General features: G+C 39.2%; 6 protein-coding genes and 2 long non-coding RNA genes across 23 annotated transcripts in view; 5 read left to right on the top strand and 3 right to left on the bottom strand.

The window, feature by feature from the left end:
- Window positions 1–8,599: 8,599 nt before the first annotated feature.
- LOC110362032 (uncharacterized) lies at window positions 8,600–16,683 on the top strand. The gene is made up of 3 exons (XR_010471941.1): window positions 8,600–8,766; window positions 10,389–10,487; window positions 15,817–16,683. It is a non-coding gene; the product is annotated as an uncharacterized LOC110362032 (long non-coding RNA).
- A 41,565-nt stretch (window positions 16,684–58,248) lies between these two features.
- Window positions 58,249–67,428, top strand: LOC135578975 (uncharacterized). The gene is made up of 2 exons (XR_010471101.1): window positions 58,249–59,589; window positions 63,978–67,428. It is a non-coding gene; the product is annotated as an uncharacterized LOC135578975 (long non-coding RNA).
- A 7,812-nt stretch (window positions 67,429–75,240) lies between these two features.
- On the bottom strand, window positions 75,241–87,992 carry RAD51AP2 (RAD51 associated protein 2). Of its 2 annotated transcripts, XM_065055853.1 has the most exons (4): window positions 86,945–87,992; window positions 81,765–85,807; window positions 79,600–79,701; window positions 75,241–76,118 (listed from the first exon to the last, which is right to left on the bottom strand). In XM_065055853.1, the coding sequence occupies exons 2-4, from the start codon at window positions 85,768–85,770 to the stop codon at window positions 76,000–76,002; spliced, it is 4,227 nt and encodes a 1,408-aa protein (XP_064911925.1). In that variant the 5' UTR covers window positions 85,771–85,807; window positions 86,945–87,992; the 3' UTR covers window positions 75,241–75,999. The 2 variants fall into 2 exon arrangements, with proteins under 2 accessions (XP_064911925.1, XP_064911926.1); XM_065055854.1 differs by having other exon boundaries at window positions 81,765–87,992.
- Window positions 87,993–108,291: 20,299 nt separating this feature from the next.
- On the top strand, window positions 108,292–202,646 carry VSNL1 (visinin like 1). Of its 6 annotated transcripts, none has more exons than XM_065055850.1 (5): window positions 108,307–108,480; window positions 109,013–109,145; window positions 148,631–148,793; window positions 199,487–199,702; window positions 200,921–201,895. In XM_065055850.1, exons 3-5 carry the CDS (start codon window positions 148,632–148,634, stop codon window positions 201,116–201,118), a joined length of 576 nt encoding a protein of 191 aa, XP_064911922.1. In that variant the 5' UTR covers window positions 108,307–108,480; window positions 109,013–109,145; window position 148,631; the 3' UTR covers window positions 201,119–201,895. The 6 variants fall into 6 exon arrangements, with proteins under 6 accessions (XP_064911924.1, XP_064911922.1, XP_064911920.1 ...); XM_065055848.1 differs by having other exon boundaries at window positions 148,627–148,793; XM_065055849.1 differs by having other exon boundaries at window positions 108,370–108,480; window positions 109,016–109,145; window positions 148,627–148,793.
- A 684-nt stretch (window positions 202,647–203,330) lies between these two features.
- SMC6 (structural maintenance of chromosomes 6) lies at window positions 203,331–239,858 on the bottom strand. Of its 4 annotated transcripts, XM_065055838.1 has the most exons (29): window positions 239,636–239,845; window positions 236,955–237,107; window positions 234,483–234,631; window positions 233,517–233,634; window positions 232,535–232,640; window positions 230,296–230,432; window positions 229,693–229,754; window positions 228,927–229,007; window positions 227,462–227,563; window positions 227,165–227,284; window positions 226,961–227,059; window positions 225,133–225,279; window positions 224,656–224,744; window positions 224,024–224,188; window positions 223,249–223,427; window positions 222,001–222,202; window positions 221,758–221,872; window positions 219,914–220,074; window positions 218,071–218,206; window positions 217,074–217,154; window positions 215,076–215,246; window positions 213,813–213,950; window positions 212,817–212,962; window positions 212,014–212,139; window positions 210,648–210,753; window positions 209,304–209,456; window positions 207,484–207,581; window positions 206,126–206,244; window positions 203,331–205,117 (listed from the first exon to the last, which is right to left on the bottom strand). In XM_065055838.1, exons 3-28 carry the CDS (start codon window positions 234,624–234,626, stop codon window positions 206,136–206,138), a joined length of 3,291 nt encoding a protein of 1,096 aa, XP_064911910.1. In that variant the 5' UTR covers window positions 234,627–234,631; window positions 236,955–237,107; window positions 239,636–239,845; the 3' UTR covers window positions 203,331–205,117; window positions 206,126–206,135. The 4 variants fall into 4 exon arrangements, with proteins under 4 accessions (XP_064911910.1, XP_064911909.1, XP_013223875.2 ...); XM_065055837.1 differs by lacking the exon at window positions 203,331–205,117 and having other exon boundaries at window positions 205,800–206,244; XM_013368421.3 differs by lacking the exons at window positions 203,331–205,117; window positions 239,636–239,845 and adding an exon at window positions 239,195–239,304 and having other exon boundaries at window positions 205,800–206,244.
- GEN1 (GEN1 Holliday junction 5' flap endonuclease) lies at window positions 239,752–258,871 on the top strand. Of its 7 annotated transcripts, none has more exons than XM_065055844.1 (15): window positions 239,847–239,975; window positions 240,557–240,746; window positions 243,637–243,834; window positions 245,597–245,783; window positions 246,776–246,952; window positions 247,805–247,915; window positions 249,823–249,896; window positions 250,421–250,512; window positions 251,306–251,456; window positions 251,574–251,610; window positions 251,716–251,796; window positions 252,958–253,088; window positions 254,833–254,894; window positions 255,449–255,592; window positions 255,795–258,871. In XM_065055844.1, the coding sequence occupies exons 3-15, from the start codon at window positions 243,674–243,676 to the stop codon at window positions 257,234–257,236; spliced, it is 2,850 nt and encodes a 949-aa protein (XP_064911916.1). In that variant the 5' UTR covers window positions 239,847–239,975; window positions 240,557–240,746; window positions 243,637–243,673; the 3' UTR covers window positions 257,237–258,871. The 7 variants fall into 7 exon arrangements, with proteins under 7 accessions (XP_064911913.1, XP_064911912.1, XP_064911916.1 ...); XM_065055846.1 differs by having other exon boundaries at window positions 239,852–239,882; XM_065055842.1 differs by lacking the exon at window positions 240,557–240,746 and adding an exon at window positions 241,984–242,103 and having other exon boundaries at window positions 239,865–239,975.
- Window positions 258,872–275,774: 16,903 nt separating this feature from the next.
- MSGN1 (mesogenin 1) lies at window positions 275,775–276,975 on the top strand. Its single transcript, XM_005506913.2, has one exon. It carries the CDS (start codon window positions 276,283–276,285, stop codon window positions 276,793–276,795), a length of 513 nt encoding a protein of 170 aa, XP_005506970.2. The 5' UTR covers window positions 275,775–276,282; the 3' UTR covers window positions 276,796–276,975.
- Window positions 276,976–284,913: 7,938 nt separating this feature from the next.
- Window positions 284,914–288,358, bottom strand: part of ZPAX (uncharacterized) — a 12,651-nt gene continuing 9,206 nt past the window's right edge. Inside the window, exons 16-22 of the mRNA XM_021293619.2 lie at window positions 288,073–288,146; window positions 287,868–287,995; window positions 286,877–287,066; window positions 286,326–286,467; window positions 285,955–286,054; window positions 285,737–285,812; window positions 284,914–285,643 (exon numbers count right to left, since the gene is read on the bottom strand). Of these exons, the coding sequence (XP_021149294.2) occupies window positions 285,742–285,812; window positions 285,955–286,054; window positions 286,326–286,467; window positions 286,877–287,066; window positions 287,868–287,995; window positions 288,073–288,146 (705 nt within the window). The 3' untranslated portion in view covers window positions 284,914–285,643; window positions 285,737–285,741. The remainder of the gene's footprint in view (window positions 285,644–285,736; window positions 285,813–285,954; window positions 286,055–286,325; window positions 286,468–286,876; window positions 287,067–287,867; window positions 287,996–288,072; window positions 288,147–288,358) is intronic.

The raw sequence follows: 288,358 nt of genomic DNA, 5'->3' as shown, positions 1-288,358 counted from the left end.
CTCACATTATGCACTGTCATAACAACATGCCTGTTCTTATAGAACAACTCCTTCAGAAATAAATTCTTCATTTTTGTTTTGATCTTCTTCTGTCATCAAGCTGTACAGTTTTCATTTTATTGCTGATAAAATTATATAAAATCAAAGAGAACATAATTTGACTTTTGCTGCTTTGTGCTGTATCTACTCTCTATGGGGTTATCCAGTCACTGTGGGGATCCAGTGACTGCTGGGTTATCAGACCACATAACTGATGAGGGATTAAATCTTTGTGTTGCTTTCATATGTTATTGACTTTGTTTTGAAATTAGTCAACATTTGAAAACTCTTCCCAAACTGAAAACCAGGAATTAAGGACAAAATCCATTCCCTTCATCTAATAAAGATGCTCTCTTTCATTTCCAAACTGGCCTTGACACTTGAGGACCTGAGTTCCATATCTACAGAAACACACATTTCTTTACAAGCACTGAGTGGGAATCTGTACAGCAGTCACTGCTCTAGACATCCAAGGGTTTCATGCAGATAATGTCTACTGAATTCAGTGGGAGGCTGATGGTTTAAATACTTACAATATCTGGCCTTCTTTCTTTTTATCCTCACTATCCAAGATTTCAATTGCGTACCTGTAAAATCTTGCTAATCCACAGATCAGCTTAGGAGATGAGAGCTCTGAAAGAATAACACCTTCTCACACTTCGGTCTTTAATCTTGTTCTTTTTCACAAGCCTGCACCTGATAAATGTGTGTTCTGACCAAGAAGTGACAAATTAACACCTTGCAAATAAAGCGTACAGGCTAAGCTGAGAATGGATAAAAGCTTCCTGAACGTAACAGCCAACAAATCTGAAGAAGCAGAGGTCTTCACACAACAGACAACTTCGTTGCTATCAGATTCTGAATACGATTTCTTTTTTAAATCAAGAAGTAAAGCTTAAGCAAAGATAGGTGGAGATGGAAAGGATAAAGCTGGGCAATTAAAGAACAGCAATTATGAGCCAGGAACTTCTTTTTTTCTAACAAAATGAAAATGGGAAGAGGTGAATATTTTTTAGCATTTTTATTCATTCAAAGTCATATAAATTTCACTTCAAAGTAAGCCTTTTTTTTTTTTTTTTTAAATTCAGAGAGGAAAAAAGAAGCTAAAATATCTTATAGATTTTGGACGAGATATTTGGCTGCTTTCCACTCCTGAGAAAGCCTTAGGCTCTCAGAATGAGATCTCCTGATCCCTGCGAGGTTTGCTGCTTTGCAAGCACGGGGAAGCAAGCATGCTGCTTACATGTCCAAAGGTATTTTGTGGATCTTTTTTCTGATTCCTGTTACAGCTTACCAGGAACAGACCCCTAAAGCAGAAAGCAAAGATAGGTTGGACAACTGCAATTTAAGAAATGTTTTATCAGAATTGTTGCTTAGCAGTTTTTCTGCTATTACAAGTACGACATCACCCATTGAAAGCAAGAAGGAACTCACAGAAAAATACTGACATGCAGAACGCCACATATTGTCTGCCTTGTGCTTCCCAGGAGTATTCTTGAGCATGTGTGATTTATGTTCATGGCTGTATTTAAAGCGTTTGGCAGAGCTACCTACAGTGCAAAGCTCTCCTTAATCACTTGCCAGCCTATGCAGCTCTGTAAGTAATAACACTGCAGTCCCTAAGGACATTGAGACTCTCTAGTCTATTACTTTTTAGGAGTTCCACGTCAGATGGGGGTCTAAAGAATATCATAAACAGTTGTCTGAGAGAAGGAAATTGTTAACAGTTTAAGAACTGCTACCAGCAAAGAGGAAAGCTACTGGCCTTTTCAGACATCTAGTCTGCATTTCTTACATTGGTCAAGACATCTTTGTCTCTTTCATCAATTTTTTTCCATTTGAAGTTGGGGATGCCTCCCACGTCTAGCAAAATGAGGCTGAATTGTTCAACATTACCCACAGGAGCACCGGGGAAACTGCAAACTAGGCAGAAAAGGGTATTGTGCTGGGAAGGCAATTTGCTTCAGAGTTTATTTATTTGAGAATTTTCATCCATGAGTAGAGCAGGATAGAGTGTAACTCTTTACTTCCATTCCCTATGAGACTACTCAATGTAAAGTGATCAAATAAAATCCCTGGCTAGTGTAAGACCATAGTCTGTAAACAGGTATTTTCTGGGTTCACCTTTTGCCTTTCATGAAGCGTTAACTGCTCATCAGTTCACTCTACGTCCCGCCATTGAAGAGGTTGTTCCTCTGCCATCTCTTGACATGACTGCTTATGCTAATGCTACTTTATAGAGTGCCGGTAGGAGCCAAGAGCTTTGTGTTTCTAGCCCAGATCTTTCTCACAAACTACAACTACCAAAAGATTTGAAATGACAAAAATCAAAGGGGAAAAAGGGCAAAGGAAGCAAAAAACTCTTATGTTCTTCATCTGAAACCAGACGGGCTTGTCTGACCACAAAAAACACCATGTCCCATGAGCATTACATAGATAAATTAATCTTGAAGCAAGAAAAATTGACAATTTGTTACCTTTGTCAGTTTACTTCTACAGATTGGCTATTACCGATTTTCTGCTCCAGCCACATGGCAAAATTAATTGGAAAAGTTGGCATACACTTTTCAGTGTGATATCTGAGACTTTTCTTGATGGGACTTAAACCACATCTCAAAACAGTGATTTATGATTGTGATTGTGCTGGTGACCACTGGATACTGGTGCCAATAGGTTCCTGGAGGGAGATCAAGACCATACGCACGTAGCTGTATGACCACACACTTTACCTGCCCCAAGGCTTTCATTAGGCTGTGTCAGATCTGCACCAGATCCATCATAGCTCAGGTGAAATGATGCTAACTGGCCATGCAATGCAATGCTAAGATTATCAGAATAATATCAATTAAAAAAAAACTAGCGGAGTCCAAACCCCGAACTTTCCCAAATGGATAATTTTCTTAGATTTTTAAGAACAAAACCACAATTTTTACTTTCATATCACACACTCTCAGTTTTCTCAGGCACTTCATGATCACTCATTCTGTATTTTTGTCACTGTATTTGTTGTGTTAAAATAATACTTTCAGAGATTAATATCAACCAAAACACATATGTTAACTGTACATTTTCAACACAATGGCTAACATTGCATGCAAAAAGGTCATGATATGAGATGACTCCAGTAATAAAGGTGTGTAGTGCGATTTGTTGACAGGTGACATTTCTGCAACCTTTCTTGCACTGGCATATTGTCACTTGCCCTGTGCCATAAAGTTCTTAGTGCTACAATTCATCATTCCAGCAGGTCAATGTGGCTTCTGACATTTGGAGCTACCTCCCTTTATCCCACAGGTTCATTGATCTGTTAGCTCTCTTCTAACCTCAGAAAACCATCCTTCCCTCTTCTGTACATCTTCATTTCTCCCACTTTCATTGTGTTCCTCCTTTGATATTTTAATTCCATAATATGCTTAGAAATAATTTTTATACAAAAGACAATAAAAGCAAGAATAAATAATTACTCTGTTGTATTTTTCTAATTTTTTACTAGACCATCAGTCTTGTTCCACTGGTAGACACCAATGTTATTATGTTATTCTGTGTACAACCTGCACCAGCTAATGCATAATGTTAAAATCCTAAGAGTGGAAAACTAGTCCTCATCTGATTCATATCATCAGGTAATCAGCATAAAGCTGGCATCTGAGACAAGGCAGGATTAGAGATAGTTGGGTCAAACTGCATAGACAATACTCCCAAAGAACATGGACATTTTAGGAGCAATAAGTAGTCTGTGAAAGATCAGAAATAGATGGGTTATGAGATGTAGTTCTGGGGTTAACTCGGATTATCCTTACTTACATAATTCACACAGATGCTGAATCACAGGTAACCTGCTATTATGCACCTAAAAATACTGCAATTTATTAAATCTGGTTACTCAGAAGGCACTGCAAAGATAGCACTGGAAATAATTAAGGCCTTGTGGCAGATGGCAACCCCCCTCCCTCTTTTAATATGGCACATTTTACCCCTTTCTCTGCTATTTGAGGCTAACAGCTTCTTTTGTTTGGCCCAGAGCACCCTGGCTCCTGGGACATTAGCAGAAGGGAGTGCCAAGGCACACTGGGCCGCGCCCAGTGTGGGGGATGTTTGAGGGCTTCAGGGGCACCCACACTCAGTGTGGGGGGTGCAGAGAAGCTTATACAATGCCTACAGTCAGGTCTGATCAGATAACAAAACGGGACTCTCGTCGAGACTCCGCCCATTGCCGCGGGTCTCTTGGAGCACGAGCTTAGCCACTGCCGCCACGAGAGCCCCCCTCCCCGGGATGGAGACTCCTCTTGCCTCGCCGCCACGGTGTAAGTAAAACTTCTCGCAGGATTGCGAGTATATTTTCTTTCCGTGCACACTTGCACAAGTACTTTATTTCCTCGCACAATCGCGAGTGGCCGCCGAGAGCCCCTCGCACAATCGCGAGTATATTTTCCTCCCGTGCTTCCACATAAGCACGTGTAGGATTCCGTGCACATTGCACGTGTAAAATAACTCTCGCAGGACTGCGAGCGTATTATAAATTTACTCTCGCGACATCGCGAGTGCACACTTTCCGTACTCACTGCGAGTACGTGTATCTCTATAAAATAATCCCACACCGTGCTTGGGCAAGTGTGTACTCCTCCGGGACTCGGGGACGGCTCCGGCACTGTTTTGGTGAAGCCACGTGCATGCACTCTGTGGACCTCCTGTTGTATTAGTGGCTGCCCCTCTCAATAATTTCCTCCACTGATATCCGAACCTGTATTTAAGTCACATTCGGAGTGCTAAAACCCTGTGCCTCGCTGGTCTAATAAAAGTTGGTTTTGGACCTTGTGGTCCCTAAAATTGACCTGTGGGTTGCTCTGTGACAGGCCTGATGCCACGAGATTTTGAGCAGAGGTTGCTAAAACTTTTCCATCAAATAGCAGGTCTTTTCCAACCAACCTTTTCATGAAAAGAGAAGAAATTAATTTTTTATTTTAGAAATGAAAAATGTGATGAAAAATGAATGAGGTTAGCTGTAACGTTGCTATGGTACATCTGTGCAGTTTAGCTCAGTCTCATTCCTGTTTTATCCCCTTCCACGTAGCCTGGCTCAGTGTGGGGGATGAAGCTGCCACCACGTGCAGTTTCTGCACCTCACCAGAGCTGGTCAGGGAGCAACTTAGTGCACCTTGGAGTAAGTAACCTCTGAAGAGGTCAACAATGACGCCTACAAACTCTTTGAAACATCACTGAAACATTTCAAAAAGCAAATATTTAAAGTTTGAGGGCAGAAACAGGAGATTCCTTCCCTCTGCAAACCTTAATGGGAAACTGAGGCACAGGAAAAAAGAATTAAGCATTTTCTTAAACTACTCTCACACTAATTGTCCTCAGCTTTCTCCAAAGACAGTGAAAGCTCACTATTCAGCTCTCCTTGCAGGAAATGCCCCAAATACTGATAGATATTAGGCCTTCAATACTGTGATGAATTTCTAGCCTCTGCATATACAGAGTTGTTCATCTGCCTGGGTATCATCTAGGCATGTGGAGTGAAAACTGCAACAAGTTACGATTTTTTACTACCTGACATTTTTTCCACCCAATTAACCACATACTCGGAAGCATGCTGCCCACCATATTCAAAGGTTTTATAATATATGCACAGACACGTCTCTCAGTTTCAGATGAACTAATCATCACGCTCAAACATATAATAAGAACTTTGCCTGCGAATGACAATATAATGAAGGATTAAATTTAGAATTATTCCAATCTTTTCCAACAAAGTCAGTCAATTGTTTACCTTTGGATTCGGTAACAATAGAAGAAGAACTGCACCTCACAAGTACACTTTGCATTTTGATGTATATAAGCAGAGAATGAGAATTAATGGGCCATAACATCATGCTCATTCCAAAGAACTTGCCAGATAAATAATCCTCCATTCTTTTAATAGAAACCTGCTTTAAGGCTGCCCCAATATAAGGCACCAAGCAGTGAGGTTGAACCTGCTACCATCAAAAATGTGCCAAGGAACAAACAGTTCAATGAGACAAGTGCCTTCCTCAAGTCCTGTCCTCAGAGCAGCAGCCTCATGTGCCCTCAGCTCCTTGGTTACAGTCACATTTAGCAGCCCAATGACAGCACCTGAACAAACCAATCAAAGTTGTATTAGATTTCTTCCTTGCTGTAAAAAATAAAATTTCTGTCTCTCTGTTTTGGGAAAATAAGTATTTTACAGAATGAGCTCAGAGTGAGGTGGTGAACCCTCCCAAGAACTGGAGAGAACATTATATGTTCGTTCACATGGTTTAATCCTGAAGTCACTTCTGCACAGTCTTGGCAATTTCTAGTGCATCTGTCTTGATGCTGCCTCAACTTCTGACTCTTTTTAGAAATACTATTAATAGGTTGCTAATGATGCTGCCCCATCACTGTTGTACTCCACTTTCTCCTTCCCTGCATTTTCCTGTTCTATAATAAACCATGGCAGGAGGCATTGAGAAGCCAAATCTTAGCCATTTGAGGTAATAATAACTAATTACACTATAATGGTATTTGATTACTTGCCATTTGGATAGCAGCCATCATCTCCAAGGGTATTTTACAAACAAACCACAGGAGGAATAACCTTTTCAGTGCTGAGGGTCACACAAGAGGTTTGGGCTGCAGCCGGCCCCAACCTGCCACAAGTTGCTCTCCAGGTTCCCCAGGCCCTTGTCCCTCACAGGCAGGTGTCACCATCCTGTAGCCAAACTCCCCTGGAGTTCCCCACTAGACTGTAGTTCCCTCTACAGTCAGTAGAGAGAAGTGTGTGCATCCACGCAGCAATTAGAGCTCCCAAATTAGAAAACTAACTGCTTCCAAATTTAGGTATCCTGATTTGCCTTCCAGAGACCTCTCTTGACCATATGGGTAGCTTCAGCTTCCACCTTAATATCCTCTGTATTTAGATATTTGGTATTGCATGTTTCATGAACTTACTGGTTGGATGTGAGGAAAAAAAAGTTCAGAAGCAAAAAAAGGACATAGATAAACTTTGGTTACTTCTGTCCACAGTTGTGATCCAGAAAACACCTGCTCAGTTCTTGCATTATTTAGAATGGATTTAAATTCACCAGGTGCAATCCAGTCTAACCTGAAATGCCCCTCAGTATCAATTGTTTCAGTCCTGTTCATGTCTTGCACTACTAAAATCAGCAAGATAAAAAATGAAGCACTCTGAAGAAAGCAATGTAACACATGGAATAAGCACTGTTTATGGCACTTGAGGATTTCCAATAATGTTATTGCAGCTGAATTGTTTTTTCCAACGAGTCCATAGCAGATACCTATTCTTCTCATGTAACATTTGAATGCATGCAGCAGACAACCAAGACATAGAGCGAGATTTGTACTCCGTCCTTAAAGAAATGAGATTCACATGCAGTCTCCAAGCAACTGCCCTAACCACTAAGTTTCTGCCTTGTTGGCTACCATCCCTCCCTTCTTGTTTTGTTTTGTTTTTAAATTTTAATAATAAAAAATATATATATATTAACTGCTCTTTTTTTTTTTTCCAAGGTATCTTACCTCCAGTTAGTATCTATGAAATAATAGCTTCTCATAGACACGATGTGAAGGAATCTCTTCAGTAATAATTGCAAGGAAACAAGCTATTATATGTATTTAATAAAGTGAACTGAAATTTCAGGCATACTGTCTTCTATTGATTTGTACTTGCATGTGAGCTTCCTCAAGGAAATTTTATTCTTCAAGAAGCAGCTCTGAATTAATGTATTTGCATTTGATTGGGGGAAGAATTTTCTCTAGAAAAATCTGAACTAAGAAGTATGAGTTGACAGTGAGGTAGATTTTTACATTGTTTTTGTGGGTTTTTTTAATGAGTACAGATATTTTCCAGAACTGATATAAACACGAGATCGTCAAGAATAAAAAGGGTCATATAGGGACATACATAGGAATCCCATGAATTCTGAGTTCCATGTGGCTAGAAGCAAAATGTTTGTTGCTCATATTTTGCATCTCTGCCCATCTGCTTTCTGAAGGAGCTAGAGATGAAAATGTTGCTACACAAATATATTAACAACAAATCATCAGTTATTATTAAAGTTATTAACAACGTACCTTTACATATTAGCAAATTAAATAGATATTCAAATTTTCATGTACTAATGCTGCCATTTGAAGAATGAGATATTACAATTATATAATAAATATTCACTCAGGTGTCACTTAAGTATTTTCCTAAATATTTAAACTTCTTTGAGAGCAAAATAAGCTTTCTTTTGTCTGAAAACCTTTTATTTCACTGACTTTTTAGTCCCATTTAAAACAGAATTTCAGTTCCTGCTTCTCCCTCCAAGGAGTGAGAAGACACTTGAGAAAAAGGATTTCGTTTAAAAAAAAGTGGAAACTGACCTTAAAGTTACTGGTAGAGGGTTTCCTATCACAAGGGCAAAAGCAATTACAACTCTGCTCTATATGCATTAACAAATTGAATATTCAGCCCATGAATACACAAAAGAACATCCCTTGGAGGTGCTTATTCAATTACAGTTGACAGCAGCCAGTATTTGAAACCAAACCACTGACAGAGATGTGTCCCCGTAATCAGTGTGATCACAAAAAGCCACGTACAGCTCTTTGAGCAAAGAACCAGGAGCAGCAGCAACCAGCCGGCTCTGCCTGTGCTCCTGTCACCTCTACTAAGAAAAATCCAATCACATTACAAAACCAGCAAACATCAGCAACGCAACGGTAAGAACATACTATAAAACTACATACAAAGAGATGGTATTGCAGCTCAGTGCTACTTCTGTAGAATTACATCAAAGAGACTCTAACCTTGGTAAATGAATTTTGCAGAAGTGCCACTAGCAGTCCAGATTTCAGTTTTCTCTGAAATAGTATTAATGAGATATTGAAATTCTACTGACATTTAAAATACCAACAGATTTCCTTGTTAACACCAGATTGGACGGTTTCTGTGTTCCTGGAAAGAGGACATAGATTAATCATGATAAATAGAAGGAAATTGCAGTCTAGTGGTGTTTAATTTGAATTTACACTTGTTAATCTTCATTATTTTGCCTATCTCAAGGACTCTTTTGAAAAGGTTTACTTTGTATTATAGGCTAAAAAGGATTCTTCAGTTTCAAAAGATCTAAGCTCAATAATTGTTCACCTTTTATAGATATTTACAATAAATATAGAATTTTTTATAATTCCATATAAGACTCTCACTTTTACATGGTTTTCACGTATGATGTCCTGAGGCAGGATTCTTCATCTCGTTTTGGAAATAATTTGCTTTTTCTTTTGTTCTGCTTACCCACAGTTCAGTATTTTTCTTCTGAAAGTCCTCTAGAGAAATACACGAGATGGGGTTCCCTCTGGCCATTTCTTACAATTCCAGATACAATATCTTCCTAGCATTCTCCCTAAAGATAGTATCACCTGGTAGTCAATTAAGAAAAACTGTCATTTTGTAATAGAGGAAGATTCTCTTGCTTAAGTTTAGATGATACTGATGAGACTTTCCCTGTCTACATAAGAAAGTGAGGTGCTTCAGAAGGATTAGTTCACCAGGCATAAAAGAATTAGGAATAAATGAGGTGCTTTAGTGAAGTAGTCTGAAGCCCACCATATTAAAAAGAGTGACTGGCGTAACTTTTCACTACTCCTTGATCTCTGTATCAAATGCAGATATAACAAGAAACGCCTTTGGTTTTCCTTGTATAAGAAATTAAAGAGAAATTTTAATATAGTAGAAATCAAACAGCATTGAGGAAGCTAAAGTACATTTATGTCTAATGTAATGTGGGCACTTTCCCAATAAACTCTGTAAAAGGTGCTATTTATATTTCCCTGGAAACACTGCAGGAAGTCAGGATAGTGAGCAGCTAACAAGTGCTAGGGAGAAGATCCGTAGCACACAGGGGAAGAAAGCCTAAATATTTCAGTGTTTTCCAGCAGCTCCTTTTTCTGTGTTAGCAGAAAATTACTTTGTGTTTCTCTTCCTCCCAGTAAAAAGCTGGGAGGAAGAAAACTAACAGCCCCTTTCTCTGAACTATAGTACTGTCCATAATGCATGTTGTACTGAAGAAAACATATTTTAGTTCTGGTAAAGAGAATAAAAGTACAAGAAGCGAGCACTCACAAAGACATATAACTAGCTCAAGACATGGTTTGGAGATTTGCCAAGATATTTCAGTTCATTGAAATGTTTGCAGTGTGCTCGTCCTGCAGTCATGTTCGGATAAATCTCTGCCTGCTGCTTGACCAGCCGCAATGACGCATGGGCTGTGCATGGCCCCACTGTGGCAGCTGGGGATGGCCCTGTGGGAGCGCAGATATTGCAAGTCAAACAATTTTTCAAGCTTTTCAGGATTTCCACAAATGGTATTGGAGAGGCAGATCTGGATCTAGGATTCTGGCAGTGCCACAAGGGAGACAGAAGGACACCAGTTCTTTTGCAGGTAAGTAAAAAAAACACACAAGTAGATCTAAAAAGAAATGCAGGGATAAAGACATGGCTAATGATTATAAGGAGGAAGAAATAGCTATCTTACCTGCTCCCAGAAATTAAGAGCTAGCTTCTGAGATTTTTATTTCCCGGGAAAGCAATGAGTGGAAGCTTAATGGCTGGAGTTCTATTCTGTGACCTTTGCACATTCCCCATAGACATCCATCCACGTAAATACTCCTCTAGCTCAGCATCTTCCTATTTCAGGAGATTCAGCTGAAGTCCCAAGGAGTCTAGTGAGTCCATAGCCATAGGACAATCTAGGTAAGATTTGTCCTATAATACGTTTCTTTTGAAAGAAATAAAAGAAATTTTAAAGAAATATCAGGCAAACAAAAACTCAAGCAAGAATTGTCCTCTGAAAGAGAGAACTACCAGATACAGCCAGATACTCACTAAAATCAGCTGCTGCCAGAATTAAAAAAAAATCAAGATGCTTAAATGGACAACAGTAAAAATTCTCAAAGAAGAATAATAATAAACTCTTTCCTCCTGGCTCTGTCATGGTCCCATTTCTGACCAACAGAATAATAGAGTTCAGTTACCCACAAAGATGGGGACTGGTTTTCCTCTGTAAAGGCCATGCCATGCATCCACACAAGTTACCCATACAGCACATTTTTAATTATTGAATAGATCTGTATACTATAACTTCTCCTTTCTTCAACATACCCCTGGAACTGAGTGGGTGCAGTGTGGGTGAACAAAATGGTAAAGCCAAAAAACACCAGTGGTAGCAAAGATAATCAAAGTTGCCTTTAGGTTTGATATTGCTAATTTATTTTCCATTCAAAATCTAGAACCCATGGCTGACTTTGATATCTTAGTCACTCCAGGCACAGAGCTGAATGGAGTCTGAAGTTAAAAGGGAGAGATGTGTAAAAATCAAATTGTTACCAACTGCTGAAATTACTTGGGGTGATATACGGGGCTACAATTACCATGAAAGGAAAGTGTAGGCTGTCTATTAGGAAACAGGCTGAGAAGTGTAAAGTCACTTACATTCTTACATTCTACCCTCAACCAGATTGGAAAACCCTGGAGAACACACTGCACATAATGCTAACATTAGAAAGACTCTTTTGTGCGTATGAGTAGACATGTTATGTCTCTCACAGCACAAGCACCTGGGTCCCTATCAGGAGATCTCAAGAGACATCAAAGTGTTCATTTCCAGAACTGGCTTTACAGACTGGAGCACCGAGGCTTAAACTAAAAGACTTGTACAGGTAGAGCAAATGAATGATTTGTACTCAAAAACAAGCAAGCACAAATATTATTTTTAAATATGATTTTTTCAAAGCCAGCTGTAATTGTTTTGAGTGCTGATTCACCAATGTGAGGACATGGGGTTGGCAGTGCAGTGTAAGCAATTGTGCTGGGAGGGCGATTGCCGCTAACAAGCTGGTAAAATCCATCGTTACAAGGAAAAACTGTTCGTGTCACCTGCCTCCCTGGGCAGAGGAAACTAGTGAAGCAGACAGCAGATTAAAGTCAAGAAGAGGATCCAGAGTGCTCAGACTACAGCATTATCCATTTTTACAGAAGCTAAAAATGATACATAGTTGCTGATGGTTTAAAGAGTTAAATTATTTGAATAGTCGTGTTTAATCATAGATAACTGCAAGCTGCACGTAGACTTTTCAGTTAGACAACAGATGGTTAGAGGTGATTGAATTTTTTCCAAATTTGATGTTTAATAAAAATTTTCCTGGACATTTTAATGGAGATAAAGTTCCACAGAAAATATTTCCAATATAGGCAGTTATTTTTGTTAATTTTAATTTCATCTCAGTTTCTATAGATCTGTAAATCTGAGCTTATATCAACTAGCTGCTGAAACAATTGTATAGAACATTATATTTTTTTCTTCATGATATTTCTCACCAGTGGGTCTTTCACCCACCAGCTTCCTGTTATATAAATAGGTCTGCACTGTATTTTGTTACGGACTCAGGCAGCTCATCAGTCTCAATGGATAAAAATGATTTTTTCTACTTATCCAATACTTGTCTTTATCGGATAAGATCTCAGTCCCTAAATGCATACAGATGGTTACAATGAACAAACATACTTTCCCTTTCCTCAACAGAAAGGTCTGAATTTCATTTGCAACTTATGATGGTGCTAAGAGTAATTAAGAAGTGGAACAGATTAATGTATCCAGTTATGGAACACTATCATGTTTAATTTTTAAGTAGAGTTTTGATAAACATCTAGTGAGAACAGCTTTAGTACTCCTTCATCCTGGAGACTGGAGTACATGATCTCATGGGGTCTGTGATAGCCTCCAAAATGTAAAGTACTATTTGCTGTCAGTTATTACCAAAAACCAACCAAACAAAAACAAGTAAACAAACAAACAAAACCACAGACAAACAAAAACCTAAACAAACAAACAAACAAGTCTCAGAATAGAATTACTGGAAGTAAAGAGAATTGTTGTCTGTTTTCACATTTTGTTACACTCCAGAGTGCTTCCTGTATACCTAAGGTCATTTATACCACTGAAACAAACTTCTGTTGATGTGGGAGATCTTTCACCCCAGGAAGAGGGAAAGGGACATTTCTAAAGCAAGAGATTAGTTTTAAAGTGACTGAAAAATAGAAGTTGTTTTCAGGAAGTAGAACAGTAGTAACAGATACTTTGATTTCACTGTTTGCAAATTATTAGTCTTCACTTTGAAGTCACTCATTGAGAATGTTTCAAAATGCTTGCATGGACTATTGTGTTTGCTTCTCCTTTTTGTAGAGAAAATGTCCAGACATGAAAGGCAAAATACTCTATGGCAAATATTTAGCTTCTTCATTCTTAAAGGAATTCTTAAAGCTGGAGAGAAGTTTCCCTAGCTAACCAACTGCATAATCAAAATATAAGAAGAAAAAGCTGCTTCCGCACAGTACTAACTGAAAATAACCATTCATATCAACTTGTTTACTGTGTTTTTCAATGTTAAAGGAGAGTAATATAGGGTAAAAAAATGATAGAACTTTAGACTAAATATATGTTTAACAAAAATAAAATATATTTTAGACCCGTAATAACTTTTCTGATGTTTTCAATGAATGAATTTCAACAGTTGTATTTCATCTCATAACATCAGAACACTTTAGTGAGGACTCAATTCTTCTAGTTTTAGCTTTATTAAAGTTAAACATGTAGTCAAAGTTAACCATGATGGGCACATATTTGTCTACCCCACTTTTAGATAATGTGAGCTTGAAGAAAACTTATAGTGTGGGTTTGAACATCCAAAAAAGTTACCCAAGGTTAACATTATAGCTCCTGGTGTGGAAATAAATACTCTCAAAATAAGATCAATCTCCATTCATACAATAATGAAAGAGTTTATTTCCAAAATCAGAAGTTTGCAGAACTTCTGTTACATGTTAAAAATGTCTAAAACTAAGGCATTTGCTCAATGCCAAAAAGTGACGTTTGTTGTTGTTTTGTAAATATCAATTTTACCTTGGGTATATGAATTAACTTTTAAAACTGGCTCTGGTACAGTCTACCAGGTGTTTAATAAATTTTATCATGCTCATATATTCTCCTTACATTCTTCAGCCCTTTCATAATCAACTTGCTCTCATTATACTGCATGAGAATTCAGCTTTGAGAGAATGAAGTAATATTCTTGTTTTCTTATAAAATGCAACATACACACAGGGCTGCATGGATGGAATGAGAGAAGAAGACCCAGACTAAGAAACTGCTAAGGTTTAAGGTCAAGCTTCATGTAGTTTTTTGACACTGCCAAGAATAGGTAGCCACTGTAAATGGGGTTTAAAGACTAAATAGGGTTTAAATGTTCTGCACAGTTGTTTAAAGTAGCAGTTTGGGCTGGATAAACAAAGGAACTTCTGCTCCTTGGGTCCCACATCCTTATTTACAGCAAAGACTCCAAAAGCCGTAGATTTTAAAGTTCAAAGACCATAGGTTTCCCATTTCCCTTTGAAGAAGGTTGTTAATTCAGCTCTGTAGTTTAGTCAGGCTGCATCAATGAAGATTGGGGATAAATAATGTATTACATTCATCTGACAATCAATGGCTAATTTCCCTTCAAAATAATGAAATAAGTTGTGTTTTATCAGTCTCAATTACTGCATCCATTTCACTACAAATACTACAGTATGTAAAACACACACCTTTTTTTTGGAAGTTTCCAGCAAGAAAAAGCCAGAAGGAAAATCAATAACATTTTCTATTTTCAAAATACCAAATATAATAAATATGCTTCCAGTAGACACACCTGTAAACCCTATTCTGCTCCCTTGCTCCTCATTTCAGTGTCTGTACAGACATTCTGTCAGATTCAAAGACATAACCCATTGTGATAGACACTCTACATCAACTGATTATTCCACTCTAAAGGCCTAGAAAATGAAAAATCTAAACAAGGAAACAAGATAATTCAGTCTTCATTTTACAAATGGAAAACTGAGTCAGAGAGAAATATTAAAAGATTGTTCAGAAACCTCACAATAGATTTAGGAATTGAATCCATGTTTCTTGAATTGAGCCCTATTATTCATAATACTATATACACTCCCAAGAAAATGCCAACTTCTTCTGCAACTGGGGGCAAATATATATATTTTTACTTTTTTAAAAAAATAGCATTTTTTTCTTAATTATATGCATACATAAATAGGTAGAAATAGACATAGTAGTTTATTTAAAAATACTAGCATCCTTTTAAATTATGTACATAAAAATTGGAATCAGAGCAAAATATAATTTGTAAAAACACAAAATGGGGGTATGCCAAAAGTAGATAATTGCAATACCCTACTTTGGGTCATGAAAGAGGTTTGGCAAATGTGAGCAAATGGCTCTAAAGGTTGTGCCTATTATGTTCAAATTAATTTTCAATAATAAAATTAAGTCAATGAAAAAGGCATCTTGGGAAGCAGAGTAGGAGAGCCAAAAACCATATCAACTGCACAACAGCACAACTCTAGCAATAGCTGAGTGGCTGCCAACTCGTATGCCAGTGTGAAGTACAACAGAAATGTGTGAACAACAGATTTGGAAAGAAAGGTAGAATAAAAAGACACCTGTGATTATCATTCTAGCAGGAAGATAACAGCACAAGATATATGGAAAGACCTTGGTTGACATATTTCATCATGTATGGAACACAGTTTTAATGATACCCGAAGGCTTTGTGAAACAAGGAAGGATTTCTCCCCATTTCAGGAAAAAAAAAAAAAAACAGCAAGTTTTGGAACTGAGAACTAAGCAGATATCCTTTTATTTTATTTTCTTCTTTTGGCAGCAAATCCTGTCCCTTTCACAGTAAACCAGCAAGGATCTCGTAATCTCTCTGTTGCAACTGAGACTAATTTAACACACCAGAGAAAGTACCAGAGAAAGAAACTTTATCTAGAAATCAAAGAGAATTTACCATGGAACTTTTCCAGTGCTCAGATGTCCTTGCTCCTGCGCCCCAAAGCACACAGATCCTGTGGGTCCAGCAGTCCCATCCCAACACTCTGAATGCTGTTGAATAAGAGAGGTTTGTATCCCTCTAATTTCAACTGGGGGAGATTCATCCTTTCTTCACTCCTTTCCCTTATCCGTATCAGTGCTTGACAAATAACATGATTTCTTCCACTGTACTGTTACTGGCTAACACCAAGTGGGAATGTGCTGGTTTGGCTGAAAATGAGTTAATTTTCTTCCTGCAGTTAGAAACCTTCCTTTTTCATAGCTAGCACAGTCATTATTTGGACTTAGTTTGAGAACAAGAGATAACTCCCCAGCAAAGTTAACGTTTTTAATTGCTCTGGTCTGAGAACCAAGGATGCTTTGAGCTCTGCACACAGGTATGAGGCATTGAGGGAGGGGGGAATAGATAGGGCAGAGCTTGACTGACATCCAGGCTGATCAATAAGAGTATTCTGTCCCATTAGCATAATGCTTCATTTTTAAGAAGAGTCGGGATCTTTCAGTCTCGCCTGCTCTCTCTCTTGCGTTCTTCTTTGCTCTTTTTGTTGGAGTCAGGGGAGTTCTGTCTGGGACATTTAATTCAGTCTTTTGCCATCCTGCCATTTTGCAGAAGCCTCTGGGCCTTTCTGCCTTTTTCCCTTTTTTCTCTTTCCGGGATCAGCTGTTGAGGACTGGATGCTGCTTCCTGGAATTGACAGCTTGATGTGGATGGAGTTTTTGAGGAATTCCATTGAGTATCTTTTATTTTATATTCTATTTCTATTTTATATATATATATATATACATATATATTTACTAGTAGTGTATTAGTATTATGTTATTTTATTAAACTCTGTTTATCTCAATCCAAGTTTCTCCCTTCCCTTTCAAATCTCTCCCCTGTTTGGAAGGAGTGGGAAGGGGGTGAATGAGCGGCTATCATGGTTGTATTGCTAGCTCAGGTTAAACCACAACAGAGAAATACATTTCAATTGCTGCACAAAGGAAATAGTTTTGCTGTGGGTGGTACTAAGCCACTGGCCTCAGGAGAACATCAAGTTGAGGTCAAATTGATACTGGTATGCTTTAGGCCAGTCTCTCTTGTGGATTTCAGTGCTGTCTGTCAAGGCATGGAAGCACAATAACAACCACATTTGTTTCTGTGACTGAAAAACAGGGTGCTGGAGATGGTTCAGGTGCTGGCAGCAGTGTATCTCGTTATTTACCTGCCTTCCAGACAGACAGCATCACTGAATGGTATCTGAGCAAGGTCATTCAAAGTGAGGTCCACTGTAGCTTTGTGGCAGTGCAGTAGTGACAAATACAAATAGCTAGACTGGAACCATCTACTATATGCATTAGAGTACAGCACAAGGACAAGCAAACAAGAAGTGTGAAAACTGTAATTAAGATACACAGTTTATTACAGATGTGCTATATTCTGCATGTAATACACAGTCAAGTGGAAGGCCAGGTCAAAAGAATTGCATGAGGTTCAACAAAGAGAAATGTAAAGTCCTATATCTGGGACAGAATAATCCCCAGACGGGATTACTGGGCTGGGGTCTGACTGTTTGGGGAGCAGCTCTCCACAAAAAGCCCTCAGGGTCCCAGGTGACAGCAAACTCAACATGAATCACCTGTGTGCCCTGGCAGCAGCAGTGAAGGCAAACTGTGTCCTGGACTGCATCACCAAAAGTACAGTCAACAGATCAAGGGATGTGATTCTCACTCTACTCAGCACTTGCCAGACCATACCGTTGGTCTCCCTAGTTCCAAAACAGCACAGAAAAACTGGAGAGAGTCAGGGGAAGACTATGAAAATGACCAGGGGGTTGGAGCACTTGATACATGAACAATGGTGAATGAATAGGGTTGCTCAGCATGGAGAAGACAAGACTCGGTGTGATCTAATCATAGTCTGCCAGAATAAAAGAATAAAGAGAAGGCTCTTCAAATGGCTGCACAGTGAGAGGACACCAGGCAATCAGCACAAGTTGCTTCAGGGGACATTCTGCCTAGATATAGGAATGAAAACTTTCATTAATCCAGAGTTATCAGCTTCTCTGGGAGTCAACATACTCCTCACTTGTGTGACAGAAACTCCCCTAGACCAAGCCCTGCCTCTGCCACTGTCCTGCTGGCATTTCCCTCCCTCTGACTCAGTTTTTCATGTCCAGATTTCCTCTCTATGAGAGGAACGCAGACTAAAGTGTTACCATCCTGTGCAAAGCGCTTTGAGATCCGGAGATGAAAAACTACTGTGCTGGAAGTAGGTATGGGGTTTTTTACTATTTATTATTAATGAAAAATTTATTAATACATTTAAAATTTTAATATTTCTATCCTCAATCAATATCTGTTCAAGATGTGAGTCACTAAATGCATATGTTGTGATAACAACCATTGTGGGTAGAAAGTGAATTTGTTATGACCACGAAACAGCTGGCACCCTTTCCTAGTGCTTTGGTACTACTGGCACCGGGAAACTTCACAGAACATGCGACATGTATGTAAAAATGCCAAATATGTATTTATGTCTCTTTAACTATTGAAAAACACACAAAAAAATACCTATGAACTGGAAAGTGGGAAGGCACCAGTACAGTTTAGGTTAATATTTCTGAAAAAAGTGTATTATTATGTCTAGAGGTTTGAGTTTAATTAAACACTCACATAGTTGTTTTTTTTTTCATAATTTTGCAACTTTTTGCTTAATTTCTGTTAGCTTAAACATGAGAGGGATCTAAGATCCCCAAATGACTATGTAAAGTGAGAACAGGGAAGAACTGAAGCAGCTGTTGATTTGCTGAGGGCTAAATAACATCTGTGGAAAAGGTTCCTGCAATGTAAATTCCACCCCATTTTTCTCTAACTACAGTCCTTGTTTCAAAGCTCAGCAAAAGTTGTGTCATTCCTCTGTAAACTTCATCCATTGCATTTGTAGTGAAGATCTCTTTTTTCAAGCAGATCTGTTTGAAGCCCAGTTTTGCCACTCTACTAAAACATTTTGCCCTTACCGAATTATTATATTTTTATACTAAGGAAATTGTTTTCTAATATTTTAGTATTTTTGATCTTGTTTCTGAATTAGTTCTTTAAAACATGGTTAGTTTCTTCTGACTTTCGGGTTCACTCAGCCTTAGTGAACATTAACAAATTCCATTATATTCCCATAGCTAAATCTCTGCTGTTTCTTCCAATTGACTACAAAATCAGAAAACTTTCCACTCTGCCCTCTGCACATCATCCCTGTACTTCAGAGCAGAGGCCCAGATTCAACGAGACAGATGGAGAACATTCATAGTGCAACTTATCTTAGAGCCCTATAGCTTTGCTTATAGCTATATGTAGGGCACCGTTTTTATTTTTCAAAATACAAATGTGAGTTTGAATCGTTTGAAGTTGAGACCTAAAACCCAGTTTCCGTATTTCTTGGGCTGGAGCTTTAGCCCCTGTGAAGTGCAGTAGAGAGACAGGCTTTCAGAAACACTTCTCATTTTTTCATTTACTGTTTGCAGGCTTAAATATCCTCCTGCTCTACAGTTGTGTATCCCGGCCCAGGGCACCCAGATAAATTTATTTTTCATACATGAATTTTAGGCATTCAACATGAATATTTGAATTTCCAGCCTGGTGCAGGGAAGTGTCTGGTAACTCCAAGTATTGGCATACTTAGTCCTAGATGCATAAAAGCATAAAATACCCCTTAACCCACACGCGACCTCTCCAGTAGAGCAGAAGAATCAGCCCCGTGTAGTAACTCAGCAAAGGCTACCTTTACCTCCTTTTCACTCTTTTCTCTATAGACATGCTCAAACTTTAGTATGAGCCATAACTGAAGTCCTCGTCATTGCTATTTGTTGGGAAAAACAAAAGGAAGAAAAATTGACACAAATTTCAGATCTGAGGTGGCAGGCTGAATAAGCAAAGAGCAATCATTTTTCCTTCCATTTTGATCACTGTTAAACAGCAAACTAGCGCAAAGAGAATGACATTTAATATCATCAGATTGATGCATCTTCATGAATGGTAATATGCCACTACTTAGCAGTCTAGCTTTGCCACAGCATTGCAAATACATTTTTATGCTCATATAATATCATAAATGTTTTCCATTCTAGTTGATCTTTCTATACATTTGTTTAGTCATGAAGGTCCACTTAGCTGAACCTTTTTCAATAGCTGCTGATAACTGTGGCTATATTTTGTACTATGTAATGCTGATATATGATAAATAATATTTTTTAATGAAATTTCACAGCAAAAATTATAATTGCTTCCTTTTTTGTTTTTCAGTACAGCAGATCAAGAGTTGTTATGGGGCATAAAAATAATAGTAATTATATCTGTGGATACTAGCCATTAATGTAAAATTTAGTTTTAGAAAACATCAATCTTTTAGAAATTTTAATTATTTACAGATTCCCCATAAAAATTACCTTCAGGGGGTGTTTCATATACTTTATATCCTGTCTTGAATGCTCTGGTTCAGATCGCAGCTTCCAGTATTGGTAAATTAGCTATCCATATAGATATTCGTCTTTGCTTCAGCGACAAAGGCTTGATATCTAACGTGAAAGAATAAGAGTAATTCGTAAAAACGTAAGTGTCACTACAGCAAGTCTACAGCAAAGGAAAATAATCAGAAGCAGGTAAAAATTGCTGCTCTAATCTCTATATTTATCTAAAAAATATTCCTGCCAGTACTGTGACAGAAGTATCTATTCAGTGTGATCCTGGGGAAATGCAGAAACCTTTTCTCCTGTAGCCCGTGTCACTGCAAGGACACGAAGGAGGATGCAGAGGCAGCGGATGCAGATGCTGCTTCCACACACCCAGCGGCTGCACCGTGATTGTTGCTGCAGGGGTGTCCATGTCCTGTGGATGCTCCGCCTGCAGCTGCTGGTGGAATCCGCAGAGACCTGCAGAAAAGCAAATGTAGAAAAATCTGCCAGTGGTTCAAAACCACTGGCACGCAACTGAGAAAAGAGGGCTGTTGTACAAGCATTGACCCCCCAAGTTGGAGGTTTTGTACCAACGGATCGCTCTCATCTGTACTAGGATGTATGATTCTTGTCTGGAATCATCTGGCTTCTGCTAATTGCACAGATTTTGCAGAAAAGAGAAGAATGCAGGAGTAATAACTACGTTGAGTCCTACAAAGAAAGAGTTGTGTGTAATTTCCATCAGAGTGAATAGGAATCTTTTCCATATGGTTCTCTGCAGCATTTTGAAGAACTTCTGTTTCTGTTTGTTTCATTAAACACATTTTTTTCTAGGTATGCTTGTACTGCACAGTTCTGATAGGATTCACTTTCCTGTAAATCTAAAGCTGGCAGACAGTTTTAAGCTGCATGTCAGCCCTTCTCTTTTCCCCTCTTCCACTTTCCTCCAGCATCTTCATTTCCCTGCTTTGCTGCCCAGCACAGCCCATGAGCTGCAGCTAACAGAGCCCATTTGTCTGCACTGTACCTGTACTCAGTGCTGGTCCTTAGCACAGTTCCTCCCTAAAGTGTTAACACTTCTGTCATGTATAAAAGCTCACATTTTTCATGTTCAGCATCTCGAGTCTTTGCTTTCATCAACTGCCATTGGCCATGGCTCTCTGGGAATGCGTAAGAAAGAATATCAAGTGTTAGTCAAGTCCTGTAAACACTACTAGGAAGTATTTACATACTGCAGGGCCGAAGCACAACATAGGAACCTGTATAGACCAGGTAAAGCATGGACACATATTCATCCACAGCAGCAGAAGTATGCATTTCATCCTCCACATACAAGGCCAAAGCACCTGTTTATTCTCACACCATCCACGCAATCGTCATTACAGATGGTGATGAGATGACACATGGAGTTTCTCATAGAAGACTTGTGTGTACTGCAAATACCATAAATATTTTGGAGCTGGTTAAAACTTTGGGATAAATATTGCACATTAAAAAGCACTAATTGCATAATATACATTTTAAATACATTGTAATTTTAAAATAGCTTAGTTATTAGCATATCTAAATTATGCACTCTAAGTAGATAATATGAATTTTAATTAGGGCACTTTTTTCTGTAATAAAACAGAAAAGACTTTTAAAAGTACATAACTTTTTACTAATTTGTTTCCTTCATTCTGATTTCTCAACTAAATAATGAACTATATTAGCAAAATGCTTTATTACATGTTTGCCCAAGAGACCTGAATGGTTCAATAGGAACTGCTTGTTCTTTAAAAGTATAACCAAGTCAAGTTAATCAAATTTCAGGCTAAACTAGCTCATCCAAGTCAACTTCAGGTGAATTTCTTTTCGGAAGAGAAAGTTCATTGACTCTACTAATTCATCAATAATTTCCCATAAATATCATTACTTCCGCAATGACACTATTCTGTTCCTTAAAAGTGCTATGAAGACTATGAATGATAAGAGTGAATTGAACATTAAGCAGAAGATAATGTATAAAGAAAATTATTATGGTCCATCTGACAGGTCCCACTGCTTGATCTGGTCCAACTCAACTTCATGCCAACTGTGAAAAAAAAATAGGTATAAACTCATAAGTTGTCTCCATTATGCAAGTGGGCAGAGCAGAGAAAAGCTTCTGGGAGGCTGAAAGGAAATAAACAGGGACTCAAGCTCTGGTCTCACACTAGGTGAGAGCAACATCATTTAGCACAGATGATCTTCCACTCCTTTTGATTACTTCCTGGGAAATAATGATTATTGGAACTCCTGACTGCCCGGTTCACAAATAATAGTCTTTCAGAAATATGTTAAATATACAGCATATGACAGTTCAAAGAACTGTATGTCAGGATGCAAATAACTCCAAAATGGCTGTGCCCAAACTCTGAAATATTCCCATTCCTATGATTGCTGGGGTAAGTCTTGACTACCAATTCCTGTAACATCCTTTCCTTTCTCCTCCTTACACCCTGGGAAGAAATCTCACTCTGTTAGTCAGAGGGAGTTTATTCAGGAAGGATGCAGCTGGATGAGAAGATATTCAGGACTCCAGGTAAGACAATATAAATGCACAAACCTGCAGCACTGTGCAGCCAATTGTGTTTAAGCCAATGTTTAAAGCTTTTTTGAACAAGGCTTCTTAAATTTGATGAGAAGCATTGCTAAGAAGTAAAGTCATTCTCTATCTTCAAACTAACTTACTAAAAGACAGATTCACAAAAACACAACTGGTCTATGGTGATGAAGGATCTCTTCCTGCAAAATCTCACTTCATACAGCAAAAAGCGAGTTCTCATACCCAAAATGAGGATGAATAACATTACAAAGTCAGTATTCTTCATGTTTGAGAAGTCCTGGCAGTCTCGTGGAGTTCCCACTGACTGAAAAAGAGGAAACATAACCCCCATTATTTTAAAAAGGAAAAAGGAAGACCTGGGGAGCTACAGGCCAGTCAGTCCCACTTCTGTGCCTGGCAAGATCATGGAACAGATCCTCCTGGAAAGAGTGCTAAGGCACAGACGATTTGTCGCAGCCACCATGGCTTCACTAAGGGCAAATTGAGCCTGACAAATCTGGTGGCCTTTTATGACAGGTTGACAGCATTGGTGGATAAGAGAAGAGGAACTGTATCATCTACCTGGACTTGTGTGAAGCATTTGACTCTGACCTACATGACATCCTTTTCTCTAAATGGAAGAGACATGGATTTGATGTATAGACCAATCAGTAGATAAGGAATTAGCTGGATGCTCACACTCAAAGAGTTGCAGTCAACACCTCAATGTCCAAGGCGAGATCAGTGACAAGGTGAGGAGTGACATTCCTCAGCAGTCAGTATTGGGACAGGCACTGCTACACATCTTTGTCAGTGATACGGACAGTGGCACTGGGGCACTCTCAGCAAGTTTGCCGATGACACCAAGCTGTGTGGTGTGGTCGACACGCTGGAGGGAAGGAATGCCATTCAGAGGGACCTTGACAGGCTTAAGAGGTGGGCCCATGTGACCTCACAAAGTTCAACAAGGCCAAGTGCAAGGTCCTGCAAATGGGTTGGGGCAATCCCACGCAGAAATACAGGCTGGGCAGGGAACAGATTGAAAGCAGCCCTGAGAAGAAAGACTTGGGGATGCTGGCTGATGATAAGCCTAGCATGCCCCAGCAATGTGCACTTGCAGTCCAGAAAACCAATTGTATCCTGGGTTGCATCAAAAGAAGCGTGAACAGTAGGTAGAGGGAGGTACTACTCTGCTCTCAGGAGACCCCACCTGGAGTACTGTATTCAGTTCTGGGGTCCCCTGCATAAAAAGGACATGGACCTGTTTGAACAAGTCCAGAGGAGGGACACGAAGATGATCAGAGGTTTGGAGCACCTCTCCTATAAGGACAGGCTGAGAGAGTTGGAGTTGTTCAGCCTGGAGAAGGCTCCAGGAAGACCTTATAGCAAGAAAGCTGGAGAGGGACTTTTTACAAGGGCATGTAGCAATAGGACAAGGAGTAATGGTTTTAAACTGAAAAAGGGAAGATTTTGATTGAATATAAGGAAGAAATTCTTCACCATGAGGGTGGTGAGACACAGAAACAGGCTGCCCAGAGAAGCTGTGGATGCCCTAATCCTGGAAGTGTTCAAGGTCAGGCTGGATGAGACTTCAAGCAAGCTGGTCTGGTGGAAGATGTCCCTGCCTACGGCAGAGGTTTAGAACTAGACAATCTTTAAGATCCCTTGAAACCTAAACCATTTTATGATTCTGTGATTCTATGAAAAATAAACCTAATGATCAGGATGTCATTGGAGGTTTTAAGGAACTAGTCCTATGAAAGAGGGACTTCCAAAATCCTACCCCTTGTTTTACCACTTCTGATTTCTGAGCAATACATTTCTATCCTTCTGCATCATTATTGTGATATAAATATCTCTTGAGTCAACCTGGGACATTTCCTGCTGTGAGGACATATGTCTTTTAGTACAAGCGTGAATGTTTTGACCAGACTTAGGCAAAAATAAAACAAAACAAAACGACGCTTTGGATTTTGCCTTTACTATTTAAACTCAGGATCTAGGACAATATTCTACATCAATGACAAAGCCCCTATTATTTTCTATCATGAAGAATCAAAGTGTTAAATTGAAGAAATTGTGTTAAGAATAGGGTAGAAAAACCACTGTGTGTTAGGACATGGTCAACATGAGACATACCAGTCAATGCATCTCTCTAAGTCAGATGCTGTAGCGTTTTTATCTTTTCAAAGTCTAAAACACACAATTCCTAAGTTAATTTTGGCCTGAAAAATCTTGCAGGAGACAAGTACAGTATTCTGAGCAGAACAATGGTAAAAAACTGTGTATGAAGACCAAATATTTTTAGACCCCATATTACTGTCTTCTGATGAGTGAATCAAAAATACCATCCATCTAATCTGATGTTACTACTAACCCATCTCCGCCTGAAGTCTCCCTGAGTTATTTTTTATAGACTTCATGCTTTTATTACTACTGTATCCTGTAGGTTCAATTATTTTTTGTTTTCTCACACCAGAAATAATATTGGCCAGCTCTTGCAGGCTGATAAATGTAACTTCTTACCTCATAATCATGCCATTAAGTGAACAGTGTTGATTATTATTATATTGCCTAGATAAGATTCTATATGAGATCATTAGATATTCCTATTGTTTAAAATAAAGTAAGCAAACTTTATTTTTTAATTAAAATGGGATGAGATAAGAATTAATCCTTGATTAATCCAAAGGGAGAAATGCAATTGGATTAAGTCATAGTTCTATATAAAACATTGCTCTTAAACCATATTTTTTTCTAAAAGTAGTTGTGTCCTCAAACATCTACTAATGCATCCTATTCTCAGAGAGTGATCAGTTATTGACACACAACTTACATAATTTGACAAAACAGTCTGGAGAAGGTGCATGGCCAGTTAGATCAATCTTTTTCCCTCTTAGCCATGCAGTCAAATCTCAGTCATAAACTGCTGGAAAATTTCAATTGTGATACTACTTTCAATTTAATAAGTTACTAGACTCATTCCTAGCAAAACTTGCCATTGATCTTCTCATTCACCTGTGTTGGTACGCCTTCATTTACTACATCCTCATGCTGAGCACTGTTTTATTGTTGGCTTGATCCATGGCCTCATGGATTTCTGGATGAGATTCTCAAAGCAGTTCCACTGAATTCAGCAGGAAATACTGCAGGATATCAGTAGGAGCCAGGATATCAGAACTAGGCCACAGAAAGAATAACAGTGAAATTAGCAGAACTAGGGATAAAAGTAACTCCTTAGAAATTAAAACAATTAGAGCTATGGTCTCAGGCTGTAATGTCTCTACAGAGAGTTGCAAGAAATTATTTCTCCAGCTTGGTAACATGATATGTTATCCTATAAGGTGTGTGTTCACCATGTTCCTTGAAGGGCACTATTTTTAGAAGATGATGGCACACGTTGTACAAGGACCACCCTGAGCAGCAAGCGATAGCTGGCAGCCAGTGAGGCTCATGCTTAGAAAAGCCATCTGTTCCTGTAACCTGCATCAGCACTCACCAAGCAGCATCCTTCTGACTCTGCAGGCAAAAGCCTGTGAGGTCCAACCCTTCACTGACACATCTCTCCATGGAGAAGCTGTGAATGCCTTACCACCCACTTGCTTAATGGTATCAGATTGCTCTTCCAAATTCACCAATGTTTCATTGTTCTTTTAGTTCTCTGAAGGATGAAAATAGACCAAAGGTGGTTTAGTTCAGGAAGGAAAAACCTGTTGGTAAAAAAACTGATGCAACTTCACCAAAATAAGTTAATTCAATATTGATATTAATTCTTTACTCAAGAAGTAACTTTCATTGAGGATTCATTTCAAAAATAGCTGCAAAATAGAAATGAGGTGATGAGAAAGGATAATGAACATTTATGCTATCTCTGATATCAAAGTGGTATAAGAGATCATATCTACATGTCAGGTCATGCCTTGGAAAATGTGACTTGTGACTTGGTTTCATCTATTATCTATCAGTAAAAACAATTGTATACAACAGTCATAAGCATCCTAATTGAAACTAATTACTTAAACTCAGGAATGTTTGAAGAGCTCATGTTCACCAGTTATCAAGATAATTTAAGATAAAAGGAGTCCTGTACATGACTGATTCTTTTAAGAAGGTATGTTTAATTAAATTTGATTCATGGACTAATTAGCAAACATGCACAATCTCTAAAAACCTATTGTGTTCAAAGAATAAGGGCAGTAATTTGGAGGATATTACTACACCCTACATGGATGAAAAAGACACTGCATCTTGCTCTAGTATAAAAAAACGGAGGAACCCTGTGTATGGAGAAGTCACCGTAATAATAAGAACGTCACAGGGATTGCATAACATTTGTTTAAGAGGCATCTGGACAATGCCCCTAATAACATCTTTAATTTGGTCAGCCCTGGATAGGTCAGGCAGTTGGACTAGATGATTGTTGTAGGTCCCTTCCAACTGAAACAGTCTATTCTATTCCAGTGTAGTGTAATCTAGACTAGACTAGTCTATTCGATCTGATAAATAGATGTGTGTTGCAATCCAACAGCATTGCAATCACTGGAAGACAGCAAAGCTGTTGCTTCATATTGCTTGATCATTTTGAAGACCTGGAGCTGGTAGTGTGTTTATCTTCCCTCCCTCCCCCCACCCCGCCCCCTGTAAAAAGCACATGAAAATCACCATGGCTACATCATATTCCCGTCTCTGTGCTGTATCACATACATCAAGCAAGAAATTTGAAGTTTACCAAGGACACTAGTCTGAGCCAAGATATAAAAATTGGATTTTATCATACAGGCATGAACCACAGAAAATCATATCATATAGCTTTAGGGAGTGCAACATTTACAAGGTCTTAAAGTGACAGGTCTCATAATCTGTGTGGAGCAACAGCTTAAGTAAGACAACAGAACAGTGAGGAACAGAAAGGAGGACACTGAGAAGAAAACAGATACTGTATAAAACTTTGGGACACCCCTACCTTGATTATGGTATGTAGTTCTGGTTTGTCCATCTCAAGAAAGTCAGAGCAGAGTTAACGGAACTACAGAGGAGGGCATCTGAAACGATTAACAGGATGAAGTAGCTGCCTTATGAGCAGAGACAAGAAATATTAAAACTTCACTTTAGCAAATGGCAGACTGTAGAATGATATGGTCAGGATTTACAAAACCCCTGAATAATACAATAATTTAGGCAGGAAGATCTAATCTGCAGAAGACCTAAGGAGGTCATGTTATTACTTCAGGAGGTCATCTAGGCCTATGTCCTATTCAAAGCAAGGCAACTTCAAATTTAGAAGGTTGTAGATTAGGTGAATATGAAACTGGCATTCACCAACTCTGGTAATATTGCAAATAAGGAGAACTGAACTGATTGGCAAGAAGTTTAAAACAGATAAAAGAAAGTCCTTTTTTAGATAGAGAGTAATAAGAATTTCCATTAAGATAGGTTATGGAGGCTGATTTAAACATGTTCAAAAAGCTGTGAGACAAATTCATGGAGAAAAGGTGCACAGTAAGATTCCAAAAGCAATATGTAGGGGTGGACCGTGTAACATCCCTAATCTAATTTTGGGAGACAGCAGGTGTGATGGCCTGTAGAGAGTGGGGATGCTCATGTTCCTGTCTTAAACAGCATCTTTAAAACCCACTCTTGGGAACAAGGTAGATGGAGCATAGGAGTCACGTTATACATACTTCTTCATGTTCCTGTGCTCTCTGGAACAGCTGAACAGCTTTGCTGAAGAGCTTATGTGCAAAACAGAGTCAGAACTTTTTCTTTGTTTTGCCTGCCATGCCCTATATATGTCTGAATCACTGTTTATCCTAGAAGTTTAGAAACAAAACATGCTCGCATGTGACTGTATCATCGTAGATCTGCATCCTTGCCCTGTATTGTTCAGGGCAGCAAACACCACGAGGCTGACATGATGTAATACTGTGCTCTCAGCTGCAGGATGTGCAATGTCTCCCTCTCTTATGTAAGCCATGAAAGGACAGTGGATTCATCCCAGCCTTGCTATTTCTGTAATATGCTGAAGTACCTGGCAGATTCTAATCTTAAATGAAAAGTGAATGACTCTGCTGCAAAGATTGCCATTTTCTGTTATTTCCAAAATAATTTCTTGAAAATGAGTTTTCCAGAGGATTCAGTGAATATTTCTTAATACTGTGAGATCTGATCATTTCAATTTACATCTATAAACCAGATCTGCTCCTTTTGGATACAGCCTAATCCACATATCAAATGCTTTTTGGATATGCATTGACTTTCATCTTGATCATTAAGATTAAAGTCAGTTTCTTGCCATCTTGAAGAAAAATATTTTAAAAGCTGTGATAAATGCTTTGTGTCTCAAACTAAAAATTATCTCTCTCCTACATGTGGATAAACAATTTCCTAGGCAACTCACAAAAAAAGATTACACACAGAGATGTTACTGAAGGCTTTTAATTTCTTTAGGACTTTTGTTCTGTTTTTCTTTTAAGTAGTGAAAAATTTTTCCATTACATATGGAGGAGAAAAACAATTAAAGGATAAATCTTGCAGAGATTCTCAATACTGCAATGGAATTTTTAATGTAGTTCTTTTCGCAAATAATGTTGGATGAATTGAAGTCCACAGTACTTTGTGGGTGTCAGAAAGTATTACTTAGTATCTTATTAATATAATCATTACAGTTAAAATAGATATCTAATTACTAATAAATATTTTTGTGATGAGAAGCTAAGTTGAATTACTGGCTAATAGAACAGAGTTTGTGTGTTTGACTAGGGGAACTTGTACCTACTGCTTAGCAATCTCTTGATGCATATCTTCAAAAGTATTGCTGGACACATATACTCTTCAGAACACAAAATATATAGGCATTCCCTGAATATCAGAATCTCTCCCTTTTCTTTCCTTCATCGTTCTGCCTGTCTCGCTGGAGGAAAGAAGCCTGCTCCGGTTGCTTACATTAGTTTGCATTTGGGTTGCTGGTGACCTACTTTCAACAGATGGAGAGAGAACAGACCATCCTTATCCTGGTGGTTAGCGTGCTCCACTCTGAAATAAGCACTTTGCATTTAAATCCTGCAAGTTCCCTATCTCAGACAAGCCTAAAATGACATCTCACATTCCGGTAAGTGCTTTCAATAGCAGGCTGCAGAACCCCCAGGTGGTTGTCACCACCTTACAGGTATCTGTGGAAGTTCAAGCTGTGCATCCCACTTTCACGTAAGCACCTGCTGCTGGTCCATGCCTGAGCCTGGCAGACAGCCGGGTGTCTGGCCACCGTCCTCAGTCCTGCAATGCCTGTCAGCTGTTTTAGCTTTGGTACCTAACTCAGCAGTATGAATTCTGCTCCCAGAGCTCTTAGCTATCAAACTTGCAGACTTTGCTACAGTAATGTCTACACCTCTTTTTGAATATAGCCCATGGACACTGGTAGCTTATGTTCCCTTCTAAAAGACAACAATAACATTAGGTTCCTATCACTTAGTTAGCAACACTAAAGATAGTGAGAAATGCAGTCATTCTAGTCGATTCTTGCATGGCAATGCACATCATCAGGATGGCTAGACTGTCTGTCCATTCCCTTTTTGTGCAAAGGAGCTAGCCTACCGAAAAAAAACCTTAATTCATCTAGACAGTGAGGCATAATCAGCCACTTCAGTGAAAGAAAGAGGAGCCCATTTTCTGTGGGAAACCCTGTCACAGACTGAGGAAGAGGATGTGTGTTCCTCAGTGCTCAGCCAGCCTGCTCCAGCTTGCTTTTAGCAAGCCCTGTGCTGCTGAAGGTGCCCTCTGGAATTCTGTCATGGTTTAAATCCTGTTTCACATGCTGCTTAGTGATAGTCTTTTTGGGTCAGCATAATGCTGTGGGGTTTTTTTACCCCTATGATATCTGTATGTTGAGTCCTCTTTTTGCTCTTTTGGTTCAGCCTTACAAAGCCATAGCGTGTACTCTTATAGCTGTGCAGATTCCACTTGATCTAATCTCCTCTTCTGTCTCCTGTGCTGCAGTTTCTACTTTGACCAACTGTTTTTATTCAGCAATGTGTATCCCACAGCCCTATGAAGTGCAAGCTGAACAAAACCAAAGTAGTAGTTGTTCAGTGAGTGATGCTTCAATGGTGGTCTTTACCATCTACTTGAGGAAGCATGAATAAGCTTCTCACAACTTACTGAAACTGTCATCTGAGAACTGGTTGACGTTTATTTATTTGTTTTTTTAATGTTCTAGTGGATCAAGGAGGCATATTTTGGCCAACACTGGCTGCAATCCCCTTTGATTTTTCTTCTCTTTGATCTCAGTCCCATCACGAAAGGTCACTCATTAAATATTAGAACTACTGAAGGTTTTTTTTTTTCTCTTGAGGACGCTGTGGTTTTTACCATATCACAGATGGTTTTTTCATCTAGAAGCTCTGGTTAGACTCCTGATATTTCTAGTCTGTAACTATTTATTCTGCAAAGATTTCTGTGAATTACAGTGGAAACAATTCTGGAGTTTGGTACCAACTAACATGAGGATAGACAGCACAGTTCTCCATTTTAAGGACAGCTCTCAGGAAAAGTCCTGAGACAGCTCTTATTTATTGAACTACCTAAAACAACCAAGGCAGCTACACAGCAGGATTAGCACCTTCCCCACGTTTTAGCCAGTTTGTGTAACAGATGAAAATATAAAACAAAAGCAGCCTTTTCTCCTTTCTCCCACATGCCACATTTTTATGTTTCTGCAAGCACAGCAGTTGATGTACCAGAGCTGAGATGTGTTCCTCAGGAGGCCAACACAGCCCATGCAAACCCTCCTGGGCATGCCCATGTACCCGCTTCTCCCACTGACTGGAGATGGAGAGAAGACCTCTACAGACTAGGCCCCTGGGGGCCTAAAATTAAGTGAATTCATGCCTCAGAGTTAAGAAAGATTTTTCAAAGTGCTTTCAAATGCAGCCTTAATTTGCAATTCAGGGGCTACATTCACTCACAAGCGTGTGAATGAAATTTACTCAGCAGATAATTCTACTTGAACAACCTACATTTCATAGCAGACGTAAGGAAAGGAAAAAATCTTTTCCTCTGCACAGGCTGTCTTTAGGAAAAAATAAACTAACATCTTTTCAAAAGAGGTTTATAAAAGCATAAAATGTTTACTGATGTATTGCAAAATCAACGTTTGTTGCGTTAGCCACAAAAGTGGTGTTAGAAATAATTCTGAAAAGAAAGCCACAGAACAATGAAAGGAAACATGAAAAAAGATTTAAGAAAGTCCAGTTGCTACTTGTATATTGCTTCCTCAAGACCCTGCCATTAATTAACACTAGATATGAAACAGTCTCTGCAAATAAGGTCCTGCAGAGTTTTAAAGTGATTAATAGCTTCTGCGCTGGGGCAGGCTATGAATTCTGCTTATAGAAACATCAGCTGATTTTAAAGCCTTTCTGAATTATCACTGGATTATCTCTCATGACCAAAGCCATATGTTACAAAGGGATAAAAAATTACTATACTGTGTCTCTGCCACAGTCAGCTCCTGCCAGTCTGAGCAGCTGGTTTGCCTCCAAGGATGTCAGTGCCCACTGGTGTAGCTTATAGCACATCTGACAGCAGCCCAAAGGCTATGGGGAGTTACTGCAGGGCTCAGAGAACAACTTCAGCTCAGAAAGATGCAGACAGAGGGTGTATGAGAGACCCTGTGCTTCCACCCGCAAGAAACTGAGAGTCTGGGTGTGGGCATGGAGAGGGGAGAAGGAGTGGAAGGTGTTTCTTCAAACTGTCCATTAGCTCTGCTGCAAAAGAGTGTAAGAAGATAATTAATCATTGTAAAACAACTGGGTAACGAGAATCTTATTCTTTGTTCAGTGGAGTAAAATTTAGGACCCCGGAGGCAAATGAGCAAGTTAACATCTGTCTTCTTCAGAAGCTTCAATTTCTGCAGCCAGGAAAAAGCACTCCACAGCTCTCTAGCCTGGGGAGTCTGGACATTCAAACCAGCCAGAGCTTGGAAAGGATTTGCTGTTCTCTTTAAGGGAACACACCAAAAATACCAAGAACTGTATGAATTGCTAGGTCATGATTTATGACTTTTTAAAGAGAGAAAAACAAAGTGGGACAGAATAAAATTAAAAAAAAAAATAAAAAAATCAAATAAATCTCTTCCCTGCCTGCTGTGTACTTGAAAGTTGTGTCTGTTTCTCCAGTCTTATTTTAAGTCCAGTAATTTTTGGAGGTTTCCTCAACTGCAACAAAATTGACACAGTCCTTTCTGCAGCCTTTGGAAACCCTGTGGTCCCTCCCATATCTTCTCAGAAGTTCTCTGATCTCTGTTTGTGCTTCAGTCTATTTTCCCCTGTGGTGCACCCACCTTCCCACCCCACACTCAACATCTGAAGTTATTTGTTCCCTCTCTGGAACAGAGATCCGAACCTTTGTTCAACAAGGACATGCCTGACACTGCAAAAGCTGGCAATCTGTTCCCATTTTTTCTCAGGATCTCTGTCTTCTCACCTCATGCTCTACAAGCTTTCCCACACAGATGTCCAGGTTCATTCTACCTAATCAAAATGCACATGCAGCAAAGAGAGATTTCCAAAGTTAGAAGATCATACATGGTGTGAAATGTCATCTTGAAGTGGTTTTTCCTTCCTGTTGACTATAGGGGGAGACACAGATAACTACACAAGTAGTGCATTGCTGTGTCTAACATTAGATGAGATTAATTTGGACCATATTATTTAAATATTCCAGAAAGACATCTCAGCATGAACATTAGTTGCATTATGTACCACAGTGATTACCCATCCTTAACCAGTTGTTATTTTCAGAGGTGGGGAGATCCTTCTGCATACATTTCTCTCTAAAGGATTTAACTATAGGCGTGGAACAACCTATCTGTTCCTTTTTTGCAGCATATGGCTTTGATTTGCACATCTTACACATATCTTTGAGAAATCCTGTCTAAGCTTGAATAGTGAGGTGTGAGGAATGTGGTAATTTAAGGGTACATATGCAAGAATAGCAAACTGTGGTGGCACCTGTCGCTTCTTCTGACCCATGTTACAAGAGTTAGTCATCAAATCATAGAAGCGTAGAATCATTTAGGTTGGAAAAGACCTTTAAGATCATTGAGTCCAGCCAAAGTACTACACACATAACATTACAGGTCCATCAGAAATACAAGTACTTACTTCCGTCTGATGGGTACTGCTAGTGATAGAAATTGTGTCTACCTCCTCATCAAGTAGATTCACTCGCCCTCAGGAATAAAAGTGCCTTTTAAACTAGAGCCCAATGTTATCAGAGGATTCTCCAGTAAGGCAGGCTTTTTTAAGCTGGTAACATACACCTGTAGGATAACCAGTATTAATCTCAAAAGGTTAAGTTCAGTAAGAGTTTTAGGCATAAATCTGACATAGGAATAAAAAGTACTTCCAGCATTTACACCCCAGTGTAATCTTCAACTTGCAATTTCCCCAAGTCCTGCTAGTGCCCATGTCTATGTTATAACCGTGGAAACAATTAGTCATTCTGGATTCTCCCTGCCCCACTCTCATGTGAAGCCAGGTCAATTGGATTTTAAAATATTCCTCAGATTAAATTTTCTGCTTAAAAGATCATGATGATCGACCTCACAGGATCACATCTGTGTCCATTTTACCCTAATGCTAGAGCACTTACCTGGCAGGTAGGTTTTTTATTCCTTTTCTCCCTGCTGGTTTCAAAGCAGAGACTTGGCCAAGCACACCAGAACAGGTTTCTAATTCTTCAAATTCTTGTGTTTGTGTTTTGGAGGGTTTTTATTTGCTTATTTTTTTCTGAGAAAATTACCATGCATCATTTTGCCACTCTTTCACTTAATTTCTTTAATTACTGACAAAGCCAGAGAGAAAGGTTGACTTTTTAGGTTCTTGGTCTAGGAGTACTGTAAGTACTGAGACAAAGGAATCAGATTAAAGTCCTTGTTCCTGGGATTAATTACTCAAAGTAAAGCAATTTCCATAGAGTTATTGAGAGCTGTGCATCACTGCACTTCCAACTCTTCCTCACATGTACTCTTTTCAGCTATCCATTAAATCTGGTCATAATATGCAGAAGTCTCTTACCATCCCAAATGAACTCCTTAAACATTAGCTGTATACAGATTTTTCTTGGGGAAAGGTTTGTTTTCGTAAGTTCTGTTGTTTTAGCTTTTTTTCCCTGCTTTGAACACTGAACTGCAGAAGAATTTTAAACAGCATCACTAAGCAATTCTGGCAAATTTTCACTCCTTTTGTTGCTTTTATTTTGCCTTGATTTTTCCCTTTAGATATCAGACATTGGATGCTATACACTGAGGTTTCCACAGGCAGAGCACTCAAGGGTTAAGCATTTCAGCACTGAGCTTTGCAATGCTGAAGTTCCTTTGCAGATTTATCTTCAGGCACACTGTGAACTTGAGCCCCCTACAGCCTTTTATAAAAGACTATAAAGGAAATCCGGTTTGTGAGATTCTGATAAACAAGGAAAGTTGTGTAATAAAATCTGAGCCATGTTGAAATCTGAGCCTGTGGGAATACCATTAAAAAATAAATGTAAGACAAAACCCAAACAGTTCTATAACTCTTAGGTATATCTTCTCTTAACACAAATAAAACTTCTTTTTAAAAATTATGAATGTGTTATTCTCTTGGTCATGGTCCTCTGTTACGTAAATATGGAAATATCACCAAAATTGGCTGATCTCTGATGAGCCAGAAGTGTACAGATATTGGTACACTGTTCTAGACAGTGGTGCCTTTAAATATACTTCCTTTGACAATTCTTTAGAGATAACAATAAACAAAAAAAAATTCTAGCAAGCTGTGGGATGAGATATAACAGATGGGACTGCATAACAATTTTAGCTGACGCTACACAAAAGCGCTTCTCCCTGCTTCTTCTGAGCAATGAGCCCATGCTGCCACGCAGCTTTGCTGATTTGGCTTCCAGGTGGAAGCAAGGAAATGTTCCTTCCTCGGAAGAAATCCCAGCCCTTATCATTTCAAAGCAAAGCACTCATTAGTAAGCAGAAAAATGAAAATGTCTGTGCACTGAGTTTTGGTGGCTTTCCAAAAGAAATTCTCAAAATTTTGGGCATTTCCTTGTTTGCTGCTCTAAACAAAAAGGTAATATATTTTACTTTCGGACAGCACTGGACAGACAATGTACAAGCCAATGTACAGCCAAAATCGCTTTTCAAAGCATTTAGCAGATGTCCCTCCGACCCTGCTCGGCTTTTATCAGCACGATAGCTCTGGGGAAACACATTCTGTTCAGATACAAAGGAGAGGTAGAAAGAGGGCTCGTGATCTGTAGGCATCCTCCTACCCTGCCTGTGCACTGATTCAGCCCTGCACAGATCTCTATTCTGTCCATGATTGTTCCTATAAAAGAGACGAATCAAACTAAAATCTTTCCAGCTTGCCTCCCTCCCTCTAATTGCTCGGATTCCAGATTTTTATATATTTTTAAAACATATCATCTGATGAAATCTTTCTGATGTGATTTTTCATTCAAGCTATACCTCGGTTTTTAATGCATTAAAAGCTATACTATAGAACTTGAAAGAAAATGCTTTGAACTAAAATGGAGGATTGAAAGTGAGTATTCCAGTGCTTGCTTCTCCTTCCCTTTCCTTTGATGTGATCCAGGAATAAATCAAGGTGAATGGAGCTGCATTTTACCAAAGTTAGCATGAAAAAGGTCAGAGTCAGAAGATCTGAAATGAATATATTGGTGCTTAATGTAGCTAGCAGAAAATGTTCAGTGGATTCAGGCTATAGCAGAAGCAGAAAGGCTTGTGATGACTGTAGATTTTTTTTGCAATAGAGAAGCTATCAGAAGTTTGTGTCATATGCTTTAAAAGTGTCAGTCCCTTCTTAGCCTCATCTTCTCCTTCAGCTGCTTCTCCAATCACACAAGTGTCCTGATCACAGCACACTTGGTAGCCAGACACAATCACTCACCACAAACACTGGGGCCAAACCCTGGGCTGCAAGTGGGATGTTCTGGTCATAATGTCAGATGTGATAAAATACATCACAGCCGCAAGGCAGGGGGACACAGGGGCTTCAAACCCTTCAAAACAAACCAAACTGTATAATGCCCATGAGCTGAACTTAAAGAAAACAACTCTTAATGGAATAATAACTTCCATATATCTCCAATTTGTAAGGTGATAATGCGTTTTCTTTAACAAAAGCCTGATTCTTCAGATTTTTACCGGCATAAATACAAGAGAACAAAGGTAGAAGCTGACCTTTAGATATTGACTGAGGTGACAGTGTAGGAATGGGCTGTGAAGAGACATTAATGAGGATCTTCATTATTTCTTGTGCTACACAGGGTAGGGCAGACATGCAGAAATCATTCTGCAAAACATTGATTGCTGATGACATTGAACAAGCTCATACATATCCAGGATAATTCTGATATCCCAGATGAAGCATTTCTTAATGGCTGTTATAAAGACCTTGAGGGTTTCATGGTGTGTTTTTTTTTAATATGCTACGTAACTTCTCTTGAGAGACAATAAACATGAACTCGGTAGAGCCAGTTACCTAGCTGGGATTGTATTCTTAATTACAGTGAAGTCTTTTCACACTGATGCAATAAGATGCGGGTATCATAACTGCCTTAAGTTCCTCTATACAGCGAAATGTATTAAAGGCACCACAGAGCTATGTGAATCCACCCTTTTGGTTTTTTTTAATCAGTGCATTCCTTCTCACAGAACCTATATAACCTATATATTTGAGACAACCGACACACTTCACTATGCTTGCCTCTCTAAATGCTCTCCTTTTCCCTTTCACTTGTAAACTTCTTAAACGCACTATAAATACCTGATGCCTTTTTTTTTTTTCTTTCTGTTTCATCTCAGCATCTCCCCAATTCATCTTATTCCAATAACATGTAAATCAAATTATGGTTGTCAATAGAAGCTGGATAAATATCTGTTTCTGAGGGAAGGTATGAGGTAGGTGTCTAACCTTCCATTAGAGAAAGTGAATTGAATTAGTACAGTCAGTGGAGCCTAGAGAGAAATTCAGCTGACAAGAAACTTCATTCAGTTGACTAAAACATAGGTACTGAGTGCTATTTTAGATGCTCTAAGAAACCTGAGACACATTGTTATTAGGCTGTCAGATATGACAAAGTATCTACAAGACACCACTTTTATCCTTGAGCAAAAACTTAAGACCAGTTAAGATACCACAGAGCATCTCAGATAGCCCTAGATGCCAACATCTAGGCACCTGTATCTTGCCCTGGATGCCTGTTTCACAGTGAAATGTGTTCTTTAAGCTGTATTTAAAAGAATGATGCAGCTTCCTTATTTTGTTTTAGAAAAATAATGCTATGTCTCTGTTATCCAAGTTTAATTTCTATCTTACAAATTTTTAAACTAGGAAGCCCCTCAGATTAGTAACGTTGAGAGTTGACTGAAGGGGGAAGGAAGAAAATACTTTGCCAGGAAAAAACTAGAGTCAGTTGTCTTGCATAAGTTATTCAGAAGAAAATGGAGGAGAAAAGCTTAATGTTGGAGATCAAATGCAAACTCTGGTCAAATCTATTCTGGCTAACATAGGACTGTGGAGAACAGAACCAGTCAATATCTCTTCTGCTTAACAAAACTTCACCAGGACACATTCCCTGGTCATTTACCTCACTGGCATAGCAAAATCATACACATACATCATCTTACCATTTATAGCAGTGTAACTGCATCCAAACTGTGGATAATAGTTCCTGTCCTGTGTTCTTTCCCAAATGGTCCCCAAAATTGTGGGACTCACCAGTTGCCTGACTGTCAAAACTGATCAGACAGTATTCTAACTGTTTAAACATGATCAGGTTCCTTTGTTTAACTGAATAGTGCTGACATCCAAGGCTTCAAAGGAACACTCAAAGATGACAAAACATTGCACAGAAACTTTTTTTTTTTCATCAGTTTTTGCTGTAGCAGAAATCAGGTGGATCCCATGTGAGAACCCTTGTGAGGGATGGAGGGACTGAGCAGTGATTTTCACTGAAATTGAAAGAAAAGAGGAGGTGAATATGGTACAAGTAGACCAAATGAACTCCAATCACCCAAACCAAAGAGAATTCATCAAAATATTCAAAAATACCTGAAGGATGGAATAGCTGAACTCTCAATAGCAATGCTGACACCTCTCACTGAGAACTTCTTTAACACCTGAAGAATGGAGGCAAGCAAACACAATGCCAGTCTTCAGAATAGCTTCCTGAGAAGGTCAGGGGAACTTACATGCATATGGAATGAGAGATTAACAAGGAAAAGCAGTACAAGCTATAATAAAACAGATGTGAAAAATAAGCTCTGAGAAGAGTCACTTGTAAAGGGGACACTTGCCTTGCAAACCTCTTGCAGTTCTCCAAATGAGCCAACTGGCATTTCAATAAAGATGAATTATCTTATTTCAGTACTCACAACAGAATATTTGCTAGCAGAAGAGAAAAAGTGCTACCTATTTAATATGGCTAAATAATAGGAAAAAATACAAGAAATACGTAAGGTTTTCTAACACTGGAGACAGGTCAACAGCGAGAAAGGGCTGTGCTGTTTCAGAGTTTTATCAAAAAACTGGAGAAGTGATCTGTGTCCTCAAAAAGTTTCATTATATTACAAAGTTATTCATGGTAGGAAGAAGAGGATCTAATTCTGAAGAATTGCATAGACCTTCACAAGATTCAGTACCTACGCAATTAAACAGCAAATGAAATTGAGTGTACATAAATGAAAAGCAATGTACATGGGGAAAAACAACCCTAGTTTCACATATAAATGATGCAGTCTGAGCTGAGCATCACCACTCAGCCACGAGACCTTGGGACTGTGATAGATAGCTCCTTGAAAACAGCAGATCAGTACTCAGCAACAGTAATAAATAAACAGATAAATAAATGAAACCACATACACACAAAAGAAAAACACCTCCAATTGCCAAGAATTATTAGTAGAACAATAAAAAAATAAGACAACAAATACCACTATGTCATAATAAAAATCCATTTTCCACTCACCCAGGAACACTGTGTGCATTTCTGGTTTGTTTGTCTAAAGAAGGGCATATTCAAGCTAGAAAAGATTTAGGAAAAGAAAAGGATGATCAGTGGTATGGAAGAGTTTCCATATGTGGAATGAATGAGTAGGCTGGGGGTCTTCGAACCTGAAGAAGAGATCACCTAGAAGAGTACAACAGAGATGTACAAACCATACGTGGCACAGACATAATGGAGATGAATTGGCTGTTGTATGTGCTTATTTCCAGAAGGAACTCACTCTTTTGGACTGAAAAATTATACAGTTAAATCAGACTAAAGAGTTAATCAATGTAAAAAGGGCTGCTTAATATTCTTGATTTATTTTGCCTTTTTAGTTCTCCATTTTGAAATACTTAGAATAGGTCCATTTTACTTTTGTGGAGAGATAAAATGGACATATCGATCTTTGCATATTTCTTTTTATATAAAGTTCAATATTTGGGCAATAGGGATCATAAAACGTGCTACATTAAGCTTATATTATGCAGTATCCTTTTCTATGATGAAGCCACACTGAATTATACAGGAAACTGGAAATGATGAAGGATTACTACTAATATATATATAATATTCTTCTTCAACTTTCCATATATCTGAAATAATACTAAAAGGAGAAATAAACCACAAAGGAACACTATATTTGAGAAAGAAAAATACTGAAAAATATCTGTCATAACTAAAGAGAAAATGAAAGTGAGTGTACATGCCCGCATTTGTGGGTAGCTATAGCTATGTTGTAGAGGATCTGTTGCTCTATCTGTGATGCTCCAGGGTAAAACAAATATTATAGGAAGAGCTAATTGTTTTTATTAGACCAATAGATATGCTTAGAAAAAGCAGAAAAGCACACAAGCCCTACAGATATGAAACAAGCAGACAGAAGTCTGCTTCCAAATGCTTTAGTAAAGCTTTGACTTCCTACAAGCTCTGCCCATTCAGTCTAGACTTGAGCCAGAGCTTCTGGAGCCCAGCAGATGCACACAAATGCTCTGGGGAACAAATGATAAGTGTGGCTACCCCAAAGGCAGGTGAAAATGTGGAGATAAAAAGAATGATGGTTTAATGGAATGGTAGGAGAATGGGAAAAAATGTTTCCTGAAGTTCTCCCATCCTAAAATTATCCCATCCATACTCTTTTTTTTCCAGCAAAACATATCCAGCACTTTCCCATTAACCCTTCTGCAATTGTCCTGAAGATTAAAGACACTCACTCTGTTCTTTCAAATATGACTGTGCTGGAGAGCACAAAAGAAACATGTCTTAAAAAAAAATTGCAGGGGGATACAAACCCAAAAATGCAGACAGGGAAAGAAGACAAAATAAAATGTACTTGTGCTCAATACAAGCTGTACAGCAGTTTCCTTAGACAGACAGATGTAGCTGAGGATTTATGACTCACAAGCAGATACTGTGAAATTTTTTCAGAAAGGAACATCACTTGGTCATGTTTATGGCCATAGAACTTAATTCTGCCACAGAATTATCTTTTTGCTACCAAGAGTAAATACAATATTCACATTTCTAAAGTTTGTCCTTTGATTTGGCATCAATTTTATGAATGCAAATTGTATACAAAAGCAAACAAAACAAAAACACTCCATTCAAATAACCATGAGAAGTAATCAAGAAGATAATTTTAATACATTTTTTCAGCATAATTCTTTTTCATAGGTTTGCAGGTGGGACGATGCATTATGCCACATTGATGGAAAGGGAAAAGCATCACACCTGACTTGAGAAACATACTGTAGGCATCATGTTTTCCCTTTAGAGCAGTTGTTACACTTTTCAGAGCATTAAACTGTTTAAATTAACCTTTGGAATTTCTTTGCACATATTTGTCCATGAACTGTTCAAGCTCCTACAGCTCAGTGCAAAAGCAAAAGGCAGAACAGCAAACAACATATTTACTGTCAGCATTTCCACTCCATCTAATCCTCATCCATGTGAATTAAAAAGATTTAGCCCTTTCAGAATTACACTATTTTGTATAATAAAAGCCATGTAATAAAAAACAGCCACAGTTCTTTATTGTTTTATGCTTTCTTTTGAAGTGCAGGATTTTCATCATTCCAGATCAATAAATTCTAGTGCCAAAACACAAGCCTGAGCAGCCCTATTCTTCATATTTTGCACCTGCTTTCTTGACTTATGTAGATTAAGATAAGACCTTTCCATAAGCATCAGAATACGTCTCACTCTCCTGCATCCTCTGTCTAATATGATAGTCCACTCTCAGAACATGATACACTCCCAAAAAAGGAAATTTGGGGAAAATCTCTTTATTTTTGCCATCAGTTGCCCTGGCTGCCTATTATGACAGAGTTAAGCAGAAGTGGTTCCCACCTCTCCAACTGCATGGTCCCATGCAATAAGGGATTTCCTTACTTCAGAAACATACTCATTAAAAACATATGGTACTTTTTGCTGTACTTCCCATATGTTTTTAAGATGAGACACAGGGTGTAAGGCTGAAATAGGGGTCATTCCCTTGCCACCTGTTCCTTTCCTAGCTCTGTTGTGGAGTCTTCTCCTCTTGAGACATTCAAACCCCATCTGGACACATTCCTGTGTGATCTGCTCCGGGTGAACCTGCTTTAGCAGGTGTGTTGGACTAGATGATCTCCAGAGATCCCTTCCAACCTCAACCATTCTGTGAGTGTGTTCCTTACAAGCCCAGAAATGTCTCTTGGGCATCAACAGCAGTGAGAGAAGGATAGATGGCCATCACCCTTCCCTTCTCCGTGTGGAACCAGACCCACTCTCCTGGCAGAGATACTAAAAGAAAACCAGTGATCTGGGGGAGTAAGTCTCACCACAGTTCAGTTGCTGGTCAAAGTCTGGCGTGGTCTGTCTGTCAGCATTATAAACTCCTTTTGTGAATTGCTGCAGGGATCCTGACCTGTTATTATGATGGATGCATTTGTGCAAGATGCTGCCCTACCACACAGAGGTCAATAGGTCAGTAGTACTGTAAATGAAGACAGACTTCAAATAGGTCAGTCATTACGGAAAAGAAAGAACGTGCATACCATTTTTGATAAAAATTGAAACTCAAAAGCTTTAAATAACTTCTCTGAGGTCAGATTGAACTGAATTATGAAATAAGGCTAGTGAAATGTCAACCCTAATTAGAGGTTGTCATTAAAATAATAGCACCACAGATGAAAAAGATGAATTCAAAGACTTCAGTGATAAATGCTAACCAGGGGAAACGTATTTGGATGCTATGATATTTTGATGATGCTATTTAGAGATGAGACTTGAAGAACAGCTGCTTTCAGAATAATTTTCTTTGACAATTAAGATAATTTTATTTAAGTCTCACTAATGCCACAATAAAAGATGACACAGAAGATTAAGGGGCTTCTTGCTACGAGGAATCTACAGACTAAGTGCTAAAATTAATTTCTAAGCCTCTATTTTTCAATTCTGAAAAAAGTAATATGGTCAGTAAGAAAGGGCACTGTGTCGCAGTAGTTTAAAAGCATTTTATTTTACCTTGCATCTAACCAATTAACAAAATATTGCAAAGAAAACTCAAATGGCATTTTGTGTTGTTCTGTAAATGTATGCTTTCATATTTCATTTTAATTTAGAGTTATTTTTAAGGGCCACAACTAAAATAATTTAATTACATGGTCTTTAATTCTATGGTATATTCTCTTCCTGGTTTTACAACTGAAGATTTGTGCATATGTCTCAGGAATACTTTTGTGAAAACTGAACCTAAAATATCTATATTGATGCCACGGAATAGCTGATAACCAAACTGCTTCCTTAGGTGTCACATCTTCCTGAAAGCTTCTTCTACATTGATGTATTCTTTCATTCATTTGTTCGTTCAAAAGATCAATCTTTTTTCTCAAGGAGATGAGTAAAGAGATGAACACGGCTCTTGGCAGCCCTATGAGTGCTGCCACTCTTGCTCATTTCTATACAAATACAGGTAACACCTTGTTCACCTATGTCGGTATTATAGACACATCAACCCAGAAGTTTCCTTTGTTAAAATATTTTTAATTCTATATATTCATAGAGAACAGAGGGGGGCCATAGAAATAAGTTTTGCTTCTGGTTTACACCAATCTATGGTGTAAGAACAAGCAGATTAGAGCTAGGCTGAGAATGAGACTGCAATTTCATGAGAGGCTCACATGAAGTCTGACCCTCGTATGAAAAAAAGATTGATTCTTCTGGCATTTAAAGATTTTCATATTCAAGGTTCTCTCTTCCCACTATATTAAATTAAAAGCATTCAAAGCATATTTAGGTGGCTTTTTAATTGAATTTGTTTCTCTCAGTTTAAAAGGAGGAAATAACGTATTAGTTATGACTGTTGTCTTGTTTCTTTTTTATTTACTTATTAAGAGTCATTTATGTCTATCAGTATAAAAGACAGTGTTCACTTTTCATATTAATCCCAAAATCTTTCCTGTATAAATGGGAATTACCTGATTTCAGCAGCCTCATCTTAGATACGTTTTAAAATAAGTATGAACAGGGATTTCTGGAGGGATATTGTATTTCTCTCTTAACCTGGCCAGACCAGGTGTGCACACCTTTCCAATTACCTATAGCGAACCATAGAAATAAATCTGGCTTTTGAGCTCACTGGAAAAATTTGGTAGTAGAGGTATCCTCAACCATGTACTTTGAAATACAGCTACAAACTCTGAGGGTAATTGGGTGTGAAAAGGCAGCCAAGTCTGGTTGGGGCTTGGGTCACTTTGGGATGTCACACTCTAGCACAGAGCTGGAGTGCTGGGTTAGTGAGCACTGACAGTTGTTACTTAACAACCAGGGTTGCATAATCTACAAAGGAAAAAACAAAACACATGCACCATGTGTCAGTGTTAGATTATATAAAAGAGACTCTCTAACCTCCAGTAGCCACGTGTTCCTAGCCCATTTGATGCAATGGCTTTAACCTTTGCTAAAACGCGAAATGATTTGGTCCATATTAATTAAATCACGAATGACCCGCTAATGTGCTAAACTCCTCACACACTTCACTGTGTTAAATCTCACCAGACAACACCACCCTGACAACACATGAGGTTCCTCTGCCTCACTGCAGAGCAGTGACACCTCTCACAGAACCACAGGTGAGCTTCTGCTAATGAAAGGAACAGGCTGGGACCTCGTTACCTGTGCTGTTAAACTGCTGGGCTGCTCCCTGACCATCCTGGGCACTGTGCAGGACTTTGCAGAGGCTGGGCAGCACTTCCAACACACAGTCTTCATGTTTTTAAGTGTAAAAGGATTGAGTTGTACAGGCACAGGCTATTCTGTGCTACACGATGGTCCTGAGCTTGTTTAATTTCCCAATACGTAGCCACAAGTTCTACCTCTCTCTTTCCCCTCCAGAGCCAGCTAGTGGGTTATTGCATTTTCCTTTCCAAACCCTCCTGTCAAAACTTCTGAAAGTTGTCAAAATGAGTCTTATCTGTTTAAACAGGCTTGAAACCCAGATTTATCACACTGTGGTGAGATTTCTTGAAACAGTGGAATGAGCATGAACCTGATAGAAATTTGAGCTCAACTGCTGTCTTCACTAAGGATTCTATTTGAGACACTGAACAAAATAATTAGATTGTGGGTAAACCTTGTGTAGACTCAGATAGATCTGAAAATAGATTATATTCTTTGTATGTTTCTCTTGAATGAAATACAACATATTATCAGTACCCATTGACAGCATTAATAATACCAATGTATTTTTGTATTCTGATATTAAGCAATCTCTAATATTTTTAATTATTTTTTCTAATTAATTATTATCTGGACATTACAATGTATAACATACAGCCAAAAAAAGTATTTTTATTTTTATAACAGTTTAAATGGTTGTATGAGTGAGTTTCATGGGACAAAAAAAGATCAGTTATCTCCATCATAAGAGGAGCAGTAGGACTTCATAGATCTAAACTCTATTTTGCTTTTAAACCTTTTAAAAAAGAAACAACTTACATTGCTGGTGAAATATAATTCAAGACTTAGCAGATGGTCCTAGTTGTGATGCATGTATTTTTCTAAACCTGAATTTCTCCACCTAAAATTTCACCATCAGAGGAATTTGTCTTTATTTTGTGTATATTCCACACACTCTAATTAAAATATTTAAGTAATTAAAGCAAAATTTGCTTGTACTCATTTTAGTCTCCAAGATGTAAATGCAAAGAATAAAAATCCAGTTGCATGGGTTCCCATTGTCACTAACAAGGCCTGCACCTGCAACCCAAATAGGTGAGCTGAAACTTTGAGACAAGAGGAAAGAAACTTCATTTATTTCTAAATTAATTCCTCCACTAGAGGCATAGTACGGCCTGTACACTGTACTCGTGCCATGCATCTGTTTGTAAGGTACCCAACTGTCCTTGGTATTTCTGATTTCTTATCATTCATTGACTTTTTGCTCACACATACAAAGGGAAGAACAAGCAAAACAGGTTTTATGTTACCTTTGTATTTTTCAGGTGATGCAAAACAACTGCAGTACAATGGTTAATCTACTCCAAAATATATTATTTGTCGATGTACTGTGATGATACCCTGCAATATCAACTCAGACTACCTTCACAATTATCAAGTGTCTGAGCCAGACCACTAATCAGTTCGGGAAATGGCAAATAATAATAAATACATTAAAAAAGCATGTTTGGACTCTGCTCAGACACATAGCAAGGACATCACAGTAATTACTCACCAGCAATTTCACCTGCAACTCTATGCAAAAGGATTGTGTTTGGTCAGGTATCATAGGAGTTCCGGGAAAGGAGTGAGACACCTTGGGAGCCCATGTGTGGGACTGTCAGAGCTGTTCAATGGATAAACAGTGGATTTCATTTTCCAGTGCCTAGCAATCTCAGATCATCCACAAACACAGATACTGCTTTTAAGGATAAAAACACTGAATTATTTAAATCAAAGAAACTGGCTGTCAATTCTGCATATTAATTGCTTGTCAATAATAGTTTCATTTATATACATTACTTTTACAGTGGATAACTGGCAGCTACCTCACTCTCACTGCTAATGCCTCCACTAATTCTCTGTGAAGTTTGTTCTGTAATTCCAGATTGTCCAGGTGAGCTGATAAGCAACTGAAAGCCCAACAGCTACAGTGAGATTCCTGAGTCATTCTCTTGTGTTAATAATCAAGAAAACAATCCAGAAGGCTCACAAATTCTTACAGTAAACATGGGGGGGGGGGGGGGGGGGGGGGTACATTCTCTTTTACTAGAAATAAAACTTAATTTTAGGATGCTAATATTGGAATTAGAGTATGATCTCACTAGAGATAAAAATCTTGCTACTGATTGCATCCCTGAAATGTCAAATGACAAAAGAATTTTTTGTAGCCAGGTACAAATTTTCTCCAGTTCCTTTCTCTGAAAGTTTGAAAAGTCTATTAATAGAATCATAAAACTTATAGAATTATAGAGTTTTTTGAAATGTCAAGATTTTACAAGACAGTTTTCCACTGAGAACAATAAGCAACATGAAAAGTATGTAAGAGGAAACTAATAGTAGTATGAAAACACACACATCAGTATGGGGAATATTTATATCAGGGGAAGATAAGTTTCTCATTCCCTTCACCCATGCAGTATGTTTATTGTCCATTGAGGATATTAAGCGAATAGGGAATTTATCATTTTTTGCTGAATCCACAGATATTTCCCTTTTTTAGTGAAGATTTTAAAACTACAATAAGAAAAAAAGCTTCAGAGTTGGAGTCTAATTTTATGTATATTCACAGTAAAGTGGAGAACACCATATACTTTCCTCTTCAGGCAGACAAATACCGAACAGATATTTCCTATAGCTTTGTGGCAGAGAAGATTTGCGCTACAACATGGAAGCTGTTTGCACCAGGACTGTAGTTTCATTATTTCAGTATCCACATTATTAGAAATGTTTCCAGAAGAACTTCAACCAAGAACTATTTTTTTTTCCATTTTTAGGTTTCTAAAATTCAAGTGATTATAGATAGACATAGATACAGAGTACAGAGAGACAACTAAATAATTAATTGACTAACTTTTTGTGCAACCGTGCTGCCTCACTATGCAAATTATATGAATAACTAAACCAAATGGGACAATACGGGTTTATTTTGGACTCAGTTTTCATCCTAACAACATCAGTATATATCTTTTCTGTGCATTTTATTTACTGAATTAGATGAACAATTACCATGTAATGGTTATTTGGTTATACATACAATAGTTTCCCCAACACCAATGCCCAGATCCCGGTTATCATTTGATTTCTTTGCATAGATGTAACTTCTGGGTCCAAATAATTCTCAGGATCTCTGTTGACCATGAAAATAAAATCCCAGCGGATGAATGTCCAATGCCAATGGGTGGTCTTTGACAGTCAATATTACTTTTATTTAGAACAGTTCTCCTCCAGAACCCTAAAGGGTAAACAGAATAGAATAGAAACCAATTTGAACAGAAACTGGGAGAGGAAACAGCCAGAAGACTTCTGCCACCTATGCACATATTAACTTTGTTACAACTTTCACCTGACTCACTGACATTTGACACGTCTTTTCTTGTATTCCAGGATTCCTTTATTGGATGGAAATGCGTGTTAGAAAAGTTCTTAGAAACAAAGGTTCAGCAGAAGTACTGCTTTTACTTCTCTGTCCCATAAGCACCTCATTCAATGCTCACTTGATTACATTACACGTTAGCATGGTTTGTCCTTTCTTTCAGATGAGTCAGTATGTTTTTGTTGTTCAGAGAGAAACAGGTTGTTCTTATATTCAAAAGGAAAAAAAAAATATCTAGAACACTTACTACTTTGCACCCTCTTCACAAATTACCTGATAAAATCATCAGGTTATGACAGATGTGCCTTTCACTTTTTTGTTAAAGTAATGTTCATTCATCCCTTTGCAATTTTCCAGCAGTCCAAAGAGTGCAATGTACAAGAAAATGAAGGATAGCAGCAAGGATCACAGCTAATGTAATCTGAAAAAGAAAGCAGCGCATGCTTCGGAATTTTCCTTTTGTTACAGGCATTTGGATTCCATTTATCCACAAACACAAGAAGATGGACTTGCCACCTTCTTTCATTTCCAAGAACAAAAGCAAAAGTAAGGGCTTCTTCATTTAGAAATAGGTTTATAGTGATATCCCCACCTACCTCTGGTGACATTTTAAGGTAATTTAATTTTGAATCCTGTCAGCCAGGAAGTGCTGTGCTGTACAATCACTAACTGGACATTCTGGGTGGTTTTTTTTTGTCACCTGAGGCATCAGAGCTTTTCTAGGAAGATAGGATTGCCATTTACCTTTTCTTTGCTGACCAATTGGATGTTTTCTCATGTAATTTTCAAGTTACCCTTCCAGAATACATTTTTAGAAATAAAAGCTTGTTTGTGTGTCTGAAACCAGAGCATTCAGAACTAAAAACAAAAAAACAAACAAACAATGAACAAACAACCAATTTCTCAAAAGCAAAAATTATTCATGTTCTAGTGAAGAATCTACTTTTGAAGTAATTCCTTTAATACCAGTGATTCCTTGTTTTGTATCAAATTAAGGATAAAAGTTTATGTACAGATACCAAGGGGATCAATGCAAAATGAGAGGGCTTAATTGTTGCAACTTAGCGAAACTGCATAACGTGAAGACACAAATTTAATGGTTAGAGAGTTAATCCCTTCCCATCTCAGCATTTAGACATTCCCATTCTTAAAAAGCAATCCTTTGACCTATTTGCTTAATCCTTGCCTCTAACTTCATTTAGCATCCCATTGTATCAGCTGCCTTTCTCTACAGAACCTCTCTCGCTCTTTTCTCTTTGACCCATTTTTCTCTCTAGTTTATGGCAGTAGCCCTGCAGTTTTTATTTTCTAGTTGCCTCTTCTGCCCCTGACTCCTTCCATGCTGTGCTCTGTTTCTGAGGATAATGATTGCTGGGAGTGAGACCAGCTCTCCAAACCCTAGAAATAAAATTTCATCTATAGCAAAGCTTGCCAAACCCTAATTCATATGAAAGTCCCCTCATCATTCATGAAGTTTTCAACTATACCCTATAAATCTTCTCCCTGACAGTGTATCTACTGTTTGATTTAGGCAATGAATCTATATGTGTGCCCAGCATGTTATTTAGCACACGACCATTGCCTGAGAAATCCAAATACCTGATAACATGTATGAATTAGATCCTATTAATATATTCATGTCAACTGACAATAGGTACTTAAAGTGTTTCAGTTAGGACTTCGATTGCTTTACGTATCTACTCAAGTCAACAGGGAAAGATGGACATCACTGGAAGCAAATCAACTCAACAACATTTTGAATTGTCCTCTGGAGACCCATTCCTGATTTAATGCCTAAATAAGGCAGGATGAATCTGGGTTTATGAGACTAAGCAAGAAGCACAATTAAAAAAAAATAAATAAATAAAAAAGCACGAATTAGCAGCTAATTGTTGTGACAAATAACCCGCAAGGACATAACACTGAATTATTTATACAAATGAGCTATATAATTTCATTATAGGACTGCTAATTCTAGAGACAGAAATAGTTTATATGCCTAGAAATTTCAATGGGGAAGTAAAATTTCTAATATATTTAGCATTCAAAATACATGGTATTTAATTGGAATGTTTTATCAGACTTAGTCAGCTGCAGCCTATCCCAAAAAGAAACAAAACATACTAGTCATCTCCCTTCTTTGTCAGAGTTATTTACTGTTCTACTGCACATACCCAGAACCAGCAAGTCCCGTTTCCCACCCAGGGCTGATTCAGTATCTGATTCCGCTCTGCTTCAGTGCAGTAGACAAGATGATGTCTTGTTCAGAGAATATGTAACATATGCTCAACACTTGAGGTCTCAAAAAAATGCAGGTATGGCCACTTTTTTTTTTGTAATAACATCATCGTATTTGGAGCACTCATGCAAGATAAACTCAGTTGCCACCTCATCCTAGAAATATGACCTTCTCACACAGCTCAGGCTCTGCTGATTTCTGAAGTCAAGAATGTGACACTATGCAGAAAAGTCTGAACCAGAAAGAGAGTGTGTAAGCAGCAATATCATAGCAGTCATAACACAGAGTGTGATTTGGCTCTGTGCCCAAATTAGGATAGATATCTCAAGTGAGCTCATAATTTCCCAGCTGAGACTAGGTGGGTTTTTTTGTTTTGTTTTTCTGCTCTGTTAAAGTTCAATTAGATTAATTTAAAATCACAGTGGTTTCAGCAGAGAAGCAGCATCAACAGCTGTCCTTTTCAACACAGCTTGTTCTGCAAACATGTCTTTGTTCTAGTGGTATATCATGGTTTAACTCCAGCTGACAACTAAGCACCATGAAGCCGCTTACTCCCTCTGGTGGGATGGGGTAGAGAATCAGAAGGGTAAAAGTGAGAAAACTCATGGCTTGAGATAAAGGAAGTTTAGTAGGTAAGGCAAAAACTGTGCACACAAGCAAAGTGAGGAATTAATTAACTACTCCCCATCTGCAGGCAGGAGTTCAACCTTAGCTTTATATACTGAGCATGATGTCATTATGGTATGGGATATCCCTTTGGTCAGTTGGGGTCAGCTGTCCCAGCTGGGTCTCCTCCCAGCCTCTCATGCATCCCGAACCCTTTCACTAGCAGGGTTGTCTGAGGCCTTGACTCTATGTAAACACTGCTCAGCAACAGCTGAAACATCCCTATGTTATCAACACTGGTTCCAGCACAAACCCAAAACATAGTCCCATACTAGCTACTGTGAAGAAAATTAACTTTATCCCAGCCAATAGCAGCACATTGTATAAAGTCAAAGAGGCTTCAGCTTTAGAAGAGAGAGGAGGAGAAACCCAGCTAGGAGGTCTCTCCTAAAAGGCAAGAGGACTCATCTTTGTTGCCACTGCTCAGCTGATACTGGTGTGTGGCAGTATAAATACTCTTCCTCCTCTGTGCTAGTGCACACTAAACAGATTAGTATAAACCAGCTAGTTGAAGCCATAACAAAATAAAACAAAAGTCCAGCACTGATTCCAGCTATATCCAGTTAAGGTTTCAACACCCTGCCTATAAAAGGACACCATTGTGAAATCTTAGGATGGTATCTGTGTAAATGCATGACACCTTATATCATCTTACTTGAATCCAGGGAAATGTACAGTGTTAAGTGTCCCTTGGGATTATTGGCTTGCAGCTAGAAGGTTGTGCTGTGCACTCAAAAATGTTTATATAGTTTACACATATGTCAATAGAAAGATAAATTGTCCTGAGGCAACAAAGCTCTCTATTGGTTCTATCACAAACAACACTGTGTATTGTAAAGGCACTTATAAAATCCAATGGAGAGTGATGACATGATTGAATTCAGATGAAAGAGTTTGATGGATGAAGTTGCAGTTTAGAACTAAAGATTCCCTAATGTGGAAGAACTGAGCACACCTGAGAGCAATTAATCCTTCTGAGCCAACTTTAATGTCAAAATGAATGCATACCTTGATATTTACTATTCCAACACCTAAGCATGTCCCTGATGGCAAGATAGCATTTCCAGTTACCATAAAACAAAGTTTAATGACTCTAAACACTTTTGAGAAGTTACATGGGTCAGCTAAAAAATTGAATCTATCTGTGATACGTATCATTAGGAGACTCAAAAAAACACTCGCTACATCTTTACGACCCATATATAACACAGAAGGCAGGAAGGGATGAATTCAAGGTCTTTCCTTGTTGTCACAGCAACAAGGAGAGCAACCACCAGCTTTTCTCCCTCCCCACAAGTTCATTAATCTTCATTTGTAACTTCCTACATGAGAAGGAAAGTACTATCTTCACTGTATTCTTGTATATGAAGCGTTATGCTCCATTCCAAAGCCCCAACTCAAAGATAACCCCTGTTGGAAAGGGTCCAGAGGAGGACCATGAAAACGATCAGAAGGCTGGAACACCTCTCCTGTGAGGAAATGCTGAAACAGTTGGGGTGGCTGAGAGTGGAAAAAAATAAGGCTCCAGAGAGACTTTATTGCAGCTTTTCAATATGCAAAGGGGGCTTACAAGAAAAACAGAGATATTTTACCTGTCTCTGCGGTAACAAGACAAGAGGTAAAGGTTTTAAACTGAAAGAGGGTAGGTTCAGATTGGACATAAGGAAGAAATGTTTTATGATGAGAGTGCTGAGACACCACAACAGGTTGCCCAGAGAAGTTGTGGATGTCCCATCACTGGAAGCATTCATGGTCAGGCTGGACTTCAGGCAACCTGATCTCCTGAAAGATACCCATGCCCATGGCAAGGTATTTGGACTAGATGATCTTGAAATGGCTTTTTCAATCCAAACCATTCTGTGATTCTATGAAAGATCACTAATGCTGATGTAAATTATGCTTCTGGCTTTAGCAATCTCTGTGTTCACTCTTCCTCATGACCTGGGGCATTGCCCTCTCACAGAGACAGGAGCTTGCAACACTCCCTCAAATACTGTCCTCTGTGCCCTCTATAGGCAGGACACCTAATCTAACAAGGAGAAGAAACAGTTTTTTAGGAAAGGAGTTTGTCCTCTGCTCCTCACGCTAAAACCATACCTTGTGTAGTGAAGATACTGAAGACAACACACACTTCCAGTGGATCCACAGACTTGGTGCTTCTCTCTCCTAGAGAAACTTCCTCAAAGGCTATGAGCACTATTCATTTAAATATTTTTTGAAACTTGATCTTTCTAGAAGGACAAAGTCACTGTTAACTGCTAGGTATCACAGTGGGTTTTAGTCCTTTTATTACAGAAGAAACAGCCTCTTACTTCTGCCCAATTTATACCTCTAATGAATTCCCACCTGTAACTGCTCAAGTCTTTCTCTGATGACTTACACCTGGTTGGAATTTGACATGTGCTAACAGCTTCTTTTTTATCAGGCAATGAAATGTGTGGCTCACTGGAGAATTAAATTTAAAAAAATCCTGCATGTAGATCCTGGCAAAGGGTTGTCATTGCTCTCTCCTGGAGCCAGCAGCCTGGCACTAAGTGAAAGGTTCACCAGTCTCCACCACAGCCCCTCTTTCAGATTTACCTCAAGAAATACTCCAAACAAAGTAAAGGAGCAGCAGTCACTGCTTATACAAATCTTTTGCATTTACAAAGTGGCAGAGGAATTTTTAGTTATAGTAACTAAATTAACAAATTTTCTTCTGGTCAGATGGGGAAAATGAGGCATTACTGCTCTTATTTTAGACCAGTACAGAAAAGGAGTAATGTCATTCCACTTATCTTTTTGGCACCAGCGAAGTAGTGATACAAAGACTGAGCCCAATGAAGTCAGCAGTGATCCTAGCAGCTATTCAGTCTATCGATTTAAAGTGGGCTTAAAATACCTTTTCAAAAGGGCCCTCTGGATCACTTCTTAAGCACAGCCAAACTGTAGATGCCAGCTAGTGGTATTATTTGCAGCAGCCTTGAAGTTTAGTGCCAGGCATTTCAAGTTTAACAGTTAAATAACATAATGTTTGCCTGAAACATATAACTGAATTTATACAGGATGCCAAATAATTTGTGATCTTCAGCATTAGCTGAGAGCCATAGTTCCAAAATGCCCACCTCAGTCAGAATATTAATTATAAAATCAATCTGAAGTTTTACAGGGTAGATGACACGAATCTCTGAATTTGCAGAAACAACCACTTAGTAAAATGGGAGTAGTTTCCTTTTTTACTTTCAATTTTCAGTTAGCATATGGCCAGAAGGATTTCTGCGTGCCTGTCTGTATTCATCAAATAGATGGGTCTGAATTGCCCTACATTTCCATAAAGTCATTTGCATTTGTTCTTGGCTTGGATTTGAAGTCAGAATCAAACTCCATCAGATAGATATCCTAATTCCTGAAAGATCAGAAATATTCAGTTAAACTTCCTGTACTAAGCAGAGTTTTGCTACTGCATGTTAGTCTTTCTTATTATTTTGGAGAGTAACCAAAATGTGTAAGAACGGCAATAGCTTATGGGCAGGAAGTCACACTATTTCATGTGTGATCTTACATAAAGTACGAGAGATCCCAGTAAATCTGCAGTGAAAGCATAAAGTAACAGGGAATCTTTTGCTTAGATGCTTTGACAGATATGAAGATGTTATTTGCCTGGCTTGAGGAGTGAAGTTTCTGACTCGTTTTGAGACAATGAACAAAATTTATATACCTTAATCATACCAGACATAAGGTTAGATCTCTGAAGAATCATGGTAGTTCCTAGCTTCATCTGGAGGTCTCCAGCCCATAAGTAATCAATGGAAGTCTCAAAAATATAAAATAATATAAAAGCTCCACTGGGAAGAGGTGGGAGCTACCAGTCATAGCTCCCAAGTCAGCAGTAGTAGACCAAGGTATTGATCTGATTTTTAATTGCTTATCCTTCCAGATTTGTCAGCAGTGACAGCATCCAAATGATGAGAAGTAAGATAGGTTTATCTGAGTTCTATCACCTGTAGGCAACTCTACCACTCCAGTGCAGCTTACATCTGATTTTCCTTACCACAGTGTTACCTAGAACCTTCTTTGCACCATGGCTCCATCTCTGTGTCAGGGTTTCTGGGAATTCAATACTTGTGGATTCCTAGATATGACATGGATTCTTAATAACAATATTAATAAGTGCTGGGACTATAGGAGAAGTACGTTAGCTCAGCCTCTCTTCTTTCATGTCAGGAATATGTCACAATAAGTGTGCAGATTCCATTTAAAAAGCGTACCTTGAATTCCATACATCATAAAACACATGTATGTTCTCCAAATGCATTTACGATTATTTATATACTAACCACTTCATGATCTCAAAATATGCAGATGTTCCACTTTGAATTCTGAGATCAATAAAAATGTTTGGTGTCACTATAGCCTAGAAACTTTTGAGACATTATGTTCATTAAAAAAGGAAGTCAGAAGTTTACTGAAGGAAGTTTATTAAAACTGTTATATGTTACTAATGTAACTTGCTTATCCACTTTTCACCAAGCTTTTAATTTTCTAGAACAAAAAAATACGTCAGAAAGATCAATTTTGTTTTGACCATTTAAAATGGCAAGATTAAAAACCAGGCTCAAGCGGAAATTATTCACAACTTTAACTACAGAGGGTGTATCATTAGAATGTCCTCTGGGCAAAAGATTCTGTCTTATATCAACATGATGTATGATGCTAAATCATTGGATTTCAGTTCACAGGGGAAGGTATTCCTCACTGTAGCGATAGGCCCTGAGACAAATGTAGGTTTAGTACGTGTTTCATTTTTAATTCTCCCTAGCAAGAAAGTGAAACAGATAAAATAAAACTCTATTATGACTGGTAGAGTGCAATCTTCATTTTAAATGACCCCTTAATAGATTAGCTGGAGGAGAAACAAGATAACTTGATGACTTCATGTAGAAGCACTTGCTACTGTCCAAAGCCTGTCTAATAGCAGCTTGTTCCTATGTCACTGTTGTTCCTGCAATTGCACTTAGGTCACTGTTATCTGCTACAAGTTAAAAAATGCTTAATCTCTGAGGGACAGCTTTGGCCTACATGGGGTTTATGTTTTGGTTTGTTTTGGTTTGTTGGGGTCTTTTGGGGTTTTGTTTGGTTTTTTGTTTGTTTGTTTTTTAAATCTGCATTCAGGCCTCAGTGTACAATGTTCACTATTGCCAGTTTGTTCACATTCCTCTGTTTTTCTGACTGTCTTTAAATGCCTGCCCCTGTATCCTCTGCATTGCAGGCAGCTGCTGTGAATTGTATTGATTTTAACTGATGCTGGTGGATTGGTTTTCTTTAGTTCGCAGTATAAATTACAGAAATGCCATCCACACCCTGTAAAATATTTGGTGTAACATCTCTACATACAGGAAGAACAGGTTTTATATAAGCAGGAATATCAGAAAATACACTTTTTATTTATCGTAACTGCCTCAGTTTTCACTATCCTTATCCGGTTTCACACGAAAGTGTTTCTTAATATGATAAGCCAAGCCTAGTGGTGAAACAGTCTGCATTTTAATAGGTTTAATTAAAAAGGTTAACGACTTCAGCCTTTTGGGGTGATTTGCCTAGTTTTAGCAATTCTCTTGGGATTCTTCTGAAGCTGGTCATATCTTCTATTAGGGAAACCACTGGTAGCAGCTATAGCAAAGTATCTTCTAAAAACTCAGTGAATTTCATTTATAAGGTAGAGGTGTTACATAAACCTGTGCTGGACACTTGCTTTACCTTGAATTAAACTTGAAAAGAACAGTTTCCTTTTTCCACAGTCTTCATTTTAGAGGTTGTTTATCCTTGAAGAAACTAACAACATGGGAAATGTGCTACCTCTCAGTATGTGAGACCGAATCACACTGATCAGCCTAATTTTATAATTCTTTCCGTAAGTGCAGACACATACATTTTAATTTTCTTTTCCAGTAGACCATGCAGAATGCATTATTTTTCTTCAGATACATCTAACACTTCAGTGACCACAAAATCTCTAGCACACTCAATGTAAGTAGCACCTGACTCATGTCAGATATATGGAGCAGAATGCAGGTTTTAAAATCCACTTTAAGCGGCTAGTTAAACCTAATCTCTCTAGCTGTTTGGGGGATTTTTTTAAGTTTAAAGTGCTAAAAAAGTACCTTTGTGCATGACAAGCTGCTGTACTGTAAATGGATATCAACTCAAGCCCAAGGTCCAGAGGAACAAAAACCTCCCTGAGATCCCCCTGGTGATCTCCAAAGGTTCTCAGACCACATCAGATGCTGACAGAAACAGACACCTTGCAGGACACCTTTGTGACAGCACTATACACCTTTTACCCAGCCATTTTTGTAGTAGGATGAATTCTCTTTTCAGCTTTACAAGGTCAAACTTTCATCTTCTAACCACAATAGGTAGCTATTCTTGAAGGTAAAATGAGGATGGAGGAATTATGTCCCACTCCTTCCCACTGAAATGGTCTCACCACAAGAAACCAGCTCAAATTTCTTTAGACCACAGTGTCAATAACATTAAGTAAAATTATGATTAGAGGATTCACTTGAGAGCAGAGAGTTGTGTCCTGGTCTACATCCAGAAAACTATTTGTGCATTTTTCTATTAAATATAAAAGCAATTATAGGAACAGGAACTAGACCCCAAACCATTGATGAGTCCCTTTCAGGTGAGTGCCTACTGATCAAATTACATATATATAAAGAAAAACATTCCTTTTAAACTCTTCCTTTCTGGCCCAGTGAGCTCTGTGAGGGACCTGTCCTCCAACATATATAGATGGCCTCAGTGTTCAGGTACTTTCAAGTGAAACAGGAAAAGTTTGTTTAAATCTAAAGCAAAAGAACAAATTGAAATGTTGAAATTATCTGAGTTCTGTATTTGTGTAAGAGTACATAAGCAAAGGTGTCACCCCATTGAGATGTACATTCACTGAGCTGGGAGGGAGGTAGGAGTTGGTCTCTAGGATCCTGTCAGCAAATCACATCAGCGGCCACAAGCGGCACCTTTCCTCGTTCAGCCCTGCTGACTACCTTCTTGTAGATTAAATATTTCCTGTGTGTATACTTCCAGGAATAAACTGTGATCGCCTCTTCCCAGGCTGTGGAGCAAGAAGGGCAAAGATGGTAACACATGAGCGATACCTGAGACCAAAAAAGAGGACCAAGACCTAAGAGGTGCCCTTGTCAGCTTTTTCTCACCAGCTCTAGGCAGCTTTGCTCAGTATGATAAGTGGTTTGGGTCTGTTCTTATGTAACATTTGATAGGAAATTAGAAATAAATTTTATTTGAAAGAAAGATTAAATAAGTCTCTTTTGGGGAGAGTGTTAACATTTGACCAGAGATTTTGCAAGGCCAAAAAACAGTTTTGAAAAAAGAATGGGGTGGTTCTCTGTAACTGCTAAGTTGTAAAAACTTTTACTCATCTGCCCTAAATTTCTTTCATTATGATCTATAGAGGGAGAATGGATTCAGTGGCACCCAGTGTCACTGTGGCACAGTGAGATTTCAGGATTTCAGGCAAGTACAGTCAGGCAGCTCCTGGGAACTGACTAGTTTGGTTCTCATTTTCATGACATTTACAGAAAAAGAGTAATTCTGAATAAGCTGATTTGTGAGCCTCTGGTCAGCCAGTCTTACAGAATTGCCTCTTATTTTCCTTAAGGTGATCACCAAACACATTAGGGAGCTCTTAATCTCAGGTGTTGTTTGATCTGAATGAAAACTAACACAAAATCAATTTTTAGGTGTAGGACACAGCTCTGCTCAGTGAAACTGATTAAAATAGAAGAAAATTTTCTCTTGATTTTTTTCATCTTTCTTAACCTTGTTTTCTGTGTATTTGGCATGAAAAAGCTCTGTGCAAGTCTCCTTGCCATCACCTTGAAGCCTGGTAATGTACCTGCTCCTCTAAGGAATCTCACAGCTTCTCCTGCAGCAGAATTGCTCTCAGTGTTGTTTCTGCCTCTTCCTCCCTCAGCTCCAGAAATTTCTCCTATGAATGCTTAGTATCTCCCACAGGAAAGAGCAATCTCACCTCTGTCTAGGGAGCTCCTCCTGAGGGCAAGTGCTACAGAAAGGTAAGTTGGGGGCTTCCTTACAGGCCTGACACTGCCACGATGACAGACCAGATCATATACTAAAACCAGGATAAAATACCAACAAAAAATGAAAAACTATCAATTGCTCTTGGGTTGCAATAGTGATCACAGAATCATAGAATGTCGTGAGTTGGAAGGGACCCACAAGGATCATCAAATCCAGCTTCTGTCCCTGCATAGGACAACCCTAAAATTCGTACCGAAGAGTGTTGTCCAATCGCTTCATTAATACTGTCAGGCTTGGGGCTGTGAGACCTCTTTGAGGAACCTATTCCAGTGCTCCATCACCCTCTGGGTCAAGAACCTTTTCCTCATGTCCAACCTAAACCTGCCCTGGCACATCTTCCTGCCATTCCCTCGGGTTCTGTCATTGGTCACCAAAGAGAAGAGTTAGGCGCCTGCCCCTTCTTCTCCCCTTGTGAAGAAGCTGTAACCGCCACGAGGTCTCCCCTCAGTCTCCTCTTCTCCAGGCTGAACAAACCAAGTGACTTTAGCCGCTCCTCATCATCTTCCCCTGCAAACCCTTCACCAACTTTGTAGCCCTCTTCTGGACACTCTCCAGTACCTTTATATCTTTTTTATGCTGTGGCACCCAGACCTGCACACAGTGCTCCAGGTGAGGCCGCACTGGTGCAGAGCAGAGCGGGACAATCCCCTCCCTGCCCAGCTGGTGATACTGTGCTGGATGCACCGAGGACACGGTTGGCCTCTTGGCTGCCAGGGACATTGTTGGCTCATGTTCAACTTGCTGTCGACCAGAACCCCCAGACCCTTCTCCACAGAGCTGCTCTCCAGCACCTCATCCCCCAGTCTGTGTGTACAGCCAGGGTTGCTGTGTCCCAAGTGCAAAATCCAGCACTTGCCACTGTTGAACTTCATGCAGCTGGTGGTTGCTCAGTTCTCCAATTTGCCCACATCCCTCTGCAGGGCCTCTCTGTCAACAGCTCCTCCCAACTTCATGTCGTCGGTGAACTTGCTTACTGTTCCATCAAGTCCCACCTACAAGTCATTTAGTCTTTATGAAGACGTTAAAGAGCACGGGCCCTAAAATGGATGGTGATGATACACCAGCCTGAGTTAGCAACATAAATTCAATCTGTAATTGATCCATAGGGTTAAGCTTGAACTTTTAAGGTAAGTTTATAACCAACTAGCTGTTCATAATAAATAACAATTTACTATTAATCTGAGCCTGAGTTGAGGCCATTTCTTTTTTATACAACGCTGACATGCCCTTTACGTTCAGAGGTTTTACTTTTTGGCTGAAATGTTAAGTCAGCTCACTTCTCTTCCTTAATGCTCTTCCATCCCTTAATGTTCATTCACTAATTCCTTAATGCTCAAGTACTACTTCTTTAAAAGTAGAGGGTTTTGCCGCAGCGTCCTGGCCGAACACCAATTTGGCACTTGGAAAATTTTGCCTAACTCAACTGGAGTTCCTGTGTGATATGATGTGATTACTTGCTGTCTCAAACTGCTGTATGGTGTTCACAGACAGCTGCTCTGTAATTCCACACACCACTGTAAATTCACAACACTATTGCGAACCTTACAGAACCTATATTAGTGGACACCTGAGACTGCATCTGGAATATTGTGTCTAGTTCTGGGCCCTTCAGTTCCGGAAGGACAGGGAACTGCTGGAGAGAGTCCAGAGCAGAGCAACAAAGATGATGAAGGGAGTGGAGCATCTCCCTTATGAGGAAAGGCTGAGGGAGCTGAGTGTCTTTAGTTTGGAGAAGAGGAGACTGAGGCGTGACTTCATTAATGTTTACAGATATATAAAGGGTGAGTGTCACGAGGATGGAGCCAGGCTCTTCTCGGTGACAACCAATGATAGGACAAGGGGTAATGGGTTCAAACTGGAACACAAAGGGTTCCACTTAAATTTGAGAAGAAACTTCTTCTCAGTGAGGGTGACAGACACTGGAACAGGCTGCCCAGGGGGGTTGTGGAGTCTCCTTCTCTGGAGACATTCAAAACCCACCTGGACGCCTTCCTGTGTAACCTCATCTAGGTGTTCCTGCTCCGGCAGGGGGATTGGACTAGATGATTGTTTGAGGTCCCTTCCAATCCCTAACATTCTGTGATTCTGTGATTCTGTGATTCTGTACGTGTGTCTGGAGGAGATACAATATCTAAAAAGTTGTCTTGGAGTAAAAGAGATCTAATAGAGCCAGTAAGTCCCATTTCCAATAGTTTCACAGAAGAAGAAGAAGAAAAAAACTTGGTTTAAAATGTACAGAAAGTTCCAGGGAAAGGCAATCAGTCCTCACACAATTTCCTTTTGGCTGACCTTTGCTAGATTTTAGTGAAGGAATATTAATGAATCTCCAGCACTAAAGTAATTTAATGAGAAAAAGGTACTTAACACAGTATTTCGGCCAGTGGAAAGCTACTTCCTAGTTGCCTAATAAACCTATTTGCTAAATGTTAGAGGAAAAACACAAATGTAAATTTAATGTTAATATAATATAATGGAATTTTTGTAACAGATCATGTGAAATTGGGCACTTCAAATTGATACATGCTTTTTTCTAAGAGGTATTCAAATTATTTCATTCAAATCACAATTAGACATGGTTTGGTTTAGAAATATTGTTTCCTGTGATCTTCATAGTTTCTAATATCAGTTTCATTTTCTCACTCATAAACCCAAAATCATAATACCCCTAAACACAGGGCATTTCCAAAAGATAGACCTAGTTTCAAAGATATGGTGATTTCAAATTTTGTCCATCTTTTTGAAACATCCTGCAATTTTTCCTTTCAATGTATTATTAGTTGATTTTGTGTTAATGTTATTTAAGTAGGAAATGTCATTAATATTTTCGTTATATATTCTTTATGTTTTAACTACCAGAAAAACTTAGAGTTCACAGTTTAATCCCATCCAGTGCTGGTTACACTGTTAGAAAATCAGTGGCAGTGAAGGGCAGTCTAGAAGAACATATCAGTTATTCTGATTGCATGTTGGGCCTGATCCAAAGTTCACAGACTAAATTATTGATGTCCTACTTCAAGAGGCTTTGAATCAGACCCTTTGAGAAGACAACCAATAACATCAATAACAACTGGAAATGAACAGTTAAATCAGTTGGTAAATCAAGAAATAGCATTAAAAATTATTTAGATGGTTACAGAAAAGTTGAACAATATCACGGAATGTGGTAAATTAACATTGTGATGAGTCATGCTACTGTGCTGACAAAAGCATTCTGATCGTTTGATTTTGTTCATTTTAGAAAAAATCTGCAAAATTAGAATTAAATTTCCCATGCCACATAAAGTGTAGTATTTGAAAGCCTTTTTACAAGAAATGTGTTGAAATTGCAGTGGGATTTAAAACAGTGGAGAGATGTTAGTTGCAGAACAGTGGGTTTGCAGAGGAAATAATGAATTATATTGACTGTACTAATAACATCCTTTTTCTGGCATTCCTTTATTTCTGTATCCTCATCTCCTCTCACAATTTCAGGTTCTCAACCTGCTTATTACTTGGCAGGATCAAAACCAAATATATTCTTATCAAATAAATTGTATTAAAGTATTACAACTGAAAAGAAAATCAGGATTTTTAATCTACTGTAAAATAACATATAAGCCACCCATGAATCTATATGAAATTGAAAAGAAAAGATACTTTCATCATAAATTTAGGAATAGTTTATTACAGCTAACAAGTCCTTCATCTCAGGTGAAACTTAATTTTGGTAAAATAAGCTGCTGGATAATACCAGCTACCTTTATCTGTTAAATACTGTTATTTTCTTATTTAAAAAATGTGGGTTTATGTGGCTGACTTCTGTGAAATTACAGATCTATGACCAGATGAATAATTACAGAATATTCCTCTGTTTTACTGGGTTTCGGTTTTATGTAAAAAAAGTTCCAAACAGCATAAGCAGTATGCAGAGCTGCCTCTGCTCAGAAATTGCAGCCTGTTGGTTGGATAGCACAATACAACACTTCACTGCTCTTTTTGCCAAAGTTATACATTCACAAAAAGTACACATTTTTCAGAAGTCTCTGCAAATATGTTGAGTTTTACTCTTCTGGAAAGATTAATACAAGCCAATCTTTTGAAATCTAATTTGTCTGTTATTTGTTTTGCCCCTTTCCTTTTTGTAATTTGGATTGCTTGTAAAATTCCCAGATCTACATTGTATAATCTTATCATCTTATTACTCATATTTTTACACAATGTAATTCATTACAGCAATCCTGTAGCTCATATGAGGAACCAGATAATAATACAGGGAATTCAGCAGCTTGAGAAAACACGTTTGAGTGTATTGTGTACCTTGGTGTGGTTCCTGTGATAATGTTAACAATAAAAAATAAGGTTTAAAATCGTATTTTCTCAGGCTTCTCCCCAAGGAAGGATGATCATCATTCAGAACGGGGCCTTGGAAGGTGCCAGTGCTGCCAGCGCAGGTTCAGGAGCATCATCTCTCTCAGACAACTTCAACGAGAGAGACTGAGGATACCAGTAGAGATAATCTATTGTCAATCATTTGGAGACCATTAAATGGACACCATGAATTTCTTGTTTTTAAAAGGAAAGAACATTTTCTGCTGAAGTGTCTTAGATTCCACCCAGACAAATAATCAGGAAAAAGAGTACTAGTGTATGCTCTGTATGACAAATAGATGAGAAAATAACTAAACCAGTCCATCTCCTCGATTTTCTAAGGCAGATGCAAAAGGATCTAGACTCTGCAAGTCTTATATAGGCACGTTTGTGTGGCTGGAAAGTGCTGCAGAACCTGCAGGTGCTGCCCCTGTCACTTGGTTTGTAATCTGGCCGCTTTCCTAGAACTGGTTTACTATACTGAGAAAATAACAGAGAAGGTTACTGGTGGCTGATAAGATTGACAGCAGGGAGCATGACAATCAAATCAGTTTAATCCCAGTCTTCATAATCAAAAGAATGATCTGAGGCATGACGTTCTAACTGATAATAAACAAATTATAATACTTGCCACATTTTTCACAAGTCCAGTACAAATTCAAGACAGCATTCAACTGTGGATACAAAAGCATTTGATAAAGGCAAAGGAATGAAAAAGTAAACAAATCTTGCAATAAACGTGAAATGAAAAAATAACATCCTTGTGGACAAAGATGATAATGTGAAGTAGAAAACACAAGGATGGGAGAAAAGAAGTTGAAGCTGTTTTTCTAAATTATTTCAATATTAAGGCAGTGTGAGGGAGAAGGCTTCTAATAGGCTCAGTATGATTTCATAGAGAGCTGTAATCCCAAATGCTGCAGTTTATCTCCTGATATTGCTGGATTAAATATTTTCAGAAAGAATACCTTTACTCCTCTAGACATCTCAGCTCATGAGAGGGGGAGCATAAGGGAGAACTGCACTTCTGCTTCAAAACACTCCTTGACTAGAGGACTTGCCTTTCAATGCTGATTTTTTTCTGTTAATGAAAGACAATAATAATGCTTCATAATGGTATTTGCTCATATGACCATTAGTCATCTTACTCTAACCATTTAGATGGGTGTGATGGTGCTGGAAGAAACTCATAGTTTGAACAGTGAACAAGCATTGCCCACACCTATGGGTCAGACCCAGACTTATCCCACAGTGGGGGTTGACAGGAGGAGTTTGGCCAAATGCCTGCAAAGCAACAAAGTTCTTCACCTCATGTGAAGAAATAGGGTGGCTCAGAAGGCCATTTCCAGTTTAGTTATACCTAAGCTTAACAGCTTTTCTTCATTTTTGAACTATCAGACTGAAACAAGGAGAAAGTTTTGGAGACTGTCTGCTAGGTAAGAATAGTGTTTTGAGACCAAACTCATATCTTTTCTAGGTATACTTGGATTTGATTTCTCTGTGGAGTAGATTTCAATGGAACTGAGACTGAGTACTTAGTCTTGCATACTCCAAAATTTATAGTAGTCTAGGAACTGAAGTGATGACACAGTCAGTAAGAAGTCAATTTGTTCTTCAAGAATCACAACTCATTACTAATATTATCATCCCAGAGACTTCAAGAACTGATACTAACCTGAGACCGAAATGGCAAACAAATTCTTTTGGTACATGCATGGCTCCTGCTCCAAGAGTCACTGCACTCTTGCAGAGTTCAGAGCTCCGCAACATAGGAATATGATTTTTTTTTTAAGTACAATCAAAACCATTGGCATTACATTCAACAAGGCCACAACAACAGCATTTATTACAGTGTGCATTTAAGAGCAGAGATCTCAGAACACTATCTCGGAAGAGAGTATATGACCACTGCAGTGACTGCAAGGCATTCTAGCAGAAGTTGTTCCAATTCCTTCTTCTTCTGAAGCTCTTTCATCTTGTACAAATACTTAAATATTAATGAGGAGGAGATGAGAATGATGCAACAGGTTAAATGCTCATGCATTTATTGAGAAGGTGGAACAGGCAGCCATCAGTTCCTGATAAATAATTACACAAAGCAGAACATCTGATGTTGAATGTCTGAGTAAAGGTACATCCACGTGCTATGACACCTAGAACATGCACCAGGTAGGCAGACGGTAAAAAAGTGAGGTTTCTTAGGGAGGATTTGAACTTCAGTCTCCCATACATTGTACAAGTGTCCTGACTACTCACTGAGGGCAATGAGGGTAACTGGTACTTAGAACTTAGTGCTGTATTTCTGTTGTTTACTTTCATTAGAAGTATCTACACTGGAAACCAAATACTATGTTTGATATTGAACTAAATATTTCCTTGATTCAGAATGAATATTTTCAGCCATTCATTACTATGAGAAAAAATTCAAAAAAAGTCTTCTCCAAAAAGAATATATTAAAAAAAAATAAATAAAATAAAACTCCAATTCAGGTATTATTTTTCATGTTTGGCTCAGCCACCAAACAAAAATAATCTCTTGCACAGTATTAAGCGAGATCACCCTTCTTATAAGGAAGCAGCGTGACATAAATTGTCAGTAACTCGCAGGAACACAGTAAGAACTGCCACAATTTAGAGTGGGACAAGTATGGCAACAACAGATGCAGTATCTTGTGGTGGATACAAAGTCAGTACCACAATAGAAAGCCACACAGTGTCAACAGGCTATTGCAGGGTCAGTTTGAGAAGCCATTAGCAACCCAGCGTCAACAGCAGGAAGCACAGCAATGATAGATGAGTGAGCAAGAGACAGAAGAAAATAGTATTTTAAAATTCTAAAAACTGGAGTTTTCTCCAGAACAGTAAAGCCAGGAGACAGAGAGTCGCAGGCTAACATGGGAATCGAGAGGGATATTTGTAACGTCATCACCTCCCTGAATGTCAGATGGTTCAGTACCAATCAAACTATATCAATTTTTATCAAATTGGGAAGCCCAATATCTCCTCTTTGAAACACAGCAAGTGCATTTGGTAGTCCAGAATAACGGATTATAGGAAATCTCTGATATCATATTTTTGGACTATCCTGGATGAGTTTTTAGTATTTCTGGCAGATTTCTACCCTGGTATTGTCCAAAAGTGTCCATCTGCAGTTACAGAGATATTCCTGAGCTCCTTGGAAAAGACTGCCAAGGGCAAAGCTGTAAGTGACTGTGTATGTAGATATTAAGTGCAAAGACGGACAGACTTCTACTGCTCCTCCTTGTGGTTGCCCAGGAACCTCCCTGTCCTATGCACGAGTATCTCAAGGAATCCTTAAGGACCGTCCCTAGGAATCAGGCTTAATTAGAATTTTTTCCAATATTTTGTTTGCAAGAGAAAAAAAGGTTGATGCAAAAAAAAAAAACCCTACAGGAATCGACTCTAAGAACATCTGGCGATTGTCAAACAACTTCACATTTGACCTTACAACAATAAAAAAAAAAAAAGGATATGAAAAAAGGACTTATTTCTCTCTCTTTATTTCCCCTCTTGTTCCTTGGAAGCCTCAGAGAAAAGGAGCTTTAACAGGGTAAGTGGGACTGCATGAAATATTGCTGTACTTTGGATTATTTTGTGCCATTAATGACATAGTTCATGCAGGTGAAGATTCATTCTAGAAATAAAAGCAATTACAAATACAATTCCATGTTCAATAATATTAGTTCAGCATTTTAGTAAACGTTAACGTTCACTTAATGAGTCCTAACATTGAACTATTTTTATTCCCTATAAAATCTAATTTCATTAACTTATCCAGGAAATGCAGGAAATTTCTTTGTTATTGAATATGAAAATGCATTCAGCAGTGTGCAGCTGGAAACTTGTTTGCACATATTCCTGGGGCAAAATGAAAAGTGGGTGGAGAATGAGTGTAATGAAAGACTTGGTACAAGCTTGGACTGCTGATTTTTTTAATGGAAATTTTTTTAATAGAAGAGCACAAACATGTATTTTTAAAAGCTGGATGAACAAACAAGAATAGCTCTGGGCAGATCTAATCTGCACGGCTAGCACTTACATTATGCATTAAAGAATTCAAGCTGACATTGACCTTGGCAGCACTTACAAAGGAAGAATTTTCACAAGGATGAACACGTCCTGCGCTGTGTCTTCAATTTTGTGAAGTCTTGTGTTCTTAATTCAGTATTAACTATACTTATTTCTCATACCTCCATTCTTTGTACCCTATAATTATTTTTAAGCAATAACATACTAAATACATGGGATAAAAGGGTAGTATAGTGTAGTATACAAGCATAATTCAAGCCTTCATCATCTTTTTAAAAAGATCCTCTCTGAAAATATGTCAAAACATTTCTTCTACGGCTTTCCACCAAACTAAAAGTTTTTTTTAAAGATATATTGCTAATGACAGGGTTAATATATATATGCATATAAAATAGAAAGCTACATAAAAAATGATCATAGGACTACCCACAAGTACTTCTTTCATAGGGAGCAAAAGAAGAGTTACCTTTTAATTCTCATGGTACTCTCCTTATGGTATTTGCTCCAATATCAACACCACATTCAGGTGCCCTTGACCATCACACTCCATAGGTTCCTGGAAACTGAAGATTTCTAACACTACTGTTTTTTTACAACATGCTAATCATTCTGAAGCTGGGCAACTCAGAACTACCAATGTTAATGCAGGCTTAGAGAAATGTGGTCAAAGAGGCACATTGACACAATTCAACACCTGTCCATTCCAGAAGAACCTCTCGTACAGTGAAAATATTGGACAAGATCAGTAGTTCACCCCATTTGGTCAGCTATGGTGTATTTCTGAGGCATAAGCATAGAACACCTTTTCCATAAACATGGAGTGTTTTTCTTATGAGGAGAGACTGAGAGAGCTGGGTCTGTTCAGCCTGCAGAAGAGAGGCTGAGAGGAGATCTTATCAATATTTATAAATATCTGAAGAGTGGGTGTCAAGAGGATGGAGCAGACTCCTTTTAGTGGTGCCCAACAATAGGGTGAGGGGCAATGGGCACAGACTCAAGCACAGGAAGTTCCATCTGAATATGAGGAGAAACTTCTTTCCTTTGAGGGTGACAGAACACTGGAACAGGCTGCCCAGAGAGGTTGTGGAGCCTCCTTCTCTGGAGACATTCAAGACCCACTTGGACACATTCCTGTGTGATCTGCTCTGGGTGAACCTGCTTTAGCAGATGATCTCTGGAGGTCCCTTCCAACCCCAACCATTCTGTGTTTCTGTGATTCTGTAATAGGTGAACTTTGGCAAGCCCAAGCAGGTAAGTGTGCTGCAGCAAGGCTGATCATAAGAAAGTCCAGCTCTTGTTGCTTCCCACCCTGCCGCCAGAACCTCAGCAAAATCTGGGATAAAACCAGCTATGAGAGGGAAGAAAGTGCAACAGCAAGAAGGAGTTGATACATAGGGTAAGGCACACGAGGAGCTGTCTCCAAAGCCTAAAAAAAATCTGCTTCAGAAAGAGTGGGAATGTTTGGAATTGTTGAGAAAAGCAAAACTCAAAATCCATCTTCAGACTAATCTATAGGACATTACCTTTCCCATGGTCAGCTCCCTGCCTGTTGCATACATATAAACCATGTCTTCATTTATGCATCCATCAACATACTCCTTCAAATAAACAAAATAATTTAAAAATTCTAAAGATTCCTTTATCTACAGTGTAAAAGTAAATTGAAGATTACTCTTTTTGAAAAGTTTGCTTTTCTTTTTGGCATTTTGCCTTCATTAAATGTCAGAGCAATAAACAATGAATAAACTAAAGGTACATTGACAGACTGAAAAAACTAATTGTAAGAAAGATCTTTGGGACAGGACCAAATCTTTGTTGCAAGATTTTGCAGTAAACAGTGAGTTTGGGACGAGAGGTCCTCAATGTTGTTGGAATACAAACCTTAGAATAATACTACTTCAGTGCTGGAAAACACTTTAAGCAGCTACTTATTTCACCCTTAGCTGCAAATTATAAATAACAAAGATTGTTCAGCTCCTACAGTCCATTGAAAACACTGACTCTGGAACATGTTTTCCCTAAGTTTCTTCACTAACCAATGGCAAGAGACAGTTCTGTCCCAAAGGTAGTTCAGATCACCTTCAAGCCCACCTCACTGTCTTCTCTGGGCTTTCCCAAGTCAATTCAATCCATTTCTCATTTCTCCATGTGTAGCCATAACCTCTGTTCAAAATTGTGAAATATGTCATTGCCAACAAGTTGCATTAGAGGATCCACAATTTCATAGTTAATGGAAATACATTTTGATTATACTTTAAAACATGGTGGGTCTTACATGTACATATATATATATATATATATATATATATATATATGCATGCTGACGCACTTATTTTTCACCTTTCTTTGGTAAGTTTTGCATATTTTTGCATACTTACAGTTTGTCAGAATGTATCTTAATGCAGAATTAGTCCAGGCATCTTTTTAGTGCATACACTGAATATCATTTGTATTGAATTTTCATTATGACTCCTGACTAAAAATACTTCAATAATTCAAGGGGCCTCGTGGAGGAAAGATGTTAAATGATGAAATGGAACATGCACTTCTTTTTAAGCTATCAACACTTAGTGTCTTCTTCAGATCAAATATCAAATGGTAGCATATATGTTATAAGATTTCTGTTTTCTCTGGTTAACTCACCAACTCATGATGGAGTAATTTTGCTTATGAAATTGATCATAACTTGTAAATGTTAAATTGCTGCATTTCATATAGACAGCTGTCAGCCTTTCATTTATCATCCGTACCATCAATGGACAAATGTTAAGACCAGTGTCCTTATCTTCATTTTCACCTAAGTCATACTTAACAGAAGCGATTTTGAACAAAATTAACTATGATTCTATCATTCTATCAATCCTTCTATGAAATTCTAATTTTCCAAGGTATTTTTTAAAATGCATTCTGAGTTTACCTGACAGTCTGTCTAGAAATGCTCTGCTGATGGCTCAGCAAGAACACAGGAGGTAGTTGCCTCGGCAGCTTGGCCAGGGGACAAGGCAGGAGCAACATGGTGGGACGTCCATGTTGGGAGCAGAGCATTACAATCAAAATGGGATGTGAATTCTAAGAGCAAATGTTGAGCTCATCCTGAATCACACAAAGCTTCTTGGTAAGGTGTGTTCACACAAAGCCCTGATACCATTTTGCTCGATGAAGAACCTTTTACTATACACAGGCATTCCAGCCATTTCTCAGACATGTTCCCTCAAAAGTTTGTTATCTGTTCTTGTTTGAGAAATGGCTTCCAACAGGAGAAGAAGTAACAAGCTTCATCACCTGTTTCAATTCAATTCCCTGACAGAGACAATAGCAGTACTTCTACTATAGAGGTGCTGTTATTAAGATGGATTTTAACCATCTCGCATTTGTTCACTTGTTAATCACCCACATTTATCCAAAATACACTGAGAAGGGCAATGTTAGCTTTGCATCCAGCCATTCGAAAGCCAGACAAAAACTATACATTGAATTACTATTTATTAAAAATTCACATATATTTGTCCGTATAACAGAATTCAAGGCTTTCAGTAGGCTATAATTGAATCCTTTTGTATTAATGAGCCATAACTATATCTATTGTTCTACCAGCTGATAAAAATTATTCAGAAATTATATTTAAGCTTTTCTGCATAATTATTAAAGTATAATGGCACTTAACATTTGTATTTCTCTTAGAGTCAGCATTACTAAGCTTAGTTAATTCAAAAAATAACACCAGATACTATGTCTGGAATGAAAGCATTCAAAATCTGTTCCTGCTCCAGCAGGGGGATTGGACTAGATGATCTTTTGACATCCCTTCCAATCCCAAACATACTGTGATACTGGGTGATACTGTGATTTTTTTGAGAAAATACGCCAAGACATATGGCAGGATCTTTGCTTGGCATATACACACACAACTCCAAAAATCATAGAATCATAGAATCATTTTGGTTGGAAGAGACCCTCAGGATCATTGAGTCCAACCATAACCTAACTCTAGCACTAAACCATGTTCCTAAGAACCTTAACTAAAAGCCTTTTGGTTTTTATCCGTCTCAGAATACACCCATCCAGGCCATGAGCTGCCAGCTTCTCCAGGAGAATGCTGTGGGATACGGCAACATAGGCTTTACTGAACAACATCCACAGCCTTTCCCTCATCTACTGGATGGGTCACTGTGTCGTAGTAGATCAGGTTGGTCAAACAGGACCCGCCTTTCACAAATCCATGTTGACTGGACCTGATCACTTGGTTTTCTTGTATGTGCTGTGTGATGTTAGTCGGGATGATTTGCTCCATGACCTTCCCTGGCACTGAGGCCAGACTGACAGGTCTGTGGTTCCCTGGATCCTCTTTCCAGTCCTTCTTGTAGATGGGCATCACGTTTGCCAACTTCCAGTCAACTGGGACCTCCCCAGCTAGCCAGGATTTATGATAGATAATGGAAAGTGGTTCAGTGATCACCTCAGCACCCTCGGGTGGATCCCATCTGGCCCCATAGACTTGTGCGTGTCCAAGTGGTGTAGCAGGTCACTAACCATTTCCACTTGGATTATTGAGGCTTCATTCTACTCCCCATCCCTGTCTTCTGGCTCAGGGGGCTGCGTACCTGGAGCTCGACTGTTCTGCCTATTAAAGACTGAGGTGAAGAAGGCATTTAGTACCTCAGCCTTTGCCTCATCTTCTGCAACAGAGCAAAGCCAATTCATATCACTGATTTACCCAGCTGAATGCTCATGTTCTTCTCTATGCTGTAAGAAGATACCTGAGCTGTTCCAGCTGGTGGTGGCTGGGGAGTGGAGGCTGGCAGAAGGCCAGCTGAGCATTGCCAGTGCCAACCCCCGCTCTGTTATTTAAGAGGAGGGCATGCTGTTAGCAGCTATCTCCAGCTGAAAGATCAGTCAGCTATCTCCAGCTGAAAGATCAGTGAAGCATAAAGTTTACATAATACCTCAGCTGGACTATTCTTTCTACTTGTCTGCGTGGCCTGAGTTTTGTTCTGTTACTTGATTGATTGTCTGGGCATTTGTGGCCAATGCAGGTGGAGGATATGGGAAAATGGCTCAGTGGAGTAAACATATATTTTCCCACCCAAGGTGTAGGATGAGGAATGACACAGGGAGAGGCTTTCCCAAAGAGATCAGAGAACATGTTGTAAATACAGAAGTATCATTCCCAAGTTGTACGAATCCTCCTATTACAGAATCACAGAATGGCTGGGATTGGAAGGGACCTCCGGAGATCACCTAGTCCAACCCACCTGCTAAAGCAAGTTCACCAGAGCAGATCACACAGGAATGTGTCCAGGTGGGTTTCAATGTCTCCAGAGAAGGAGGCTTCACAACCTCTCTGGGCAGCCTGTTCCAGTGCTCCGGCACCCTCAAAGGAAAGAAGTTTCTCCTCACATTCAGATGGAACCTCCTGTGCTTCAGTCTGTGCCCATTGCCCCTCATCCTATCACTGGGCACCACTGAAAGGAGTCTGGTCCCATCCTCTTGACACCCACCCTTGAGATATTTATAAGCATTGATATGATCCCCTCTCAGCTTCTCTTCTCCAGGCTGAAAAGACCCAGCTCTTTCAGTTTCTTCTCAAAGGAAAGATGCTCCATTCTGCTAATCATCTTCATAGATCTCCACCGGACTCCCTCCAGTAATTTCTTGTCCTTCTTAAACTGTGGAGCCCAGAACTGGACACAGTATTCCAGATACGACCTCACCGGAGTGGAGTAGAGTGGCTAACCTTTACAAATCTGAGCTAGAGAAGCTATTGGTAAGAAGTCACTCCTGAAAGCTAATTCATATTGGGCAGCACTCAAAGAGCTGTTCATCCAGCTGTGAGGACAGTGCTCCAGGGGAGACATTCAGGTACCTACAGACCAGCTCTCCTTGCTCTGTGCTGGGTACACAATAAAGAACACTTTGCTAAAGAATTGTGATCCATTGGTACTTACTGGTATCCAGAGAAACTTGAGCTGGTACTTCTTACAGAGCCCTGAGAAACCAGCATCCTTTTACTGCCTATTCACAACTAAAAAATCCTCAAGTTCTCACATGAGGGCTAAAATGAAGTACAAAGAAGACAAAGCAGTGACCTTCCATTGTCATTTAGGCGTTGCTACCAGCCACGAGTCCACAAGCTCCTCCACATTGTCACCCTGGTCTATAATGCCCGGTCATCCTCTCTGAGACAGTGACATCTGCTGCTCACGGTGCAGGTGCTACCTAGTTCAGTCCATGACACAGCCGTCCAGCTGCCTGACTGGGCTCCTCAGGCTCACTGGCACATTCCCAAGGGAGCTGGTCAATGCTCCAGCCTTAGGATCTGCTTCTGAATTGCTTTGGAATTTGTTTTCTAGTTGCCCATTTCCTTAGACCTTTTACACTTCTCCAAGGATTGGGACTACTGATAAAGGAAGAATAACTTCTTGTGCTGTGACCTCCAGAAATATGTTTTCCATTAGCATGAACAGATTTATACTTGCCTCCACAAATTATTAATGGGTAAGCTAGTAAGTTTTACTGTTTAAAATTATTGTTAGACTAGGTGCCTAGCACCTACTACACCTTTTGGACAACATATGGTCCACATATAAGTTTAGAAACTCTTATTTTAGAACCAGCTGTTCTTAGAAACAAATGTTCATTTGACATTTTTACTATTTCATGTGAGAATAACGGAAATCATAAACCAAATTATAACTATTTTCTTAGATCTTATTGTCTTATTTATTTCTATCAACGTTGTGTACTGATTTTCCTTTTCTTATTTAGAGACGCATACTGATATATTTACTATTACGTATGACATATTCTGAAGGTTGCTGCTAAAGAGGCTAAACTGTGTAGTGATTTAATCTTTGCACTGTTGCTAGAGATTCTATGGAATAACTTATCTATCGATGTATTTTCCTATCAATTCATATTGCTCAGCTTTCCTTCTGTCAGCTGCAACCACGTACTATGCACCGGAGTTTACCATCACTATTCTGTAATGCTTGTTATACTGAAATTCTCATACACTGCAATGTAAAATACAGTCTTTCTAAAAAAAAACTTTGTTCAGCTGCGTAAAGAGGGTTAAAAGATTTTTTTCCTGATATCTGTTATTGGATCACTCTTGTTCTGACACTTTTGTGATTTTTTTCAGACTACACCCATATTTGTTTATTGCTGTGCTCTAATTCAGTTGAAACTGTTGCTCTTCTTTACTAGATAACAACAATATAAATATATTCATAATTATTAACAGATGTACCCAAACAATATCTGTATGCTTCAGATCAGCCCAAGTTTCCCCATTTCTTGGGACAGAATTTCTGTACTGGTATTTTGCCTCCATGTTGTATGCAATGGAATCAGCACCATCAGAATAAGACATTCTGTCTGTAATATTTACGTTGTTTCTGCTTCCCAGCTCCACACTGAAATTCAAGAGTTATCTTTCTCTAAAGGGACAGGTGCAGGGAACTCAAAGAAAACCCTTCCTGCATGACAAATGACTTCTGAAGCCTAAAAGACAATCTCCCTAGTTAGTAATTTAAATTTAGCTTCCTGAAATTCTCCTGTACACCTCTCTAACCATTTGTAACAAATTTTAATAAATCCTCTTAAAAATACTAATTGAGTTTTTAAAAATATATAAACACACAGAGAATTCTAAGAATGTCTGAGTAAGCCAAAAAATTTCAACAGTTTGTTTTAATAGATGAGAAATACATGTCAGATTTTATTAATATTACATAAACTTTTAAAGGGCCTCATCTTTCCATTAACATTTCTACTAGTAAACATTCATTATAATTCCCTTTGCTATCAAATATTCACAGGAGTATTCCTAAATAAATAACTAGCAAATACTGCAATATTAATATCTTAAAAAAAAAATAGACCACAAATATCAAACTACCAACATAAAAACTTAACATAAAAACATTTCAACAGTTTTCAGGCAGAGTGATTCCATTTGAAGACTAGTAAAGAAATCCAGCAAGTCATTTCAGATAAGGATGAAGCTGTTTGGGCCGAGCTTTTCTTGACAGCCCAATCCTGATGGGGCCCTTGCATGTTTTAAGAGGCTGCACTCTCATAACTTCATGGGACAGAAAGTATCCTACATTTAAAAAAAAAAAAAAAAAAGAAATAAAAAGTGAAAGTAAAAACAGAATGATACATAACATACACCAGAACTACGTACTACCAAAATATGTACATTAGATGAAAGTTAATTACAGCTTCTCAGTCCTTTACTACATCCTGTCCCATTTCCATTTCTTTCAGGTGTCGAGCTTCTAAAATATTCTTTTTGGTTGGTTGAAGTTGTAATGCTAACAGCTGGGTCACTACTTAGATTCCTTCTAATTAGGATTTTCAACCTAACATTACAGAACTTTCCTGAGACACTGGCAAAGGCACATAGTTCAATACAAATTACCATTCTGGGACAGAGGCAACATGCTAAGGGGAGTGTGCTTCAATACTTGCCACTAGTCTGAGGGGTTTAGATGCAAAAATCCAAATTATAGAGCCCACCATCGTTATTAGTGGTAACAATCACGATGCCTTGTCTTGTGCCCCTCATTTTACAGCAAGCAGAACTTGTATGAACAAGTTGAACAAGTATGCGGACTTTCTGATCCGTAGTCTGTTAGGTAAGGTATACACCATCTAGCAATCTGGACCATGATTCAGTCATCCTTTAGAAGTTTTTTGTTTTGCACAAAATAATATACTCACTGGGGAAAAACAGAAATCCATGGCCTAGTAAACTAGAGATTAGGACAATGAGTTATCTGGAAGAAGTAATAAACACATAAGAAGGTGTCAGGTTTCTCAAGATCCTTTCCAGTTCTCTTTTCCATTATTCTATAATGAGGTACTAGAGAGAGTGAAGAAGAGGCAACGAGGCTGGTGAGGGGCCTGGAACACAAGTCTTATGAGAAGTGGTTGATGGAACTGGGGCTGTTTAACCTGGAGAAAAGGAGGCTGAGGGGAGACCTTATGGCTGTCTACAGCTACCTGAAAGGAGGTTGTAGCATGGAGGGTATCAGTCTCTTCTCTCAAGTAGCAAGTGATACGACAAGAGGAAATTGCAACAAGCTGCTCCAGGAAAGGTTTAGATTGGATATTAGGAAAAAATTCTTCCTGGAAAGGGTTGTCAGGTATTGGAACATGCTGCCCATGGTAGTGATGGAGTCACCATCCCTGGAGGTGTTTAAAAGGCGTATAGACAAGGTTCTTAGGGACATGGTTTAGTGCTAGAGTTAGGTTATGGTCAGACTCGATGATCCTGAGTGTCTCTTCCAACCGAAATGATTCTATGATTCTATAAAACTATGAAACACTGAGCGATTAGCTAGGATATCAAATAGTGAGCCCATCAGAGCCTTAAGCACTCTTTTGGAATCCTACTAAAGAGAGAGAAAAAAAAAACCTCTAAGCCTTTCACAAGAATTTTAAATTATAGGATGAGAAAAAACCCAAAGCTTCATTAAGTCAATGATGAGATAGTTGTGCTGCTATGTGTTTTACAAGACTCGTAAGAGTCAGTTGGCAGAGGAACTTGCATGCACCAAAAGTAAATCAAGTGTTAAGGGTCTATATGCAGCCAGTAAATCATGGTGGTTAGTCATGCAGCGTTGTAAAACTGCTGAAGTGTAAATCTTCTTGTCCGACCTAGGGATCCAACACAGCCACAGTTTCTGAGGTAACAGTCACTTCATGTGACCAAACAGTGAAATGTAAAACAAAGAACTCATTGATATCAGCAAGTATAAAAGCTGTACCTCCTAATTTTATAACTATGGGAGCAATATGCTGGATTAAGCCACAGGGTTTTGGCAACAAAACTGGCTAAATTAACAGGCTTTGATTCCGCAGCAGAAACAGAGTGATCATATCCAAGATACATAAGCAACCCAAATCATTTAAGAGCATACGTGATGGCTCAGAATCCTACTGAAAAATGGAGGGAGACAGTCACATAGTAGCAAAACTTCAAACCTTAACTCCTATCGGTAGAGTAAATATAGTATTCCCCCTGGCAAAACCAGTTATATTCCTTGCTCCAGAATGATCTCTAAGGCAATGTGCAGTGTAAATGGAATAAAACTGTCTCTGCCAACCACAGATTACAGCATAGCAGCAATATACCTACTCAAGGAAAGAAGATACCCTGCAGTTCCCTATTTGCTATCAACAAAGAATGATGATGAGGGGAATATTTTTTCTCATGTCTTCTACTGGAAGAATATCAGGTGTCTGTTCATTCTGACAAAGGTCTGGAAAATAGGTGAAGAATGTCTCAAAAATCTGCTATTGCCCCAGAAATTTGCCCTAAAAACCTGCCATTTCGCTAGAAATCTGCGTGATTTCTCAGCAACTGTGGGGAACAAAAGAAGCCACTCATTGCTCAGGTTTTCTTTCAAATATTTTTGGAGAAGCTCAGATGGGAACTTAAAAAAGACTAGGAAGCAGTGTAAAGGGAATATTACTGCTAATGGCAATGGAGAAAATGTTTGGTTCTCTTTGCCATTGTCACTGTGGCACAAAACAACAGGGAAAGAAGAAAGGGAAGATGATCCAGGTTCAGCCATATTCTGATCTTCTGCAGGATCCCTAATGGTCCACCTAGCAAGCTTCAACCCCATCCGAACAAAACTTCCAACATGTTAGTATCAACCACTGTTAGCATCAATCACTGTTACACACAATAAGCATTCTGGGATTTTAATTTTCCCTGAGCAATAATAACACCTACTATAAAAGTCAGAAACAAGAACCTACCTGCCACAAACAAACAAACAAACAAACAAACAAACAAAAACAACAAAAAAGTGTAAGAAATACATCAAAAGCTGACATATCTTCAATAGGTGAAAAGAACACCACAGGTAATCTGTAGATGTTCAGGATTTTCAGTCTCATTATTTCACAGAATGGCCTGAATGAAGGAAATGACTTTGTGAATTCTGAGAACAGCAAAGTGTGCACCAGTTTTAGAATGTGCAATGGGGAATAAAAGCGAGTGAAAATATCTGTACATTATTTGACTTAATGAAACAGAAGATATCTGTAGCCTTTTACTCACAATGTTTTAGTATTTCACTTCAGAGTAAACCAATAGCCTCATTTTACTAATTGTTTCCAAATGTTAGAAAAAGTGCAAAAGCATGCTTTTTGAAATCTTGAAGAATCAATTGGCAACATCCTTCTGAATTTCCTTCCACAATGTGTCCTAAACTACAGCTCTTCCAAGAAAAGTACATAAAATAATGTTTTCTTCATAGTACATCTTGGCTATGTCACAATGTTTGAAGGTCCAAAGGTGTTTGTTCCAAACAGCTCCAAAACAAGCAGAAAAGGAAACCCCACATTGTTAGAGTTCTTTGCTTCTATCCAAAGAACAAAAAGGCTCATCTGCATGACTTGCTCAGTGACCCAAGCCAAAGACAGGACAGCTTTCTAGCAACCTACGATTAAATAAAATGTGATTGCTATAGAGTGAAAACTAAAAGGGGAAGAAAGAAATACAAAAATTTAATAAATAAGTTTATTAGCACTCATATTTGTGGTACATATAATATTACTCTTACCTGCCTCTTTCTGTAAATTATACTTTTGTTCCTTAGGAAGCATGCAGGATAAAAAAGCAGGGTTCCACATGTATGGTTTATCATAAGCTGCATCAAAATAACCTTAAAAAAGAGGCATAAATACATTTAATATATTAGCTCATTTCTATAAATAAATAAGTGTATTTCATCTAGTTATCAATTTGCAGTTCTTGTTGTGACTAAAACAGATACGTGTATGTTACAGGAAATATTAATGAAGCTACAAAGTCCAACTCTCAGAGGCTTGTCAGGAGCTATCTATACACCTCATGGATTTCTCCTTTTTACTGATGCAATTACGCAGTTTTTTAATTCTCTGATGACATATTATTTTCTCCAACTGGATCTTCTTATTCCAGACTTAGGCAGAAAAGTGATCACTTAGTGAGCAATTTATCCAGTATCTGCTAGGTTTGCACCTCTGGGGCAAGGCACGCAGGTGTAACTTGCAGCACATTACACTGTTAAAACTCCACCGAACTGAATCTCCTCTGGAACTTTTCCATGACACTTTTCTAATTGCTTCACAAACACTAATTACATTCACAAAACCCCTGCAATCTTCACTTCATAAGTTTAGAGCCAACTCTCCAAGAAATTGATTTCAGATGCTAAATTTGAGATGGCTGCATTTTTATCAGAGAATTCAGCAAATATGACCAGAGTATATCTATTATTGACTTTATTTGCAGCTGTGAGAACTCATTATTTCTGCAAACTGAATTTCAGATACAAAATCTGATAAACATGTTGTTTGAAAAGTGGCTGAATAATTTACTTATCACACAGGAGTTATTTGTAAAAAAGGTACAGCATTCAACTGCTTTTCTTCCCAGTGTCCTTCCTTTACTCATTAAACATCTCTTCATTCTGCAGCAAATGGGGTAGGAGTGATAGAGTTTACAAAGCGGAGTTCCTGGATGTTGTTTGAAGCAGGGAATTCTGTTTCTTTAAGAAAAAAATATATATTTTTTTTTAAAGGCAGCATCTAAACTTTAAAGAAACATAACTGTAGTACTGACCAAGTTTTGTGAGGGCATGGTCTGGAAGCCAGAACTGTGAGGTATGTATGCTCCCTTTATGGTGGATGGAAAAAACAGGATTATATACAAGCAAAGAGACAGGCAAGAACTGCTTAGGGCAATGCCATGCGAAAGATTAAGTGCAGGATACGTTTAGAAACCTCTTGCTGCTTTCCGAGCTTGAGAAATTTAGTGTAGCAAACTTCCTTCACCTACTTGGAATCTATGGCCCAGAATCAACTTCTGAGAACAGATAATGAACACACACTTTAGAGAAATATACAAATATCACACATGACAAGTAGTGCCTGCCACTCATGAACATACTCATGTTATCTTTATTAATCTGTTACCCAGACTTGCATTAAACTACTTATTTTCCCTAAGTAATGCTCTTTAAGCAGAAGATATTAGTATCCGTTTCAGAGGCAAACACATATAAATGCTGCAAGACTGGCTGATGCGTTCACCTCCAGGTCTTAAAGAAATCAGAGAGATTTAACAGGTGACTGTCACCACTGATCACCTAACTGCAAAATTATTTTTTGTGACTATTTGACTCCTCATTAATACTGCCTCCCAGAGAAAACAGACCTCTGAATACTATGCAAAATCCATTTTGAAAACATGAAGTTCATCTTCACGACCCTTCAAAAGCTTTCAGTAGAACACACCAGATGTAAGGAAACAGTTGTCTCCTTTCTGAATATTGTATTGTGTATTTATTGAGCCTGTTCTCTCTGTAAATGTGCATCTTACTGAGTTTTTAACTCTTTGCAGGATTTTAAGGCTTATTATGATGAAGTCCAAGACAAAAGAAATAATCTGTGCTAGAATTTGCATTAAGACAGGTAGGAGCGAGCCTGAAATTGGCTGACTGTATTCTGCACTACAATTGCTACAGCACAGTGTGCAAACAGCAGTAGCAGTGCAGTTGTTTTGCATTTGGCTACTCAAAGGCAGGTACCTTTTGTCCCACAAACCTTGTACAATTCAATGAAAACTCAGAAATTGTTACAGAATTACCTGAGTTGAGAAATATACCTTCACAGCAAACCAAATATTTGCCTAAAATTTTATATTTGCTTATTAACATAACAGCCAACAATTCCATGTGCTTACCTTCTGCAATAGGTGAATGCAGCAAATCTTCACTTGACAGTCTTGAAATACAATATTCCTTAGACAGGTTTTCGTCTTCACTGTCATTTGATTTTTTTTCAGCTAATGAAATTTCATTACTGTCAGTTATGTTTTGCCCTTCTACAGTACCACAGACTGAAGAAGAAATGCACACTTTCTTTTGAGAAACACTTGTCACATCTTCAGCTACACCCTCAGAATTATTTAATTCACAATAACTGTGTGAGTTTGTTTCCAAACTAGATAAGTTGTTTTCATTTCCCTTGCTAATTTCATGAAACATATGTAGCTCTTCTAGCACTAAATCAAATTTTCTCTTCAGTTCAAATTCACATGTGATTTTGTTTTCTAGAGGTAAATACGTATCTTTCACCACTTCAAGACATTCATTGTTCATCACAGATAAATGCATTTTTAATTTCTCTTCTGCAGCAATGAATGTTTTACATTCATCTTCTGAATATGACATAATCAAGTCTTTCATTACAGTCTCACATTGACTTTCATTAGTCACATGCATTTGTTCATCACTTATCTCCTCCTGTTCTTTTACATATGCAGGATGTCGTTTCAAAGCTGCTGGCTCTAAACTAATGGCCTCATTTGTCTGTGTGTGCCCTTGTGAAAAAAACTGCACGGTTTCCTTAGCCTGTAATTCCAAGTGTGTATCTGTCATGGCAGGTCTTCCTTTGGATGGATGTTGTGTCATGGCATTCATTTCTTCGCTTTGTTTTTGTATATCCACACTTGAGGAATCCCTGCAGTGTCCATCTTCACTTACTGCTTCATCTTTATGGACAAAAGATCTGCTGTCTAGTGGCAAAGGCACAGACTGATAAACACTTGAGGAACCAGGAAATACGTTTTCAAAATTAAAATATGTATTTTGATATTCTAGATTTTCACTTGCTAAATGTGGGCTATATGCATTGATTTTTTTGCAGCATTCAGGTTGGTTTGTTTGGCTATCTTGTAACAAAAGAGAATTACATTTTTCTGTAGTTGGCTTTGACTGCTCAGGCAGTATTAAGACCTCATTTGATTCAATAGGAAAATTATGAACCTCTTTTGAACTAGTGACTTCATTTTCTTCAGACAACTTTTTTTTGACAGAATTGTCTTGGCTTACAACTGGGATCTGGTCAAAGTCTTCAGAATCAGTAGTAAGAGGAATTTTTTCATATATGTCAAAAATAGAAAAATATTTTTTAGAAAGAAAATTATCAGAATTTATTTGCAACTTTTCTGACTTAGGAAATTCTTTTTGATCAGCATTTATAAAACTGGAAGTACCCAAGTATTTTTTCACGGTATATGTGGTTTCATCTCTGACTTCATTTGTAGACTTTATGTAATTTCTGCACCCTGTTGTTTCAGCTTTTTTATTTTCATAAAAAACAAAAGGCAAAGCTTTTAAACTTTTCCCATGAAAAGAACTATTAAACATTTTACTTGGTTTCTTCTTCTCCTTCTTTACTGTATTTACGGATATTTCCAGATTCGCACCTTTACTATTTAGCTGTTCAAATTTCAGTTTTGAATGGGCAGGAAAGTAATTCCAAAATCTAACTTGTGCTCCAATCAGATACTGTATTTTTGTGATATTGCAGCAATCCATCTCGTCTACTGAAGAACAATCAAAAGTGCCCTGCAGCAAGATCAGGCATTTAGCAACTAAAATCTGTCTTTTCATACTGGTTTTGTGACTGACTGACCCCAAACAGGCGCTAAACCCTCCACTCCGTCTGGGTAAGAGGTGGTGCTTTCTGACATGTCTCCCCTGACATAATCCACTTTTTTGGTGATGAAAGAGGGTTTGTCTTTTTAGGAAAATGGACTCTTCTTCACCTAAAGATCTAGAAAAATGTCTTCTCTGGTATTCACTCTGTAATTCAAAACCAATTTGTTCTAAAAATTTAGAACTTACAAAGCAGGGATACATTTCATGTTTTTTATGAAATGCTGTGTTTTGCCTCAAAGCAATATCTCTGCAAGAGCTTAACTGAACTTGCATTCTGCCACATAAAGGATGTTTCTCCACTCGTGTAGACTTTCCTTCAGCTGGCAATGAAGTACTCCTGCTATTGAAAAAGGAGGCAAGAATTGTCTTTAGTACTTCCACCTTCAGATGCTTTGAAATAATAGCCAGCGAACAAATACATATTTCATTGTTCTTTCTCATATTTATATTGCTCTTTACTAACTCTTTAGTATCACACTGCCCGTTTAATGTTTCACAAAAATGAAATCGATGTGTAATACCATCACCCGGACACATGGGCATGTCTTTATACAAAGTTTCATTCCATGTCCTGACCCTTTGTAACAATGTATTTTGAAATGAAAACTTTAATTGGAACATTTCCTTTCCCTTAAATAGATTGAAACTCACATCTGTATCTGGGAAATTCTGCACAATAATGTGAGGACAACTGCTTTCAAATAAAGTGTTTTTAGTGAAACATCTTTTGAAATCAAGTATTTCTTTTGTAGAGAGTTTTGATTCTGCTTCATACAAGCTAAGGTCACTGTTGGAATTGTGCACACCACAGTGTGTATCTAACTCGTTTTTCCCCAATGCCTCTGTTGTTACTGGAACACTTGTCTGTATATGAAAAGCTGCCACACTCTCATTAGAATTAGTGCTTTCCCTTCCCGTTCTCTTCAAAAGATCATTATTGCTAACACATTTATCCTTCTGAACGTTTTTAGCGCTAATGTAAATGAGAATCCTTGACTTATGGTCATCATCACATTCTGAATTCTCCACCATTTTGCATTTCAAATAATTTTCAGCAAATATTTGATTACATTCTATGTCAGCGCTGTTGCCTCTGGAATAAGTTACAGATACTGTTCCTCGTTCTGCTAAAGGACTGCACTCTTGTTTGCTACTTGATAGGTAATTCTTTTCTTTAAATTCAGAATCAACAATGGAAGATTTTACCCTGCTTTCATCATTTTTCAATTTTTGTTTCCCTGTCTCAGATACTTTTTGTACACCATTTATCTGTTTAGATTGAAGCAAAGATGGTTGGTCTTTAAAATTCTTCCAATTCATCTCCTCCAAGTTAGCTGGTGGTATTTTACTATTAATTTTATTTGAAATGCTAGAAAATTGAAAATTTGGGATTTGCATTAGTTGTAATCTTTTAAAAGGCTTTAATGTTGGAACGATAGATGATGAAATATCTTTTTCTTTATTATCTCTTTCTGTAGTAGTTTCACTATCACTGCTGGAGTAATCTTTATTTTCTGCATTACATACTTTTGTCAGGAAATTATTTTTCTCATTTTCTATGTGTGAAAACACAGAACTGGTGCCACAAAAAAATGGAATTTGCAAAAGCTGGTATTGTTTCCACTTTTTATCAGAGACAGACCTATGATTTAACAATTCCATCTGAAACAAGTCTCTGTTGAAAGGTGTAACTGAAGAATTTTGATCGAGTTCATTATCACCATTTCTTTTATTACTGTATTCTATATTGTCGCTATGCTGCACTTGGGGTGTATTTAGTACCTGTAGGTTTTCATATGTGTTACCAGCATTCCACACATTGCATACTTCTGTTTCAGAAGGCTGTCCATGCACATTCAATGAAATACCGTCTTCCATAGTAATTTGGTTTTCATTTTCAGGACTCCATTTTTTGTTGGGCAGTTTAGTTTCTGATACTCTACCAGAAAATCTTTCACTGCTACAAGTTGGAAAATGGAAAAACTCTCTCATGCAAGTTTTTCTTGCAGTATCACAACTTTTCTTTTCTACTGCCCAGCTGTTTTGTTTTTCTGATAAACCTGTAGGCTCATGTGGTGATGTTTGGTATCTGTCCATATAGTGTATGCTTTGTTCTAACTTCTGCTGCTCCTCTTTCTCTATGTTTTTTGGATCACTTTCTATTTTAATTCTCTTTGGATATAGGAACCATTCAACTTCATCTGACGACACAGATGAAAATCTTTCAGAACATGTATTTTCCATGCTCACAAAAATAAGTTCTATACTTGCTGAAACAGTCCTGAAAGATAAAGAAATATTCAAGTATTAGGCATAAACGATCTTTTAATGGTTTCCAAAACATACAGGACACAAACCCAGTAATTCTATCATCTACCTGTGTTACCACATTGATATTTGTTCTGCATACATTATGTGCCTGAGATAAAGGCAGGATCACTGAACAACATTTAAAACCAAGATGTAGCATTTAAAATAGAAGTTATTTACTGAAGTAAAAATGCAGACATATGCAAAATTAAAATGGGTGATAATTTCACTGTGCCAACAAGTTACAGAGATTAATTACATTCTTCATGTATTTGTCACACTGTATTTTTGCCAAAAATGAATACTGAGAACAAATATCAAGAAAATAATGTCCACTGATGAACTTGGCTGAATCTGGGGAGTGGACTCTTTAAAACTGTTAAAAACTGAAAAAAAATTCCAGTCTTGTCTTCACTGTGTGTTGTCATGTGGAACTGCAGGCAAGTTTATAAAAAGTCCTCAGGTTTGATGAAACACTGTATCAGGTTGTAGCTTCATATACAAAAACCACTGGTGTCACAGGCACAAATCCAGGTTGTTAGATGTACTGGTGCCCGTGGCATTTAAGTGCACAACTCCTCAAGTTAAGTGCACACAGCAGGTTTGTTTTAGAAGCGATCTACCTAGTGTGTGGAACATAATTTGAGCGAAATGAAATTTCCTATGTTGATTGAGGGGATTTATTATGCTTGTGACAGACTGGTTCACCAGTATCTCTGAGCAACCCAGTCCCCATGCAGAGCTGGCCTCAGAGAGCATACAGGAAGAGGTTCAAAATGTTTCATGAAGTGTATAATTAAGTTCTGGTTTGGTTTGTTTTTGTTTTTTAACCAGGACTACATGATTCAAGAATCAAGTAGCATTCCTAGTTGGACAGGTTTGATTCTGTAACGACACAGGTTTTTGGCAAGGAACGCTGCTGTGACTGCAGGACACGCCTGTGGAACGCACAGTTAAAAATCAAGCCTGTGGCTCCTTCCCCTTCCCCGCAGGGCTACTCGCCTCCCACCATGGGGTCTCCCCCTCGCTGAAGGTGACAGGTCCCCCCTGTTCTGTCCCTGAGGTGCTTTCCCCCTCTAGACACCCTACACTTTGCACCAAGTTTTACCGTGAGGGAAGCCGGCTTTCCCTCCCAGTTCGTACAACCTTTTGTCCCGACGCCGCCCGGCGGTGCCTCCCCTCACAGTGGCGAGGGGACACCCCTCAATCCCCCTCAACCCACTCGCCGCGCCCCGGCAGCCCTCCTCGGTGCGGGGCAGGCCTCTGGCTGCCGAGCACCCTGCTGCTCTCTGAGCAGGGAACACGGGGCCGCCTCAGCTGGAAACCTGGAGAACGGCAGCACAGCCCCGAGGGGCGACCCGCCGGAGAAGGAGCCACCGCCCCCGCCCGCTCCAGGCGCCACGGCGGGGACAGCCCGCGGAGGCGGGAAAAATCACTCCGCCCAATGCCGCAGCACCGCGCCGTTTGGGGGACACTGCTTCCCTCAGCGTCTCCCTCCGCCAGCAAGGAAAGACGCCGTTGGCTTCTCTTCTCCCCCGGGCTCCCAACGGGAGAGACGAGTTGGGATTAATACACCGAAGGCCACCAAGATGCTGTAGAAACTGCGGTTTAGTTGGAAAGTCCTTACTTCAGTGCCTGAGCAAAGAGGTGTCACTGACTAGAGCCAAGCAACCTGCTGCCAATTATTTTTACGAGCGGGATATATTTTTCTTAATTGCCTAATTCCTAAAGCATGAGATCCTATATGTACAAATGCTCGTGTCCATGGCCCTTTTCCATGTTCCTTCTCTGATTAACACACAGGAGAAGATGCTTCTTTTTTTTTTTTTTTTTTTTTTTACAGTAGGAAGAGTTGATTCAGCCAAAGACTTTATTCCAAAAATAACAAGTATTCATACAGCTTCACGCTTTTGAAACAGGTGTTTCCTCTTTGACTGCTGAAATTTCATTTCTAAAAGGTTATTTTTTAAAGTTTGTGCTAAATTGGTTGCTTTAAAACCGTCAAGGGTGGGCAATAAAAATAGAAACATCCTTAGGGCCTGTTGCTGCAAATATTTTTTTTAAGGATTATCATCCATACTACAGTGAACAAATCCACTGAAGCCCAACAGATCCATTATTCCTGGTAGTAAACATTATAACAGGAATTTTATAAAGCTGAGCCTTAAAATAGCTGTGCTTTTGTGAATAAATCTGGCTAATAAATGCTTTCTAATACTTAAGAAATAATATTAATTGAATCAATCTTTAGTTAACAAGATATGTTTCCTGTTTATTTTAAGCAACAAATAGTCTGACTGCAATAAATTGGATTACATTCACATTTTTAAATACATACAATACCATATGTGGTGAAGGCCACAATTAAAATTAGAAATAGGATTTTAAGGCATGTAAGAGAGCAGCATATTCACCACAGTACTGACATTTGCTACTTCTCTGCATTGGAAAAACATTCCTGGGAAACAAATTATTGTGTTTTTCTGAAGTGGAATTGCTGTAGTGTTCACAATTGTTCATAACATCTTCTGAATAACATATTCCCCCACTTCCCTGACAGGGAGAAGTCCCTCAGTATGCAGGGCAGGCTGCAAGTAAATAGGAGTCACTTTAAAATAACTGATGTCTTTGAACAGTGGAACAAGGCAAACAACCAGAATCACATGAAAAAGAAGAATGATTTTTCTTGCATCTACACAGCTATAAATCAAGATTATTTATTAAACTGCATCCACTCATTTCACGTCTACAGCTCACTTTGTTGTATATAACTTAGATACGTAGCAGAAGCTAACAGACTTCCACTGAAGCACATCCTGCATGCTTTGCACTTTTCAATTTGCAACTCATGGAAAAGAATTTTCATACTACTTGTTTGCTGATATTACAAATTGAATATAGCATATACAAATTGAATATAGCATATTTCTACTAATGGTGTGGAAAAAGACATAATTGCTTTCCCTGCTACTCAGTTCAGTAATATTTTAGTAGGATGTAAACACCACATTTTTGTTGTAGAATTTTGATAATTTCAAATTTTCACTTTCTGTCAATTGCTTACATCTCCATCAGGCGTACCATACATATAATTATTATTATACTATGTTTGCAAGTTGACAAAGAGGGTTGTAGGTCAGCTTCTTGATGAAGTCGTCAAAGAAGTTTCGGGTTCTGATGCAGCAATCAAATCTCAGAAATATTCCTTCACTTCAAACTATCATTTAAAACTCTTACAAAAGGTTTTGTAACTCTCACTCTCTTTTTTTGGTGTTTTTTTTGGTTGGTTGGTTGGTTTTGTGTGTGTGTGTGTGTTTGTTTTTTGTTTTGTTGAAAACTAGAAAAGAAAAACATTGCAAAATATTAAAAAAGAAAGGTCAGGAACAAATATTAGGACATTAAGTTAAATATCATCAAAGACATCACCAAAATAATTATGCTATAAAGATCAGGAAGACAACCCAAATTTTACAACCTTAATTTGTCAAGTGAAGCAGTGTCATTTGGCTCAAGTGCTTTATCTTAATTTAGCTGTGCTTGCTAACTGATTGCAGCCTTGTCCTTACAATCCATTGTAAGTAAACTGCCATTTTAGAACATGAAATTTCATGAACTGTAATGCTAAAAAATTCCACTCTGAAAGTAGCTCACCTTGTAACACTGACTGATCAAAGGTCATAATTAAGATTCCAAAGGAAATGTACTGCTTTACTAGGAAAAAGTTCATTTTGATACTTGTCTTATAAAGGGGAAATTGGTCATTAACATTCTTAAAACTGTATTGTAAAAATTATGCTTTTTTAACAGCTTACTGTCACATGTCACACAATCACTTTATCTTTTAAAGTATTAATAAAAAGAAGTTTGATGTATGAAAATACTTTCTATACTTTCTGTCACAAGTGCTGCATCTGCAGCCATAGATAACAATTGCAATAGTTTAAATAAAAGCTTCAGTCCTTCTCTTTGTTCCAGGGTAATCCTCAATGACTAAAGGTTAAGCTTGCTTAACATTCTTTGTTATAATAAAGATAGTATCACAACTTTACTCAATGTACTTTCAATCATAAGGAAGCTAATGTCTGTCTGTATGCATTGCATGTATTAATTCCATATTCTGAGCAGAGTGTCCATACTGACTAACAAAGAAAAAGCACCACACTGGGGGTACACTATGTTACTCTCGGCTCCTCTGTGTATGTGGACAACAGTCCTAGGGCAATCAGCAATATGTTAGTCCTTCAAAGCTGGATATGGAATAAAATCATTGCGAAAATCAGAGACTCCCTGAAAAGTTATTTAGCAAAAATTTGCTAATTGTTCAGCAGCATTTCTTGAGATTGTATTATTTTTATAGAATCACAGATTCACAGAGTCATAGAATAATTTGGGTTGGAAGGGACCTTCAGAGCTCATCTAGTCCAAGCCCCTGCCATGAGCAGGGACATCTTCACCCAGATCAGGTTGTTCAGAGCCCCGTCCAGCCTGGCCTGGGATGTCTCCAGGGATGGGGCTAAGATGGTTTGGTGCTCTAATTTCCTCTGGTAATAGACTCTTCTGTCTCTTTCAAAGGCAGTTCTTTTACATCTTGAGGGATATGAAAAGAACATGCTTAAGAGGCGTTTAAGAACTTAAACCAGCCCTGTTTAACTGTAGAGTGAATCATATCCCTCTGTGACCCCTTTATTTTGTCCACTGCAATGAAGTCGCTGCTCGAGTGCCTCACGTCCTATGCATTTGACAGCTGTCACTTTGAATAAAAACTGTCATTTATTGGACTTGATATTTTGGACACATTCTGTTCCTATCACCTGGTACACTGCTTGATCATACCGCTCCGTTGCTGAGACCATATCATTCTCTATTATATTAACTCCCTGTACAATCCCAAAGATGTTCTCATTTTCCAGCTGAAATACCTTGTTTACAGCTTTATGCCAAAACAGAAGTAGCAAAAAAATGCATTCTGAATACAGAGCACTAAACACAGAGATACAAAGGATCTTCATCCAATTTTAGCTGCCACTATCCATCTTCTTCATAAAGGGCAGAGAAAATAGTTCTGCCTGCTAGACAGTTCAAACCTCTTTGCTGAAAGTCTGCAGTGCTGCTGAATCCAGGTCACACACGTCCAACGGCACTTGGAATGCAGCGTTCTTCTTTTCATGCTAGCAGGGCAATTAACTCAGCCCATATGATCCCTAAGCCTGATTGACTTTTGCTCAAGATACTGCATAGAACATACAGGCTTGTTCATAGAGCCATAGAAAAATTGAGGCTGGAAGGGACCTCTGAAGATCATCTGGACCACTCTGCTCAGAGCAGAGTCAGCTTTCCAGTTGCATCCAACTTCAGTCCTTGATCAGGCTGCTGTGGGCTTTTCCAGTCAAGCTCTGAGTATCTCTAAGATTGGAGATTCCCCGGTGCCTCTGGAGTGCTTGCTACAAAAAAGCTAGTTGTAGCACTAAATTTTAAGCAGCCCATCTTCCCTGTTTCAGTGTAGCTGTCTTCTTTTAGTCTCTATCATGTACAGACTAACTAAACCATGTGTAACACGAGTTATATGCATAGTGATTCACTTTAATCTTATAGTAGTATCTATTTCTGATAAAAAGCTAGTTAGAGAATAACAGATCACATTTACATGGCAAAGCTTAGTCTTAGCCACATCTGCTTATCAGCTGTCTTTGATGTCCTTGGAATTAAGTCTGGTTAACAACAAACACAGCATCCCTTCAGCCATCGCTAACTGGGTATCTTGTAAAAGTTGAAGGGTTTAGCTGCTCAGGCAGCTTCTCACACAAGCAGAGCCAGGTAAGTGATAAAGTATCACAGAAACTTGAGGGAAACAGAGTCTGTGTTGGGAAGTCCACAGTGGAAAAGCCACGTGTGAGCTGCACCCACACAACCTTCTGCCCAAGCATGTAATCAAAGTGTGAAACATCCACGGGGCAACTGAGAAGTTTCATATGATTGTTTTCCTTATATTGATTGCACCTCAGTTCCTGTATATGGAAAAAGACAAATAAAATAGGTATTCTGCTGTTTTATGGCAGTAAGAGCAGTGCCAATTACTGATTTTGGTTCCTGGACTTTCACAAAGAGGTATTTGACAAAGTGCATGATGTTTCATTTTGTGATAGTTTGGGGACGTATCAGAGGCAGGAAAACACTAAACACTTCTAGTTCTCCTATCAGGGGAATTCTGAAGTCTTGTTCATCCCCTTCTCATCTAGCTCCTTAAAATTAGGCAGATTATAATGCCTTTTTTATTGGCAAGAACAGACAAAAATTAAGTGTGCAAGATGAAAGTGCCTTTTGAAGCGGAAAATCAAAAACTGAAGTGCACTTTTCAGTAGAGTGTATTTAGTCTCTACCTATGGCCATCAAACTTCACATGAAAACAAACTGATGGGCTTCACAAAGCCTTTGTTTATTCTCTTTTTATTTCTGAAAAACTGTGCAGTTCAACATACTCATAAATTATCTGGAAAACTGTGTAAGACAGATCAGAGTTATTGGAGGTACTCAAAGCTATAGCTGATTGTGAAGAATCCCAGAAACATCCTGCAATACTAAATGACTGCATAATAAAACCATAGATAAATTCCATTATTGATAAATGAGAGCTAATATGTAGAAGAAAAATAACCTTAACAGTACATGTACATTTAGTCTATACTTACACACTACTGCTACTCAAGAAAAAAGTATTGAGGAATCTGCAGAGAATCTCTGAAAACAGTAATTCAACATTCACCCATTCACCAGCAGTGAGAAAAGAAATTATCAGGAAGACACTACTGATATCTCTATAATCCACAGTATGTAGAAATCTTTAATAGTGAGTGGTACTCTGGTCATCCCACCCCCAAAAAATAAATGAACTGGAAAGTGTAGAAAAACCAATAGTGATGATCAATATGAAACAATTTTCATACAAGAAAAAAAGAACAAATACACTGGGGCTTTTAACTGAAGAAAGGGGATGATTAATGGAGAACAAGATATGATCCTGTAAGTAATTGGTAATATAAAACAGGAAAAAAGAAAAGGAATATTAAGAGAAACTGAAGTGTGGCTGTATTGGATCATACTCAGGTCAGTCTAGCCCAGTGTTCTATCTGACAGCAACTAAAAGCTCAGGCATGTTGTCAAGAGAATAAGATTGGGATAAAACATGTGTGTTTACTAAGAAGTCTCAGACTGCAACTATTTCTAGTTTGGTCACTGTCTACACGTGCAGGATTTCCACGTTTTGTTTTGTTTTGTTTTCTGATCTCCCTTTAATTCCATGTGAACTTTTAGCACCCACAAAATTTGGGAACAAAGAATCTCACATCTTACCCTCAATAATTTAAAGAACAATGCCTTTTCATTTATTTGGAACCAGTGCTCTGCTTTGACGGCTCCCCTTCTTGTGTTGAAAGACACAGTGAACACTTAATCTAGATATACACCTGCCATGCTATTCATGTTTTTCAGACCTCTATCACATCCTGATCAGATGTCTATTTTCCCAGATCAAAGAAGAGTTTTGTTTGGTTGACCCCACTACAGCAGCAATTCCATACATCTGATCATCCTTGGTGCCCTTCTCTGAACCTTTTTTAATTCTACAATATCCTCCATAAAATGAGGGATCTGAAGTGTTTACAGTGTTCAAGTTGCAGGAGCTGCACATATTTATTCAGAGGCACACTAACATGCTGTGGTTTGTTTTTTGTTTCTTTCCTAATAATTCTTAACATTCAGCTTGGGTTTTTTTGACTGGTGCTGATCACTGACCTTTTCATTAAATCATCTATCACAACTCGAGGAGCTGGCTGCCTTGCAATAACGGTCATTTCAGAGCACATAGTTTTAAATGTGGAGCTAGGACAGTCTTTTCCTCCTCTGCAGCAGTTTACATTGCTCCAAATTGAATTTCAGCTGCCAGTTTATTGCCCCATCTAACAAGCTCCTACAGTTCTGCACATGATTCCCATTTTTACTACTCTAAATAAGCCAAAAACATCATGAAACTTTGTCACCTTTGTACGCATTCTCTTTTACAGATCGTTTTTAGATGTGTCAAATAGGATGTAAGAAATTCCTGGCAGGACTAGACTGACTGTTCCAGAAAATTAGCACAAACAAAATACACTATTCTTCATGTATAATTAAAGTGTGGAACTCATGGTAGCATGTAGTGATGAGGCTCAAAGGTAAAAGAGGTTTCAACACTAATTAAAGTAAAATTCAGGAAAGATACCTCCATAAAGCACAATGCCTTGACTGCAGACTAAGGTTCAGAACATCGCAAAATGTTGATTGTCAGAAGGCAGAGGATACTCCGCAAAGGATTTTTTTATATCTGCATCACTTCATAGATATTTTGTCTAAGCATCAGCCAATACTGGAGACAATCTACTGTGCCATCTGTATGCAGATGGCACATACACGTCTGATCTAGTATGGCCATTTTGGATTATTTTATTAGATATGTATTTCAGATTGTTACTAATGCATCAAAAATGTGCTGTATTTTTGCATTTTCAGTAAGATACTTTATTCCAAAATGTGCTACTGGTGAAAAGTAATCAAGCCTAAATATTCATGAAATGATAAACTACTGGCCTTATGAACTCAGAGCCCATTATACAGGTTGAATATCCATCTATCTTCAAATCTGATAGAGAATTTTGAATGAGTTCTTCCTTTCTTTTTTCATTATTCTTGTCTGAACTATTTACAAAAAAGTATATCTGTCAATTGACAAAAAAGAAGATATGTTGATCTTTCAGCAGGCAGGACAGCATAATGGTATGTTTTGTCCTAATAACAGAAGGTTTTGACTTTGAGAGCAGTTGACTGGAAGTTGAAGAGCACATTACTCCATGGCAAATGATTCAGAGGGTGTTTTCATTACACATTAACCTCCCATAAGTTCTTCAAAATTAAAATGTCTTCTTTGGACATCAGAAACTGTTTGCTGTAATAGGATCGCAACTGAAGATATCATATTTCTTAGCAAAATATCTACTCCAAATTAATCACCTATGCAGTCTGTGACTAACGCTCTCCTCCAGACATATGTTTCTCTGTTCCTATATATCAGCCATGGTAAATATTTTCTGAATTCTTTAATTCAGTGTGATTGCAACACATCTGTTTATCATGAAGCAAGATTTAAATATCAAGAAATCAAATGTATTGCTTACACTGTAAGGGAATTGGGACATTATAGTTGATAGATGCATTATTTATTTTTTTATTCTCCCCCACTAAACTGATCTAATAAATACTATTATTTGTGGGCATAAGACACACTCGTTTCGTGAAGTGTCAAAATGTAGTTGTCAGGGGTTCATTTCTAGCAGGCACAAAGAACTAACAAGAAGTAGCTGAAGTGGGTCACCAAGCATGTGGGCAACTTATGTGCTCCTTGTGAATTTTGTTAAGTCTCCAGATGTCGTGGCTGTTAATGTAAATAATGCAGGTGGAAGCTGATTCCTCATTTTCCAAAAACTGCAAAAGTTTAAGCTTCTGAACTACAGAAAAGCTCTTCCCTTAGGTCTTAGCTGTCATCCCAAAATATAATTTGCTATCATTATACCAAAGTGAAAACATTGTTATAATACATGGATCACATTTGTATGAGCCTTGTATTTTGGAAAGTGAAATTCTTAAGGTTCTTTGGTCCTAGGCTGGAAAACACCTAAGAAAGAGGTACATCTAGGACATCCGGGTGAGGTAAATCTAGTACTTCAGAGTAGCTGGTAATGCACTGGTTCCTCAATTTTTACAATACAGTTTGTATAACAGAGCATTTAAAAACTGTCATTTCATGCATTTAATAGGGAACAACTGGGAGATGATTATGGCTTATTGTGAATAAATTATCTACTATATTTTAAATTATGGCTAAAAGATGGCTGATGTAAACATTGTTGACAAAGCTGAAACTCACTTAAGAGAAAATCGCAAAAGCAGGAATATTGTTGCTGAGGAAATTCTAGGTTATAATGATGAAATGCTCTAAACGACTAATAATCAAAATGGAAGTGTTTTTCCCCATGGAAGCACAATTCACAATTACTTGCTGAGTTTTGGACATTCAATAACAACACTTAGACATCTTGTGCAGTATTTGTAAGGTGAAACCAAGTGACCTCAAAATGTGGCACTTCCCTCTTAGTATCTTTTAAAGTTATCTTAGTCTGAATGAGAGTCTCTAATTAAAACAACATAGATAAAATACTGTAGATCAAGATGCATATTTTAACTTGTTAGGATGTAAGACTGCAAAGAATAGGAAAAATTAGTAATGTGATAAGCTAAACCATAGAAGTGATTATAAAAAATGTTATGTGATCATTAATATGAGCAATCGTCTACCTGTTAAAAATAAATATAAAATAAATAATTGTAAAGAAAAGCTATTTTATTTTTAAGGGAGAAGTGCAGAGTACTGCTGTTAGACAGTGATCCTACAACATAAAAGAAATATAGAATTCTTCATTTTTATTTCTTTAAAGCTTAAACAATCAAACCATAGCTTATTATCATAACATCGTTGGCTTTTCTTATTATCTTGAAAAACAATCATGGCCCTTTGTTCACATGGTTTCGTGTATGAGACGCTTCATAACGTATACCACGAATTCACAGTGTAGCTTCAGTGTCAATTTTTATACAAATATTTATTCACAAGTCCTCCTCTCCACAGACACAGAAAAACACTCAAAAAATGGGAAAGTACATAAGCAGGCAAACACAGGGATAAAATACCCATTCATCAGCATTCCATTCTGCCCACCCTGTTGAGTGCCCTGGCTGACAATATATTTTCCCATGATCCAGGGCTTTCCTGCCACTGCTGTAGACTGAGAAGCATCGTGTCTGTGTCCAGCCAGCCCAGGAACCAGGCAGGATGGACGGGCAGGTTGGTTATTCCTTTCCGCTGTTTCACAGCATGTAGTGATTTGATATAGCTGAAGGTCAACACTATAAATGAGACATCCTAGCAACTGGTAAATGGTTTCCACACTGACTGCTTGCTAAAACAACCGCTAGGCTGTGTTGATTTAATAAGCAGTTTGCTTTTAAATGAAACGATTACTCTTTCTAATCTATTTTCATATATTCGGGTGTTGCTAGCTTGAAAGAGACATGGAATTTTACTAATACTCATGGTATGAATAGAGACCAGTTGATTATTTTGATCAAAATCTCCTTTTTAAATGTTTTCCACGGACTCAGGAAAAAAAAAATAAAAATAAAAAAGAAATTAGGTGTAGAAGTAAAAGAAATTGAACAAGGTGTATGGGGTCCACAAATCCAGGAAGAATTTAATGTTCTTTTTTCAAGAATATGAGTCAGAAATTTGTCTTCAATAAAAGACTTAGGGGGAAAAATGTTCTTTAAGAAGATGGAGCTTTTTCTTGAGGTTCATGCTGAACAACTGCAAAATGAGATAGCTTCCAGCTCCTGCTTGGCCCCATCTTAGACATGGTCAACTATCAACATATGATGTAAGAAAGACTGCAGGCATTTCTTCAAGTATCTTGTAAATGGGCCACCACCATTCTCACATAAAAGGTACACAAATCTATAGTTTTTATATTTGTATAGGAGTATTACATCTATTACTGTATAAAATAATACGTACATTTATGCAATTTTATATTAAATGTGTTTTTATGTGTAAAAAGAGTTTAAAATGAGAGTTACGTAGGTCTCTACAAAACCCTTACGTCCAACCCCCATTTCAACTACAGATAGAAATTTAGAACAGACCCAAGATGAGGAAAGAAAGATGATTAAACATCCATGAAATAGTTCAGATGTCCTGTTAAACACCAACACATTGGTAAAAGAGACCGTTCCACAGAAAGACTAAAAAAATCAAACTACCCTGCTGCCTAAAAACCAGCTAAGAGGTAAGTAGCAGCCCAAAAATTTTATAAACAGATTTTGTAAAGAAAACATTTAGTACAGGAGATTGGGCAGTAAATAATATAGGTTTAACATCTTGTGTATGTAGTTGCATATACACACAGAAATTACGTATATGTACTAACCCATGTTTAAACAACTCAAATAGACCAGAAAATAAATATATCAAGAGAAACAACAGAATCTCAGTTATGCTACATTCACATTAAACTAAATGGGACAAAACACTCATCAGTCTATCATTAGTTTGAAATGGCATCAGAGAGAAGGATCATGAATTACTAGATGTTTTGCAAAGACAAAGAATCTGGAACACAAGAGGACATTAAAACGTAAATCATTGCTTTCTTAGGATATAACGCATGAAAAGGATCATCTTGGTAGTAAACGAGCTCTAAACTCTGGGCCCTTTCACTGTGTAACTAATTATAACCTCACTTGTGTAATTTAAAAGTCAAACGTCCAGTGTGGGAGACTCTCATCAAGATGGTGATTCACCTCAGTCTCTAAGAGAGAAGAGATGTGTTGCCATGTGGTGGCATCTCCCCAGCTACAGAAAGAGTGTAAAATGATTTGCAGTAACGGTGATTTCTTTGTAATAAACATCCAACTAGGTACAATGATTTGCATCTGAGCTGCTGAAAGATCAACATGCTGTAGGTCCAAGAAGCAAATCTGCAGTTGACCTATTACCCATTTCTTACCGAATTTATCTAAAAGATAAGATTAAAACCAGAGTACTAATTAACAGATGATTAGACTGAAATAATGGCACATGAACTCGCTCTCCCTATGTTTTCTAAAATACATTATGTCTGCAGGAGGGGAATATAATCCAAATTAATGCAAATTTAACAGTCAAGCAATAGGGTCAGCAGTGTAGATCCCACAGATTCAAGCACCAGGACTGCCATTTTTATGATTAGCAATATTTCTTATCAGTCTGAAAACTACAGGGTGCTTTTCATGTAAACTAATTTAGGACATCTGCATCTGAGCTAACCACTCAAGGTTCCTTTTATGGACAGTGGGGATAAATAGGTATTTCTGGGCTGACATTAAATCTCAAGTATTTTAGATGTTTAGGAAGAGGAAACAAAAATGCCTTTTTGTTTCAACTGACTATACTGGCAACACAGTGTGGCTACCTCAAATGTAGAGGGCTTCTGCGATGTCTAAATCTGATTAAGTTAATGTGTTTGCAATTAGGTGCTAATCATTTGAGAAGTTAGTAAAGTATTGCTTCAGAAAAGGCTGCAAAGAAAATAAGGCAGCAAAAGATTATGTAATGGACAGCATTTCAGAATGTAATGTCATGAACTCTAAATGATTTTGAGTATAGGAAGCAGCTGGATCAGCAGGTAAATAAATCTGGACTCAGGGAAGCATTAGGTGACTGTCCCATTGCTGGAAGCTACATAAGCTCACTCAGCATTAGGTGTCTCTATCTTGAAGAGCATTATGAAGCACAGACACGTCTTTTGGCCAACACTGTTCTTTTATTCCCTGTTAACTAATAGTTAAGCCGCCACTTTTCCACTAGGCAAGCTCAGCAGGATAACAGAGGGAAACATCATCTTCACTGAGACTGATGCTTGCAACAGTCATTTAGGCTGAGCTGCCTGGGCTCCCTCTTGAGTTCCTAGATTGTGCATGCCCGCAGAGTTGCTTTACTCAGAGCAGAACATGCTCTGCATTTATTAGCAGACATCTCTGTGGAGCAAAAGGCATGAGGAGCTGCCTCCCTTCTCTGTCTTGTCCTTTCATAAGACAGCTAGGTAAGAGCACAGGAATTCTGTGCTGTAATCAGCCTCTGGAAAGCTCACGGTTAAGGTACTGAAGAAACATGAAGAAAGGACCTATCTTACACCAAATATACACATACACATCCCAGTATATGTGTACAGGCTATGATGAATCTTTGTCTAGCAACATATGCCAAAGTACAGCACAATAAAGGCAATAGGTCTAAATATGTTTGCTTCATTCATAGACCTACTTGGTTCTTGTTTAGTTGATTATTTATGCTCACAAATTTTTAACTGGGAAAATATTAGCTCTTTTTACTTAGAACAGCCTTTAGAATAAACAATTTTCTTTCTAAAATTATTTTTAAAAATCATTATTCAAGGCAATGGACGACAGGCATATTACAAAGACATTCTTTAGCTACTCATTAACACTTCTGATCTGGAGAGACAAATTACTGCTCAAAAACTCAGGACTGTTGGGTCTAATAGCCTTGCATGAAGTAAATTATATTCAGCATTTCCCTAGACCTTGTTAAATCTGACGAAAAGATATAACAACTGATGGTAAGTTAAAATATCTGGTCTAAGGCCTCTATTAGTTTCTGGGTTCACTAAAACTCATCCAATTCAATATAGCTTTTGTTTCTTGCTGTGGTGCAGCGTTATATTACAATACTCTACCCAGTTAGTAAAGCCTGCAGTCATATAATAATGAGTTAGGGGCAACCTTTTTTTGCAGTGAGTTGATTTTAAATTAATTTCAACTTACTCTATTATTTTTGGTTCACCACCCAAATTACAAACATTGCTGGCCTCATTATTGAACAAAACAGCACCTGGGATAACTTGAAGTATGCTGACCAGTAATGTAGAAAACATGTAGAAAATTGTATAGGTACAAAAATCATTATGAGTAAAGAAATTGAAAATTGGAAGATTAATTGTGCAGTGTAAAGTACTGTGTAACATGAAATAAACTACCAAATTCTTAAAAAGAAATAAAAGTCCATGTTAAGGGTTAAAAACATTTTAAAGCACATAGCTAACATTTATTATTACTATATTATACATGATTCGCGTAAACTAACAAGTGTATGGAATAATGCACAAATATTTCTCATTAGTCTGCAGATACATATTAATAGACCACAGAATAATAAACAGCTAGAAAAGTTGATAATGCTTATTTGAAACAACAGTTTTGCAAAGTATAATATCTGGAGCATTTGTTTGAAACATTCTGGCTTCAGGTCTGTGTTGCTACAGAATAATTTGTTTATGACAGCCACACCACACTGTTCCTCCTTTGTGTAGCTTACTTTGCTATCAGTGCTAAACAAATCAAAAGAGCAAGTAAAAATATTAAAATTCTCTTTGTCTTACATAAGATAATAGGCCACATTTGAACTTTAAAATATAATATGCACACAGCTACTGTCTCTTATTTTTTGGTACACCCCTCCACTGGGAACAACCAGCCATTCTGGAAGAGGCTTGTGCTCCAGGCTGTTGGATGCAGCAGAGAGTATGAGATGCCAGGGATGCAGGAGTGAAGGGCGATGCTGGATGGTCAGACAGGGACCTGAGAGGGAAGACAGAGTGAACGGAAATTCAACAGCAAGGGCTAACCACAGGGCTCCAAAAGGGAGTGGAAGTTCTTCAGGAAGGCTCAGGGAAGCAGAAACACTTCCTATCTGATGTTGAGCTAAACTACCTCAGGTGGTTCTCACAGGGAAAGTGTTTTCAAGTTTTAGGATGCAGGTTCTGAGAATAGCAGCTCTCTTCATTTTCCCCTCTTCATCCTCTCCCATCAAATACAATCATCCACCAGTACATGCATACCCTGGGTGCTTCCTAAGGTCTGACTTCATGGGAAGGCCCCTGAGTTCTGCAGCAGGAGCACATGGTGATGGGATATGCTACAGAATACTTGTTCACAAGCTTTAAAATATTTGTTTTGTTTTCTTTTTCAGTTTTGTAGAATCATAGAATCATAGAATCATTTCAGTTGGAAGTGACCCTCAGGATCATTAAGTCTAACCATAAGCTAACTCTCGCACTAAACCATGTCCCTAAGAACCTCATCTAAACGCCTTTTAAACACATCCAGGGATGGTGGCTCCACCATTTCCCTGGGCAGCCTGTTCCAATGCCTGACAACCCTTTCTGTGAAGATTTTTTTCCCAATATCCAATCTAAACCTCCCCTGGCACAACCTGAGACAACTTCCCCTTGTCCTATCACTTGCTACTTTCAAGAAGAGACCAACACCCTCCATGCTACAACCTCCTTTCAGGTAGTTGTAGACAGTGATAAGGTCTCCCCTCAGCCTCCTTTTCTGCAGGCTAAACAGCCCCAGCTCCCTCATCTGGTCTTCATAAGACTTATCAGATATAAAAGAATGAAAATCAGTAATTATGCATTTTATATTTTATATATACAATATATTATGCATTTTATATTTTTTATACACAATATATTATGCATTTTATATTTTTTATATTATGCATTTTAATAAGTATTTACAAATTTGTATTCTCAAAGTTACTTCAAATTAATGTTGATATTGCACAGCTTGTTTTCAGAGTGGTGCTAAATCTTTCACCATGAATGTGAAAAACGGGTTCTGTATTAGTGGTATGGGTGTATATCTTGTCACACATTTAAAGCATAGTTACTTGTGGAACCCATTGCAATAGGAAATTACAGAAACCACTGATATAAATTACTTACTAATGGTAAATTCATGACTAAGAAGCTCACCATGCCTGTCAAGCATCCTGATCCAAATGTATTCTCCAGCTCTGCATGTTGCTAAACTTGAAATTACTAGAAAGGGAAATGTTCTCGTCAAAGAAACGTTGTGTAACTGTTGTGCTTTTGATAAGCTTTTCTTAAGCTGACTTCTCTGCTACCAAGTACCAGACTAGATGCTGTGTGATATACGTTGAGGTGAGAAGCAGCAGCAGCACAATTTTGGCAAATAGAGATGCTGGCAATTAGAAAGGTATGTATAGAGGACTGGCACTTATTTTAGGAGCTAACAGATATAGAAAAAGATGATCTAGTATTACAGATGGAAAGATTTCCTTGCAAATGGAATTATGAAACAATTTGTCAATGTTTTGTTTAACATCTTTTTTCTCTGAAGAGCACTTTTGCCTGTTGGGTTTGTGCTTATTTCATGCCCAGTAGCCCACTTTCTGACATGTGTCTCCACTCCTAGCAGTACATTCTGCTTTTGTGGTTATAATCCGAGAGTGCTGATTCACTGCTGTTTTCTCAAACCAAATTATATTTAAAAGTATTACTTCTGAAATAAAGACTATTATGAGAAGTCATCACGTCTCACAGTGCAGTTTAATTACAAAAAGATAACTACCTCAACGTGCACCAAGATTCGAGTACATTTTGTCCACAAGCAAGTAAACAGTCCTGCTGCAACCTTTATTTTCCATCTACTCTTCTTGCATTAGCATAGTGTAGAAGTGTATTATTAACCATACAGAACTGTATTAAATAATAATAAAAATAATGACAAAAATGCAAGCAAACTGAGCGAGATATTCTGGTGTCTAAAGCAGTTGGGTAGCATCTTCTTTGTTTTGATGTGTATTGCTAAAACTAAGTATTTCACTATTAATAAATCTGCTAACCTATCTGGAATGTGGGCTTTCAATTTATTATTATTATTATTTTCATTTCCTTTATTATTATTTCCACAGCTGCATTCCAATTTTTTACATCACCATTATAGTATTTTAGTTAAGGACAATCACTTGTGTACCAAATAAGCAACCAAAGCCCTCATGGAACATCTCAAGACTGCATGACCATTTTGACTTCACAGGAATTACATTGTATGAGTTCTGCCTTGAGCTAAATGGAAGAGGAAAGCATGATACTATGTTTAGGACATTTGTAGAAAATGAAATGCTTCAAAGCTTTGTCATTCCTACTCTTCTAAACAACCATTATTTACTTGAAGCTTATGTTTCTTAGGTCCAGAATGCCAACCTTCTATTTCCCCTTGGGCAAAGCCCTCGCTTAAGAGGAACAACTGGAACAGCTTCTGTGAGAAACTCCCTACTGGGGTAAAACTTGGGCTTATGCCATTTACCTTTAGATGCTTCATTTAGGTACCTTAACTTACAAGTCTTTTTTCTTGGCTCTTGGTAGCCAGGTTCCCAGTCTGAATCACCCTGTCAGGGCTTCTTTTTACTTTCATTGGCAGCAGGGGCAATGCAAGGAAACAGGGGAGTAACTTAGCTATCAAATGTAGGTATCTGATGTTAGGCATTGTGTGCACTCCCCAGTTGTGACTGTATTATACAACATCCGAGATGATGTTACATAAATGATATTTTCTTTACGTTTCATTCCATGAGCCTGAGAAATTGAAGACAGATAATCTCATTAATAAAAAGACTGAATTATAAATTATCTGGTTTGACACATACAAAAGTGATCTCTATACGTAAAATCATCCAAGTTCAGAAAAGAAAAAAGATTGGATTTATTAGTTAAGTAAGTACATTTTGTTTTATCTGTATTCTTAGGGGCATTATTTAAAAATGAATGAGAGATGAATGTGAAAGATAATGCGTACACATAAAAATGTAATTTTTGTATAATTATATATAGCACATTAAAGCAGCAAGACAATCTACAATCTTTTTGAAACTGATAATCTTGGTCATGCTCATTGTTTGCTGTTGAGTATTGCAAATCTCACCCTTTTCCAACTGCAGCGTGTTGCAGCAGCCTCATTTAATCCTAAAGCCTTGCAGCAGCTCCCTTCTGCCAGTCCTCGCATCCGCAGTGCTGCTTTCAGCTCCCCACATGCAGACAAGTATATCCAGTGAGCAGAAACTGCATGAAGGGAACACAGAAGGGAAAAAGGAAACCCCTCCTTTAGAGGCCTGGCAGAACATAAAGGATACAGCTATAGATGTAGATATAGACTCAAATTTCTCCTCGTTATACTTATTCTGCTGCTGACTCTCGTAAAATATATACGCAAATATATTCTTAGCAAGTATTGAGCATAAAAGGGAGGGGGGGGAAATGCAACCCATGAAATGGTATTCTGCAATTAAATTGGTGCCTGTAAAACAGGAGATCATGCTAAAAAAATAAAATAAAATAAAATCTCATTACTAGTAAGCCACCTGCTGAGATAGTGACTCCTCTCAGAGGCAGTGTCTTTTAATATTGAATTCTCTACTCTGGAGCAAAGAAAGGAGAGAAAAAAAGAAGAGGAAGATCCTCGATTTCATTAGATTTTGATTTTCCCTCTGGAGATGCCTATCTGTCTCCCTTGACAAGATCAGAGGCTTAGGGCATCACTTGGCTTCTTTCAAAGGCATAAGCACAACGTTTAGGAATCAAAGCCTAAAGGAGACCCACAAAAGTGATGGTGGACTGTAAAAGGAGCGTGTACCTACATTTTTGTTCTATTCATTCATATGCTAGCAATTCTCACATTTACACTGTTCATTCTGAAGCTAAGATAAACATACACTAAATAAGAACCTTTGGGTCAGATCCTGACTTTGTTTAAGTCGCTGTAGCTCCATTATGAGCAATCTGTTCTTTAGGTTCAAAAACCATTTAAAGCTGCTAAATGGCAACAATTAGTTTCATTTGCAAAATTCAAAGAACTGAATAGCAAGAAAATGAAAAATCCTACAATTATCTATATGATAAATAAGTGCAGTGCATCTAATTCTCCACAGTCTAAAATCCAATATTATGATTTACATAGATTAAAAATGAATGTTAAGTGGCTGAATATGCCAACGGTCTAAACTGGTAAACCTCTACAGCCAGCTTACAAAAGCCTTCAGAAAGGTGTAGGACAGCACAGTGTGTGATGTGTCATAACAACACAATCGCTGATCATGCCATTATTACCTTTTCAATAATCCTTTGCATGGTTTAATAGGCAAGATTTGTTAAATTGTTGATTTACAGCAAAATGAAGCTTCTTCATGGGTGTTTTGGACTAAGCAGTAATACTATGAATGGGAAGGTTTTATATATATTTACTTCTCATATGGAATTTTGTATTGCATGGTTACATGAAAAAATAAACCAAAGTTTCCTATAATAACACCTCAGAGTCCTTATTTTTTTTTTTAATGAGCATCATGTTTCCAAATGCATTCAAAACCATGGCCAAAATAACCTGACTTTATACAGAATTACCTAAATGTAGATTGGGAAAGTCATACATGAAAATACACTATATAGTAACTTCTGCTTAACCTACACTTTTTTATAGTAGAAGAGAATTCTGCCACTGAACTCATTGAAAAAAAAAAAAATCATTATAAGAAAAGTTCTAATGTGCAGTAGGCAAAATGTTTTAAAAGTCAGCCTAAGGTTTTTAGTTTTTGAGGGCAAGCAAATGCTCAGCACCTTTGTGAAAAGCATGGCCCTCAACAATATTGAAAGGCATGTCACCTATAACTGCCAGTCACACAGCAGACAATCCTACGCCAGCTTTCAGCCAGGTGACTGAGATATTGTTACCTCAGTAGCTGTGAAAGAATGAAACAGCAGCAAAATGCAACTACAACACCAAGTAAGTACATAGTCTTACAGCCAACACAGAGCTCTGCACTCCCAGGGCTACACGGCTGCCACTGGAAGAGTTACCCAAGATGAGATGAAGTCATGCAGTAACTGCAATATGGGCACCATCAAAATAGGTCACACAGAATTAATGTTGCACTGTGATGGTAAAAGAAAAACTTATAAAGAACTGAACAAGAGACAGAAAATATGAGGAAACCATGTGGTTAAAACTTACCAAGCAGATGCCACAGCACATAACTTTCATTATGCTAAAGATGATTATTAATGATCTGGCAGGCCGAGCAAGCAATGAGGTAGGAAAATACGAAGATGACAGGAAATAATTTAAACTAATCAGAACAAATAAAACAGGAATTTCAGAGATACGAATAACTAAATCACCTCCTAAGTGTTTGTTTGTGCTAACATTTGAATCAACCTAAATTTTTAGCATTTTCAGGCTGCAATTTTGCACCTGTAGAAAATCAAAATATGATCTCAGGAAGTGACATGCTCTGGGAAATTCCAAAAAAAGCATAGCATCCTAATATTACTGTCTTACAAGAAAAAAAAAAAATCTGGATGTAAACTTAGTGATTTTTGCTTATCATACAGGTAATTAATGAATTCAATTGTCTAATAGCAAAGTGAAAATACTGTATCTTCATGAGTTACAATTGAATTCTTTGGGCATTTCAACAATAAACTAAAAACTATTACCACCTATCATGTATTATACAATCTTCATGGTTTTATTTTGTTTTTTGGAAACACTGAGTAGCAGGATAAAAATGGGCATGGCTTGATTTAGATACCCTTTTTTGTACATGTCATCATTTTGCTTTCCTTTCACCTCTTTGCTGCATCCATCTGCTTTCTCTAGGACATGCTAAATATGCTTAATTTATGTATTCCAAACAGCCAGCAACAGAACTTGCCATGCGTGAAAGTAAACATTTATGTATGTCTTTGCCTTAGAAGGGCCCTACCAATTAGTTACATGCTGTGTAATGCCTAGTGAATGAGCCACGATCTTTACTTCTTCCAGAACAGCAACTATGATGAGAGTGACAACAGCAAGGGAAGGGCAACATCAGTTGGATTTTATATCGAAGGGCGAGATCAGTTGAATTTTACATCAAAGGGCTGAATGTTACGCAAGTTAACCTATCTAACATTAACTTTGACGCTGTTATAAGAAGCTTGCGGAAAATAAGACACAGACCTGAGCATGGCTTGCAATGCATGATGATGTCTCCACAGGTGTGTGGTGGCTACAGGTGGCCCCACATGCTGGACACAAGTGCCACCAGCCCAAGGGCAGTTGCACCGCAGGGCTGTGTCACAGAGTCATAGAGCAGTTTGGGTTAGAAAGGATCTTCAAAGCTCATCTAGTTCAATGTCCCTGACATGAGCAGGGACATCTTCAACTAGATCAGGTTGCTCAGAGCCCCGTCCAGTGAATGCCTCCAGGGATGGGGCATCTCCCACCTCCCTGGGCAACCTGGGCCAGTGTTTCACCACAGGTGTGATAGTTTGGGATGGCTCCACGGGCTGGGTAAAATCATCCCAACTGAAGCGCAGCCCACAAGGCACAGCTATATCCCTGCATGTGCATGATGGCCACAGACCACAATGGCCACCAGGAGCGCCCTTTTGTTCGAGTCACCAGGTGTGACACTGAGGCCACTTGGCTGAGGTGGCCATAGGGGCAACCTGGATGAGAGGAAACAGCCTCAAGTCGCACCAGGAAAGGTTCAGGTTGGACATTAGGAAACATCTCTTCACCGATAGGGTTGTCAGGCACTGGAACAGGCTGCCCAGGGAAGCGGTGGAGTCACCATCCCTGGAGGGGTTGAACAGATGCACAGATGAGGTTCTTTGAGACATGGTTTAATGCCAGAGTTACATTACGGTTGGATTCGATGCTCTTGAGGGTGTCTCCCAACCAAATCGATTCTGTGACTCTATGACCCACACAGTGGGTCGCGCCCCCGTCCCGCACACCCCACGGGTTCCCGGTCCCCCCGTCCCGGGGTTTCTCGTCCCCCCCGCCCTTTCGCTCGCTCCCGTCACCGCGACGCCCCAGCCGCCCGCGCTCCCCCTCTCTCGCGCCCGCGCGCATGCTCGGGGCGCGGGGCGGTGCGTGCGCGGGGGGAGGGCGCGCGCGGGGCGGCCGTCTGCAGTGCGGGGCGGGCGGGCGGCGCGCGGGGCGGAGCGGGGGCGCGCGCGGCGGCGGCGCGGAGTGAGCTGCGGCGCGAGCGGCGGGCGGGCGCGCACCCAGCGAGCCCCGTCCCTCCGGCCCCAGCACCCCGCGGGACCCGCGGCCCAGCGCCCTCCTCCGCACCGCGGACAGCTCTCGGCGCCCTCTGTAAGTGCGCCCCGGGTGCTGGCAGCGGCGCGGGGATCAACCGGGGGGGGGCTCCGGTGGCGGAGCTGCCCGCCGGGCGGCGGGCTCGGGAGGGACGAGGCTGTCTCGGGTTGCCCCGCACGGGGATTTTCCTCCCGGGAGGGCGGCGGGGGTGCGTGCGAGTGCGGGGGATGGAGGCGCGGCGGGGGCTGCCCGGGCGGTGCGGTCAGCGCGGCCGCTCCTCAGCGCTCGGGGAGCGTCCTCACTGGGAAAGTTGATGTGCGCGGTTGGGCTTCGCCGCCCCGTGTGCGGGAGTTGCTGTTTCACGGGCGAGACGGAGGGAAATCGCGTCCGCAGCGATTTGCCGCGAACTGTTGCCTGATAAGAGACCGAATCCTGCATCGATCCGGATATAAATACCGACAACATCAAAAGGAGGCATTGATCTGTCGCTTAATAATTTGCGCTTGGAAATGTTTTGGTGAAAGTGGAAGTCTTTGGCGGTCTTGTTCATTTGAAAAGAGATAGCGAAAAGGTCGTTATTTTTTTCCAGTAGGGGAAAACAAAAAAAGAAAGCCCGTGTGAAACCGAAGAGCAAGAGCAGTCCTCGCAAGGTCATCACACCCACTGGGAAGGCAGAAGTGCTCCCGATCCTTGCGATCGCTTTATTGATATTCTTACTGCCTGTAAGAGATTTTCTACTTTATTATTTTATTTTGTTTAACACGCGAGGTGTTTGCAGGGTAAAGCCTCGGGTTGCGGTTGCCGGTGGGTGCGCTCGCCTCGCCCCTCCGGCGGGGAAGGTGCGGGGTGGAGGTGCCGTGCTCCTGCTATTTAGTTGGGCATCAGTCGGAGTGAAAATGGAGGTGGGAGGAGATAACAAGAGCTGCTGTGCGATCCGAGTCATTTCCCACACGAAGGCGTGAGAAGGAGGAGGGAAAGGAGACGACGGGAGAGAGAATTTCATTTCCAGAGATCAAAAACAAAAGGAGGAGCAGGGTGAGGCAGATCGTGAGCAGCCGTGGGGGAAAGCGAGGCGTTCTCCGCGCTGACCGGAGCGCAGAGCAGCGCGGAGGGCTCTGCGGGGCCGCTGAGGCAGGGAGCGCGGGCGGGGGGCAGCCTGGCCAGCGCAACTTTGCGCGCAAGCACCGTTTGAGAATGAGTTGTCCGCCGCCGGGGAGATGTGCTGTGTGTGCGGGGCCGAGGGGGAGGCATGCCCGCCGGTGCTCCGGGGTGGCTTCTTGTGCCTCCTCAGCCCCCACCGTGAAGGGCTGTTTAGCCCCCAGCCCCCTCCGGGAAGGGTCGGATCCCGGGGGTGCGGTGCCGGAGGAGCGCGCTGCGCTCCGCGCTGCGGCGGGGACGCTTCCCCAGCGCACGGAGGTGCCGCGGCGGGACACGGGGGCTCAGCGCCGTGCGGGGCGGGCTTCCCGGGGCGGGGGCTGTTGGAAGGGCTCCTCCAAGCGCTGCCTTCCCTCCCGCACAGCCCACTCCCCTGTGCATCGCGACCCTCCGCCCTGCGCCATCCCCCGCCGCAGGGCTGCCCGTGGTTCTGGCTCCCCCGCTGCAAGGCTTCCCCCTCCCCCCGGGGTGTCCCCAGTCCCCCCGCAGTCTCCCGCTCTCCCCACTGCCCCCACCAGGGAACGCCGCTCCCGCCCCCCTGCCGAACGGTCCCCTCCCTGCATGAAGCCCCCTGCAAGGTCCCCCCCCGCATCCTGCCCCCTACCCCGTGAGCTTTTCCCCTGATGAGGTTCCCCCCGCGCCGGGTTCGCTGCTCCGTCCCCCGACCTGGGCAGACACGCTCAGAGATTGGGAGGGAAGGCGGGCTGGAGCGGGAGCTTGATCTTATGCAACTGCAGACCCCTTCCCCCCTCCCCTGCAAGAGCCCGTTTAGGGGCTTTTCGGAGGTGGAACGGGACTCTCCCAGCTTCCTGGGGCAGGGAGGGGGAGCCCCAGCCCGGCAGTGTGGAGTGCCCGGGGCGGCTGGAGCTCCTGCCCCTGCGGAGAGACCGCCGGGGGCACCGCGCTCCCAAATGCCGCGTCGCCCAAAACAGTGCAGCAGTGCCGGGGGAGGGGGTGGCGGTCACCTGCACCACCAGGCTTCTCGGCTGACAAAGAAACCGTGCAGATAACAGGGTAATTAAAAAAAAAAAAAACAACCTCACAAAAACCTGCCCTTTTCATTACAATTGAAATGTGATTACTTGCACACCAGCGCCTTGGGCAATTAGCAAAACGCCAAACATATGAGTAAACTCCATGTTCTTGTACAGAAGATGTTATTATAACAGGCATGTTTAAGAGATACAGGTACTTCTCCCAATAATTCTGCTGGCAAAATATTTTTAGCAATATTTATCATGAATGTTTCTGTGTATAGGTGTTCTCTTCCTTCAAATATTAGAAAATTCAGCTCTTAGAGGTACCACCACCTTTTTATGAAGAAGATGCACATATTTACTAGCCATAGATAAGGAACAGAATCCTCACATTCAGAGAAAAAGAAGTACGTGAGGAAGTTCAGTTTTTGTAAAATGTGCATTCACTGGCCTTTTCAGAGTACATACTTACTAATAGTTTATTTCTGACACATTTTCAGACCCATTAGTTTTCACTACTACCTTTTACTTGACAGAACACCTTAAAAAAGTTTATTTAAGAACACAGTTCATTTATGAACACAGTTCATTTAGGAACATCCGTTTATTTGAAAGGTCTTCCAGTACAGTGTTGGAACAGCACTATCCATTTCAGGTTTGTGGACTGCGATCAATTTTAATTAAAACTTTAATTACATTTTGCTTCTCCATTCAAACAAAGCATAAAGTAGTCTGAGCTAATGCTGCTCTCAAGGAAAAATAAGGATACATGTTCTTAATCTTCATTGTGTGTTATGCCTGCCTTTTAATTAAGGACCGATTCCTTATCTTGTTGGGCTCAATAGAAATTTAGCCACCAACTTTTCTGACATAGAACTGGAATATTTAATCAGTTTTTCAAGTGCCCCTATCTTCTCACCACATACAAACAGATACCCATACATAGAAGTACACCACTGATTTTCCACTAATTTTTTTTACGTGCCTTGTGTTCTGGAGTGTCCAGCTATTGACGGCACCTCAACTGTGTCGTCGAGTGACATCTGCTTCAGACTATCACAGCATTACGTAACCTCACAACTGCAGAGCAGATGCCAGAGATGTCCCTGCTGCTGCCAGTGCCATGGAACAGTCCCCTGTGTGCACTCCCCTGATGTCACATACAAGAAGAGTGATAGCTGACATCACACTATGGTACCAGCCAGAACAAATGTGATGCTTTGGCCAGAGTGGTACGGCAGAGTCTAACTGGGATGTGGTGGAGTAGGGTAGGACAGAGCAGAGCAGAAGGCACCTGGTTGAGCCTGCAGAACTGGACTGGCTCTGTGAGACGGGGGCAGTACAATGAGGCTGGCTTTGGTGCTCTTCGTCCCAGGGTGTGACGTTATGGGGATGCGCTGGGGATCCTGGTGTGCCTTCCAGCATGTTCCCTCTCATAGGGATGGGGAAGGGGCTGCAGTACCACAATCCAACAGCTCCATTTCTTCTCTTTTTGGTGTGTTGGGAAGGAATAGCCCTCCTGACTTTGCTTTCTGTCTGTACACTCAATATAGTGGCGGGCAGGATCTGAATCTAAGAATATAGATTCCTTTTAACAAACACGTGAATATGGTGAACTTTGTTATGGGAGCTTTCAAAATTGTTTACTTTTCAAGCTGTTGTTCTGGTTCTGTTTTTCAGTTTTGGAATTCTAATGCACTATGCATTCCTGAGTTTTTTTTGTGTTACATCTGTGCGTCACACTCGTATTTTAGGTATTCAGTTCTGTAAATTTTGCAGATTCCTGTGGATTTCCAGAAGTTTATGTCACTTGGGCAAATAATGCTGGCTAATCCTCTAATGGTGAATTAAACAGCAATGTACATTAATTCAAATTAGAGTTATAAAAATATGATAGGCAAATTTTTTTTAAAGGAACTGAAACACACAGCACTTACCATGAGAAACTGTGCTTCTTGTCTGTGATATCAAACATTTTCAGCACTGGTCTTCACCTGTTTGTTTTTACTGTGTGGTGTTTTACCAGCATGGATTGGTGCTAAATACCTTTTGTCATAACAGTCATCTAAAAAGCACCTTGTTTCAGAGTAGTTTTGTTTGCCAGTAGATCTTGTACTTTCCTGTAAGTCCCACACTAAATAGGGAAGAGCAACCGTCTTGTCTTTCTGCATTATTCCTCATGCCTAATTTTGCCTCAGGCTTTACTGTCATGAGCCTAGACCATTCCATCTGTCCCCATCTTCTTGTGGGTCCTCGTTACCTACATTTGCATACCTTTTGCCATTCTGCACATCTTTGGCCTTTCTTTTTCTTCCTTGGGAGTGTAATTTTATTTCTTCTCCGATCTTTTTGTGCTTTAATTACATCTTTGGATTGCTTTTCTCTTTACCAATTATCTTCTTCACTGTTTATTTCCCTTAAGCCTTGGAAAAGATTGTGACTCGCTCTATAGCTGAAAGCATTGCCTGATAGAGGAATGCGGCATGAATTGGGGAGGCGATGGGCTCGAGTGCTGCTGTAGGGTCTGAGGATCTGGATGGGCTCCCATTGCAGGGAGGCGCATTCTTACCTCAGCTCCAACCCTTTAGTCGTGGAAATAATCTTTTGAATTTTGTACTATTGTTCTGAGAGTAATAGCTGTAATCCTTTTCAAAGATAATGAAACAGATGATTAAAAGGATACTTGTTGGTGGAATACAAAGTCTTCGGGTAGTGCTTCAAATGCACATTGATTTTTAAGTTATCATTTAAGTTGCTAAGGATACATAAGTATATATTTTTTTCAATTGTGTTCTAAATTTCATGTGGACATTATCCACAGGGTCTCTGCTTTCAGAAGCTTTTCCGCACTTAGGTGTGAATATGACCCGAAGGACAATAATACACATGTAGGAAATGAAGGCAGATTGTTAGAGATGGTCTCATAGCTGAAAGTTGTAAAAGATAAGTAGTTTCAAGGAAGCAGTTGAAGGAAGGGAAAAGATAGAAATCCCTTGGCACTCAGTTTCATTGATGTGTTTATAGAAATACCAAGCTGTTTTTCTTTGTGATTATTCCCCCGAGGAGGGTAAGGGACAGAATATATTTTGTGAAATAACTTATAAAACCACAGTTAATTGAAATAAACACTGTTCATTGGGAATGAGATGACAAATGCATCTCTTGTTGACCTAAACAAGTGTATTCTGAAATTCTGATATCACTGACAAAGGAAGAAGTGTTACAGATATTACTGAAGATATTCTGCCTGGAACAAACCCCGTTAAGTCACATTTTAAATCCCAAACTGTACAAATGTAACAGAACATGTTATAGTTTCCCCCATTTGACTGTTTCGAAAGAGAAAGAGTTTGCTACTTCCTTGAGTTTGTCAACAACCTATGATTTTTGAAGTAATGAGAAATCATAATTTGAGGTAATCAAGTGGATCTTTTAAGGTAATAAACTCATTTCCTACTAGGAGGATGAAGAATTTTAAAATCACTTTCTTTATCATCACAAAGGCATTTGAGGAAGAATAATCAGCATTACAAAAGTCTAGATTGATGTGCAGGAAAAAAAAACAGCTGTAATGGTGATATTTTTTCTAACATTTACACTAATATATGTAAGGCACTAAACTTTTTGACTAAAATTATATTTAATCACTTTTGAATTAAAGCCTATTTAATTTTAAATACTTGATAATTCCAGAAAAGCATAATAGTTTTTATCCAATTCCACTGTATAGTTTAGTAAACACCAGAAAGAATAATTTTACCCATTTCTTGTTCAATAATTCAGACTTTCTCAAAGTTCATTGGTAAAAAGATGTAAAAACTGAGATCTGTGATAGTAAAACTTACACGTGGCATTATAACTTTTTTGGGGGAGGTCCTGCTGAGGTATTTTCACACCATAGTTAGGCATAAGAAAATAGTGGAATTTTGTTTCGCTCCTGACGAGCTGAACCAACCAGTGTAATAGCAACCAATGGGATTACCTGGGTTGTTCAAACTTTGATGAAGATTATACTGTCAGCACTGTACAAGTCAAAATAGATACTCAGGAAGAAAACAAACTGTGGCGGTAATTTACAGATCTTTTAGACTAATAAATATAAGGCTCTAAACCTTTTGATGAAAATTGCTTCAATTAGTTTTAACTTGTAGCTAAATAGGAAGTTGTGTTCTAGAGATGAAAGCTTTGAGATTCATGAATGTTTAACTCTACAAGGGAGAATAATGAGAGTTTTAACCAAGTGTCTAGCAGAGTCCATTATATTTGACTTGGTGATGACTTTATGTAGTCTCCTGTTCGTGAAACACATAACATGTTTTTGGAGAAGAAAAAAATCTTAATTTAAACACCATTGATAATGGAATATTTATCTCAGTTCTCCCTAAACTTTTCTAATATAATTATCCTTAGTGTTAAAATGTACGCCTTGTGTCTTGGTTCTGGACTTCATTACCAGTTCTTGAGCCAGTCAATCCCAAAGCAGTTGATGAGCCAGATGTGTGTATCTATGGCTTTATTTTAGTATCTAAAAATAATTTCACAAAGGCAGTATGTTGCTGGAGATTACTTTTTTAAATAAAAGATTAGTGTTCCACTTCTTAGTAGAAAACACTGTTACTCAAAAGTAGATACTGAATCGTTCACTATAAGATAGAATTAAATGGCAGTGAGGAGAGCTGAATATTACCCTTTTTGTGGACTGTGTTTGAGAATATCTGTGTATTTAATTAGACTTTATTGAGAATGGAGTCCTCTAAAATTAGAACATCTTGTTTATAAAAGCTCTTAGAATACAGCATATTTCTGTGTACTCTTGTCTGCTATATTTAGAAATACAAAGTAACTGAAGACTGTTAGAGAATGAAATTTGGGATATTGGTAGTTCGAATTAAAATGTTTTTGGTTTTTAGTAGAAGTTGGCATATATAGAAAAAAAACTGAGATTTTGAAAAGTTAGCAAAAGTGAATATTTTTACAGGGTCTTGGCACTGAAAGTAAAATCAGCTTATATAATGGATAATGCTGCAAAAAGTTTTTTGTGCAAGTATTGCTGATATCCAGTCAATATCAGTATAGTCAATGTTCTGTAGTTACAACAGAATGTATACTGTACTTTTTAAAGGCATTAATTTTTCATTTTAAATGTATATTATTTTTTCAAATGATACAGATGAGTACCAACATTCAGGAATGGTCTTGAAATGCCTGTTCTGAATTGTATAAAAGGCTTTCAGTTTGAAAGTATGATAGCCTGAAAATGGATTTTTTTTTTGGTGCATAAAACATTGGATCATATTGATGATTTTTTGCAAACAAGACTGATTTATACAAAATGACTGTATCTTCAAATGCACTCTAATGAAGTTTGACCTGTATCTTTTACCTGGTGGTTTTTTGCATCTGACTTGCTTGTGTTAGTACTCTTGGATCTGGTCACATCAACTGCATTGTAACGTCAGAGCATGTGCTACTGTGTGCTCCAGTGGGCTTGGAGTCTGGTCCTTGGGATCTGTGCAGACTGAGAAGATTCAGAAGATTAGCATGCTTTTTGGCCTTGAAATCAGAATGTTACATGTTTTACCTTGTTAACATTTTTGTATTATGCATCGTTAAATGCGGAGAGTGAGAGAATCACAATCTGGTTTTCCCATATAAGTACATAAAATATGCCTGCCTTCTTCTGTCAGTGAATTTCTGATGATAAAACTGTATAACTGAAATGTCAAAGTACTTAAGAGAAGTACTTTCTAAGGCTCCATTTTCCTCCTCAGTTATGGTAAGTAGATCACAAAGTAGCCTTTATCATTCTTCATAAACAAGTTTTTTTTACAAGAGCTGTCTCTTGCTATGGTACACATTTGGTGAATGCTTAGCTGTTTAGTTCAGGGGCTATTTTTTAATTTATTTTAGTCCTTATCCAGGGAAATAGGAGGGTTGGAAGCTATTCTGATGCTTGACATTTTTCCCAAGTGTTTACCACAAAGAGGTGCTACTGGAATACAGATCAATAAGTAATATTAGTTTGTACGTGGTTTTAAGAGGTGAATGTTACTCACCCAGGCTTCCCACTCTGTTATATTAGACTAATCCTGAAGTGTCAGCAGGTACTAACGCTGCCTCGCATTTTATTGCATCCTTCAGCTTTTACTCATCCCTTTTTTCCTCCCTCTCTGGCTCTGCTTCCTCTCTCTGATTCTGCTCCAACACTCTCCTGTTGCCTGTGAGTCTCCCTCTCCTTAATGACACCTGGCTGTGCATGTTTCACCACGGTGGGTGCCTCCTTCATCTTGCATTTTAACTGTGGGTTTGTGTTTGTTTTTTTAAACTGTGAGCTTTATAAAACAAGGATCTGGCCTTTGTATATGTCCTAGGAAGTGCAGTTTTATGTTCAGTGCCATAAGGGTAAATATTTTTATTAAAATTTGAACAACATATACTGTAACTACAACCTGTGCAGAAAGATACAGTGCATGTTCAGGGGTTTTATGGAGTGGCTTTGAATCAATACATGTCTGATAGCAGCGAACAAGTCCATCTCCTGAAGCGCTAATTAGGATACGTTTATTCTGCAGTGACTAGATTATGAGTGAAGTATGCTGACATACTCAAACTAGCTCTAAACCCAATATATGATGAACCTGCAGCAAGCCAGACACAGCAGTGCAGTGCTTAGTATGGCTTATGTCCTGAGCTCTCCGTCCTGCCCTTGAGCGGCATGTGTGGCCAGCGCCACATCCCTCTCTGCCCGGCCGGGCTGTTTGCTGCGGCACGGCGGCGAGTTAAAACCTGGTGCAGGCACAGGCTCTGCGCCAGCTGCAGGGGCTGCGGTGTAGATACACGCTGGAACACGTTCTGAACAGCTGGGTTTGTATCCAAATAACTCTAGACTGGTTATTTGCAAAAAAGAAGTCTGTAAGAGTCCCAGTACAATGTGAACAGATGTTGAATACAGCTGTGTTCCTGCTGTGCGTCTGTCTGCTTTGTCTGTGGAATCACTCCCTTTGGTGCCCTGTATCTTGGTGCAAGGCCCAAGATGTAGCTTCTTGTAAATCTGCATGGTGGGAACATAGCCTATGTATTTATTTTTCTTTTATGTCTTTTTTTTTTTTCTTTTTTTTTTTTTCTGGGTTGTGTAATGTCAGATTAGTAAGATGTGATATAGGAAACTGAAAATGTTACAGTAACTTAGCATAACATCATCTCTATTTTTTATTTCTACATACTGTTATCAATGATTCTCCTATCAGTATGTGAATACCACATACCACTACCTACAACATCTTCAGCTTGTACATATCACTTCATGCCATAACATGTGTTGTTAATTAGCTTAACAAAATCTATTGATGCAGGTTCTTCAGTCACAAAGCAGTTTGCTTTCTTTAACACGAATGAACCACAGAACTGTTTGTTATTAATTGCTATTACTTACGAGATACATTACTTTAGATTAGTAACTCCTTCAAATACTTTTCAATGAATGTAGATTTGTTTATGCAACTATAAATAAAACAGTTTAACAAGGTTCTGAATTGTTGCATGAGAAATCCATGGTAAATACAAAATAATAAAGTAATTTGCATTTCAGTGTCAAACAGTCCTGTCATTACTTTGTATTGCTGTTTTAATGTTGGTGAAATACAGATAGTCAATTTAAGATTAAAAAATTCCTGCAACTTCATGGTCTTCAAATATGTGAAAAATGTGTCTCACCCTGACTTGAATTTCAGTGGGCATCTTGTATTCCATAGTTGGCTGTGAAGGAGACAGAAAGATACATTGAAAATTCCACTTTCTTCCATATAAATTGCAAGGTGTCGTGATACGTGACTCATTTCAGCTGTATGTGCCTCCCTGTTGCCCACAGTAGTGTGTTAAGTGATGACCAATAACAATATATCAATGTCAGCTCATCTTCCGATAAAATAAAGAGTTCACAAAATGTTCAAGGTTGTTCTGGATTATATGTAACAGAGGTATCTGGAGGCTGTAATTCTCGGTGTCGCCCAGTAAACCCAACTGCTTACTGTTGTCATCATTGATATACTCAGAAGGGCTACAATATCCAAGGATTGAAGTTAGGGTTATCACTGTAAACACTTGAGTGATGAGATAGTCTTTTATAATGTTGAATCTATGAGAATTGAAAAAAAAAGGATTGAATTCACACAAATTACAGGGGCAAAGTCACCATGTGTCAACCGTGCTGCGGTAACTGGCCATGCTGCAAAAATTCAAATTACACTAAAAGTGACTTAGATGTGGTTGTACAGTGAAAGGAAATGTATGCCTTCGGTGTGCAATGGCATTAGCAGTGATGTCGCCAAGCACAGGCATCAGGAAACATGTAGGAACAAATGGGAGGATGACTTCATGGTGTTTCATTATTAAAAATTCCCATGGAGTTGAATATGAACTGGAAATTTCTGAATCAATAGCATCCTGAGGTAGCTGGACCAAAGACCAATGCCACACAAATACAAGGACTCCTGTGGGCTGATCTGTCGGGTCCTTATTGGAAAAATTGAATAAAGGAATGGATTTGAATAGTGCAAAGTATATCCCAAACCACCAAAACACTTCTGCAAGTGATTAGATTTAAATACATGGGAAAATCTGTTGGTTTGAACACACAGAGTTGACTGGAAATGTAGGTGTAAGTGTTGAGCGAGCTCATAGCCTAAGGGAGATGAGACTTGGGAAAAGGAGACGGTGTGATCATGAATCATGTCAGAGATGTAGGAAGGATCAGAGTTGCGAGGATTTCAGTGCTAGGGAGAAGAAATTTTACATGGATCAAAAAGGAAGGGGGAGTGAGGAAAAGGAGTAGGGTAGCATTTGAAGGTAGCAGAAGGCAAAGGTGTCAGCATCTGGGAAATATGGAAGGGTGATTAATTAGAAAATTACCAACAGATTTAACACTTTTATAAATTTTTTTGGTTTTGTTAAAAAAACCTTGCAGGGAAAATTTGAACTCCTTCTTCAGATACAATGATAGCCAAGCTGTACCAAAACTGTACTAGGACAAAAGCATCTGAGCTAGGTGTTTAGAGAGATCCTTACTGGGATGCCAATAGCTAGCTGAGCTGTGATAACTTTATGTATGTGTGAGATGGGTGATAGATGTAGCTGTTGGGCAAAAAGAAGGGGAATTGAGACGTTTTTAAGTCACACATAAGTGCTAAAAATGACCAGAGAAACACCTCCAGTGCAGGCTCTCTTTGGCAATGAGTTCTGTGTGGGTACAGGGGAATTTGCTCATCCAGAGCCATTTGGGACATGAAACTAAGTGAAGAGAAAGATTGAAAAATAAAAGTGAAGCATTCGCATAAGACTTTATATGTTTTCCCATCATATGATTCATTGATCTTATGACTGAACTGCTGTTTCTGAAGATGCTGCTTTTCTGCAGTAGAAAGCTGTTAAGTTTGAGGCCCTGATTTTGAAGTATTTAAATGACAAGTTGCTCATTGTTTTGCATTTGTATTTATGTGCCGTGTAGTTTTTCACCGCTGATGTCAGTTTTGAACGGGATATGACACCTACAGTATTGGCAAATTTATAGAATTTGACATGAGTTCATTCACATTGTGTTACATGATGAAGCATGAGGCAGAAATGTGACTTGTCCAAGAGCTTTTATAAGATTCATGGCAAGGCAGGGAATGGAATCCAGGACCCTGATTCACATAGTGAATTGGCTGTAGACCATGTTCTGTCTTATTTGCTTGATTTCAGTGCTATAGTGAAGTTTTTTTTTCATGGGAGGAACCCAGTTTGCACTGCTAATTTGAAAGAGGTTGGGCAAAACCTCAAAAACCCTTGTTACAAGCCAAGGTGGAAAAATGTTTGACAATGGTGATAAGATGCAAGTGTTCCAGTCCTGTATATCAGTAAAGGCGAATCTCTTCCTCAAAAGAGTTGCCCATACAGTTCAGGTATCGTTCCCATATTGATGAGTGTCTTCTGCATCCAGCAGTGAGACGGACAGTACAAGATTTGCTGGTGGGGTGACCACATTTTGGAGTTGAAAAGAATGGGGATACAGATCTGAAAATTTGGATGAAAATGGTGTCCCATTGGACTTCAGGTGTGACACTGGTCTGTCCCAAGTGAATGGTGGAACCAGCTTGTGCTGAGCTCTGCATCTAGCCCAACCCAACCTTTCCCAGCTGGGTTGTTCAGCCTGGAGAGGAGAAGGCTCTGGGAAGACCCTATTGTGGCCTTTCAGTGCTTAAAAGGGGCCCATAAAAAAACTGGGACAGACTTTAGCAGGGCCTGTTGTGATAAGGGGTGATGGTTTTAAACTAAAAAAGAGGAGATTCAGGTTAGACATGAGGAAGAAATTTTCTACAATGAGGGTGGTGAAACACTGGCCCAGGTTGCCCAGAGAGGTGGTGGATGCCCCATCCCTGGAGACAGTCAAATCCAGGCTGGACGGGGCTCTGAGCAACCTGATCTAGTTGAAGATGTCCTTGCTCATGGCAGGGGGGTGGACTAGATGAGCTTTGAAGGTCCCTTCCAACCCAAACTATACTATGACGCTATGATATGTTAACCAAATCTCATGCATCTGCTAGAAAGGGAAGCTTTCACTCACTTCTCTGTTAGCACCTATTCCTTTGTGGTTTAGCTCACCCAAATGACCTGTCTTCTTGTGGGTGAAGGGGCATGGCCAGTTTTTTCTTATACTGCTTTGCACATGGCCATACAGATCCTAGGGTATGCATAAGACATTAGGCAAGGGTGTCTTCCATAAACGAGAGAGGTTTTCTATGGAGGATATAAACCTTTTTTGGCAGCAGAACTCGATTATGGCAGATTAAAATCACTATGTTATCATCCTCCCATGGAGTAATAGGACCAGTGCAGAGTTGTTATTGTTGCCTGCCCGTGACCTGTTTCTGAGTCTTGTCTTTCCCCTTGGCTCTCTGAGGTAACCTGGTATGAAGCTGAACAGTGCAGTTTAGAAATATTGAGTATCTTTATAAACTCTTTCAGAAGCAAGTGCTTGTGTGTAGTTGGTTAACTAAAGATGAAATAAAATTATTAATGAACTAAAAGTAGTAATTATTTTATACCTTAAATTTAAATTATTAGGACACCACCAGTCTAACTTTGGAATATTTATAAAGTGGAAATAAGGAGGTATTTACATCTTTCCCAGGTTCCTGTGCTTTTGCTGCCGAGGGATTGGTGTGATAATGATGATCTGTGTGGACTGGAGCTGATGAGGAGATGGGCTGCAGTGTATGAATTGGGCTCTTTCACAGTGAGGAGAGCCATGTCTCCATTATTTCTGGGTTTTAATTACATTGAATTAATTACATCACTCTAGTACATTTAAATATAATTATTACACAAGTTTTAATTATTAGTTTAGCCATAGTCCTTGACTTATTTTTTCTTCTTAGGTTTTTGCATAATGCGATACAGGTGTCAGCACTCCACTACACATATGAAAATTGCTCATGTACACACGGTTGTCAAAGTACTACAAAATAACAAGGACCCAGATCAGTTTCTCATTTGGATTTGAAGCTATCCTTTAAAAAGAAGCTTGCAACTGACCTGCTCAGTTGTATGCTTTATGGTAGACTATAACATGATAGAGCTCTCCTGTAATATATAGCCGAATTCCATTTGGAATATGCTTCATGGCTTTTTCTCTTGGACATGTGAAGCATTACCTAGAAATCAGTCTGACTGTGGATAAACTGGAATGCGAATATTTCTCAGTACAGCGCGGTAAACAGGCATAACCAGTTACTTTCTGCTAATCTGTGGGTTGTGCCTGAGATTTGTCTCTATGGAAGAGTTGGCAGGAGTGGCTGTTATCTGTTACTGCTTGTTTCAGAGGGGAATGGGTGTGACAATGTAAAGACTGAGATCTGGTAAAGACTGACACCTGGTAAAAAACAGTTTTTTAAAAAGTACCGCAGCAGAAGAAAACAGAAGGTACGTATTTTATATGGAATGGTCCAGAAGTTGTGTGTTCCCTGTTTTTGCTTTGAAAAGTCTCTTTCTTTGGCCAGCTGTGGGTGATCATTACTTCTTATTTATTATTATGGCAAAATATTTAAAAGTGGAGTTATTTGAGCACCAGTCACACTGGATATAAGCCAATTCAACTCCATCAGGCTCCATTAAGTTGTTATATTGCTGTCAGCAAAGTCCACATTATGGAAGGCAAAAGATTAAAATCTGCCATATGTAGAGGTTGGTTATACAATTTCTTTTCAGCATAGCAAGACTCCAGAGCTTGTACAGCAAACGTTTCAGCTTAGGTGTGTATTCTGAAAGTAGAACTCCGTAGTCTGGTTGTTTTTCAGCAAAAGAACTTGCCAGTTTTTTCTGTTCCTGCAGCTTCAGACCATTCAACTGGACTTTTTATCGCTCTACATGAGAAATTTAAAGTGGTTTAACTGTAGTGGGATTTTGCTTTGGCTGGAACAGCCCTGCATCCCGTGGCCACCTGAAGAGGCTCAGTCACTTGATACTTGGCTTTTTTTTCTGCCTGAGGCTCTTTGACAGCACATGCCCTAATGTGTCACTGCAGTTCTGCTTGCTCCCTGGGGGGCAGATGGACAAGCTGGGAGGAAACTGCTCATCCTGCCTTTCTTCTGGGCAGCATCCATAAATCAGTAGGTAAGGCAGCTCCCTGCACTCTGCCATTCCTGCGAGCGTTTCTCCAAATCTCCCTCCTCCTCTGCCAAAATGAAAATGAGCCTGAAGAAGTAGAAAGGGAAGAATATGGCTGGTGGGAAGCAGCAAGCAGCCCTTTCTGTGGTGAGCAGATGAAGTAGCTGTTCAGAAAGGAGATTGTGATAGGAATATATTCTCTACCATGGAGTTTACTCAACCTGTCTGAATTATTTTACTTAAGTTTATCAGATTTTGTCTGGTTTTGTGTCAGGTAATAATCTCCTGTGCATCTGCGTTGTACATGTATTAGCTCATGTCTAGACTGCTTTGGAGTGAAATGTACTTCCTTGGTTGGGGAGTGGTTGATGTGCGGTAAAACACAGAGGATGCTGCTGGGGTCCTGCTCCTGGCTCTGGTGTGGGCACAGCCTGCTGGCACCAGGCTCTGCCTGGGGTGGGTTGGGGACACCCGTCCCAGGGATGTGCCCAGGAGCTGGGGCATCTCGGCAGTCCAGTGCACAGCCTGCCCCAGCACCCACCGCTTCAATGACACCTGCCACCAGGACACTCCAAGGGAATAAAGACCTGAAGACCCCACAGACAGCTTGAGTGGTAACCTGTTTTTCCTAGGAAATAAACAGCCCTCATTGGTTATGCCCAGGTCACAAGTTTAACCTCACATTTCCCCGAGGCCTGTGTCAAGCTTTGAGGAAAAGTTTCTTACTCAGCTGTTTCGCACACAGACACAGGATATCGTGCCATTACCTCTGCTCTTCAGTTGGCTCCAGAAGAGCCTAACTTACTTTTCTCTATGTTATTAATGAATAAATTTGCAAAGCTACCTTCTACCTCTGTGCAGAACCTCTATACTGTGTAGTATGGAGTTTATATAAAGTTTATGAAATATAGAGCACCAGTGTGCATAGCTTGTGTGTGGATCTGGGGATTTAAGGGGAATCTTTTAAAATAGATTTAATTTAATTCAAATTTAATTTAAATCTTTTAAAAAGGTTTATACATCTCACTGTGAAATCTTTAACAATTTTGGTTATTTTTATATTGTAATTCTTCCAGTGAACTTCTGATAGCATCCCAGGGTAGAATCAATTATACTATTGATTATCCACTATAATCAATAATAAGTTATATAAAATTTCTTTCTGAAAGTATCTAGGTCCATGGATCTTACACCTTCTATGTAAAATGAGAGATCACATTTAGGTAGCAAAGTGAATAGCAGAGGAGCTCTCCCATTCCTGATGTTCTTTGGGAAAAGCTATTCCAAAATTGTTCTATTTATAAGATACTCTTAGTCTAGAGAATTATTGTTCTCTGGAAACACAGCTGTGTTAGTAAGATGCTTTTCTGAAGAACAAGAAAGTGATGAAAGTGTTATTACCTTGAATTTCTCAGGAATATCTTTTGTACTTCCTATTTACTATCAATTTTAGTCTGAACTAATATTCAAGTATAGGCATGTCCATAGTGATTGAATCATTAGAAGAGTTTGGAAGGATTACAGAAACTTGAAAGATGGCAGTTATCAAAGCAGTAAAAGTAATTCTTTTTGTGTAAGAATAAAAAGCTAAGCCTGAGACTGAAACCACAGCTCCATAAATGGACTTATTGCACGTTGTGTTCATAACCACAAAATCCAGGAGGTAATTACCTGGCTTAATCAGGCACAAAAGAAGGGCCGTCACAGGAAGAAATTACCTCATCCTGAGCTTGGAACCAGGACAAAACTTCCTGGTCCCGAGAAAGGTGTATTTACCCTTCTCAGGGTGTCCATGCTGTGACAGCCCACTCACGAGGCAGCTGGTGGTTAATATCTCCATTTTGTCTCAATGACGCAACCAGCCTCAATTCTTTTTCCAAAAGCTCAACATTGTCTGAAATGCCACCGTGTGACCCGTGGAGCTCACCGCTTGGGTAAGTGGAGCTTAAAGGACAGCCTACGCAGTTTCCAGGGTGTAGGAAACATTAGGAAATACTGACAAAATAATTGTGATGAAATAAATAGTATTCTCCGGCTGCTCTTAGTCTTACTTCAAAAATATTACTTTTTATGGCCACAGATTTTCCAGTGGGAAACATTGAATGCAGTTCAGGACCAACTTTGTCTAGACTTCCCCTGGTCCTAACTCCAAGAAACTATTTGGCTCCTTGTGCACTGTAACAGTGCTAGAATTAAATTCTGTTTTCTGATAGAAAATCACCCCCTGATTTAGTGCCTAAGGCTGTTAATGTTAGTGCTACACAGAGACCCACATCAGCATTTTTGGATGGAAAAATAATTTTTACATTACTTAGATCTGTATCTAGTATCCTAACGCAGGTACAGCATCTGTGGCACATTTCGTGGTGTTCAGTTATCTAAAAAGTGCTCTGTCAGTGCATACCATAGGTATCTACGTGGTTGTAGTTTCGCTATTTATATTATGGCATTCTGCAAATATTAATAACACTGTGATTCAGAGTGAGATACAGCCGTAAACCTGTAAAATAACTCCCAACAGTTCATCTTGATAGTCTGTTGAAATTGGACTGCTCTCACTATACCCCCTTCAGGCTCACTGCCAATCTCATATTTTATCCTGAAATTCCATGAGGAGACACTCAAAACAAACACTACACTAGCAACAGCTTGCATTATCTTTAAGGCAATAGCTAGCATCAGTTTCACTTCAGCCTCTCTGTGGTTTTCTTCATTTGAAAATCCATAAAGATTGACCTTTTGGATACATTTTGCTCTGATTTATTCCCCGTGTTGACTGCAGTGGGAACTGAATGGATGTAGCTGAGCAGAGAATGGGAATATCGCAGATGCTTACCTGTTAGGACTAAATTATCCCTGTTAGTCCCATGTTGCCAGCACCAGCCACTTTATATAGTGCATGTCTCTTCAGTAGCTTGCTTTCAGGATACAAAAATACAGCTGTTAACTTTTTGTTTGAGTTTTCTTAGGAGGGAAAATTAAAAAAAAAACAGAACCTGGAAATTACAAGATTATTCCAGGCACCGTTTCAGTTTTTTGTTCAGCAAACACTTTTTCTCTGCTAGTGCTTTTGAAAATAAGCTGATCTTGTAATTAACTATTAAGACCTAAAGGTGAATGTGATCAAAATAACTGATCAGCAAGGTCAGTATACCCTTGAATCAGAGAGGTTTGCTAATTTTGAACTTCAGTGTTTTTCAGAAAGTAGTGCGTTTCGCAAGAATAGAAGAGGTAGAATGTAGGATTGGGACAATATGACTGCGCACACATCGCTGCCAATGAAAGCAAAGCTTGCAGGTCTAATTTTAGGCTTTTCAGCCTTGGTATTGTTCCTTACAGCACAGTTATTTTCCATATGATACAAAGCAGTCCTTTATTCAACTTTTATAAAGTGCTTTAGAGAGTAAAAGCAAGGACAAAGAGAGTATATGTCATGGTTGAAAGCAAATCAAAGCAGCTTAACTAAGGCTGAGGTTAACGACTATTGCATGATATTTCTGTATTCAGAGAACAATACTTTAAGAAAAGCAAAAACCTAGAGAAACATGTCTCGAGACATGGAAGTGAAGAGAGTTATACAGTATCTGAACTGGGACCCTTGGGTGTGACTGGATTTGCTTCAGCTCATTTAATTAATTTACACTGTACCTAGATAGCCAGTAACTTAGTCCTCCTAAAATGTCAAAATGACCTGTTCTGTTTGGAGAAGTAGGACTTCCAGGATATCTACCCATCTCTGCATGCTTGAAACTAAACATTGTAGATGCAGTGGGATGTTACAACTAATTCTTTATATAACACTAGCTAGATGCTGTTTTCTAAAATTACCTTTTACTGATACATTCATACAAAATTAATTTATAGAATTATAAAAATATAATACTGTAGAAATGATTGTGTTCTGTCCTATATATGGATTTCCAAGGACTGGAGCCAGTTGGTGCTAAGCCATTACCCATGGAAGTGTCCGCAAGTCAATGGTACTAAACTGTCAAAACTAATAAAAATACCTTTAAAAATAATTAAGTTAACATAGTCCCCATTTTTCATCCAAGAGAAGCTTATTAACCGAATGAACGAATGACAATGGCATACAAGGGCCAGAGAAATCAGAGAATATGGAGCTATGTGATTTTTCTTAGTAAATCTAGACCCCAAAATGAACAGTTTGAAACGGGTTGGAACTGGCTGTATTGGCAGAAAGGCCATTTCTTGGGAAGAGCCCGCACAGGGGCTGCAGTAGTGTCGAGCTGCTATTTTGTCCCACAAGTTCAGCCAAGATCCGCTGCCTTGTCACCAGACTTGGGCAGCCAGGTTGTAGCTCGGTTTGGTGGCAAGGGTGCAGCACAGTTTGGGACTCTCCCCAGCTGGGAGAGTCAGCTCAGGGCTGGAATTATTTTTCATGCCATTCTAGCTGTCTAGAAGTTCAATGTTTATTCTAAACTAATTGTGTAGGGTTTCTTGTTAGTCAGACGAGTAGGCATCTCCAGAATGCAATTAATCCCACTTATCTTGTATATATACTTTCAGCATGGGATGGATTGCCTCTTGGTATACTGGGTGCCTGTTTCTCTCCATTGTGCCTTGGCGCCTTGACAACTAGTTTAGATTAGGCATCCAGCTTCTGATGGGTGCCACCCAGGTAGAAATAACCTGGATTAATCAAGTTCCCTGCTATGGACTGTGTAATAAATTCCCTGTTATTATTCTGTGCATGATTTGTGGATGCTGTGTTAGAAGAAAAGAGTCTTCTCTTGTTCTAATTTGCAGGAATTTCAAATAGCTTGGCATTAATAGTACAATTGCTCAGTTTTCTGTTGTCCCTCGTCATACAAAAGTTTTTTAAATGGTGACTTTTTTAATAATAAAAACCATTTTATAATTAAAAAAAAAAAAGAAACATTTTCCTTCAGTTTTTTGAGGGAACAGATTAAGTTACAGATTGGCAGTTTGATGTCCTTCTGCATTCTGGCCAGGTTCTCAGAGTCGTAAATCAACCTCGCTCCTTTCAAGTTAGAGAAAAATAATGTTTCTAAAAAAGTTTGGAGCACAGATAGTGCAATGGGGTGGAAGTATGACATCAGTGAATAATGAGCAGACTGTCGAGTGGCTTTATTTGGTGGCAGGCACTAATTTCATAGAAACTTCAGGACAGTAATTGTTTAGTTGTTTGGGGTATTGCAGTGCCTCAGGGCTTTCCCTTGCCCGTCACATTTAAGATTTTTTCCTTGTTTTTGGCAACAGATCTACGTAGCAAGCAGAGCAGAGGAACAAATTGATTGTTCTCTTAACCTTAAACAAGGTTTTTCCTAGGTGTTCTGAAAAGTTTTCTTGAGAAGTATAGCCAGTTTTTAAAAGAGAAAGTACAAATGCAAGTGACATCTCTGACCCCAGTGACTTTTCTGTTTCCGTTTTATCCTTTTATCAGGGGCAGACTGGCAGCAGCAAGAGTCAGGTTCGTTTCTGCATTTGTTCTGGGGAAAACAAACAAACGGAACCAGTTCAAGCTTCCACCTAGAAACCCAGGTGATGAGATGGGTGGACAGTGATGCCTCCTACAAGTGACACACAAATAGGTGCACCCAACACTGCTTTGTTAGTGTTGAGGAGAGAAGAAAGGATATAGACTAACATAAAAATATACATAACAACCCCTCTCCCCAGTGGTTTGAATTCTCTTTTTCTACTTCAAGATATCAAAATAAATCTTTTCCCTTTAGGGATGTGAACTCCTCCCACACTTTTTCCTCTTACGCCACTGTTTAGGTGGTTGGGTTTCACCAAGACCCTTTAGGATATGAAAACATTGTGCTGTGTGTCTCACTTGCCATCACTGCTAATCAATGTCGCTGGTTCTGCTGCTCTTCCTGACCACTGGCAGCTCCTCTCCACAGGCGTCTTCTCCTCCAACTCATCCACAATGATTTCAGGTAGTTGGGGGAGTACACATACGTGCCCAAGCCTTGCACATCTGCCCACATGTGAGGGACATATTTGTATCCATCTTGCCTTCCTCCCTGCATCTCACGTCTGTAAATCACAGTGTTTCTCAGATGGCTGCCTTGGGTTGTTTAAGCTTTATATAACATAATTATAAGCTGCACAATTCACTTAGCTTTACAACCTGTTTTTTAACATAAAATGCTCTCCGATACTGTATAGCGTGCAGTATCATTTCAACATGCTGCGGCCTGCCCCCGGTCCCTCCTGTTCCGCGGCTGCCTCTCTGTGAGATGCTGGCAGCCGTGCTGGCAGCCTGGGCGTCCGTCTCTCTCCGCTCTTCGGGAGTGGTTGTGTTATCTTTGTGCCTGAAGATGCCAGGATTGTTTAAATGTTGATGAGATGTTGCCCAGATGAATTTCTCTGCAGCTTAAGCAAGCCTACCTCTTTTTTTTTCTTTATGTATGCACCTTACATGCTATGAACATAGCTGCTCTCACTGCTTTTGCTGATAAAAAGCCAAAGAAGGAAAAGAAAAAAGTGCAGGTAAAACACCGAAGGTGATGAGAATTGGCATTGGGTAGGGAATAGAGCCAGTTAGGAAGGAAGGAGGGAAGGAAAGTGGGAGCAAGAGTTGGGATGAGCTGGTACAGATTTACTGGGACTGGTTTGACAAGTGTGCTGCAAGAGATGGAGAGGAAGCCAAAGGTACAAGGAGAACATTGGATGAGGAAGAAGAGGGACAGCTTGGGGCTGAGATTCACAATCAGGTTACTGTTACCTAACTGCGTCTGACAGCAGAGCTGTGGTAATACTGCATAGACGCTCTTAACACTAAGCATGGCTGCATAATAAAACCAGCTTAGCCTATATGTATTGCATATATACATCTATAGAAGTGTCGATCTCCCTCAGCAACATTAGAGCCAGTAATTTCACTGGGGTGTTTGGGAACATTCCTTACCCCACTCTGTTAATGTGCGGTCACAGCTTGGCACTCGCAGCTCCCCAGGACTAACGTTAATGTGACGTGTGATTATTGGTGTGACTGGCTATTTTTATGAAGAATCAAATGCCAACCTGAGTGTTTCACAGTGGCAGAGTGTGAGAAATTGGGACCTTCAAAATGCTAAGAAATGGTACTGTGTAAAACAAGGTGTGGATGCACAGGCCAGCGTTATGAAGTTCCGTGCCTGGCCTGCTTTGTATGCTGGTGTCATTCTTAGAAAGTAGAGGTGCTTAAGCTGCATTTTGAGCAGGGAATGCAGCAACTAAATACTTCGGATGAGAAGCATAGCATAGCTATTTAGGCACTTGATCAGAATTTGTAAGAGCACACAAGCTGTCGAGACAGTCCTCATGTTTATACTGAACGTCACCTTGACTTATTTGAATAGAAATGAACCAGGCAATTAGATAACAGCATCTCCATTAGCCAGTAGTCCAGACCAATGGAAGTGTTTTCATGCCTCTGTAAATCTGTCTCCTTATACCACTTGCCTTGAAGTCTACGTTTTTCCATTCCAAGATACACGCATTTTCCCACAGAATATAGTACAGGGTGTTTTTTATAAGTGAGAAAAGAAGTTTTTGATTTTTTTCCCTGGATCTATTTCTTGACATACGCCTGTTCCCCTCCCATTTCATTTGGCCTTAGGAATGGGGCTGCGCTGGTCAGGAAAGATTAGGTGGTTCTTTTCCACCATGAAAAAGCAGGCAGATTTCCTGAATATAATTTCTTCTGTATTCCCTTTTGTCTTGGAGATTGAAAAATATTGCTACCAAAAGTCCATTATTTGGAATCTTGTTTGGTTCCAGAGGGGATTCTGTAACAGGTTCTCTTCATACTGAGTCTTTTTGGAGTAATTTAGGAAAAAAAAAAAAAAAAGAAAAAGCGCCACAACTATAACCAGCTCAAACAATTATTTACCTTCTGGCAGCCAACAGTTTTTATATTGCATCCTCTGATTTGATTTACAAGCTGTTCCAAGCTCCTGGCAAATGCCACAATAGCTTTTAAGATTGCTCTGTTACTTGCTGCTGGGTTTTGGGGATTTGGAGATTTTTTGTTATTGTTTTATTCCAGTGTTTACCTTATTTCTAAGCTGTATCATTCCCTTAACTTCTCCCTTGTATTGTCACACCAGAGAGAGTTAACAGCTCTACCAGTGCAGCATTTAGCATATGCATGGCCTGATCCAACTATGGACCTGGTAGATTATCTGTTATTTAAAGCTTTAAAGCAAGACCAGGTGCCTATCTAAAAACTGTACTCTCATTCAATGACGAAGATTGGAGATGTACCAGGATTTTGTGTATGAAATTCTACTATTTCCATCCTAAATGATCACAACACTTCTTCCCAGGATGTTAAAATACATGAATCTATGAAACTTTTAAATCAAGTTTTTAACCTTTAATGGTAGCAATGTTTTTAAGCCATCTTCTGTTTAGTTTTGAATGTTCTAAGTCATTAGTAGAACTTATTTATGCATAATATGATAAAATATAGTAGGCATAAAACCAGTTATCACACATTTTTACAATTTATAGAGAGTGGGGGAAAAATGAAATGTAGTCATAAACGACTTGTGGAGTTGACTAGTGAAGTGAGAAAGCTTGCATATGACTTCACATTACCTGTAACAGTCAGATGTAAATCTGACTAGGAAGTCCTGCATCATCATTACATAATACTGAATGTTGGCAAGATTAAACAACAGGTGAATTTGGTGGCCATAAGAGGAAATTAATGTCTGTGCCGCAAAATATATTGATGACTATTATTAACAAGTAGAAATCAGGAGAGGAACTGAGCATTACTGAGGATAGATCTCTGAAATTACCAGTTCATGACAAATAGCAGTTAAAATGGCTAGGAAAGGTTAGGACAGAATTAGAAGAATATTCTACTGCATAAGCATGCGGAGCATCCTATATGTAATTGTCAGTTGTATGATGAAGAGTTAGTAAAATCGTAAAAGGTCTAGAAAAAGGAAGTAAAGTTGGTTAAGAACACGGAGCATAGGCTAGGCAGAGTCTGGCTGTTCCATGACTGATGAAGAGCAGGTGAATAAGAAATAGTTGCTGTTTCTCACAGTAAAAGAAATAGGGTCACCAATGAAATTATTTTATAACGTTTAATTAAATTATGAAACTGATTTCCACAGGATGTTGTGGAGACCAAGATATAAATGTGGTCAAAAAGGGATCAGACAAATTCAGGAAAGCTAATTTAATCAGTGATTATTAGACACGATAGTCTGGAGAGTCAATGAAGAGAGAACAGCACCTCCAAAGTATGACTCATCCAATCCGAGGAGAAATGTCTCAGATCAACTTGCTGAATCGCTATTTGGAGATGATTGAGTTTCTGACTTAAGTAACTATTGTGGTGTAGGCACTAAAATTTGACAGCATTTGTACATCCCACTGTAGATGTTATATTAACATATACTGAAGTTTTGGGGCATTTCTGCAGTTAAAAAAACTGTGGATGCAATTAAATTAGGAAGATGGCATTGAATATAAAGAAAGGATATTTTTCTATTTGTCATCCAAGATACTCTTTTTCTTTCTTAACTGCAGTTTAATTTGTGTGCTTTATTGCAGAAGTATAAAAAATATTAAAGCAATTTTATCATCCTTAAAGTCACTCTCGGCCTCTGGAATCATTAGAGAGGGCAACAACCATTTTTCATCATAAACCCTTTCACCTCCACATTCTCCAGCCATCAGTGAAGTAATCATGAGGTAATGCCAAGGAAAGCAGTGTTTGATATTTCTAGCTTTCCAGATTTTAGAGACTTAAATAGCCCAGGGTGGCTGTCAATGCAGTTGCAGCTGCTTTGTATGATAGAATTGCAGATTCATTGAATGTATCTTGGTGGGAATAAAAGTATTTCACGTGCTGCCTTTTCCTGTCCCTTGGGAGCAGCAGTGCCTGTGAAGGGCACAGCCATGTGAATGCTGTCTGGCCTGCTCCGCCTTGCCCGTTGCCTCCAACAATTCCCCCTCGACTTGGAGAGATGCTCCTTGGTTGACTTCAGCAAGACCCTCACAAGGTTGTCTCAGAAAGTGCAACTCTGCTTTAAAATGGAACTGTCTTCTTATGGTTATTTTTTTCTTTTCCATCCAGTACTTGGTATTCCAGGTCCATGGGCCTCAACTGTTCCCAGGGACAATTCAGCAGCAGGCAGCCCTAAGTCAGGGAAAAACATCCTGCCCCTTGGGAATTAGAATTACACCTCATGCTTTCCAGGATTCATAGCCTATAATAATGTCTTTTTCGTGCTAGGCTTTCTAAAGTAGATTTCCCAGGGGGTACTTATCTTCCAGAGGTGAGCAGTAAATCAGAACAAAATTTTATTTTCCTAGACAACTTGCTGGAACTGCAGGCTGATATTTTAGATTTGCAATTTTGAGACCTTTGAAAAGATTTCTGAGTCAGCTTGTCTGTGCTTAGCAACCTCAATCAATTGCTTTATCCTGGTGGATGACAAACTCAAGGAATTCAGACAGTATTTCCCGTGGATTTCATAATCATAATACTTTAAATGTTGATATAGCTTTCATTTATTTTCTTTCATATTTTTATCGACATTTCCATTGCTTTTCTCTGTTTTGTTGGATGCATTGCTATGGCGGGTCCCAGAGCTGTTCCTTTTTTACAGCTTCCCGTGTGCTTTGCCAAAGGAATTCTACATGCATGGATGTCCAAATCAAATTTATTGCTAGCATTTTTTTCTCTCACCTTTTTCTATCACCACCAAAAAGCTAACTCCTGGACTGCATGTCCTAGAAAACCAGCATTTTGGAAAGTAATCTGAAAAGCAAGATTTTAAAGTAAAAAACAAACAATCGAACAATAGACTTTACCTTGTGTGTTGTCCTTTGCAGGTTGAGGCACTGAAGTTCTTGTGGATGGTGTGGCACTACAAATGTGTGACATGTTGTATAGATCTATGTTTCCTCCTCTTTCTTCAGATTTTATTATTCTTGTCCATGGTAAATACTGCTGAAATTTAGACTGTCTCTCTTGCTCTCTATCATTTATTATTTCACAAAGAAAAAAAAAGAAGAGCTTGTGTGCACACATACAGATTAAGCTGAGCAAGTATATTAGTTTCATTAGCACAGCTAGACTAATCAGTTGTTATAAAATTTGTTTCAGTAGACCTCTCATGGAAAAACAGTTGGAAGAAATTATTCCAATTATTTTTAATGTATGAAATTACAAAATTGTGCAGTCCTTTAGCATGAGAGGTTTCCTCTCTCTCCCTGCTTCCCTCTGGCTTATCTTTTAGCAGAAAGACCGTATGCTGTGATTCATACTTGGAACTTATGAAAAGTTACATGTTTTACCTTGCTGTCTCTCAAAACTCTTCTACGTAAATGAAGTCAAAACTAGAAGAAATAGCTAACAGCTTTCAATTAATGCTTATCTGAGATTTTCTGGTTTATGGTTGTAATTAATTGTCTTTGTTATGAAGGACATACATGAGGCTTAGAGGCTTGCCATTAAGGTAATGAAATAATAATGAGACTCCTGTACTGGGGACATAGAGTCTCCTCAGAGACAGCCAGCTTTCCTTTTGCTTTGTCCTTTTTGCTCATTTTGCAGTTTCTATCAATATTAATGTCAGAATGCATTCTTTTTTCCCCTCAACATGTAACCTTGCTAGGAGCTCTGTCATCCTTTTGAGGAAGAAGGGTTTGTGAGACTCATCTATATTATCTCTCAGTCTTGTTTCAAATAGCTGTAGTGGTTTCAAATAGCTATAGTATTTTCAAATACTAGGTACTGGTTATGTGCATTATTACTTTGATGCTGGGTTTGCCCATGTAACATAGATGATCTGTACCGAAGAACTCATGTTCTTAATCTGCATTAAAGCCATTTTTACATTTTTAATTGATTGTGTGCTTTATGAGAGAAGTTGGATTGGCAGCTCTGGAAAGTGCAACTCCTAAAGGAGGAAGCACAAGGAATACTTCTAATTTCAGTCCTGGTGGGAGCAGTTCAGTTTCATACTTTCCCAGCCTTGACCTTTTTGCTCCCATGTCCATCAATGATACTAGTCAAGGCCAGCACCTCAACATCAGCATGATTAGAAAAGCCTTACTTCCCACCTAACCTGCAGGTGCATAACAAAGCTGTCCCAGCATAAGTGGGTCATAAGGGAAGGCAGGCATTTTTCATGGACTCCAGAGGGAAAGCCTATAGATATAAACTTGATGAATCAATTTAGGTCTTCTCTGTGTCGGCCAAACAGGGCACTTTGGCTCTTAGCTGGTTTGTTGGGCTCAAGTTAGCTGTCCAAATTAGGTGGGCAAGAACTCATTGAACTGATTTGGCTGCTTAAGCAGAGGTGTCTAGTGCCATGTGAAAAGCTACATAGGGCTGGCAGGTACGAACACAGTGACCAGCCAGACACCCTGTGTCTGCGCAGCTGTGTTGACTGGAGTCACCCTGACCGACACTGGCTGAGGCATCTTGTCCTCTCGTTGCTGTGACGTGGTTGCCAACCTGCCTGCTTAGAACTGCATTGAAGGAACTAAAATGTTATTTCAAATGAGCCATGAAACCACTCTGAGTAGAACGGTTATTTATTCCAAAACATAAAAATCAAAAGTGATGGAAAAACTTTGGATTTCATAGTAGTGCGATAAAGGAATTTTTAATTGAAAATCTGTTTTGTGATTCTGCAAAAACATTTTCAGGTTTTCTTATGTGTTTCTTTGATAGTGCTGCTACCAGTCAAATTTTAAGTATGTTTTTCCTGTTCAGGTTGTTTACGTGATTCATTCGCTCACTTGTTTGTATGAGTAACATTTTGACTGCCCCTCAATGTCCAACTCAAAAGTGTAAAGCCATTGATTTCTTCCTGCAGAATTATGATTCATCTTCTCAGTAATGTATTTCCTCTGCATTTAATCATGCTCCATCTGAAGCAGTCACAAGGGATAGTTCTGATGATTGGTTTATAATGAATTTGGGGCAGGCTTTGCACCAATGGATCACTAGCCACAATGATATAAACACTTCGTTTTGACTTTGAAAGGTTTTTAGTAAAATAAAAAGCTGTAATCTGCTTTCTTGCTAACCACTTCTGTTAGTATCTGTCATAATACAACCATGTGGCTTTTGGTAATGTAGTTGTTTAGCACGTAGGTCAAAACCAGCAGTTGAAATCCGCTCATTCACAGCTGTCATAGATGCATGTGCAAAAGCAATCTAACTCCAGAGTCTTAAACATTCCTTTTTAATGCAGAAATTGAATGGAAGCAAAAGATTTATGTATTAGCTTATATTTTTTTTCGGTTATCATGACACAATTTATAGACCATATGCTGATACCCCTGCTCAGAGTTTTACTCCATCTTTTGTCAGTCACAGTTGTCGTTGCAGCACACAGGAACGTGAACAAGACAAAAAGGAGACCCTGACGCTGCTTTCTGAGTAGGGAACAGAGTGGAAACAACCTGGGCACTGATCCTGCTGCTGTTACCCCAGCAGAGACTGGAGGAGGCTGTACCGTGCTCACCGTACCCGCCTCTCCCGGTGAATCTGCAGCCATGAGACAGCACCTTGCACTGCCAGACACGGCTGTGGTGAATAGAGAGATGAATACTAGAAATGAGCTGGAGAAGACCAAACTTTAATACAGCATTTAGATGGTCACAGGGAGCTTTCTTATAAAAATATTATATTTTGTCATAATAAATGTTCTCCTTACTCCTTGATGCCGAGACTTCATTTGGCTAATGACTATACTAAGGAAGAAGCAGGGAATGATAAGGGTACGATGAAACAATTTTGAGCAGCCCAATCTTTACAATCCAGATACTTAAAACTGTTTTGGTTTTGCAGGGGCTGTAAAAGGATGGAAAAGAGTTAATTTTTCCACTGCTTTGATGGAAGTAAATAGCAATTCTGGAAAGACTGCCTCTATTTGTTAGACCAGCATGTTGTACTTGCAATGGCATTAACTACACTTGAACACAGGTTCTGATACATAGCAATAACAATCAGGCTCAGCAGATCTGTGTTATTCTGATGACATCAGGAATGGTGTTTTGATTCTAGGTGATCCGCTATCAATGAGCGAGGTAGGATTTTTCTTAATTCACTTTAAGTATGTAGAAATCCAGTTTCAGATCTGAGCAAGTTTACAAGGCTGCCTTTATAATCAGCAGAAAGAAAGAAGCACTTGTAGAAGGTGATTCATCCTGTCTTAAAATAAGTATGCGTGTATTCATCCTGCCTTTTTCAGGCATCTCTCTCTGCATGGGCTGAATCACTCTGAAATTTCTGGGCATCTCCATTGGTTGCAGGGGCACCAAAGACAGCTGACTATTTAAACAGCTAATGTTTGATGCGATTAATCCAGGGAAGTAGGGTAGTATTGTTTAAGAGCTGTGATGAGGACTATGGATAGAAATGAAGAGTGAAGCCTGTACCATTAAGTGGAGCGCAATGAATTATGAGTCAGAGGTGCGGTCCGAAAAGCGCATGTATTGGATTCAAACCCAAACTAAAATAAGGCTGGAAGGGGAGCAGTAAAAGTAACTCTTGGTAAGCATACCAACTTAGAGAATTTGGCTTTGCACATATCAAACATAAGGGTATAGTTACATTTCAAACTACCAATAAAGCAAACTGATAGCATACAAGAAGACCCACTGTAATATAAGTGGAGAGAAAGCATGTATTACTCTTATTTCTAGACAATTACAACAGAATAAATCAATATTTGTTTAAAAACAAACAGAAACTAAGAAAGAAAATTTGGTGCATATATGAACCATCAGTAGTGTTTCTCAAAGAAAAGCAGAACACTAGTCTCTACAAATAGACTAATAGGCAGAGGAAACTTTGATCTAGTTTGTCAAAACAAAACTGGATTAATGTTTACAGTCTACATAAATCTTGTCCCGTGGTCGCAGAAGATGACATGAACCCACTCAGGGAAGCTATTGTCTTCAGGCATGCCTTGTGAAGCTTCCTCCCAAAAAGGAGAAGATTGCAGCAGCTGTCCCAGAAGAGGTGCAATACTGATTAGTAGATAGATCTCTGAAATGTCTAAGATTGTATAAGCTACTCTTTCGAAAAACAAGGCTTGGAAAGTGATCAACAGCGCCGATGCATAACTTGTTCCAGTAGCCAGTCTGAACTGTGATGTCCAGGAGGTTACGGGTTTCTCTCTTAACATATCGGCATCTCATGAGGGAAAGCCTATTGGAAACCATATTCTAGAATAAAACCTCAGAGAAAGCAATCAGAAACTGTTATATTTGGTATAAAGCGTGTAACAAGTTTGTCACAGCAATCAAAGCTCTGATGTTGGAGCATTCCAGATAATCAGACTAACCATCACTCAGGTGATTAGAACAGTATTCAGTGTAAGAATTATTAAAAAAAAGTACAGTAAATGTACTGCATGCATTTTAAGATTGTTATTGACAAGGACAAAATTGAAGAGAATAGACCAGTGAAGAAAATAACTCGTTTCACTACTGAAAAATGAGGTGCCTTCCTCAACTCATACCACCTTGTTACAGACTGATCACCACAGCTGATAGAAGCTGGGCCAATAGCAAAATGAAACTATGGCAACAGATGTGCTTACACGCTTGTCTGACAGTCAGCATTAACAACCATATTGTTCTCTTCAGAAATTAATCATGGAATTCTCTAGAACATATAAGTCAGCAAATTCTGTCGAAATATTGGAGAAGAAGTGGACATGAAAAAAAAACCAAACCAAAACAAAACAACAAAAACCCCAACTTTGTGTTACGGCATGCAACAAAGCCAAATGATGGAATTAAGGATGATCATCCAAAGCCTAAGCTTTCTGTAGAAATACAGACACTCCCTTTGGTCTGAAAAGAAACAGAAAGAGCAAGCAAAAGAGGGATTTTGTCCTTGTCTCTCTAAGTCTAAAGCTGAGTGATAGAGCCTGGAAGCTCTTTTGAGCACTCGTGTCTTGTTGTACAACCCGGATGAGTGTCTGCTTTATCCTGTGTACCTCCTTCCATGTCTACTTGCAAAGGAGGGAAGCCAGCTATGGCATGTCCATAAGCCATTCCCCAATCCAGATGAGAAGAGGGAGCAGAAATAAGACCCTGTGATGTACTTCAGAGCACATGTCTGCAGGTCATTTTATACACAAGTTGCCACCTTCAGCATCGGGCTCTGAATAGATACCTACTGTGACCCATAGGGCTGCAGCAACAGTGGAGCCACTGGTGAGCCTGGTATTGCCCTTGATTTTCATGTTGAAAATGTAGAGAACTCTCTTTTTGGTTCATTCCATACTGAACAGAAAACAAATCCACACTTTAAATGAAATAAATTAACCTAGAGAAAAAAATGCTCTACATACCCGTTGTTATGTTAGAGCATCCTCCTGTACAGCTTTTACCCTTTCAAATGTTTTCTTTATTGCTTGAATCTAATTGAATAACCATCTCATTTCAAATAAAATTTTAAAATGTATCTCTCTTCTTTTTCTTAAACCTCTTCTCTCCATTTATTATTTAATTCCATTGGATAATTGCATTCCTTAATGTCATTACTCGCTATTTTTCCCCATTTCTTTTACACACAGAGATCGCAGGCCTGAATCTGATCTTTGATAAAGCCGGTAAAGTAATCTGAAATCACTGGATTTATTACACTTTTTGCTGTAGTGCAAGATAAATCAGAACCTAGCCTGTTTGTTTCACCCTTAGTTTGAGGTTCATGTTATCAGCAGTAGATTATGACTGCTTCTAACTTCAGTATGATGGTACGCAAACATAAATTCTTATTTTTCGCTGATGGACTTCCCATTGTTTTGCGCTGGGAGTTTGATTAAAATTTCAGAAGAGGGCCCTCTATGTTGCATGAACGAGAAAGCTGGTAGTTCAGGGTGAGTTTTGCTTCTGAGTAGGGAGAACAACACATTCCAGAGGTCACTGGTGGACAATATACCGCTATCATGAATGTATATTAACTCTACCTATACCTGATAGTCAGTTTATCACAAAATTACTACTGAAAGGATGTCCATAGTTCTCGAGTCACAGAACCCTTGGAGGTTTGCAGGGACCTGTGAGGACTCTGTAGTGCAAGGTCCTGCTCAGAGCAGGGTCAGCTGGAGCAGGTCCACAGTGCTCGGCATTGTCTGACTCTGTTCAGATTTGCCGTGTCTGGTGCTCTCTGCCCTGGTGCCTGGTGTCTACAGTGGTGCTCCTTGCCTGGAGATGAATTGCTTTCGTCTCCTACAGGTTATCACAGCCCTTCTTCCTTGCTGGCAAAGTACAGGCATGGAGCTGCTGTGTGTTGGGTTCCGTGGGTTTTGAGAGAGGCGGTGGAGGATGAGACTGAGCCATGTGAGGGAGTCTTTTACCCATAGGGATTTTGGAGAGCTGCAGATGCCACTCCATGATGCGATGTCCATCATGAAGTGAAGGCTCCTGGTCACTGAAGAGGATCTAGCTGTCTGGCTTACAGAAGAAACAGTGAAGGGAGAAAGACAACTGCTGTCATCACTAGTTCCTTCTAAGATGGCTGACCTGTTTTTCAAAAGGTTTAAGATATCTGTATTGGGTTTGCATGGCAAGGGTTTGGTAGCGGTTGGCTACATGAGTGGCTTCTGTGAGAAGCTGCTGGAAGCTTGTCTGGTAGAGCCAATGCCAGCTGGCTCCAAGACAGGCCACTGCTGGCCAAGACTGAGCCCATCAGTGCCAGTGGTAGCAGCTCTTGGATAACATGTTTAAGAAGGTGGAAAAAAAACTTGCACAAATGTAGCCAGAGGGAGGAGTGAGAATGTAACAGAATCAACTCTGCAGACACCAAGGCCAGTGAAGAGAGGGGACAAGTTGCTCCAGGCACCGGAGCAAGACATTCTCCTGCAGCCCATGGTGCAGACCATGGTGAGGCCAGCTGTCCTCCTGTAGACATGGAGGTCCGTGGTGGAGCAGAGATCCACCTGCAGCCCATGGAGGACTCCACACCAGAGCGGGTGGATGCCCAAAGGAGGGTGTGACACTGTGGGAAGCCCACACTGGAGCAGGGTCCTGGCAGGACTTGGTGGCCCCGTGGAGAGAGGAGCCCAGGCTGGAGCAGGTTTGCTGGCAGGACTTGTGTCTCCACGGAAAGGACCCACGCTGGAGCAGTTCGTGGAGGATAGTGGAGCAGGGCAAGAGTGTGAGGAGGAAGGAACGGCAGAGACGAGGTGTGATGAACTGACCACAACCTCCATTCCCCATCCACCTGCACCACTTGGGGGAAGGAGGTATAGAAATTGGGACTGAAGTTGAGTCTGGGAAGAAGGGAGAGGTGGGGGGAAAGTGCTTGTAAGATTTCATTTTATTTCTTATTATCTTACTCTGATTTGATGGTAAAAGACAAAATTAGTTTTTCCCCAGGTCAAGTCTGAAAATGCAGTGTCGGAAGTGGCATGAGGAGAAGTGGACAAGGCTGGGAGTTGTCAGGAGTTATAGTTATTATCAGCACACATCTGGAAATTGAATAAACTGCCTGCTCAAAAATAATACTGAAATTATTCTGTTATTGTAGATTATACACATAATTATTTGCTTTCCCCAGTATTTAATTGTTTTGGGTTTTGTTACCCCTATGTAGGTATGTATGTTGGAGTCTATACAGTGTTTAATGTACCGTGTATAGATTTGCATTGTATCAAAGATTACAAAGACACCCACCACCCTTGCTTGCTCAATGCCTGAATTTCACATGTAGTCCCCAGGAGTCAGCACGTTCCTGTGGGAGCGTGTGGGCTGGGAGTGGGCAGAGGGGTGGGGATGGAGCACAGCTTTCCTCCCAGCCTAATGAGTGCCTGCCAGCACAGCTGAGCTGGCAAAGCGAGTGTTCTCATTTGCTTCTGGCATAGTCCAGAAATTCATTCCCATTTCCCAGAGCCAGGGAAGAGCAAGAAAAACACGCACCATACAAGTGAACTCATTTAATGCACAGACCGCATGAGGGTGCAGAGATGTTGGTTGACTAACCCCTTCATCTCATGCAGGATTACTGAGAAAACAAGAGCACGAACGTGGGCAGGTGTCAAAGCAGCCAAAATACACTGAGATGAGTTGGGGTAGCCCTGTTCAGTTAGGTGCCTGTGCCCAGGGACATAAGGTGAATCTCCCTGCACTCCTGGAGTCAGTGAGGGGAGGGAGGTGTCTGCAATCACCAGCACATCTTCTCCAAACAATCCTTGGGATGAGCCCTTTTTCTCTCAGGTGCCCATGGAAGCAAATTAGTGAAACCAGGCAGCTACTGTGGATACTAAAAGTTAAGTAGCATGACTGCCCCATTTCCCTCCAACTGTTTCACGGAGTCACAGAATCATTGAGGTTGGAGGGGCCTCTGGAGTTGCTCCAGCCCAACCTCCTGCCCAAGCAGGGTTATCTGGAGGTGACTGCCCAGAGCAGTGTCCAGTTGAATTTTGAGTATGTCCAAGGATGAAGGCTTCACAACTTATCTGGGTAACCTCTTCCATTGTTGGATCACCTGCGTAGTAAAAGTATTTTCTTACATTCAGACAGAATTTCCTGAATTTCAGTTTGTGTCCATTGCCTCTTGTCTCTCTGGGCATCCCTGAGAGGATGCTGGCTCTGCCAGTTTTGTTCCCCCCGTTGGGTATTTAGAAACACATTGAGAAGACCCCCTGAGCCGCCTTTTCTCCAGGCTGAACATCCCACCTCTCTCAGCCTTCCCTTGTATAACAGATGGTCCAGTCCCTTCGTCACCTTTATGGCCCTTCGCTGGACTCACTCCAGTGTGTCCACAACTGTCTGGTGTGGGGAGCCCAGCACTAGTCTTTGTGATCCAGATGTGTCTCACCAGTCCCAAGCAAAGGGGAAGAATCACCTCCAGCAACCTGCTGACGACACTTTTCTTGACTCAACTTGAAAATAAAAAGGTTTTATATAGCTGGGTTTGAGGAGAGCAAGCAAAACAACACACAGCTGGGATTTTAGGGACATGGTTGGACATTGCTGGTCCTGTCTTCTCAAAGGAATCTGAGTCCTTTTTCAGCATAAATACGAGATCTTCAGCAGCACCAGTTTACCCTTTGTTAGGAAGAGACAGCCAGAGTTACATTTGTTTGCACTTGGTCCCTTTGAACATTGAACACTTGCCAAAGAGGCGAAAGGGGAATAGAGAGGAGGGAAAAGAGGAAGCAGGTGGGAAAGGAGCTGTCGTAGGAACAGTTTGGGGGTGGTTTGAAATTGTTAAACAACAAACAAGCTTCTGTAGGTCATAAGTCACTATAACTTTTTTCTTTTTTCCTTCTTCTTAGGTCTTTAATAAAATTTTGGTTTATAAAACTGTGCTCCCACTGGCAGTTTAGTACTGGCAAGCCAAGTGGGAGAGGCAGACCTGATAAAGCTATGCAGGAATTGCTGTAAAATATTCCAGGGAAAAAACCTTGCCAGTGGCCAGGAGGTTTGGATGATGATCATGCGGAGAGTGGAGAGCTTTTGAAACAGCACAAGCATGTGTGGGACATGTGATAGCATTGCAGGATAGTTATCTAACAAAAGAGAGAAACTGGGAAAAAAACTGTTTTAAAACCAGTTATGGTCTTAAAACTGAGGAACTGTATTCTTCTTCCTGCATGTGACTTAATGCCTGTTACCTCCAAAGCCCCCAGTAAATCATATCAAATCAATTTGCTAAACTGTGCTGCTGAGTCATTTCAGAGTAACCCGCAGCTGCTGCTGCTGCCCTTTCCTTGCTCCAGGGCTGGCCGGGACCTCCTGAGGTCCAGTGGGGCAAAGAGCAGGTAAATACATCTTCACACTGTCCCTGCCTGCTGCTGGCACAGCCTGGACTGCTTCAAGCTGGGAACTGCTGGTTTAATAACATTCTACCTTTTAGACCTGACCCTCCCATGAACCTGTAAAAGCAGCAATTAAGGTGTTACTTAATGAAGTGCTGAAGTACTACTATGCTAAGCATTTCGGAAAGGCTTGTTTCTCTGAGTGGCTGACGGCCTCTTTGCAGCATTTCAGCCAAGATGGGTTTTCAATCTCAGCTTATATTGCTGTTACTACTTGTGGCACAAGAGTAGAGTTTTAGTGTTTTTCTTGACCTCTAATCTGGGTTGTGCTGCCCTTGCTAATATTAATAAGCATTCTCCTGCCAGAGTAATCTCATTGGGAAAACACTTGACACCTTTACTAATCCTAAGTGGCACCCATGGACCTGGTTCTTTGTTTACTGTGAATCTCTTTCCCACAATGGTTTGGAATCAAAGCATATTGTTTTTTTTGTTGCATTGTGGGTTTTCTTTTCCCCTTTCATGATTTTTGCCAATCAGAAAACACAACAGAAGATGAATAACAGTGCTTGGATTGTCACATTGCATGGCTGGAAGCACAGGAGTTGGAAGCAAATTTATAGTTTAAAAGAAAAAGAATTACTAAACAAATAAATGCTTGCAGAGTGACCTTTTCTCCTCTTGAAAACTTAGTGGTTGTGCAGCTGTTCTCTCCTGTCTTTTCCTAATGTATATTCATAGATTTTCACAAGGAGAAAGCATGTTTGGGAAACCATGATTATAAGTTAATTAAAAATAGTTTTCATTTTAGAAAATTAAATGTGTTGGCAGGGGCATACTCATTGCTAATGGGTGATTGTACTTTTTCAATAATAATAAGAGATTCAATGAAACTCTAGAAGATGTTAGAATATGTTTAACTAGATAATCTATGTATTTGAGTTTTTATTCCCAAATAAGCCAGATCTCCCAGAGCCAGAAGTGTGAGTTTATATTTGATAATTATATGAGACTCTTGAGCTTTCTTGCAGATTGTAATTCAATTCCATAAGAAAAGAACTTTAAAATAAGAAGAATTTGTGCTTCTAGGTACAGGAAGGCTTTTCGCCTGGCTTGGTCAGCTTGTTCAGTCCCTTGTCTCAAACAGAGCCTGACAGATCATGCACTGGAGCAGCAAACAGAACAGAACCCAGAAGGCCCAAATTATACCTTCCTCAAATACTGCCTTGGTTTTGTGGAACAAATAGTTACTGGAAGTGTTTATCAAGATGTCACCTGTGTTTTTAATTTACTAGAATAAATTATATGGTGAGGTACATCAGCGATGGCATGAAGGTGTTTAGGACTTATTGGGCAGCTTAGGGTGGAACAAGCAGCTGACCAAAACTGAGAACCTGTATCACAGAGCCAGAAAACTGGTGTCTTGTTTCTCCAAATCTGATGACATAAAGGGTTATTTGTGGGTATATGTGTGTGGTTCTTCACTCATGTATTCTCACATATGTGCAGACACACTCCCATTTTCTGTAGTGTTACATCCGCATTACTGAAAACAAGATAGCTAACTTTGGAGGATGGTGCTGAGAGTCACAGTTCTGTCTGCTTCCATCTCTGTGTGGTGTCAGGTCCAAGACCTGTAAAGCTAACACAATAAATACAGAAAAGTTGCTATTGCATAAAATTTGTCATTTAAAACCACCCAGTCTTTACCCATTGAAGATGCTTTTTGTGTCCTTGAGTTAAATATTAATGGGTATAAGAATACATGTGAAAAGAGTCAAGTAAAAGCACACTTGGATAAATTAAGAGAGCCAGAAGATGCCTTATGAAGCTACTTAAGGTAGTTACTATAGTTGCTGAGAATCTTTAAGGGTCTCCTGGGTCTTAAAAAAAGCACCTTATGACTGCAAAGGGTAACACAGTTCAAAGGAGAAAAAAGAAAAGGGGGAAATAAACAGGCTGCTTAAAGATTAAAACAAATAAAACAGTCTGTTGTTTCACTTAAAAGCCATCTGAGTTGGAGCTAGAGAAATAACTATTAGTATACTTCAGTCTCTATGGGATTTAAATTCAGATTATGCCAAATTAGGTCAATGTCATACATGAGAATATGGGAATTTACAAAGAAAAGGCTGGGACAATTGTTCTAAATACTATAAATTGCAAACCCATCGTTTAGTCTAAATGGCTAATTTCTGGGACATCTGCATGTTCAATTAGGCCTGTGGCAATTAACTGAGAGGTTGAACTCTGCCACATTTGTGCTAAGTTTACCAAAATGTGTGGATGAGATCTTGGCAAACCTTGTTTGAGTTTAGAGCAAGCAGTGTGCTGCCCTTAATTAACAGCTGTGTGAGTCCTTGCAGCAGGTTCTTGTAGTTCGGGCAAGATGCAGGGCCTCGAGTGAGCAAGCTCTGCAGCACCTTGCTGCCTTGGTAGAGGAGGGATGTGCAGAGCCTGAGAAAGGAGGATCAGCTTGCTGGAAGCACTGTAAGAACTGGTGGCCCACTTCCACCTCCAGTTACATCTGTGCGCAGCACCGTGCACTTCTCTAACAGCCATGTCCTGAAGGTGTTGAAGCATTTCTGGATGGAGTTTCTAGTGCCGTGGGATGTAGCATTTTGTACTTTCTGACGGCTGACCTTGAATACTGTATTCAGTTTTGGGCCCCTCATCATAAGGACATTGAGGTACTAGAGAGAGTGCAGAGGAGGACTATGAAGCTGCTGAGGGGTATGGAGCACAAGTCTGATGAGGAGCAGCTGAGGGAACTGGGGCTGTTCAGCCTGGAGAAAAGGAGACTGAGGGGAGGCCTTATCACTGTCTACAACTACTTGAAAGGAGGTTGTAGCATGGAGGGTGTTTGTCTCTTCTCCCAAGTAGCAAGTGACAGGATGAGAGGAAATGGCCTCAAGTTGTGCCAGGAGAGGTTTAGATTGGATATTAGGAAAAAAATTCTTCCTGGAAAGGGCTGTCAGGCATTGGAACAGGCTGCCCAGGGAACTGGTGGAGTCACCATCCCTGGAGGGCTTTAAAAGGCATTTATACGAGGTTCTTATGGACATGGTTTAGTGCTAGAGTTAGGTTATGGTTGGACTTGATGATCCTGAAGGTCTCATCCAACTGAAATGATTCTATGAGTCTATGAATTTCCTAACTTTGTACCAGCTGAATGCTGTGATGAAAGACACCTTCCTTCTCAGTGTTAAGGATGTTTGTGTAGCCAAGTCGTGTGCAGTCTTGGCAAAGGTGTTTGCTGCCAGCCCTGGTTATCCTGCTGGGCTGGGGGCTGGAAGGGGTGAGGACAGACAGGGAAGCACCATGGCCAAAGGGAACAGGGACCAGGAGGTGGATCAGGAAGAGACCTGGTGCTACCAGTAGTGTGGCAGTGGAGGATGTCTTGGCCACACACAGACCAGGAGGAATGGTTAACTTTGCTCCTGCTCAAGAGAGGTTCCCATGAAAGAAGTTATATAAATATATTGATTCATTAGGACAAAGCAAACTGTGTCCTTCCGAGGAGAAAGAAGCTTCTCCTTCAAAATAGGGAAAGATGCCAAAAACAATAGATTAATGTGAGGAATGGGTGGTGTTATGGACTAGAAATCGATGCATTTGATGTGGTGCTGTCATTAGAGATAGATGCTGTACTGGGAGATAAAAATGGAAATGTTAAGCTTGGCTCATGAAAGAAATTATTCATCACTTTGCAGTTCTCTATAGGACAAGTTAAGTACTGTCTGTCATCTGATAAAAAAATAACTGAAAGACATCTCCTGTCATGAAACAAACTGTAGTAGAATGGGAAAAAGTTTAAGAAAATGGTTTCTCAAAAGATATCTCAAAGGACAGGTTTGGTAAAAGGGCAAAGGACCTGGAAATACCTCAATGGGCCAACATGAATAGTACTGAAATCACTGTATTTTTCTATACACATATGCATATTTTCTGTTTCTGTATGTTTTGTCATTAGTTTTTATAAAGATGTATACAAAATATATATAGCAAATGTAGTAGATATCTCCAGAGTTAACAGTGATGAAATATAAACCATGTATTGTTTATCAACTATGCAGTAAATATATAAATATACATATACTTACAGGTATATATATGTGTAAATACACATATATATAAAAATTGCATTTGTTTTTCCCTTTTGGTTTCATCATTTTTTGAGATCAAGTGTGTGGACTCTCACATTGCTTCCTCCCAGTGGAACATCCAGTGCTGTACATTACCAGCCTATCTGTCCACAGCCTTGTACCTGTGAGGAGTAGCTGCTAATGTGGGTGTCATATCAGAAGAGATTTTCGAGACAAAGATAAAGAGAAATTCTGTAGACATTATGAATCTGTGAAAAAATTTTCTTAAGTTCAAAGAAAAAGTGAAGTCATTTTTTTTCAGCCATCGTATAAAGAGAACTAGAAATTACCTAATTTGAAGGCAAATAGGCAGTCTGTCTCCCAGGCTTAAGACTTGTACATGAAAGAAGAATCTGTCTTCATAGCATCTAACATCCAAGCGTAGCTTACGTTTTTGGTCACTAGTGAATGTGTGAAGCTGTGTTTGACTAAAAACAGCAGTGAGTATGAAAAAAGTGATGTGTTTGAGCTTTGTCGCTAATTCCAGTTTAAAATGTTCACAGCAACTTGACTAATTGTATTAATTTATTTCTTCTTAAGGCAGAATGGGGAAGCAGAATAGCAAGCTGGCCCCTGAGGTGATGGAGGATCTGGTGAAGAGCACGGAGTTCAATGAACACGAGCTAAAACAGTGGTACAAAGGATTTCTAAAGGACTGTCCAAGTGGTAGACTGAACCTTGAAGAGTTTCAGCAGCTCTACGTAAAAGTAAGTTGTTTAAGTTCCTATTATATGGCTGTAGAAAAAGTTGCAAAGTGATGTAAAGCAACCGTATGGTCAAGAGTTGCCATTTGTTTAAACTAAGGAACACCTCTGCTAGGGGCAGCAGTGGTGAGTAGAGGGCGATAAACCCCAAGTGCTGCCCTCATCATCCCAGTGATTTGTATCGCTACAGTGACCAGAACCAAAAGTTTAGGAAAAAACCCGTGCTTTACCCTTTCACCTTCGAAGTGTGGTTGTGGTCCCGTTCAATAAACTGCACTGTACCTGTGTAATACCACTGGAATATAAATGGTGTGACTGCTGGACATACTCATCTAAAAGACTGTCCTTCTTTTGGTTTCGACAAAAGTGGTGGTGTTTCATGGCAGCATGCCCTGCAGATAAATTGCGCACTGTGCAGAAAGGATTTCTTTAAATTTTAAGTGTTGTCCTCCTTTTTTCCCTGCTGTCCCTTTGCCCTCATTATATAGGAAAGGAAAACCAGTCTGGTTGGTTTATTTTCTTCTTATTTTTCATTGTTTTATCAAGTTGAATGTAGTATTTTCCTTACATTTATTATGTATTTATTCTGTAACAAGAAGAGCATGGGGGCAGCATAAGAAGTATATTCATGTTATGAAGATAATTATATTTTAATTCAGAATTGAGTGCCTGCCTAAAGGTCAGAGACTTCAAAGTAATTTTAATTAGGAAAAATATTGGGTGGCAATGATGAACAGTAGGATCAGAACAGTTCATAAATACAATGTGAGGCTGAATAAAAATAAAAAAGCCTTTCAAATGTAAGTAGTTAATATTGAGCACACTGACAATTTCTGGAGACAAGTGGGACTGTCTACCCATAAATGCATGCTAAAGTCCTTTCCTAAATTTCTTCAGCCTAGAACCAGCACTGCAAATTATTACCTGGCCTCTTTTTCCTTCTTGTGAATGGTCTAACAAAAACTGTTAACTCCAGCTTATGTAATTAAGCTTCTGTCTTCATATTTTAATATTTATGGATCAAGTTGTTGCCTCACAATCCTTTTCTTAAGAAACTACTCACTTCATAATTGCTGTTATTTTCAGATGGACGAATTTTTACTGCCTCAGATATTATGCTTGTTATTGACTGATAATTTACAGCTTCCATTTTGAATAATACTCGCTGCACATCCACCAAGATCAGACATTTAAGCTGTTAAGGCTTCCTCCCTTTAAAGTGGCATTTAAGTATTCACAGATATTTCATAAGAGACTTTACTCTTGGAGAAATATCAAGATTCAGTATTGTTTTTACAAAAATGGTAGCACAAAACATAATGTGAAGTGCACAGCATTATTTTGCTCTTGAAATTTGGAGACAGTTCTGTTGTCTTATTAAGCTGCAATATCTGGCTCTTAGTTTTATGGCCTCATATATTTTTAGACATGCACATCAATTAAGATTGTCTCCCTTGCTTTGGTAGTTATGGGTTTTGAGATCTTCTCTGTAATGCTACTGTCGTATATTTAGTCCACTTTATTGTCATTCTATATATAACATCTATATGCAGGGCAAAATACTAATTTTGCAGAGGAGAAACACAATTAGCAGTACTAAATCCAGAGCTTTACTTCTCCTTCTGTCACAGAAATGTTTGTAAAATAATGGCCTTGGAGGAGGTAATGGTCTGAGTGCTGTCAGTGCTGGTGGCTTGGGCAGGTGCCAAACTCTTTAGTGACCAATGATAGAACCCGAGGGAATGGCAGGAACATGTGGCATGGAAGGTTTAGGTTGGACATTAGGAAAAGGTTCTTCACCCAGAGGGTGCTGGAGCACTGGAACAGGCTCCCCAGGGAGGTGTCATGGCCCCAAGCCTGACAGTGTTCAAGAAGAGACTGGACAACACCCTTAGACACATGGTGTGAACTGTGTAGGGATGGGAGCTGGACTCGATGATTCTTGTGGGTCCTTCCAACTCAGGACATTCTGTGATTCTATGACTTCTCCTGTGTAGGACACTCTGCTTGGAGGCAAAACCCCAGGTGCCATCTTTCCAGGAGGGGCTGCCAGCAGGAGACCCAAATCCTTATGATTACATTAACATCATTTCAGTTCCTTTAATGCATATTCAGGGTGAAAATGTATGAAGTGTATATTGATTAATAATTCCTCTATGTGAGTTTATAGTTGGGAGAGGTGACATTTTATCTGTTGGTCTGAACTGGATTATATTGCAGAAGATTGCCATAAATAAATATATTTTGAAAAGAAATACAAGCCTTACTTTCAGTTCAGATTTACATTTTATTAAGATGACACCATTTCTTTGTTCATGAGAGTTGTGTGGTCATTTTTTATGTGGATCGTTAAAAAGGGTCTTGGTCTTCTGACTAAAATGCAAAGAAAGCTCTTTCCTTTTACTCAGACACAACAGAAAATATCCTCAACTTAAAGAGCAGAAACATTTCAGGTTCTATCAGGAGCATTATTTTGAAGTTAATTTCTTTCTTATCTCCACTTGCTTCACTTCCATCATAATTACAGTGGGATGCATAATCTTGGATCACAGAAACTGCATTTTTTTGGGTGAAACTAAAGTATAAAATGTGTCCTAGAATCACACCTAATGTGCTACTCTGTCTAATGCCTGCTTATAAGCTAGAGTTAATATAAAGTAAAACATCCAGAATATGTGTGATGTGTGGATGTCACATCCTCAGCACTGAATCTTCCACTCTATGTATTTGCATCAATTGTACTGTGCTGTTTAGTGATGTAGATTAAGTCTGTATTGACTAAAGGGGGAATTACTCTAGTTTGGCTTGGAAGCCTTTCCTGTTGAAGTTTCCATTATGAATACAATCATGCAGTGCTTAAAATAAATAGCAGTTATACAAATGGACTCTGCAGAAAAAGTATTTGCAGCGCTGTTAGTGGAAGTGTCTATAAAAATATTTAGTCAAGAACACCTCTTTTAAATAAAGAGCTAATAGATGGAAATATACTTTCTGCTGTTGAGTATTCATCATTGTCTGCAATCTATTGTCTGCAATCTGCTATTAGTACATTTTGGGGTGGATAGATTCTCCTTGGGATCCAGAATCTGTGGCAAACTATTAGAGCTCATGTTGCTGAATAAGGTGAATGCTTCAGTAGGTTTTAAAATAATTTATTGAATAATTGTTTATATACAATAAGCCCAGAGCCACAAAGAGACCTAAATGCTGAAACACCAAGTTAGCTGCCCTAACAGTCCGCACAGGGCTTAGGAGGGGGAGAATTTTGTGGACATCATTGGGAGAAAACTGAAAATCAAGCCAGCACGTTGTAAAAAAAATTGGCAAGGCAAAACCACAAGGTAATGCTCAAGACAGGGATTTATATTAAATTCTACTTTTCTCCAGGGTACATGCATCTGTTTTCATATGGGAATTGCATCTTTCAGACCTCTCCTGCAGAGCACTATCTAGGACATTAGAAGTCAAAGCAAAATCAAGTGACTGGAATCCTTTTTCTCTCTCTCTTAAGTAACGAAGATAATGCGAATGCCTCATCTTTACCACAGCAGTTTAAGTACTCATCAAGCTGTAGGAAACTCTGAATCAATTATCATGTCCCTGTAGATTTTTAATTTGCACTGCTCACCCTTTCATTGCTCTACCTGTGATGAGATTGGCCCTTTTGGGCTGCTGACAATATCACAATTAACCTCTTTTTCTGGAGGAGATAACGGTAAGTAGCATCAGACAGGCTGGAACCTGCAGTTTCCATCTTCAGAGTGAATATCCTAACTGTTACGCTAAATCCCTGCTTGCTTTCTTCATTTTCCTTTTTTCTATCCTAAAAGTCCTTAATTCTTTTATTTTACATAAAACAGCATTTGCCTTGTGGGCAGAGAGCTGAAGGAATTAATATGCAAAAGTGTTATTAAAACAAAATATACCAATAAAACATTCTGGACTGTTCCTATCGTTTTTTAGGGTTTCTTGCAGTCTAGAGGGCCAAATACATTTTTCTTCAGATCTTTTGAATTCACTTGGTTTAAATGAATATGCCCTAGAGTGTGTAAGTGTGCATAATCAGTGCTAATGTTTATGCATGTTTATTAAGTGGAAAATAGGCTTCTATATTGTGATACTTCTTGGAACTGGGTCACTGAACATGAAAAGCATATCCTCTGGATTAATAACAGAAACAAGCACCTGGTCCTTTAACTGGAAGGGCAGGATTGGGACTCATCATGATATAATGCTAGCATTAAATAATGTGATTTGCTTTGTGAATTTATTACACATTTCTTATTTAGCTATGTTTTGTGGGTTTATAGAGAAAGTTTAAATTAAAAAAAGAAAAAAGGAGTCATGCCTTTTGATTCATTACCATCAAATGGTTTGTCATATTTTTGGCTTCTACCTCATATTTCCTGCCTTGAAGGAAAACGATTTCTAGTCCTTCAATTTAATATGTGTAGAACAAAAGAATCTCAAAAATCTATTGCAATTTAAGTGGGTATATTTGAAGCCTCTTTTTCTCAATCCAGATTTTCAAGGCAGACCAACATCTTTCTAAAGACAGCTCAGAGCTCCTCAAACTGTCAGGTTAGAGCTGCATTTCAGGCTTTCAGTGGCTGTGAAGAAGTGGGATTCCAGAGAAGCACAGCTGTGTTTACAGATGCCCGTAACACAGATGTGGTTACACTGGCAGAAACTAATTTTACCCAGATCATTTCTTTAACTGGAAGAGCTGTGCTTGTTTTACAAGTGCAGTTTGGCCACTTAAGTTCTCCCTATAGTAGGAGTACATTTTAGCTATATTATACTAATATTAGGTATATTATATTAAATGTATTTAATATATTTAAGTATATTATACCAATCATACATCGCTAAAAAACTACAGCATGTTTTGAAATCACACATTATAAAAAATGCTGATGTACCTCCTCATACAGTGATTTTAGCCCGTGTGGTTGCCACTTCCAGACAATCACATCTGGAGTGCTCGCAGTCTTCTGGACAATATGGCAGCGTGTTTGTTGGATGCATCACCTAAATTAAACTGCAACATAGAAAAAAATATATATGTATTTATTTATAAACATGACTCTAAAAACTCCTTAAGCAGCTTAATAGTATTGCTGTGTTCTTGATTTTTTTTAAACTGATACAGAATAACAAAACTATTATTGTTACATTAGAGCCAATTTGAAATAGTATTGGATGCAAACAAGTAAAACAAGGAATAGCTGATGCAAGGACCCTACAAAGTGGCTCTACACTAACATACAGAGACAAGCAAACAGAGGTTAGAAGAAGTAACAGTAACAGTATTGGCATCAGTGGAAGTTTGCTTTGTGGGCATTTGTAGAACAATCTACAAAGTAAAGATTCTTAATGCTATCCTTAAGCACTTGATACAAATCCTCAGATTTGAGACAATTATGGTAAAGTCATTAGGAACAAATGCTCCTAAAGAGTAAAAAACCTTTCACCAGAAATACAGTGAAAGTTCCTGTGAAAGGAAAATTAATATAACAGAATCCAAAAGGCAATATGCTGAAAAGCAAATCTATTTGCGGTCCGGCATTATCATGGGGGAGTGCTTTTCAGGATGAAGTGAATGTTTAGTGCTCCAAAGCTGTATTAGAATTGGGTTCTGATAACTTCAAAAACAAAAGAGATCGCAATTGCTTTTCATACAGGACTTGGTTAAAAAAACAAAAGGCATGGCCTTGTTTCCTGGATGTATTCCATGCTAAACTGCTTTTGCCATTATTCCTCCCCCTCCTTATAAACATGAATAGGCAGGTGCTGTGCCAAGATGCAGGTCTACTGGAAAACCACATAAGAAGCTTATTATATGTTTTAAACAGAAGCTAAGATTGTCATGCATCAATTTTAAAACAAAGGGCCAGAATGCTTCTTACATATAAAACCCAAATCAAACAAATCCCAAAAGCAGTGTTAACTTTGAAGCTGACTTTGAATGATTCGGGGAAGGGGAGGATACTGGTAATATACCCTTCTGCTGCATTTTTGTCTCTGCGCTGATCCCAGGAAAAATAATGGTTTGGACTTAATATCATGTTACGAACCATCTTTTAAAATCTGTTTTTAGTAAACAGAGCTTTAAAGATCAGCAACCATGTTGAAAAGTAAAATACAGTAAATAAGCATGGATTCTCATTTAAGCTGCAAAGTAAAATTAAAATGCTAATTTTGAGAAGAGGACCAGCACACCAAGTAGTGAATTGTTCTGAAAATACAGCCATAAATCACAATATTGGATACTAAGAGCCTTTAGCAACTTAGAATGGGGTCAGTTTAGATTGAAATCCTGATGTTACAGAAGCTAATAGGAGTTTTCCTTCCCGATCCTTATTTAAGCACTTAGGACTACTCTGAGCTCTTGAAAGTGTTTATCATTTTGAGCCCCAAGTGCTGTGAATTCCGGTACAAGCTCCATGAACATCCAGTTCTACAAGCTGGATCTGGAGTCTGTAGAGCTCCTCTCATCACGTGTGAAGAAAGTACTCATTGCTAGCTGTCATTTTAAGGCATTTTAAGTTATGTAAAAACTAAGTCTGTGTGGAGGAGTGGTGACAGTAGGGGTCCTGAAGTTAGTAGAAAAACAGTTTCAGAGGCGGAGTAGGACAAGTCCTTTTCTTTTTGCAGCATTACGGCTAGTGGCTAGTTTTAAAGGCTAAAATATATTTTTCTTTGCTTCTGTTGCAGAGCACATAATGGCCCATATCCTCCAGACAATCTCTGGAGACTCTAAACCTAGAAAATTAGGAAGTCTGACGATTCTAAGAGATGAAATCTAAATAGCTAAATCTTAAGTGCTCCAAATAGCTTGTGGAGTGCCCAGGCTTGTGGGATGAATCTTCTTGATGCTTGAAGAATTCAGTAACATGCTGACACCCTTTGCATGAGAGGCAGGAGCAATGGTCACATGAATCCATAAAGCAGTCCAACTGTCCAAAGGCATCTCCAAGGCTTACAGAGTCAGCAGATATGTGGGGATGTGAAGGTTTAGTCAAAACCTCTCATTATTACTGAGTATTGAATAGTTCTGTAATTCTGTGGTTGTATGTGGTTCCTGGAGACACTCTAAACTAACATGAAGTCCAAAGCATTGAGGAGAGCATGTCTGGCCAGGGCAAGATGATCCAGCCAGAATCCAGGAGATGATCCAGAAATGCTTAAAAGCCTCACCATGTACATGTATGCCATGGTTTCCAGCATAGCCCGATAAAAGAATCCAGGCTGGGTAAAGTTTCCAACAATAACATGCAAATTACTTGTATTTCATCTTTTATTTTGAAGGAAGCTCACCAGTTCAAGACACTGTCACGCATTTTTATAAGAGACCTTGTTCCTTTACAGCTCACCTTTGCTCTGTGTTGGGTTCCTCAGAGAAATCAAAACAAATTTGGGATACTGTAATTATTTCTGTAGCAGAACACTGAGTTCATTAATATGGTTATGACTTCCCTGAAGGGTACTACAGAAGGAGTGGTGCAGTTTGGAGGGAGAGAGCCATTGTGAACACAGTGTCAAAGCACCTCAAAGAAAAACAAGCAAACAAACAAAAAACGTGGAAAAAAAAAAAAAGTCAGAGGCAAGTCCCATAGCTTTAGTGGTGTTCAAGTTTACTATTTGTTGTAACAGTACTTGTTTTACCATTGTTAAGTAGTCCTCAGAGCAGCTGTAGAGACTGATCAGTGGTTCATGACATTTACCCAACCTGTTGGCAAAAGTCAAGTGTTGGGGATTTCTTTCCTTCTGAAACTTATTTCCTAGCTCGCTTCATACCACCTCCGTGCTTTTCTTCTTATCACAAGGAAAACTGTTCACAAAACTAGTCAAAACCCTTGAGGATGTGCAGTGGAGAGGAGGAGTGGTGATTCTGCCTTTTTTTTCCACATATATTCTCTTCTCTTTCAGGCTGAATAAAATAACCATGAATGGGACATATATTATGTATGGATAGTTGAGATAAAAAAAGGTTAAACCACTTGCTTGGTGTCTTTGGCAAGGACAGGGTTGAATGATACCATGGGTCAAAATATAAATGTCCCTTATTTTATTTATTTGGAGTAAGACTTTTTTCCTACAGAATGACGTAGGATGGGGTTTCTTTGACTTGCTGGGTTTGTACATGCACATTATTATGGCACTTCTGGCCAGACTTTGATCAACTGTCTGCTCTAGATCTACACTATGAACTGCAGTCTGTGATAAAACTGTGGTCACGTCTTAGTGGAAACCTGCATTTTAGCTCGTCAGTAACTTTGATTTGGAAAACCACATCATCCTAAAACTTTTCCTGAAGGCTAGTAAGTATGTGGTTTTGTTACTTGAGACAAAGTGAACAGAGGTCTTTCAGGGATTGTAGCTTGTCACATTTCTTGAACTGTAAACATTTCTGTTTGTTTAAAATGTAAAAAAAGCTGTTTGGTATTTCTGGGTTCCTGAAGGAGCCTTTGAAACCAGGGCATGTCATTTCAACACTGGAGGAAACTAAAATGATGTAAAGTGTTTTGTTTTAAAACACTGAAGTGTTTTCCTCTGGTATCAAAGTCTGCTTCCAATATCTCACTTGTACACAAGGCCTGGGGCTGAAAACAGTGTTCTTGTTTCATAAGATTGAACGGGAACTTGGTGCCCTGAACCGAGTCCCTTCACCCTGATGTGACGTCCCTGACTCCAGGCCTCAGCTTCACCTCCCCCTCTCCTGCTGGGGAACTCATCGGCCCTTCAAAAAATTAAATTACCTTAGTGATACCTATTTCCAGAGCTTCCCAGATACACAGCTGTGGCTCGCTGTAGCTGGATACGAATACTCAAAAACTGAAAGGGGTTCGATTAGGCTGGACCATGGCTCTTGCAGCCATGCATTGCATCTCAGCCTGCTCCATCTGCTTGTGGTACTTGGAGATGGCAAACCACTGTTACCACTGCAGCGGGCGCTGCTGTGGGGAGCTATACCTGTGCGAGCAATGGCATGTCGGGTGTTTTTTCAGGGTTCTGTGGTATGGAGAATCACAGAATCACAGAATCGACTGGGTTGGAAAAGACCTCAGAGATCATCGAGTCCAACCCTTGGTCCAACTCTAGTCCGTTTACTAGATCATGGCACTAAGTGCCATGTCCAATCTCAGTTTAAAAACCTCCAGGGATGGCAAGTCCACCATCTCCCTGGGCAGGCCATTCCAATGCCTGACCACTCTCTCTGTAAAGAATTTCTTTCTAATATCCAGCCTAAATTTCCCCTGGCAGAGTTGAAACCCATGCCCCCTTGTCCTATTGCTAACTGCCTGGGAGAAGAGACCAATGCCCACCTGGCTATAACTTCCCTTCAGGTAGTTATAGAGAGTGATGAGGTCACCTCTAAGCCTCCTCTTCTCCAGACTAAACAACCCCAGCTCCCTCAGCCTCTCCCCATAGGTCTTATGTTCAAGTCCCTTCACCAGTCTTGTTGCTCTTCTCTGGACCCGCTCCAGCACTTCAATGTCTTTCCTGAACTGAGGGGTCCAGAACTGAACACAATACTCCAGGTGTGGCCTCACCAATGCAGAGTACAGGGGAAGGATCACTTCCCTTGTGAGACATTTGGGAGTTTGCTTAGTTACCAACTTAAATGCAGTTTTTATTATCATGTAGACATTAGTTGAGATTCCAGTCAGGTTTCTACTAATCATAGTCTGAACATTTCCAGTACCTTGGGATATCAACTTTATTTTTCTTCAATAAGAGTAAATTTCCATCTTTTCATATTTAATTAAGGCTCATAGGAATAGACTATTTGCACCAACAAATCTATTGATTGCTGAATTGAGATGACTTACCGCTGCTTGGCATGAGAATTAGCTAGCTATCTTAATTTTATATTCAATCACAAACAAAACAAAATGAGAAAAACATGTGGTTTGAAAGATAAAGTAATCAACACAAGGAAAGTCAGACTAGAGGAGACTTTGCCATTTTGCTGAAATGCATATGGAACATTCTCAGAAGAGAATGAAATCCACTCTGTATAAGAAGTTCTGAAGTTTGGCTGTCTGGTTGCAGGGATAGCCCAGAACTGAATATGCAGCTTTAAATAAAATCTCCCCATAGTCCAGAGAAACAGCAATGCAAGCAGTAATGTAAATCAACACTACGATTCACCTCAAAGTGAATATCAAAGTCAATTGGGGATTATTTCCATGTTAACAAAGCTAGTAAAAAAAAAAAAGGCATTACAAATTCCTAGCTCATTAATTGAAATAACATTTTATATGGATCTCATCAGCAGCTTTCAAGAGAAGTATATTCAATTACAAAGTTATTTCTAGATGTCTGTGTCCCCTTTCATTTGGAATGATATACCCTATATTTACTGTTATCCCTTACTAGGAAATTACTTGTATGCATACTCATGACTCTTCATAGCTTTCTTTGAAAGTTATTCACTCATTTGCTCCCTGTCAAACTGATTGGGCTAGAACATGGTTAAAGCCCTAGCCCAAGACACACGAGTTTTCGCTGTGTGATTCCTGTCCCTAGTGCTAACACCAGATACACAAGAACTAGTTAAAAGGAGCAGTCCTAGAATTTACTTTCCTGTTTGCAGGCTCCAGCCACCACTACTTCTCCTGTCCATGTTGACTAGATCTGTGTCTCTCTTCTAAATACCTTTTTGGTAGTGGAAACACTTTTATTTGTGTCGGTGTTTATGAATGTAGCAATTACAGTGCCTAATTTTATAATATGTGTCAGTACAGATAATTATGTAATTAAACCATGTAACTCAAATGATGGAGTTTTCTAAGAATGGACCAATTAAAACAAGAAGTTGTGCTGTGAAAAGCTCCTGGGACACCACAGGTAAAGCCTGCAGATGACTGCAGGGACTGATCCCTCCTAGCATAGAGCTGTTTTCACCAGAATAAACTACAGCCAGCTGCTTTTCAGCCAGCTGCTAAACATGGGTAGCTGGAAGGTGATGCTCTTTGGATGTGGTCCCGGCGAAATGCAGATGTCCTCAGTTCCTTTCAGAGTCTCCCTGCCCACACACACACACACACACGTGCCTTAGCCCCGGGGGAGAAGGGAAGCAGTTGTTCCTCCCTCTAAATCACTGCTTCCCACTTTCCCTCTCACAGATGCTGGTGTCAATTCGGAAGGCTGGGTGCCTTCATTCAGGAGTAAAACACATCTCCTTTTCTCAGGGTCCCATTTCTACATTTCAGTACGAAGCACCTTCAGCACATTGAGTCTTACATTACACATGGGTTGGTAAACTTGGTACAGACATTATACATATATATCTACAGATTAGACTTTTCTAGGTTTCTTGATTCGGGCAAGTCACTTAGGTGGAAATCCACCGCGCTCAGTGGCTTAGTGGTGACCTAACCCCAAAGTTTTCTTGGAGGAATACAGTCATGCTATTTCATGTATATCTAAAGCCACAGGAAGGTACCGCTGAGCATCAGCTTCACAGTCATGGTACCGCACACAATTTTCTTCTCATCACTTCTGTTGCTCATTTGTGCAGAACAAGGGGTACCTTAACACTCCATTTATTACTTTAGAAAGTAATAATTACTAATATTGGGCTTTTAAAAATATAATATCCATACATGGCAATTTTTTTGGTTGTTTGGATTTTTTTTTAAGTAATACTTCAGATAACACTTGGACTGAGAAAGGTACATTTTCTGAGTTCCAGTTTATGGTTGTTCTTAAAAAGCCAGCAAGAAAACTGTGCTTAAAGTCTAGAACAGCTGTTTAAAGCATATCTAATGTCTTTCTTTTTTTTTTTTTAGTTGGAAAAAATGCTGGTGTGTAAAATAAGCTTCTGAAATGAGAGTTTATAATAGCAATAGTCATATTTAATTGTAAGAGTGCTATGTTAATCTTGGCTTGAAGAAGCAATTATTTATCTATCAATTAGTTTTTGCTACAGTTAAATACATCATTTGACATGGGAAGCCCAACAAATTAGTAACCTTGTGTTAGAACTGCAAACTCCGTGCCACAAATTAGCCCCTATGGTGTATTAGTCTATCCATTCATTTATTTTTAAGATTCTTTTCCCCTGGAGTTTTTCTGTATAGCAGGAAAATGGTGTTTAATGGGCCTGATGTTATTTTCACAGAGACATAAATTCTGGGGTTATTCTAATGTACGGCCAAGAACAGGGAGAACAGGGCAGTTTATGTTTCAGGAGAACGGGGCAGTTTATGTTTTCTGTGTCTACTGCACTGGAGTATCCTTGAAACATGAAAAACCATGAAAGAGAGCACATACTCTAAGAAAACATGTAAGGAAGCCTTATTTTCGCTGTCAGAAAATTAACTTTCTCATATAGAAAATAACTACAGGTCCAGGGTGATAAAACTGAGTAAAAAAATAATGCTAACAAAAGGCAAATGTTGGAAATAAGAAGTCTTTCTATTCAGCAGTTTCTTTTAAAGTGATATACCTCTTAGTTACCTTTGTAAGAATAATGACATTTCTCCAAAGAAATCAAATCTGTTTCCAAAGGCAGATTTTCACACATTCAGCATAAAAATGACATTAACACGTAGCCAAATCTATTAAAGACTTGTGCAAATTATTGCTTTGGCACACAGACTTCTAATAGGCATCCTATAGAAGTGGGCTATCAGTGGGAAATTAGCTCTTGAGCTCTATCCAGCGGGCGATTGTCAGTGCAAGATAAAAGAACTGCATTCTGGCTATCCGAGGGTGGAATTTTTCCTGCGCAGGCACAATAAATAGTTGTTGCTAGCAGTAAAGAGGCTGCCAAATCAACCTATCTGAATAAAAAGGATGTTGTGCTTTACACATGGGAAAAGTGCTCCAGAACAGTTAATCCCTATGAAAACATTATCCCTGCATTATCGCTAATCGTACTTGCCTTCAGGCAGTTTTCAGTTATTTGTTTCCATTTTCTATACATATACCCAGTGTTCTTTATTTCCACGTGATTGTTCATCTCAGTCATTTTCTTTGCTCTCATCTATTCTGGGCTCATGCGCATTCATTTTACATATTGCCAGAATACTTTGGGCTATATTTAAGTTTCCAGATTCATAGAAACATTGTTCTACATACAATGCTGTGAAAGCAAGCACATAGTCCTGAGAGGACCACTGATTTCTGTGGGGTGGCCCATATCACTGTGAAGTACACCAGTGGGCAAGAACACTTTTTACCTTTTCTCCTTCACTTTTATGTAGAGTAAAAGCCTGGAATGATATAAAAATTACATGGAAGTCCTGTATATGTTTGGTGGAAGTGAGTCCATGTAACCCACTGGTTGAAGAAGTCTCTCCCAGGTTTTATTGCCAGAACATTGGTGCGATAGCTTGGTCAAGGCATAGCTGAAGTCATGTTGTCGTGCAGACAAGATGTCTTGGAACCGAAAGAAAAACAAGGGAAAAAAACCCTCTTTACAAAAAGCAGTCCCTAGGTACTGTGTGGATCATTAACCATTTAACAAAAAGGAACTGTAACAGTGCACAAGTCACATGTATGGTGAAGTGGAAGCATTATGGTAGAGGGAGAGTTTGACCAAAGTGAGAATATTTCTTTAGTGTAGTCCATGATGGACTAAAAATACACTTTTTGAATTTATTGTATCTGTTGTACTCATCTATTATATCTACCTTGCTATCACTGGGAAATTCACAGAATGCAATATAATGGTAAAGTAAAAGTTTTCTTCCACAAGGAGCAAAGTGCCCTCATTCTTCCTGGAGTGGGCCAGAAGGTGGAACCTCGGTGTCTCCAAACTCCTGTGCAATCCTGGCTGTCAGACATAGAGAGTCTTGAGCTACATCCCCTTCCTTTTCTTGACCATAATGTGCTTTTCTTCTCAGCTAGCTCATAACTCCTCTTTCCTAGGGCACTTGTTAGATGAATGGTGAAGCCTGACGTGATGTCTGTTCCTTTGTTGTTTTCTTCTCCAGCTTTTGAATTTCTGCAACTGTGCCTTGTTTGACTTTAACCTAATGAGGATCTTGCTGTTAGTTGTGTTCATTCAGCCTGTGATGTGGGCTTGGTAATTTTATTTTGTCTCTCTCTTTATGTCATGGGGACAGCCTAGTTATTAATTTAGGCAGGTGATAAGCTCCGAACAGACTTTATTCTATCCAGAACTATTTAATGGAAAACCAACTAAAAATGCGGGTTATCAAAAATTATTCAGCACCCTGGCAACATTATAAAACACAGATTTGGATCCTGGTTCAGTTACTACACAGCCAATTCAGACTCAGTGGATCAGATCCCACAACTCTAGAATAATTATTCAAAATGCTCATCTTCCCACTCATATGAAATGAGGACTTTCAGGGGTACCCAGAAGATCGCTTGCCAATAAGACAAGGTGTCTCAGTCCTTGAGGAGTGTTCCTTAGATGGCCATTCTAAGGAGGAAAGTGTTCCACTGTAGACCTGCTGCTCTGAGGAAGACCAGCCCAAAATGGGGTCTCTGGGGGGCTCCATTTATACCCTAGTTGAATCTGTGCTGTGGACATTTATTGTAATTGTCCAGAGTTGTCAAGAAACTTCTCTTAGCCAAGGCATTTTATTGGTCAAGGGTCCTGTCTGTCAACCATGGGGCATGTGTATGACCACGGTGGTCCATTGGTGTAGCAGTTTTTGTTGTTTTCAGAGGGAAAAGGGTAAAAGGGGGAACGTGCATCTGCCACACCTTATTACAAGGGCAGTCCAAGATCAGAAAGCCAGCCTGATCCATTAGGCAAAGGTGGATCTTATAGTTGAAAACTTTTTGAAAATATGAGCCTACAAGCGCTTGCAAGATTCTGCATAGCAAGCAAAATGAGGGGGCATAGTTGAGTGTTCATTATTCACTGTTAATGGAGCTGAACTGTCCAGGATCTTTCACTTGAACTAAAATGAAATGTCTTTAGAAATACTTTTGAAATGCCTTCCTTTAAATCTTTGAACTTATACATTTCTCATTTACTGTGTCAGAAGTTTAGGGTTTTTTTCTCTGTCTTTTTTTTATTTTTAATTTTTTTTTGGCAGTAGTGACAGTTATATGAGTGGTGGTGGTGTCAAACAGCACAGCTTTGAGAAATGAAAGGAGATAAAAAGAAAAATGGAGGCTGGATAAGTGTAAGCTTACATTTATTTTTATAAACCTATAGATTTTAAAAATTAAGACAGACGATGAAGAGAATGTTGGCAGGGGGACATTGTCTGGACAATCCATTCCACGTTTAATGTTATACATCTGTAATAAAATGCATGGTTCTGAAGAACTGTATTGCAGTCTTTAAATAACGTTAGAAATGAACAGATTGAATAGCCAGCGGTCCTGTTCAAATCCATGGAAGATTTGACACTTTCTGTGGGATTAAAACATGGCTTGCACTTTACCAGTTGCTTGTTTTATAATATATTATATACTCCTCAAAGAGTGACAGATGGCCTTATGACTGGTTTTTGTTTGTTGTTTTTTTGTAATGAGAATATGTTCACTTCTTTTTTCTTTTGTATGGAAATTCCTTCTCTCTTGGTAACTTCCGCAAGCAAATAATGTATTACCAAGCTCATCCTAAAATGACAAATATAGTATCTGGAGGCGCACAAGGGAAGATGCTGGACTGGGCACTCCTGGGAACTCCCATTCAAGCCATTGTGAGTTTTTTTCAGTTCATTGGCCCAACAAATCAGATTACCACATCTGTTTAGCCAGATGGTCTTCCTAGTGTCATGAGGCAAGTACAGACAAAATACTATCTACAACTAGCAGAAGGATTGTATTGGCAACTTGCTGCAGAAAAGGATTTCTGTTATGGAAAGCCACTGTTGATGGCATTTGATGGTGAGTGTCCAGAAAAGTGCTACGAACTTGGTGAAAGGTTTGGAGGGTAAACTGTATGAGGAGTGGCTAAAGTCACTTGGTTTGTTTGGCCTGGAGAAGAGGAGACTGCTGGGAGGCTTCATAGTGGTCTATAGCTTCTTCACAAGGGAAGGAGGAAGGGTAAGCATTGATCTCTTTCTTTTCTCTGGTGACCAGTGACAGAACCTGAGGGAATGGCAGGAAGATGTGCCATGGGAGGTTTAGGTTGGACATTTGGTAAAGGTTCTTCACCCAGAGGGTGCTGGAGCACTGCAACAGGCTCCCCAGGGAGGTGTCACGGCCCCAAGCCTGACAGTGTTCAAGAAGAGATTGGCAACGTCCTCAGACACATGGTGTGAACTGTGGAGTTGTCCTGTGCAGGGACAGGAGCTGGACTTGATAATACTTGTCGGTCCTTCCAACTCAGGACATTCTATGATTCTATGATTTTCTAACAGGCAGAGAACTGAGCACCATGCCCAGCCATGGCTGGGGTATGCAGGTGACAACCTAGAAGACTGACTAGTGCTCTGGCTGGGTTTTGGATTGCAAGTTAGGAACATGAATCTTCCTATTTATCTTCTGTTAATCTTGGGCTGACCTGCTTGATACTATCAGATCTTTTAACTTGTTTCTTTTTCCAGCAACTGTCATCAAAACAGTATTGTGTGTATTTTATGTTAATTATGCTGCTTCTCTTTCTTTTCTTCTGCTGGATCCACTGTATATATATTAGTACTGTTAGGTTTATACCACATAATGAGAAAAGAAGAAGGAGAAAGAAATCATCACAACTGCTGTGCTTCAAGCTGAAAGAAAGTACCTGAGTTCCTTTTCCAAATTATCATTCAGTTGATTATGGCTTTGTAACAAAGCTTCTCCCAGAGGCTGACCCAGCTGTGGTTAACTCCTAAGAATTTGCAGTGACTGGCTATTATAACAGAGCCCTTTGAAAGTTCAAATGTTGTATGACACCTTTGTATAGTTACTCAAATAGGTTTTGTCCCCATAGACCTTGCAAATTCCAGTATCACAGGAGAAATGTATGGATGATGTTATTACTGGAGAGCAAAGGCATCTCCAGTTGGCACATCATCTCATTACATGACAGATGTATGAGAGAGGTTGCAGAAACCACTCTCTGAAGAAAGCTACTTGCATTTAAATGGTGTGAGTGAGCTGTTAGAAGCCTAGAATTAGGAAGAGGAATGCAGGCACTACTGAGAGGTATTTGAGAGAAAACCAGTTTTACATAATAAATTAAAAATTAATGCAAATTGCAAGGTATCATAGAGGCCTTATATTATTGTTTGGAACATATAAGCACGTTTTTTATCAAGGTCTCAAAATGTTTTCTTAGCAAATAGTAAAAATCACAGAGGTAAGCTCACTTAATAGTTTTTTATTGTTGTTAAAATCAAGGACCCCCTTTGATCATTACCAAGATTTTCTTCCCTTTGATGGAAGCAAGATCAAATCCTGTGGACTCAGATGAACAACAGAAAAACAGAAGCTGAGATACATGAAGAAAAAGTGTACTTTAGGCATTTCGAAACACTTTCTTTGCTTAGCCTAGGGTACGTTCATACTGAAAAGAAAAAAAAAAAAAGGTTGTTTCTGACTTTTTATTAGTTTTATGATAATTATTATAATTACTTTAAAAGTCACAAGCCAGGAAATTCTAAATGAGACAGTATAATTATAATATATAATCGTAATAATGCTTCCTTCCATTCCTCACTTGGGTATTGTGAGGCTTAATTAGTTAATGTTTGTACAGCAGTAAAATGCAAAACACCATGAAAGTATTAAGTATTTTTCCTGTTTTGGTTCTTCGATATAACTGATTATCTTTCACAAGATTCTTAAAGGGGGACAATTTAAAAAGATCTGTATAAAACAAACTGTGTTTTATATCTGTCTTACTGGTGGTTGGAGTGGCAAATCGGTGTTTAATTGCATCAGTATTTCTCATGAATATGCTGATACTGTGACAATGGATTTGACCTAGAAATATTTGTTGATTGTCATATTTCTAGGCCTTGCAACAAAACTGAAGTGTTCTCAAGGGAGCCAGAGGCACAGCTGATGGATATGAATAGAGAATGAGTGACACAGGCTGATAAACTATCATATTTAGAAGGGAGAAAAAAATCACAAATAAATGATGTTCAGATGGAATAAATAAAACCTTCTGTGAAATATTCAGAATAAGAAAATCTGCTATTTCTTCCTTTCTGCTGAACAGAGTTCAGTGGAAAGAAAACCTTGTGCAATGTGTAAATGTGCAATGTATAAACAACGAATGGAGTTAGAGCTCAGGGAATGTGGCACTGTAGACTAAAATATGATGGTTTAAATTATCTCTAGGTAGAAGAAGTCCCAAACAAGGTCTGGGTATCAAAATAACTCGTTTCCAGACTGTAAGAATCAGTCTGAGTTAGAAGTGGAAATGGAATTCAGATAATTTTGGGGTGATTATATAGTACCTTTGGGGGTAGCTCTCAGAGCCTGTGAGTTAAAATCCAGTACATTCTCGACTAGCATCATTGCTTATTTAGTCACCCTCATCCCCACGTTTGAGCTTCACCACAAATGTAAGGGTTAAGATTAATTTTTCCATCTGAAGGCTAGTTTGTCGTTTAGGCTCCACTCAATGGAAAGAGAGTGGCATTTCCAGAGGATTATTTATTTTGTCTGCCTTATACAAAACCACTTTCCTTTCTCTAATAGCTTATGGGCTGAAGAAGAGTTCTTAAAGGAATTTATCTGATCTTAGACGTTTATTTTTGGAAGAAATTAATGATAGTATGGAAATGCCATTCTCCATTTACGATAAAGGGATTCTCAAGTTTCATACCTGACTTTTAGGCTTAGACAACTAACTTTTAGATGCCTCAGCCAAACTGCATCCTACATGTGCAAAGAATTAGGCCTTACGTCTTTAATGATGTGCATGGGCACAACCCTCCAGGATGCTGCATGCTGGCAATGCAGAAGATACTGAAGCACATACAGGAAGGGACAGTCCTCGTCATTGACCTGGGTCATGGTCAAGTCCATTTGTTTCCATTTGGACACCATTTTAGGTTCCTTCTTGCTGATGGTACCATAGAATTAAGAAGCTTCAGCTGCAATCCCCATGTTCCTGTGGGCATATGGACCTATCAAATACAGATTAAAACAGGTATTTTTTTAAGCCAAGGCCGAGTACTTAGGAGTTGGCTTTGGATTCACATGGACACTTGGATCAGTGCTTGTAAAAATATGTTTTAATGAAAAAAAAAAAAGAGAAAATATGAAATCCTAGTTCTATAAAGGCAGTTATAGAGTTGACTTTAATGAATCCATTATTTCACTCATTAAACAAAATGGAGTGTGGTCTGTTTTGTTGGTAATCATATGATGGTTAAAATACTTGAGTGATCAATATATAAAACCAATCATAATTAAATATTGACTCTTGCTTTTTTAGCCTCATTCTCTCTATTATTTAGGTTGTGTCAGGCTGGTTGGCTTTGTATTCAAGACTGTATTTTGTTTGGAAAGAATTTTTCTAATCTAATATTGCCACTTACTCTCCTTCCAGCCGATTTATAAACATCCGCTTTTAGCAGGCAAGAGCTTTCCACTTCTGTAACCGCGAGAATTTCCATCATTGCATTTACATGTGTCTCAGCTGCTGCTAAGCAACAGGACTGAGTTACCTGCCAAAGCTTCAATTTAAATCCTAGGTCTGTAAAAAGGATGGAAGGAAATATAGATGTGTAATATACTTAAAATAACAAGTGAAGAATGTGTTTTTGAAAATGTGTAGAAATGTGGAGGTATAAGAGGAATACAATTCTGTTCTAGAGACATGTAAATAAAGGTTATGTGTTAGAGAAAATTTAGAAGGTCGATCAATTTGAAATATTTAGGTGATTTGTTCTTGAAAATAGACTGTTATCAGATAATTTTTGCTTTGCTAGATCTTTCCACGAAGTGTTAGGTCTATGTGCGATGTTAGATAACAGGCAGCAAGGAGCAGGGAGAATATCAAGTAGAAAACAGCTAAATGCATGTGCTATTCTTAAATAGACCTTATTTGATTCATAATATTTAGTATTGGTTTTGTTTCTTTTAAAGACAGATGTATTTATATTGGGATATGGAATGAGTCATTGTCAAATGCTTTTCTAAGACTTGATTGACTTTCTTTTCTGTTGGTGTTTTTCTTTTTGGTCTCATGCCTTTGGCTTGACAGAGTGGGACTGTTTCTAAGAAATTGTTTGGATGTTAGAAATGCTGCTGCAGTTAACAGTGTTAGGATTTAAGGCTAAGGGCGCGTTATGAGTGGTGCTGTACAAGGCACAAAGATGGTCTTTACCCTGCAGACCTTAGAGTCTGCCTTTAAAGAGAAGGTGGTAGATAGAGGGAAATGGACCATAAGAATAAAAGTGCACAGTGAAGCAGCACCAAGAGCCCCAGAAGTCACAGCCCGAAGGCCTGTTGTCCAACCTTGGGCAGCCACAGACAGACTTCAAGAAGACATTTGGAAGAGGAGGAAATACCCCAGAGTAGGCACGCACTGGAAGTATACATAATGCTGCCTGCTCCAAAACCATAGATAGTTACAGGCAATGTCGCTGCTTGTAGAGAAGAGCTGGTCTACATTTCTGCCTTGGTACAGTGAAGAAAGAGGTGCCACGAAGGCTGAAGGTTGAAGTGACAGGACAGGTAGATGAATTTTGCAGCAGTGTGGGCATGGTGTTAACAGTGGGAAGATAAATTTTTGTAGGACAGAGAGCACTGTCAACAAGTTCAAACTGTTTGGACAGAGAAAATGTCAGATTTTTTTCATGTACAACAGAGCAGAAGTTCTTATCCTCCTCGGAAGTTTGTTCGTATTTTTCCCTGCTTGCGAAGACATTGTATAATTCCTTAAGACATTCTCTCCTTTAGAATAACGCTACTAGCCAAGTAAAGCATTTAACTGTCTTTACTAAAGCATTTAAGAGAAGTTTCCTAGAAAACGGTTACTTTTCCATGCACTTCAAGGCACACTCTGATGAGAATATAACATCATAAAATGTCATTTTAGACAGGCGGTTTATGCAGTAGATGCCTAATATTTTCTTTAGTTTCCTTGGTTTGCTTGAAATGACGTACATACATGTAATCCCTTAACAGTTGGGTTGTAAGAAACAAAGCATTTTCACATGTATTGCTTGTACTTTGGTACACACTGTTTTACTAACAAAACTGTTGAAATAAGGCAACAAAACTGTTGTGACATTTGGGTCAAAATATTTAGGCTGTGGAAAACAATGGGACAAAACATTATGCAGAAAAAATATACTAACACATTTATGGCTGTGGAAAACAGGAACAGAAAAACTGAATTTGCAATGTAATTTTTTTAAAAATAGGACCAGTTTATATCTCTGTAATAAAACTGCACTGTATTTAAAAAATTAAAATTGGCAAGTGACATGGAAAAAGTGACATACAAGAAATTAGATTAAATCAATGGTTTGGTCTAAGTGAAAACAGGTTATTTTTCTTCAGCACCCAGGTACCTGGGTTATATTTCCATTATCAGCATCACTAGTATGAAGTTGCAATTTATTCATTGGGATTTATGTATTTACAGTCTGGTGGGGAAGAGTCAATGCCATGTGCTCCTTCCCCACCTCTTGGCAATCTCCAGAGTGGTAGATGGGCATGTGTATAAAGGTAACATGGTTGATACCATTTACATGACTTTCCAAAGAATTTGACAAAGCCCTTCACCAAAGGAGGAGTGAGTGTCTCCTAGATTTCTTTACAGTTACAGAAAAGGCTGCTCCCCAGGATCACCCAGAACCAGGATCTCATGTAAGGTCTCTGGTTTGACCCCATGTGAAACCTGTCACTCTCTGTTGACTCCAGAGGAGCTTTGGGCCACAAGCTTGCCTTGGATAACCCCAGCCTTTGCAACTGCTCCCTTTAATATCCATGCTGGGTCTTTAACTGGATTTTCTGCATTCCTGTATCTCACAATGCTTTATTATTTTTGTTGCATATGATATGTTAATGCTGTTTTAAAGGGCAATGTATTCTCGGCCTGATCTGTCTTTTCTTCTGGGGATATATTTAAAGCTGTAAGGAGAAGCAATGGTTATCTCATTTGAAAATCTCACTGCTATTCTCAGAGCAGTAATTGATATTTCAAGGGGTATGGCTACCTCTTTCTTTTCTCATGTGTATTAAGATTTATAAACAAGGATCTTATTGCTCTTTGAATAGCAGTGCCTGAAGGCACCAACCTGAAGTGCTTGGAATGAAGAGATTGTGTCATAGGCACCAGTGGAGAAAAGCCACGGGAAGAAAAATAAACCTCTAAATAATTTGATTACTTCTCATGCCAGCACTTCCATTAAAGCTCTCACCTGGCCTCATGTGTTTTAACTTCACTGAAGTAATTTAAGTTAATGTACCTGGGGAGAACTTGAAATGCAAGATAAGGTTAAAACTAAATAGCATCATGGGTCACAAATAAAAGCCTTATAAGTAAAACAAAAACAAAACAGGTCCCTTGGATAACTATCCAAGAGAATGAACCCCTTAATCCCACTGATTCTGGATGAGAGCAGAGCCCGTGTTGCATCTCCTCTGATGTTTGCCAATGGTTGTCCTGGCAGCTGTGGTCACAGTGACCCCAGCCAGGTCTCCCCAGGGGACAGGGATTATATTATAACCCCTGAACCAGCAGTTTTTGAAGCTGGGACCATAGGGTAGACCCGGAAAAAGCAGGTAATCTTTATTCCTGCCCTCTTCAAACTGTCGCTGCAAAGCATCCCTGCAAAATTGCTCCTCTATGTTGAAGGAGTAAGCTGGCAATGCTGTTTCACTTGCAGATGAAACAGAAGCAGTCTGCTGCTAAAACAGTGTACTGGTAAAATAAGAACAGTCTGCTAATAAAGGGAGAAGTCAAAGTCAGGTGGACAGTTCTGGTAACTGACGGATAGAAGGAAAATAGAGTCCAAAAGCTGTGATGGTTTCAGTCAGCTGTCAAAACAATCTTTAATTCCTCTAGAGAGCCACCCATTACTAAATTAAGAAGAAATAAATCATTGACTGGTCTTGTGAGGCAATATTTGAACTCATTAAGGATATGTCTTCCTCTCATTGCCTTAATCTTTAAAAGACATCTTCCTTTTGTATATAAAAGCGCTTTTCTGGCAAGAAGGCTTACCAGTGTCAGTGAGAATGTTGTGCAATGTTGCACAACCAAGAACATGTTATCTTACCTTCTGTTGCTAGTGAAGGGCTTAACATATGATGTGTGTAATCAATAAACTCTGCAAGCAGTGGCTGTTCTACATGTTAAGCCTTATTTTTCACAAGTCAGGGTCCATATAATACAGTGTGTTTGCTTGGGTTTTGTCTCTTTTTCTCTTTGCCAGTTTGTGAGAAAAACATACTTTATCTGCCTTGGACAAGAAAGAGGGACCTGGTATGGGTGATTCAGTGCTAAGATATGTGTCTTAAACATCCCTGTGTTATACTCTGGCGTCAGAAGTGCAACCCAGGTGCTAACAACCTGCATAAAGGAAATTAAGCATTCTCGAGCAAGAACAGCCTATTGCTTGTGAGTGGTTTCATTTGGAAAAAGTGACATGAACAGTGTGCATTGAAGGAAAGTACTGTTGGGGAGAGTTTGTGCAAATGACAGGTGCACAAGAGACCCTGAGTGTACTAACATAATATAAATAGTAAAGAAACATAAAAAATGTGCAATTGACCTAACAGAACAGATTCAATGGAAAATAAATTTTGGGGTTTTTTTCTTCACCCAGGATGTGTGTGTGGTGCCTGCTTCATGGGTAGGGTGAGCCAAGTCACTTGAGCCAGTATTTTAAGGGAAGAGATGCTTCTCTGATGAGAAGTGCCCAGGAGGGAGTTTAAGGTTAGGCCCTGCTCCCAGGAAACCTTGCATCCCGTGAGCTGTGCCAAAGGTGGCTGTGTCCCTCGGTTCTTGATTCCTAGAGCAGAAAGCCCTTCCTGGAGCAGGGCACCAAAGTGAATTCAAGCCTTTCCACCAAAGTAGTGTTTCTGTCTCCTTTACAGCCCCCAGTGTAGTGCTTATAGTATATGGGTGGGGTTGAGGTGTAGTCTGGCCCCTACTTGCGAGGATTTAAACTCAGTTTTCTGAACTCCTATTAAGGTGCCTTGACACGTGGTGCTAATGTGACTTTGTCAGTCTCCCTCAACATCTTCTAGGTGATGCTGAAGAAAGGGGAGCAGCACTGGTCTGTCCTGTGTCAGAGCTTCTGGCTGAGCTTGCTGGTTGATCCTGGAGTTAGTCTGTCATTTAAATCTGCCTGGACAATATTTGCTGTCTCCTTTCTAAAGGAAATAAAGATGATGTGATTGAGCTGTGTGCATGTTTACATCTGTCTTTCTGACTTCCCGTAATGAGTTTTGAATCTATTTCTATGATTCATGCAATTTGGACAGAGGAATGAAAGTCTCAACACACAAAAAAAACAAAACCCAAAACATTTCTGCAAGTTTTCTATAACAAATATCCACATGAGCCCAGGGACACCTATTAATATCCTCATGGTGGAAAAACACCAACATGCACTGAAACCTTCGTAGATACCAGAGAATTCACATGGGCATCTGATTATGAGATGCAATGATGAGTTTCTCCAAGTTTGCTGCTCAGGAGGTTATCTGACCCCTGTTTAACAAGTTTAATAGCTCGTTCAATATTGTACTTAATAATTAAACTCAATTATTAAAGAGTTTAAGAAAGTATTTGATAATAACTCATTAAGATTATGAAGCCTGTGGAAGCAATCAAGTTCTTGTTTCTCTCCCATTCTCTTAATAACTTAATATAAGATAAAAATGTATTAAATTAGTTTTTTCTCTTATCATTCTGATTTACATTTATTGCTTAAAACTTAGTAGGTTATAATTAATAGCCTTACATGCAGATCTTGATAAACCTCCCTGTCATTGCAAGTTTGCAAGCCAAGGCTTCAGGTATGCACTGCAGACTATTTTCATGGCATCTCAACACTCCAGTGATGCAATGCAGTGATTGTGTGTGGAAGAGGACTTCTTTAATAAAGGTAATAACAGAATTTGCTCAAATCCCCCTAGATATCAGAAGCATTGTTAGACTGGCATATTTCTGTGGTTCATGCCTGATTTTCGAGGAATGAATGTGTACCTCAGGCAGCATTGCATGTGTTCATTCCCTCCAGTCACAAAACAAGAAATGAAATCTGGTGACTTCACCCCCCAGTGTTCCACATCAGTGATAGCTTGAGCAGCATCACCTAGTTCACTACCTGATGAACTCATATTAGAAAAGAACCGCTTATAAAAGCAATATAACCAGGGCTTAAATACAAATTATATTGGCAGGCAATATCATTCAATCATTAGAAACCATGACCTTGCTAAATGACTTTTGTTTGCATTATAGCTGAGTTTAGAAGGTGCTTCACTACAACACATCAGTCTTTCAGCACAGAATAATCCCGATCCCTTCCACTGCCAGGCATCAGGTGTATTAGTCCCCATGTAAATTCAATCGGTTGAAAGATATTCCATAGGAGACTGGGCTGTGTTTTCTGCGTCACTTGTCTATCAACGTCATGTCATAAATTTACTCCACTCTTTGTAAAACTACCCAAATAATCTTTTCTCATGTTAGATCATTAAAATAATCTTCTTTCTCTCTAATCTGGGATGATCATCTTTAAATGAGGTTTGGGGGTAGGGCTTTCCATTTGCCTGCTGTTACCAGCTAGTGGTGATTATATTGAAATTAAAAGTCTCTAGAGCTAAGCTGTTAATGCCATAAATGATTGATGTATTATCACTCTTTGGAAACGAGTTTGTCTGGAAGGGAGGTTAAGAAATCTGAAATCTGTCTGTTGCAGACCAAAAGGGACAGGTCGTCAGTTAAAAAAATAACTTAAAAAAGCACGGATGTTGCAATTAGTAGGCTGTTAATTGTGGGGAGCCCTCAGAAGGGCTGGGGCTCTGTGTGTGCCTTGGCAATGCATGGGCAGGGGAGGGGGCAGGAGGGTCCTGGGGGTGCCTTTTGTGCTGGTGGGGTGGCCCATGTCCTAGCTGCTCAGGTCCATATCCTTAGGGACAGCCCAAACACAAGGGGGGAAGAATGCCAGGTCTTGGTGCAGTGGGGAGAACTGCTTTTGTGGGGGATGGACACAAAACTGTAGCTGATTCAAGTGGTTGCTCAGTAATGGAGGTCCCAGGTGCTCCCCAGGAGGTTGTTCCTCCTTCCCTGTTCCCTCAGTGTTCATCTTGGCTGGCTGTGCAGGACTTACTGCAATATTCCCTTCAACATCTAAATCACTATGTTGTTGTTTCAGATCAGGTTGGGGTGAGGATTTCTGAGGAAGATAAATCAATTTCAGCAAAAACTCTTCAACATGTAAGAGCTCTTGACTACACAGCACCCTCTGCTCAGAGGCTAGATACTCTGGGTTTGCAGACATGGTTTGCAGAATGAGCTGTATAATTTAGGTTTACATCAGCAGTGCAACTCAGAACTGGGCTGCAAATTGTAGCACTTTTCAAAATGAAGAACTTTTACAATGCAAAATGCAAGAAATTGGTGGACAGGAGACTAGATTGCAGTACACTTGAAGAAGTTTCACTTAATGCTGAAAAAGCCTTTGGGATACAATCCCATTTCATCCAACCTGTTTCACAAATTAATTATGCTAAGCAGGTTCTTTTAATTACATTGCTTGAAGGGAAAGCAGCAGAACATGTAAATTCCATAAGAGAGAAAGCAAAGGTTTCCACCGCCAATTATGGAGCTAAATTCAACAAAGGCAGCTGTAGCATGATGGGGCAGAATGTGATTATTTTAAATGAACTCTAGAAAACCTCCTGAATTCCTTATTTTTGTAAATGTCCTGCAGAACCAATTGTATCACCCTGGGCATATTTTTCCCAAATATTAAGACTTTCTGTCATGCAACTTTTGTAACACAGCAGCCTGTAACAAGTTAAAGCACTTGGCTCTTGCTTGGGAAGGATCAAGGATATTGTTTGTCGTACACCACAGTGGAGATCTGTACAGTGTGCTGAAATGTTTCTCCTTCCTCCAGTTTTCTGAGAAAGCCGAGCAAAAAACATCAGGTACTCATGTGTGGTAGACACCACCACCATCTAGTGGTTACCTTACAACTTGATGGATGGATGGCTGGAGACCACCAAACAGAATTATCCTGGAAATTGGGAAAACTCTCACCTGGGGCTGTTCTACCTCAGGACATTTCTGTATTGTTTATTTGTTTACTTAGGGAAAGGATTCAAAGAAAAAATAAATCTGTCAATAAATCTGTCTCTGTTTAACAGCTGGAGAGACTATTAGAATGATCAGTATAGAATTTGCACAATTCTAAAAGGCAATACGAAAGAGCACTGGTTTTTATAAGAAATTGCCGAATACGAAATACTTAGAAATGTGATTCTTGCATGTCACTTACACAGTTCCAAAAGCAAGTGGATGAGTTTTACAAGGAAAATACTTTAAAAAAGGCACAGGTCCTTCTTGGCCATGTTTCTTGTGTGCTACAGCACTAGTCATTGTAAGGAAGAAGGAATTAAAACCATAATTTTAAACTCTAAGCTATTCTTTTTATGCACGTTTGATGTGTCATTTTTGCAAATACATATCTTCAGATAATTTGACTGTTGGATGTAAAAATACCGTGCTTTATATAATAACATCAAGAGTGCATTGTTCAAGGCAGGACCCTCCTATTTTCAAGACAGACAAGTCTCCTGTTAGAGGCAATTGCTTCTCTCTCTATATATATATATAATTTTTTAGTTAAACATAGAAATCAGAGCTCTCTGTTCTGATCTGCAATTGGGAGTATCTGTCTTGCAAACTGTAAAATAATCTCTTACTTCCTGATGTGAATGTTAGTTATTTCACATAGGCTTTGGAAATTCAGGCCTTTCTCCTATTGTAAAGAAAAGTTTTTGAAAAGGCAGCAGTAGGGAGTTCTGTTCCTGATTAGTCTTTTCTGGGCGGACCCTTTATTCTGATTATGTGAATTACAACTTCATCCTCTCCTTACGTCTCATGTATTGCAGTGACTCCTAAGAGGGACTCCGGGCTGAGGGGCAGCGTGGGTCAGTGAGAGGTGGCCACCTGGGCTGTTCCTGCAGTCCATGGTGTCCACTGTGACCCACCTCAGAGACACTAGTGGGACCAACAGTGTACATAATAGACTCTTGACTGGACCAAGATGTGAAAACCAGGGAGCTCCATGTGGGGAAAGACTCATGCTAAGGTCATCTTCTAAGTTCAGAGCTCCTTCTTCCCTCTAAGTTTCTTTTTCATGGCCTTGGTCTGCTTGCTTGCTTGCTTGCTTGCTTCCTTCCTTCCTCCTTCCCTCCGTCCCTCCCTCCCTGGCTTCATGGCTTCATGGCTCCATGTGTTGCCGTCTCATCTTCTGGTCCTGCCGCCTGTGCTGCTGTTGTTGGAACTATCAGGGAGAAGTCCTGGGCCACTGTGAACCGGTGTCACACCAGCACTTTGTTGGAAGCACCAGCTGCGGACCTGGCCCTTGATCTGGGTTCAAGGTAGCGGAGTTTCCACAGCTCTCTTTGAACTGTTTTTTGCTTTCTTTATCCTCTGTTGCCTCACAAAGATTTATTACCCTTGTGATAGCTCAAGCTGACATTAATAGAAAATGAAGCTTTTCAGTAGAGGCCCTCTCTCAATGCCCAGTCAGTCCTTGACCTTCCTGCCTATACTTTTAACAGCATTACAGTTCTGTTGATATGCTTTATTTTGCAGATACCACTAACAATTAAACTGGGACCACCATCTTGTTCTACATCACTGCCAGACAGCTGTCAGATACTAATGACTAGAGTTTGCTATGACCAGAGCTGGATTAAAACTGGTGACCTACATGTGGAAGACTTTGTATCTCATTGCCTCAAGCTATTCAGCCCTGGATTTCTTTGAAGTCTCATGGTGTTTTCTGTCTTGCCCTTATTAATCACATTTGCTGGTGTCTGCCTGCTTTATCCAGTGAAATGTCTGGCGATCGATATTCAATGGTCCTCTCATAATTGCATGCAGTTTTCACCCATCCTAATTTTTGTTCTCTCTGATTGACCTTAAGAGATCTAGAAACTGGATAATAACCCAGGAGTAAGAAGATCAAAGCTTTTCACATCTAGGTCACTACTAATAATCCAGTGGTGGTCATTAGAGCGTATGTTTAGCAGATGATGTAAATTCTTTCAGTCATCTTCCTTGTGGTCACAAAATAAAATGTGCCTTCATTTTATTAGCACTTTTGGTGACTTCAGTGGGTGTTTGGCTAATTGAGAACAAATCTGTGAGTAAGGCATCTATATTCAAGATCTGACCCCAGCTTAGTAAGCTGCTTTGTGACTGCAGTCGTTTCTGTAAGATGGGAACCAAATAAAGATCCAGTGCTGGAGAATTAAGATGCTCCAGGCTGTCAATACAGTTTAGGCCCTGCCTTGCTGTGTGCTTCCATTAAGGTTGTCAGTGTGGGGGTCCTACAGAAAGCCTGCAGCTGTTGCATGTTTCCAGAGAACACTGAATATGAAGAAATAAAGGTTCTAGGCAGAGATCCAAAGCAGGGATGTTGCCAGGGTTCAGTCTGTGTTTTAATCCGCTAGTGTACAAATTTTCCAGACAGACTGGTTCAGCAATTCAGATGGTCCCACCCCGACTCCTGGACAAAGCGAGTGAGACACATGACACATCCACGTGTAAAAGGGAGCTCTGTATGCTGCATAGCTACTGCCAGATACAAAATACTGTGAAGGAACAGAGAAATGCTTTGAATTCTGTCATGCATGCTTTTGGAAGGAGAGTGATGTTATTAGCAGTGAGATTGTCTCCTGAAATAGAAATACATAATTCAGTTTGTGCTTCAGTTAGTTCTATTAAAACTTTGTCTTTATTTCTGCTGTCAAAATACATTTAGAACTAAACTTTCAAGTCGAAGGCAGGAAAGATTAAATTGCTCTTATCTTTTCAAGTTAAACTGACAAGAGATGTTGGTGGAAGGGGGTTCTGGAGGTAGAGCAGTGCCATAGGCTCTTTGTATCTGCTCTGCAGGCAGGGGGACGACAAGCCTATGGGATCTCAGTGCAAGCTTAGGAATGTGGGGGAATCCTCCTTCCAATATCATAAATGTTTCCAGTGAAAACAGTCGCTAATTTCAGGGCCCCAGAGCTCTGGCAGTTCCTTGAAGCTTGTTTGGATGCTGCCTGGCTTTCAGGAGCCCAGAAACATTAAACAGTGTTAGGCACAGGGACTGTGTTAAACTGACCCCCAACTGTGGGAGCTCCTGCTAGGTCCTTCATGCTTCACACTCTCACTCAACTTTGGACAATCTTTAGGTAAAGCTGAAAACCTGGCTTTAAAAGTGCAATATAAAGCAACAAATTATGCAATATTCAAATGTGAATGACTAAGTAAATGGTTGGGACTTGTTCAGAAGCATAACACAGACATAAAAGCCTCATCTTAGCTCATTGGTTGGCTTTGACGTTTGTTTCTAATGCCTTAAACCAAAACCCAGCCTTTCCTTGAAGAATTTGCAAGACGATCAGATTCATGATCCAGCGTATTTAGAAACCAAGATCTCACCTGCTTTACATGGAAACTGTAATTCCTGAGCTTTTCAGAGCAGCCAGAAATTTGCTGGCCCTCTGCGTCGTGCAGTTTGCTCTCGTGACTCGAGAGCTGTAGATGATTCAGCCATGCTAATTCTTGCCAATATCTGAAATTTAAAAAATGCTGTTTGTCACAGTTGTGTCTGGACTTCTTGGTGGTCGTCCAGGGGAGAGCTACGTGCTTCCACACCATGCAATGTGAACAACAGGTTGACACCTCATAACTTCTGTATGTTGTATAACTAATGTCTGTATGTTGTATAACTGATGTCTGTATGTTGTATAACTAATTTGCACTGAAACAATGAGCTTTGCACCTTCTGGTGTCAGCCCCAGGCATGCTGGACATGTGCAGATTGACCTGCAGTGCATGGGCAGCCGCTTTGGTGCTCCTGGCACTTGTCAGATTGGCTGTACTTCACTGGGGACTCAGTCTGCAAATGTGGGGTGGCCCTTTGTCTGGGAACTTTTTCTTAAAGGCTACTTAAAGGAAATATTCCATGCTATTCTTCACACAAAAGTCCCAAGCAGATGGACCCAAAAAGTAATAAGGTGATGTGCCAGATATAAAAGTGGTAGAGTTGGTAGGTTGATAATTTATGTATGATCTCACAAGCTCATTTATTCTGTTACCTTGCTCTGCTTGTACTCTGGTGTCCACCCGTGTGGGTAGGACGTGGGATTAGACTGGTGCTAGCAAAGTACTTTGGGATCGCTCAGATTTCTGTAGGTGTGAAAACAGCTCTTTTAAAAATTGAAAACCTGTTATTAACCACACGTCTTACAAATCGGTATAGCTAGCTATATCTACAGATTGGTGCCTCTCCTGAGGCAATGGGAGCGTTGATAGCTGTCAAAGCACAAACTAGTTTGCTGTGACTAGAAAATGTACATTGCCCTCTTGTGAAAACAGTCAGCTCTGCTGCAGCAATAGAAATATCCAAGGATACGTTCAGTTGAAAAGTCAACATGTTCTGCCACTCTTTAAATATAGCACAGGTCAGTCTTTGCTTTAGACTGACATCTCGGAGTGTGCTCATAGCACAACAGAACAAAATCTTTCCTATTTATGTACACAGGGTAGGAAAAAAATAAAAGGCTTTTTTTCCCTTGGCTCTCCAGTCATACTGGATTTCAGTCAGTTCATCAGCGTGCTGAACTATACTGTCACTGTATCACTGTGACAGCTTCACTTTTATTTCAGCTTCCTGACAGGTCTCAAACACATGATACTGTGACCTCAAATTTGCATCACATTCAAGCTTCAGTGTCACACCATCCCATTCTCTCCCTGTCATTTCACATCCCTGATTAGAATAGTTTGTTTTAAATGGTAGATATTTACGGATTTTACTGGAAATTCAACAGGACTGTCTAGTTCATTAGTTAATCTGGGAAGGTTATAGGTTAAAGACAGCATTGTGGTTTAACCCACGCTAGCAATATAACCACGATAGCTGCTTGCTCACTTTCCCCCCTCCCATCCCGAATAGGGGAGAAAATCGGAAGGGAGAAGCTCGTGGATTGAAATAAACACAGTTTATTTATTTATTTATTTATTTATTTATTTAAACACTATTTAATAAAATAACAAAATACCACTCATGTACTACTAGTACTATGTAAAAAATTGAATATAAAATACTCAATGCAATTCTATGAACTCCATCCACACCAAGGAGCCAGTCTCAGAAAGCAGCACCTTGTCCCGAACAGCTGATCCCAGAGAGAGAAAAGAGAAAAAGGCAGAAAGGCCCAGAGGCCTCTGCAAGCAGCAGATTGGCAAAAGGCTGAAATAAAAATAGTCCCAAACAGAACTCCTGCAACCCGTCGCCATCCCAACTCCAAGAAAGAGCACCAAGAAGGGAAGATCCCAACTCTTCCTAAATATGAAGCATGGTGCTCATGGGATGGAATATTCTTATTGATCAGTTTGCATGTCAGTCAAGCTCTGCCCATCCATGCCCCCCTTACTGCCCCACACCTGTGGGCAGAGCTCAGAAGGTCCTTGGCTCTCAGACCAGAGCAGTTAAAAACATTAACTCTGTCCCAGGGTGTTATCTTCTTGTTCTCAAACCAAATCCAAATAATGACTGTGCTAGCTATGGGAAAAAAAAAAAAAAAAAAAAAGGTTTCTAACAGCATGAAGAAAATTAACTAATTTTCAGTCAAGGCAGCACAGACAGTTAAAGACAGGATGAGGAAATAACACTTGGTATTTCAGCTGAGAATTGAAATCTCATTCTTTACTGAGCCATTCAGTATTCAGCCTACAGTCATGCAATCCTTCATCTTTCATCTCTCAAGAAATCACAAAGTGCTCGCTGAAATGGGATTCAGGTCACGCCTGCTGTTGGGATATATAGCCTGTCTTGGGATGTATTGCCCCATCAAGATGCAGCCTCTCTTTCTGTTGATGAAGAAGAATGGAGAAATGAGCTTTGGATTGCTGTTTGTCAGGCTGGCTGTTCAACTGAATGTGACAGACGGTTTAAACACTTTGTCTCGCAAAAATATTTTTTCTAGCAAGCAGTGCTACCAGAACAGAGATCGTGTATTCACAAACGATGAATGCAGGTACTCTGGTACCTATCAGATATCAGGACTGTCCACAGCTGAGTGTCAGTCAGAAATCTAGTGAATAAGAGAAGCCAGACACAAACATTTTTGAGCTGGGGCTGGAAGAAGTATCGATGCTGACAGCAAGTAGAAATTATTAAATTTAAGACCACCTTTCTCTGCCAGCAGGGTTTTATTTAGGTTGAATTTAGATGGTTTTCTTTGTGAGTTACCTGGACGGCTGTGGAAAAGCTACCTTTTTCTGTGCTTGCTTTGAGTACACTCTCATTGTTCCCCAATTGAAGAGCCAAAGCCTTGACAAAGGGATTCTCCAACTGGTAAACTTCTGTGACATTACCATTGACCCCTGGGAGCTTCCTAAGAGTTGGTCATGTCCTTACACTCCAGCAGGAAAGACTGAGCTATGTCAGAGGGACAGACTCTTTCTGACACTTGTGTAAGATGGGAAGAACAGAGCTACCTCAGAAAGCAGTCTCTCTTTGACCATCGTAGATTTTGGTGCTTTCAGAATTCTCTCTCCAGCTTAGTCAGAAAATCCAAAATACTGCCGCTACCTGCTAATGGTTTTTGCTTGAGTGAGTGCTTAAAATGTTCACTGTGAGAACCCTGGTGCTGTGGTTTAGGATTTTACCTTCTTTCTCCTGAGTTGTCTCTGCCCAGGGTCATGGCAGATGATGCTGCTAAATCTGCCCTGGCAGCTGGACTGGGTGTCCTCTGGGCTCCATCCCAGGCACAGGAAGAAATGCCAGTGTTGTGTTTTCTAGTTGGACCCTACACCTCAGCCTGGAAGACAAGCTTCTCCATATTTTGACAGCTCTAAAAAGCACTGGCGCCCATTAGCTTGGTTGGCTTTTTTTTTTTTTCTTTAGATATGCCGTGTCTAAGGCATATTTTAAGTTTCTTCTCTCCTGTTGTTTAACAGGGACTCTATACAATTCTTCTGTGTTTCTTGTTCCTTATTTGTTACATGCTGAGAGACTGAATTCCCTGGCTGGTTTGTTGAAGGTCTTTGCCTGGGCAGTATTATCACCCTTAGGTATTTGTCTCTCATCAAGGAAAGATAAAAATAGTTTTAAGACTTCATTACAAGGAAATCTGGTTGTAACCTTAATTACAAAGATGCTGACACCTCTCCATAAAGGTCTCCCGCTATGAGAAGGGAGGCTTTTCCCTATTTTTATTAGAGCGTGACCTCTAAACCAGACAATTCTGTCATATATCTTAAATAAGATGCCACATGGAGTCTCTGTGAAACTACTTACATTCTAGAGACAGCTGCTTTCAGAGGGTGGTTGTTCACTGAATGCCTCTCGCAGATGATTTATGAAGTTTTTAGAGGCTTGAAAATCCTTTGACCATCAAGAAGACCCTTTAAGCCAGGAGTGTTTTGAGAAAGGAATGCAATAGAAAGGCAAATTCAGAACACCCCTGTGCTAGAGAAGATGCCCACCTGTTATGTCTGTGATAATAGCAATCAACTGAGAGAATGCTTTCTTATTTATTCTCATCTTCTTTTAACTTTGGTTTTGATTTTTTTCTTGTTTGAGAATTTAACATCATGCTAGAATTAGCTCATTATTTTTCATCATTAATTACATCTGGTATGAAATGTGACTCTATCAAGCACGTGTGAAATACATGTCATTACTCTTCCTCTAGCAATAACTCATCTCTAGAGAGCATTATATGCAGTCAGCTCATAGAGGAGATATGAAAAAGCTGGGGGTGTCAGGAACTGGATTTTATCTCCCAGCTGTAACCTTTAAAAGGACATTTTGGGAACTGGCATCACCCAGAACAGTTTTCCTGGGAGGATCCCTCTTGACGAGCATAAACCAGCATCCATCTGGAAAGTAGTTGGTAGCATAATAGTTTAGTCATGATTACATAGTTTATTGTTCAACCATTGATGTTTATAGGGCTTTTTATTAATCTTTATTGACTCTGGGGTGCAAGAATATTACAGATTATGTGATGTGCTGCCCTCATAAGAGAGCTAACTTATCCAAAGGCATGTATGACTAATTCTCCTTTGAATTTTCACCTCAATACTGAATTATTTTTTTGCCGTTATTGTTGTTGTTGTATTGTTGCATGCTTGCTAAGGACTGAGTAGCTGTTGTGTATTCATGAAAGCCTACAACTTGATTTATTTAACATGTTTACCAGAATACTTGGGGGAAAAAGTCAAATCTATTGCTCATATTCATTACTCGATGTGGAAAAGCAACAGTTGTTCCCCAGTGTGAGCTGCTTACCATAATTATACTGCTGGGCTGTTCAGATTGCATCAGTCTACATTTTTGAGTGTATTTTTGAGGTAATGTTTATTAATGGGAAAGATTGATTTTGGTATATCCCTCTAGTTATGTTTTGCTGTGTCTATAAATAGACCTTGTATTTTGTTCTTGCAAGTGGATTCAGTTGGGCTTTCAGATTTTTAGAGATTTTTTTTGTAGCTGAGGGGAAGAACTCAGATGGATCTGATTTTGAAAAGAAATTGCATCCACCACGACAGTGAAAACATCAGTTGGACATTTGACATACTCATACTTTTACGTGCAATGGAAGTGGTACAGGTATCTTCAGCTGGTCTGGTGCACAGAGGGTTACTTCATCCTAAGGAGAACATGTAACTACACTAAGCTTGTGTGACAAAGCAGCAAAGAATCAGCACTAGAGAGGTGTATTGCTTAAGGGATTTTTATTGTATCTTATTTTTAGCTGACTCCTAATTATGTTACTGAAACTTCCGTCATTATAATGGTGTCAAATAGTGCATGCAATGAGATGTCCTGGTGTTGGAAGAATGGGCATGGATATTAGCTTTCTTTTAAGCATGAATATTGATGCATCTTTTTCATTAGTATAGTTTTGTTCACCTTTTTAGATCATTTTTAATTAAAGGCAACTCATTGTCTGCAGAATTTACCATTAATTTTATACTATCTCTTTGTATGGTCTTACTGAATTCTAGTGTTAAGTCATTGATAGACTAAGTATATGAATAATTTTAAGATCTTAAAGGAACCAAATGGACTCCTAGCTGGTTGTCTGTCATTAACAGAAGAGACTGCTCTACCTCTTGTAGCTTTTTGCTTCAGTAGTGGTTTTCTCCTGTCAAAAAGGAACTGAAATGCAAAGGTTCCACATACTGAGGGATTTGAGTTACTCACGAAGGCAAATGCAAGGGAGAAGGCAACCCTGCCTCTCTCTTGCTTTAAATCACCAAACAACATATTCCAGTTTACACTAATAGATTTACAGATTTCTCTAAAATAAGTCCTTGTGATCATGGCAGATTCCTGGAAGAGTGGATAAAGCCACAGAAACCCACTGGAAGGTGATGGTACAAAGTTACAGTACTGACCAAACAGAATCTGTGGGTGATTTTCCCCCTCCAAACATCCAGTCCATTTAAGCTGGTCTGATAAAAGTCTGCACCCTCAGTAGCTGATTGGAGTAGGAAGGGTGTAACGGGGAAGAGGCTCTGCTCTGTGGGATGATACTGTGTTCTTTAGCTGGCCAGTTGCCTAAAAAAGAGACACCTTTGGGAAACATCTGGTACTAAGTATCACTGTCATCAATATCCCCACTTTATCCACATTGTCTCATGAGCACAATCAGTACTGGCACAGCAACAGCATATCCAGGGGGATGGTGTCTCTGTGGGACAGCCGTGATCCATACGGCCCACGGGGAGTTTTTCTACATCTCTTTCTACAGATGGCAAAGAGCATGAATGATGGAAAAAAGTAATTTGTATTCAAAAAGGATTTTGCCTTCTTGCACCACTTTAGACATGGAATGATATGCTCCTAGATATGGAATGATAATGCTCCTTTACATCCTTCGAAGGTCTTTTTTCAAGATCCCTTTTCCTTAATGGAGTTGATCTGTGGAACTAATAGGAAAAGAGACACTGTACTCAAGAGCTGTCATTGCTAGAATACCTGTGGTTTATTCTAGACCTGCCCACATGCCTTTGTAATTCCCAAAAGGTGCCACAATGGGCTGTGTCATTCCCTCTCCTTTCCCACGCTTGGGAAAATCCATTGGATTCAAGTCACAAAGAAAAGTCTTCCAGGCTTCTTGCACTAAGGTTTTGTCTTTCCTCTTTCTTTTTCTTCTCTGTTGAGCTTTAGTTTTTATCTAAATGCTGCTCAGCCAGAATTCCTAGATATCGTGACTCAATAACTGCAATAATAATACTGTTATTCACATGGGACTACAAATGTGCAACAACAGTTCATGTAATTAAAACTGTGGGGTTTTTTTAAAGTCAGTGAGCTCAACAGTTTTGTCTTCCAAGACATTTTTTTTCTCAGCAAGAACTGATTTAGTCCACTCCCTATATATGTACATATGTATGCATGATCCTTTGCATCAGGATGCTGGTATATCGAAGTTTTTTATATACTGTTTGGCTTGTAAGTCTTGACATCAGCCCTTCAAAAGGTTTGTGTTATAAAAGAAAGCCTAGATATGGAAGACAATACATAATCTTGCAAAGCTGGATTCTTAAAACTGCACTGTTCTAAAAGAGTCTCTTTTTATTATTCTCAATTAAAACAAACAGAAGTGTTACAGATGGACGGATCTCCTAAGTAGGGCTGTACAAAATTTTCGGAAGGAAACCAGGAAACCAATCTGCTCACAGCTTTGTTGCAGAAGAAAAACTTTGAGACAGGCCTTGCAGCGTTCAGAAATGTGGACCCATTTCCAGTTTCAAATGATTAGAAACTTCATTTTAGCATAGTTCCTCTGTGAGTTGTTGGATTGTTTTGAAGCTCGGTACTGAAAATAAAAGTCAATAGTATATGTGTCGAGACAACAAGGAAAAGAAGGACTCTCTGAGATCCTGAGGTTCAAATCTTCAATTCTCTGATACTCTCAGCTACAGCCATTTTCCTCCTCTTTCTGCAGTTTCCTTCCTGCAATACTGGGCTATAACAACTCCATATGCGTAAGAATGTTAGGAAGACATATTACATAAGTATATGAGACAGTCAGATATTTCAGGCACAAGAATTTTTTCTGCAGTTCCGTTTGTATATTCATAAGATGGTTGTCTCAGACTTCAGTGACTCGTGTTTCAAATCCCTTTTTGGCTGGAAATAGCACTTACTGATGCTTCTATAGTCCTGTTCTTTAGGGAAATTTGCACTGAGGATTTTACAACACAGCAGGCACAGCACTCAAGTTAATACTCTGAACCTTTGGAGCCAAAACTCACTGGGAAAATAAAGCCTTTTTCAGAAATGAAGCAGAGTCAGATGATCTTTAATGGAGAAAAAAAAGAAACAACAGAAGAAGTGTCCCAGCTCAGTGTATTCTCCATCTGGTATGTTCCCAGATTCCTAAAGAGATAACATGGTGTCAAGAAAAAGGATGTTGTAATTAGGCTGGGGCATAGCTACAGCACAGCAGGATCCTGACACTGTCACAGCCCTGTGCTATCGCTGACCTTGGGGTAGTGGAAGACTCTGCCAAACTTAAAGTAAATAAAGCATTCCAGTGCTACTGCTCACTTAATGAAGATCAAAGAGAAACAACATTTAATCAGCGGTAGTCGTGGTGTTGTGCACTAGTAATACTAATTGTTTTGACAACAATTCTCTCTTAAGATTTTTTTTTTTGTTAGCACTGAGGAATAACTGATCTGCTAGTGTATTGACCTATAGCACTACCACAGCTCAATTAAGTTTCTTATTGTCCAAATCTAATCAGAGAAAAGCTGAGATTGAAAATCGATTCATTTCCTTCTAGTTAATGACTAATTCCCCACAAATGTGAATATAGAGATTAACTTTTCAGCTTGAAAGTTTTTTTTAGAGGTGGACCCTGCCAGATGGTTGTTTAAGAAGTACAGCTTCTCTTTCCCCATCCATCTTCCTCCAACCTCTTGGCATATTCTGACTTGTTTTTTTTTTTAATTGTAAGTCTTGCTTCAGCTCCTAAATTCTCACGTATTTCTTCTCCATATGCTTCAAACGGGTATTTCTGCAGTGGCTAAAAACATCTGCAAGACAGGGTGACTTAATCTTTAATAATAATATAAAAGATAGTTGCTGTCCTTAGAGGTCTGGGAAAGAGAAGAGACTCTTCTCTGATCCCAGTTCAGCCTCCAAGTTGTGAATTTTCCCTGTGAAGGGGAGAAATTAGGTTTCTTGGCTCTTCTGAATATTTCTTCTTTATGTGAAGAACAAACAGCTGCTTATGAGCATCCCCATGTGTCTGTTTATGCATATGTGTTCACAGCATTGAAGCTACTGAGCAGAGAGATAAGCAGCAAACATCGATGCGGTTTGGCAGTTCTCCACGGTTCTTGCTCGTTGTACAGGTCCCGCTGCAGCAGTATCTGAAATAGTTGCAATCCTCTGTCGTGTTTATCCTCGCAGCGTGCCTCTGAGGTGGGGACATCACATGAATTCGCACGTGGAGAACTGAGACCTGCTTCTAAATAGTCATTTAGACTGTGGTCTTTGGTGATCCTCAAGATGATCCTTTCCAGAGGCTCAGTCCTATGGCTCAGCTGCTGCTGCAGCCTGTAGACCCATGGCTGTGGCTGGTGCCCACTGCCTTGGGACCCTCCAGCAAGCTGAAACCAGGTGGCTGGAGGCATTTTTCCTAAGGTAGGACATTTCTACCTTTTACTGCAGGTGTGCGTAAGAGTGCAACTCTATCAGACTCAGAATCTATGAGGTCAAAAGGCTGGAGGGTTTTTACTGTGAATATTAGCTCTGGGACAGCGTACAAGGTTCTTTCTCGTGTTTCTGTATCATTCCTGCTCTGCAATTCACGTTTAAACCCTGATGTCTTTTTTTTATTTCATCTTGCTACAGAAAATACCATGCTGGTTTCTGCTTAGCAGCAATGAATTCTGCCAGTGTTGAATGGTTCACGTCTCTATCTTGTCAGCCTGAAGCCCAGATTCATGTGTATCGATCCACTGCGATCCTATGGGGTAATCTCTTTTCTGATACTCAGCAAAACATAATAAGAGTCCTCTTTTTGGCTGACTCGAGAGAAGAACTTGATTGCTCTGAAAGAATCTGGCTGGTAAAACCCATGCAGACCTGCAGTACAGGGTTGTGGTATTGCAGGCCCCAAACCTGCATTTTTCCAATGGCTCAGTCTCATGTAGTCTTTTTGTGTGTGTGTGAAACATAAGAAGGCTGGAGTAGAGCCAGAAAATGGCCTTTATCACAGATACTGGGCAGGGACTCACATGCTTTGGGTGTGAAGCTTTTTGGTACATGTATGACAAGGTGGAAGGAGATAATAACCCTTCAAAGATTGATTGGGAGAAGAGGAAGAAACAGGAAAACTGATTGTTTTGCTCCCAGTTAGGGCAGCTATAGGAAGAACAGAAAATGAATCTGACTTCTGAAGTGGTGAAGCTATATTAATATGCAAGAGAATAGAATACATAGATGCAGTTTCTTCATTGCATATTCCATCAGCAGAAGCTGCAGTTGTACACATGGACGATCTAAAGATCATTGTTTGCTTTGATAATTGTGCTGTTTCTTGGGTTACATTAGTGCCTAAGAGCTTGGGTTTCAAAAGGTACAAACTCTGAAACAGTAGTACCATTTATATTTGTTTATTTGTATTTTGGAAGTGTCTTGGTTTCAGCTTGGGTAGAGTTAATTTTCATCCTAGTAGCTGGCATAGGGCTGTGTTTTGGATTTAGTGTGAGGATAATGTTGTCAACACACTGATGTTTTAATTGTTGTTAAGCAGTCAGAGATTTTGAGCTTCTCACGCTGTGCCAGGTGCACAAAAATCTGTGAGGGAGCACAGCCAGGACAGCTGACTCGAACTGGCCAAAGGGATATTTGATACCATATGACATCATGCTTAGTATTTATTTTGGGGGAAGCTGGCTGGGGGAACTGCTACTCAGGAACTGGCTGGGTATCAGCTGACTCGTGGTGAGCAATTGCATTGTGTATCACTTGTTTTATAAATTCTTTTATTATTGTCACTTATTATTATTATAGTTTTTATTCTTATTGTTCTTTCTATTGTTATTATTTTCCCTTTCTGTCCTATTAAACTGTCTTTATCTTAACGCATAAGGTTTACCTTTTTCCTGATTCTCTCCCCCATCCCACTTAGGGGGGGATGGTGAATGAATGGGTGTATGTGGTTTTAGCTGCTTGCTGGGTTAAACCACAGTAGGAAAACAGAGGTAATGTAATTCAACAACCATGAACAGAGTTTGTTAGGACTGTGCTTGCTTTTTCCAGCTTCATCTGCAAAGTAAAAATAGCTTAGCAAAAAAAAAAAAAAAAAAAGCTAACTAGCCTGGTGATACACACAAGATGTGGTTAGGCAAGGCTCTCAGCTATGAAGTATTTTCCACAAAACCCTGCTGCTATTCCAGGCAGTTTTTACACGCATCGTTAACCTAGAAGATACAGCCAACCTGCCCATTTTCCTCCGGCTGTACCGCATTGGAGCAGAGACCCAGGATCCACATCAGCCCCATTAGAGCGGCACTTGCTTCAGCTCACATGGGGATCAGTGGCACCAGTGCTGTAGCTGGAGGTGAGCTACTGAGAGAGCTTTTAGACCTCTCACAGGATTTGTCTGCATAACAGAATGATGATGTAGGGTGGGGAGGAACAGAATTTAAGGAGAAGGTTGAGGAGAGGGTCCCATGTTCACCACACATCTAAACATTGTGTCTGAGTTTATTGCAGCATCCCGTCTCCAGCACAGTGTTGAGACATGGTCCAGTTCCACCCCCTGGAATTTCAGTAGTGAAATTGAATCATTGTAATCCTCACTTTATTTTCAACACCTATGAACAAGATGGCCCCAGACCTTTCAAAGGCAGGTGATGTGCCTTTCCGTGTTGATGTGCTGCCACTCCGTGTCAGAGAGCTGGGAACAGGACAGGAACATCTGCATCTCTGGGATCTGAATCCCTTAACATCCAATTGAATTGTTAACGGAAGCGTGCATAGCTGCTGAAATTACTTCTGCTTCTGTGGAGCCAAATTCTTGGGTGCTCGTTCATTGCCTGTTATGTCTCTGCAATAAACTTCTGCCTCGGAGCGCTCTGAGACTCAGATCCTCAGTGGTTATCTAAATGCATCTAAATGCTTTTCATTAAAATGGCAGCTGGGGATAGGAGCCACAGAAGGACTTCAGCACAGTAAGAGGTGGTTAATTGCCACTGGGAGCAGGATCTCCAAAGTCTAGACAGAAGAGATTTCCAAGGAAAGCCTTTGGAAATCCATAGCTTAAACTTTTGGACAACTTAAAGTGGTGAGAGATCTGGCTATGAAGACGACTGCTCTGTACAGCATTGCCTGTGTCCTTTTGTAGGTTTTACCTCGATTTCTTAAAGGCCCTTGAGGGTCTGGAGTTGAATAACATTTGGATGTGTTTCAGTTCGTTAAAGATCTCATCCAATGAATAGTAACGTGGGGAATAAGCTTTGACAGAACTAGAAAGCGGTAAGGAAATGCCTGCAAATTTAGCATGATCATAGGCCCAATTCAAAACCCACTAAAGTAATTGGATTGTTTGCACTGGCCCATACCGCTAATAATATACATTGTGCTTAGTATAATAGTGGTTAAGATCCAGATGAGATGAAAGGAGGACTGTGAAAATTATCGGAGTTAAAGTAGATTTTAAAATACATTTATTGGGGGAAATGCTAGAATCCAAATCTTCTGTTTCCTGAAGGAGCTCTTGAGCCACTAATATGTTTCTGGTTTTGATGTTGTTGTATTTGGTTGGTTGGTTGGTTGTTGTTTTTGTTTTGTTTTTGTTTATTTGATTGATTGGTTGCCTTTTTTTGTGTATGTGGTTTTGTTTTGTTTTGGTGTGTTTTTTTTTTTTTGTTTGGTTGAGGGGTTTTTTGTGTGTTTTTTTTGTTTGTTTGTTTTTAAAATGTTTGCTCTCTTTCTGATCCCTTTTAATATTAGTTCATGCAAGCTGTTCCCAGTTTGGAAACTCATCGTTCCCTGACCCATACTATGCTGTAGCTGGCACTTTCTCCTGAGCTGCCCATTCAGTTTATCTCAGATAAGGGAGGCAAGCGAGTGTGGAGTTGCCACATCCAAGCTGAGACCTTTCAGCAGGGGAAGGATGTTCCATCACCGACTGTGGTGATTTTGGAAAGCCTGTTTTGTAGGAAAGCACTACAAACATTTGCTTGGTCAAAACCACGTGAAAGATAGCTGGGAAGAGGCCTAATCTGAAAATTATAGGGACTAGAAGTCTCCTGGCCTAGGGACTGTGAACACTTGCTTTTCTATTAAAAAAAAAATAAATAAGCTTAATTATTCTGCTCCCTCTACAGCCAGTCAAGGGAAAGTCTCTGACGCTTAATTTGACCACTTCAGGTGGCTCTTTGGAGAAGTTTCTTGCCATTGACCAAAGAGCGATGCGTGGCAGCAATTCGGGGTGGTGCTGTGAACGTTCCTGCTCACAGCTCCATCCTGTTTGGCCTTGCCCGGTCCCACTGGTCCCTCCCCACCATCCCCACCACCCCTGTCAGGATGCTCTCCGCCAGCCCTCTCCGCTCCAGCACTGGGCATGGAGGCAGCTCGCAACCTTTCACCTTCCTTTCACTGGCATTACTCTGGAGAGTGAGGGTGAGCCGTAACATGAATAAGAGGGCCACGTTGTGCCTTAGCCATTCCTAATCCACACATCCTCAGGGAGTCTTGAAAATATATCTTTATCTGTTCTAAAGGTGTGTCTGTCCTGACCTGCTCTTGAACTGTGTATTCCCAAGGCAGTCAAATCTCTTCCAGAAGAAGGATAAACATACTGGCTGTGTCTTTGTGCTGCTGTGGTTATGCTCTCGTTACAGTAGTTTTCAGTTCTGTACAAAGAGGTGCTGGCAGGCACAGGCACAGCCCTGCAGGTCACCCCTGTGCTAGAGCGGCACAACCTTCCCAACAGGTCCCGACGGTCACAGCCCATATATTTTGTCCCCTTCTCATGCCTTCACAGGTGAAGTGCAAGAGCATAGCACATTATAGTAAGTTACCATTATTTATTTTTATAAAGGAAGGAATTTAAAAGTATTATATTCTTTTTTTCGCTTCTCCTGGACTCCTGTGTTTGCACTGCTGGCAGGAGCCCAGACTTTCATCCTGTTGAAAAGCTAGTGAGTAGCAACCTGCTCCCCAGTCATCGCAGGCATCCCCCTTAGTGACCAAAATATCGCCACAGCTTTGTCTTGTGGTTAAAATATCCACAGCATTCATGTACTATAGTTTCGAACAGATGTAACGCTGTGGCTCTTGCAGGGTGGGAGATTGTGTCTGACTGGTGACATTTTGGGCCCCTCATCATAAGAAGTACATCTGGGAGAGTGCAGAGGAGGCGACAAAGCTGGTGAGGGATCTGGAGCACAAGTCTGATGAGGAGCAGCTGAGAGAGCTGGGGCTGTTCAGCCTGGAGAAAAGGAGGCTGAGGAGACCTTATTGCTGTCTACAACTACCCGAAAGGAAGTTGTAGCATGGAGGGGGTTGGTCTCTTTTCCCAAGTAGCAAGTGGTAGGACAAGAGGAAATGGCCTCAAGTTGCACCAGGGGAGGTTTTGATTGGGTATTAGGAAAAAATTCTTCCTGGAAAGGGTTGTCAGGCATTGGAACAGGCTGCCCAGGGAACTGGTGGAGTCACCATCCCTGGAGGGGTTTAAAAGGCATTTATACGGGGTTCTTATGGACATGGTTTAGTGCCAGAGTTAGGTTATGGTTGGACTCGATGATCCTGAGGGTCTCATCCAACCAAAATTATTATGATTCTACATACAAAGCTGGGGATAAAACCACAAGTCTGAACTTGGTCTCTCTACAGAAAAGGTTGTGGGAAACAGCTGCTACAGCTGTTGAGCAAATACACTTCAAAGGGCTTCTCACATCTGAGGATCTGCAAAATGGGGCTTGACCAGCAGCTGTCAGCATCTGGGTTCAAATTTAAGAGGTTTGCTATAAAAAGTACCTGTCTGGCCTTCTACCAGCAGCCAATCTTTCTGATTCTCAAAGTGCTCAGGTTCTCCACTCAGAAAGGTGAACTGTGTGCCTAGCAAATAAAGGGAAGGAAGAAAACCCTAATGAAGTAGAAGGAAGGAGTATGTAACTCCTTCCTAAAGTGTGACAGAAACAATTGTATAAGGTGTTTTCCATGGGAGCCAACTTCTAGGCTTGTTTCCATGTGCTGACCCCCAACAAGGCTCATGCTGCTTCTGGCGCTGGCTGTGTCCCATTGTCCCTCTTCACTGCCTCAGCCCTTGGCAGAGCAAGGCAGGGCTGAGCCCCAAATGGGTCATCTCAGCTTCTCAGGGAATCGGCAGCTGCTTCTCCCACCTTCTCCAAGCCTTGGATACAGGAGGTCCATCCCACTACCTGCTCTCCAACCTCCTGTGCTCTCCTCCAGCTCCCACCTTGGTGCTGGACACTGTGACCTTACATCCGTGGGCGAGTTGTCTCCTTAACATTGTGTAGGCAGCACGTTCAGTTTCCTGTGTACTGCTCTAAATCTGGTTTTCTCCATTTTATAGCAAAATTTCACTTTGAATAGAAATTCATCTCAAACATGATAAAACATCACATGAAACACAAAGCGCCTCTCAGGCCTGTCTGTAGACTCTCTCCACCCCACCCCACAAATGAAGAAGAGTCCCTTCTTTTTTGGACCCTTCCATCACCAGGGAATTTAAGGAAATGTATTTCTTCTACATTTGTTTTTTTCTTTATATTTTAGTCATATGCTAAAGCTTTGGCCATATGCTTTAACATATGCTTTATGCTTTTTCAATAACTCCCTCCCAAAGATGATGGGAATAGAGTTGGTCACAGAGTTGCCTGTGAACAGCATCACTTCAAAGATGCTAAAGCATCTGCAGCCATGCAGACAAATATTTCTAGATGTTTGATCAGTTTCCCAAAGATTAAGTTATATACAATTTGTAGATGCTATTTGCTAGATACTCCAGGACCCTTTGAAAGATCCCCATATACTAGAAAGGTGTCCAGAAATACTCGGAGAGCTAAGACAATCTTCTCCAAGATTTAGAAGCAGAATAAGAGATATTTTTTTTAGCAGGTCAGAAAACATACAGGCCAAGCAAGAGATGAGACTGGAGAAACAGAAACAAAGGAATGACCAGTGTTTGGTCACCTGTAGAGCCAAGTGCTGTAAAAAGCCCAGGCAGGTATAATTTGTCTTGAGTTTTTGGATGAAAAGGGTAAAGCAGGAGAGAATGCTGGTGTGGAGAGGGCACTTCTCAATAGCATCATTGTGGCACAAGGAAGGGAGTTGCTGTTGTACATAGATTGGGGTTTGCAGAGGAGGCTGAAGAACCCAGTGACTTGCCCAGTGGCTGTAGCCACTGAAAATCCCAGTTGTGTTTCTTTATTTGTTTTGGGGCATTCACTGAGCTCATGCCAGAGGCCAAATGAGGCCAAATAAACTACCTTCATATCCCCCCTGCCAGAAACGGGTGTTTGTCTTCCAGTAATCCCTGTCTCCCATTGCACTTGGCTCAGACTAGGATTAAAGTAGTTAACAGTCTGTGCCTTCATGGAAAAAAAGGACTTTACACATTGCTAAGGCCTCACTGTATTTTAATAGTGAAATAATGTTGTACCAGAGCTGGCTTATTTTGCTCTGTGATTGTTTTGGTTTTCTTTTACTCCATTTCTTATTTATGAATCATTTCAAAACAGGCCAGTGGAAGTCTTCAAGTAGGTTTTTAAACAAGTTCTGACACTGTTTTAATGTTTTTAGTTGTTCTGAGCTAAAAATAATACAAACCGGCAGGTACAGACTGGGGAAGAGTGCCTTCAGTCTCTAAAGGACCTTTTACTGCATTTGCTACCTAGAGGGAGGCAAACAGAGAGAAAAAGGGGCGGGGGGAAAATAAAACATCAATTCTGTTTGTTTGCCTCACTAGGCTGTAAATGCCAAGGTTTAGCTCTGAGCAGTGTCACCACCTTTCTCCACTCAGAAGAGAAAATGTTGCCTTGTCCGTGATGAAAAAATTAGGATGCTTTTCTCCCTTCCACATGAGGTTAATGGTCTGAGTGGCACGAGAGGTAGGCACAGCTTGCTTATGCTCCTCTGCTGGGAGACTGAATGATCTGAGTTTCCCCAAGAATAATTTAGAAATGGTCTTTGGTATCTGTAGCCGCTGACCCCTCCTAATCCCCCACTTCAGTCTTGGGCTCCTGAGTATTTCTGGGCGTCTGCCACTAATTAGCCATCCTTGTAGGTGAGCTTCTTCATTGTAGTTTAATTCTTTGGTCCCACCAGTACATTTGTAACATTTCTCAGTCTGGATCAGATGAGAAAACACCTGAATATGTTATTTTTCTCTGGACAGTGAAAAGGACGATGGCAATTTCCTCTGGCCACGTGTCTTTCTGTTACAGAGACCGTGGAGTGACAGTCACAGACATACCGATCAGGTCGCATCCTCAGCGATACTCAGCTCTTAACCAAAACTCTTGGAAGGCTGTAAAATATTGAAGTATTGTGTTTAGTAACCTATATGTCATGAGACAGTGATCAGTACAGATTTAAAAAGCAAGAGATTATTCTACTTGTCTTTTTGGCTTTGAACAGCCAGCAAGCTCCCAAGAAATAAAAAGGGTGAGCAGCGAAGTCCTGGAGGAGCTACAGGGCACAAGAGCCACATTTTAACTTCTCACCAGTGCTCTATGGAAGTGTGCACACATTTATACACACACACATGAAATATCACCAACGTTAACATGGCCAGTTGATATGGAAGTTGGAGAAAAGGTAGAAGAGAAAGCTGTGAACAGGATCTTCAGTAACCTGCAAATAACGTTCAGGTTTAGGATAACATTCACATAACTTTGTTCTGATGTAACCACATATAGGATTTTGAGCCCAAAGAGCCTGTTTGCATTGACAACAGGTTGAGCTTTGCACTACAAGAGGGATTCAGCAAGGTCTGGTAGCTGCAATCACTGCAGTCCTGAATGGTATGAGAGAATCCATGTATCTTTGTATGTGTTTAATGAGCCAAACCATGCTTATCATACCAGAGCCCAAAAATTTTTAAAGGTCAAAAAACAGAAAGTACAGAAAAAGCTGCAACAGTACCTTGAGGTATTTACAGCTCCGTCAGTTTGGATTATCACAACAGAAACAGCGTCTGGCTTGACTACAGGCATGTAAGTTACGTTTTCAGGAGAAGATGACACCAGATGCCTCTGTGAACTATTGGAGAAGGGGCATAGAAGTAGCAGCTGGATGCTGACCCATAAAAAAGCAATTTTAGCAGCAGTGTTAACCTGGACAAAATGCCACTGAAATGGGTGCAGTGTCTCTGTCTCTTGATGCCTCCACACCATGTTCAAACATCTTCCCCAAAAGATACCTGGGAAGTGAGATGAGCATATTTGGTATCTCTTCTAGGATAATGCAGTGATTTGCATCCCTTTGGGGGTAATTCGCAACAGGGCAATACTCTGAATGGATGGAGGTGGGCAAATTGAACTCTGCTCTCTCTGTAATATATACTACTAATATAATGCCACTGAGAGAAGCGATTGTATCACACCTTTTCAGCAATGCAAAAGTTATCCAGAATTACACAGAATCACAGAATGTTAGGGACTGGAAGGGACCTCAAACGATCATCTAGTCCAATCCCCCTGATGGAACAGGAACACCCAGATGAGGTTACACAGGAAGGTGTCCAGGCAGGTTTTGAATGTTTCCAGAGTAGGAGACTCCACAACCCCCCTGGGCAGCCTGTTCCAGTGTCTGTCACCCTCACTGAGAAGTTTCTTCTCAAATTTAAGTGGAACCTCTTGTGTTCCAGTTTGAACCCATTACCCCTTGTCTTATCATTGGTTATCACCGAGAAGAGCCTGGCTCCATCCTCGTGGCACTCACCCTTTATTTATTTGTAAACATTAATAAGGTCACCCCTCAGTCTCCTCTTCTCCAAGCTAAAGAGACCCAGCTCCCTCAGCCTTTCCTCATAAGCAAGAAGCTCCACTCCCTTAATCATCTTCGTTGCTCTGCGCTGGACTCTCTCCAGCAGTTCCCTGTCCTTCTGGAACTGAGGGGCCCAGACACAATATTCCAGGTGTGGTCTCACCATGGCAGAGTAGAGGGGCAGGAGAACCTCTCTTGACCTACTAACCGCCCCCCTGCTAATACACCCCAGGATGCCATTGGCCTTCCTGGCCACAGGGGCACAGTGCTGGCGTCTGAAAAGCTGATATCAGAGAAAACAGTCAGTTTAAAGGGAACTTTCAGGTTAGGACGCCTTTGGCAATGCAGCAGCAGCTGCTGAGACAACCTGCATGGCCCACAGTGCAAGCAGCCAGCTGCGCACCCCAATTTGCATTTTTAGGGCAAGACACAGTATCCAAATGGTCATTTGGCCTTGTCAAAGGAAAAGCAGCAAAGGCTTGCCATGGTCTACATCTGTATGTAGTCAGACAATGAGCAGCGCTCTTTTCTGTATGTGCCATGAGATCCCTAAGATCCCCCATATGAAATTTGAGCATGTTATTCAAGAGCTGTCAGAGCTGACCACAGCCACCACCAGCCTGCAGTGAGAGCTCTGGATGGGGACATGGAAAACTGTACAAGGCAGATCCGCTTCCTCGGCTGCCGCTGAAGTCTTTTCCCTTCAAACTTACGTTATTAAATGCAATACTTAGAACTCAAATTCAAACAAGCACAAAATGAGATGGATATAATATATATTTTAGGAGCACAAAAACCTCCATGAAATTATGCTGGGAATATAGAAACAACATTATTTGCATATAGTCCCTGCGGTGCAATGGGACTTCGAGCACTGGTTTAAAACTCCCTTTCCTAAGAGGTATGTTTTCTTGAGTCTGTGCCACAAAAATAATATCTACCCTCTCGAATGTCTTAAATCATACATTTCCAGAATGGAAAAAATACCAGCTGAAAGCCTACATGTTATGGTCATTTACATATTTTGTTAAGCTACAGTCAGTTCACTGAGAACGGATATTAAACCTGAAAAGCATTGCTTTGTATTGTTTAATGTCAGTTCTCAGGTACTTGTATGATGTTGGTTGGCAGATGAGAACATAAGTTCCTGGGTTTTTTAAGCTATGTGTGGATTATTTTTTTAAAATAACTGAGGTTATGTAACAGCAAGCCCACACAGCTATTCGCTTGCAACATGTCAAGGGCTGGTTACTCCCAAGCAGAAAAAATACTGTTAAAACGCACCTTGGTTGTTGTATTTCATAGTCAGAGAATATTACATACGATCTCCCGTTTGCACTCAACTTCATTCTAAGGTTCGCTAGATAATTCAGCTTTAAATTTGTATTAAATATATTTGTAATACAGTTTGAGGTAAGCTAAGATATTTCTGTAGAAATGAGTTTTTAATAATCATTACACTGTAACTGTTATGGAAGGTTTCACACAAAGCTGACCAGCAGCTCTTCCTAACTGCCTCACGTCCGTATTTCAGAGTCAGGCACATCGCTTGCCCTCTTGCATTGCCCACAGTTCTGTTATTGTTTTGTTTTGCAGTTCTTCCCATATGGAGATGCTTCAAAGTTTGCCCAGCATGCCTTCCGAACCTTTGATAAAAACGGAGATGGGACCATCGACTTCAGAGAGTTCATTTGTGCCCTGTCCATCACCTCGCGAGGCAGTTTTGAGCAAAAGCTGAACTGGGCCTTCAACATGTACGACTTGGATGGTGATGGTAAAATTACAAGAGTGGAAATGCTGGAGATCATAGAGGTGAGATCAATTTGACACTCAAAAATAACTTGTCTGAACATACATGAAATTTGATTACTTGTTCACGTACCCTTTAGATTTTAAGCACACAAGAGGCTATACTGCATCATTAAAAGCGCACATTATATACATTCATTCTATACAGTGGTGCAAGCACACTAACATTTTAATAGATGTAATCTTGAGAATTGCAGAGAATATGTGCACATAAGCTTTTAAATATCCAGAGGTATTTTTTTTCCTGATGAACAGATTAACCGTAAGACCAACACAGCAAAGGATTTACAAAGCCCATCTCAAAATCACTTGACACCCATGAAATTACTGGTTTGCAGCTTAAGTAGCTGAAACCTTATTGGAGATTGACTTTGGATGATTACAGAAATTCACAGAGATAACATCACACTATTGCAAGTGAGCTCTCACAGATGGGCTTCAAGATGACCACAGTATATAACAGGAAGGATAAAATTTACCATCCTCATCACCTGCTGGCCACTCACCACAGTAGTTCTTAACAGATTTTGCTTACATATACTTATAAAAAACTATTAAAATGTGATGACTTCAAAAAATGATTATTCAGAATTTATGTGAAATATTTCAATTGAGTGACTAAAACTGAAATAAACAGTTCATCAAGAGAATAGATGACAGCAGCTTTGCACTGTGAACCAGTAAGCCAAAGAAATTCATTCCAGGATGCAAAATGCAACCACCAAATTAAATGTACGCCTAAAGAATGTAAAATACATTCTTCCTTGTTTTAAGTATATGGACATGGGATTCTAAGAGAAAAAGAAAAAAGAAATCTTTAGGGAAACTGGCAATCATTTTATTGCTAAAATATCTTTCAGTATCACAGAATGTCAGGGATTGGAAGGGACCTCAAAAGATCACCTAGTCTAATCCCACTGCTGGAGCAGGAACACCCAGATGAGGTTACACAGGAATGTATCCAGGTTGGTTTTGAATGTCTCCAGAGAAGGAGACTCCACAACCCCCCTGGGCAGCCTGTTCCAGTGTCTGTCACCCTCACTGAGAAGAAGTTCCTTCTCAAATTTAAGTGGAACCTCTTGTGTTCCAGTTTGCACCCATTACCCCTTGTCCTATCATTGGTTGTCACCGAGAAGAGCCTGGCTCCATCCTCGTGACACTCACTCTTTATAAACATTAATGAGGTCAATGTTGAATTTTCCGTTTGGTTTCTTTCCAAAGGCCATCTACAAAATGGTGGGCACTGTGATAATGATGAAAATGAATGAGGATGGTCTGACGCCTGAGCAACGGGTAGACAAGATCTTCAGCAAGATGGATAAGAACAAAGACGACCAGATCACACTGGATGAATTCAAAGAAGCTGCAAAGAGCGATCCGTCCATCGTATTACTCCTGCAGTGTGACATTCAGAAATGAGCTGGTGTACGATGCGTCATAGACTGCACAGAAGTTTAATGTTCCATTCAGTTTGCAGCTATTTCCACACACACAAAAATTTGCTTGGACTACCTATAAATGGACTTGCTTCTTGTGTTTGAAACACTTGTGTGCATGAGAATGTCATTTGCTAAAGAATTTTAAAAGTATATATTATAAAAATAAACTGCCACAACGTGATGTGTGCAATGTCATTTCATAACAACCCTCTTCCTCTGAAGCCTGTGCAGCAGTCCTGTGCTGCAGTGAATTATATTATTTATTGTTCATGTTTTACTGATGCTAGCTCTGTGTCTCCTAGACTGAGTAATGTTAGTGACACTGAATTCCCATGGTAATGTTAACTGTTTATTATAAATCATGTCACCATTCTGCTGTAAAGTAGTACTGGACAGACAGGGGAAGGGTTCCTCAGCTCTTAAGTCTGATCCACACACGTGCTTGTATTGTCAGTGGATATAAATGTACTTCATTTGCATGCCTTTTAGGTTTGCCTTAATTCTTACCTCATTTGCATCCCTTCAATCTGGAAAGAGCTATGTCAGAGGAATGCAGTATAAAAAACCAGAAAATCCCGCGAAAATGATCCCTCTAATTAAAAATATAAATATATATATATATAATGTTTAAAATATTGTTTTATTGGAAGTTTAAAGGTTTTATTGGAAGTGTATTGATCTTTGCCTGAATTTTCAAAAGCTTCCACAGAGGTTGCAATATATATGTCCCAAAATAAATTTATAACATTTGACCTTTTCCCCTAATTCTTATTTCATGTCTTCAGCATCATAAAGAGGAAAAGAAAACCCAAAACCTTCTATTTCTCTCACTGTACAACTGGGAAATATATATTTCATTATAAAAGCGTGACGAAAACTTTGCACTCACTTGAAGAGTCATATTATATGAAAGCAAAAGTGGTAGTTCTTGTATTGACCAAGAGAGCAGCTGTTTAAGATGCTAACTCTAAGATTTAACAGTTACCGACTACACCTGTGATTATGTGGCTTCTCAAGCCAGCTGAAAGTCAAATACAGTTTATTTGCTTGGCCTAAACGTGGTCTTCTAATGCTCTTCCCTCCTTAAGTCTTTCCTGTTACCATATCGCACTAAACTACCCTGTGTTTAATCTAAACAGATGTGTTGTTAAAAATCATTACTGATAAATTAACCATGAAGTATGATGATTGAGCTGGAATAGTGAAAAGAATCACTTTCCTCCTCTGTTTTATTTGCATCTACCAAGTTAATACTGTGGCAAGTTCTGTACATCCCCAGGAAAGCATCGAGAACTCGCAGTGTGCAGAACTGCAGATAAAAGACTTTCCTACGCATTTCCCAGTTGCTTTAAACAGTTGATTGCTTGGAAGATTACAAAAAAAAGAACAAAAAAAAAATCTGAACATTTTACAATTGCATGTTTGATATTTCTTCTTTACCTTATGAAGAAACAAGATGGTACACTTCATAGCTAAAAATGAAACAATAAAACATGACACAAACCAAATCATTCTCGGTATTTTAAAATTCAAAAAGTGGAGCTTATCTTAAAAGCGAGGGGAAAAAAATTAAACAAACAAACAAAACCTAGTTTTACTCATTTTGCTAACAAACATGGTGGGGGAAAACCACAATTGTTGTCACAGCCATTCTTTCGTATTTAAGTTTGTGTACCAAACAAACAGCAAAATGCAGAAATTTCAACTACATTTTTTTAATATCAGAATTTTACTTAGACTACCCAGGCAATATTCTTAGCAAATTAGAGAGTGGTATACTTCATACGTTTAGCTGTAACTTTATTCTGAAAATGTTCTATTTCTGAGAACGATAGCCCCATGATAAGCCCACTTCAGCTTAAAGTACTAGTTGTAGAGAGGATATGGAATATTCCTGGGAATTTATGCCTCTTCACTTTACATAGACTTTTCAGAGAAGCAGCAGCTCATTCTGCATTTCCCTGCACCTCAAATTCATGTAGCGGGACAGGCTGCATTTAAGGCAGCATTAAGCAATGTGTTGCCATCTGAAACGGCCAACAACTCAAACACAAACCACAATATGGAAAATCAGCACCGCAGTTCTCTCTCTAGGTAGCCGATATAGTAAGCTCTGTATTTAAAGTACCAAGAGTAAGATATTTTTGAGACCTTAAGTAGGATCACTGCAAAAACAAGTGCATCCAAGCAAGTGCTTCAGTAATTGTTTATTCAGAACAAATCCTCTACCATGAAAACGGTTGCTTATAACCATTACGCAGTCAGGCACACATTTTCATCAAGCACAGTGGTAGATTAGAATAAATACAATATATTGATTTGAACAAAAGTGCAAAATTGTTGCCAACTGCTCCAACATTTCAAATAAGTCTATAGAAAATCTGGGAGACAGCTGAAGTGTTAGCTCAGTAGGAATGCAGTCATTTTTCTTAAACTCCTTTCTCTACACAACTCATTATAAAAGTACTAATGAAGATGAATACTTTTCTCCTTCCTGCCTCTGCTTTATTTTTTGGATGCTAAACAACATCAGGAATAAATAAAGCTATGCCATTCTATCATTGCAAATTGTAGCAGTCTGAAACATATTCTAGTTTCATCATAAAAGTGAGTCAAACTGAACATGCGGTTCATAATCACATAACAGGATCGAGGACTCCCAGTACAAACAAACTGGGCTCGTGTTCCAGACCAGTTTTGCCAAGTATGCACTTTGTGTGGTTCCTGCTCCACCCAGTATTTTCACATAATCCTCAAACAGTTGCAAGTATCTTTAACATATGTTCCATCAAATCACAGGATTATAGAATTGTTTGGTTTGGTAGGGACCTCCAGAAGTCCCTTGTCCAAGCCCCTGCTTGCGGGACGTACAGCAGTCAGCCTGTTCAGACCTGAAAGGTTCCAAGGATGCAGATTCTGTAGCCTGTCACAAAAATGCTCAACTGCCTCTTACTCTCATCATGAACAATCCCTCTCCCAGGTTTATCCAGACAGAACCTCCCCACTTCGATTTCTGACTGCGGTCTGTCTGTCTCTCTCCTGCCATGCACTTCAACATAGAGCCCAGCCCTGTTCTGTCAGTCAGCTCCTCGTGGCTGCTCCAAGTCTCTTGGCCCATAACCCTGGGCTTTCAGAAGTAACAGCTGAAGCTTTTAAAAGGTCACTAGACTTAATTTCTAAAGTTAGACCGCACTAGCACTGCAGTTAGCTTTCTCAGGGTATTTCCTTCAATTCTTCGACAGCCTCCGTATTTCAGAGATACACAATCACAGAATGGTTGGGGTTAGGAGGGATCTCTGGAGATCATCCAGTCCAACCCACCTGCTAAAGCAGCGTCACCAGAGCAGATCACACAGGAATGTGTCCAGGTGGGTTTCAATGTCTCCAGAGAAGGAGACTCCACAGCCTCTCTGGGCAGCCTGTTCCAGGGCTCTGGCACCTCACAGGAAAGAAGTTTCTCCTCATATTCAGATGGAACCTCCTGTGCTTCAGTCTGTGCCCATTGCCCCTCATCCTGTTGCTGGACACCACTGAAAGGAGTCTGGTCCATCCTCTTGACACCCACCCTTGAGATATTTATAAGCATTGATATGATCCCCTCTCAGCTTCTCTTCTCCAGGCTAAACAGACCCAGCTCTCTGTGTCTTTCCTCAAAAGAAAGATGCTCCAGACCCCTCATCGTCTTCATAGTCCTCCACTAATTTAACACATGCTTGTGTAAAAACAAATAACATTAAAGAACAGAAAATAGGAAGCAGCAGCTAATAACAAATTTGGCTACAAAGTTAACTTGTAATACAATGAGGTTTTATTGAGGAATTGCTGTTTGGTAAACAACTGTAGAAACTGCAGAACTGCTCTCAATAGTCTTAATGGCTTTTGTATCCCCATAACATCCAAAAAAGAGAAATAAAATATGCTTAATGGCTGAACTCTAACAAGTTATTGTTTTTGAAGAGCTCCCAACAATTTCAAGTTCCTGTTGAAAGGAGAACAGAAGAAAGAAAAGAGTTAATTTGGGACTCTCTGAAAAATCTGGTTCTTTTTTCTCCCTCTCAGCCCCAATAACTGCTTGCATTATTTAAATTACGTGACTTTATCTTACTTTAACTATTCTAGTATAGTCCTGGGAGGGGCAGGGTGCTGGGACACCCAACAAAAGGCAGGTCTACAATGCACTAGAATAGTTACTGCATTTCCCAAAACTCTCATTGCACATCAGTCCTCTATATGGGAAGGATTTCTGTCACTTCAGTTTGTTATATTATAATGAATATCCACAGACTTAGTCTATACCTGCAAACTCAGATTGTGCAAGAACTTTATTGTAATTAAGAATCTAAGTTTATAAAGCCACAATTTGCTAGGTTTTGTATGCTTGTGCCCAAAGAAAGTCAAAGAAATAAAACCACTTTTTTCCTGCCCAGAGAATACACTGCAAATAAATAGTTCACTTCTCTAATTATGAAAGTATACACTGTAGGCACTAATAGTTTCTCATATTCAGCTGCTGTGATTCCACTGGAAAAAAATGAAACATACATCAGGTCTTACTGCATGTATTATTTATGTTTAAGAAATAAAGCCGAGCTAGGAAGAAACCAACATTTTTAACTTAATGCTAAATTTAAGTGTGTAGAGACACTAAAACATTACAAGTATCAGTTCTGACTATTTATTAAAATATTACTCCACAATTATACAAAATATATTTCATATTTGCCACAAGAAAAAACAAAACTGATAAAAATTTCTACTAGTTGGTGTTTAAAGATATCAAATGAACATTCAGGATTTTCTTATAACCAAAATTCTGCTTATTCTTGGTCTGTACACATATATTCATTCTTAAAAAAAGACAAATTATGAAGGAAGCCCTTCTTTTCCTTAGAGTATCAAACAAAACATCCTCTTATCCAGCATCAGGAAGTAATAACTTTACACAGTTCATTATACATCCATCCTCAATATTATGGCATATTCATACACAACGATACTTATTGATCTTCCTCTTCGTCATTCCTATTTCTGAAATTCAGTGTTCTTTGGCCTCTTTCAGGGTCTTGCATTCGGAGGATGCGAATACGGGAACTCGTAGGCAGAGAACTAAAAATAAAGTATGCATCATTTAAACAGTGTTTCTTCTCCACAAATTTGAGTATTTCCATTTTATTCTTTCCATTACGTATTTTCCTTTAAATAACTTCATTATTTTTCTTCGACAGTTTTAAAAAACAGTAACATGGGGTGAAGTTCTGGCTTCACTGAACTGATACTGGAGCCAGGCTTCAGTAAAAGCTCAAGGTAAAGACAATGACTGATGTCAATCCTGTGATTTCTAACACTTAGACCACCTGAACTATAGAAAAGGTACTTTCAAGAGAAACTCCAAATGAAATCACGATTGAATATTGTTCATATTTGCCTTACAGATTTTGAAGTGGCACACACTTTGCACATGCATAATCACATCACACTGAGAATTAACAACATTACTACACATACATTTCTACAGGCTTCACCGCCGATTATCCTAAATTTTCTGAAGGTGCCTCTATACTTTTGTCAAATCAAATGATTGCTGGGCGTGCAACATGGAACAAAACATAACAAAACCAAGCTGCACTTGAACAGTAACCATACAGAAAATTTCTACATATTTATCGAATACAGTTTTAGAAATTCCCACCATGGCTCTTCCACTTAAATAAGAGTGGAATGCCATTATTCTACTTTTTGAAGATTTCAGTAAGGGAAGACAATTAAATCATTTTGAAGACTGCTTCATTATCCTATGCAGGCCTCACAGATCACATTCGGCTTATAGCAGAGCTGGCTGCATAAGGTTAGAGAGTGACTGTCCCCTTAAGTTGGGCAGGGACTTAAATGGAGGTTTTTAAAGAATTTTAAAGAATCCATTTCTAGAGCAGTGATATATTTAAAAAAAACCAACTGCAATGACAATTTTCTTGAATATACTGTAGTATTAACAGGAAAAGTGGAAAAAATGCAAAGCCTTCTGTTAATTTTGGGAGGGAAGAGGCAGATACAGTGCTAAAAGCTACCAGGAGCCTACTTTACACAATGAAACATTTCAAAACGTTGTTCTACTTAATATAAAGTGATTCAAGTCCCACTGAACTACCATATTAAGACACATTATGTAGACTGAAAAACCTATTAAATTCCCAGAACCTTCAGCAATGAACTGCTTAATTGTTGACGTTCTACTGCTACTAACAGGAACATTTCTTTCTCCTTATATTTGCTTTTTCCAAGTTATGCTCCTTGCAATAGAATTTCCTTGTAGTTCTTGTACCAGGAAATACAACACAGCATTATTACCTCATGCTTTGTGGGGTGAGCAAAATGAACTGTCGATGATGCTGAGAGTCAGCCACTTTGAGAATCATGTCCATTGCAATTCTTCTGTTAACCATGTCCTAAAGACAAAAAGATTTATCAGGTAGTGATACTGACTGTGTGCTTCACTGGCCTAATATTGCACAAGTGTTTAAGAATAAATTAATTAGAAAATACCTTAATAGAAAAACCTAACAGAATTAATACACAAAGAGAAGTCTTAATGAAAACTAAGCTGGAGAAATGTTAGGGTTAAATTTGAAAAACTAAAAACTACAGTCTAGGAAATTCTTAAACTCTACTTATTAGTATACAAACATAACAAAAAGCTTCTATTGGAACAATCACACACTCCTATTTGTGATGTTTTCCTCTCAGCTTTGATACAGACAGTACTTCTTACTCTACTGGTATGTTGAGGTTAACTTTTTAGTGGAATAATGTTTCCTATAAAATCCTGCCTCAAAATTACCTGAAAGGATTTAAGCACAGCACAAAATCTAAGATGTTACGCAGCTTGTTTTTAATTACTACTGTTATTGTTATTATTACTATTTCTATTTTGAACACAACCTTATGCATTAGGCTTACTGAAAAAGATGTGTGATGGGAAGCTATTATTAACAGGGGTTAATCAAAGCTCTGCTCATCTATGCTGTTAGACATGAAATAAAGTCTCCCTTGAAAATATGCTGACGGAGTCCTCTGGTGGTGAGGCTCCAGGGTTACACCAAAAGCAACTGCAGAACATGGAGACAGTAAGGCTGCACTTACTGGCACTGCAGTGGAAATACAAATTGTGTGGAATTATTTATGGAATAGCTGACATGCAAGTTCTCTGCGGGGCCTGCAGTTCTGAGCATCCAACATTTTCTGGACAGATGGACAAACTTCTGTACAACTAACTTGTAAAAGAGGACCTTGCCTTTGGAAGGTGGCTGAAAAATGATTGCTTGTCCACTTTACACGCATACTTTGCTTTTTTAAATTCTATATATAGAAAGTACATTATCTTTTTTCCCCCTCTAGGTCTGTGATTCCAGTAAATAAATAACTGATGGCAGAGAGATGCTGAAGGCAAAATAAAATAATCCAGTATCCACTCCTTGTCTCACTGAACTACATCTTTTTTCAAACCTTACCACCCAGCCTATTAATGAGGAGGAAATAAATATATATTAAAAAATGATTAATTATCTGTCCAGGGAAGCTGTACACAAAGATGATGTTTATCAGTTTTAGCTGACATTAGTATTTACTGCTCATTATTCTGCATTGCAACATCTTGGAAAGATGCTACTAGGTGAAGTATAAAGCATGTTTCTGAGGAGCAACACTGAACTCAGTTGCTACACTTGCTCTGAAAACAAAACAAAACCAAACCCAACACATTGACCTCAAAATTGGTAGAAGCCAAAGCATGTGCTAAGCCCAAAACTGTCACAGCAATATGCAGAGGCAACCTGTGACCAACACAGTAACAACTGCCTGGGTAACTAATAAAAGTTATATTTCATTATTTTTGTGCTGAACTAAGGTTTAAGCATGTAAAGTAACAGATGCTCATAGCTCTGGGTACCAACTCCAGAAACAGAAGAAGCTTCAAAAGTCACTAAGCAAAGTGAACAAGAACCTTAACAAGTTTGGTTTTGGGGGATTTGTTTTTTTGTTTTGGAGGCTTGTATTCATTATTTAGAGGTAACTATAGTGTTTTAAAAGCTAACCAAACACAGATAACAACCCAACTATTTCACTTATTTATAAAAATCAGAATGGCAAATGTAGTTTAAGTTTAAAATTACCATGTAGACATCAAATTCATCCAAGCATCTGAAAGGAGATTCAGTAATGGACCACAGAGAAAGAATAAAACAAACTGTTGAGAAGGAACGTTCACCTCCTGATAAGGATTTCACATCATTGAGGGAGGCTTTGTCTTCTTCTCGAGGTTGAATCTTGAAATAAAAATATTAGAGCCATTTTTAAACCTGAGCTGGAGACTTACTAATAGAATCATAATTTTAAACGCGAGCATGTTACACATGAACAGATAAAGATCACTTGAGAACAGTGTTAAGCACTTCACTGCCACCGCCCTTCTGGAACGGGATGCTCCTCATCGTTTCATAGCACGGCTTGAGGATCACTGCAACACTGAATACACTGAATGACTCTACCAGTGTTTTCTTATTCAAGTATCTATTTTCAATAGCTATTCAACAACGTTTAGTAAGTGTCAACCAGCGTAGTTATATTAGAGTAAAACGCAATGGTCACGAGCTACAACAGAAAAGCTGGTATTTGATTTACAGCAGGAGTTTCAAGGAGGAAGAGTTTCTTTACTGAAATACTTGAAACATTGTCAACAGTCCTTTGGTTCCATTGCCTATGAGGACATCTTGTGGCACTCCTCCTTTAAGAATAAACTTAAGCATTTTCTTGTCCTGTTGATTACATTACACTTAACAAGCCAAGCAGGAAAATAAGAATTATTTTGGAATGGGGTCAACTCTTGCATGAGAAACACTGAAACATCAGCTACAGAACAAAAAAAGTATTCTGAAAAAGCCAGATAATGACTTAACAGTTTAAGGACTGAGCTTGAGTTCTTCAGATACATATCCTTCACCTGTTAAATACATGTTGACATAGTCCTAACTGATGTTTTTGCTACATATTTCTCCCCTGAATTCTGAAAACTGAAGTCTCTCACAGCAATAACAGTAAAAACTGCCATGACTAAAGTTTTTTGGAAGGTATGTTAAAAGATCCAAACTTACAGAATACACAGGAAAAAAACATAATATTGAAGTTTTCTGCCATTAGAAGTTGTTTCAATAATAACCAGTCATTATATAATCACACAAATTTCCTGTCAACAAAACAGCAATGAGTAATTTTGAAAGACTGACTAGGATGAATAGCTAGTGAATTCTTAGCATAAGACCACAGTCTAAATTTATTCCAACCTGCCCATAAAAAATATGTTTTTCTTGCTTGTTTTCAACAACATTCAAAATTTAGTATATTGCACTTTGGAGAGGGGGGAATAATTTATTCTGTCCTTTGCAATGCATGTCCTCTAGCAGCTGATATTAAAAAATAAGTATGTGTTACCACAACTGAAATAATATGGAATTACTTACGTTTATTGAAAGTGTCTCATTCTTGTGATCAAAAAGTATTTTTCCAGAGCAAGCTCGAATACGTAATAAATGGTCAAAGTAGAGTTTGCATCGTAATGAAAGGAGCCTTAAATCAAGCAAACAATTATTAGTTCAGTAAGTTCTAAAATGATAAAAATCTGTTATCACTTTTTCATGCAACGGTTTCAGATCATGTTCTTAAATATTAAACCCTGCTCCATTAATAACATCAAGTGCCCAAGCAGGTGACACTCAATACCGGACATATTGGGAAGAATCACTGACACAAGGTAACAAGGTAAGAAATACAGAAGCACAGGCTTTGTAGTTTCTAGAAGTCTGTTCCAATAGACTGGAAGCTTTTTATACCTTTCTTCCACAACTCCAACAGAAATTAACCAAATTCCAGTTCTTTCCTGTCCAGTATTAGGACTGCACAGTGAGGATAGAAAACAATTTATGTGGACTCTGCTAGACTCCAGGAATTTAAGTGTTGAATATTAACTGCCCCCCACCCCCACCTTCCCTCCAACTCTAGCATAAAATCTCCCCCCCCCGTAGAAGACACATTATATTGCCATCAAGAAAGAACTATGATTCTTGAATGCATCTTAGAGTGTGATTTGTACTCCAATTTGGGCACTAGGAACAAGACTCAGTTTGACATATACGGGCATCATCAGGCAAGCATCAGATTCTGCAGGTCAGTCTTACCCACTAGTATTTCCATACTTCCACCTGCAAAGGTTGGGATTCTCCTGATCGTTACTATTTGTCAGGATCATACTGGCACCCCCTTCAAATCCCAGATTAAAAAGCACCACAGAATCTGCGTGAATAGGAATAGGATACTAAGGGACTGGAGCAAGAAAGAAGGGGTAGGCTCCTGGTATGGATCTTCCGTGACAGAAGCAGCTTTCAAATTTCAAAGTCTAAATAAATATCAGAACAGGGTGGAGAAAATTGTTCAGCCCACAATTAAATTACATGAGCACAGCACCACTAGTTATACTCGGTGAAAATGAGCAACAGTCCAGATGATTTCAGTGCTTGGATGGTGCTGATATTTTACTGACTAAAACCAGGACTGAAACAGAACTGCTTTGGATTAAGTCAGCACATTGGAGGCCCTTGGTGTGAAGCAAAATTGAGCCTTCAACTGATCACATTGTTCTTCCAGCTGTCAGTCCAGGCTGCCTCTAAACTGTCAGGCATGTTAGCATTGGATCTGGGAGCAAGATTAGGTTAGAAAGATCACTGTGAATACCATCTTAAAGGTATCTCATTCTCACAGGTCTACTCTGTAATTTTTCGCACTTACACTTTAGTTTATCCAAAACCTGAAATGAGAGTAAAATTAACTCACCTTAAGAACTGATGATATATTTTGAATCTCTGTGTCATTATTTCTTCCAGCAGCCTAATAAATTTCTTTAAATGCTTCACTTTACTGTTTGCATCCTCATATCTTTCCTTTGCATCATGAAATTGCCTGTTTTAATTAACAGAAAGTTTAGGATCAAGATGCATTACATTAAACCCAAACTGTTGTTGTAAATCCTAAAAATCAATTTGATAATCAAAGGACCTACATTACAGTTAAAAGCATTTGATTAATTAAGTTAGACACTGTTTACTAATGAAAAGTGGTCAAAAATTAAATTTTACTTCTATATTTAACTCTTTGAAAGCAAACTCTGATACCAAGGAGAATGAATGACTGGTCTCCTCGCATTCAAGAATATCCAAAGTGAGGGAGTATTTAAAATACACCACAATTAAAACCTCCAGTAATTGCTTAACTTCGGCATTAGTTATTCAAACTAGAAGTATGCTTAATGCTCACTGCATCCCAGAACAAGGGCAGGTTATGTTCACACCACCCAGTCGTAACTGGGTACCTCTATACACTAAAAGGCTATCTGACTATTGGTAACTTCATAAATATCACACAGACACTGTTTAAAAATCATGAGAGGGTAGTTCAAAACTCCTAAACCTCTTCAGCACAGGTTGACTGAGCAATCAGCAAAGCATGTTTTCACACCTTACTACATGGTTTGAGTTCTAAAACCAAATACAAATGCATTGTGAGTCAATAAGAAAACTCTTCCTTCTCCTGTCTTTTCCATCTTAATTGAACTACTTTAGACATGAAAGATAACTTACTGTATGATTTCTTCTCTGTTGCCATGGCGACTATTTTCTGTATTTATCCTCTCTCTCAAGCGATTCATTTCTGCATCAAGACTCTTAACAGTTCTGCTGACCTCTATGCGCTCTGGGTAGATTTGCCTAGCTTGTGAAATTTTTTCCTAAAGTAATGTTTGAAATTCAATTAATTGTTACATTTTTAAACAGTTTAGTCTTCACAACAAATATTTTGTGCTATGGAAAAGCAAGGTCTCCAATCAAGAACGGCAAACCTATTTATCATTAATAATTTCACTAACAACATGTACAGATAGGTAGTTATTTCAATGTTAAGAATTGTACCCATGTGGAATCTTAAATATCTTCACACTTCCTTTAGCTAATACAGATCAATAAGGAGTCACATTCACCGTATTTAATTAGGACAGTCTTCCAAAAGTCTTTGCAAGTGTAATTTCAGAGTTTGTTAATAAAGCTTGATTAGATAAGTCTTCAAAAGATCAGGTATGAGGTCTGTACAAGGAAAAATGTAGCATCCAAAAAAACCAAAACAATATGGGATTTAATTCTAAACACAAATTTTAAGGTCAGGTCACTTTAATCTTTTTCACTGCAAAATACAGAAGAGAAGAGTTCTATATGGGTAACCCCTAACTCATCTGTCAGGACAGAAATGATGCTCTGACAGACAAAAAGAGGCCTCAATTCATTTATACAAATTACTTCTACTTAATTTAAACACAGTCAGCTTAAGACTCTCCTTCTCTGGAGACATTTAAACCCTTCTGGACACATTCCTGTGTGATCTGCTCTGGTGAACCTGCTTCAGCAGGTGGGTTGGACTGGATGATCTCCAGAGGTCCCTTCCAACCCCAACCATCCCATGATTCTGTGAGAATATTCCATGTATTAATATGATCCATATGTTGTACAAACTGAATGATTTATTACTAAATATTAGAAGGATCATGACTATCTGACTTCAATAACGAAAAAACCCCACACACTTACCTCTAATTCTTTTTCCTTGGCAGCCAGTAATTCTTTATGTCTTTTTATGCAAGCCAAGCGTTCCTTCTGTTTGTCTTCATAGTGCTGAAAACGTTGTTTACTGTTTTCCACTTCTGAGTCAGCTTGGTTTAATTCATCCTGTTTAGAATAAATCAAGATTTGGTAAGTGAACTGTTTGAGGTGGAATCCTAAGCATCTCCCTAATGTTTACTGACTTATCACAGATAATTATGTTGCTTTTAACACTGTCTAATTCATGTTGCTTTCAGTGAGACTAGTCCTTCTAATATCCAGGTGCTATAACAGCAACTTATCAGAGAAGTCTTCTCAGTTCTGACAAGAACATAATAAATGCTCGTAATGATTTTAGGGATCATATCTTGAGGGGATGTTTTAATCTTAGAAAAAAAAGCCACCCTTTCTCCTAAACCTCCAAAAACTACATTTATTTTGTACACTACATTCTAGCCAGAACTTCTGATGTCTGTGTGACATCAATTGGAACTGCATTTCCGTGTGAAAATTCAGTATCTTGCTATACCTATAACGTGATGTAGACTATAGCAATTTCTGTACTATGTAAGTGTTGATACAGTTGAAGTCGTATCATATCTTTCCAGAGAAGCAAAGAGGTATAAAGAATGACATAAATTAAACAACAATTTTCTTCCTCATCCCTGTCAATTTAACAGTTCATCTTAAAAAAAAGGCAACAAAAAACCTCACCATCACCTTCCCCTCAAAAAATAAGCCAACCAAATAAAGCTTCAAAACCACAAACAAGAACACCAACTGTGACCAAAAGTAATGAAAGCTCTTACCTTTCCTAATCCTGCCTTAAAGCCACCACTTGCTATACGCCAAGAGTTCATCAAACAACTGCAGAACCCACAGCAGTACATCTAATAGAAAATTCTAAGTGACCAGTTATGAACCTTCTCAGCTAGGCCTTATCAGAAACAAACCAATAAACTAAAACAACAAACGTGGTGCAGTAAAAAGGAAAGTCAAGGAAACTATTCTTCTTTCCTTTTAAGTCCATGACTAAAAATACCTGGAGCAACTACACTTAACAATCAGCGTTATCTTCAAAATACTGCCAAGTTTATTTCTTGACATTCTCTAGATGTAATGCTTTATTTTCATAAGTAGACCTTAAATGCATCAGGAAGAAGCATACTCTTGCCTCTGCCTCCTTTTAATCTCATTCCCAATGTCATAAAAAGGCATTGCATTAAAAATACAAGAATAATTTATTGCTACCTTAATTGGGCCAGCAATTTCTTCTACTTGATGAACTTTTTCTTTCATTTCTTCCAATTTTTTTTCAGCTACCTGGAGAATACTTTTCAGTTCTTCCATTTTCTTGCTTTGTTGCTGCATGTCTTTTATTACAGATTCCATCTTACCCTTATTTTCTTGAACTTCATCTTCCTGTCAAAATGTATTAAAATGAAGAATAATAAAAGGAGACGTACATTTGCAAAGCACTGTACAAGATTTTTATTTTATTACTGCTCCAAGGGTACAAGATTACATGCAAGTACTCTGTAACTCTAATAAGAATATGAACAGCTCAATGAGGTTGTCACTAAAGCCCAAAAGAGACTGACACATCTTGTAGCAGACCATTACATCAAATAGCAAAAGCAGGATTTCCTAATTACCTGACTGAAAATTAAGGAGACTTTATTTGGGAGCTGTGATGAAAAGACTTTTGTGAAGACTTAGACATGCTGATATTTTACTACAGTAATTTTTTTAAACAAAAGAACAAGATAACCTCCCTCTGGATCTGTGACAGAATATATGCATTCTGTATACGAAGCAATAAAGAGAAGAATAAGTGGATCATCATGTTCCCTAGACAATTCTGCCACTCGTAATGAATTATCATCATACATACTTTCTGATTTGAAAAGATAGATATTCTGAAATGTGGGAAAAAAGATCTAAATGAAAGCTTGTATTGCTAAGATTCTTTTTCACAATCGGACAATTGTGAAATCAAGGTAGCAACGAAAGACAAATATCAAGTGAAAGAACAGCAACTAACACACAGTAGTGGTCAGAAAGTTCAGAAAACAGGAAAACAACAAAAATCCAAGAAAGCAGTGAGAAGCAAATATGTAAATCTACCAGCTGCATTAAGACCATTATCAGGAGCAATGGTAAAAATTTTTATGTTCAAAACACAAGTGTCCAATAATTTTCAAACAGGAAGATATTCTCCTGCATTAAGGTATCAGATTATTTTTCCAACTCACCGGAAGGGTAAAGAATATCCTTTTATAAAACCCAACAGAACTCGTTAATCTTGAAAAGAGGAAACCCTACAAGACCTTACAGAATTTGAGTAAATTTTGAAACTTATACGTCACTTGTACACACATGCTGAAAGACTCAAAAAGTACGAGTTTGTGCTGACATCACAAGTGACATCACTGATCCCAGTGAGGAAACTGCATTTTAATTGAAACAACTTTAGTCAGGATTTTGTTAACATATATCAGAGTGATTCTCAAAATTTAAATCTTGGCCACCTATACACTAGGTTATTACAGAGCAATAGCTGAAATTCATGGCCACAATTTCACTAATCACAATAGATTTTCAAACTTTTTTTGGTGTTCTTTCTTAAAATGAATGCACAGCAGTCTAAGAACACATAGATACAAATAAGAACTTTGAAAAAGCCATCATACTACCATGATCCTTCCATAGGGTGATATCTGAACTTCAGAACTGATGCACAGTGAAGCTGCAGCAAAGCAAGAAATGGGGGGTTCAGGGCAGAGCAGAAATGCTGGGACAGAAATTCTGCTCCAGAGTGGCCTATACCTGCACTTTGATGGTGCCACTTCTGACCTCCAAACCTACAGCACTACTGCTCCGCAGAGTTTTACAGCACTGCAGGTCTGGAATGAGGAAAGAAAATGCAGGAAATATCCCTTTACAACACCACCTTACCTTCCATAGACCTGCAGTGTTATTGCTTTGAAAAAGGGCAGAAGTAAGAGAGAAGGAAAAGAAACAAAACAAACCACACACCAAAACCAAACCTGTCCAAAAATAAGTAACATCATGAAATCATGCCACTGACATAACTGTAGACATTCTGTAAATTGGTACATTTTTCAGTGTTTATCCAACTCGTACACTACTTGAAATCTACAGTATTTACTTATTTCAAAGCACTGCCAACAATAAAAGACATTGTTTCGTATCCTTATTAGACATAATATGATATTCTATTCTTACTAGTGTACGGATGTCCACTGATTGGTGTTCTTCCCTATTTTCAAGATCGGCTATTTCTGCATTTGTTCTTCTTATTTTTACCTGAAACAGAAAATAAATATTCTTAAGCTTATCTAAAGAGAAAAGTTCACATTTGTTCATTTAAGTCAACACAGAAAGCAAGATATTTGGTCTTTTCATTTCATTAGTGTCAACAAAATAGAGAATTCTTCCCACTTACCTACAGAATCTGTTTTTACAAGATATAACTGAAAATCACATACACTTTAAATCATTAAGTTATTACTGCATTTCCATTCAATATGACAACTGAATAAAATATACTTTATTTTTCCTTTTGATATTTATCTTTAGCAATTGGAGTCTACATGTCAGGAGGTTTTTTTGCTGGTTCTTCTTTGTAGTTTATTGAATATAACCTTATATAGTATGTATTATCTTACATTGCCAAACTGTAAGATCATCGGCCACCACAGATACATATCCTATCTAGAAGTACTGGAAAACAAAGAAAGACGACTAATAGTTGTGAAATGTTTTATAATGAAATTAAAAGAAAACTTCATATTCAGCATATTAAAATGGATTAAGAATATAAATGAAAAGCGTGAAGAGAAACAAGATTCTAGGAATGAAGAGGTGAGACTCAACAGAAAAAAGGAGAGGGAAGAAGGGAAATGAAAGTTGCATGAAATATTGCAACAACTTCCTATTTGTGCCAAAAAAGCAGTAGAAATTGGTGAGATTTAGCACAAGAGGAAAAAGAAAGATACCATACAGTATACGGCACATGCTGGGACTGATGTGACTTCTATCGTTCTGTTCTAAACGATGAACAAAAGTAAACAACATGAAAGATAACAAAAGAAGGATAAACAAACAACAAAACTAGAGGTAAACATTAAAAACTATCATCCACAAAAAAAAAAATAACTAGAAGTCAGTAACAGGGAAAGACTGACCAGGTACAGTGTTAACTTTTAGAAACTATTTTTACCTGTAGCTCTTTTTGGTGTCGTTGATGACCATGAAGATGCCCTTCATTCTGCCTGATCTCATTTTCAATGGAATATAAACACTCCTGAGATGCTCTCAACTGTGCCTTTTTGTTTTCAATTTCTTTCTCCAAGTGACTTTATAAACAAAGTGATATTGAGATATTATATATTACACAGATATTATCTATTGCACACACAGAAACACACAAATAAAATTTCAATGCATGACAAGACAAAGGGTAAAAATGCACTCCCCTTAAAAAAAAAAACAAACAACAGTCTGAAGTTTGCTATGCACTGGATGTTTTCAGCGATCAGTAAAGAAACCTCAAAGCTCTACAGCAGAACTCATGGTTAATAACCAGCAGAGAGATGCTTGATGGTCCTAGTTCAATGCCCAACAGATCAACCATTTCTGTAATTTGAATCATCTCCAACCCCTGTTTGCAATTTCCGCAAACAGGTCAAGTGTTTGAAGTAAACAGTGATAGAAATACTGCTCCACCTTGAGAGAAAAGAAATACTTTAACTATGGCAAAACACTTCCAGTCAGAGAGAAAATATATTAATGAGATACAAAAAAATATTTTATATAGTCTCATACTTTTCTTTCTACAAAGAACGGCATGACCAGAGACTTCCATCAGTAATTCAGTTTGTGGTAAAACTATTTGAAATGCGAAAGAAAGGTATTTCTTATTACTATTTACAGATGGCAAAACTTTGACAGCATCTTTCACCCCTGCAAAAAAGGGAAACCTTACTAATATTACATTTAAAATATCATTTAATATAAGTGTTTCATTCAACTTTTGTTATAGGTGCATAAAATGGACTGATCAAGTCTGATGCAGAATCAGCGTTTAATAAATTATATTATTCCAAATAAATGTGTCATTGCTTTAGGCGAAGTTCTGAAGGATGGCTGGGGAATTATGAAGACATTTTTCCTTTTTAACTGGCCTAAATCATTCCCCCTTAGCAATGTTGGTAATGAAATGCCTATAACACTTTGAAAATTGAGATAATCTTTGAGTGAAGTTCGTTATAGAGCAATACGAATAAAATACAGTGAACTGACATATTTAAAACTTTGAGTTTATAGAAACAGATTCAACACTCAATTCAGTCTACACTATCAGCTATTAACACTGAAATTGAAATATTTACTTAATATGTCTGCAGTATAATCTGAGCCTCAAAATAAAAGCATTCTCCTGTCACAAAATTGCTAGGCGACAGTTCAAGTTTCTAAGCTTCCAAATATGTTTGCCTTTTTAAACTACTGTTTTGAAAGTAATAAGAAAATAAATAAATAAATAAATTTTAAAAGGGGTGGAAGAAGTGTAGTTTATCAGAGATACCTACACCATGAATTAAGTCAAAAGCCTGAAAAAACACAGATGCAAAGTTTGAAACCAGTAGGACTATGTGTGCCAGCATAGCTTTGGTTTCAATAATCAGGCTTCCTTTGGAGTAAACCATGAAACCGCTATTCAGTTATTAGATTTTTAAAGAAACACCTTTGATTCCATGCACTTTTTCAGCAAGCATAAAATAAAAAGGAAGGCAGATTCCCTGGAGTATTCAGCTCAGCACTTTCTCGGCAAGATTTACAAGCTGAAAAATATTTAGGTGCAAGTCAGGTTTGTACCTATGACAGAAAGGCATTGAAATGAAGATGTTTTCCAGAATTCTTAGAAAGGAAGGATAAATCTTAAAAACAAAACAAAACAAACTGGAGAGTATTGAGTATTATATATGCAAAGAGATAAATACGCAATTCCACTCTTCACGTCAACATGTGCACTTTTCACAAATACAGTGTTACAAGATGCTGACCTTATTTCTGCTTCAACATCTTGGCTTAGGAACTTGGGTCTGAGGTAATCAGAAGAGTAATATCGTCTTTCAAATACTTGATCACCTTCAGCAGTGAAAGCTTCTCGACAATTCTTTGGGGGACGATTAGACTGCATTACTTCCCGAGCTCTACGGCTACTCTGAAAAATACAATGTCCTTATCATACCAATAGAAAAGCAACCATAATTAAAGACATCAATTTAAAACCTGTCTAGAAGTTGTGATCTAGAAATAATTTCATTTCCTAATGAAATATAAGAAACATAGTAATAAAAGGATGTGAAAGAAATTACAGTGTCAATAATCTGATTTTCTTAGTTGAATAACACACTTGTCTTCTCAAAAAACTCAGTTTAGTTGCCCATCACTTTTACCATATTACAAATTTATCTTCATTCTAAGTTCTGTAGTCTGATCAGTCCTTTAAAATTAACCATGGGAAAAAATAAATCACCAAGCAAAAGGTCACTATGCACATTTAATTATCAAAAGTCGAATACATACATAGGAAACAATGTTCCAAAACAAGCCGTGAAGTACATCAAACAATATTCAAAGTCATTAAAATATTTTTATCATGATCAAAAAATACATTGCTACCAAAATAGTATGTAATCTTAATTCAACACCAGTTGATAGTCACCTCATTCAAATCCTACTTAATAACTGATTATTGCTGTCTTTTTTTATTTTACCAGACTCTATCTACAACTATGTTTCTTTGCCCTTTCTGATCTCAAATGTTTTAACTGCGCAGAGTTCAAAGGAGATCTGGTTGTTGTGGTAGGCAAAAAATAAATTAGGCTGTGAATGCTAAGAGGCAGCTCATAATAAGAGCGGGTGGTTGAATAGCCAAAAAAGAACTTTCAAACTCTCAAGCACAAGTCTGCTACAGGTACAGCTGGTACCCAGCTACCAGCTGCTGTGGGGCCTAGTTGCAAATTTTGGTAACACCCAGACTACACAAAACTGACACATCTGGAAGCCAACAATTAGTAAAGCAACATATGAGAGAGACTGAAGTTAGGAGACCAATCACACCCACATGGACAATTTAGACTGGGAAACTAGAGCACTAAGAGGCCCAGAAAGGTGGTGGTGAACATCCCAGAAACAAACAAGGAGGATCCTGGAAACCCCAGGGAGAGATCTGTAGAGACAAATCCCAGGGAACACCCAGGGATCTAGGCCTGTAACAGCCCACACAGGTATCTGTGAGCAGCTGCATAACAGGAACCAATACATTTTCTGCCCAACCCTCCTGGAGCAGCAGTGATCTATCTGCTGGGGACAGGAGTTGAGACTCATGAAGGTTGTACTGGGCATGGGCAGGGAAACAAGCAAGTGTGTGGAAATGAGAGCAAGTGCTCTAACCTTGCTGGTTCTTAAATAAATCCCAGTATCCAAATCCATCCACTATGGGTTGTCAGTTTACTCTCTTGACAACGACTGAAAATTGCATTTGAGAGTTTGCCATGGAATGGCAAGAGGGCATTACTGGGACCCCTCCAGTGGAAACATCAATGTGTGTGCACTGCACTGTAACACTGATAACTGATACAGTCAGGGTTTGCTTGAGCCATCAGCGTCCTTACCTCTCCCCAGAGGGAAAAGAACAAAATTAAAAACAAACAGCAAAACCAAACACAAAACAAACAAAACAAAAAACAAAACAAACCAAAACAAACAGACAAAACCAAAACAAACTCCCACATCTTTCTCTTTTGTCAGTTACAGGCACTATCAGTGAAGGTATCGTATCCACTCCATAAAAAGAGAAAATGCTTTTCTTTGAAGACCAATAGGAAGTGGAGAGTCTTACTTTAATCAGCAGGATTGTTTCTATACCCCTCACATCAATCAAACAATTGGCAACCACTGCGTGATCTATTTCCAACGCTGTGAGAACCGATGGAAATTCTGGATGAAAAACTCCTCTGAAAAAAACACCATTCATAAAGCACACATTAGAAACTTTAAAAAAAATATGTTATTAGTTGAAAAGAACTATTTATAATAATATGAACCATGAAGACTAAGCAATAAAATTCAAAACATAACTCACCTGTGTCTAACATCATAAATTTCATTCTGAAACTTATTTACAATTATTTGAGGTCTGTGTCCATGTGGATAATACTCTGCCATTAGTTTTTGAAGAGTTCTCTCATCACTATGATTATCACAGCAAAATGCCTGAACTAGGCTCTTTAAACAAGATTCAACAGCCAAGGTCAGTTCTGCATCCTTTGGATGAATGAAAGCACCTAAATAAACGTAAGAGACAACACTTCAGAAGCCGTGTTCCATAACAAAACATGCAGTAGTGCATTTTTAACACTCAAGGGTTTTACTTCACTGTGTTATAGGTACAGCTGTTTTTAAAGAGTCTAAAATAAACTTTTCTTACATGAAGAAATAAAAATTAATAAGTTAACTAAAAGAACAAAGAACTCCACAACAGACAAGCTACCTTGAGAACACAGACGCATAATTTCTCTTCCTATAGATACACCTATACATATTCAGGGGCCTACATTTTCTTCCAAGATCTTTGACAAGTTACTGCTAACTTCCACTAAGGTGTCAATTTTATGGCAGCTCAGCAGGAGTATATCAAGGCAACAATTCCTTATCTACAATTTAATGCTTGAAGGGTGAAGGCAGAGAAACAACTATGCTGCAAGTTAAACAGACATGAAGATTTCCATTATATAGCTTGTCTTCAGTAGCAGGTGTGTTTCCATGTTCTCATGCTGAAGGCATTACTCCCATTCACAAGCTGAAAACAGGATTCACTGTCAGAGCTGGTCAAAAATCAAATGAAACCAAACTTTCTACAAAAATCTCAGTTGGTTCTGTCTGAACTGTTCCACACAGAGCATCTCAAGTTTGACAAAGCTCACAAGTCAAGCACTGGACATTTCGAACAAAGTCTGTCTGAGAGTTGGACAGTGCTGACATTCCCAAGGAACGAGCAGACAAAGCACAAGCATCTGCTGCTTAGAGGGGGTGAAGGAGTCAGAGAGGTGCAATGAAAGTTTACCATTGTAACTACATAAAATACCTTAACAAAAACAGCTGGAAAATGAGGAAAAACAGTAACTAACTAGTTAGCGTGATAAAAAGGACAGAAGCAAAAGATAACCTACCAGGATAAAACCTTTAGCCCAGGAAGTACAGAAGAAAGTTATTTAAGGTATCTGAAGCTCCTTAAAGAACAAGTAGTTTTTCTAAAAGATCACTGTTTATATTAGCAGCCATGCAGCAAATCCCATGAGGAAATACCATCTTTTTCAGCAGCTATTCTTACCTAAAGGTCCGACAGGTTTGTGTTTGAAGCGCCCTTGCCTATAGGCTGTTTCAACTGCTTCAAGAAATGCTGGTACATGTGGTCCAAACCTTTTCAAGGTATTTGTTTTACTATCTTTCAGCTCTCTCAGATGTTTCTGCTTGGCATCTAGTGCTTGTTTCGCCTCAAAGTCTTCTCTCCTAAGAGAACAGAATTTTTTTCAGTAGCAACAGCTTATGAAGCCTTAATTTGATTAAAACAAAGTCTCATTTTTCAAGTACAAATAGGACAGTGCATCAAGACTTCAATACTTCAATCTACAGCCAGCTACACACATGCCAAAATATTTTCATAGTTTCAAGAAACATGAGACAAAAAAGCAAGCAGGAAAACTACTACTTTGCAACTGTTTTACAAGACTTTTTTACTTCTAATTATATATTTCCATTTCATTGTCTTCTACAAAGGTCTGGAACATAACACAGAGTAACTGCAGGTTACAATAACTGATAAAATATATTTAAACTAATACATCAAGTGCAATAAGCAACCATTTTCAAATCTCTTAAGACAATAAATGACAACATCACCATAATCCTGTCTGGTAATCATTGTTCAAGTTCACGTTTCCAAATCAAAGCCAAAGAGTGCTTTGTTTTTCTGCCTCAGGTATGGGCTAAATTGGTATTTTAACCACTTGCTTCAAAGTCTCTATAAATTTGTCTTAAATTATAGATATAACAATTATCCTTGCAACTTGAAAGTAAAACAGTTATATTCAAAACGTGTAACTTACCTAAGTCTTGTATGTTCTTCCTTACACTTATATATAGCTTGCTGAAACTGATCCACCTGTTGACCAATCATTATTTCTTCATTATGGAATGCCTTTAACTGTTCCCTTAAGTGTGCGATTTTCCTTTGTCTTTCCAACTTTTCAGGCTCTGAAACCTGATTCGCACTAGAAAAGATTATACGTCAGTATTTTAAAACCACACTGATGATTTATAAGTGACACCAATTTTGTTTTATTACCTGTCTCATGCAAAAGATTTATGCATCAGAAAGTTATATTTAAGATTCTGTGCATCTACTAGATCTGCAAAGCACCGATACCAAGGTATTTATTTTTTTATTTGTAATCGCACATAACTGTCTTGTTTTGCAACACCATGGAAGCTTGAAAATGTAATTATCACCAACAAGATAGAAAAGCTTTTTTCTACCCAGTTACCTCATCACCTTCTAGTAAAAATCTTGGTAGGCAAAGAAGCAGGATCAGAAATATTTAAATATTTAAGTGGACCCTGCTAAAGTTTAAATCAGTATTTTCTGTTACTGCAGATTTTCTCATTAATCAGAAGAGCTCACTCTCTGCACTTCCATGCCTTAATAAACATACGCTGTAATCATTATATCCATATTTACCTTCTTTTCAATTCTTCAATTCGTTTACGTAGCTGTTCATCGTCTTTTCCCAGACGTTTTAACTCAGTTTGGGAACGATTATAAAGTACCTATGAAGGAAATACAATACAGTAGTTTAATAAATAGAAACAAGAAAAATTTCAAAAATAACTACAGTTTTGAGGAAATAAACACTAAATTGAATCAAAACAGACAAACATAATTTGAATTTCAAGAATGTGAAAAAGCAATAGCACAGTTAACATGAATCATATTTATTTTTACCTAAGCTTAACACTGCTTAGCACTTGTGTAAATATATAAGCCCCATGGCCCCCAAACAGAAACTACTTGCAAGTCAGGCAGGAAATTGCACCTATTTGAACAACACTATGGATTTTGGAAGCCCAGACACAGATGGAGAAGTATATATGGGTAGAACACGGATGAGATTAGAGCTTTAAGTTGGTATGAACTTTGAAAGTTCTTTTTGCCTACCTCAGCTTCATTGACTGCTTTTCTTCTTGCCTGCACATCAGCCTTTAAAGACACACACTGAGGATGCAGGGCTTGTGCTTCTTCATTTATTGTTATTAACTTGTCTTGTATTGCTTTGTACTTTTCTTCTGCTTCCTTCACTTTTGCCTTTGGTGCAAAAAGAGAACGATACACAAAGAGTAATTAAGCAAAACCTCTTAATGCTGTAGAAGAAATATCTCTCAAAAGAACCCATCTGACATGTCTCATTTAGGTTTTTTTGCTAATAAAACATAAAGCAAGTCATTGCCACTAAGGATAGGCCAAGATGAAAACTACTAAAGGAACATACTCAGGAAACCAAAGGGCTACCAAATCTGTGAAGTAAGCAGCAACCTTCTTTTCTAACTCATGGTTTATTCAAACATAGGACTTTTAATACAATAAGGCTAAATACCATGATATGGAAAGAAGCAAAACCAGTATCTGGACAATGTTCCATCAACACTACATAGACATGTTCAGCCATAAAGTAAAAATGCCTCAATTGTAAAATAAATAGATACTTTTTCTTTTTTTTAAACATTGTCATGGTTTAATCTCAGCCAGCAACTAAGTACCACACAGCCGCTTGCTCACCCCTCCCCGGTGGGATGGGGGAGAGAATCAGAAGGGTAAAAGTGAGAAAACTCGTGGGCTGAGATAAAGACAATTTAATAAGTGAAGCAAAGGCTACACATGCAAGCAAAGCAAAACAAGGGATTCATTCACTGCTTCCCATCGGTAGGCAGGTGTTCAGCCATCGCCAGAACAGAACGGCTCCATCACGTGTAACATTACTTGGGAAGCCAAATGCCATAACTCTGAGTGCCCCTGCTTCCTCCTTCTTCCTCCAGCTTTTATACTGATCATGACATCATATGAAATGGAATATGTTTGGCCAGTTGGGGTCAGCTGTCCTGGCTGCATCCCCTCCCAATTTCCCATACACCTGGCATGGTGTGAGAAGCTGAAAAGTCCTTGACTACTTAGTGACATCTAAAACACCACTGTATTGTCAACATTACTCTCATTCTAAATCCAAAACACAGCACTACACCAGCTACCAGAAGAAAACTAACTCTATCTCAGCTGAAACAAGAACATTACAAATATAAAAAAAAGAAAAATGAGTGCCAATTCAGAAACTTTGGAGAAGGTGTTTTAATAGACTGAAAACTTCAAAATAACGATGCCTAGTGTTTCACTACAAAAGATATATTTCATATGTGTATCTGAATGCTTGGCAAAATTATTCTTTCTTGCTACCTACTTAAGTCTTCAGTACCTTTTAAAGAGTCTGTTAAATTTCCAGATGTCTCCTGAAATCAGATACTGATCTTTCTACAGGCAATGATACCCAAGAAAACCTATATGACAGATCTCTGAAAGATGCTCCAGTGTTACAGAGGTAGATATCAAGTAAGTACTCTCAACAACAAAACCATTTCAAATACTGTTAACTGGTATTTGCAATGCTAGTCATTTCAAATTCCCAATCAAAAAAATAACGCTTACCTCAAACAAAAGTATCAGCATGAAAACCACACACACTTACCCCTACTAAACAACACAAAACAAAATGCCCTGATATTATTATCCAATTAAATGTGGAATGCAAATGTTACCGTTAAGTTTTAGGTGGCTAAAAGGTATACAAATGTAAATGTTCTTAGGCATTTGTGAAAAAGTAAAATGGCCAGTTTCCATAGCTTACAAGCTAAAGGACAATCATAGTTCAAATATTATTTTTATTCTTGAGTAAACAAGCCAAAACTAGAATGACATACAGTCTAAACCATATATATACCTGGCACTCTTCTAGCTTCTGAACAAACTTCTCTGTATTTTCTTCCTCAGCTCTGATGCCTTCTTTGATGGGCTGTATTTCTTTTTCCATCTCACTCACCTAAACAGAAGCATCTATTATCATTTTTCAGAATGTCTGCAGCAGATTGGGAATAACTTGAAGTACATTTCATAATAAGGAAACATATTTTAACAAGACATTTACCACTGCCCATGCCATTTTATGTTTCAAATCTTCAAGATGATTTCGCAACTCATTCACAAACCCGAAGCTTTTGTAACGTTCCTTTTTTTCAAAATAAAGCTGCTTAAGTTCTTGAAGACGCTTAAAAAAAGAGAGATTCAAACATGAATGCAAAAATTGCAATATAATATGAAATCTTAGTAAGATTTTTTTAATTTCATGTTACTGAGACCTAATCAAATCAAAACTATGTGTTTTAACTCTTATAGTTATTTCAGTGCTCAATCTGTACTAATAATTATTTCAGCTTTTACATACCTCTACTCCTTGTTCTATCTGATTACACGTATTCTCTTTAGTTTTCATAATAGATGAATAATCTTCTTTCATTTGTTCCAGCTGAGTTGCCTTCATAAAAAACTATAAAGGAATAAAAAGATACAGATGTCAGATACAGCGGCTTATCTAAGCGAACTTTAATTATCACAAAAAGACAAAAATCTCTACACATGCTGAGTGATACCTAAAGTAAAATAACTGGTGGGGTAATTCTGAATAATGAACTCAGCAGTGTCCTATTTTTTTTTTTTAATTTATCAATGTCTTTAGAGAAAATAAACTAAAAAAAAAGGTTTTGTAACTGGATGACTGCTATAATAATGTTTCAGCTGGTATCTACATAGTGCCAAGGCCTTCTGTTTCTCACCCTGCCCTCCCTGTCGGGGTGTGCAAGAGGTCTGGAGGGGCTACAACCAGGCAGACAACCCCAACTAATCAAAGGGATATTCCATCCCAGAACACATCATTGCTGTAGTTTAACCCCTGCTGGCAACTAAACACCACGCAGCTACTCACTCTCCCAGTGAGACTGGGTGTAGAACTAGACAGGTAAAAGTGAGAAAACTCGTGAGCTGAGATAAAAACAGTTCAGTAAAGCAAAAGGCATGAATCCAAGCAAAGCAAAACAAGGAATTCATTCAGTACTTCCCATCAGCAGGCAAGTGTTCAGCCATCTCCAGGAAAGCTGGGCTCCATCACACGTAACGGTTACTTGGGAACACAAAAACCATCACTCCAAATATCACCCCCTTCCTCCTTCTTCCCCTACCTTTTTATTGCTGAGCATGACATTGTATGATGTGGAATATCCCTTTGGTCAGTTGGGGTCAGCTGTCCCAGCTGTGTCTCCTCCCAACTTCTTGTGCACCCCAAACCTACTTGCTGGTGGGATGGCGTGAGGAGCAGAAAAGGCCTTGACTCTGTGTAAGTACTGCTCAGCAATAACTAAAACATCCCTGTTTACAGCACAAAACCAAAACATACCCCATACCAGCCACTATGAAGAAAATTAACTCTACTCCAGCCAAAACCAACAGAGTCACGCTCAGCAATACAGAGGTTTAGGGGGCTTAGGCATCTCTTCTGCAGGAACCAGCTGGGCACTGGTCTACCCAGGTGAAGAGGCGAGTGATTGCCTTCACATCTCCTGTTTTGTCTTGCCATCTTTCTCTCTACTTCCAGCTTTTCCTTCATTTTTTAAATAATTTCTCTCTCAATCCACAAATTTTCCAGCTTTTACTCTTCCTTTCCCCTTCTCCCATCCCAAGTGCAGGGAAGGGAAGTAAGCGAGTGGTTGTGTAGTGCTTAGTTGCTTACCTGAATTAGCCCACAACAGGTCACTGAAATTCAGAATTCTGACTTTTTTTATCCTCCAAATGCCACCTCTAAAGATTTGAAATCAGTATTTTAATGTTTAATCAAACAGTTCAATGATTTTTCTTACCTTGTACTTGTCGCCTTCATTTTTAGACTGCAAAAAGTGCTTACTCATTTCTTGGGTTAGAACAGACACAGGATTATCTACCTGTAAAATAAATTACTTTATTTTCATTTTAAGTAAAAAAGTTCTCAGGTAACTGCATATCCATGAAAGTTAGTAAATCATCTCACTGTTCCATGTCCAGCAATTTTGTAATAAGCTGAGAGAAGCAGATCCAGAAATTAAGGTTTCTACTCCTTTTTTAAAGTACAAAAAGCCCATAACAAACAAATGAACAATTTTTAAAAATTCAACTCCATCAAGTACAAACTAGAATCACAACAAGGACAACTAAGAAACTGTCTCCAGGAGAATAACCGACCTCTAGAAAGACAGTGCCTATTCTTTTCCAGTTACTTAATGAGATCAGCATTAGGAATTTTGTCCAATGCTGTTTAATTTCTCATTGCTTAATTGATCAAAGTATTGCATTAAATGCAATGAATTGCCCTATATATTCTTATGGAAGTTTCCACAAAATAAAATCAATCCATGCTAATAGAAGTTTCTATCATTTGAAAGGCTGAATATGTTGAGTATTTTAAACTTCATGTGCACTACCCTTCCTTAATTACTCAAGCAGCAAAAACTTTCGCCACCAAATTTCTGCAACAGCAGAGGTGGACTTCTCTCATTTAATGAAAACGGAACATTGCTTTTCATTTGAAGAATCATAACATCACATGCTGATGTCTTAAACTGCACAGAATTTAAACACTGTAATAATTACCTGTATATTAAAGTGATCCAGTATTCCTACGAGTTCCTCTTTCTTTGAAGAAATTAAGGTCCCTAATGGAGAAAAAGGGAAGGAAAAATACTAATAGGTCCAAATTAAAGAGGCATACAATGCCCTAGACTTTTGTTCAACCTAGTGGTTCTTAGTAAATGTAAAAAAATGAGATTAGTATTTTTGTAAGACAAATTTAGTTCTAAACAAGAAACACTGGTTGCCTGTTTTTTTTAATCTTTCCAATATATTTACATTTATAGAGAAAGACATCTAATTACAGTTCCTCCTTGCCTCTGTGACAGAATTTACATGAATCAGCAAATTTCACAAAAACTACAGAAGACTGAAAACTATGTTCAGCTTCACCACACTAGAAGATTTTCATAAAGACAAATAGTGTATGACTTTACACCATACAGATCCTGTCACAATTGCTTTTGACATGTTAAAATAGCCTTAATCTAAGGTAAACACAAAAAGGCCATCATCCTTGAACGATTAATGAAATGAGAAACATTATCCTTTATTAATATGAAGCCATCTAAAGCAACAAAAACATTTAAAGAGCTAATACTGAGAGCAAAACAAACTACCACCAACCAGATTTGCTTTTCAGTCTATAACTTCTGCTTCCATCCAGGTTAATGTGCTGACTCACAATAATAGAGTCACCATACACTTCTGGTTTAAATGCATCTCTGCCTTGGTTTCGCAGTGTTATGGAAATATCTGCAGAACTAGAAAATAAAAGTAATAAAAAAAAAAACAACTAGAATTAGTTCCAAATCTAAAAAAAGTTAAAAATCAGAACAGTCTAATTTTCCACAAAAAATTGTCATGTCTTGTACAAGTCACAGAGTTGTGGTAAACAGAGTTAAATCCAGTTGGCAGCTGGTCACGACTGCTGTTCCCCAGGGCTCAGGACTGGGGCCAGTTCTGTTTAACCTCTTTATCAATGATCTAGATGAGGGGATAGAGTGCACCCTCAGTAAATTGAGTGAGAGTCTGGAGGGTAGGAAGGCCACACAGAGAGATCTGGACCAGATGGATCATTGGGCTGAGGCCAGTTGTATGAGGTTCAACAAGGCCAAGTGCCAGGTTCTGCACTTGAGTCACAACAACCCCAAGCACGGCTAAAGGCTGGGAAAAGAGTGGCTGGAAAGCTGCCTGGCAGAAAGAGATCTGGGGGTGCTGACTGACAGGCGGCTGAACATAAGCCAGCAGTGTGTCCCGGTGGCTAAGAAGGCCAACAGCATCCTGGTTTGTATCAGGAATAGTGTGGCCAGCAGGACTAGAGAGGTGATTGTGCCACTGTACTGGGTGCTGGTGAGGCCACACCTTGAATACTGCGTTTAGTTTTGGGCCCCTCACTACAGGAAAGACATTGAGGTGCTGGGAAGAGTTCAGAGAAGGGGAATGAAGCTGGTGAGGGGTATGGAGCACAAGTCTGATAAGGAGCAGCTGAGGGAACTGGGGCTGTTTAGCCTGGAGAAAAGGAGGCTAAGGGGAGACCTTATCTCTGTCTGCAACTACCTTTTGTAGCATGGAGGGTGTTGGTCTCTTCTCCCAAGAGAGGAAATAGCCCCAAGTTGCACCAGAAAAGGTTTAGATTGGACATTAGGAAAATTCCTTCACAGAAAGGGTTGTGAAGCACTGCCCGGGGAGGCGGTTGAGTCATCATCCGTGGAGGTGTTTAAAAGATGTGTAGATGAGGTTCTTAGGCACATGGCTTAGTGCCATGACTTGGCAGTGTCAGATTAACGGTTGGACTCATTTATATTAAAGGCCCTTTCCAATGATTCCGTGATTCTAAATTTATGTTGTGTGAGTCAAAACAGCATTGGAGACATATGGCCAGAAAGGCTTCCATTTGACCTGCCTGCACTTTCTCTATGCTTCAGATAAATCATGAGCCAAAAGCAAATAGTTGTGAGAACAGATTTCCCCATCTTCCCTTCCCATCTGAGCACCCCCATCACTAGGCTGTGGAATCAAGCTGCTTTTTGGCTGTTGTCCTCTCCCCAAACTGTCTTTTGTAGAAAACAATTGCTTAGTTTCTACAGCCATCTCTAACCAAAGTAACACACAGCAGAATGCTTAAGGTGTTCTAGAATAGATGAGATGTGGTTTCAATTCTGAATTTATATTTTCTGTTTCTCAAATGAATGTTGAAACATTAAGTTATTATACATAAGGCAGGTACTGCCAACAATTTTACTCCAAATACCTCTGAAAGGAAAAGCCTGGGGCTCTTAGCTACAGCTTTAGGTAAATGTAAACTTTTAAACCTTATCTCCTATATTTTAATTGATTCCCCTAAACATGTTATCATCACTCTTGCAACAGACATGAATCCACCTCCTGCATGTTTAATAATCCACCCGTATGCCAGGGTCTTTATATTGTATATTCATTCATGTCACCAGAAAGACAGAAAAAGAATTAACTTCATTGCTCACAGAACAATTATAACTAGGTTTCTACTTTTTTCTTCTAACAAACTCAGTTCTTCTGTAGGGTATTCAAGTACATCATAGAAAGTGATACACAAGAACCAGACAAGACACAGGACATACTACTGCATTAGCTAGTTCAGAGATAACAGTATGCTACTGGTAAATTACTGGTAAAATATCTGATGTGGTTTTTGTTTCTAGTTTTTTTATTTTGTTGTTGTTGAAATATGGTCTCTTCAGTGTTACACTTTCTATTCAAATCTGGTAGATCCAACAAAAGAACAGAGAAAAACAAAGGTGAACAGAAAACTGACCAGCTAACCTGAATCACAATCACTAAACAACATGTTGAACCTTAATACTAAAAACAACATTTTACTTACTTCTCTCCGTCTCGTACAAACATTTTTAATGAGGAACCTCTATTAGTTGCAGTGGCTTTTCCACCAAGTCCAACAATAAGAGCAGTTAATACAGAACTTTTTCCACCTGTAACAGAAGCATTGAAATTTTTCTAAAAAGAAGTTCTAGCAACTCTTTATCCGGTTCACTCATACTACAATTCTTTGTTTGACTGCTTATGTATTCATGTACAGATTCTGTCTTCTTTGAACCAACATATAAAATAGCAATAACTCTAGAAAGACGTATGCCACGTCCAAGATTCCCCCTAAAAAAAAAAGACACGCAAACAGAAAACAAAGAAAAAAGAAAAAACAAACAAAAAAAAACCCCAATCAACCAAAAATCCCCAAACAAACAAAACCAAACAAACCAATCAACCACGCTGAGCCAAACTTGTTACTTCTATTTAGCAATTTGCATTCAATGAGATGTCCAGTCTCGGGAGGAAAGAACCTCCCGTCCCTTACAAACACAGAGAAAACACATATACATCAGAAGAAATCAAATTCACGTTCCATTTATACAACTATCTGAAAGGTTTTAAGCTCTCATTCAAAATTTACGTTTGATTTTTGAAATTCTCTCTCGAAAAGAAGGGAACTTGCATAAATAAGAATCACTTTCTTCTCCTATAACAGTTTCTACATGACATATACTTGGACGATTACTGTGCATCTAATAATGAACATATGAGTACATTTAGCTTAAATATAAATTTACATACAATTTAGCTATGAAGATTTGTTTTCACATCATCTTTCACAAAAATCTAAATTTAAGACCTAACTTTCTTACCAGCCTTGAACTACTGGGATAGACCTGTCTGGTTCCCAAGTCCAAAAGTTAATCCATCTCCATTCCCAACAGATGGCTAGCAATTATTTTTCAAATAAAAATTACATCTCCTAATGTATTAACAAATGTGTTCTTTGACAAAGAAATGACGCGATTAATACTTACTTCCATTGTTTCCAACAACAAAATTGAGATTTGATCCAAACTGAAAAGGCCCCAACATTGAATGGCACATGAAGTTCTTCAGCTGGATACTTTCAATTATCCCAACTTCCCCTACACTCTAAAGAATTAACAATTAAAACTGGTGGTTTGTATGCATTTTCATGAGATACAGTTTATCTGTTTTAAATATAATGAGAATTCAAATGACAGTACCATATAAAACACTAATGGTTACAAGCTACAAGGAAATACGAAAGCTTTCATGACACTATGAAAAGTTCCTTGCCAAAGCTGATCACTCACCCACAGTAACTTTCAGTTCTCCCCATAATTAACTTAAAATTAACCCCATATAAAATATTAAGATCATAGGTTCTATATAGTTGTCAGAGCAGCAATAAAGTGTATCATAGAAAGATTGTTACTTGAATAATACTATTTGCAAGAATTCTTAGCACAGCTTAGAACAAAGGAAATTAAATCAGATCAGGAAGGGAGAAATGAAACTGAAAGTAGGACAGCATTTCAAACACTAGATTTTTTTTAGACATCTCAAAGTGTCACCTATGCAAAACAAAAGGGTTTGGTACTTTTTTTAGTATATAACTCTTTTTTCTAAGTATTTTCCCTGCTTCTACTACAACCATAAACCAAATATACCATATTTGTATCAAACCAAATATGATTCCTTCATTCCGTTATTTGACAACTACTGTAGTATTCATTCTATAAAACCAAAATACTGTTATTTTATGATCAACGGTTATAACTAGATAACCCTAAAGAAACAAGGTAAGAATGAACTCATACAGAAGTCCAGTCACTACCTGTTGTTTCTTTTATATTGGTTCTACTGAAGCCTACATGCAAGCCAACATGACATTTCAACGTCAACCAAAGGCACAGAACCTTTTTATATCAAGTTTTTCTTATATCTTCCTCCCCAAAACTTTTTAAACAACTTACCGAGAGTAAAGAGAAACTACTATCAGCTGATGACTTCGAATTTTCTTCGTCATTAGACTCATCGCTGTGTTCATTTGTGTATTCTTGTCTCAGCCTTTTTTGAGATCCAGGCTTTGAAATACTTTCTTCCTTTCTCTTACCCATGACTACTGAAAAACAGAAGTAGTGAAAGATTGTAGGTTTCAGTCTTCTACATGTAAACGTATCTACAGACCATAGCACAGACACACCAATATATTTACTTTGGTAAAAGAAACTTTAAGATCAAAGCAAACATTGCAACAAACAAATATTTTTTGGAACTGAAATCTCAGTGAATTTAAGCCTAAGCTTACTATGAAGAAGCTGCATTAGAATAAAAGAAACAATTATTCTAATCAAGCTGAATTTGTTGACTAAAAACAAAATCAAACTTGATTCTGTTTTCCTTGGGATATTTACCAAAACTGATTTCAGTTAGTAATGGAGTTGAAAATTAAGTTACAAGAAGTACATAACTATCATACTATGATCATCATCAGTCATGCTGGTTTGATGAAAGTGAGCTGCACAGCCAAAAATAAAATATATTAATTATATGTGGTTGACAAATGGCTAGAAAATTAACATGCAGAAGACATAAAAGTAGAAATAAAGGAAAATTTAGATTCATAGCATTGTTCCTGTGCTGTTTCTTGCATACAGCCACCCTGTTTTTGTGAGACAGTGTAATGGGATAACAGTAAACAAAATGCTGTCATATTGCTAATGAAGGATAACAATCCTCTATGTAGACAATATACACATATATTTGCTCTACAAACCTATAAATAATTCACAGACTTCCTGAACTAATATTACTGGTCAGAAATGAACCTTGCAAAAGTAACAAGGCCTACTAAAGTCACATGAAACTAAAAAAACAGATATCAAGATCAGTCAAAACCTTGCTTTTTCCATACCTTAGGGCATGGTTTTTATTCCCCAAAAGTACATATTACATTTTTCATACCTAGAGTCCCAAAGCACTACACAAAAGATGACAATTCATACACTTTTGCCCAAAGTAGAAGCAAGTTCATGTTTATACAAAAGCAATCTTTTTATTTGCCAGTATTTAAGTCACTTACTGGTAACTGTCCAAAATAGGCTAAAACTGATATCAGCTTCCTAGTTTTCTGACGTTAAAAAGTTTCTGAAATGGAGTATGTTCTCCTACTTAACCTTCTTTACTAGAATTTAACCTAGAACTCCCTTCTAGGAAAGATGGCAATGAACTTAAATGCACCTCAGAGGCATTAAATGTAATTAATATTCACTGCTATAGAAAGATCACTGCACACCATATGGCCTAAGAGTAGGCTGAGTTCATTTATTAAAAAAAAAAAATAAATATTTGATGGTTTTGTTTTTAAATTAGATACTCTTCCACCATGCAGATCTGTATATTTGGGTCGTCGTGGAAAGAGAGTGCTTTGTTGAGCAGCTTCTTTTACTTGTGCCAGATTAATGTTCTGGTCAAACTTCATCCTGATTTCAACTGGCGGAAGTACAGATAGTTCATACTACCAAGCATCACCAACAATAGCATTTATTACATGAAACACCACCACAGACTTTAAAAATAGTTATATCATCACAAAAAGTATTTAATTTCTATTCTAGATATGTGTTGACTGTTTTATAAAATAGACTGTCTGATTTATAAAACAGACTGCCAGTTCTGGGCCCCTCAGTTCAAGAAGGACAAGGAACTGCTGGAGAGGGTCCAGCGTAGGGCAACGAAGATGATTAAGGGGAGTGGAGCATCTCCCTTATGAAGAAAGGCTGAGGGAGTTGGGTCTTTTTAGTTTGGAGAAGAGGAGACTGAGGGGTGACCTTATTAATGTTTATAAATATATAAAGGGTGAGTGCCATGAGGATGGAGCCAGGCTCTTCTCGGTGGCAAACAATGATAGGACAAGGAGTAATGGGATCAAGCTGGAACACCGGAGGTTCCACTTAAATTTGAGAAAAAACTTCTCAGTGAGGGTGACAGAGCATTGGAACAGGCTGCCAGGGAGGTTGTGGAGTCTCCTTCTCTGGAGACATTCAAAACCCGCCTGGACATGTTCCTGTGCGACCTCACCTAGGCATTCCTGCTCCAGCAGGGGGATTGGACTAGATGATCTTTTGAGGTCCCTTCCAATCCCAAACATACTGTGATAATGCACTCAGTTTTCTTTGACATATTTTCTAAATGGTAAAGAAAAAATAACATGCATCTCTTTCTGTTAAGTGCAATGACCAAAATTCAAAGCAAATGAAGAAATACAATGAACTATCATCTGACATTCTTGCAATAATTTCGTATGACTGGAATTTCAGATCAAATACTGGATTATATCCATTAAGTATTTATAGGGAATATGTAATTTCCATTTTATGTTATGTAGGTAATGCCATACACACAGAAACCAAGAAGCAAATATACTTCATGATTCAGCTACATACTTTTTGTATGTTACTTCCAGTTTCCTACATTAACATGTATTTATGCTTTATGTCAGGCTGAGAAAGAGTTGCTTGTATGGTCTTAGACTTTATCCATCACCCAATCAGGAAGATACATGTTCATTCAATCTGCTGTTCCATTGAAATCTCTCTCTAGAAAAAAAGAAAAGCCACAAGATTTAAATGCTGCTATTATCAATGTCCAACCTAATGATCAGGGCTATGAGTTCCATCATTATAACATGTGGACATTTAAGAAAAAGAGAATCTAAGAGTGCAAAACAGAACAAAATAACATAGAAGAAAACCCACTAGCGTAATCTAAGCATGACGAAGTCAAAGGACCGAATAGTCTGTACCCTGGAACTCCTGAAGAGCTGGTATTGCAAACAAAACTTAATTGGAACTGCAAATAAACTTTATTGAAGTAGCCTTAGAAATTATGACAAGTACCAGGGGATATAATACCTCCACAGAGTATACAAAAAGCCTGAAGGAAAGAGAAACTGACTGCAGCAACAAGGGATCCACTAATAAGACCTGACAAGAAAGAAAGCTTTAAAAGGAAGAAATAATCAACATTAAAAAAAAAAAAAAAAACAAACACAGAAAATAACACACACTTGACTGCCACCTTAGATCACCCTGATACTTTTGACAGAAAAAGTTCATTTTTTAAAATATTAACTGCTCCCAAAACTCTTATACCAAGACACCTATAATTCTCTTCGTTAAGTTTTTAATTAAAAAAAATAGTTTATTTCAGTCTCAGCACTACTTACCGTAACTTTAACAACAGTTTGGGAACAACTATTCAAGGCAAAGGAAAAGCACCTGTTACGACCTATCTGAAGGTTATTAAAATGTGCAACACTACATAGAATCATTTTGGTTGGAAAAAACCTTTAAGATCAACGGGTCCAACCGCTAACCTAGCACTGCCGAGTCCCCTCTAAACCACGTCCCTAAGTGCCATATCTACGGGTCTTTTAAACCCCTCCAGGGATGGTGACTCCACCACTTCCCTGGGCAGCCTCTTCCAATGCCTGACAACCTGCTCTGTGTTTTTCCTAGTATCCAATCTGAACCTTCCCTGGTGCAACGTGAGGCCATTTCCTCTCACCTTATGACTTGAGAAACAACATGCACTGATGCCCATCCATGTTCCAAGTTCACCAATGACATCTCTTCCCACAGTTCCCATTGCAATGCAGTTCTACAATTGTTTTCCCCTTTCCTTACCTGTCCTGTCCCAGTCAGCCTCATCCAGAGCAGACACAACCAACCTACTGCCACCAACACTATTCCACTGCCTTTCTAGCAGCCTCGTGTTGACCTGGTGTCCATGTAACACAAGAAGAAGCTGCCACTGAAAACATGAGGATGGAGCCAAGCTCTTCTCGGTGGCAAACAATGATAGTACAAGGGGTAATGGGGTCAAGCTGGAACACAAGAGGTTCCGCTTAAATTTGAGAAGAAACTTCTTCTCAGTGAGGGTGACAGAGCATTGGACCAGGCTGCCCAGGGAGGTTGTGGAGTCTCCTTCTCCGGAGACATTCAAAACCCGCCTGGACATGTTCCTGTGCGACCTCACCTAGGTGTTCCTGCTCCAGCAGGGGGATTAGACTAGATGATCTTTTGAGGTCCCTTCCAATCCCAAACATACTGTGATACTGTGATCCACTTCAACCACTCTGAACCCAGACCAGCTACAACCCAGACTCTGTTGTGTCCAGTCCACAAAACAAAGGTAGAGAAAAGACATCAGAGATCTATGGTGGGAAGAATGCAAGATATAGGAAGAAGGAAAGACAAAAGGTAGTAGAAGAGGAAAAATAGTTATGGTCTTCTGCTGACATACAGTACACAGTATTTGTTTAAAGAGAAGCAAAGATAGTTATAAACAATTAAAAAATTAAGTCTAGTGGTTTACAACAATGAAGGGAACAGTCACAATCTGTTGCACTCAAAAGGTTTGAGAGGATCGAAGTCAGAAGCCCAGCTTCATACACAGCAGCAGAGTGACGTATATTTTTAGGGGCTTTCAGAGGCAGGTGTTCCATGTTAGACTACATGACTCTGATCCCACTCCAAATACATTCACAGCCACTGTTTATGCTCTCCTATTGAGGCCCTGGGAAAGCGCTGCCTGACAAACAGCAGCAGCCTCACAGAGAGGGGCCTGAAATTCCCCCACTCGCCACTCCGGTCCCACAGTTATTTGCTCCTTGGCCCAACACCTTTTCCGAGTCCGGCTATATCCACTCGCGTCCCAGAGAGCGACACGGGTCCCCCCGCGACTGGCAGGCCCAGCCGGCAGCCGCTCCCCGCTCCTTCCCCGCTCCGCCCGCCTTCGCAGCGCCGCCTGCCAGTGGGCAAAGCCGGGCACCCGGCGCGGAGCCCTCAAACCGGGCAGGGCAACCGCGCTGGAGAGCGGGCGGCAACAGCCGGTTCCGGTACTAACGCACGTCTCAGAAACACCTGCCAAAGCCGCCCTAGCGGGGCACCGGGCTCCCGGCCCAGCCCGACCCGGCGCTGCCCTGACACAACCCGCCGGGGCGGGCAACTCTGCTGCTCTGCGACCGACCAAGCTCCGTTCCTCCCGGCCGCCCCCCACTTCCAAACAGCAGAAGCGCGGCCGGTAGCCGCGGCACCAGCCGCCAGGCCCGCCCTCACCCTACCTCTCCTCAACGCCACCGCCCAGGCCGTTACAACCGCCGCAAGCCCAGACACGGGCAGCCCCGAACCCCGCGCGGCGAGAAGGTCGAACCGAGGGGCGGTGCGGCCACCCGGGTGCACACGGAAGAGCCGCCACGGGCGCGGCGCCTGCGCGTTCTCGTCCCCCGCCCGGGGGGCCGTTTACCGCGCGCCCGCCATTTTCCAGGGGGCGGAGCTGCCGCCGGGGCGGTGCCGCGGAGCGAAGTGAGGGTGAGCGGGCCCGGGGGCGCTTTCTGCCCCTTTTTACCGCTCTGGGGGCCGCGGGAGTTAGCGGCTGGGCCTGCTCGGGGCTCGAACTGGGGCGTAAGTCTCTACTAACGCTTGGCTGGAGACCGGCTCCTGTCTTGCTCGGCCGCGCTTCTTTCCCCCCCCTTTCCCCGCAGCCGTGTGAGCCGTGTTCCCTGCGGAGGTGTGGGGAACCTCAGGGCGCCACGGGCTCGGCTCCGCGGGCCTCCGCTGGCGGGCGGGCAGGGGGAAGCGCTGCGGGAGAGGAGATTCCAGAGCCGGAGCCCTGAGCGGGGTGATACATGCATGATGTAGTCACTGATATCATCACTAGATAGTTTTATTAAACTCAGCAGACTAGATTCCTATAATCTCTCACTGCAAGGCTGTTGTCCAAGGTTTCTGATAATTTCTGTGGCTCTCTTCCGCATCCTATCAGTTTTTTACCTCCTTTGTGAAATGAGGAAGGAAGAACTGCATGTAATACTCCAGCTTGTGTCCGTTTATAGGCAATCCTCGTACTTCTCTGTGCAGTCCCTCTGTTGCCCTAAGGCATCACTAATTTAAGTATTAAGTAAGGTTGCTCCCTGGCACTGAGGCCAGCTGGAGTATCACAGTCTGCATCTGTACCCTTGAATGCTTTTTATCTTCCGCGACAGGGTGTCTGCGTCCAGACTACTTTTCGTGAATGCTTCCTGGCAATTCCTGGCGCTTTGTCTGCGTTTGGGACAATCTGGGAAAATACTGGCAGAGGCCAAAATCGTGCCAGTGACAAAAATGACCATCCTGTGGTAGCAGATGCGGTTCGTCCCGCAGCGGGCCGGGGAAGCCTCCCCCCCTGTCCGTGTGGTGCGTTCCGATCGCCGGCTCTCGTCAAGGCGGGAGTTTTGAATGCTTGTAACTCCAGATGCCTGCGCGACTTGTTATTTTGTTTTATGGCGATTTCTCGGTTTTGTTTTCGTCTGATTGACGGGGGCGGGGGAAGGACGGGACGCGTGTTTGAGGGGGAATCTGTAAATGTTGAAGCACATCTCTGCTGAGCTTCAGGTGCGCAGATTTATTGGTAAAGCTGTACCAGGTCCTGGGGTATTGGGGGGAGGGAGTGGGAAAGTTCTTAAAAGCCTGCTGTCGGCTTTTTTTTTTGTTTGTTTGTTTGTTTGTTTGTTTTGTCTTTTTTTTTCTTTAATTTTATTACTTTAGAGGCCTCTGTTTCAGACATAAAGTGTATGCTTGGCCTGCCTCAGCAATGGGTGAAAGCATAACTTTATGAACTAAACTTCAGCATTAAATGTTTTCCATAGTTGTTTTCAAGTAATTGGTTATGTTTTCTGGCATGTAAAAAACCTTGTAGACCTTGTATAGTCTTAATACACGATTTATAAAATATAGAAGCTATATAGCCATAGTACATACTGGACCAATGAGAAATTGAAAAGGTTTTGTGGGGATTTTTTTAGGTTATATTTCCTGTCAGTGATCTTATAATAACATGATGTCTTCAGTGATTTCTAAGTATATGAAAAAAACCAGGCTCAGTCTCCCTTCTTCGGAAGTTACCATGTGTCTAAGTAGATTGAAGGCTTGTGATGACCAAAGCTCCTAAAGAAAATCTGAGTAGACAAGTCACTCCTATTAAAAGTAGTAGATTTGTTTGTATATACGACCCAGATATAAATATTTTACAGAATATGCTCAAAAAAAGCACAGGCTGGTAAGTCTCACAGACTTTTGTAACTCAGCCTTATATATTGAATGAGGATAAGGAAAACTGTCTTCAAATAACAGGACTTTATTATCTCATAATGAAAAAAAAAAGGGTTTTTTGGTAGTTTTCAATTTTTTTAATACTTTTGTAATCTTATGGATTGTTAAGTGTTTGTAGTGTATTTTTCTTTCCTGTTAATTAAGTACCATGTGACATTCCATAACAATGTTTAGAAGCCAATGAACACAGTTGTTTTTTTTTAATTTGTATTGTTGCAGACTGTCAGGAACCAAATTATAACATCAAAAAACAAATCTCCTGTTTTTTGGGTTTTGTTTTGTTTTGTTTTTCTGATAGCTGTTCTCTTGTTAAACCCCCCAGAAGCTGACTGTCATACTTCTGCCTTGTGCATCAGAGAAATTGTTCATCCTGGACTTCAAGAAGTTATGCCATGTGTTCGCATGCTTTATTATATTTTGAACTGATTTTCATATGCTTAAGGTATAACAATGTCTAAAGCAATACATGATGCCCTGTATGGGTGCAACTAAAATCAGGTTGAATTAATGAAGTAAACAAACAAATTTGGGAAACATGATTTCTGTGGAAAGTAAATCTTAACGTGAGAACTTGTTTGAAAACAGCCTGGAATTCCTGCAGTGGCAGAAATGATGTATTACTGCTTAGCTGCCTTGCTTTAAACCAGTTCTAGAGTATAAAACAATGCATCAGACTGTGGTGGTGTTACTGGGGAAGACTGTGAAATTTAACATGGCCCAGTTCAGCAGAGGCTGCAGGTGTCATAGATCGTCGTGTGCCTTGCACAGATGGCGGAGCACAGGTAGCTCGCTCATCTAGTCATGTTTATTCAAAGGAGAGTTTCATTTTGTCTGAGTGTACAGTAGTTTCAGAAAAAAGAAATACAAAACATGCTAGATTTTATTTTATTTTTCTTTAATCTTCTACTATTGAGGGAGAAGAGGGAAACATAGAGAAATTAACATGAGGCAAACTTTGTACAAGAAGACAGTGCAGGAATAGATTGGTATTGTGAAGAGGAAAAGGAAAGTACATGCTAGATGCCTTGTGTAGAAGTGACAAGGCATGAAAACCAGAAGAAAAATGAAAAAGAGAACAAGATAATGAAGAAAATAACATATGATAATGGTAGAGCTATATAAGTTAAATACGAGACAAGGAAATATACCACCTAATGGGTATATGTTTTCAGCTAGTGTCTGTTGTAAGTAGTGCCAGTCACACAATACTGAAATTAAAATAGGTGAAAGCATACACACTAGCATATTTCTGCCATCATAGTGTCATACATGTTGAAATGTTTGTTGGAAGGGACCTCTGGAGATCGTCAGGTCCGATCCCTACTCCGAGGGGGACTTCTACCAGTACAGGATTAAACCACTAAGACAGTAATCTGGCTGGATGTTGAAAATATCCAAGAGTGGAGATCTGCAACCTCAGGGCAACCAGTGCTGCAGTGTCTTCTGCATTTTTTTTCCTGAAGTTCAATTTGAATTTTCCAGGCCAGAATCTGTGGCAGTTGACCCATAAATCATCTTGGAACACTAAGTAACGTTTAAGTTCTCTGTTCATTGTAAATATTCCTCAAATAGCTTTAAGCCTTTTCTATTTGAACTGAAACGTGTTAGTGTTTAATTCTGCTGCTTCAGATCAAGAAGCAATTCCCTCGAGAGGTGTGTTTTTTCTTTGTTTTTAAATAAAGCTTGGTTTATATTTGTGTATGGGACATGTGAGTCTTGGAAATGAATGATCTTTTCCTGCCCGCCAGCTGAGGTTTTTTTCATTTACGTTAAGGCTATTAGCAATGAAAATATACAGTCCAAGAAGGTATTTAGTAATAAACCACATGTGAACTGGAGTCACTACACACTTGGCTTGATTGCAAGTGTTCTTGGCTCATAAAACTGGCAATGACTAAATATATTCTGAACCTCACGTTCATAGTACGTCATGCTTAATATTCTGAAAGCATTTTATTTTGCTTGGTCTTCACAGCTAAAACCTTCACTTTCACAACAAAGAAGCTGCAACAATGGGAGTGACTAATCTGTGGCAAATCCTTGAGCCTGTGAAACAATCAGTCAGCTTGAGCAGCCTCAAAGGAAAAACACTTGCTGTTGATCTCAGTCTCTGGGTTTGTGAAGCACAGACCGTTAAAAAGATGATTGGAGTAGTTACAAAGCCACACCTGAGGTATGGTATCCGTATAAATTGTTGCAGCCAAAAGTCTTGGAGCTGTATAATTTAGGTATGATACTTGTGCCAAATTTAAGATTACCTTCGAAATTCATATGACTGTTTTGATTCTGTTGTTATCACTTGTGCTACACAGGTAAAAGTTTGAGGTGAGGGTTCAGTCATATTGGCTGAATTCAACTTAATGCCTGGGTGCAAACAGTTTGTGAGCCCAGCTTGCCTTGTCTTGGGGCCTCAGCTGTAGATAAGGATGAGATAGATATAAGCAGAACCATGTTCATCTTACTGTATTATAGCATGGTGATATACAGATTATCAAGGAACACAAATCAATGTGCTGATTCCTAAATATTTCTGAGGCTGTGTGATGGAAGTTAACATAGGAGTTACAACTATTTATCACAGAAGTTTGGATGCTTGTGAAGTCAGAACATATTGAGAGTTATGCACGCTCTAGCACAGTCTGGCTTATAAATTAACATTCTAGTTAGACCCCATATTGAATTAAATATTTTAAAGTCATTCTTCAGGCTTATGAGCCACCTTGAAGAATATGTATATTTTTAATTTAAATGAATCACCTACTTCAAGGATGACCAAATATTAGCAGCTGTAATTTCAAAGCACTGTTTTCTGCAAATGGCACTGACAAAAATGAAAATATATACAAATTTTCGTAAATCTGCTTTGGTTACCTCAAGAATACCAAGTTACTAACTGCTGTTAGACATTCCTATGGCTTCTGTGGAATTCATCTCATATGAAATACAAGCATCTTCTGAGCATAATTTCTTAAAATGTTATGCTTATGACCCCAAATAGATAATTGGCTACAGAACTTGAAGCATGACTGAAGTCATTACTTCCCTCTGATAGGATGTCCTGTATGCAGTGGAGTGAAAATATTAGTCCAGATCTCTTATGCTGTCTTTCCAAAGCAAGGCAAAGGGATGGACAGATTTCTACCAAAAAAAAATAAATGTTTTCAGGCAGTTCAAAATTACAACCAGTTACTCTAAAATACTTAGAAAAACAATTTAAGTGACTGATTTTTATATCATTTGTGTAAATAGAACTAGTGTCTAAAGAGCAGCTTCTCCTTTTTTACCAATAGCAAATGTGCAAAATCAAAACTAGGGTAACGTTTTTTCCATGTCAGTCAAAGAGATATAAATATTTGGTCTACTCTTTTTGAAAGATTGATCCTGGAATTCCTGGAGGAAGCATATGCTCTCTGATGCTACTACTCTTACTCTTACTGTTATAGACCAAATAGTTATTGCTCACTTGCAAAATTCCACTCTTCAGTGATGCTGGTTTGCATATGAAATTAGTTGGCATGGCAATGGTATCTATGAGTCTGTCTAATACCGCAGCATTCAGTCACTTCAGAATCCAATGTACCTGTATTGATAATTTGGAATTAAAATTTGATATAAAAGAATCAATGTGGATATGTGTTTGGAAGCAGACTTTGGATATTGAATTTTTTTTTTTATTAAGCCTTTTAAATTTTCTTACATCTTTATACCCCCCAAAAATCTTTGTCTTTACGTGTTATTTTCTTGGGAATTTTGTAAAGCTATTGCGAGTTCATAGTAAAACAACTTCAGCCAAAACCAGGGATATAGATAAAAGGTTCGTAAAAGGTGGAGAGAAAGCTAAGATTGTTCCTGAGGTAGGCTGAGGGATAGAAGTACAACATCTGAAGAAATCAGGCTTCACTAATTCTGCAGCTTATCACCTTGCTTTGTTGCAGAAACCTGTTTTTTCGGATCTCTTTCTTAACATCAATGGGAATTAAACTAGTATTCGTCATGGAAGGAGAGGCCCCCAAGTTGAAAGCAGACACCATGAGTAAGAGGAATGAGATGCGCTATGGACCTTCAAAGAAAGTTGGAGCTGCAAGAACAGGGAGATCTTTATTTAAAGCCATGTTAAAAGAGGTGAGTAATTGAGGGCTGTGTTTCAGTATTTTAAATGTGATAGGAAGAAGTCTTAACCAAATTAAATACAAGAACTTGGGAGAATTGATAGTCTTCTACACACCAAATTTCAACAGTATTTTGAGTTTTGAGGGAACACGTGCCTTTGAAATTGTGCCTGAGAGCATCTGCTAACTGTGGTTGCAAAAGAGGGACAATGTCAGTTAGAATAGTTTTTCTGTTTGATGTGTTCCTGTGCATGTCATGTCGTAGTGAGCCATAGCCGTAACTGTTCGTTACAGAAATTCAACCTCCTTTTTCTTTAGTAGTGTTAGTATTGATACTTTTTTCCCCCTAGATTAGGGTTTACATGAAAATAGGAATGTGTTGCGTACCTGTGTAAGCTAAGTTAGCATATTTTTGAAGGGTTACACAGAATTTATAGATGCTCATGGCTTCAGTAGATTGAATGTATCAATTAATGTTTTATTCTTAAAAAAATCTAGAATATATACTAGTTACAAATTTCAGAAAACAGAATTTTTGAGTATATATCAGTATGTTGTGTACTGTGGTCCAGTCTTACTAGGTTGACAGTACTGTACTTTCATGCTTGACATTCTAACGGGAATCTGGTGTCTGTTGAAAGATGGCTGTGCTAGCCCAGTATTACTGCTTGAGTAAACAACGATGCTTCACAAAGGTAGATATTCTTTTGTTACTCCTCTTTTGAAAACATCCTAAATATCCTATTTGAAGTGTAGAGATTTTTGTGAAGGAGTAACCATTAATCGTGCTGTGTTCAAGTCCTGTAACTAATACATTGCTTTCAGTTGGATGTTTCTTTTGACTGTTACGGAAAACAATATTTTTCCTAAAGCAGTATTTGTATTGATGTAGTGTTCTATGGGCAGTGCAACAGTACACTTTTTTGTGTACACTTGTGTCTGGAAAATATGTGCTAATAAGTGGATCTAATTCATTCTCTTTCCTTTTGGATTTTTTTCTTCTAGTGTCTGGAACTGCTGGAGTGTTTAGGTGTTCCTTGGGTTCAAGCAGCTGGGGAAGCAGAAGCGATGTGTGCCTACCTAAATGCAAAAGGACATGTTGATGGCTGCATTACCAATGATGGAGATGTCTTTTTATATGGAGCTCAAACAGTTTATAGGAACTTTGCTATGAATGCAAAGGTGATGTCCCTCATTGTGTTCTTACCTTCTCTTTAGACTCTTCCCAAAAATGTGAATAGAAAGAAGGGACGTGAAACAATTACTTAGGTATTATCACACTTACTCTCTAGTAGTTGAGTTTGTAAAAAGTAGTACATTTAAAACAGGAACATTTTGTTTGATTCGCTGACAATCCATGTACTGGATGTCTGTCAGGGGCATCTGTTTCAGAAAACTGGATTATTTGGGGTGGTTGGCTTGTGTGATTTTGGTTTTTGTTTGTTTGTTTTTTGGTTGTTTTGTGTTTTTGTTTTGTCTTTTGGGGGTGAGGGGGCAGTGTCCTATGTTTTGATTCATGTTAATCTTGATTTTATGTTGTTGCATTTGAGCCCCTTTACCCTTCAAAGCTTCAGGTGTTCCTTTAGTTGATGTGTAATATGCTAGGTAACATTTCTTTTTTTTTTTTTTTCTTTTTTTACTTGAGTAGCACATTAACATGTTTACATGGATTTTAAAAACTACAGTTTCCGAGATGACTTGCACAGCCACTAGTACTGGATAATGTTAGTTTTGCCACACTTTTTCTACAGGTAGTGAACAATAAAAACATTTCTTGGCTTATTTTAGTTTCTTTCAACAGTTGGCGCTCATACATAAAACTTGAAACTGCAGAACTGTAGATGTGGTGTCCAGGCATTACATTATAAATTTTAATTGCTGCTCATTTTTTGCTATCAGACCCCTCTTATGGGATAGACCCATTTCCTGCAGGTGCGGGTGAATAGGTGTGGGTAAGCAGTCACAGTTGAATGTGACTCAGGGCAGTTCCTTCCCCGATGTTACAGAAATGTGTGCAATAAATCTCTCTTGCAGGATCCATATCTTGACTGTTACACGATGTCCTCTATTAAGGAGACACTTGGTTGTGACAGAGAGTCTTTGATTGGGCTAGCTGTTCTTCTGGGTTGTGATTATCTTCCAAAGGTAGGCAACATAATTATTTTTTTTTATTAGGTACTTATGCTGTCTTGAAAAGCAATGAACCACATCAAGGGAGATGTGTGCATGCTGGCAAAACTGTACGCAATGCATGATTAGTGAGATTTAGTTGAAGAAGTTGCTGTAAATTTTATTTGTAAAGGTTTAGAGATAATAAACATGGTTTGTGAACATTAATCTTTTCAAAACTTATGTATTATTCCAGACTTCTTCTATAGTGGAGGTGAAAACAAAAGTTGAGGTGTTGATTACATCAAGCAAAGGTGTGAGGATGCTTTGTAACCATTCACATATAAGTACATCCCTGGCAGAGGAGCTGTGGAAAATGAGAAAACCAGCTTTGTCTATGCTGTTTGCAATGCTTAGTAGTGATGGTTTTGAACTGTATTTATTAGTAATACCAGTTCTGGATGCAGTTCGGATGTATCCCCTTTTAGTTCTGTCATTCGTAAATATATGATTTATGAAGAAGCAGAAGTTGCGGAATTTTGCCTAATGAATGAAGTGAGAGGGATCTCGCTGATTTCTACTTCACTTTTTTTTTTTTTTCCTGTAAGCTCCTGAATTTTTTTTGAGACTTTGAACAGAAGCTGTTGTAATGGCTCTTTGAAATGGAAAGGAAGCAAGATTAAACTTGATTTTCATACGGTTCCTCATACAGTGACTTCAGGCAACAGTTGCTCCCATTCAGGCTTGCAGTGGATATCTGGTTATTCTTAAATCATTGTGTTCCAATTTGATAAAACTATCCTTTTAAACAACTGATACTGCTGAAAGAGCAAATAGCTCTAATTATTTTATTTTTTCTGAAAGACTGGCTTCTGTTATAGGAATCTTTAATGAGCTGTTTATCATTATCATTACAAAATAAATGTATAAAGAGACAGGGAGTAAAAAAAACAAAAACAAAAAACAAAAAACAAACAAACAAAAACAGTGGCTAATCAGTAGTTATTGTAATGGAACTCGCAGTTCCTGGCATGCCAGGTTCTTGCATAGTCCTTAAGTGATGTGATTATGTTCTGTCAGATAGGTCTTTTGGGTTACTGCAGCCCAGCAAAGTGGATGAAGATAGAAACTTCTAAGGAAAGCTCAGTCATGGGAGTGCATTGGGAATGGGGATTGGCAGAACAGATAAAAGGGAATAATACTCTATAATTGTGCTTACTTTGAATATATATCAAAACGGTATGTCCCTTGCAGAAGCTGAGTGTCTGATTCTACCTGAGTGTATATCTGCAGTCCAATGAGAATTTCTAATTGGTTTTGAATGGAACTGGAAAAGCAGTGTGTGTGTTTTAAATCATGGAATAGTTTGGGTTGGAAAGGACCTTCGAAGGTCATCTAGTTTCCCCCTGCAATGAGCAGGGTCATATTTAACCAGGTCAGGTTGCTCAGAGCCCCATCCAGCCTGGCCTTGAATGTCTCCAGGGATGGGGCATCTACCACCTCTCTGGGCAACCTGGGCCAGTTTAAAACCATCGCCCCTTGTCTTGTTACTACAGGCCTGACTAATAAGTCTATCCCCATCTTTGTTATAAGCCCTCTCTCCATGGAGCCTTCTTTTCTCCAGGCTGAACAACCCCAACTCTCTTACCCTTTCCTCAGAGGTGAGATGTTCCATTCCTCTAAGCATTTTTGCAGCCTCCTCTGGGTGTTTTGAGTCAATTTTCACTCTTCAGTGTGTCTAGGGGTTACAGCAAAGTTCTGGATCTCAGTCTGTACACTAGGTTCCAGAAAAGTAACCTCCAAGTCCAGTCTGGATGGGTCTCTGAGCAACCTGGTCCAGTTGAGGATGTCCCTGCTCATTGATGTTATGAAGGCAACTTTTATGAAGATATAAATACTTTCTGTTTGTCATTAAATAATGTTTCATGTTTCTGTCCCTATAGGGTGTTCCAGGAGTTGGGAAAGAGCAAGCTTTAAAGTTAATTGATACTTTGCGAGGCCAGAACTTGCTGCAAAGGTAAAATGAAAATTTATGTTGTATGCTGAAGTACTTTGATTTTTTTCAAAGACTTGCTATTATGTACTTCAGCTCCAAGACAATGATTGTAATACTTTAACTGAGGGCATGGGGTAGGGGAGGTTGCCACATTCCTAACTTAGTTTGCTAAATTAATTTTGTGTTTTGCTAGGCAGGCTTCTTAATTGTTTTAAACATTAACTGGCTTCTAGCTCTTGAGCTAGCAGATATACGTTGATATATTGGAAAGGAAATCATAGGGGCTGATAAGAGATTTTTGCTGATTTTTAATTAGGTTATGGATCAGGCCATGAAATACAAATACTTTCTATGTTTGTTATGATAGTATGTGTATCAATACAAGAAATCCAACAGTTGTATAATGTACTGTAAAAAAAAATAATTCATAGATTGGAAAACTATTTCCCATGTAGATGACCGAGAAGTACAAAGGGTGTATTTTTCACTGTTTTAAGTATGAAAGTTATAAATGTTTCTTAATGCTTATAATATCATCCTTTTAGGTTTGAGCAATGGAAAGAACAATTGCAGTATGATAATAATCCACCTCTGGTTGTTAAAAGGGTAATTCACTGTTCTGAGTGCCAACATCCAGGTCAGTTTGAAAAGTGTTGAATTTTCTTTTAAGCCTAGTTATTTACTTTTTGGGGGGAGGGTGGTGGGGCTTTTTTCTGTTCAGTTGGGTTTTTGGTGATTTTTATGAGTAGCATTAAAAACTACTTTCCTGTCATTAAGCTTCTGGGCTATCTTTGCATTTTAAATATTATGTATATGAATCTTTATATAAATGTTTTTGAGGCTGGGAACTGCCTTTCTTGAAATGTGAAACTGGTTGATAGCAGATGGAATGTTGTCACAATGCTGTTGTGTGATCCCAGATATTTGCCTTTTAACACTATGAGCAAAGAAAGTATGCTGTACTGGCAAGCAACTATTTCTTTAGTTGTCTGAATTGGTGTTGGGTCATGAGAACTGAATCCATTAGCATTGCTGAGTTTTGCTACAGTGTTTTCATAAAAGTAAATTAATCTTAAGGAACCTCAGTTCAGTAGTGAACTCATTCAAACCCATCACTTGGAGGAGAAAATATTTTTCAAATATATTATATACATTTGCTTTGTTGCTACTGTAGTTTTTAGGTAAAAAAGTTTTCAGCATAAGATCTGAAACTGTTGGGGGAAAAGTCTTCTAAAACAATGCAAGCTTGCTTGTACTAGTTTTCACTGTAGATATAAAAATACAGCTAAAGCAGTCAGATTTGCTTAAAAACTACCATTCATGTCAGATGCATGTGTGTCCTGAGCTTCGTATTTGTACTGTTAGCTTTGTATATTTGGAGATTTTGGAAATGTCTTTTCTCCTCATGCGTTGTGTATCTGCTTCTGTAGGTTCTTACAAGGAACATGAACACAGTGGATGTAAATTCTGTGAAAGTACTAAATACTGCAAACCCAGTGACTCCAAATTCTGCTGCCCTTGTGAATGGCATCAGTTAGAGCGAGCGAAACAAGCAAGTGCAGTGGAGGACAATATCAGAAAGTAGGAATGTCTTGAAAATTGAACTGCTTTTCCTTGCATTCACGTGCAGGGTGAGCATGTAAATTCTGCATTTTTCCCATTTGTATTCTCTTCCTAACACATTTGTTTTACCTGCAGAAAAGCTAACAGCTGTGAGGGCTTTCCATTCTCTGAGGTAACAAACAAGCCTATTAAAGATACTTTTTTTTTTTTTTAATCAATTAATTGAAATTTCAGATTTCTGCCCTCTCTTAAACTGGCTTTTTTGTTTTTTCTCAAGGTTATCCAAGAATTTCTTGTAAACAAGAATAAATTGATCAAGATAAAAGAATGTCAAAGGCCCAATTTATTGTCCTTTCAGGTATATAACAAAACACTGGATATTCAGCTCTGTAGTTTTTTGTTAGTAAAGAAGGCATCTGTGATAATTTTGATCTTAATTGGTAATTTAACTGGAAATAAGAATTAAGAATCTTGCAGCGACTTCTTAATATACCTTATTTTTGAAAGCTTTAAACTGAAGACACTGAAAAAATTAGATGTAAATAGGTATGTAGAAAAGTGGAAGAAAGAGAGCTCAGAAACAAGATCAGTTACCACTGTTTTGTTTTTCACTGTCTAGTATTACTAGATTGTGTTGCCGAGAGCTGCATTATCTATACAGTGTATAAAGTACTATATTGTTGTATGGCATAATATATGTTTCAGGGATGTTATCTTTTTTGTGTTCATCCACCTTCTGTAAAGGTATTGACATCAGGTATAACTCGTGTTTCAACTCGTACTTGTTTCATCGTCACACTGACACAGTGTGTGGATGGTAACTTTGGGTATTATAGCAAGTCATGACTGTGGACTGTGTTTTTAACGTTAAACTTTCTGTTTAATTATTTTTTTGGTATTGAGATAACCAATTTCTGTATATAACAAGCAGAAGTGGCTTTTATTCTGAATGCTGCATGTTTTCCCAGAAACAGATAGCTTGTATTTAGCACAATACTGCCAGCTCTCAAGTTGAGAGACTTTTTAATTCGAAGTGCACGAAGCTCAGAAGTGATCTACCTTGTTCCTCTGTCCATATAAGAAATGCTAAATATTCTGTGAAGCTGCCTTTTTTTTTTTCTTTTGGGAGGGGGTGGAGAGGGGGACGGGGGTGTTAATATATGCATGTTAGCATTGTTTTCTAAGAATTATTTAATCTGTAATTTTCACAGCTCCTTGCATAGCTGATCTGAAGCTGATAAGGTGTTTAGCAACAGTCTTATCCGTGCCCCTGCCACTGCACAACTGGTCCCTTGGCTTGTTATTATTGACAGCTGATTAATCTGCCCTGTTACAGATGACTGTTCCCTCCCTTGGCAGTGACATAATGTTAGGCATTACACTAATGTATAAAAGCATTCTAGATGTTTTAAGTATTTAGTCCTTTGTCCCTGCTACATAGCTGTCTAAGCATGATATCTAACAGAATGTTTTAAAGTTTGGGTTGTTATATTTTTAATTTTTTTTTTAATACTAACAGATATTTGCTTCTGAGAAGATGGAATGGCCCAAACATTATGCTTCTAAGAAACTGTTAGTGCTATTGACGCATTATGATATGATCCAGAGAAAGTCTGGGTACATTGATTCAAAACAACTGCAGGCAATACGGTAATATAACTTGATTTCTTAAACTTGATCTGTTTACTTCTGTTGCTGGTTGAAAGTCATGTTTTTTTTCTTTTTATTTATGGAAATATAATGGTTTTCTTCCACCTGTTTCAAGCTTTTTGTTCATTTTGAATAGAGGTAAAAATTTAGATTGGTACACCAATTCTTCTCCTACTGCTGCACAAAGTAATACAGGTAGCAGTTTCCTTTCACACTGACTGACAATGCCTGCTTTTTCCTATGCTTTGTTTCTATTCTGTTTCTCTGGATCTGCACGTAAGATTTTTAGCAGTACAGGTTTGATCCTCTGCTCAGGTTCTTAAGAGAAGTTTAATTGACTTCTGTGCTTCAAAATAAGAGCCTGGACTTAGAAATGAGCAGCTGCAGACTCAGTCATGGTCTCCAATTTCTCATCAGACCTACCAACTGTCAGATAAAATCTTTGCTTTATGGCTCTGTTCTGCTACCCCTTCTTCTCAAAACAATGTTTTCATTCAGGACTGCTGCATTTGGGAATATAAAAATGTCCAAGTATTCTGTTACTAAAAATGGATATGCAGGAAAAAACCCCAACAAGATAGGCATGTGCTGCTTTCCATCAGAATGTTTTCTCACCATCCAGGTTTCTGTTACTCAGGGGTTTTCTGAGCCAGCGTTAGTACCTTCTTACTCTATCAGCCCTCAAAGGTTGTTTTTTTAATGATCTAATATTTTCTTAAACTTACGTGAACTTTTAGAATCTACAACGTCTGTTGGAAAATACGAGCTTCACTATGTGAAGGGAATTGTGACTTCTTTTAACTTTATTATCTGACAGTGTTGTTTCCCAGATGAAACCCAGATTTCTCCTGCCCCTCAAATTCTATTGCAAGAAAGTTGGTAGTTTTTCTATGTTCTTTGATGCTTTTCAAGATTTTATAGACCTTAATTTTGGGAAACAGAAGGACAGTCAGTAGCAGTGTGATAGTATCTCTTCTGGGTTGTAGTCTGTTAGATTATTACTTGCAGATAAGCTGTTCTTTTCAGTGTTATCTTTCAAAACAGTGGAGAGACTGTTTGGACACTGCTTTTTAAATGGGTGGGCTAGATAAATTACCAGGGTTTACCTTGATGAATGAATTAATTTACATCCTCTGTTTGTAACACTTCGAGTATTTCAAAAGTTTAAAAAAAACTGATCATGAGTGCTCTAGATTTCTTTTAACAAGGTTTTACATTAAATGCAATAATGATTCAGCAGGAGCCTCTTCACATGTAGAAACCTATTAAACTGGGATATAGATAATACATTTTTTAAAAATGTCATAAAGATTGACTATCCCTGCTCAGGTCATGTTTTATTTTCCTTCATGCTTTCATTCAAAAGATGTAAATTACCCTGTCTGGTCATTCAGAAAATTACTGTACATGGCAACAATCTTCTCTGTGGCATTAGTTGAAGCTGTCAAACTGATGTTTGTAGGAGTCTGCCTTACAGATGTTTGTTACAGAATAGGTTTTTGATTTCTTGTTACGCTCCTCTGAGCTGTATCATTAAATAAAAATGTTTCAGTACTCAAATCTAGCCCCAAAAATTTAGTGTATAACTTACACCGTGTATTTTTAGAAGGTGTATTAATTTCACTATTACATTTTTTGCCTCTGAATCATTACAAATTAGAGCACTGAAATATTTTAGATAACTTTGATTTTTCATTTCCTCTTTAAACAAAATCATTTAATTGACTTCTTTTTGTTCTCACAGTATAGTCAAGACACGTATTAAAAATGGAATTCCTTGTTTTGAAATTGAGTGGCAAAAACCAGGTTGGTCTGTTTTCTATGTACATTGCAGAACAAAACAGTTCATAGAAAAAGAAAAAAGCATGCTTTAAAGAGAAAAAGAGTTTGACAACATTATGAGGCCATGAAATATGGGTGACATTGGAAACTGTGCTATGAAAGCAGTAGAAAATTTGCATCAAATTTCATATATCCTGAAAGTAAAAGCTGTGCTTTACAGACAAAAAAATAATGATCTACCTAGAAAGCAAAGGTGTCAATCTTCAGGTACTTTTCTGGTACATGTTAATAAGACCTGGGCTCTGTATTTTATATGTTACTATGTAGCCGAAGCTGTGACTATTTGCTAGCTAGAAATTTTTCTATGCTGACAGACTTCCATCTTTTAGTGTACCTGTTTGCACCAGGAGACTGGCAGAAAAAAGGCTACTTTACTTGTAGCTAAATCTCAAACATTGTACTGTTGACCTTTTTACATACCTTTTTTGTACTCCAATATTTTGTTTGTTGTTTTTCTTATTCCCTACTTTGATACATGTGTATGTACAGGTCTAATGAACTTTCATTAATTCTTTTAGAACATTACGTTGATGCAGAAGATGAGCCTGTGGAGTTGTTTGTAGTCACAGTAGAAGAGGAGTCCTTGTTTCAGGCAGCTTATCCTGATGTTGTTGCCCGTTATCTAATGGAAAAGTCAGAAGTTCTGAAGAAGAAACAGAAGAGTAAGTCCAAAAGTTTGTCTCTTGTGAACTTATGGGTCTTGCCAGAATACAAGAAGGAAAAGCAACCAACATTCCTCCCAATGTTTTGTCAAGATCAGGGCATGATCTTGTGCTTTTATTGTACCATTTTATACGTTAGCACTAGGAAATCAGAACTGTGGTTAATATGCCATTTTGATATGCCCTTTTTATTTTTTTACAGATAGGAAAGACAGACCAAAAGAAAAGGAATTATCAAATGTGTATGATGAAGTTAGCGATCTTCTGTCTCAAATGAATTTAAAATCTAGATGTGGAATTATTCCTGTGCAAGACTACGAATATAAAGATATAAAAACTCCTCCAGAAGATCAGATACACCAGAGAAATACTGAATCAGAAGATGCAGTGTTGGCTGCAGCTTCCTGCACAACAACTGTTCAGATGCCAGCATCGGCAGCTGCTCTGCCTCTGACCACATCACATTACTCGCTCTTACAGAATACGTTGGCTGACTCATCTATATTGCCAGCACAATTTACTAAAAATTCAGGGATATCATCATCTTCTGCTGTAACAGCTGGTCGACAGCTAAGTGGTATTGATTTGGAAGGAACCTTCTTCAGCACTTCACCAGCCCACGGGGGTGATACCCATGATCCAGCACCTGGCTTAACTGCATACATGAAGCACTCACATCCGCTAGGTCATGAAGCAGCAAGAAATAGCTCAGAGTATTCTGATGCTGTGCAGTCTGATCAACAACATTCTGATAGTGCAGATGATTTGAGTTCAGATGATGCTTTGGGGCAACTTCATAAGAGGTCTTTAAGTGAGCGAATACTTAAGAAGACTTCCATTCCATCAAACCCTTCGTTGTCTGAAGATGTGGTGCAAATGGAGTCTTTGAAATGTTTTAAACAAACAAAAACAACACTGAATCCTGATAAAGATTATATCTCTTCCTCATGTCAGTTAAATAAACTAGTACGGGAAAGTAAAAAAGTGCTATCAGAAAACTATGCAAGGGAATCCAGCGTGCACATTTGTCAAGATCAGTACAAAAAAGCTGGCAGCCTGGCTGAAATTATGCAAAACGACCATAATATAAGCAATTCAACATCTCTAGCCCTCAGTCAGCAAACAACAAAGATGTTGCCTCCTGGGTGTGAAAAGTTTCCTGTGTCTCAAAAACCAGCAAATGTAACTGGCTATCACATTGAAAAAGCCTGTACTCAAACTTCATTTAAAAAGAGTGTGTGCAAGAACAGATGTTCTTCTAGTGAAGACAGTGATGATGGGAACAAAAATAAAAACCTGCAGAAAAAAAGGCAACTGAACCCTGGTCAGTTTAAAAAATGTTTTACAAAGAAAAGGGATAATGTTGTTACTAGCAAAAGAACTAACAGTGACTCAACCCTTATAATTAAAGAAAACAAGAAAACGACCAGTTTAAAAAAAGCTGTTAATAGTTTGTCATTGCAAGTGTCTCCAAAATCTTCCTTTCTAGGGGAAGTTGATTGTTTCCAAAGCCCAGAGCAGCCATTTGAGAGGTCAAGTTCTGGTCCCACTCAGCAAGACGAAAGTGCCGTCCTGACTTGTGCATGGGCAGACAGTCCCCTTCCCCTGTCTGAAAGACTAAAGGGAAGAATCAAAATCAATTAGGTTCCCTTAAAATAGATTATGATAACAATTAGCTCCGAACCTTCAGCTCTTACAGAGTTCTTGAAGTTTCTGCAGTGTGCTCTATCAATTTTAATGGGCACAGTTTTGATGAATAAGAAGTAATGTGAAATAATTGCATACTGGAGCTAAAGTTTGAAACTATAATGTTAGCAAAAGTACCAAATAGCTGACTATAGGCAAGTGCAAGTTATTCTGGACTTGATTACTCTCTGAACTTGATACATAAGCATCAGAATGTAGTATACATATAGCAGGGAGGTTAATTAATGAAATAAGGTTTTTTTTTTCCCCAGACAATTGTGAGATTTTTGTGTACAGTTATTTGTCCTTCTGCTTATGAAAACAGACTTGGGAAAATAGTGCCTGCACTGCTGTTGGATATTCTTAATAAGACAAAGTGATAACATTACTTCCCAACTGAAATTTTCCATTCTGCTCCACTAACTTAATTTTGCTAGTTTTAAAATGGGTTTTCAGATTCTGGGATGCGGGTTGTGTTGATTACCTCTGAAGGACCAGACAGAGACACACAGCAGATGTGCCTTGCAGAGCAGCTAAATTTAAATCTGCCATGTCCTGTAATAAACTGTTCTTTGAGTATGTGCACCTTCCAAATAGTGCAGTAAGTGATGTGAGGATATTCCAGTTTTGTAGCTGTCATATCTATTGTTCAAGGAAATTTTTGTTTTAATCAAACATTAATCATTCGAGGAAATTTTTTTTCTTAAAGAAGGTATGAAATCTGATCTAACACTCACTTGTAATAGAATGAAGGTTAAGTTAGATAAAATCAGATGGTGATGTTATTGCAGATTATTTGAATATTGCCATGTAAATGATTGTTATTAAAGGGAGAACTTGAATACAATTGCATTTTTGAAGCTGTTCTTCCTACTTATTTAATATAGAAGCAATCTCTGTTCATAGGCAGAAAAAAAGTTGTGTTCACCAGCTCATTAGAAAGTTCCTCCTTGCCTGTGTTTAAGTGTTCATAACTTTCTATGGACCAGCCAGAAGGAAGGCCGCTCTTACTAAGATAGATAACGTTAACAATAGAAAATTAGAATATCCATGCCTTAATGAAAATGTCAATTCCCTCTTCATAAAGACCAAGGCTTTAAAAGCTAGGAAGCTAAATTCCAGATGTATTTAAGGAAGAAATAGGTAGTCTATAGATATAGATCTGTAATTAGCCAAAATGGTAGTTTCTTATTTTCCTCTGTGAGCAGATGGAGAAAGCTTCTTTATAGTTGATTTTTCAAATGAGAAATGTATTACGGAAATGAGTGAAAAATGAAATCCAAAATATTGGAAACTTATTTTCAGTTTTGAAGATGGGCTTTCTCTTCTGGAGACTCTTACCCTCTCACATCAGCTGCATAGTTATCTGGAGGAATGGAATTGCTGAGAAGGATAAGAGTAGTGGTCACCTGGGATTGTAAATGGAGAGATTCCTTGTGCAGTGGTCAGTACTGGAGAGATCAGACCGTTTTTTGTGGAAAAACATTGTTATTTGTTCTGTCTGATTCTTTTCCTTGCTGCTGATACTAAATACTGAAAGTTGGAGTCAAGAGTTTGAATTTTTGTTTAATAAATATGCCAACATCATGTGAATGACCTCGCTTTTGTCCACTTCTTGTGCATGGAAATGTGCTCTTTTGTTGGAGGGATCACGGAATTTCAGCCAGTGTGTGGGTTTTTGTGGTTTAGGGTTTCAGCCAGAATCAGGGGGCCAGAGTGGTTTTTGGAAGGTGTTTTGTTTGTTTTCCAAACCTGTCCTGGGTGTCCTGGCTTTAATGGATGTCTCACTGAAAACACTGAGCCAAAATTATGACAAGTTCATGTTTTGCAGATGATGGAAATCAGAAATGAGAGATAATTATAAGACACCAAGAACTGCAGAAGAAAAAAAAATACTGTGTTGTTGATATTGCTACAAATTAATCTGGTTTCATAAGGTACAGTTCAAGTGTGAAAAGCAGAAAAATGTCAATATTTTTATTTGCAGTACATCTCAATTTTGTGCAGGTTTTCAGCCATTATTTTGGAAGCAGCAATAGATGGGAAAACTGTACATGATGCTCTCCCTCATGTAGGTTGTTGCTTGAATTAAATGTGTGATTTGTTACAGAATGGAAGTTACAATTTTTAAAGTGTTTTGGTTCCTCATCTTTCTGTAATTTACTCAATCTGAGGTTTAGGGATGATTTTTCTTTCTTGGAACTGTTCTTACCATGCAAAGCTGACTGCTTTGCAGCCTCTCACACTTGCGAGGATAATGTTTAAATAATTGAAGAGGGTACCATGGGTAAATTTCTTCTGCACGAAATATTCCTACAAGATTATGTTGAAATGGCTGTAAGTATAAATGAATGTGATGTACCAGCCTGATGACCCTGAATGTATTTTCCTTTATCATCTGTCATGGTCAGCCCAAACAGGCTCTGGCAGGGCGCTTCATCTAAAGTAATAAGACTGTTTCTGCGATGGGGATGGGGCAAGTGAAGGATTCATTGTTCTTTGAGTACTCTTCTGAAAGATTTTCTGCAGAACTGCTCTGCCAGCCCGAGTACTTTACCTGGTCTGTCAGTCCTGGTGTCGACATCCCTCTGGCTTGAATGATTCCTGCAGACAAATAAAGCAGGTCCGTAGGTTCTCTCTTAGCAGTATAAATATTATTTTCTCTTATAAACAGTATTAAACGTCTGCTTTGATGTAGCAAATTATTTAGCATAGCTTAATAAAAGGAAACATTTATTTGGCATTGATTGTGATTGTTACTATTTCAAGGTCCATGGGGAACCAAACAGAAAGGAAAATAAGTACTGTTTACATGGAATGTATACGTAGAGAGCTACTAAAATAAAATATTTACCAAAAAAAAAAGTATATATCCCACTATCAAGCTACACATGCTCTTTTTTCATTGGAAGATATCACTGAAATACTTATCAACATGTGTGAACTGGCTGAACAAAAGGAAAAATTCATTTTCTTTGCATTTACCAATTTCTACTTTATTGATAGAATTGATGATAAATGTTTTGCTAGTTAACAGAGGAATTTCCTTATTTGAGAGGGGGATTATTTAACTTTGAGGATTTGCACAGACTTGGCTCTGCTTTTATGTCAAGAAGGATACTTAGAAATGTAGTGGTGGAAGAGACTAATGGCAGCTGTTACTTCAGACAAGATAAAGCCTTTTCATGTCTAAAAAGGTGTCAAATCCTGCTGTATTATATCAGCAGATAAAAGGCAACTGTGGTTAGAATATTATTGAGAGTTGTTATAAACCCAAGTGCTACTGCCAAACCAGTAAACTCAGTGCTAGATTTAGCGCTTTTTCCTTCAGGAAACAAAACACTTTAACTGTTTCAAGAAAACAAAATTACGATGGGTGACAGAACCAGTCTTTGCACAGTTCTCTTGCTCACGTATCCTGCATCGTAGCTACTATCAGTACTGAACTTAATTTAACTTAATAAGATTAATCACATATCAAACTTTAAAAGTTATTTAAACCCAAGCCTCATCTCCAGCCCCCACCCCAACTTCACTTGGCAAGGTTGGAGAGATTTTTGTCACTTCGAAGACTGAGCACAGCTGGAAAAAGGGAAATACCTTTGGAAATCTTGCTCCATGAAAGTGGCTATCTATACTAAACTTCTTCCTGATGGATATTTAAAGCGAATTAGCTGCCTGACTAAATACAATGAAGACAAGGAAGCTAACCGTGGATATTTTTAATGACAAAATAGTGTAGAAGGAGCTGTACATTAGCATTTATGTAATTTTAAATGGCAATTGGCTCTGTTTGGCCAACTCCCCATCCAAGCTCAAAGCCAAGTTGTCCTACCAAATGTTCTTGACAAAGTTTGGAGTTGTCGCAAGCTGTGGGTTTTTGTTAGGACGTGGTGGGAGGAACTGTGAGCATGGTCTGCTTTGGATAAATTTGTGAGCTAACTTAGCAGATTAACCCTTGTGTTCTGTCACCTTCCTTCATCCCAACATCCCACTGCTGCCCTGGCAGTGATACCGCATTACAAATAACCGACAAGATACCCCAAGCCCTAGAAACTGTCCATGTTTTATCTGCTGCAAACACATGAGGTTTGTGGCCTCATTTCAGGTCGGATTCAGGCTGCCTTCCAGTCCAACATGAATGCCAGGTTTCAGAACAGCTTTAGCCTTTAAGACTCTCTGTTGCTCAGCCCACTGCAATGTGTTCTAAACATTTTATCTGAATATTTTTTGCTGTTGAGCTAAATTTGCTGCTTAATCTGCAGCTGGGTGGAGAAGAGCCCTGTGCTCAGGCTCGGGTTCTGCAAAGCCTGGATTTTAATGGAACAGAGTTACAGCCACGTGCACACCTACTGCACAGGGGCTTTATAAGACTTTTCATCCATACTGGCATGTTGCTAGTTCGCCTCATTACTGAATGGCCTTTTTACCAAATAAACCTTGCCAGTCAGAAGTGCGGGAGATGGTCTTTTCTAATTATTTACAGGGCTGATGTCCCAGTATGACCTAGGAGGACACTGCTGGGATGGACGGCATCTTTCATATGAGATGCTGCTGACGGAACAGGCAATTAGCAGTTCATCGATGACCCTTTGGTAATGGGACAGTTTTATTAATCGCATTTTTCTATACCTAAATTGTTTTTGTGGTTTAAGTGTGGATAAATTTTACTTCTGTCCAGAAAACTTGCCTACCAGTACAGGCTGACTGTCTCTTACATTCTTTTGACTTTATAGAAATCTGAAAGTTTCCTGAGAGTGTGTAACCAGAATTACTGCTTAGCAAACTTAATCAGGCCTCTTATTCTGCTGGGAAGATCAGAAGAATATGGGGTGTCTTTTTCATAGATGTTCCTAATAAATAGAGAATTTCAGCTATAAAAGGAGAAAATTTATTCAGTGCCCTTGTTGGTTTGGCTGGGTTTCTGGAAAAGTAGCCACACGACCCAGTTATGGGCCTGGAGCCTTATGGAATGATGCATTGTCTATGACGTGTGATTTCTTCCCCTCTGTCCTTCACTGATATTTTTTAGCTACTGGCCAATTTCAATCATATTTGCTAGTTTCAGAGTTGTACATTTTTGAAAATTGATTGCTCAGGGGAAAGAGAAAGACTTTTCATGCCTTCCCAAGGGAAAGAAATCAGCAGTAGCTCTGACGACAGCTGGTCAGCCAGGTGACACATGCTTCCCTAAGCTGTGACATGGGCTATCATCTTTTGGTTATCAGGCAGATCAAAAAAAAGGGAAGATGTGGGGCAGGGAAGGCCATGATGCTGTAAAGGTGGTTTTGCCTTGAGAGGTTATCAAAGACCTGAGAAAGGTCCTGCTGACATCATGGAGAAGTTGAGATACAGCCAAGGAGCAGAAGATACTACAGTGGGGTGGCACAGGTCAAGTATTACCCTCCAATTCCCAAACACTTGTGTTTTAAATTGTGGAATAACCTCCTGGGACAGCCCAAGGCTGCAGTTCAGCAGCTCTGTCCTTGTACAAACCTGTGCCCAACAGCTGTTCTCCCCATGTCTGCCTCCTACCATGATTTTTACTAAGGCACGTACAACCCAACATCTGCTTCTCTGTTACCTTTTTAAACTGAAAATCTCAGCCTTTGCAGCATTACTTCAGATAGTGGTTTACATTCTCTATGTATTTACTTCGAACATCATGAGGTATGTGGGATCTGTAGGTACTCTTATCATCAAGTAAGAGCACCTAGAATTCCACATGGAATATTGTGTCCAGTTCTGGGCCCCTCAGTTCCAGAAGGACAGGGAACTGCTGCAGAGAGTCCAGCGCAGGGCAACAAAGATGATGGAGTGGAGCATCTCCCTTATGAGGAAAGGCTGAGGGAGCTGGGTCTCTTTAGCTTGGAGAAGAGGAGACTGAGGGGTGACTTCATTAATGTTTACAAATATATAAAGGGTGAGTGTCATGAGGATGGAGCCAGGCTGTTCTCGGTGGCAAACAATGATAGGACAAGGAGTAATGGGTTCAAACTGGAACACAAGAGGTTCCACTTAAATTTGAGAAGAAATTTATTTGCAGTGAGGGTGACAGACACTGGAACAGGCTGCCCAGGGGGGTTGTGAAGTCTCCTACTCTGGAGACATTCAAAACCTGCCAGGACACCTTCCTGTGTAACCTCATCTGGGTGTTCCTGCCCCAGCAGGGGGATTGGACTGGATGATCTTTTGAGGTCCCTTCCAATCCCTGACATTCTATGATTCTGTATATTTATATTTTCTGCCTGTATTGCTGTTCATTGTTATCATTCTTAGCACACTAATTTTAAAAACTCACCAAATAGGTTATTCTACTTTTCTGGTTTACGAATATTCTTTTTGGCAATACTGTAAGAAAACACTGTGACAGTCATATGGTTAAGAGGTTCTGAGATATAATGTAGAAAGAAAGCAGGATTCACAATGACATTTTCCATTTTGTTTTGGTTTTGGGGGAATTTTGGGGTGTGGGCTTTTTGTTGTTTTATGGGGGGATTTTTGTTGTTTTTTGTTGTGGTTTTTTTTTCCCCCCCAAAGGCCAACAAAAATACCAAAACAAAACAAAAAAACTTCACACAAAATAAACTACAAACAAAAAAGAAAATAAAACAAAACAAACTTTGAAAACCCAACCAAACAAAAAACACCGAAAAACCCCATACAAACCACCAACACCTTATCCAGCACCATGCACTTTGCAGTGTCTGGTGTTAGTGGCTTGGAAGGTCTCCTGTAATAGCTGATGGATTTCCATATGGCAGCCTAGCAGAATTGATAAATTATTTCTAAAAATCCACTAGCCCTTTGCTTGCTCTGTTATCTGTAGCCCACCACAGAGGTCTTACAGAGCAAACACTTCTCTCCCTGCATTGATAAGCTGAAGAATGTAATGGTGTAAAATGGGCATGTGGGTCTTGTACTGAAGGTGCTTGAATTTGTGCACAGAACCAAAAAATTTGTTCAAGGAAATTCTATTTCTTCCAAGATGTGTGGATCCTGCAACAACTTCTTAGTGATAGCATATTTATTTTGTAAAATATCAACAAATTAAGTTTGGTTTTGTTTTGGTTTGGTTTTCTTTCTTATTGAAAAACAAAACCAAAACATTTTTGAGCTGGGAGACCATGAATTAGAGCTGCAGAAAAAATTACTGTCGACAATCATAAATGTCTTCCAACTGCCAGGCCACTTTCACCACAGAAGCCCAACACTTGGAAATGCTTTGACATGACAGTGAATGGGGAAAGGTTTTCACAGCTTGTGTCCTTGTGATGGGACATCCATGTAGATATCTACCTATCCTTGTATAGCCTTCTTGTATTAACTCATATGAACTTGTTAATTGCCTCTTTCAATGATCCCAGTAAAGCTCACTTAACGAAACCTCTCTGCAGTTGTTTGTTTAACAAAACAGAGTGCTAGGATTTTCCATTAAAAATAAAGTATAGTTCATTTTTTAAAAGCTCTTGCTCTTCAAGTCAATTAGATCAATCGAATATTCTATTGCAATACTGAAGCTATCTATAGAAAAACAAGACATACTACCTTTCAATAAAGTAATTATGCTTTCAGAATAATGACAGCCTAAAATAAGGATAAGTATGGCATCTATCTGGAGAGCAAACAATTTTAAAAGTGCACATTAGAAAATTCCTTTAAATGTAATTCAAGCTAAGTCAGTTGATAATTGCTAGTACATAAATCACAGTAGCTCACATGTTGGCGTTTAAAAAGAGCAGCTTATTGTAAGTACTCTTTTAATAACCGATTGTCAAAGATCTTGGTTTAACTTTAATAGCAACATTATGAGAACACATATTTTATTTATGGATCATTTGAAGAATTTGTTATGCAGTTATTCTGATTAGTGGGCTATTGGACCATTAGCCAAATAAATCTAAAGGTAATAAAACTCACAGGAAGATAAATGGCTTTCTTTTTCTTGTTCTTTTCAGCCAATTCAGGCTAATTTAAGCCTTTCACAGAATGGTGATAATGAAGGATTTGTTCTCAGCAGTGTTATGGCAGGTGATTTGCATTTGAAAGTTTGACACATTTATAGGTCTTTGATCTTTTCCCTCCAATGCTTGTGCCCCTGGCCGGACACCTACACACACGTTTTACCAGGTGGAAGATCTAGGAGCAAAAGTAACTCTGAAAATTACCCTGAAGACCTACACCAGAAAAAAAAAGATTATACAATTTGTGTCTAGAAAATATTATATGGCTGGATTTGAGTGGCCTTTATATAATGCAAGAAAAATTATATTTGAACTTCTATTATTAGAGTTTCTTTTAAGATAGACAAGGTCCTCATGGAAGATTTTAAAGGAATATAGAACTGTAAAGATGGGTTTCTTTTCTTTGAATTTATTGTTGAAATGGAACTTTTTACCATAGGGCACTTGAAGAATTTTAGCATCTGGCAAGTTCGAGAAAAATCTGTGACAGCCATGGGGCCCTTTCTTAAATATAATTTTAATTTTTGCTTTGTATTAAAAGAAAACAAGAGATTTACTCTCTGGGCAGTTGATCTATCTTTGGGCTGGACAAGGAAGCCTTGAAAAACAATCAGGGTGTTACGGCACCATGAGCATATGTGAGCAAAATCATGCATATAACCTAGGATATGTAAAAAATGTTCTTAAAGTTTACTGTTTGACCTCAGAATAAGAAAAGGAATGTGGAGGAACAAAGTTGAATATTTGAAACAAGACTATTGTACCCCTCATGATTGTCCAAAACTTAACATTCATCAGCTGATTTCTGTGCTGGATTATAATGTTTAATTCCAGGTCTGCGAGTCAGGGGTTGTTTTATTCTCAAGACAGACTTGACTCCTAAGGCCGGCTGGGCTCACTAATCAAAGATTCCCTGCGTTAAATTCCTTCCTGTGCCATGAGTAAATGATATTTCTCCAATCTGAGCTTTTCCTGTGAAAGAAGAGGCTTGCTGGGTTCCTTGGAGGAGAGCAGCCTGTCCGATCTCCCAAAAACTCCAAGCATGGAGGTGTCTGGCTAAATAGCTGACTTCAGGCTGTATGTTGTGTTTGGGCTCACCACTCCAGAATAATCAGCCTTTGATTAGCCGTTGTCTGAAGGACATTGAAAGTAGCAGGGACTATGTAAATGGTAGCTTACTTTATGTGCACGTTAATAGGGAATCCCCAATAGCCCTGTTGAGTGTTGAGTACATTTTTTTTCCTCCCCTCTCCTCTAAAGGTGTTCCTTCAATCTAAGAGTTAACTTCATGTTGGATGTACTTGAAAATTCAGTTCCTGGTACATTTTGTACTTCAAAAGAGAGTATTATCCATCTGTGTTACCTTGCTTTCAACTCATCACAGAATGTCAGATATCAGATAAGAGCAAGAGACTGATGAATGTGCATCCCAGCCTGACAGGGCAGGTCAATGTCATGGAGAGTAAAGTTTTTCCTTTTTTTTTTTATTTTTTTAATCTACAACCCATTTGCCAATATTTACTTTAGAAAATCACTTACCAAGGGGCTCAACTGGCTTAAAGCAGTATTACTTTGAGAATTTAGATTTAATTGTGATACTGTCTGCTTTTCATACAGTATTTTGTAATAGGACAGTGTCACAAGCTTTAAGTTGCCCGCTGTGGTGGGCATCATATAGATCTCTGCAGGGAGGTAATGCCTCCCCTGACACTGTCTGTGTCTAAGGACGGGAAAGGTTTGGGATAGCAGGGGCAGAAGACGGGGTCTCTTTATGATCCTGCGGGTCAGTAACAGGGCTGAGAATGGGACATTTGTCACCTGGTTTCCCAGCACTGGGACTGCGCTGCCTCCCCACACAGTGCTTTACTGTTCTCCCTGGTTTGCAGAAAACTGGACCCTAAGAGAGGAGAATTTTAGCCAGGACCAGCTGCCCTCAAGATTTGCATACCTGCTGTTTTAAGATCTACCTGCTTATTCATGCGTGCACTGATTTTACACGTCCCAATTACCATTAACTAAGCAGGAACTTAGGCAGGGTGCAAAACAGATGTCTGTGTCTCATCAGAGTGACGGGATGGCCAGCAGCAGTTAAATGGGCTCTCAGAGTGAAGGCAAGCTAAGACTTTGATTAGTAATCCCTTTTTTCCCACTAGTTCTACATTTTACCTTCTCTTTTACTTAATAGATCTATAAGCTTGGCTTACTGGCCCACACATAAGTTTTCCTAGTCAGAGTTTAGGTTTTTTGCTTTCTCATGTGTTTCAAAATAGAAATTAAAAAAATGTAAGAATTTTCTAAATAGCTATGGCCTGAAGTAAATAACTTCTTGTGACTTTACAACCTTAGCTAAGACCTTGTCTGTAACTCTACACTGTAACTATACCTACTGTAACTCTTTGTTTGATAACCTGTGCTTTGGACTTCCCGAAAAGCCTGTTTCAAGTGGATAATTAAATGTTTCCTGCTTCTAACATTAACTTTCTTCATGCAATGGACCAGATAAAGAGAGATGTAGGATTGTTGTGGGCAGGGGATATTAAAAAAGGCATAATATTCTGCTGTCTATATCAAGAAGCACCAAAAGAGCAAGAAAGAGACTGAAAATCAAATAGATGAAACCTTTTTTTAAAAAAAACAAAAAACAAAAAACCAAACAACAAGAAAAAAGGGGAGAGAGGAAAAGAAGTAATGGTTAGTCATAGATGGGATAAGCTAGAGGTGGAGAAATTGAGATGAGGTAGAAATATCAAAGGTGATCATGAGACAAAGAAAGGGAGCAGGATCTTCAGTGATGGAGAATACAGACCTCTGCACCATACCCTTGTCACCCAAACACAACTGTCCAAAAATCTTATCAAGAAAAATATCTTCTATCACCAGAAGTACAACAGGAAACCTATAATGCATCACTGGAAGGTCAAAGGCTTGTAAGACCAGAAACTTGATGTGTTCGTTTTCACTTTCTCCCACTGTGAACTTCTGCAAAGAGTTTGGTTGCTCTTCTTTCCACTCTCCCAGCAGGTAGTCGCAGGCAGCAGTAAGGTCTCCGCTGAGCCTTCTCCTCTCCAGGCTGGACAGACCCAGCTCCCTGGGCCTCTCCTCATACCCCGTGTTTTCCAACCCCCTGGCCAGCTTGGTGATCCTTCTCTGAACTTCTTCTGTCAACCCACCAGGTTCCCCAAGACCTTCTGGTCCTCCTGGCCAGACACCTCTGCTGCTGTGTGGGGTTTTCCCATCTGGCACAGGGGTTTGCATTTGCTTTCCTTGCACCTCCCGAGGCTGCTCCCAGACAATTTTTTCCAGCCTGTCCAGGTCCCTCTGAACGACAGGTCTGCTCTCCAGTACATCAACCACTTCCCTCATTTCAGTATAATCTGAAAACTTCTGTATGTGCAACATTACCTGTAGAAGAAGTGGGAACAATTTTACTCAAACGTATTCATGGGACTGTTTCAACACTGAGTTTAATTTGTTAGGGAAAATTCATTAAAAGCATTCAGGGCACATGCGAAAAAAATCCCAAACTTAATGTGCCATTTGTGTTAATCAGTAGACTGAAGGACAGACTTTTTCTTCAGGATTGAATGTGATTAAAATTAAGATTTAGCAACTTGCCAATAAATTTACGATTGTGGTTTGAAATCAATCATCCTCACCCATGGGTTAACCACGTGCTTGTGGACGGTGACTTGAATAGGCACAGTGCTGTATTTCAGAATGTGAAATATGCAAGAGCTAAATAAAATTTGTAATCTAACACTTGTATGTTGTCTCTTACCCAGGCTATCGATCCACTTTATAATTATTAAACTGAACTGCAGGCTGTGCCCAGAGCACAACTTCATTTAGCACCGACTTGAAGCATGGTTTCTATTACCAACAGGCAGTAACTCTGCACATCAGTGTGAGGACACGGGGGAGGAAGAAATGAGCATGTACTGATGAGGAGGTTCACTGGATGCAAAGGAACAGCCTGATCTGAAATGTAATCACAGCAATTGAAAAATATCTCCCTGCACAAGCACCCAGCTTCAGCTGTGCAGCTGGACTAGAAATAGTCACAGCTGAGCTTTTAATGCAATTTTCCAGGCTATTGGAATTTCTTGTAAGGTTTACCTAGTTTTTGAAAATTCATCATGCTGCAGAATGAACCATTTAGAGCCCAGGGCATGAAAGTTCATTATAATAGCGGGAAAGCAAGAGTAAAAACCTTGAACTTCCTCTGGGACCCTTAGGTGCTGTCACCTTTTTAAAAAAATCACTGTGAAATCACTATCACACGGGAAAGGCAATCATCAAGCTGTTCGTTGGAAGGGTAAAAGAAACACTTGGAGATAAATTATATTTTACTTTATTATTTATTAATTTTGAACGAATGCTTTTGGGTAGAAAATGAGGCATTGCTGGCTGATGATCCTGAAATATTTGCAACAGGTAACCAAGCACCCCTCCCATGAAAAACTGAAACACATCAGCTTTATTACAGCAGGCAACATTTTTTGAAACCAAGTGTGGAAGCTGATGCAATCAAGCTGCAGTAAATGATAATGGAGTTCTCCTACCAAAACAGCTTTTATTATTTTGATAATACCTGTTACTTTTCATTTACTGAGCAAAATAAACCTTGTTAGTCTCCTGTTCCTCCCTTTCCTCCTGGCTGAAGTAGCCCATAGACATTAAAGACCAACCACATAGTCGAACCTCCTTTCAACTTCTGTTAACAGGGGTATTAAAAAGGCATTCCTAAATATCAGCTGAAAACCACTAGGTAATAAACTCCCCACTTAAAAGGTGGGTAGGTGTAAATTCCACACATAGGCCTTTTCATCTGGGCAGCCAGTTGCTTGGAGATCAGATGTTTTAAATGAATTGCGGAGCTGATGTCACTTGTCAGTCAATGGAGACTGACACTATTTAGAGGATCAAATACTTATATTTGAGGATGTAAAGCAGATAGGTAGGTCCTAATCCTGCCAGGGCAATGCCAGAGAGATGCTCGTCACTATGCAAAGCCCCAGTAAAATCAATGGTACTTGCTTGACTGTTTCTTCTCCATGAGCAGGCTCTTAGTTTGGCATTTTGGAGTTGTGCCCTTGAGAACATTAAAGATTTTAAACATTTATGGCAGGATTTTTTGACAGCAGCATAACTGGCCTATTTCTTGTGTTACTACAAATGAATAACAATGTTTATCTCTTGTGCTAGCCACAGGTTTGTTTGGCCAAAGGCAATAATAACAATTATCCATCCAATTTGCACATGGTTTTCACTGATTATAGTAAGGGTTGTGTGCTCCCTTTCATAGGGCTGGACTCAGGATCAGTCCTCATTCTCTCTTACTGCCTTTTTTCCCTCTGGGAGCTGTAGCTGGGTATTCATCTGAATTCTCTGTTATATTTACTAAAAAAAAAAAAATACAGAGTGTTTCGAAAAGAAGGACCTGGTTGCGAAGATACAGTGATTTCAAATTGGCTCCATCATTTTGAAACACACCGTAGAACAAGTATGTATTTGCTGACCAGCTTGCTTACTTGGAAGCCTTATTTATTTCCATTGAGGTTGGACCCAGATTAAACTGTCTTCCACAAGTAGGAAAAAAGCTGCAAAGCCTACTCATTTTAAAAAAATGCATCTAACCAAATTGAGGGAAAGCCTTGAAAAGGAGAGGGGCACTATCTGGTGGTTAATGTGACTCTGGATAACAAATGTGGTGGATCCTTTCCTTCCTTTATTGCCGGCTTGGGCATAAACCGAGGTGTTCAACACTACTTTTCAGAAGTGTTGAACACCAGCTGCGTCTGCTGAAGTTAGTGAGACCTGCAGCTGCTCACCCCATGTTTTATACATGGGCGATTGACTCCTCATCCGCACCTCTGTAAAGCGGGATGGGAACAGCCACCTCCACAGTGAGTGGGCAGCGTAACAGCTCATGCTTGGGAAACATCTTGTTAAATAAGAGATGAAGTGACTTTAAAAGCTGTCGAGAGATAGATATTTTTTCATGGTACAAACTTTAAGCTGAGGCTTTATCGTCCAAGTGCTCTACAAGAATATTAGCATGTTCTTCTTCTTGTCAATAAAATAAGTCTGGACTTCTGTCCTAATTTTAAAGGAGGCTCACTCTTATGGGATTAGTGTCATTGAAACACATTTATCCACATTTACACTGTTTCAGCTTGTGTTCTTCCCATCCCCTATGATTTTTTTACCTATTGTTTACAAGTATGTTTCTTCTACCAAACTCACAGATTGGTGAAAATATATTCTAGAAAAAAAAAAATGTGGATCAGTCCTGAAATAAGTATACAATAAAAATGCATTTATCTACCATACTTGTGGATGACAGCAATTATCTGGACAACTTATTTTAAATTTAAAACCCAAATCAGACACGTATGGAAGCTCTAAAAACTTTCTATTCCATGGGTGGTTTTTTTTAATGGAAAAATATTTGCTCCTTCCATGCATTCATGCTTTTCGTCCCTTCTATAATGAATTCAGAAATACGAGCAGGGAACCTTTCATTTTAAAGGAGATGAAGATTGAGAAGTTAGCCTTCACATTGCAGAATAAATTACTGAAAAGAAAATCAAAACTATCAGTCAGGCAGAAAATGCCATATCATTTTTTAAGTGTCAGTTCATATTTTATCGTTGTTAGCCTCATCTCTCACTACCTGTCAATGTTTTGACTTTACTGACAGACAAAAAGGGAGTTCCTAAAATTTACGAGAGGTAGAATAAAATAAAGATTACAAACTTTTTGATTTTTTGGCCTGGATTTATTTTCTAGGAGGGTGCCACCTGAAACACTAGACTTTCTTAGCTCTTCAGTGAGAGAGCATCAAATGGCCATAGAGTGTAGAAAAATAAACCAGTCTGTAGCCATGCCTTTCTCTGTACGGTAATTTTTAAGGCCTTGTTATAAAACAATGTGAACTATTCTACCATTTCCAGGAATTTTTGCCTGTTATGGTTGTCCCTACTTTGCGAGATAATTTCCTAAGAAGTCTCATACTTAGGAGTCTCATACTTGCAGGTGGAAACACAGCACTACCCAAAACTCATTGATCCAAGAACAGCCAAATACCGTGGGACTCTGTTGACTTACATAGGCTATGGATCTTACAGGGATTGTGGAGAGAGACCTTATAGATCTTCCTGATGTGGCCAAAACTGAGGCATACTTCATGTGAGTACATTTTGGGAACATGGGGGCTGTGGGTAGAAAAGGGGGGCCATCATTTCTCAAAATTGCACCTCTGGCTGCTTCCTTCGAATCATAGAGTAGTTTGGATTGGAAGGGACCTTCAAAGCTCATCCAGTCCAAGGCCCTGCAATGAGCAGGGACATCTTCACCCAGATCAGGTTGCTCAGAGCCCCATCCAGCCTGGCCTGGAATGTCTCCAGGGATGGGGCATCTACCAACTCTCTGGGCAACCTGGGCCAGTGTTTCACCACCCTCATTGTAAAAAATTCCTTCCTCATGTCTAGCCTGAATCTCCTCTCTTAGTTTAAAACCATCACCCCTTGTCCTGACTTAACAGGGTCTGCTAAAATGTCTGTCCCTGTATTTCTTACAAGCCCCTTTTAAGTACTGAAGGGCTGCAATGGAGTCCTCCTGGAGCCTTCTCTTCTCCAGGCTGAACAACCCCAACTCTCTCAGCCTGTCCTCACAGCAGAGCTGTTCTAGCCCTTGGATCATTTCTGTGGCTCCTCTCCAGCAGGTCCACGTGTGTCCTGTGCTGAGGGCTCCAGAGCTGGACACAGGACTCCAGGTTGGGTCTCACCAGAGTGGGGCAGAGGGGCAGAATCACCTCCCTGAATCTGCTGGTCACGCTGCTTTTGATGCAGACCAAGGTATGATTGGCCTTCTGAGCTGCAAGTGCACATTGCCAGCTCATGTCCAATCTTTCATCCAGCAGCACCCCCAAGTCCTTCTCTGCAGGGCTGCTCTCAATCCCCTCGTGGCCCAGCCTATATTCATATCAGGGGTTGCCCCAGCCCAGGTGCTTGACCTTGCACTTGACTTTGTTGAACCTCATGAGGCTTGTATGGGGCCACTTCTCGAGCTCATAGAGCAAACAGGGCCACAGCCCCTTCTCTGGCTCTGTGGACTTGTGTCACAACAGAGCTTGCTTTCTAATGGGTAAACCCTTTGCTCACCCCTCAGTGCCATCCCCTGAACCGTGGTCAGGCAATAATTGGGACATAACTACTTCAATCCAAGCTAAAATAGCACCAGGGAGCATGATAGTGATAAATCGGGATGCACAACTGCAAGGCAGTTTTCAAGTATGATCATTAGCCCTGTATTATTTGTAGAAAAGCTTGTAAATTTTTCTTACCTGTGTAACAGTTTATAAGAGCAAAAGCTTATAAGATTCAGTGATTTTTTTCATTCAACAAGAGCAGTTGTCCACATACTGAATATCCTCCCGTGATCACTCTAAACATTTACCCGTAAGATATAAGAAAAGATATTTCTATTGCTATAATTTGCATTACTCTTCCCTGCCTAATCTCATCTCAATTCCTATATATGAGAATGCAGAGTTGAAATCTGTGTACATCTGTCATTTACAGCAATGGCATCTTGGACATGCACAAAAACTTTTCCCCCTTTGTGTCAGAGCAACATTTTCTATGATTTACCCATAGATCAGAGGTATAAATTAACAAGCAACACACATAGTTTATAGTAAGCAAACAAGTGACCTGTTGAAATTTTTGCTTCTAAATTTGACCACATTTAATTAACATCTGATTCCAAAATCAAAAGTGCTGAGCAAAACAGTTCTGCTCAATATGTGCATTTTTAATAAATTCATATGTGTATGCACACATATTTGCAAGCGCCTTTTTCTTGGCACACAGAAGTTCTTCTTCTCCCTCCTGATTTTCATCCACTTGTAGACTTTTAACTGTTGTGTTTACCAAAAGGGAAAGACATAAAAAAAAGTACAAGGGACATATCAAATGGAAAAGGATCTATAAACACAAATATCCGGAGGAAGAGGGAAAAAGAGTGGGAGAGAGATTTTAACTGGGAAAATAATAAGTCTCCCGTTTATACTAAATTAGACCTTATGTCTAACTTGTGGCCTTGTGACCATTGTCTTTGTTTTCAATGAAATACATTCAGTTCACCAAAGTAATAGAAAATACATGTTATTCATCTCGTCTTAATTTTTATTTGTAGCAGGCGTTTGTGATTCTTAGGACTGTTTCAGCTTATTTTCCTTAAAGAAGAAGTAAAGAGTTCAGAATACGATCAGGTAATCATAAACCCCAAAGCAATCCTGATTGTGGTGGGCTGTGCCCCGAGTTTCCATGTAGGGTAGATGTCATCGTGTCAAACTGTTTCAGCCTGGGCTGAAATGCTAAAATCCTTCACTTTTTGTTTCTTTCTTATTCATCTCAGCATAAAGTCAGTAAGACTCCCACAAGCTGCTTCCCAGCATTTTGATCTCTCATAAAAATTCAGAAAATCCTGTGACTAGTATTGGATTTTTTATTATTATTATTTTCTGAGTGGTCATGGTGAGGGTTTCACAGTCAAACAGAAATGGTATATTCCAGAAAGCCTCAGTTTGCTTTGGCTATGGGCCGTTCAGAGGCATTCTCCCCCTTTTTCCGAGTGGATTATGGTACACGCACAGATTGTTACACAGAAGGAATCTCTTAAATAGATCTTACTTCTCATTTTCTTCCATGTTGGAACTCTTTCTCTCCTTATTTTCATTATATATCATATTGTGCTTCCATTAGGGGCTGATGATACAAATTCATGGCTGGCAGCTGAGCTGCTCAGTAGAGCTGCAGAGCTCAGTAGTTTTGGACAGTTTTCCTGGCTCTCCTAATGATTTGCTGTATGATTTTGGGCAAGTGGTTCCTTGCCTCTGCTTTTCCATTTCCCTAGAGTAATAGAGAACATTAATCATCACTGTAAGCTGTTCTGAAGCCTCAAGATGAAAGTGCTCATTATTAATGCTATTCATTTGTAAGATATACATTTTCACTTGAACTGCCTAACATATAACTTCACTGTTGCGTTGAGTGAGGGCTGGAAGAAGGTTTTTTTTGGCAGAAGAATGCATTCATAGAGGTAGAAAATTTTACAGAAGTAGCTTTTAGTCTTCTCGTAGGCATGCCTAATCTGTAATTTCCTTGGAATGAAATTTCTACGTAAAACATTTGTCTGGGCCCAAAGTTTATACACTGTTTATTTTATTTCCATGACTTTTTTTTTTTTTTTAATTACATTTTCTTATTGCTTTTTTTTAAATGGAACTTTGACTGTGTTTATAATTACAGATTTCCTTTTTTGATTTCCCAGTCATGATTTAAAATAAATGAATACATGCACTGCAAGGAATGCACTGCTGATCTTTCCTCCTTTCTTCTGTTGAAAACCAAAATGATCCAGAGACAAGTTGCAATTTCATGATAAGAGAAATCCACAGAGCCATAACACACACAAATCCAAACAAACCGTCTTTGAGTTTCACAATTAAGGTGCAGATAATGAGAGATTACTTCAGCAGCAGCCAGCACAGATCAAATCGTCACTGCTGTAGTGCCATTGCCTTCAGTTACACAGAAATCAGGGCTTAAATTCAGAGTTTGTGTTAGCAGTCATTATCTTTAAATTCTATGTCTGTAAATTGTTTTGTAAAATGGTTAATTTTCTTTTTCCTCTTTCATCACTTATCCCCTCAGCACAACATTACACATAGATGCGCAGCCTTAATTGGTTTAGTTGCAAGAAGATAATGTTTTTTTCCCCCGTTCTCACTGTTGCCTGTTAGCTTGAAGGCTTTTTAGCTGAAGGTTGATAATTATCACTGAGAAGAAACTAGCACATCAGGAGTTCATTTTCCATCTTAGCACTTGTGGTGCTCCTTTGAACTCCTCTCGCCAAACCCACGTTCCCACTCTGTCACTTGGCTCCCTCCATCATAAAAAGGTCTCGGCAGCCGGCGGCTCCAGCCTTTGCTGGCGGACAGAGGGCATTGCTTCTCCCCACCACTCCTCCAGCATGGACAAATTGCACGAGACGTTGATAAACATGGAAGACGCTTTGGGTTCGGAGCACTCCGTCTGCTTATCCTCCTGGGACTGGAAAAGCACCGCCGGGACTTTTGAGCTGCACCCCGTTTCATCTCCACACAGCTTGTCCCCGACACCTTCCTTCGAATCCTACTCCTCGTCCCCTTGCCCGGCGATGGTGGAGACCCCATACAGCAACGGCAGCAGCGTGGTGGGCTATGGCCTGGTGGACTTTCCTCCAGCCTACTTGCCCAGCCCCGGGCAGGCCCGGCTGCCCAAGGGCACCAAAGTGCGGATGTCTGCCCAACGCAGGAGGAAAGCCAGCGAGAGGGAGAAGCTGCGGATGAGGACCCTGGCCGATGCCCTCCACACGCTGCGCAACTACCTGCCCCCCGTCTACAGCCAGAGGGGACAGCCCCTCACCAAAATACAAACCCTGAAGTACACCATCAAGTACATCACCGAACTGACGGAGCTCCTCAACAGCGTCAAGCGGGTGTAGAACCACCCGGAGCACCCGCCCCAGCACGCTCAGGGTCTTTACAAGCGAAAAAACCAGCAAAACTTCTTCCTCGCCAGAGTACGGTGGTGTGGGATGCGAGAGGAGAACAGAGCGAGAACCACCGTTGTACATAGGACGCAATGCTGGAAGGTGATGTAGGATTGCATAAAATCCCGAGCTGCAGGTTGCTGAGACAGAAGTCTTGCTTTTTACTTTATGTCTTTTTTTTTTTTTTTTTTTTTTTAAATAATAAGCTTCTAAGAAATATTAAACCTAGTCTGATACAAAAGTAAAAAAAAAAAAAGTCAACTGGTCTTCCTAGGATTTACATATCACTGTTCTGACTGATCTTCTGTTTAATAAGGACAATAGTAAATCCATAGGTTTCAAGATGCATTTTAAAAAAGTAAATGATGACAACACTATAGGAATATTAATTTGTAGGCACTTTAATATTAGGATGAGGAACATGCATAGTTAGTTCAAGTATTGTCTATTTATCCATGTTTCTACTGTACCTAAAAATCAAGAAACCAAGTAATAGTGAGAACATCTTTGCTCGTAAACAAATAAATATCAGTGTCATAATCTGTATTTTGTATTATATATCTGATTGATAGATAAGTAAAATCTAACAATGACTGCTAAATGTTGGAAATGAAATATAAACAAACTGACATTTTGTATAGATAAATTGCTGTTAAATCCTATCTTCTTTATTAATATATACACGAGCATATAATATTTCTGTATTTAATGTATGAGAAACCCTTATTTCAATGTCTAGTAAATTATGGAGGACATTTTTACATCAAACCACTAGAACAAATAAGATTAGGCTAAGTTATCTTTCTCTTCGCTGACATGAAATGAATTGATTCAGGTAAAAGATGCAAAGTTCTATTCTCAAGGTGTACTGAAACCATAATGTCTCATTACAAAAAGCTGTTGGATCAGCTGTTTCCTACAGCCAGTAAACATTTCTGTAAAACACACACAATCCCCTCCAATACCCAGACAAATGAGGACATAGTCTTAATCCTTAACTACTTTGACTTTCACCTGACAGGTATCACATAGGTCCCACCACACTGCAGGAAACAAAACAAAAAAAAAGCTTTGTAAATCTTATTGCAAACAAGCAACACACGGAGAGGAGTAAAACCCAGGGCTGTGCTGTGTGCTGTGATACTTAATTAAGTCTAATTAACCTCTTCTCCATGGGGAGATGTAAGGCTCGGAGAGAGCAGCAGCCAGGAGGTAACAGGCTTGTCTCATCAGGATGGGCAGATCAGCCCATCTGTGTGGGGCAGATGTTTCAGGCTTCTGGAGACATGATACAGCATAGGATCACAAAGATAAAACTTTATTGCATTTTATATTGCATTTTATTTGTTTTTTTCCCCTCTCATCCTGTTTGTTTGGAAGGAAATACAATTGTCATGGTACATTGCTGGCTCAGTGGTCTTCTTACACAGTAGGGGCAGATTGGAGCAATCAGTGTGAAATCTGTCAGCATCTCAAAAAAGCAGCTACATTCAAATTTATGCAGGTAGCACTGTCACCCAAGATGTAACCACATGCTTCTGTTTTGTTTTAACCCATGTTAGATTTCTTACAAGCTTTAGGCGTTCAGCAAGAAGAAGTAGAATCATGTTTTAAAGACCTATAAAATTGTCTAGCTAGACAAAATTTTTTGCACATATGAAGAGCAGCACTCATGTCAGCATGGCATCCCTCAGCATAAACCTGTGCAGCTGGTCCAGATTTGAGCAGACAAAGCATCACATAGAGAAGGCCAGTCTGGATTATGTTGTGCAAGGGAGTGAAACTGCATGTTACCCGTGGGATCTTGCACAGAACCATAACTGAGAGCTCAATCCCATGTCCTTTCTCAAACACTCTCATCATCACTGATAGCTGTAAAGGGGCATCTGCTCACTAGCTCTGGCAACCCCCACAAGCAGATACCCAGAAAGAGAGCCCTATAATCCTGTGATGGGACCATCATCATTTACAAATATAGCAGTTTGGTATATTGGCTATGCTTGGGAAGAATTTTAACCTTATTCCTTAAATCTTCCACACCTGAAATGACAGGTAATGACTACGCTTTTCAGCTCTTTAACTAGGAAAATCTACAGGGCCATGGTTAAAGCAGAGGAACAAGAAACTAGAAGAATCCACTTTTATTGCTAGTTTATGTATTTACCATGGCTGGTCATCCAGCATTGCTGCCTCAGTTTACCCATCTGCAAATGAAGTCTCTGGTAGCTAATGGCTTCAGAAGGCAGCTGTTCATAGACAGAGTTAAGCAATGCTCTATAGAGAAAGAATGTCCCAGCAGGAGGTAGCCTGCAGATTTGAGAAGTAGCTCAAGGTCAGCATTTTCACCAACCTGGAAAAAGTGGCAGGTGAAGGCCCTGAACATGGTAGGATGCAGCTAAAGCTTGCAGCTTGTTGGGTGCCTGTAGAGTTCCTCTGTCCCCCTGCAAGTCCAAGTGCCCACAAAGGCAAGTATTTGGGTTTCAGAAGAACACTTTACTGCTTCTGTGCCACTGAACTAGACCTTGCCTGTACCTACTACCTGTCCCCAGAATCCCAGTGGCTGCTGTCATACCTTTAAATACTTCAAGCTCCAGCATGGTGTGGATGCCTCTAGGCGGAGCTTAGGGGATGGCCTGCCCTACATCATTCCCTGTGCTACAATAATATGAAGCCCAGGTCCAAGATGGACTTAGTTTACTAGAATAGGTTTTACTTTGCACTGTTTAATTTGTTTGATTCCCTTTCAGGGGATGCCTCCTTTCACCTGTGTGTGAGGGGGGGGAAAAAAAAGTGACTGAGGTATATGAGTAGAAGATATAGGATATATTCAGTCTCCTGGGATCTGTCAGGTTTGTTTCTCCCTTCTCAGAAAAGCAGGAGTTTTTGCTCTACCTGATAAAGAGCATCTCTTTAAACCCCCCCTTGTGTAATTCTTCCCCTTGGCATAGACATTTCACTGATCCAGAGGAAATAATCAGAATTGTTATATTCTCAAGGGTACAAGTCTTGCTACTAAATGTTGGATTTTGTTCATTTTTCAATAAAATGGAATACAGTCAAGCTTCCTCCGCTTTTCTCTTTCCTTACTTCCAGGTTCAAGCTGGAACACAGGAGGTTCCACTTAAATTTGAGAAGAAACTTCTTCTCAGTGAGGGTGACAGACACTGGAACAGGCTGCCCAGGGGGTTGTGGAGTCTCCTACTCTGGGGACATTCAAAACCTGCCTGGACACATTCCTGTGTAACCTCATCTGGGTGTTCCTGCTCTGGCAGGGCGATTGGACTGGATGGTATTTCGAGGTCCCTTCCAATCCCCGACATTCTGTGACTTTGTGAATTTAGGATATTTAATTGGTGTGAAAAAGACCAAGTCCCTCCAGTTGCGGGAATGAGATCTGTCCCCCAGGACTATATTTAAAATCCATAAAGCTGTACTGAATCCCAACAGGAACACCATAATAATCCATAGAACAGAGGCCAAAAGAGTGGAACCTCAGTCTGAAAAAGTTGTATAAGTCACAGAAATAGATGAAATCTTCAACATACAATTATCTTCCCTTAACAGAGTATGTTAAAAAACACACACGGAAATAAAGCTAAAGTAGCAGCCCAACAATCACTAGAAGTCCATGGAATTAAATTCCATCCTGCTTAAGGGACAGAGTTGTTTACCACATTAAAGAGAATGATACAGAAGAGAGAACTGGGGTTAGTCCCAGGCAATGGAATGAACTCTTCTGGCTCTCTCTTTTTCTCTCCCTTTTTCAGGTTAGCATGTCACTGAAGTTCCTTGCAAACATGGAGAACAGAACACAGATGCTAAAGAAGAGACCACCACCATCAGAACATAGTTTTCTACTGCATTCACAGTTATCTCACACAAAAATTGGTACATGAAGTTGTGCTCCATAAGTGATACTGGTCATAATGCTGAAAGGCCAGCAAATAAGCACTCAAATACTGAACAGAGGAAGGATGAGAAACATAAGATCTCATATAGAAATTAATTAATTGCAAAGTATTTTAGAATTTTAGGAAAAGCCTCGAGATAGAGAAGCATTGCAATTTGGTTGAACTACAGGTCCTTCACTCTCAGTTTATTGATGAGATAGTTACACGATTCTGCTGCTCCTAGAGTAAGTCACTAAACACAATTAATAGGTATCTTGCCTTTTTAAAAGTACTCCCAGATGAGAAATAATAGTAAAAACAAACAAATCAAACCCAAAAAGCACACTACCACACTTTGCCAGAGAAAACCAGCCCAGCCCATACATATGCTCTCCGTGCCCAAAGACACTAGAAAGCAGTGCAGTAAAGGAGGCTGAAGGCAAGAAAAGAGATGAATGAGAGGCACTAAATGATGGGTGAGATGGCCAGACCCCACCAGCTGCTTTTCTGAGCAGCTCTTAATGTTCAGGGCTGTGCCCTTACCTCAGCTCTGAGTGAATTGCTGAGAGGCAACCAGGTGTGACTGCTTGAAGTTTCAGAAGCCAGAGAAGAGAGGGACTTTTGCCCCACAGCCATCCTAACCCTTTTATTATGGAAGAAAAAGGCAGGACAGAGGAGGTAGTTAATATATATTTTATACAAGTTCACTCCTTTGGTGCCTTGAGCCAGGCAGGAGAGAGTTGTTGCTGCTGTCACCAGTGTGAGATTAGGCTCTGGGTTTCCTCTCATACCTCCAGAGAGACCAGAGGCTGTTCTGGCACAGCTGAAAGTATATGATACTGCTTTATTTATTGGAAGGCATACCAATGGAAAGGAGAAAGCCCAGTAAGTAGTATATTATTCCAGGATTCAGGACACACACAGCTCTGCTTTCCTGGGCAGGCTTTCCACCTGAATTCAGGGGAGTGACAGCTTCCCTGCCCACCTATACAGAGGGTGCAGCAGCATGTTGCGTGCCAGCAGCAGTAACACCCACATAAACACCCTGAAGACAGTAAGGAGGTCAAGTTCCTTCTCCATAGGAAGAGCAAGTACCTCAGAGAGAATATTCCCCAGGGATTAAAAGATCACACATGGAAGAATGTTCCTGGGCAAGCCTTGGCTCTGGGAGCAGCAGAGCTCACCCCCTACCCCAAAGCAGAGGGGAGCCTGGGGCCACCCATCCTCACACGCACTGTGCTTTGAAATTCTACGCTGAGGAGCACCATGTAGGTGCCAAGAGGTTTTATGGTCACACATTTGGGCTGCACATAGGTGTGCTTGGGAGGAAGAAAGCCTCCTGCCCCTTCCTTGGGGGAGCTGCTTATCTGGCAGCTGCCACAGCTCCACATCCCCTCTGCCAAGGGATGCCGGGGCCATTCCTTCCAGTTCTGCATAGCAGTAGCCTAAAACAAACAAACAAACCAACCCAAACAAACAAAAAAAAAAAAAACACCACACACAACAACAAACAAAACCACCACAAACCAAACAACAACAATATACATGAACCCCAGCTTCTAAGGAGGCAGTTTCTAACAATGACAAATGCTACTGTTGTATGTAACAGAAGGGAAACTTGGTGTGGAGAAAAGTTCCAGCTCCCAGTAAAGCAGCTTGTTTTTAATGAGCTGTAGAAGTTGGATCTATCTGACCCCCTCCCTGATTAAGCCCCTAACTTTTTGCTTCCTTACACAACAACAGAAGCCTAGGTTTGCTCTGTTATCACTACACCAAGTACTGCAAGGAGACAGATGCAGCTTAGTTATGCTTCAAAACATTTCTTTCTCAGCATGTGCCCATCTTGGATTTGGGAATCCAGCTAACACTTTATCTTTCTGGACTCACATGCACAAATGAAAGAAGAAATTGTACAGGAGGGACTAGCTGAAGTCTCAAATAGACTTGTGGCAGAAGCCAAAGCTTGAACCAAAGCTTCCCAGATCATTAAATCACTATCAGAACACATTTTCCTCTGGATAACAGTAGTTAACATTTACTTGTTTACTGAAGACATTGAGATTTAAAACAAAAAGTAAAACCATTTACCAAAAGAAAAAATTGATTGGGCTAGAAAATGTGTCAGTTCTTAATTTTTTTTCAGTATTAAATAGTAAATTGTTGTTGCTTTAAGTCACTGAAACAGTACTAGCCATGTCATTGAATATAGACTATAGTGAAAATAGGAGCGCTATGTTTCTATCAATGATCAGCTATAATGAGGCTACTTGTAGTACTGACTTACTGCCATTTATTTGAAATGGAAATAACTGTCTGTGGTACACCTCTGTTATTGTTCCTATTTTCCTATAAAAACAAATCACACCAGACTTCTCTTTTCCCTTAGACTTTTATCATTCACCTGTTGAAGTTGCAGAAGACATTAAGCATAAACAAAGAAGATTGATCTGCTTTCAACTTGTGTTAACAGGGATATAAAAAAACCCATCCCAAATACCAGGGGAAAAGCATGTGGTCATAAAATATCCACTTAAAAGGCAGAGAGGTGTTGATACAACACTTGAAGTGTACTTCTCTTTTTCTTTTTTTTTTTATATATATATATATATATATAACCAGGAAGGTAGTTCCTGAATTTTAGTATAAACAGTGAGCTCTGAGGTAGAGAGAGTATTACTGTCATGTCTTTACAAGATTTTACTGATATTCAAATGGACTTTGTGTCTAGCATGTTATTGGAAAATCCGTCAAGGAGCTTTACATAAATCCTAGTTCAACCACAGAAGGGGATCTTCCTGAATTCTCCCACATATCAAAAAGATAAAGGCCCATCTTATCTTTTAACATCCCTCATTTTGTTAAATGGCACTAAGCAGAACTTTTAGAAGAGCTGAAGAGTAAAGCCACAGTTCACTTGGGCATCATGTTGCTTTTCAACAACTCTTAAGTCCCCATCAACAGATAAAGAATATCAAGATGCTGGTTAATCTTATGAAAAGAAGTGAAGGTGTCTTAAAGGAGATTGTAAATACCAGCTTTCTATTCTCAGGTGATGCTGGCCTCAAATCTTGGTTTGAAGAAAAGGATCAGAAATCCAGGAAGCCGCAACTGAGACTGAGTTAACAGCACTGAAACAGGCTGCCCAGCTTTGTGCATGGTTCTCACAGGAGCCCCTGGTTTCTACGTTTTCCCCCTACAGCTGTAAGGGTGGATAAGGTGGCCCAGGCTACTCAAGGCAATCCACACTGTGCCAGTAGAGCACTATCACGGCAGATGAAGATTGCCACCAACCTGCCTGGAGAAGTCACTGTGTAACTGTCTGATTTTTGGGAGACACACAGGGAAGTCACTGTACCACCTGAAGTGCCCATACTTACTTTCTGCTAGGTGCATATTATAGGTGTGGCCTTTGATTTCAATAGATTGTGCCTGGAGACTGAGGAATAGTGAGTACTTTACCCGATTGGTTAACATAGGGGAAAGCACCAAGCACAAAGTCACTGACTTGTCAAGTCCGCTGTCAGGCTTATATCTTTTGCATTTTCCTTTCATTCCCATGCTGACATATTTACATCTCACTATTCAGTATCACAGCTCCATGGATTTAGTCTTCAGCTACCATGGCAGTAACAAGGTAAGACTTCTTTAGCACAGTAGCCTGCTCTATTGGAAAACACTCCTGATGAACAGCTAAGGACTTGATATGTACCTCATCAGGAAGCCTACATATATTTTTTTCCCAGAAATGACAGTAAAAGACATCCACTACAGATATGCTTAGCAAGCAACTGGAAGACAGACAAGACTTAGAACCATGAGCTTGTAATTATAGCACAAACTGTTTGGTGTTATCTCCATACAGGTATTACAGTGAGAGAGGTACACTATTTTTTAGACACCATGCTTTTTCATGAAGTGCAAATAGGTTCACAAAATAGTTTCTTGCTTAAGTTAGCCTTCACTGAGAGTCCCTGTAATATAATTCTACTTAAAGTTAAAAAGCAGACACCCGCTATTGTATCTTTAGCCCTAAGGGATAATGATTCACAGTAAGCAATAGCTTTCCTTAGAACAGGAAAAGACAATATTGAATCTGAACTGTTTTCACATCACTGTTCAGATGCAAAGAAGAAACCAAGAACTTTTCCTCCCATTGAAAACAAAACCAACAACAACAAAATCTGACAGGAGGTCCTAAGGATCATGTTCTTTAATAAGGAAAAATTCTTAATACATGGATTCTATTCACAAAGTGTTATGGTTACTGTTACTACAAGTCTTCACTAAAAGCTTTTTTCCTTCACTGACTCAGCTAAACAGTTACAAAGGTTACCCGTACATTATTTCCCCCAAACAAGGGAAAGCAACTTGACATTGGATCTCACAACAGTGTTGTGGCTCTGCACAGTTTACAGCTTTTCTGTCAATAACCACTACAGGATCAAATATGTTCATCCCCATCTTGCTCTGAAAAACACTTTCTCTTACTGACATTAAGCTCCCTGCAACCCTTTGTTCACAAACTGAAGCTATAAAAAAAGGCTCAAAGTGTTTTACAATTGACTTCACACCTGTTGCCACCTTTCTCCTCCCTACCCCAAAACAGCTGCTTCCAACTGCAAAGTGACTAGACACAGGTTTTGGACATGTCAGCTGAGCAGACTAGGTCAGAGGCAAGTCACACAAAAGACAAGGAGTTTGACACTGCACACCCTAACTTAAAGATACATCCATACTGGTTAGCTAACCCTTTTTTCAGTAGACACCATCAATATATTTTCCCAGTAGATACTTCTGAGATGTCCTTGCTTGTACAACTGGGCATGCTGCGCTTGCTTAGACCACTTAACTACAGCTTCATAAAACGAAATAGTTCTTGTTTAGTCTCTGCCAGAAGTCAGTGTCTTCACCTACAGGGAGAGGAGAGTAATACAGAAGTCTGTTAGGTTACAACAGCAGTGTGCTTGGTATTTCAGTAGTGTAATTTTAAGATTGACACCAACCTCTGCTAGTTCTCTTTCCTAACAAGTACTGCTCCAGATGACACTTGCCCATGTGGATGTGGCTCTGCACTGCGGTCTAGCAAGACATTTAAACTTTTGATTTTCTGCACAGCACACTCTAGGACAAGCAGTCTGTCACCTGACACAGCTCCTGAGAACATGTGCCATGTTGCTGAGGAAAGATTCAGGATTGACCTGAAAAGAGCCCATTTTCTTACCAACTCTGTGTCTCCCGGGATTGCATCTCCTTGGACAAAGAAAGCCTGAAGTCTTTGTCTGCATAGTGCGGCATATCATCACACTGCAGTGGAAATACAGCTACAAGACAAGAAAATTTATATTATGCATAGAGGAATCTTATTTGGCAAACATCTGATTGTGTACTGACCCTGAAGGAGATGGACTGAACACCGTTAAGTGGCTAGTCACTATTTACTACTCTCATAGCTTTATACCTTCAAGAAAGTGGCTAGTAGCCCCAAGCAAGCACCTGGCCAACTGAGGCTTAACACAACATTTACTGCATGCACCACTCCAGACTCACATATCAGGACTGCTGACAGTATGACAGACCATGGAGACATCTCACCTGCTCTTGTAACAGAGTTGTGCCTTGTACAAAGGTGAACATAATCACTTCAAATCTCTTTAAGTGCTGAGGAAATTTTACTCTGAGGCTATAATCAACTTCATGGAAGACAGTTCTGTAGGAGTCTCTGCTGTTTTCACATCTTTTTGGGAAAGTAAAAGAAAATGGAATTAACCTAAACCTTCATCACTTCAACCAGATCTTTAAACAAAGCAAGAAAGTGAAATACAAAGGAGCTTTCCTCTCTCCAGTTTCCTTAGGCCACAGAGGTATGGACAGAGCCTCCCCCATCCATGGTGCCTGCCTTTGTCCACAGTCAGGGTTGCTTCTTTTTTCTTTCCAGCTGGAAGCTGTTAGTTAGAAGCACTTCTGACCACCAGAAGGCATAACCACTGTGCCAGCATCAACATGTTCTCAACAGCCTAGCAACAATTGCTCATCAGGACAAAATGTATCCAAGCCAGCTTCTGTCCTCTTCCCCTCTCCTCACACCCAAGATAAGGGACCCTGTGCTGACCAGTTACCAAATCCAGAAGTGAAGCCCTCCTTACCCATTTATAAGGATGGGCCACTGTGGAAGGCTGTCCTGGCTTTGGGAGTTTGTAGCCCAACAGTCATCCAGGTTTAGCTCCAACCTCTCATCTTTAGGCTGGAACAGTTCAACTTCAAAATACAGTGCTTCTCTCAGGTATTTTACCACAGGATATTCCAGTTTCTGGTAGGACTCTGAATAGGATTTGTCTAGAAGAGATTATTAATGTTAGTTTCCTTTTTACAGAGTGCACATTCACAAGCTTTCTGCTTCACTCTTCTTTCCACCACCATTTACAGTAACACTATAACCTAGGAGAGTGTATGGAAGTCAACACATGGGGACAGAATGACAGTAAAGTAAGAACTGGCAATGGAAGCAAAGATCTGAACTTTATTCCTTGGCTCTGAGGATTCAGAAGCCAGACACTCCTGCAAAAACCCATTGGAGTAAGATGCCTGTTTAAAATTGTCCCTATAAAGGTACTTAGATGAAAAAAAAATGTAAAAAAATTAATCAGGAGCACTTCAGTCATGATGAGGATTTAATTCAGGCTTCAGTTAGCCCTTTTTGCTAGCATAGATACTATTTTATAGCAATATTACATGTAGCTGCCTTCTTAGACATAAGTCATGATTATTGCAGTCAGTCCTAACTCTGCTTAGCAACACTTAGGGATGTCATAGGTGAAAAAAGCTGTTATAACACCCACTGCACAAAAATTCTAGCATGCCCAGGCCAAGCGAGAAAATGACACTTAAGTCAGGATGACGCAAGTATCTGTTTGATCCCCTATAGATACCAGGTTTATGGCATTCTGGAGTGGAAAACCTCTCAGAGGCCTTAAAGGGGTTTCCAGTTCATCCTTGGAGATATTCAAAAGCCATCTGATCATGGTCCTGGGCAACTTGCTCTAGGTGGACCTCCTAGAGCAGGAGAGTTGGACAAGATCACCTTCAGAGGTCCCTTACCACCTCAACCATTCTGTGAAATCTAATCATTAAAGTTACCTTTGAAAAGCTTCATTGAAAGATCAAGATAGCCAAACCCTGGCTTAATACTGGGTGGTGGGTTCTTCTTAGATTCATATTGGACATCGACAGTCTGCTTGATTGCATACAAGCATGCAAATTTCAGTCTGAGGGAACAGATTTAACATTAGATTTTAGAAACAAAAATACCTTGGACAACCTTCTTCTAGGAAATGACACTTACTGGTATACTGGTGTATCATTGCCAGGTCTGAAATAGAGTACATCATTTTCATATGTCATAGTTGTGCTATTGAACTGAAAGAAAAACATCATTACAAACAGGACAATTACATGAGAGTTCACTTTGGTTTTGACACAATATCCACATTCCTTCACTTGACTGGCAGACTGCCCTGAGCAGATTACACTTAGGAATAGCCAGAAGTTACCAGCCAAGAGCCCTGTGCCTACTGAACTAAAACTGACAGCTATGCCATAGTCAAGAACAAACAGTTCATTAGCTAACA

The sequence above is a fragment of the Columba livia genome, chromosome 3 (assembly GCF_036013475.1).
Source record: "Columba livia isolate bColLiv1 breed racing homer chromosome 3, bColLiv1.pat.W.v2, whole genome shotgun sequence".
Taxonomy (NCBI): domain Eukaryota; kingdom Metazoa; phylum Chordata; class Aves; order Columbiformes; family Columbidae; genus Columba; species Columba livia.
This window is presented reverse-complemented; position numbering and strand designations above follow the sequence as displayed.

Coding starts and splice junctions, on each gene's coding strand:
- RAD51AP2 (XM_065055854.1), bottom strand. CDS start 85,770: ATGGAAAATACATGTTCTGAAAGATTTTCATCTGTGTCGTCAGATGAA. Junction 79,702..81,764: donor GCATTCACCTATTGCAGAAG/GTAAGCACATGG, acceptor CTCTTTTTTAAG/GTTATTTTGATGCAGCTTAT. Junction 76,119..79,599: donor TAATTTACAGAAAGAGGCAG/GTAAGAGTAATA, acceptor TTTTAAATGTAG/GATACTTTCTGTCCCATGAA.
- VSNL1 (XM_065055852.1), top strand. CDS start 148,632: ATGGGGAAGCAGAATAGCAAGCTGGCCCCTGAGGTGATGGAGGATCTG. Junction 148,794..199,486: donor TTCAGCAGCTCTACGTAAAA/GTAAGTTGTTTA, acceptor TTTGTTTTGCAG/TTCTTCCCATATGGAGATGC. Junction 199,703..200,920: donor AAATGCTGGAGATCATAGAG/GTGAGATCAATT, acceptor TTCTTTCCAAAG/GCCATCTACAAAATGGTGGG.
- SMC6 (XM_065055839.1), bottom strand. CDS start 234,626: ATGGGTAAGAGAAAGGAAGAAAGTATTTCAAAGCCTGGATCTCAAAAA. Junction 210,754..212,013: donor ATATATCATCAGTTCTTAAG/GTGAGTTAATTT, acceptor GCTTGATTTAAG/GCTCCTTTCATTACGATGCA. Junction 206,245..207,483: donor CTCACCCCACAAAGCATGAG/GTAATAATGCTG, acceptor CTTTATTTTTAG/TTCTCTGCCTACGAGTTCCC.
- GEN1 (XM_065055841.1), top strand. CDS start 243,674: ATGGGAGTGACTAATCTGTGGCAAATCCTTGAGCCTGTGAAACAATCA. Junction 243,835..245,596: donor GTTACAAAGCCACACCTGAG/GTATGGTATCCG, acceptor GCTTTGTTGCAG/AAACCTGTTTTTTCGGATCT. Junction 255,593..255,794: donor TCTGAAGAAGAAACAGAAGA/GTAAGTCCAAAA, acceptor ATTTTTTTACAG/ATAGGAAAGACAGACCAAAA.
- MSGN1 (XM_005506913.2), top strand. CDS start 276,283: ATGGACAAATTGCACGAGACGTTGATAAACATGGAAGACGCTTTGGGT.